The sequence below is a fragment of the Sciurus carolinensis genome, chromosome 16 (assembly GCF_902686445.1).
Source record: "Sciurus carolinensis chromosome 16, mSciCar1.2, whole genome shotgun sequence".
Classification (NCBI taxonomy): Eukaryota; Metazoa; Chordata; class Mammalia; order Rodentia; family Sciuridae; genus Sciurus; species Sciurus carolinensis.
Window position 1 is genome coordinate 48,294,458 of NC_062228.1, and position 263,341 is coordinate 48,557,798.

The 263,341-nt window shown below is 48.4% G+C and overlaps 3 protein-coding genes across 18 annotated transcripts; 1 reads left to right on the forward strand and 2 right to left on the reverse strand.

Annotated features, from left to right (window-relative positions):
- The first annotated feature begins 5,790 nt into the window (after window positions 1-5,790).
- Window positions 5,791-228,857, forward strand: Sipa1l3 (signal induced proliferation associated 1 like 3). Of its 6 annotated transcripts, none has more exons than XM_047530128.1 (23): window positions 5,791-5,925; window positions 35,598-35,689; window positions 99,985-100,052; window positions 138,251-140,071; window positions 143,507-143,637; window positions 150,605-150,793; window positions 151,625-151,799; window positions 154,379-154,482; window positions 156,002-156,159; window positions 163,142-163,718; window positions 172,267-172,541; window positions 180,659-180,910; window positions 181,967-182,104; window positions 191,094-191,221; window positions 197,136-197,254; window positions 198,929-199,356; window positions 210,774-210,995; window positions 218,239-218,404; window positions 219,109-219,358; window positions 221,050-221,193; window positions 223,147-223,282; window positions 224,874-224,955; window positions 226,664-228,857. In XM_047530128.1, the coding sequence occupies exons 4-23, from the start codon at window positions 138,559-138,561 to the stop codon at window positions 226,805-226,807; spliced, it is 5,331 nt and encodes a 1,776-aa protein (XP_047386084.1). In that variant the 5' UTR covers window positions 5,791-5,925; window positions 35,598-35,689; window positions 99,985-100,052; window positions 138,251-138,558; the 3' UTR covers window positions 226,808-228,857. The 6 variants fall into 6 exon arrangements, with proteins under 6 accessions (XP_047386084.1, XP_047386090.1, XP_047386086.1 ...); XM_047530134.1 differs by having other exon boundaries at window positions 219,112-219,358; XM_047530129.1 differs by lacking the exon at window positions 5,791-5,925 and adding an exon at window positions 20,166-20,307.
- Window positions 228,858-231,113: 2,256 nt separating this feature from the next.
- On the reverse strand, window positions 231,114-244,682 carry Dpf1 (double PHD fingers 1). 11 transcript variants are annotated; one of them, XM_047528612.1, is made up of 12 exons: window positions 244,551-244,682; window positions 238,540-238,700; window positions 238,359-238,466; window positions 236,716-236,843; window positions 236,380-236,469; window positions 235,783-235,861; window positions 235,353-235,484; window positions 234,397-234,447; window positions 234,182-234,301; window positions 232,974-233,086; window positions 232,339-232,420; window positions 231,114-232,210 (listed from the first exon to the last, which is right to left on the reverse strand). In XM_047528612.1, the coding sequence occupies exons 1-12, from the start codon at window positions 244,580-244,582 to the stop codon at window positions 232,140-232,142; spliced, it is 1,167 nt and encodes a 388-aa protein (XP_047384568.1). In that variant the 5' UTR covers window positions 244,583-244,682; the 3' UTR covers window positions 231,114-232,139. The 11 variants fall into 11 exon arrangements, with proteins under 11 accessions (XP_047384568.1, XP_047384567.1, XP_047384561.1 ...); XM_047528611.1 differs by having other exon boundaries at window positions 232,339-232,450; XM_047528605.1 differs by lacking the exon at window positions 244,551-244,682 and adding an exon at window positions 240,042-240,438 and having other exon boundaries at window positions 232,339-232,450; window positions 236,380-236,463.
- Window positions 244,683-253,518: 8,836 nt separating this feature from the next.
- On the reverse strand, window positions 253,519-257,906 carry Ppp1r14a (protein phosphatase 1 regulatory inhibitor subunit 14A). The gene is made up of 4 exons (XM_047529144.1): window positions 257,481-257,906; window positions 255,034-255,114; window positions 254,449-254,481; window positions 253,519-253,753 (listed from the first exon to the last, which is right to left on the reverse strand). The coding sequence occupies exons 1-4, from the start codon at window positions 257,679-257,681 to the stop codon at window positions 253,625-253,627; spliced, it is 444 nt and encodes a 147-aa protein (XP_047385100.1). The 5' UTR covers window positions 257,682-257,906; the 3' UTR covers window positions 253,519-253,624.
- Between the last annotated feature and the right edge of the window lie 5,435 nt (window positions 257,907-263,341).

The window sequence follows — 263,341 nt, forward strand, 5'->3', positions numbered from 1 at the left end:
GGAGCGACCGGAGGTGCAGTCTCCCTCTAGGCCGCCATCTTGGATCGCCCAATAAATCTCACTTCTAACAATCCCCTTCTCTCAAGCAGTCTGTCATTTCTGGTGTGACAATGGGTTTGCTTTTTCTCATTGATGAAATGAAAATGCCAATCTTTCCTACTTCACAGAATGTTTGCAAAGATCAAATAGGATTATTCATGTGAAACCCCTTTAAATATACCCTGATGCAGCAAACAATTAGGATTGTTGGTTTTAGGATGACCTAGACCTGAAACAGGTGACAGACTACTCATTTCCTTTCCTGCTTTGTACTTTTCAGCTGCTCTGGAAACATTACAGCTGAGTTTATAGTCTGGCCAGCAGAGGGCAATGGATGTCAACCTTTCCTGCTGGATCAAGAAAACATTAGCAGTTTAGAGAAATGATTCCCAAAGTGTGTTCCCTGGCCAGCAGCATTGACATTACCTGAGTACTTGTTAGAAGAGCAAATTAGGGCTGGGGTTGTAGCTCAGTGGTAGAGCGCTTGCCTACCACAGGTGAGGCACTGGGTTTGAACCTCAGCACCACATAAAAAAATAAAATAAAGGTATCGTGTCCATCTACAACGAAAAGAATGTAAAAAAAAGAAAAAAAAGACATGCAAATTATTGAGCCAAACTCAAGACCTACTGAATTGGAAATCCAAAATCTGGGTTTCAACAAGCTCTCCAGCTGATCTTTTGTTTATTTATTTATTTATTTTTGTAGTTGTAGATGGACAGGATGACTTTATTTTTGCTGTGCTAAGGATAGAACCCAGTGCCTCACAGGTCCTGGGCAAGCACTCTGCCATAAGCCACAACCTCAGTCCCTACAGCTGATCTTATGCACCCTAAAGTGTGACATCACTGGTTTTTAGCATATTAGAGTCCTCAATCAGTATGGCCTGGGCCTCCAGAAGCAGGATCAGTAGAACCCACCCACTGGTATGGCTAAGTCTCAGTTCTATGTTGCCACAGAGACTTGATGACAGAATTTGGGGGAAAGCAGCAGGCAAAACTTGCCATCATCATCTTGCATGTGTAGAGTGGTAGAGCCCACAAAAAAACTTCCACATTTATCACTTTATTATTATTATTATTATTATTATTATTATTATTATTTTGGTAGTACTGGTACTGGAGATTGAACCAGGGCCTTGAGCATGATAGATAAGTGCTCTGCCACTGACTTACACCCCGGCCCTTTTATTTTGAGAGATAGTCTTACTAAATTGTCAAGGCTGGCTTTGAACCTGCAATCCTCCTTTTCAACTTCAATTATGGGTATATGTCACCAGGCCGCCTGGTACATTAGGGTTTTTTTTTTTTTTTTTTTTTTTTTGGTACCAGGGATGGAACTCAGGGGCACTTACCCACTGAGCCACATTCCCAGCCCTTTTGGTTTTTTTTGTTTGTTTGTTTGGTTTTTTTTGAGACAGGGTCTCACTAAGTTGCTGAAGCTGGGTTTGAACTTAAAATCCTCCTGCCTCAGCCTCTCAATCGCTGGGATTACGCCACTGTGTCTGGCTTCCATTAGCTTAAAAAAAATTTTTTTTGTTGTAGGTGGACACAATTTCTTTATTTTTTTTTTTTTTTGCGGTGCTGGGGTTTGAACCCAGGGTCTTGTGCTTGCAAGGCAAGCACTCTACCAACTGAGCTATATCCCCAGTCCACAATTTCTTTATTTAAAAAAAAATTTTTTAATCTTTGATGAACCTTTATTTTTCACTTTATTTATTTATATGTGGTGCTGACAATCAACCCAGTGCTTCACACATGCTAGGCAAGTGCTCTACCACTGAGCCATAACCATAGCCACCTTTTATTTATTTTTATATGGTGCTGAGGATGAAACCCAGGGCCTCATGTGTGCTAAGCGAGCACTCTACCACTAAGCCACAACCCCAGTCCATCATTAGTTCTTTTTTTTTTTTTTTTTTTTTTTTGCGGTGCTGGGGATTGAACCCAGGGCCTTGTGCTTGCGAGGCAAGCACTCTACCAACTGAGCTATATCCCCAGCCCCATCATTAGTTCTTGAAGTAATTCTGAGTGGTAGATATTCTTTTCATTGTACACATGAGCAATATGTACTTGGAGGCATTCAACACTGCACAGGGAAGATTCAAGACTAAGAGCCATTTCACAGTTCTGAATTCTATATTAAAGGAGGAAGAGGTTCTGCCAGCTGATATGAAGGAAGCTCTCTGACCCCCAAATCCACTCAGTGGGAATGGGGATATTAGTATTCCTTTTTTCACTTTCCATTCTTCTAGGATGAATGCTATGTTTACTTCCAACCCCCCAATTTCTTCCCCTTCAATTCTATACTTATTTGGACCATCTTTTTTGTTTTTAATTTTTTTTTAACTTGTCGATGAACCTTTATTTTTATGTGGTGCTGAGAATCGAACCCGATGCTTCACATGTGCTAGGCAAGCGCTCCACCACCAAGCTACAACCCAGGCCCTCATTTGAACCATCTTTAAGGAGCCAGCGTGATCTGCTTCAGATCTTGCACATCAGTGGATGGCCATGTGGCCAGCCCCACAGCGTAGATTTATCTCACTGGCTCCTTCTGGAGGTCCCATAGTTGAAAGTAGTCTGTAGCAAATTTGTAGACACTGCCTTTAGTTCTCATTGTTCCAAATATCTTCTCTGGGTCCCACTTCTCTTGTCTATGAAAAGCACATGGTTGGGGAGTGAGTTAGAAAGGGTCTTCAAAACCCAGGGGTTTTGTGAATTAAGTGATTCTCCTGCTTCAGCCTCCCAAATAGCTTGTGCCCAGAGTGTAATTCAGTTTTAAGAAGGAAAGGTACAAACCACTGTGAGTACATGTAACAAGAACACTTGACCATCCAAAAGGAGGGTAGGGGCTGGAGTTGTGGCTCAGTGGCAAGAGCGCTTGCTGGCATGGGTGAGGCCCTGGGTTTGATACTCAATACCACATATAAATAATAATTGAACACAAGATCCATTGACAACTTAAAAAAATATTTTAAAAAACTCAAAAAACAAAAGGAGGGTGATGTGTGCTCCTCAATCTGAGGTAGGGCCATGCTTGGTTTATACAGCCTTGAAGGTAATGTCTCACAAGGGTGCAAAGTCCAGCTGGCATCAGAATGACCTAATCACAGAAGCAACCTTGGCTTACTCTGTTCTTTGAATGACATTATTGATAAGGAGCCCATGTTTGTCCCCAGAGCTTTTAAGCAACTTCACAGTTAGGTATGGGGCTACAGTGAACTTAAATTTATGGAAAGAAACAAATTTTCCAGGTAAACACATTAACAGGGCTAGCTAGTTTCTTTTGAGAGGAAGAGTAATCCAGGATCTTTGGGAGTAATGATAGCATCCAGGACTGGTAAGTCTGTAAAGTGGTAACCAGCATGTTACATATATTGTTTAAATTCTTAGGATGATTCCCCTCTCCCTTTAATACATTTTTAAGTGGTCATGGTAAAAATTATTTAATACATACTAAAGGCTGACTTTGAACCTGCAATCCTCCTTTTTCAGCTTCTTGAGTAAATGTGATTATGGTTATATGCCACCATGCCTGGTTCATTAGGTATTCTTTTTATTTTTTGGTACTGGGGATTGAATCCAGGAGCACTTAACCACTGAGCCACATCCCCAGCCCTTTTTCATATTTTATTTAAAGACAGGCTTTCCCTGAGTTGCTTAGGGCCTCACTAAATTACTGAGGCTCACTTTGGACTCACAATCCTCCTGCCTCAGCCTCTGGAGCTGCTTGGATTACAGGCATAGGCCACCACACCTAGCTTTCCCATGTCTTTCTAAAGGTGTTCTGTACATATACAAGCATATATGTAAAAAGGATTCTTTTTTATATGTAAATGATAGTATACTATATGCATGATTCTGCACATTTTCCCTCAAATACAGATTAACTCATTCATACATATAGCTCTGCCTCACTTCTCAAAAGTTGTCAGTTGGAGGGTATTCTACTGTGTAGCTGAATTTTTTTTTTTAATCCAAATTTCTATTATTGGACATCAGGCCATTCTATTTCCTTTCAATATATTTAAATATATTTCCATTCTGTGTAAATCTGGAATAATATTTTGGATGTATTTGAGCTAAATCAGTTATTCAAGTTGTTACTTGTTTTATGTAAAATTTAAAATTGCATATGCAGCTTGTATTACCTTTCTGTGAAATAGTACTGCTGGTCACTATCTGGTGGTGGCCTGATATCCCTACTGAACTGAGAGCTCCCTGAGGGAAGGAACCTCATCTGTCACACCCCTCAGGGCTGTAGAAGTGCTCTGGAGACCAGAGCAGCACCTGACATGGAGTAAGTGCTTAATAAAGTTTTGGTGAATGAATGGGCAATGAATGACTCTCTGCTTACTCCCAGGAAGAAATATATGCTTCCCAGCTCCAGGTCATATTTTGTGCATCTTCAGCAGGCTGCAGCAGAAAAGGTATTGATAGGCTTCTTGACCAGAGTCATGCAATTACAGTCAATTCCCTCAGTTACCCAAACAGAGCAGTGGAAATATCTATTTAAAAAGAAAGAAAACGCTGGGCTGCTGTAATCCCAGCAGCTAAGGAGTCTGAGACAGGAGGATCACGAGTTGAAAGTCAGCCTCAACAAAAGCGAGGCACTAAGCAGCTCAGTGAGGCCTTATCTAAATAAAATACAAAATAGGGCTGGGGATGTGGCTCAGTGGTCGAGTGCCTCTAAGTTCAATAACTGGTACCCACCCCACCTCACCCCACCCCCAAAAAAGAAAGATCGAATCTTTGATTATATGAGCAGGTGGTCTAATTTTGGACAAAATTTCCCGAGCTGCAAGTACTCAATTAATACTTGGATGGTGTTATCAGTGAATGGATGGAGAATAAGGCCTGGGCTCTCGTCGGAGATTTCTGCAGCCGCCTAGACCTGGGAGAGACCACAGACCCAAGGCCCCTCACACTCGGGCGTCCTGGCCCTCCGCGTGGGCGGGAGGGTAGGTGTGTCCGCCTCTTTGGGGCAGGGGCCGCGCCCGTTACCTCCGACAGGATTCCCTACAAGGGACGGGAACGACGTGTGCAGCAGCACCCAGAAGCTAAGCGGACGGACAGACCTAGGGCGAGCGTCTGGGAAGCTACCTTGCGAATGCTGCGCGAGAAGTCGGTCAATAAAACGGTTACCTCCGCAACCCCGTGCCCAGCAGACTGAAAGAGGTGAGGGGCGTGAGTGCGCGTGCGCCCTGGAGCGAGAACACGCGCGAGCGCGCATACGCACTCTGAGGGGTTAAAAAACAACAAAAATCGTCCCGTGGGGGCCCGCGTTAATTTAGGCCGGAGTCGGCCGGTGAGCGCGCGTGCGCGAATCGTCGCTCTCCCCGACCGGCCCTCTCCGAGGGGGGTCTAGCGCACGGCTTCGCTTCCCTTGGCGCCTCTGGAAGCTCGCGCCCTCGGGGTAAGTGACTCGCGTGTTGCGGAGAGGAAGGTAGAGGGTCCGCCGAGTGAAGGGAGGAGGCTGACGGGGCTGGGGGAAAAGAGAAACAGCTCCGGAAGGGCGAGGAGCGCGTCTCTAGGGCTGGAGTCGGCACAAGACACCGCGCAGTCTCTCACGCCCCTCGGGGCTGCGGAAGTGCTCTGGAGACCGGAGCCACACCGAGGCTACCAGTGGCCTACGTTTCCCAAAAGGTGGCGCGGTGGCGCGCCTACGGCTCCCGGCAGCCCTCGCGCGCCAAGCCTGCTCTTTTTCAGCTCGCTGCCTCTTGGTGCGAAACTACACTTCCCAGGAGGCCTTGCGCGAGGCGGCTTGGAAGTGGGCAGCCTGGAAGTCACTCGGGCCACTGGAGCTGGCGGCGTCTCCAGCGAGCGGCGCGGGGTCGGACGCGGCGGTCGAGGGCCCCGCGGGGCGGGCAGCCGGGACGCTCAGGTGTGTGGCTCCAGGTGCAGGAGCGGCCTTGCGCAAGGCTGGTGGGGAATTGGTGACTGCTCGGACCCCGAGGGTTTAGTGCGAGCGGGCGACAGGGCGGCCGACCGGGTATGGGTACCGGCTGTGGGGGCGGCGGCTCCGGGATTCACGCCCTCCCGACCCGGCGGGACTCGTACCCGCATGGCTCAACTTTCCAGACGTGCAACCAGCCTGGCGCTGTGGTGGAAAAGCTTGGAGTCGGGGAGCTGTGGGTGCACGTCCGGGCTCCGCCACTCGGGAGCTGTGCTCTGAGGAAAACGCGCCGAACCTCAATTTTCCCTTCGGTAAAACGGGAAAGGAGATTGTCTTTCTGGGGATTCTGATGAGATGTTGAGATCCGGCGAATAGAGCATTTGCCACATAGAATGTACTTATGTGTTTGCGTTGTTGGCTCCTGGAGAAATGAGGCGAAGATGATATTGATTGCATAGGGTGACGGTTAGTTGAGCGTGTTCATGTGAGGAGCTGAGTCCACAGTTAGCACTCAATGCAGGGTAGCTGCGGTTATCAGGTTATTTTGTGAAGAGCTTTGGTTTCGGAAGCAGAGACTCAGATTCAAATTTAGCCGTGTGACCTTGGGCAACTGGCTTCGCTTCTTAGTGCCTCGGTTTCCTTATCTATAAAATGGAGAGTTAAACAGCATCCACTTCATAAAGTTGTTTTGAAGATGTAATGAATATACCACATATAAAATGATGAGCGCTGCAGCTGGTATATAGTACTTAGCAAATGGTATCATTTATTAAACGTTTTCCTAGTGGCTCATAGACCCTCTGAGAGTGGAGCTCTGGCTGTAGTCTTGGTCTTCCCAGTGGGTCAGTTGATTTCCCCTCCTTGTGTTCTCAGGTTCTCTGTTTATAAAAATGGGACAATAACAGTATCACCCTCAGAAGATTGTAAGGATTTGCTGAGATTGTATTGCCAGTCTGAGCCATCCCTCACTAAGTAGCAGCCCTTATGTATTAAAATTGTTCTACTTAGATATTCTCCATCTGGCCCAGAGATGCATAACTGTGGGCTGTGGCGTGACAGCCCTGAGCTCCCCCATTCGTATTCTCCCAGCCTCAGTGTCCCATCTGTGAAATGGTAGTCATAGGACTTTTGTGCCAGGATTGTTCTGTTTTCCAGAAGATAATTCATGTTTGGTGTTTAGCACAAGGTCAGGCACATATTAAGTGCTTAACAAATGTATCTTTTTTCTTTTCTTTTTCCCTAGTAGGCCCGTTCTGCTTCTGTTTGAACCTAGAGAGCAGAGTAGGAATGAGTTTAGTGTTTATTCCCTCCTCCCCTAGAGTTTACTCACCGAAGACTAAGTCATGAAACATTCTATACTATAAGGGCCAGAGAAGAGAGTGGTGATGTGCCATCATCAGACCCCTGCATATAGTCTTCCCCTCCTAGCTAGTATTTTCACTCAGTACTCTGCCATTTTATTTGTTTGGTGGTGGGTTGGAACCCAGGACTTTGTACATGCTAAGCATGCTGTAACTGAGCTTGCCTTCTGCCCTAGTGCTTTAATTATTGTCCCAGTGTGGCCGGCTCTTGACTGTGTCTCAGAAGTACACTAATCCTTCGAAGTCCAGATGTGGAACCTGTGCTTCCTTGGTGTCCCGTGATGGCTGTCCCTGGGCACCGTAAACTCAACATGACCAACCTGAACTCCTCTTCTCAGATCCAGTAGTTATCATCTCAGCAAATGGGCCAACCTTGACCCACGTGCCCAAACCAGAAACTCTGAAGTTGCTCTTCTTCGTCAGCCTTCCCACATCCAATTGATTGGCAAAAAGTATGGGCTGCCATGTCCCAGAAACGATTTCATTGGCCTTCTCTTTGGTCTCCCATATGATGGGCACTAGAAGTTCTTCCAGTCCCTGGAGGTGGCCTTTTGTGACAGGGCCGAGTTATTAAAGTCACCAAAGATTAACATAGATAAACATAAGTATTCATGAGGGTCAGAGAAGACAATATGGACTTGGCTAGATTGCAGTGGCTGCAAATGTGGCAGGAAGGCCTGTCTTTCAGGAGTCCCATTTCTTTACTTTTAGCCTGAAAGATCAACTGAGTTGTTAATTTCTTTCAGAAAATTTGTACTCTATCGTATTAGAATATCCTGTGTGGGAAGGTAATCATCCTGGCATTTTGGGAGACTGCACACACCACACACCTGAGAAGTGACTTGGAGAGGAGTTTATTAAATGTGTTTAGGTTGAGTCTTATCAGAAACTTGTCATTGTGATTTCTTTCTTTCTTTTTCCTCTTTCTTTTTTTTTTTTTTTTGGAGGAGGTGGGGGGGGGGTACCAGGGATTGAACTCAGGGGCACTCAACCACTAAGCCATATCCCCAACCCTATTTTTTTTTTTTTTTTTCCAGTGCTGGGGATCGAACCCAGGGCCTCATGCTTGCAAGGCAAGCACTCTACCGACTGAGCTATCTCCCCAGCCCTCTATTTTTTGTATATTATTTAGAGACAGGGTCTCACTGAGTTGCTTAGCACCTCACTTTTGCTGAGATTGACTTTAAACTTGTGATCTTGCTGCTTCCTCCTCCCAAAGCCTCTGGGATTACAACCATGTGCCACTGTGCAGGGCTTGAATTTGGCTTTTAAAAGCTATGCAAGAAATACATCCCATTTGTTTACAATTTTATAATAATAATAAAAAAAAAGAAATACATGCATATTGTAACATGTCAAACAATAAAGAGAAAAATAATAAGTGCACCCTTCATTCCAAAATCCCATCCATTCATTCAGATTGAGTATTAATTGTCTACCGTCAGGTTTAGAGAGTCAGAATGAAAAAAAATGAATATGCACTCTTCCCTTGGTGGTTCAGGTGGATGCTCTTACCTTTTTTATGTGCTTATATCTATCTGTATGTACTTATATCAGTTGTTTTCTCCTCTATTCTTCTACTGTTCCCTATAAAAGGAGGGGTGGGTGTCAAGCTACATGTATTTGTAACTTGAATTTTTTAATTAATGATTGAGCCTACTCCTTCCAGTTACATATAGATCTCCTCCCCCACCCTTGATACTGGGGATTGAATCCAGGGGTACTTTACCACTGAGCTGTATTCCCAGTCCTTTTTAATTTTGTTTTGACACAGGGTCTTGCTGAGTTGCTCAGGCTGGCCTTGAAGTTTCTACCCTCCTGCCTCAGCCTCCCAAATAGCTGGGATTACAGACTCGTACCTGACTTATTTGTTTATAGGCTGTACCTATATTCTTCAGTATGAAAGAACCATGTCTTACTGCACCATCCCCTTATTGCTGGACATTAAGGTTGTTTCTGAGATTTCTTATACCTTACTAAATATAAATCCAGTAAAACTTGAACTACTTTAAACACAAGCAGTGCAGCATAGTGGCTAAAAACACAAACTCTGGGGCTATACAGCCTCCACTTATTCTGACTTTGCCTCTATGCTAGTTGTAATACCTTGGGCAGGTCATTAGTCCTCTTGGACCTGTCTCCTGATCTGAAAATGAGAATGATACTGGTACTTTCCCAATGGGGCAATTGTTGAGAGAGGGTTCAATGAGATAATCTGTGTCAAGCTTTTAGGATAGAGCCTGAAACCACTACTACTGCTACACATGATCTTTCAATCCCAAAGTAACTCATAGCCCTGTGGGGCAGGAGCTGGAAGAAGGCCTATATCTGGGCCTTTATAGCTTGTGTAAAGGGCGAGTCATTGAAAATGCCAGGTAGAAATAAGAAAAAGTTATTAAGCAGGGACCTATCTTGAAGATGTTGGGCATCTAGGATAAGAGACCTAGTGCTCTGGAATGAAGAGAGCAGAAGTGATATGAAAAGGAAGGTAGGAACCAGCAGGGTGGCCTGGTGGGGGTGGGGAGCAGGGGGTAGAGCATCAGTAGGAAATATCTCTCCTCATGTTTGCAAAAGGTGTGTAATGGTTGAAAGGTGGCTTAGGTGGCAGCAGATCTGGGTTCAAATTCCTGTATAGCTGCTGATTTATAAGGTGTGCATTGAACTTTTTTCCTTTCATTGACAAAATTGGTATGATAGTGGTCTTTACCTCCGTGGTTGTTGGAGACTGTGAAGTGTCTGCAAGACTTTACCACACTGGATTCTCGTTACCTGTGTATCATTAGCTAGTATTCTTGTTTTATTGAGTTGACAAATTTACTGAGCTCCTATTCTAGGCACTGGGGATTCATCAGGGAACAAGATGGACCAGATCCATGCACTCGTAGGGTTTGCATTTTAGCTGGGGAGATACATAATAAACGAGATAATTTCAGATTTTTTTTAATTAAAAAGAAAAGCAGATCCTGCCACTTTCAGATGGTTTTAAGTATGATGGAGAAAATAATAGGGTAAAGAATAGAAAGTGGCTGATGGGGAGGAATAGCGGCAGGGAAGGGGTGATTACTGTAGCTCACGTGGTCAGAGAAGGCTTCCCAGGAAGTCATGTGAGCTGGGCCCTGAATGAGCAAGAGGCACTGGCTATGCCAGGAGCTGGAAGAAGGCCTATATCTGGGCCTTTGTAGCATGTGTAAAGGGCCAGAGGTAGGAATGCATTTGCTATAAAAATAATATGGACATGATCAGAGAAGGGTGAATTTTTATTTTTCAAATCGACCTTACTTTAATTTTTGTTAAATAGTAATAATGATAGCACTAACATTTACCTAACTCTTAAACTCTGTGCTAGATACCCTTCTAATCATTTCACACATGTCCTTAGTTAACCCAATAATTGTCCAATAGAGTTAATTTTATTAACTCATTTTGCAGATAAGGAAACTGATTCCAGGCTCCTGTACTACACTCGTTCTTTCCAAGGTCCTCTTTACTAGGCAGAGGCAAATTGAGGAAGTAGACAAAGCATTTCCTTTCCATGTTGTTTGACAGGCAAAGCACTACAGACTATATTTAGTACCTCATTCATGCGGGAGCAATCTGGGATGTTGTGGCATCTTTTCCACTGACAATAAGACATGATAGGGTTGATTCCTGCTGGAATGGCTTGTTGGTTGCTTCAAAACTAAAGATCCTTCAGCAGAGCCTGTTTAAGTAAAACAAGGCTGACTGCTTGACTGTCATATCAGTGTGAAATAAGGTGTGGGGTCTAAGAGTGAGCAGGGGTTGTGTCTCATTTGTGTGAGTTTTGTAAAGGGGACTTGGACTGGCAGGGGACAAGGTGTTAAGCACCAAGCCAACCTTGTGAACTGTTAAAGTATCACACTACAGCTCAGCAATTAAAATGATGCCTGGCTCTTCAGGGGTCCCAGGACCCTAATCCAGCACCATGAACCAAGTCCATTTTGATTTGGTGCAGTCTGGGCTTTACAGGTTGTTAAATACTTTGAACGAAGGGCAGTCCTGGTTAGATGCAAGTACGGTAGTGGGTGCTTTGAAGACCAGAAATATGGAGAGCATCATTCATCTATCCATGAAACATTTCTTCTAATTGGTCTGTGTGCCAGGTGCCTTGCTAGACACTGAGAGCCTAAAGTTAAATAAAACTCTGGTTCTCAAGGTCCACAGAAGTGCTGTCCATCAGAAATATAATGTGAAGGGCTGGGCTTATAACTTAGTGGTAGAGTGCTTGTCTAGCATGTGTGTGAGGCACTGGGTTCGATCCTCAGTGCCACCTAAAAATAAATAAATAAGCAGTGGCACACTCTGTAATCCCAGCAGTTTGTAAGGTGGAGACAGGAAGATCTCAAGTTCAAAGACAGCCTCAGCAAAAGTGAGACACCAAGCAACCCAGTAAGACCCTGTATTTAAATAAAATCCAAAAAATAGGGCTGGGGATGTGGCTTAGTAGTTGAGTGTCCTTGAGTTCAATCCCTGGTACCACCCCCCCCCCCCCCGCTCCCTGCCAAAATAAATAAATAAATAAAGGTATTGTGTCTATCTACAACTTAAAAAAACTGAATAACTGGGGTACAGCTCAGTGGTAGAGCACTTGCCTAGCATGTGTGATGGTTTGGGTTTGATCCTCAACACTTTAAAAAAAAAAAAAAAGATAATGTGAACCAATGATGAAGACCACATATGTAATGTAACACTTTCTAGTGATCACATTTTAAAAAGTAAAAATAAACAAGAAATTAATTTTAATGATTCCCCCCGTGCCCCGCCTGCAGAGGATGAAACATGGAACCCAGGCCTCATGCATACTAGGCAAGAGCTTTACCTGAGTTATACTCTCAGCCCTAATGATATATCTGTTTAATTCGAAATAACATTTCAACATCTAATCAGTATAAAAATTGAGATGTTTTCTATTTTTTCTTCACATTAAGCCTTCAAATTACAACCATTTTGTTTGTTATGGGGGTCTTAAAATTCCATCAAGCTCAGAGCCTCGAACTTCTGGGCTCAAGTGATCTTCCTTTCTGTCTTCCAAGTAGCTGGGACTATAGGTGTGTGCCAACATGTCTGGCTTAAGATGTGTGTTTTACACTTTCAGCACATCTCAGTTTGCACCAACCACATTTCAAGTGCCTGGGAGGCATGTGTGGCTGATGGCTACTGCACTGAATGGGGCTTTAGGGCATGAGACTTGCAAGTAAATCAAGGGTGGTGGTTGATAGGTCAAAGATGGTATCCCTGAGTTTTGGGTTTCTTGGTTTTCATGCTGGGGATGAAATCCAGGGCCTAATGCATGACCACTGAGCTACAACCCCAGCCCATCCTTGCTTCCTTTTGGTGAGGAAGGGTAGATGAGAGATGGAAAGCCTCTTTACCATCATCAGGCACAGTAGTCCTTACAGCTGTCATCCATCACAAGTGCCTGTGTGTCTGGCACTGTGCTTAGTGTTACAGGTATTACCTGTGTGCTCAGGTAGCAGGTACTATGGTAATTCCATTTACAGATGAGGAAGTTGAGGTATGGACCAAGAGGCTGCTCACTCAAGGTTGAGAAGTGATGGAGGCAGAATTTGAGCTCAGGTCCACAGTCTAGACTTTTATAATTGGTTGATTGATACTGGGGATTGAACCCAAGGCCTTGTGCATGTGTACTAAGCACAAGTTACACCTCCAGCCCCATAATTCATATTTTTAAAATCTCTGTTGTACATGCTGCATTAGACAGCATTTGAGAGAGATGGGATCTGAGTTTTGAGCAAAGAAAGCCATAGGAAGGACTTGGTACACAAACTGGACTCCAGTTTGTCAGCATTGAGTTTATGTTGGTGCTGAGGTGCTGGCTGAGACCTGAGTGGCTACTAGAACCATTCCTTAAATTGAGCTCTAGGTTTTCTGGAAATAGGGACTTTACCTCCCAGGAAAGAGGAGGGATGAAGATGGGTAGGGAGAGAGAAGGTAAGGAAGTGCCCATTCGAAAGCTTATTTCTGATCTCCTTGGGGGCTGAAATTGCTTTCCTCTTGTGTCTGCTGATTGCCTCTCATGACTGGGGTCCCTGTGGAAACTGGCAGTTCCTCCTGTGAGCTCAGCCACAGCTAAGCTTTGCTTTGAGTCTTTCCTTGCCCTAAGCCACAGATATCTCTGGGTGGGCAGGGAAGGGATGTCACAGAGGTTCCCTCTGCAAACTCTGTGGGGACCACTGATACAGGCTCTTATGTACTCTTTTGGTTCAAAGTTCCCCATCTCAGGGGCAGGATGGATCTGGGCTTCTTACCCAAACAAGGATCCGGGGGTTGTTGCGGGGGTTGCGTTCGTTCTTGCCCCAGGTGGTGATTCACCACACTCACCTCCTGCTGCTGCTGGACAGCACCTGGCAAGTGCTCAGTAAGGAACTGTTGACTGAGGTAACCTTACTAGCCAGCTTTCACTGAGCTCATTATGAACAAGGTGTGGTTCTGGGGGCTTTTCATATAAGAATACCTTATTTAACCCATCCATCTATTCCATGGAGTAGTGCTCCCATTTCCCCCCCGCCCCCACCTCCGCTTCTGTTTTTATTGGTGCATTATGGTTGAACATAATGGTGGGATTTATTATAGTACACCCATTCCTTGTATGGGGAAACTGAGGTTCAGAGAAATTGAAGTCACAAAACTAGTGAGTCTAAAGCCAGGATTCAAACCTAGGCTACTGACTCTAGAGTCCAGGCTCTTAGGTGCATACTCTGTGGTCTGTTCATGGACATTGAATGGAGGAGATGGGCAAGCAGGATTACCTGCACTAGTTCCAGCCTCTCCTTGCCACATGTGACCTCTGGTATCTTGTTCTAGAGAGTTCCACATCTGATCCCAGGCTCCTTTGTGCCTTGAGTCTTAACATCATTCTGGACATGGGGTTTGCCTGTGATTCTGGAAACTGCTCTTCCCCTTGCTTCAAAATAACAAAAATAATCTGGGTGTTTGATAATTTTTCAGATGTGATAATGACGCTGTGGTTCTGTTTCAGAAAAAGTTATTATTAACATGTACATTCTGAAAGTCTTAAGAATAAGCTGTTAAGGTGCCTGGGATTTTCTTGAAAATCTTTTTGGAAGGATGGAGAGTAGACAGGGACAAGTATGTGGGGTAAACATGAGGTGAAACAAGATTGACCATGAGTCAATAGTTGTTGAAGCTGAGTAGTGAGGACTTATTACATGCTTCCTTTTTCCTGTGTTTGAAGTATCCCATCATGAAAAGTTAAAAACAAGCACAACAAATTTAACCCAGCATTTGTATGTTTCAAACTCAAGTGTGCATGTGGGGAAATTCCCTGCCTCTGTCTAGTTCACTTACATAGTAAAAAAGAGTTGCTGCTTTTTTTCTTTTATCCAAGTCAGTGCTTGACCTGAGGTTCTGGAAAGCCCTTTGGTAAAGCAGGCGACCTGCTACAGTGAGTACACCCTGCTGCAGTGAGTACACCCTGCGGTGCTCTTGGGGCCACAGCTTTCTCAGCTCCTCTGGAGCACAGGCCACAGTGGCACAGGCCTTGGAGTCAAGTTTCCTGAGGTCCCTCTTCCCCCAGGTCTGTTTCCCTCTGGCACCTGACTGTGGGGCCTCTCCCACATTTTTTCCAAAGACGTGTTTCAACTGGAGGCCTCCGATACTCTCTTGAATCTCCCCTCAGGACAGACTACACCGCTCCTCTGTTACTGGCCTTTCTCTCTCTGATGAGTCTTTGTTCCCCTCAAGGAACCAGAATCCGGCCTTTGGTTTGCCTGCAGCACTGCAGTGGGAGGGCTGGGGAATGCCCTTTTCATTTCTTATTTTTGTTGATAAGGAAAGGGGCAAGAGCAGCTTGTGACAGGGCCTGGGACTTGATAATACCCCAAATAGAGCCAACAGTTATGCCTCCTTTACATCCAGTGTGAACTCCCCATTCACGTAAAGGAGAAGCTCCTGTTGTGTTTATTTTGAGTCTGTAACTTCACAGCCAACCAGTATGCGATGGAATCTTCAGGTGGAAGTGGCAGACAAAGAGGGGTACAGATGCTTGGGGGTGTCTCTGGTGGTGTGTTTTCTACAGGTCAAGATGGTTGATGTGAACAGGAGTGCTGGTTGGTCTGATCCTGCCAGAGTCCTGGTGCCCTTTGTTACACCTGATGGATTAACTCTTTCCTCCAGTGCTCTGTTGGGCTTGGTTTGCAGGGAGGAGGCAGGGGAAGTCCTGTAGTACCTCTGGCTCCCTCCACCTTCTGCTCCTGGGACCCTTTTCATATCTGTCCTTGCTTTTTCTTTCAAAGGCATTTTGTTTTGCAGTTCTTTCAGGAGAGAAGCTCCAGAGTGAGTTGGGAGCAACGTCTCCAGGGTAGGGGCTTGACTTGTGTCTTTTCCTAGTACGAACCTGCTCAAATTGGATCTGAAGGTGGCAAACCTCGAGGGCTGACTCTGTACCTCCGATTTTTAAACTTAATTCACTCAACATGTCCTCACTGAGCTGAGCTCTTTTCTAGGTACTAGGGATTCAACAATGAGCAAGACAGACAACACTTCTCGCCCTTCTGGAGCGCAAGTTCAAGTGGGCAATTAAAAAAAAAAAAAGCAAGATAGCTGTATACTGTGTTAAATGCTAATAAGAGCCAAAAGAAAGAAATTAAATGGGGAAGGGGAGATGAAGTATTAAGGTAAATGGTGGTGGAATTTGAGGGAGAGTAGCCTGAGGACAGGCCCCAAGGAGGTGAGGGAGTGTGAGTGATGGGGACATCTGGGCAGAGGCAGCAGCCAATGCAAAGTCCCCAAGGCCAGGGGAATGGGGAACTTATGAGAAGATCCTTGTGCTGTAGCCGTGTGTTCCAGGGGAGAGTGGGAGGGACGAGGGACAGCTGACAGGTTTGCATATCTATTTGAATCCAACACAAATTTGTCTTCTGTCTGATTGAGATGGGAAGATATTGCAGAGTTGAATGATTTGTTAAATTTTGAATCATGACTCCAAGTGCGTGGACCAAAAGGACAAAAATAAGGTACCCAGTTCCCTTTCCTGGAGACCATCATAACCGAGCTTTTCGCTGGTGACTTAATTCCTTGACACTACATTATTTGAGTTAATTTCTCAACTGAGATTAGATTGAACCATATGGAATTGCCTTTTTGTGGCCCAAGAATGGTTGAATGTTGGCAGTTTTATGAGGTTCAACCTAACAGCTTCCTTTTGGGAGCAGGAGGCATTTGGTCAATCCTTTCTTGCTCCAGGAGTTGATGGACAGAGGTCAGAACTTCCTGCCCTCCCCTGCATCTGACTGTTCTCTTTCAGTCACAAACCTAATGGTGTCTCTGACACCAGTAAGTGAAAATCCCTGCCCCATCTGTAGCCCCAACCTTAGGCTTTCTGGGAATCCTTAAAAGGGGTTGCCTTTTCCTACTGGAACCTTACCTGACAGGTGGCATTACTCAGTCTTTGACTCTCTGCGTCATGGGCCCGCCATTTCATGTCTGGCTTCCAGTGGGAAGGGAACCCTTGGACTCTTGCTGGATGTTTGGTGACTCCCATGTTGTGGGAGTACTCTCTGTTAGCAGGCTAAATTGGGGGGCATTTTGAATAGTCACTAAGCAGAGCATCTGGCAGAGTGCCCAGCTTGGAGCTGTGGTGGTATTTCCTGGGACCCTGGTGGCTCAGGCTGTGGGAAGAGGCCTGAGGAGTCCTGGAGTGGATGTGGGAGAAAGGCCGTCAGTCAGTCTTGTTGGTTATGTACCTGTGCTGGCCAGAGAGTACCTTGGGAGTCTTTGTGGAGCCCTAAGACCCTGGATTGGGGCCTGCTGGGTAAAATAAACTTAAAGGAGGTATGGATCCAGCTTTGGGGAGGGCTCAGTTAGGAAGTTAAGGACAGTTGGTATGCCTTGATTGAAAATATTACTAATAATAGTGGCAGCAGCAAATGGGTAATTTATATAGGGTCTAATGTGTGCCAGACCCTGTGCTAGGCACTTTAGCAAAGGTGACTTCATTTAGGCCTCCCAGGAATCCCATAAGATAAGTACTCTTATTATTCCTCTTTTTGCAAATGAAGCAGCTAAATTTAAATAACTTGCTCAAGGTCACACAGCTAGAAACTGATGGTGACATGATTTGGAGCCAGGCAGTCTGACTCCAGAGGCTGTGCTCTCAACTCCTAAGCCCTGTGTGTTCCTGCAGGGTTCTCAGACCTGAGGAGCATCAGAATGCCCTAGAGGGCTTACTAAAACACAGACTGCTGAGCCCCACCCAGAATCCAGCTTGAGAATTTGCATTTGTAATAAACCCCTAGATGATAACTGGTGTTTCTCATCCAGGAAGTACATTTTGAGAATCACTCATCTTTTGTCATAGGAAGCCCACATGAAGTTGACCTGAAATAAGGAGATTTATGATCTCGGATAACAAAAAGGCTCATAGGTTGCAAATACAGGGGTTGACTAAGGAGTTCCCACTATGCCTCTAAGGACCTGGTTTCCCTCCTTTCTGCCACTCTTCCATCTATGGTGTGCCTCCTGTGTTCTCAGGCTCCCTGCATGTCATAGATGATTGGCTTCAGTTAGCACATCCTGATAGGGTCATATTCCCAGCAGAAAGAGAGCATCTCTTACTGTGTGTTTCTTTAAGAGTGAGGAATCCTTTCACTGAGGCCTGCCTCCCAGATTTCCCTCATTACCTCAATGGTCAGCACTGGGACACACTATACGACACATTACAATTCGTCCATGCCTGGACAAATCAAAGGCAAGAGCCAGTCATGATTTACTCAATTTAGGCTGAGGCTGGAGCCAACCTTACCTGATTGGCACTGGGAGGAGAGTGACTGCAGTAATAAAATCAGAATACTGTTTAGGAAAAGACTGGAGCAACAGGGTGGAATCGGATAGACGGCTGAATCTGTTGCAGAAATGAGTGAAACAAAATGGAATCCATGATATCCTGTTGTAATCCATACCAACTCTGTTTTGTAATTACCTTAATCAGGACTTAACTTTTTGTTCTTTAATTATGTCTACATTTGAAAATGTATGCACAGAGCCCCTATATCTTGGGAACCTTGATCTTATTGAGATACCAAATATTTTATCTGAAAATTCAGGCAGCAGGCTAAAGTGTAGTGTGTAGGATACTTGAGAGCGCTTGCTGTGCTCAGAAACACCTGAGCCTCCCCTCCCTGCCCCTTACCCATGCCTGTACGCAGTGCTCCTCGAAGAATCTGTTTCCCTTGAGGGCTGCCTCTGAAAGGATGCAGATCAAATGCTTACTCCCAGTGCTCAAGACTGCAGGCTCTGCTGTTAATACACTAAGTGTGGTTCACTAATTGAATAGTTATATATCATTTAATAATCCTTCACTCCCCGCCCCCCCGGCCCAAATCTTCAAAAGTGACATTCCTTTTGTAGATAGATACTTCCTGTGGAAACCTGTTGCAGTCTCTTGTGGCCACTGTGTAAATCTGTGGCCTTGCAGTACTGCAGAGGGGACAAGGAATGTGGTGCTGGCTCTGGAGCCAGACCATCTATTTGCAAGCCTTGGGTCCATCTTGGGCTCCTGTGGGGCCTTAGGCAAGCCACTTAAACTCACAGCGAGTCAGTTTCTGTGTCTGAAAGGTAGGACTGCTAATGGTACTGTCCTCCTAGGTTGTAGGGAGGATTCAGGTGCTTTAAAGCATGTGGAGCACTTAGAACACTGCAGTGCCTGAGCCGTAGTGAGCACTCACTGCATGATTGATCTGCTGGTCTTTGAATATTTTTTGCCAGTTTATACACAGGGGACTGTAAGCTCCCTGAGGGTAGGGTCTGTGTGGTTCTTGTTTAGCACTTGTCTGAGAGTAGGCATTCTGTGTGTATGTGTGTGTGTGTGTGTGAGAACAGAAGGGTTATAAAAGCCTGTCTTAATTTTAAGTCCCATGACCATGAGCTGAGAGTTCCTTATTTTGAAGGTACATATGTGAACCTTATTTAATCTGAGAGCATCAGATATTTATTGAGCATTTTTGTGGGCCAGAGCTAAGTGCTCACCATAAAGATCTCACTAACTCTCATCCCCATTCCATTTTACAGTTAAGAAAACAGAGGCCCAGTGGGGCACCTGTCTTTCATCACAGAGGAGATCTAGTGCAGTGGTTAAAGGCTGGAGCCCCAGAACTACTGTGTCTGAATTAAATCTACACCCTGTCACTTTCTTGCTGTGGACCCTCCAGCCTGTGTCTTCTCCGCTTAGCTTTCTTATCTGTAAAGTTGGAATGGTTAATAGTACTGCAAGGGTAACTGTAAGGGTGAGGAGAGATTGTTCACATGAAGTGCTCAGAACACTGCCCTGTGCATAGCAAACAGCAGGGTGGTAGTAGTTGTTCTTAGCCAAAGCCTTTCCTTAGTGACTCCCAGGCTGGTTCAAAGGGTCCACCAGTGATGTTTAATCATTAAGCTGCATTGCCTCTGTGAGCTGGCGCCCTCACCTCTTGGATGGTGAGATGGTGAATGAAGCAGCCAGGCGAGCAAGGGCAGGGTAGGGGCTGCTGGGGCACAGATCCAGCCCTGGCTCCATCTGTGAATAGGTGGCCCTGCTCCTGGATTGGAGGTAACAAGCTAGCTGAGCTATCTTTGTTACCTTTGAGCTTTCTCGTAAGCCCATTCAGACTGCCTGGACCACGTGTCTGATGAGTAAGGAGTCCTTTTATTTCCCTCCCCCAAAGGGACTATTGGCAGAACAGCTCTCTTTGGGAATGTGCCTGTTCATGAAGACCAGCCATCTCTGGGGGAACTCCGGTGGCTGGCATGTTCTTGTGGCTGTTGAATAAGTCCCTGTTAGAAGCTGGCACGGTAGGTTCCCATTTCCGCATTCCAGACACCCACAGCAGCTTGCGGGAGGCACCACCCCAGGTCCAGCCGGAGAGCTTAAGCAGGTGGCCTTCACCTTAAGAAGACGGGACAACAGCCACACCTGGAGCTAACACTTATACCTGCCTATTTTGTGATCAGGGCTGTGTTCCAGGATGCCTTTTAGGTGAGCAATATTTATTAACTTCGGTAGTGACTTGTAGAGAAAGTTAATAACGTGTTTCTTTGCGGGATTTAGACAGTTGGCTTTTTTGTTCTTTTTTTTCTTCCCTCTTCTGCCATGAAATGTTTACCTATCTGCTCCTAACTGTGGAGAAGGGGTAGGCGGAGTGTTGAAGAAGTGAGAAGAAAATGGAGGACATTTATCCCAAGAGAAGGAGTCAGTGATTCTTTAGTTGAGCTCCTACTGGATGCAGACTTCTGTTCCAGAGCTGGGGGACATCCAGCCTGGTACAGATGAGCTGTGGAGTCTTGGGTGAGTCCTGTTCCCTCTCTGGGCCTCAGTTTCTTCTTATGAAATGGAAATAGCAGGACCCACTGAGTCATAATTGTAAAGTGCTCAGAGCCTCGGCACAGAGTAGTACTCAAATGTCAACCATCCCTGTATGTCCGTCTCCCCCCTGGCCCCCCAGACCCTGTCTGATCTTAACTGTAACTTTGCATCTGCTCACCTGATATTCTTCAGCGACTCTGGCCACTTGCTCTTTCTCCCTCAGTGCCCCTCTCTATCTGTTCCCTCTGCCTGGAGTCCTTCCCCCATGACCCCCCTTAAGCTGCCTCCCACCTCCCAGTCTGCTTAGATGTCACCTTTCCAGTGAGGCCTTTTTCTCTTTTTTCCAGTGAAGAAATTAAATAGCACCTTTTTGATCAGGTCAATTGTGCCCTTTACACTCCTTTGTTTTTCTTTATAGCATTTATTCACCCTTGACTTATATTTGTTTATTATCTGGTCCTCAACTGTACACTCCATGAAAGCACAGGCCCTTTTGTCTCTGTCCTTGGAGAACAGTGCCTGGCACCTAGTAAGGGCAGGATAAATCATTTTATGAATGAATCTGTGATACCAGCTGCCCCATTGTCTAAGAGTGAGTGGCTAGGCTCATTTAGGGGTTGATTGGAATGCCAGTGTATGGAGGAAATGTGGCAGTAGAAGAGGTGGCATTCCCACGTGCCTCCCTCCTCATGGGCACCCAGCAGTTCTTGGGGGCCCTGTGCTGGCGCTAGGCCTCTGGCTTCCTGTTCCTCAGCCCCTCCAGGCTGTGTAGCCCTGACCCTAGCAGTGACTCATCTGGGTATCCTGGGATCATGTGATATGGCACAGAAGGACTTGGTGCTAGCGAGTGTGGAGGATGGCCAGTGAATTCAGGTGGGGAAAGATTTGTGGAAGACACCCCACATATGCACCTGCCACGTACGTGGAAAGTCGACCTTTATCTCCAGACTGCTGTGCGTTCCTGCAGCAGCGAGGCCAGAGGATGCCTGGGAAATAGGAATGAACCAGTCAGGCACAGTTTATCGGTCTCCCCTGCTTTAATAGGCAATAATTCTCGCTCTGGGGCTGAGCAGGTTTTAATTAAATGGTGAGCTTGAAGAGTCTGGCTGGGTAATAGTTGACACATTCTCATCTGTTTTCTGGCTCCTGGTGTCAGCAGTTGATTCTATAAAGATCTCCTGGGCAGGGCTTCCCCGAGCTCTGTGGAGTGAGGTCAGTGGCCCTCTCAGATTTCTCCCAGCAGCATGAAGCACTGAGGTGTGGGTGGACTTGGTGCTGCCCTATCACACATTATCATTCTTTAGGACCTGCTGCTATTTTAAGAATGTGCAGGGTGGTAGAGAGCTGCTCCTACAGCAGGCAATTGTGTCTTCTAAGCTAAGGTGTAGTTGTTTTGGGATTGAGTTGAGGAAAGACCATTTTATATAGTGCATGAGTCCTAGCACTGTCTAAGCTGTAAGCATAGTATTTATCTTTCTGGGCCTCAGTTTCTTTGCCTGGAAAATGGGACTAATTAAATGCATTAAATGAGAAGTTAAAGGGAGACCAGGCAATGTAGCACTGGAGCTAATGCATGGGAAGACTCAAGAAATGGGAATGGCAATTTTTAAAAAAAATTTTTTGAATTCAGGGGCACTCAACCACTAAGCCCCATCCCCAGCCCTTTTTTGTATTTTATTTAGAGACAGGGTCTCACTGAGTTGCTGAGACTGGCTTTGAACTTGAGATCCTCCTGCCTCAGCTTTTCGAGCTGCTGGGGTTACAGGCGTGTGACACTGCGCCTGGCAGGAATGGCAATTATTTTTATGAATTGATCTCAAGTCCCTTTTTACTACTTTCGGTAAGGCTCTTGTTTGTAGGCTCCTCTCTCCCTGCTCTCTGGCCCACCCCCACGTCAGCATCCTCCCATGTCCATTGCTGATGGTAACAAGTACTACAGTGTCTTTCCACATTTTTCTCTATGGTTATATAATGCTATACGGGGAAATACTATTCTAGAAGGGATGATAATACCTTTATTTTCCTGCATTTTGCTTTTCTAAGATAGCAGTGCTGTGTGGAAATGCCTCTTCAGTCCTTGGGTAGCATTCAAATTTGCTTGCCCCGCCCCCATGCTGGGGATGGAATCCACGGCCTGGAGCATGCTGGGCAAACACTCTACCACAGAGCTACACCCTCATCCCAAATTTTGAGGGTGGTGTGGGGACTGGGCATTCAACTCAGGACTAGTACATGTTAGGCAAACAGCCTACCCCTGAGCTACACCCCAGCTCCAGCCCTTTTAATTTTTTGATACAGGGTCTTGCTGATTTGCCCAGGCTGGGCTCTTTAACTTGTGATCTTCCTATCCCAGCCTTCCAAGTAACTGGAATTACAGGTATGCACTACCTTGCTCCACTTAAAATCATATCTTCTTTCTTTTTTTTTCTTGGTACTAGGGATTGAACCCAGGACCCTGCATGTGCTAGTCAAGCACTCTACTACTGAACCCCAGCCCTTTGAACTTGCTCTTTTTAATGGCTGTATAACACACGATGGTGTAGGTATTCCATAATTTATTTGACCAGGGTGTTGCTGATGTGGATTCCCTTTGTTTCTAGTCCTCCCCTCCAAAAATTATTATTTTTATTCTTTTTTAATTAGATCACAGATATCCAACCTGCTCAACCACTTCGTTAATCTGAGCTCTAGCCTTTCCGGGTAAATATGAAATGGTAGCTTAATGATGCTGTTTGTCCAGATAGGAGATGTATTTTCTGCAGGTTCTCACCAGGCCCAGCACAATGATAAACCATCTACTTTAAATACTGCTTAATTATAGAAATGATGAATAGATTCATCACTTTTACACAGATGAGTTGTGCCTAATGGGCATTTACTGCAGAATCAGAGAGAAAGGGCAGATTTATGTGTTTTCCTATTAGCCATCTTTGTTGGAAATAAGAATATGCAAGAACTTTTTTGGGGGGAATGTTTCTTTTTTTTTAGGTGGGATTTTAGTGTGGGAATGTCTTTGTATTCATGAGATTTGTAGTGTTGTACCCAGATAGGGCTTATTCTAGTTGTCTGTTGCTGCACAGTGAGCTGTACCCCCAAACTTAATACCTTAAAATGGCAAGTGTATTTATTTATTTAATTTGTTCTTTTTACATATACAAGGCAGTAGAGTGTATTTTGACATATCATACATACATGGAGTATCACTTCCCATTCTTGTGGTGTTATACACGATGTAGAGTTACACTGGTCGCGGATTCATATATGAACATAGGAAAGTTATGTCCAATTCATTCTACTGTCTTTCCCATTCCCATCCCCTTCCTTTCCCTTCAGACCCCTTTGTCTAATCTAAAAAATTTATATCCCCCCCACTATGTATTGGCGTATCAGAGAGAACATTTGAGTTTTGGTTTTTTTGGGATTGGCTTATTTCACTTACTCTTCAATTTCATCCATTTACTAGCAAATGCAATAATTTCTTTCTTCTTTATGACTATTATTCCATTGCATATATATACCACATTTTCTTTATCCATTCCCCTGTGGAAGGGCACCTAGATTAGCTATTGTGAATTGAGCTGCTGTAAACATTGATGAGGCTGTGTCACTGTAGTGTGTTGATTTTTAAGTCCTTTGGGTATATGCCAAGGAGTAGGATAACTGGGTAAAATGGTGTTTCCATTTCACATTTTCTGAAGAACCTCCATACTGCTTTTCCAGAGTGGATGCAGTAATTTGCAGTCCCACCAGCAATCCATGAGTGTACCTTTTCCCCCACATCCTCACCAACATTTTTTGTTACTTGTATTCTTGATAATTGCCATTCTTACTGGAGTGAGATGGAATCTCAATGTGGTTTTAATTTGTATTTCTCTAACTGCTAAAGATGTTGAACATTTTTTCACGTATTTGTTGACTGATCATATTTATTCTTCTGTGTGGTGCCTGTTTGGTTCCTTTGCCCATTTATTGATTGTATTATTTGTTTTTCTGGTATTAAGTTTTTTGAGTTCTTTATTTATCCGGAGATTAATGCTCTGAGGTGCAGGTGTCAAGGATTTTCTCCCACTCTGTAGGCTCTCTGTTTACATTCTTGATTGTTTCCTTTGCTGGGAAGAAGCTTTAGTTTGATACCATCCCATTTACTGATTCAGAATTTCACTTCTTGCACTTTAGGAGTCTTGTTGAGGAAGTCAGTTCCTAAGCCAGCATGGTGAAGAGACAACAGTTTATTATTCCTTGTGACTCTGTGGTTGACTAAGGTTCATCTGGATGGCTCTGCAGATCTTTCTTGGGGCCTCTTATTTGGCTGCAGTCAGAGGTAGATGTGGGGGCTGGAACATTGAAGGTGGTTTTCTCAAATGGTCCCTTGGGGATGACTGGGTTCGTTTTTCCATGTAGTCTCAGTACCTCTCCTGTGTGGCCTTGCCAGCCAGTAGCTGGAATTATAAATGGAAGCTCATGACTTTCTTAAGCCTTAGGTCTAGAATTGGCCCCAGATCACTTCTATCTTCGTCTGTTAGTTAACGTGAGTCATAGTGTCAGCCCAGATTCAGTGCAGGAAGGATGGTGTAAGACTTGAGTTCCAGGAAATGTGGCCCATTGGGGGCCATCTCTACTACCATGTGGCTCATTCTCTTGCAGGAGAAGAGCAGAGCTAGCAGGGTAAGGTGCTGCTGCCACCTCTCGTGCCCTGGTCCTCTGCTTCACCATCATTAGCCCTATGGTCATAAGACATCTGCTCCACTTCCAGCCCCAGCCCTTGTTATTAGCAGGAAAAAGTACAGTCGTAAGGAAGGAGACAGCACCTCTCTTTAGGAAACCCAAGCCTTCCCTGAAGTCCTGAGCAGACATCTACTCATGTCTCTTTGGACAGTATTTTGTGACATGACCATCCCTGCTGCTAGGAAGTCTGGGAAATGCAGGCTTTTAATAGGATATATTGCCACTCTGAGCAAAGGGTCAATAAAGAAGGAAGAGAAGAATGGACATGTTGGGCAGGGACCTACAAGTGGTCTATTCGGATGACCATAGAAGTGGGGAAGGGTAGACTGAGGTAGCATGCATTCATCAACTATTAGTAAGTCCTAGGGGTGCAAGGCACTGGGCTTCTTACAGAGGCAGTAAGGGTCAGGGGAGTGCGCATATCTGGGAGTTAAACTACCCAGGATCATTTGTAGGCCTTAATCAAATAATTACTCAGTTCCTATGTCTCATGTAGACACTCAAAATCAGATTCATGATCATAATAGTAGCTGATTCAATTAAGGGATTAACTGCTGGAGTAAAACTGTACTATACTTTCCCTTAACCAATCTGTAAACCTCACAGTGGCCGTATGGCATAGATGGAGTTATCTTGCCCTTTGTCATATGCAGAAACAGAGGCACAGAGAAGTTAAATAACTTGCTATCTGTCTGCCAGCAAGAGTTAACATGCTTCTCTGCTGGTGTGGCTCTGGAGGTCACATAGTGAACTACTGTGCTATACTATTTTAGTTTATTGCAGGAAAGGTTTCTTGTTGAAATGGATATATAAGAAACAGTAGAACAAAACATTAAAAAGAAGCCCCTCAGGACTGGGATTGCGGCTCAGTTGTAGAGTGTTTGCCTAGCATGTGTGAGGCACTGGATTTGATCCTCGGCACCACATATAAGTAAATAAAATAAAGGTATTGTGTCCATCTATTACAAAAAACATTTTTTAAAAAAGAAGCCACTCACTGCTCCATCCCATCCACTCCTACTTCCTGCCTCATTGATCTATCTGTCAGTAATTTGTTACTTCCCCACCTGTATCTAAGTGCAGCAGTTTGCTGAGGATTGAACCCATGGTCTTGCACTGAGAACACTCTTAACATAGAGCTACATCCCCAGCCCTAAATTTATCCAATTTTAAAAACTGACCTTTGATTATAAAACTGGCTTAATCATAATCTTGGTGCATGTTACACTGATGCTTTTAGTTCATGCAAAAATGTATATGATAACAACAAATAACCATTAGTTTACTGCCTGTGTCACCCCCAGCCTGCTCTTCCAGATGTGACCACTGCCTTGAACTTATCATTCTTAGTATGTACACTGGTGTTTTTCACTTAATATGATTCTACGATTGATTCAGACTATTGGGCATAGTTGCAGTTTGTTCATTTTATACTGCTGTGTAATATTCTACTGTTTGAATACATCACATTTTTGTTTTAGTCATTTCCATGTGGCCACTGGACATCTTGTTTTTAGTTTTTTTTTTTTTTTTTTTTTTTTTTTTGCTTTCCATCTACTGCTGTGAATGTTGTTATATGTATTGTATTTCCTGGTGTACATGGACAGAAATTTCTTTTGGTATGTGCTAGACATAAGATCACTGGGTGGTTGGATTTGATTATTTTACTTTGCCAAATACTCTCTAAACTTTCCCATCAAGGATGTGTAAGAAAATAAAAACAAAATATAAGGATATATGAGTTGCTATTATACCTATGTCTTGTCACACTTGGTCTAATAAAGCTTTTTAATTTTTGCCCGTCTGATGGATAGGAAATGAAATCTCATTGTGGTTAGTGTGCAGTCCTCTGAGACTTGCAAGGCAGAATCTCTTTTCATTTGTTTCTTCTGGATTTTGCTTGTTCATCTACTTTGCCCCTTTTTAAATTTTTTTGTTGTAAATGGACACAATACCTTTATTTTTATTCATTTTTATGTGGTGTTGGGGATCAAACCCAGTGCCTGACACATGTTAGGCAAGCGCTCTACCAGGGGATTGAACTACAACACCAGGCCATCTCTTTTTCTTTTTCTTGTCTTTTTTTTCATTTATTTTTATTGTAAACAAATGGGATACATGTTGTTTCTCTGTTTGTACATGAAGTAAAGGCATACCATTTGTGTAATCATACATTTACATAGGGTAATGGCGTTTGATTTATTCTGTTATTTTTTCCTTCCCCCCACCCCTCCCACCCCTCTTTCCTCTCTATACAGTCCCTCCTTTCTCCATTCCTGCCCCCTCCCACCTCCCATTATGTGTCATCATCTGCTTATCAGCAAGATCATTTGTCCTTTGGTTTTTTGAGATTGGCTTATCTCACTTAGCATGATATTCTCCAGTTTCATCCATTTGCCTGCATATGCTATAATTTTATTATTCTTTATAGCTGAGTAATATTCCATTGTATATATATACCACAGTTTCTTTATCCATTCATCAATTGAAGGACATCTAGGTTGGTTCCACAATCTGTCTGTTGTGTATTGAGCAGCTATGAACATTGATGTGACTGCATCACTGTAGTATGCTGATTTTAAGTCCTTTGGGTATAGGCCGAGGAGTGGGATAGCTGGGTCAAATGGTGGTTCCATTCCAAGCTTTCTGAGGAATCTCCACACTGCTTTCCAGAGTGGCTGCACTAATTTGCAACCCCACCAGCAATGTATGAGTGTATCTTTTTCCTCACATCCTCTCCAACACCTGTTGTTGCTTGTATTATTGATAATCGCCATTCTAATTGTGGTGAAATGGAATCTTAGTGTAGTTTTGATTTGCATTTCTCTTATTACTAGAGATGTTGTCTTTTTCTTAATATATGGATTCGTAGTTATTCTTTATCTTCTCTGGGTAGTAATCCTGGGGTAGTAGACTGTTAAACCTAATGAAAAATTTATGTTTCTTAGGTCATCTTTTCCTTGGGTGTTGCCTCTCTTGTTCACTACCTGCCTCCAGCTCACAGTGGTTCTTTGAAACAATCTTCGTTTTGGGGTATTTGTGTAGATACGTGATTAAACCTGTTCTGTACACTGCCACAGATATATTGGTTAGGATTAATTTCAACGGGAGATAATAGAAAATGATCTAAAACAAAATAACAGTGGACTCAGCAAGATGAAAGTTTATCTTTCTCTTCGGTAAGTTAAGGAGCCCAGTGATTAACAGGCCAGGGCTGTACTCCTTAGGGATCCAGGCTGCTTCTACCTTCTTGCTCCATTATCTGTATCCTGCCACCTCATGGTTCAAAATGGCTGCTCAAGCTCCATCCATTATATCCCAAAAAGTTGGAAACAGGAAGGGATGAAGATGGACACTCTTGTTTCTTTAAAGAGATTTAATGGAAGTTGCACACAATGATTCCTTTTATATTGTTGCTCAGAATTTAATTTCAGTAGCTGAAAGGGAATCAGGGAAATATAGTCTGATTTCACATGGTCTTACTCTTGACTAAAAATTAAATTAAGTTCTTAAAAAGGGCAGTTGAAATAAAGGATTAAGTAACCAGCAACTTTACTAGTTCTGCAGTGTTTCCTAAACAATGGAGTTTAAAGGAGTTGGTAGACACTAGGATGGTACTTCTACATGATGCCCCTTTTAATTTGTTGATTTATTACACAAATATTTATTGAGCACCTGTTTTATACAGAAACTGTTCCAGGAGGTGGGAAGAGTAATGAACAAAACAAAGCCTGCACCTTTGCAGAGCTGCCATTATAAACGGGGAGAGAGAGTAAACAGACTCTAGTAAATCAGGAGAGGCGCAAAGAAACCAAAGGAGCCCTCAGCTCCCAGCACAGTTTTCCAGTTGGAGGCCAGGGAAGGCCTCTTTGATGAGAGGACATTTCACCTCATGAGGGAGCGAGCCATATGGGTATCTAGGGAAGAGCTCTTGGGGCAAAGGAAAGGGCCGCTATGCAGGCCCAAGGCCAGATGGTGCCTCACAGGCTTGAGGGACTTTGGAGTTCAGCCATGCTGGAAAGAGAGGTGGGCAGTGAGAGTGGAGAGGTGACTAGGGCAGTTCTTGTGGGACCTGGTGGGCTGCAGGGAGGGCTTTTGGCTTTATCTAGAATGAGCTGGAGCTAAGGATAGCTAGAGGGAGACATGATCTGATAATCAGCACTTGTTAGTAAGAGCAATCCTGAGCTGTCTCCTCAGTCGCCCTACTTTGTAATCACTTGTAGATGCCTTTCAAAATGAACAAATAACTTCAATTATTAACTTACGAGCTTTCTAACTTTATCTGTATCTGCCTTTACCTGCTCCCCACTGGATTATTTTAAAGCTAAATAAATAGTATTTGTCTATAAAAGGTAAGAATTTGTCATGATAAATACTTAACAGTACTCCTTATATCATCCAGTATCCAGTCCATGTTAACACTTAAGATATCCTAAATATCATTCTAGAATTGGTTTGTCACAGTCAGGACCCTGTAAGTTTCCCATGGGTTTACTTCTCATGTTTGTTAAATATTATTTAATCTGTGGTTTCCTCTCTCTCTCTTTGTCTCATAGTTTATATTTTGAAAAAAGCCTTGTCATTTGTCCTGAACATGATTCAGTGTGGATCTGACTGTGGCCCTGCTGTGCTGTGTAATGTGTTCTTCTGTCCCTGTGTCTTTGTCAGTGAGACTGGATGAGGTTCAGGTTTGAGATGTACACGTGTACGTGCACACACATGCGCACGCGCAAACGCGCACACGCTCTCTCTCTCTCTCTCTTCACACACACACACACACACACACACACACACACACACTTTTGGCAGGAGGGGAGGCAGTGGGAACAGGGCATTCCCTTAGGTGTGACCATAGGAGGTACATAAAACCCGTTGTCTCTTTCCGTGTTCTGTATGCTAGTAGCTGGCTATGGGTAACTATATTGCCTAGATCTATTATGTCCGTGGTTTGCAAAAATGGTGACATTATAATTCTTTCCCTCTTTATCTATTAGCTGGAATATCTCTCTAGAGAGAAACTCCCCTCATCTATTATTCAGTTACCCTGAGGGTACTGACACTTTTGAACTTTTGTTTACATTGGAAATGAGTATTGAGCAGTTGGACTGCTGGTTCCTAATCTGCTTATTATTTCCTTTTGGTGATTCAAATCTTGTCTTTGGTTTCGAGTTCATCTACTTCATATTTACTGGTCTCTGCTTCTGCTTCTGCTGTCCTGGGCTTGGGAACTGATAAACTGCTCCCAGCCATCTCCTGTGCAGGGTCAGGCCTCACCTTTGACCAGGTGGGGCCTCGCTTGAGCTTGTCAGCGTAACCAGGAGAGATGACTCCAGACTGCTGACATTTCCTTCTCTCTCTCCCAGCCATATATTTTCAGACTTTACAGTCTGCAGAGTTCCTGCTCTGTGCCAGGGGATTAATTCTTTATGCTTGGGGCAAGAGACTTTGGAGTGTTTGGATTTTTCTGATCTGACCCTCCATTCCCAGACAAAAGAACAATAAAGGGCTCTGCTGCATTGGAGAGGCTAGTCCTTCTAGTAGCCTGGCCAGGCATGAGCTCTGACCCCAGCCACTATTGTCTGGGTCATAAATTCTTTAGAGTAACAGCACGCTTGAAATCATTTGGATGCTTTGGGATCAGTTACACATTATACTGCATGATATCCAAGGACCTCTTGACTTCTGGAGATTACAACACATATATTCCCTCTGGGAGGAGAATATTTCATGTGCAGTGATGTGCAGTTCATTAATTCATTTAATTGTTGACCTATTCAGCAAATATTTATTGAGCATCATGTGATTCAGAGGCTGGGGGCCCAGCCTGAGAAAGCCCCTCCTCCTCCTCCTGGAGTGTCTGTTCAGGGTGAGGGACACAGACAGTAAAGAAGCAAACAAATTCATAAGATCATTCCACAGGGGGATGAATAATGCTGTGAAGTCCCTAAAGCAGAGTGGTGAGCAAGACACACCTGGCATGTGGAGGGGTCGCAGGAAGCTGGACAACTGGAGTAGTTGTGGGAGGCGTCCTTGGGTGGCGACTCATCAGCAGAGACTGGAATGGTACACAGGTGCCAGCCTTGTGGAGGATCTAGGGAAGAGATGTCCTGGCAGAAGGAGCAGCAGGTGTGAAGGTGCCAAGGCAGGGATGAGTTTGGACTATCTGGGAACAGTGTGCCTGGCAGCTAGAGCCCTGGAGGATGCGCTTGGCGGGTGAGCACGGTGAGGGCCTGGGGAAGTGTGAATTTGGTTCTTCATGTCCTCCGTCTCCTGCCCTCTGGCTACTGGAAGAAGCAGAGATTGAACCGGAGGAAGTAGAAGTGAGGCAGTTGTGGAGGCCACCCAGCCTGAACGAGGAGAGAGGTATGGCCTGGGTCACAGTGGTAGCAGCGGCACTGGAGAGAGGTGTGTGACGCAGCTGAACTTTGCCAAGGGGTGGCCAGCAGGGTGAAGGGTTTTCTGGGGGGCCGACAGTGGCCTGTGGATTCTGGGAACAGTCGAGCCCCTTTTCACCCGAGCTGGCCTGTTTTACACTGTGGGCATCTCATCTAATCGCCACTGCAGTCGGCTCTTATTTCCCATTTTGCAGACGAGGAAATGGAGGCCAGAGAAGTGACGCCTTGATCCTTGCCATCAGCTTTTGGAGTTGGAGTTGGAATCTGGGTTCCCCTTTCTCCCTCCTTCCAGTGATAGCCATTAATGCTTGTTGGTGACACAGCCTGTGCCCAGGAGGAGCCCATGTCTGAGTGCTAAATTTATTAAGTGTGGGGGGGTATCAGACCCACTCTGGTGGCCTTTCTCCCATCCGCACTATGCTAGATCCTAACCTGCCTTTTATTACAGTATTTATTACAAGGGAGAAAACAGGGACTTTTCAGTTGCTGATACATAAGTAACTTTACACGTGGCCCAGATAAGGTGTGTACGGCTCCCGACTTTGAACTCCAGAGCCTGCTTAACTGATGGGCTGAGAGTTTCCTTGCCCATCTAGTTCTTCTTATTACCTTTTCCAGTGCTTTGCAAGTAAAGGGAACTTGCCTTTATTTCTGTTTGGCACTTCAGCCAGCCAAATGACTTTACTCTAGGAGGGGGGAGTGACCCAGCCCCCTACCCACATGTGGCCTATTTGAAAAGTGGTCTCAAGTTTGGTACTGCCTCTCTGCTTGCTGTTCACTCCTTGGTGACACTGACAGACACAGACAGATGCTGGTTATTCTCACTTCTACTTGCAGTTAGGCCTCATGGTAAGAATTTTGTACCAATCAATTTTTGAAATTTTTTTAGTTGTCAATGGATCTTTTATTTTATTTATTTATTTATATGTGGTGCTGAGTATCAAACCCAGGGCCTCACACATGCCAGTGCTCTACCACTAAGCCACAATTCCAGTCCCTTGATGAAATTTTTAAAATCATATTTTACCAGATTTTATAAAACTTAACAGAAGCCACACACTGGTTGTAAATAGTTCCAACAGGAGAACAGTATGTAAAGCATGGAAGTTCCTCTTCACTGCCTTTTTTTTAGTACTGGCACCTGGGACGCTTTATTGCTGAGCCACATCTCCAGCCCCTTTTTTTTTTTTAATATATATTTTAGTTATAGGCGGACACAATATCTTTACTTATTTTTATGGGGTGCTGAGGATCGAACCCAGTGCCTCACATGTGCTAGGCGAGCGCTCTGCCACTGAGCCACGACCCCAGCCCCCATTAGCTGTTTTTATTACACATAGCTGTTTGTACTCTCCAGCTGTTCTGTAGACGGTGCTTTCTTTCAGGAGTCTGCCTTGGAGCCATCCTCCCACAGCAGTGGGTCAAGGTCTGTGGCATTCTTTTTAATGATGGTGCAGTGGACGTGCTGGTTGTTTCCACCTTTCATTATGTGACTGTCTCATGCACACACACACATATACACACACACACACACACACACAAACCCTTTGTTTGCATCTTAGATTTTCCTTAGTTGTAATTGTTGAAACAAAGTATCCATTTTTTAACATTCAGCATCTGAAATTTATTTTGGCTTTAGGTTGAGATAAAGATCTACCCCCCTCAATAGTTAATCAATTGTTCCTGTACTATCAGCTAAACAATTCATTCTTTTCCATTCATTTGAAAAGCTTGGTATGAGCCAAGCCCTGGTCCAAGTGTTCTCGTGTGTTCTTTCAGTCCTTTACCCCAACTCAGTGAAGCAGGTTGATAACGTTCCCATTCACAGTGAGGGAACCGAAGCCAAAGCAGTGAGGTTGCTTGCTCAACATCTGACAACTGGATGAGGCAGAGCCTGGCTTGGAATATTGAGGATTTATATGATAACCGGCCCCCTTACTTGTGCTGTATTTTCAGCAGCCCTTCTTGGGATTTCTTGTCTATTAGTTGTAGTAGTTTTTATTGTCCCATGCTGTGGTCCTGTTTCGAGGCCTGTTCCCTGCCTCTTTGCCCTGACCAGGACTTCGTGACTACATTAAATGCCACTGTTGTTTGCTGGCAGGTGTGGGTGTCTCAGGTGTTTTATCCTGTAGGGCCCCCTCCACAGGGAACTGGTTGGGCAGGGATGGGGATGGTTCTGAATTCCCTTAAGAAGTCCATGATGGCTACTCAGGCAGTGCCAGTGTCATGGAGGACATCTGTTCCCGTGGCTGAACCAAACCAGGGAAGAAATTGGCACAAAGCATGCCAACTTGAGTATTAGCAGCAGTGGGCAGTGTTATGGGGCTGTTAATATGAAGGGAAGAAAAGCCCAGCAGAGTGACTGAGGGAGCCTGGCAAGAAGATAGCACAGTGAACCAGGACGTGTAGGAGCAGCCTCAGAGCTGACTGGCTGCTGCCTTGGTGGCATTTGTGGTTCGCCTGGGTGTCATGAGATAAGAAGTGCTTCACATCTCAGCTATGTCTCTTCCTGATGATGTGGACTTGGGCAAATAACTAAACCTCTTTCTCAGTTTCATTTTCTGTAAAATGGGGTGATAGTAGCACCTACCCTAGGTTTTCTTGAGGATTAAATTAATCAAGCAATGCCAAGTGCTTAAAAGACTGGTTAGAACACAGTAAACACTCAAATATAAGCTTGGCATTGTTCCTTTCTCCGGTTCTTAGAGGGTGTGTAGGCAGGTATCATCACTCAGGTGGTTCCCAAACACCTGCAACACGGCCCACGGTGCTAGGACTACAGCAGGGCTCAGGACAGACACAGACTCTGAAGGGGTTTGAATGGAGGCCTGAAAGATAAGGAGCCAGCCATGGAAACCTCTGGGAAAGAGCATTCCATACAGAGTGCAGAACAGCACATGCAAAGCCCTGAGACTGGAACTTGCAAGTTTGTTCTAAGCATAAGGAGGCCAGTGTGACCTGAGGGCACAGAGGGAAAGGAAGAGCATCAGGAGACAGCATCAGAGAGGGAGCTAGGTGGGAAGTTCTTAGCCTAGGTTATTTTGGTTGAAAATAACAGAAATCTGTGTCACCTGAACCTGAAAGAATTTTGAGGTGCTTCTTGAAACCTGGTATAGGCATCATCTCCTGTCATCAGGAGCAGTAGACCCAGGGTTTAGATGGTTTTCTCTCTCCACTTCCCATCTCTGCCTCTTCTGTCTGCTTCCTTTCCTCTCTGGGTTTTCCCAGACATTTGGCTGTTCTCAGAACTCCTTCCTTTGTGGGCTCTCCAGTTCCCATCCACTGTCAAAGACTCTTGCTTGTCTGCATACCAGAAGAGGGGATCCGATTGGCCCAGCTTTTGGTCAGGTGGCCACCTCTCATCCAATCATAGCCTCTCTGTCTGTGCTTGTATACATGCACAGCTGTCATGAAAAGCTGAGGCTAGGAAACCTGGCAGATCCAATCCTTGCTCTTCTTGGCTAGAGTATCATTACCCTTCTCATATATGAAGCAATGCTAGGGACCGATTCAGAGCTCTTCCACTTGATATCCTTGTTGGGTCATCACTTATCAAAGCCTTAGTTTCCTCACTTGTCAAATGAGAATGTTAACCTGTTTTGTCACATCATCCCAGATATGGAACACCTACAAAAACAGATTGAGCAACAAATACACTTGAAATAATATTTGAGTGTTTATTATGTTCGCAGAATTGAAAAATTGAGACTTAATGGGTTTTAAGGTTTCCACTTTGGGGGGATTAAAAGCATTAAATTTATGTAAAGTACTTAGTCTGAGCTAAGAACACAGTAAGCACTCAAGAAGGATTCATTCTCATCCTTATTTGTCCTTCCTTGGCAGGATAGTGCTCTGTCGTTGAAACTGGGACTTGGGAATGAGACATTTGGATCGATCCCAGCTCCACTACCGGCTAGCTCTGAGGCCTTGCCCAAGTGAGTTCCCATTGAGCCTTGGTTTCTTCATCTGCATAATGGAGAATAACAAGCAGGATGTATGTTTGTTGGCTGAAATCTGGGGTAACTGACAATTCAAGAGTGTCAGGGGCACAGTGGTACACGCCTATAATCTCAGTGACTTGGGTTTGAGACGAGCCTCAGCAACTTAGCAAGGCTCTAAGCAACTTCGTGAGACCCTGTCTCAAAATAAAAAAAAATAAAAAGGGCTGGGGATGTGTCAGTGATAAAATACCCCTGGGTTCAATCCAAAACAAAAACAAAAGCTTATAAATTAAGAGTGTCAGAGTTCACAGCACAATTCACTATGGAACCAACCTAGGTGTCCATCACCAGATGAATGGATAAAGAAAATGTGGTATATATACATGATTGAGTTTTATTTAGATATAAAGAAAAATGAAACTTATAATTTGCAGGAAAATGGATAGAACTTGAGGTCATTATGTACAGCAAAATAAACCAAACTCAGAGGGTCAAGGGTCATATATTTTTCTCTCATATGTGAAAACTAAAGAGAAAATAGAAGAAGAGGTGTGTGTGTGTGTGTGTGTGTGTGTGTGTGTGTGTGTGTGTAGGGGTCTCATGAAAATCAAAGGAAGATCAGTAGAGGAAAGGAATCAAAAGATGGGAGGAGGGGAGGGAGGTAGAGGTGTCAGGGAATGATATTGATCAAAATACAGTATATCGTGTGCATGTATGAATGTGTAACAATAAATCCCATCATTATGTACAACTATAACACACCAATAAAAAATGTTGAAAGAGAAAACAAAATAGTGTCAGTGTTCAGTGCAGCCCTGGCCCATGTTTGTGAACCTCTGGCAGGATTGACGTTAGGACCGACAGAAGCTTGTATAGGGCCTTTGTATACACAGCATGGCGTGCAGCATTCTCCCTGCTTGTGAAGAACAGAACTGGACAGCAGCTTCTAAGGAATGAATGTGTTTGTGTCTGGTCATATCCATTCCTCAGTGTGATTTTCTTCTTCTTTTTCTCCCCCTTTCCCTCCCACTTCTTCTTCTCTGTCACACCTACTAGATGAACACTCTGCCTTTGAGCTGTAATACCAGCCTTAGAGAGTGACTCCTAAGCTTGGCTGTCAGTTGGCCTCACTTGAGAATCTTGTTTGTGCTTAGGATTCTCTGGCCTATCTCCTGGAGCAGCTGCTTCTGCAGGTGTGTGATGATCATCTGCTGATTGGTCTGCCCAACAACCATTCGTCATTCGAGTTTTCCTTGGGAACTGCTCTTCCACTATCCAGTCCATTCATTTACTGTCACTCCTTACTCTAGGCATTGGGTCTGTGGCAGTGAATCATACAGAAAACCCTCCCTGTCCTTGAAAGTGAAGTAAGGTCTGTGAATTAGATAACAGTATCAAATGACTATCACTTCCTGATTTGGGTACTTGTACTGGGGTTAAGAGAATATCATTCTTCTTAGGAAATATCCACTGGTACCTTTGATAGTTAAAACAAAAACAAATTCATGGAAAAAAGGAAGAAATAGTATTGGCTGAACAAACATGAAAATGACTAAAATGTTGGCCCTTTTTTTCAGTTTGTGGGGAATTGTCACGAAGGCTCAGGCACAATGAAATGCTTTCTGTACAGAATAGAGTTCTATTAAAAAAAATCAATGCTCGTGCATGACTTTGAGTGTATATTCTAAAATAATAATAATAATAGTTATTATTAATTTTGAGATGGGATCTTGCTGTAGCGTCCCAGGCTAGTCTTGAACTCCTGGGCTCAAGCAATTCTCAGTCTTTAGCCTCTTAAGTAGCTAGGATTACAGGTGCATGTGCCCAGCTCCTACAATTCTAAATATTGTAATTGGTGGGATGATTATAGATTATTTTCATTTCATTCTTTATACTTGTATGTATTTTTCACATTTCCTAGAAAGAATTTTTAGAATAGAAGGGGAAAACAACTGAAGAAAAGCCCCACCATGTTAGCCCCACCATGGTAGTGTTCTTGTCCATGTGTTTTGGATGTAGAACCACCTTCATAGCAGGTATGGGCCATTCAGAACATTCCTCCCCTTCCTACTACAGTAACTGGTTCAGGGAAGGCTCAGGAGTCAAGACAGTTCAATCCAAATGAGTACAGCTGTTTTGTTGGAGCTGCTGGGGTAGAAGTTGTGCTTGCTTTCTATTGGGGTGCTAAGTTGTGTTGCATAAACTTAAGGCTGCTGAGAGCCATCTTTGCCCAAAGGATCAGATGGAAAGGAGATGGAAATGATTCTTTGGGTAACTGGAAATCGGAATTACCCTAGAATTTTTCAATAACAGGAACCAAAAAATTACCTCTGTGAGTCAGTTTGAGTTGGGTCTTTGACATTTGCAATCAAAAGTTAAAAGTAATTCAGTTATTTTAGTGGACCCAAGTATCTGTATTCTAAAAAATTCTCCACAAGTAAATTTATATGACTCAAATGTTTGGGAAACACTTTGCTAGCCTTTTGTGAGTGGTGGTTCTCAAACTTAGGTAACAGACTTGCATTGGGGAACTTGGTAAAAATACAGAGGTCCTGTACCAAATTGGAATTGATTCTGGTTTGGGGCTAGGCCCTGGGTATCTGAGTTTTGAGCAACATCCCGGGGGATTAGGTGTATCAGTTCAGAATCCCTCTGAAAAAGTGCATGGATCGTGTGCATCCCAGGGCCTTATGCATAGAAGGGGCCAGGATCTTTCTTAGATGAATGCAAGTGGACTTTGAATTTAGATCCTTTTTGGAAAAAGACATGCCTTTCCTGCCTATTACCCAGTCTTGCACACCAGCCTCTAACATAAAACTAGCACACAGCATCCTGTTTTGGGAGGAATTTTGTTACATATGTGAGCTTTATTAGTGTAATGACTTGACCAGAATGCACCCCCCTCGCGTAAGTAATTTTGGAAAAAAGCTGGATGTAGTCCATGCTGAAATGTTGCTATAGATTTAGAACAAAGTCTGTTGTTGAAGAGGAATTTTGCTAATAGTGGAAATCATTCAAGAGGATGATCACTGACTTAGTCCAAGGTAATTTATGGTGAATGTTCTGTGTGTGTATATGTACACACACTCATACTTGAAGGTGAAAGGGAGGGTGACAGCCCTTTTACTTGAATGAAAGAGAATCTTTTGAGTTGATCCATTGGGCCAGAAAATCCCTTTTCAAACACTCTCATGTAGCAGCTTTGCTTTTGAAGCCCCTGAATGAGCTGGGGGAGCAGGGATGTGAGGCCTCACTGACCCCACCCTATTGGCACTGCCCCAAAGGCACGTGTAATTTTGCCTTTGTAGGAAGCCTTTTTTCCCCAGGATTTGTACCCTATGCTGTTTCTGTAGCTCATCCCCTAGAATTAGGACATGGGTTAGCCAGGATTATTCAAATTTAAACTAATCATCTTCAAGCATTTTTGTTTGTGTCTCCTCAATAAAGGTTTGATATGCCTGTATCTCCTTGTACATTTTAAGTCTATCATCTAAAATAATCTTATGTAACTAATTTTTTCTTATTTATGGGAGAAAGAAAAAAGATACCTTTTATAAGATGAGTTAAAATGAAGATTGACTAATTGAAATAAATATTTTATGATATTGTTAGAAAAAATGGTTTTTACAGCTGGGCATGGTGACACGCATCTGTAATCCCAGCTGCTCAGGAGACCAGGGCTGGGGGATTATTTGAGCTTATATGTTTAAGACCAGCTTGGTTGACATAGTGAGATCCCATATTTAAAAAAACAAAAAAAGAAAAGAAATGGGGTGGGGATGGGTATGCCTTACCTTACAAATAAAATAGAGCATATAGAATCTGAAAGAAATCACACTGATTTTTCCCTGGAGATTTTTTTTCTGGTGAATTTTGAAAAATTTGGTAGCCCTAAAAAGCATATCTTTAGTTGAGTCAGGCCACCAACATATACTGCTTTGGCTGTTCATGATCCCAGCATGAGCCAGAATATCCTGTTTTTAAGTCCAAATTTCATATTTGATAGATGTCAAGTCAGAAGGACAAGGGAGTCTGGGGACATAAGGAGCTTTATTGTTCTTTAAATACTGTTGATATCTTCCATTGTTGGGAGTCCTACCGGTTCATACACTCCAGGAGTGTCACCCCTTGGGAAGAAGCAGGAGGTTGTTAGTGCAGGTAAGCCCTTGAAAAGGAGGCAGGCTGGTGAGCCAGTCCGGGGAAGGGTAAATTGTGAAAATTGAGGATCAGGAACATTGTTTCCCTTAAAAACATTCTGGTTGTGTCCATTGAAAGTTTCTATAAACCCCCAGAGATCAGGTCATCCAAGCCTCAAGATTGTTGGCTTAATCCAGCACTTTCTTTTGGAGTGGGAAGTCCAGAGATAGGTAGTTACAGAAATTGTGGTCACCACCACCTGTGTGTGTCACACAGATATATCCCAACCCATGTGCAATTCAATGATTTCTGGTAAGTTTGTGAAGTTGTACGACTATTGCCACAATTCAGTTTTAGAATATCATCATCACCCCCCCACCCAAAGTTCAGTCCTTATTTTCACATCCATCCATATCACTACCAGTCTACTTTTTGTCTTTTTGTCTTTTCTGAATATTTCAAATACATGGAGTCATAAATTATGGTCTCTTTTGCCCCAGGCATCTATCTGCTGTGTAGTGTAATGTTTTTGAGGCTCCTCCATGTTGCAGCATGTATCCATAGTTCATTTCTCTTTATTGCTGAATAATATTCTGTTGTGTGTGGGAATACCACATTTTGTTGATTCATTCGCCAGTTGATGGGTATTTGGTTGGTTTCCAGTTTGGTGCCAGGATGAGTAATGCTGTTATGAACATTTATGTACCAGCTTCTGTGTGGATATGTTTTCAGTTCTACCCAGGAGTAGAACTGCTGGATCATGTAACTCTGTGCATAAGTTTTAGAAATTGCCAAATTCTTTTCCAATGTGACCGCACCACTTGTGGTCCTACCAGCAGTGAATTGAGGGGTCCAGTGTTGGGTGTCCTCACTGAAACGACTTGGTACTACCTCCATCCTGTGGGTGTGCAGCGGTCTCTCACTGTGGTTTTATTTTTCATTGCCCTGATGACTCATGGTGTGGTCATCTTTTTATGTGCTTATTGCCCATCTGTGATCTTCTTTGGTGAAATGGCTATTCAGACCATTCTCACATTTTTTTGGCCTGTTCATCTTATTGAGTTGGAAGAGTTCTTTATGTGTTCTGGATACCACTCATCAGATATATGATTTACAAATATTTTCTCTCAAAATATTTCAGTTTTCTTAATTATGTTTTTCAAACAATCAGTTTTTCAATTTTGGAAATTAAGTTTTTATCCATTTTTTTTAATGGATTACACTTTTGGTGTCACTATTGAAGAACCTTTGCCTAACTCATTGTCATAAAGGTGGTGGCACATGCCTGTAATCCCAGCAACTCAGGAGGCAGAGGCAGGAGGATCACAGATTCAAGGCCGGCGTCAGCAACTTAGTGAGACCCTGTCTCAAAATAAAAAGGACTGGGGATATAGTTCAGTGGTAGAGTGCCCCTGGGTTCAACCCCCAGTACCACAAAACAAAACAAAAAAAAACACTGGATTTTCTCTTATGTTTTATCCTAAAAGTTTCATAATTTTAGCTCTTATTTTTAGATCTATAATTCCTTTTGAGATCATTTTTGTATATTAGGAAATGAGGGTCTAAATTTATCTTTTTGCATGATACCATCTAATGGTCCCAGCAGCATTTATTGAAAAAAGATGATTTTCCTACTTTGAATTGTTAGCATTTTTGTTGGAAATCAGTTGACCATTAATCTGATTTATTTTTAGATCATGAGTTCTGATCCATTCATCTAAATGTCTATCTTATTGCCAATACCACAGTCTTCATTACTGTAGTTAGTTTAGGAATCAGGAAGTGTAAGTCCTCATTTTATTGTTCATTTTCAAAATTGTTTTGGCCTTTATGGGTTCTTTACATTTGCTTTTCAGATTTTCAGATCATCTCATCTCATCTGCACAAAAACCTGCTGGGATCTGATAGTCTTTATGTTGACTTTATATGTCAATTTGGTAAAGATACAAACATTTAGTTTCCAGTCTGGGAACAGCAGTGCTTTTCCGTTTATTTAGATTTTCTTTTATTTCTCTCAGCAGGCTTGTTTTATAGTTTTTGGTGTACAAGTCTTACAATTCTTTTGTTAAATTTATTCCCATGTATTTTGTTCTTTTTGATGATACTGTGAATAGGTTTGTTAAATTTATTTTTGGTTGTCATTGCAAATACATAGAAATATTGATTTTTGTATATTGATCTTAGATTCTTATAAACTTGTATAATATTTATAGTTGTAATATATGTGGATGGGCGTGCACATGTGTGTATTCTTTAAGGTTTTCTCTGAACAGAGTCATATTATCTGCAAATATATGGACAGTTTTGCTCTTTTCTTTTCCGACTTGACTGTCTTTAATTTAAAACAATTTCCCCCCTGTATGGATGACTAACTGTAGTATAGCGCTGAATGGGAATGGTGAGAGTAGACACCTTTCTTTCCCTGTTCTCTATCTTAAAAGGAAAACATTAGCCATATGTTAGTTGTAGGTTTTTTTTAAGTATGTGCTTTATTAGGTTGAAGAAGTTACCTTTTCTTCCTTAGCTTGAGAGGATTTTTTGCGTTTGGTTTTGTCATTTATTATGAATAGGTATTGGATTTTGTCAAATAGTTTTGCTGTGTATATTAACACCCATTTTTTTGTTTTTATTGTAACATGGTATATTATTGATTTATAGATGTTAGATCAAGCTTAAATTATTGATTTGAAATCTTCTAATATAGGCATTTAGATCTCTAAATACTGCTTGCCTTTCTTAAATGAAGCCCCATAAATGTTGATAATGTGGTGTTTTTATTTTCATTCCATTCAGAATACTTTCTCATTTGCCTTACAATTTCTTCTTTGACTCATGAGTTATTTACAAGTATCTTGTTTGCTGGGTGTGGTGGCATACACTTGTTGTCCCAGCTACTTAGTGTGCTGAGGAGGGAGGAGCACTTGAGCCCATGAGTTCAAGACCAGCCTGGGCAACATGGTGAGACCTGTCTGAAAACAAAGTATACTCTTTTATCCAAATATTTGGAGGTTTACCACATTTATTTTCTTTTTTTTAAATATGAGTATAATAGTTAAACATAGGAGTTGGCTTTGTCCTGACAAAGTCATACGTGAATGGAATCTGACCCACTCCATTTCCATCCCTGTTCTTCCCCTGTTTTTAACTTAATTCCATGATTAAAATACTTTGTATGATTTCAGTTCTTTTTTTTTTTTTTTGCGGTGCTGGGGATCGAACCCAGGGCCTTGTGCTTGCAAGGCAAGCACTCTACTGACTGAGCTATCTCCCCAGCCCTGATTTCAGTTCTTTAAAGCAGTTATTTTTCCTTTTATTTTGAAATAATTTCAGCCTCAGGAAATTGTAAAAATATGACATATAGGACTTGGACACTTCCCTCATACTGTATACAAAATTAACTCAAAATAGATCATAGCCCTCAATTTAAGAATTAAAACTATTAAACCCTTGGAAGAAAACGTAGGAATATGTCTTTATGATCTTGAAGTAGGTAGTGGTTTCTTAGATATGACACCAAAAGAAAAAGCAACAAAAGAAAAAAAGATACATTGGGCTTCATCAGAATTAAAACCTTTTGTGATTTGAAAGACACTATCAAAAATCGTAACAAGACAACTTACAGAATGGAAGAAGGTATTTGCAAATCTTATGTCTCATAAGGGACTTGTGTACAGAATATACAAAGAATGCTTACAAGTTGACAGTCTAAAAACAACCCAGCAGTGCCACATGCCTGTAATCCCAGGAACTTGTGAGGCCAAGGCAGAAGATTCCAAATTTTCGATGAGCCTCAGCAACTTAGCAAGATCCTGTCTTAAAATTAAAAACTTAAAAGAATTGGGAGTGTGGCTCAGTGGTAGACTGACCACCCTGGCTTCGATCCTCAGGACCAGTAAATAAATAGATAAGTAAATACATACAGATATACATACAGACAGACAAAGCATTTGAAGGTATTTCTCCAAAAACTAAATTCAAATGGCCCATAAATACATGAAAATATGAGCAGTGTCATCAGTTATGAGGGTGGTGCTAATCAAAACCACAAGATAACATTTCACACCAACTAGGATGTCTATAATTTAAAAGATGAACAAACAAGTGATGAGAAGAATGGGGAGAAATTAGAACTCATATATGGCTAGTGAGATTGTAAAATAGCATAGCTACTTTGGAAGACAATTTGGCAGTTCCTAAAAAAAAATTACACATGTAGTTACCATATGATCTATTCTAGGTATACACCAAAGAGAAATATAAACATATGTTCATATACTATGAACCCAAATGTTCATAGCAGCAATATTAATACTCAAAAAATGAAAATAGCTCAGGAGGCTGAGGCAGGGGGATCACAAGTTCAAAGCCAACCTTAGTAACTTAGCAAAGCCCTAAGCAACTTAGCAAGACCCTGTCTCTAAATAAAATATTAAAAGGGTCTGGGGATGTGACTCAGTGGTTGAGCACCCTGGATTCAATCTCCAGAACAACAAAAAAAAAAAAAGAAAAGAAAAAAAAGTAGTATCCAGTTAACTGATGACTGGCCAAACAAAATGTGATATGTAAACAATGATATATTATTTTGCTGTAGAAAGGAAGAAGTACTGATATATTCTATAATGTACATAAACCTTGAAAACACATGAATGAAAGAAACCAGACAGAAAAGATGACATATTACATGATTCCATTTATTTGAAATATTCAGAGTAAGCAAATCTATAGAGGCAGAAAGTAGATTTTGTGTTTGCCTACAATGCTGTAAGGGATGCTATAAGGAAGGAATAAAAAGTGATTGCTGAGGATCCAAAATTTATTTTTGGCATGATGAAAATTTTATAAGGTTAGGCTGTGGTGATCGCTGTTAAAAAAATCTACTTCTGGCCTGGCACAATGGCTCTTTCCTGTAATCCCAGCAACTCAGGAGTCTGAGGCAGGAGGATCATGAGTTCAAGGCCAGCCTCAGCAACTTAGTGAGACCCTGTCTCTAAATAAAATATAAAAAGGGCTGGGGATGTGACTGTAAGCATCCCTGGTTTCAATCCTCAATACAAAAAAACAAAAAACAAAACAAAACAACAATAAAAAAACTATTTCTGATTAATACTAAAACTTAGTTTTAGGTAAATATACAAATTTTGCTCTAATATAGCTCCATTCTTCCTCCTCCTTTTGTGTTACTATTGTTATATATTTTTAAATGTGCTGTAGACCCTACAATACAGTTTTATAATTATTTTGTGAAATCTTACATCTTATATTGTTGGTTTTGGGTACTGGGGATTGAACATAGGGTCTCGTGCATGCCAGGTATGTGTTCTATCATTGAGCTACACCCCCAGTTCTAAGATCTTACATCTTTCAAATCAGTTGATAAGAAAAGAAAAATATTTAGTCTTTTTATATTTGCCTGTTTTTACCTTTGCTGTTGCACTTTATCCATGTCAATTGGAGTTATCATACGGTACTTTTCCTTTCAGCTTAAAGGACTTCTGTGGTATTTCTTGCAGATCAACTTGGGAATGCCTTTATTTTACCTTGATTTTTGAAGGACAGTTGTACTGGATTTTGAATTCTTATTTGACAGTCCCCCCCTCCCTTTTCATTATTTTACTTATGTTTTTGTGTGCAGGGGATGCCAAGATCTTGTGCATGCTAGGCAAGTGCTCCACTCTGAGCTATATCCCCAGCCCTCTTCATTATTTGAATATGTCCTCCTGATACCATCTAGCCTCCCTTGTTTCTGGTGGAAATGAACTGTTGATTGTGTTGATGCTCCCTGTGTGTGAGCTGTTTTATTTTTTCTCCCTACTTTAAAGATTTTTCTGTCTTTGTCTTTCATCAGTTTGACTATGCTGTGACTGAGGGTGGATCTCTTTTTATTTATCCTGTGTGGAATTTGTTGGACTTCTTGGATGTGTAAACTAATATTTTCCATCAGACTTGGGCATTTGGGGCTGTTGTTTATTCAAATCTGCTTTTTTCCTGACCTTTCTCTCCTCTCCTTCTAGAACTTTCATTATGCCTATGTTGATGCACCCTCGATGGTTTTCCTCATGTCTCTGGAGGTCTCTTTATTTTTATTCAGTCCTCTTTGTTTCCATTTGTTCTGTTGCTTATCATTAAGTTCACTGATTGATTCTTTTGCCATCTCAAATCTACTGTTGAGTCCCTTTAGTGAACTCAGTTTATCTCAGTTATTATAATTTTTTAACTTCAGAATTTCCACTTTCCCCCCTAATTTCTATAGTTTCCGTATTCCTTTAATTCCTTAATCATAATTTCCTTTAGTTTTGGAACACACTTATAATAACTGTTTGAAGTCTTTGATAAGTCTACACACTCTCAAGACAATTTCTGTAAACTGCTTGATTTCCTGGGTGAAAGTCACACTTGACTGTTTTTTTGCGTGTCTCGTGATTTTTGTCATTGTCAAAATCTAAACATTTTAGGTCATAGAGCAGCTCTGGATTCTGATCTCTCCCTCCCTAGGCCATTGTCTTTGTTGCTTCTTTTCTAGTTTTGTTTATTTAATGACTTTCCTTGGCTAATTCTTCAGTTTGTCTCCCTGTGATGTGTAAACAGAGTCTTAGCTCTTTTCATTCTTTTTTAAAACTTATTTTAATTTTAAGCATAATTTTCTAGGGGTTACCCTGGGTTTGGCATGATTTAGTGGTCAGCAGATACTTGATCAGAGATTATGCTGCAATACCTGGATACTTCTTTTGTATGTGGGTTGGGGAATTTTTTCAAAGTTCAAGCAGTTTGAGTCCGCCCAGCTATTACTCTCTGCCTGACCATCTTGTGTTTCTCTTACGTATGCTCAAGACTTGTTCAAGCTAGGTATGTGTAGATTGCTAGACCCCTGTCTAGTCCCTCTGGAGCTTGCCTGCAACGTTGTATATGTGTACGGATGTAAGGCCCAGTATGGCTCTCTCATCCCCTGGATCTTCCTGTTAAACTTCAGACTGTCTGAATGTCTGTTGCTCTCTTCAGCAAGTATGTAACCACAGTCCTTCTGTAATGTTCATCTTCCCGTTTGTTCGTTCGCTGCTGTTCCTTGCTCTGTGCAGGTCCAGCTACCCACCTCCAGCAGCAGAGTTTTCATTGCTTACTCTGCTTTGGTCAAACTGTTGGAGCTGGTGTGTGTGATGGGAGTAACCCCAGATTGAACGCTGCATTCTCCCTCTGTTCTTACTTGAAGTTCAGCAGTTTTTCTTGAAGAAATGCTTTAGGTTGTTGTCTGCCTTTGGTTGATTTCAAATGTCTGTTTGACAGTATTGTCCATTTTATTGTTGATTTTTTTGGGGAACAAATTTTCTGAGCACCTCACTTTGCCATTCCACAGGTCTGGTTGGCAGTGTTGGCTTTTGATTTCCTCTTTAACTTAAGGCATGCCCAGAGGTCTTCCAAATTTTCAAATTTGAAATATATCATCCTGTTTACATATTTTAGTCCATGGGAAAACTTTCTAAATTGTTTTTTTTAAACGTTTTACTTTATTATGAACAATTGCAAACATACAGAAGTAAAGCATATATTATTCAGTCATGACTAATCTTGTTTTATTTGTTTTGATTTTTCTGACTCCCTTGCCCAGTGTTTTGAACACGTACCATATATCATATCATTTTACCCGTAAATATTTCAGTATGTAGTTCTGAAAGGACATGGTTTCTCTACAGAATCATAATGATAATACCATTATCACATTAAATACAGCTAAAACTATATTTATCACAGTTAAAACAATAGTAATTCCTTAAAACTATCAGATACCCTTGTGAAACCTTGAAAACTGCTCAGTCAAGTGAAATCAGACTCTCTGGGGGTGAGGCTTGGGCATCAACATATATTAGGCTCCCTAGGTAATCGTGACATGCAGCTGACATAGAGAACCATTGAGTTATCTTTATCCTTTTCCAAGTTGTTGTTCAGTTTTCATTTGAATGCATTAGTTACAGGGTTGTGACAGGAAAATTTTTCTTTAGGGCAATTTCAAAGAAAACTTTTTTTTCTAATAAAGATCAGTTTTTATGAATAATATTCCATGGATATTTTATACAGAATGAGTCTCATCTATTTTCTGGCAAAGAGCTTTATATAAACTTTAAAACCCAGTCACTAGTGTGTTATGCAGATTCTCTCTAGCCTTATTTTTGGTCAACTTTATGTATTACTCTTCTGAAAAGAAATAGCATGTGCTTCCCACACCAATTATGATTTTGTAAGTTCTCCTTAGGTTTCTAATGACTTTTAAAACAAAACTTTTTTTTCTCAGTTCTGAGGATCGAAGCCAGAGCTAGGCAACATTCTATCACTGAACTACAACCCCAACCCTGTTTTAGACATTTAGATTCATGTTTTCTTCATAAATTTTGGTCATGAAATGTTGAGGGAAAGGAATAGCAGACTGTTCTCTTGCCCCTCCACCCCTACCCCAGTTACAATACAATTAAGGATGCATCTCTGGATCCTTCATTACATTTGGAATGTTTTCTGATATCCGTTCATCAAGTGTGTTGGGTGACATCAAATGCCGTTTCAGTCCTTCTGCAATAGGCCCTGTCTCTCCAGAGTTCATATCAGGGAACCAGCTTTTAGTACATCTGGGCATTGCCACATCCTCTCCACCTCAGAAGCACCTGTCTCATTGCTGATTTTTTTGTATGGTGGGCACTTGGGGAAATGTGTACATCAGAAGCAGCAAACTGATTTAACACCACATTTTGCATGGCTGAGGTGTGTGCCAGCCTTGGTTCTCCACCCCTCTGTCAGCACCATTTGGTCTAGACACAGAATCCCCCCACTCCCCTGCTGTGTGATCTGCAGCTTACTGCTTTTCCTGAAATAAGTGCTAATTGGTTTTCAATTCCACTTGGATTTGAATGCTGCCCACTGCAGCCTTGGTCCAGAAACACTGATCTGTTTGAAGAAATATTCCTTAGGAGGAGGAATTGGCATTTGAGGAAGCTGGTAAGCTCTGTCCTTCCCAGCTTGTCACAGTGGTCTTGGGCCTCTGCCAGCCACATGTGCCCCCTGCCTCAAGCTCAGTAAGGGATGTTTTGTAGCAACTTGCTTGGGCTGGCAAAGGCAGGTTTGGACAGAGCGTCCTTGAGTGTCCTCTTTGTGTGGATTTGTGGAAGCTAGAGGAATATCATTTGACCAGCTTAGAGTGGTGGGTCCTGATCTGTGATCCAGGAGTGTCCCTGGGTCTTCTAGATGACTCCTGCCGGTGGCCCAGGCCCCCTCTTCCCCCCAAATCATCCATCTGGGGCTGGCTCTGTTCTCTAGTCTGCTACAGGAGAGACTGAATTCTGTTGTGCCAGCCATCTGGGGTAGGGAGGGGATTTTGATTGGCCCCCACCCTCCTCCCCAGTGTTTTTTTCTGCTCAGAACACTGTTCAGGATTGTCCCACTCCAGTGCAGCTTCCAGGAGTGCATACTCATTCAGTCCCATTCATTCTCACCTGCCCAGGCCCTGGGGGACCTGGGGAGGCAGATGTCAGGTGGAGAACAGGAGCCATGGAGTGTGGGGGCGGGATAGCTCCCACAAGGCCGGGACAACAGTACAGAGGCTGGTAACACAGGCTTCCAGGGAGACAGGCCTAGCACTCCCACTGCTGGCTGGGGAATTTGGAGCAGGTGACCACACCTTTCTGGGCTTGGTCCTTTTCACAGTAGTAGTTTGCTAGGGCTTCCATAACAACGTACTACAAACCAGGTGGCTTAAACAGAAGAAATATATTGTCTCAAAGTACTAGAGGCTGAAGTTCTGAGCTCAGAGTTGGTTCTTTCTGAGGTCAATGAGGAAGCCTCCCTCAGACCTCTCTCCTGACTTCTGGTAATTGACTGGCATTGTTGGGGTTCTTGATTTCTGCTGTATCACCCTATCACTGACCTTCTCTTCATGAGGCATTGTCCCTGTGTGCATGCTTGTGTTCCATGTGTTCAAATTTCTTCTTCTTCTTTTTCTTCTTTCATCTTTCTTCTGACTGGGGATTGAGTCCAGGGGTGTCTTACTCCTGAGCTACACTCCCAGTCCTTTTTATTTTTTACTTCAAGGCAGGGTCTCACGGAGTTGCTTAAGCTGGCCTCAAATTTGTAATCCTTCTGCCTCAGTCCTCTGAGTTCCTGGGTTTACAGGTGTATACCACCGCACCTGGTAAATTTCCCCTCTCAAGGACACTGGTCAGTTTGGATTGAGGCTACCCTACTGGAGTAAGACTTCATCCTTACTTCTGTATCTGCAACAACCCTGTCTCCAAATGAGGTCACATTCCGAGAAACTGCAAGTTAAGACTTTAGTATGTGATTGGATCCATTGCACAAAAAAAATAGCACTGATAATAGTACCCATGAACTGGGATTGTTACATTATTAATTCATGCAGGTACGGTATTTAACTCAGTTCCTATTACATAGAAAGTGCTCAAGAAATTTGTAATTAGTCTTTTTTTTTTTTGAAGTTTTTTTTTTATTGTAAACAAATGGGATACATGTTGTTTCTCTGTTTGTACATGGCGTAAAGGCATACCATTTGTGTAATCGTAAATTTACATAGGGTAATGGTGTTTGATTCATTCTGTTATTTTTCCCTCCCCCCCACCCCTCCTACCCCTCTTTTCCCTCTATACAGTCCTTCCTTTCTCCATTCTTGCCCCCCTCCCTAACCCTAACTCTAACCCTAACACTAACCCCTCCCACCCCCCATTATGTGTCATCATCCACTTATTAGTGATATTATTCGTCCTTTGGTTTTTTGAGATTGACTTATCTCACTTAGCATGATATTCTCCAATTTCATCCATTTGCCTGCAAATGCCATAATTTTATCATTCTTTATGGCCGAGTAATATTCCATTGTATATATATATACCACAGTTTCTTTATCCATTCATCAATTGAAGGACATCTAGGTTGGTTCCACAATCTGGCTATTGTGAACTGAGCAGCTATGAACATTGATGTGGCTGTATCTCTGTAATATGCTGATTTTAAGTCCTTTGGGTATAGGCCAAGGAGTGGGATAGCTGGGTCAAATGGTGTTTCCATTCCAAGTTTTCTAAGGAGTCTCCACACTGCTTTCCAGAGTGGCTGCACTAATTTGCAGCCCCACCAGCAATGTATGAGTGTACCTTTCTCCCCACATCCTCTCCAACACCTGTTGTTGCTTGTATTCTTGATAATCGCCATTCTAATTGGGGTGAGATGGAATCTTAGGGTGGTTTTGATTTGCATTTCTCTTATTACTAGAGATGTTGAACATTTTTCCATATGTTTGTTGATTGCTTGTAGATCTTCTTCTGTGAAGTGTCTATTCATTTCATTAGCCCATTTGTCGATTGGATTATTTGCATTCTTGGTGTAGAGTTTTTGGAGTTCTTTATAGATTCTGGAGATTAGTGCTCTATCTGAAGTATGATTGGCAAAGATTTTCTCCCACTCTGTAGGTTCTTTCTTCGCATTGCTGATTGTAATTAGTCTTATTGTGGGTTCTGATGCCCTCGCCCCTCGGTGGGACCCTAGCAGTCCTCATTGGCCCACTGCTTCTACTCTTGCCCCCTCTGTTTTCTTCAGAATCAGAAAGCAAATCATGCTATTCGGACCCCAGGCATATTTGTGGCTTCCCATTTCTAGCAGTCAGGATCATAGGGTCTTAGGTAACAGAAAAACAAACTGAAACTGGCATGAGGGAATGGAGAAATTGGGGGCTTAATGAAATTAAGTCCAGGGGTAGCTGCTGTCTGTACCACATGGTCCAGGACTCAACTAATGTTGTTACCAGTACTTGTTCTCTTTGATTTCTCAGTTGGTTCTAGCCTCGTATCAGTTGTTGTCTGGTAGTTATAGGATGTTTGGTAACAACTCTGGCTTCAAATTGTGAAGTTCAGGGCCAGAGGAGAAAGGAGAGAGCCCTCCTTTTTCCTGTGGGAACATCTGCCAAAGTACTGAAACTGTGAGTTAGAGTAGGTCATCTGGCCAACTATTACCATTGCTGTGGCCAGGGAAGGCGGCTTGGTTAGGCCTGGGGCAGGCCTGGAGCCCCACTGACACCTCATAACCTGAAAGTGGAAGTCATCTGGGTCTTAAATGAGAATAGGATGCTTTTTGGGAAAAGAGATAAGGGATGCTAGTGGGGGGCTAATGAATTAATCTGGTAATATGATCCAATACTTAAAATAGTGTTCAAGAGGGATGAGGGGAGGGGAAAGGGAAATACTGGGCAGTGATACTCGCCATTTATTTTGTTATACTGTGTGCATGTGCAAATTGTAACAGTAAGTTCCACCATTGTGTATAACTATAATGCACCAATAAAAATATGAAAAAATAACATTCAAAAATCCTTGCTCTGACCTGTAGGTCCCCATGGTACTGCCTTTGTTCATACTCTTCCCTGCGCTCAAAATGCTTTTCCTGACTGCTTTTCTCCTGGCCCTCTCCTTATTGCCTTAGCTCTCAGCTTACATATCAAGTCTTCCCAGAGGCCCTCCTGGACCAGCTGAAGCTCAGCAAGGCTCCTTGTTATTCTTGCCTGGCAAAGCTTCATAGCAGTTATCATAATATTTAATTACATGTTATGTTTGTCTTCACATGTTTAATGCCTGTCTTCCCCACTGGGCTGGAAGACCCAGGAGTTCAAGCCCAGACCTGTTTTTATTTTTTTTCCTTTGCATTGCAACTACACTACATACTAGGTGCTAAAAAAAATAATCTTTATTGAATGAGTGTGGTTGAAGTGGAATGGTTTATTCACTTAAAATTATGGCTAGAGTGTCACTGAACTGGAGCAGGAATGAAGTCTGGTCGGAAGTTTTAAAAACCCTGGCAGTGAAATTTCCAAGTGAGAGTTTTACAAGTAGATTAAATGAATACATGCTTTGGCCATATTTTTATAGGCCATATTTTTGGCATTAGTGACGCCCAAAGTGACCTACCTTTTGGAGTCTTGGGGACAGTTGAGATGGTATATTTCCCAACAATAAAAACTTCACCACATTAACTAGAATACAATGATTAACACACTTTTTAAACTAGCCTCGTAGTCATCCTCTGTCTAAGGAGGCCAGGGCAAGCATTTTAGCACTTGGTTATTTGAACACCTGTTCTGAATCTCTGCAGTCTATCAAGGATCCTGCTGCTGGAAACCTTTTTCCAGGTCATGCTTTTCTCACTGAACCTCTAATTCTCACTGAAGCCGTCTGCTCAGCCTCAGTGCAGAGTGAAAGGTCACTAGACTGACATGACAGCAAAGATGACTGAACCCTCTTGTCCACGAGAAGGTAGGGGTGGGGACCCTCGAGAATGTGCAACCAATGACTGGTACATCTCATGGAAGACTTAACTTCAGCCCTCATCAGGTAAAGGGAAAGTGCTTTGGAGTTAAGATCACCTGTAACATTAGCTTAAGATGTCAGGTATTAGTTGGATATACATTTGGCTGCTGGAACAGACCTAGAATAGCTGTGGCTTAAATGAGAGAGCAATTTATTTCTTTCATGAAGCAGTTTTGAGAGTGAACAACCCAGGGCTGTCAAGGCAGCTCCACAGTATTGGGGACTTAGGCCCTGCTATCTTATTGCTCCCTGTTCCTGGGATGTTGCTGTCATCTGCATGGTCCAGAATGGTTCCCTGTGACCACCACCATCTATACATTCTGGCCCAAGGGAGGGGAGGCAATGAGAAAAGAGACACATCCTTTCTTTTTATGGCAGGAGTTGTTGTTGTTTGTTGTTTTTGTTTGTTCTTTGGTACTAGGGGTGCTTAACCACTAAGCCACATCCCTACCCTTTTTTATTTTTTATTTTGAGACAGGGTCTCACTGAGTTGCTGAGGCTGACTTGGAACTTGAGATCCTCCTGCCTTAGCCTCCCAAGCCACTGGAATTGTAGGTGTGTGTCACCGTGCCTGGGTAGGAGTTTTTTTTTTTTTTTTTTTAAGATATAATTCATAGAGCATAAAATTTTCCCTTTAGAATTGTATAGTTCAGTGGTATTTCATTTTTGTTTTGGTTCTGGATATTGAACACTGGGGCACATCCTGTCCTTTTTATTTTTAAGATAGGATTTCACTCATTTGCTAAAGGTCTTATTAAGTTTAACTTGCAGTCCTTCTGCTTCAGGCTTTTTTTGGCTAAATAATATTACAGTGTATGGATATACCACCTTTTTTGTATCCATTCTTTAACTTTTGGGTTGTTTCCACTTTCTGATATTATAAATAATGCTGCTGTGAGAGTTCATTCTTGCACAAAATTTTTTTTTTTTTTTTGTACCTGGGATTAAACTCGGGGGCACTCACCACTTAGCCACATCCCCAGCCCTTTTTTCTGTTTTACCCAGAGACAGTTCTCACTGAGTTGCTTAGCACCTTGCTATATTGATGAGGCTGGCTTTGAACTCATGATCCTTCTGCGCCACTGGAATTATAGGTGTGCACTGCCTCGCTCGGCCATAAATTGTATTCTCCAGTTCTTTAGATATATACCTAAGGGTGGAATTGCTGGGTCATGTGATAAGTATGTATAACTTTTTAAGGAATAAGGCAAAATCTCATTTGTGTGCCACAGACTGTTTCTTATAATCACGTTTCTAAATTCATAAAACACATGAGATTACAAAGGAAACCAGTTGTGTTGAAATATAGTTTTCAAAATATGAAAATATATTTGTGATATAGTATGGCAAAATTCATTGGTGAATCTAATTATAATTATTAGAATAAAGGGCATGGATGCTATTTTGAGATGTCTTACGAGAACTGTAATGTGATTATAATATCTGCAGTTTCTATTGGTGACAAATTCACAGATGTTGTGTAAACAAGCTATTGTGATTCGTTTATGCTCTTACTTAAAGGAAATGCTGAATTTCAGTTGAAGGTTAGTGAAAATAAAAGGGTAATTCTATGCAGGACCCGGAAGTTACAAACCCCTCTTCCACTGTCACCCCATTAATGTGAACTCCAGTCACTTGGCTACACCTGGCTACAAGGGAAGCTGGGAAATGTGGTCTTCTTCAAGTCAGCCATGTGCCTGTCAGGGTTTGGTTATTAAACGAAAAAGGGGGAAGTGGGTATTGGAGGCAGAAGTCAATCCTACACCACACCTGGTGCAGCTAGTTTTTCTCCCAGGTTCAGAACCCGAATTTTTTCTTCTGATAAGTACCTGTCAGAGGAGTTTGTTTCCCTTTAGAGGCCATGTTGTATGGGGAAAAAATTGTGCATCTTGAATCAATAGACGCTACTCAAAGTGGGCGCTGCGCCCATGATGAACTGAGCCTGCCTGAGGCAATGGCATATGCTCGCCGCCCATCTTGTGTTCACACCAGAGCGAGCGCTCATCAAGTGGAATGCTGGACATCTGTTTGATTTCTAATATTTGTCCTTTAATAAGGGGTGAGAGGGTCAGGTACATAATTGAATTTATGTGAGGTAAACATTGGATACAGCCTCTCTCTGCCTTTTTACCGTGGAATAAGATGTGTGGTTGGCTTCTCAGATGACTGGATGGTGATGTTATATTCCAACTGCTGACTATGACAGAACTCACCTGCCATCATCCAAGGCAGAAGAGGGGCTGATTGATTGACCTGAAGTCCTGGGAAGATAAGCCACAGAGAAGGAGGCAGCTTGGGCCTCATGGTAGCAAACAGCCTATAAGGCCCATTGGCAAAGTGACCTCCTTATTTCTTGGTTGTGGGGACTGAAGAGCAGTGATGCAGAGGATAATTATGGTAACTGCTGGTCTTTATTGAGCACTTGCTGTATGCCTGGCAGTGTTCATGGGTGAGCATATTTTACAACAGCTTTTTGAGATGCATGCTGCTGGATACCCATCCTCCTGATGCCCAGGAGCTAACTGGCCCGCCCAAAATTATATACTCATTTATTTGTGGCAGGGGTGGGATTTGAACAGAGGGCCTGATTCTGGCCTTTGTTCTTGATGAACCTTACTGTCAGTAAGGGTGGAAGATAAGATGCAGGAGCAAGAGGCTTGAAATTCTGGACAGGGGAGTTTGTGTTTACTTCATACTTTCGTTTCCCTGGTGTTTATTTATTTATTTATTTATTTTGCGGTGCTGGGGATTGAACTCAGGGCCTTGTGCATGCAAGGCAAGCACTCTACCAACTGAGCTATATCCCAAGCCCCCTGGTGTTTATTTTTAATGACAACTTCTGTGTTTATGTGGTTGTGCCATCCCAGACTCTCCTGCCTCTGTTCCAGCATCCAACTGTGTATATCCCCCTGCTCCAGGGCTGCCATTTAAACACCCAGGTGACTCTTGTCACCTGGTTCTCTCCATTTCCCTTGATTCTAGGCCAACCCTTCACCCTGCTTTCTGTTTTTAAGCACCAGTATTTTTCTGTCTTAATTATAAACATGAATTTTTAAGAAGAGTTGGGCTGTGAGTGGAGCTCAGGGGTAGAGCACTTTCCAGTATGGGTGAGTTCCTGAGCTCGGTCCCTAACACCATGAAAATAAATAAATAAAAGGAATTTATTTGTTACTCAGCAAATATATACAGTGCCTACCAGGTGCCAAGTAAGCAAGTTTCTGACCTCCTGGAACTGACAGTCTGAAGGGGAGGTAAGAGTCTCAGATGTCCTGCAAGTGACTTGAGAACCCCAATTGCAACTGGAATAAATACCACAAAGGGAGAATGAAGGGAACTAGAACATATCTCTGAGTGGAATTCAGGCTCTTGAACTGGGGGTGGGAGTGAGGGTGGTACAAGGCACATGTCCACGCCAGGACCTAGAGCTGAATGCAGTAGAGAGGACACACAGCACCCCCAGGGCCATCTGCAAAGCCTGGATGAGTCCATCATAGTCCCCACTCCCATTGCACTCTGAGGAGATGACCACACATCTAGCCTCCCTCACCTGCTAACTGGAACAGCCTGATCTGTATGAAGAGAGTCATGATCTGTATGATCTGTATGATCAGAGTCATGGTCCTCACTGCATTGAGGGATGTGAGGCTTCTCTTGGCACGTGACAGATCTGTGGATGTTAATGAATCATTGAAATTTGAATGCTGTGGGACAAAAAAAACAGCTAATAAAATATATTAACACAGCCTAGGTCCAAAATCCAAATCAGGTAAATGCTTGACAGAGGCAGCCAGACATGGGGACTTGGTGTGGAGGTCATGGTTGCAGCTGACAGGCATTCAGGACTGTGGGAGTAGGTGGTTTTTCTCAGAATGAGTACAGGGTGTGCAAAACCAGAGTTTGGGATCTGGGTGCTGAGGTCATGCTAATGACCTATAATGCACAGAATTGGTCCAGTAACAAAGGATTATTCAGCAGCCCATGAGGAACTCTGTCCCCTAACTGTTCCTCTGGTTGTCTTCCTGCTGTGTCTCCTATTAGGTTTCTTTCCCCAGAGTAGAAGGATGGCTGCTCTTGGAGATGCAGGCTTACCCCAAAGGCCCCGACTACTGACTCCCCCTCCTAAAATGTGTATGAGGTACCCTTGCACTGGGTACCTGGAAGCATTGCCAGCTGGTCTGGCAGAAAGTGCAAAACCAAGTAAGTATTTCTTTATCAGTCACAGTTCTTGGGTTGCAAGCAACAGAAGCCATCTCAGGTCACCTGTGACCTAAAAGGAAACCAGGGTGAAACAACTCTGGGACCTCTCCAGGTGGATGTTGAGGGGTACCCAGAGGTGGAGGAGACTGTGCAGAGTGGCACTGGAGAGCTTAAGACTCTGCATCTGGCCTCCTGGGCATGAATCCCAACCTTGTCACTTACTCGTGTTTCCCAACCTTCCTGTGCCTTGGTCTGTGGGCTGCAAGACGGGGATAAGAACAGGAGGACTGCCGTGTGGATTCATTAAGTTGATTCTTGGGACTTGTAGACAGTGCTTAGTATAGAGTATGCAGGTAGACATTAGCTGCTATTATTTTTATTTTATTGCTGTTGTTATTGCCATATTATTAGCAACTTGAAATTAAAATTTCTCAGCAAGAGGAGCTGATTGGCCCAGTTTGGATCATGTGGGTGGGTGAGTTCTGTGATTGCCAATTTCCCCACCCCTGTATTAGGAGGAGTCGGGGAGCAGCAGTTTCCTCAGGAGAAGTGGGCTGTTGTCGCTAGAAATTGTGGCAGAGACTCCAGACTCAGACTCCAGATGTCCTCCATGTTCGGTAATTTGACCCAACAAATACTAGTTACTGCCCTGCCTTATGCCATGGCCTGTGCTGAGCATAGTAGACAGAGAGGAACCATGATTTGCAAGGTCCCTTCTTTACAGGTCTCATAGTCCTGAGGGAAACAGCTGGAAAATGAAGATCCTGCTTAAGATCAAGTGCCTATAATTGTGCCTGGCCTTGAGGACGTCCTCAATAAATATTTGTTGAATGAATAAACATGCAGGGAAATGCGAGAGGCCTATGGGATTACACAACCAAAGCACCTTTTCAGCAATTTGAAAAGAAAATAGTGTTTGCAGCTGCAGCCTCCACGTTGAGGTGCAGAGGGTCTTCCCCTGCATGCAGTAGGTGTTTAGTAACTGGGGACTGGATTTCTCAGGTGCCCAGTCCTGCAGTCTACCCGGTGTGACAGTTGGGGGCAGATCCCAAGTTGGAGAGCTGGCTGGCTGTGCTCTCTGTTGAACCGGATGTGCAGATGTGGCTCCAGGATGCAGCTTGGAATGCAGTTACTAATGCAAATGAGCTTTCTCGCTTCACGAGGCATCTCTTATGTGGACAGTGTGAACTGGGTGGGCTCTTGAGGAGAGTCTCATAACCACACTAATATTAGGGCTTCCCATTGAAGAATGACTTTTCCCCCACGAATGACTCTTAATAACAAAGAAAATAGTAACCCCATTTTCCGATGCCCAGAACTGTGCAATAGTATGAACCCATGGAGTCCTCACAACAGCCCATTCTTATCCCCATTGTTCTGAGATTCAGAGAGGTAAAGTAACTTGCTTGTTGGGTGCAGAGCAAGAGAGGAATTGAGCTAGGAATTTGACCGTGATCTCTACAAAAACTTGGGCTTTACCCTTTAAAAAAAAGCTTGACCTTCTTTCTCTTTAGTATTAGCCTTAACCCTGTATTATTTTGGTCAGGTGTGCAGCTCAGTGGTAGAGAGTGCATGCTTATCATGTGTGAGGCCCTAGGTTCAATGTCCGGCACCAAAACAAATTTTTAATTACAAAAATTAAGTTATTTAAATTAATTTGCACATGAGACATTTAAAAATAGTCAGTTTCCCTTCTACACCCAAGCCCTCCACAGAAGCAGCCACTGTGACCCGTTTCTTTATATCTCTGTTTAGGAATTCTGTACCTATATACAAGCAAATAAACATTGTAAGCCATACGCTACACGAAGGATGGCAAACTTTACAGCTCACAGGGTGAATTTGGCCCACTGCCTGTTATTGTATGGCCTGAGAGCTAAAAGTGAGTTTCATGGTTTTGCAAGGTTGAAAAAAATAATCAAAAGTAGACTTCGTGACACGTTGGATTATATGAAACTCAGGTTTCTTTATCCATAAATGAAGTGTTATGGAACACAGCCATGCTTATTTGTTTCTATCTTGTCTGTGGCTGACTTTTGGAGTTGAGCATTTGCAACAGAGACAGTATGGCCCCCAAACCTACAACATTTACTCTCCAACCCTTTGTAGAAAACAGTTGCTGATCCCTGCACTCCACACTTGTCTTCACCAAGATTCTTAGAGGTGGTTGGTGCTTAGCACTTTTCTTGCCTCCTGTGTTCCCTCCCCATCCCCTGTCCCCAGGCAGAGCCCAGCTGCAAGCTGTAGGCCAAGCCTGGGTGTGTGGCTGCAGGTGGGTCTGTGGCTGCCTCTGCTTACACTCTGACTCTAAGCGTTGCTTGGGCACCAGCTGCAGGGCAGGCCCCTGGCTGGCAGCCAGAGCAGGTCCAGACCTGCCCTCAGGAATCCATGGCAGGGGTGGGGGCAGGGCTTATCTGGCAGTTCCAGGGATGGATATATTTATTCAGATCTGCTCTCACAGACCTTCTGTGACCCTCTCATCATTCCTGCTTTGTTTTTACTTGTGGCACTTGGAAAAAAAAAAAAAAAGAGAGAGAGCTATGCAGTTATATGCAGCAGAAATCAATTGTGCATGTGTAGAGACACGAACAATGAGAGGTCTCTCTCTCTGCTTCCCCTTTCCTTGCCCACCTGGTCCTTCCACCCTTTAAGTAATTATTTATATTATTTCTTGGGTGCCCTTCTGCAAATGTGAGCAAATAGAGGGATTTATTTTTATCTTCCCTTCCTTTCTCATACAAAAGGTAGCCTGCTCCACACCCTGTTCACACTTGTCTCTTTTTACTTAACAGCACATCAAGGAGATTTCTCTTTATCTTCAGCTCTCTTTATCTTCAGCATCTGACTGATGTTGAAATGTGGGTAGTGTTAATTAGGGGGAAGAGAAAGGTGGGTAGGGGAAAAGCATTCTAGTGTGAGCAGCAGGTGGGGTCAGCAGGCGCCTGATGGCGGAGAAAGGGATCATGGCCTTGATTCTCGGAACACTTAGGTGTGGGGTTCTGCTCTGTTTCCTTCTGTGCTCTGTTTTTCTCTGTGGCCAAGTACACATGGCCTTCATTGCATGTGATCAGGAAGAGGCTAAGAATGTCCTTGAGAGCTGGTTATTGACCGTGGTTAATAATGAAAGAATTTCTCCTGCGAGCTGTTCCCATGAGGTGTAATCTTGGGTCTTGAGGTCTGCAGCCTATATCTCCCACCCCCACATCCTTTCCAGTCATCTGACATAGGGTAAGTCCCATCACCTCTCATCTTTCAGTAGATACAGGCAACAGTGCCAGCCACGGGTTGTTTGGAGGTTGAGGCGAACGCTGTGCTCAGTTGGCCATGGAGCGAGTGCTTAATATGTGATAGTGATGGCTTAGGATTTTTTGGTGGGACTGACTTGGACTCCTACTTTGTTGGTGTAGCTCCTGATTAAAAATTTTGATTAGGGCCAGGCATGGTGGCACACTCCCATAATCTCAGCTGACTACCGAGGAGTCTAAGGTAGGAGGGTCACAAGTTCGAGGCCAGCCTCAGTAACTTAGTGAGAGGGCTAGGGATGTAGCTCAGTGGTAGGTCACTTACTTAGCATGGGATAGGCCCTGGTTTCAATCTCCAGTACTGGAAGAGAAAAAAAGACTGTGATTTGGTTCCTGATCACCTGAATTCCAGCCACTTACTAAATTTAGTGTTGAGCAAATAACTTACCTTCTCTGTACTTGACTTTGGCCATCTGTAAGTGAACATAGTAATACCTGCTTCTTTGTCCTGTGCTGAGGATGAAATAACGTTTGCAATGTTTTGAAAATCGTGCACAGCATGTAGTGACATCAGTGGATACCAGCTGTTATTATAATTACTATTATTTCACACCCTCTGCTTTGTGTCTGGAGCTCTACTGTACAGTATACTCAGGGGACTTGAGGGCACTGTTGTAGCTTCGTCAGTGTTCCAGGAAAGCAGTGCCCTTCATCAGTGGTAGCACCTCCCTTTTCTGAAGGACACCAGCAAATGTTTTTCTGTTGAGGGGGTCAGTAGAGTTAGCACATGGGTACTTAGAAAAGGAGGACTTGGAGCAGAGGGTTATTTTGTTTAGTCAACTCTACCAAACTTCACTTTTTGAGTCATTGACAATATAAAGCCACATGACCATCCTTAACTCCAAGAGGGCTCAGAAATCTAGAGTTTCCTAATTAATCTCCCCCTATAGAATGTAATGGTGTAATCAGAGTCATGCCAGTAAATGTTTGCAAGCACATGAATCCATTTACCAATCTAGCCATCATGAGGAGCCGTCTGCCCAGCATTTTACACATATCTCTGTTGTGATCAGTTTGCAAAATGTCACTCATGGTTTACAGCCAAATATTGGACCCTAACCCCAAGTGTAGGAAGAGACCTGTGAGGGACATAGTTGTTCTGGAACCTCTGGAACTGTATCTTTTTAATCAGGAAAGTAATCCTCCCAGATCAAAAGCAGACTCTGGAAATGGGCCAGAGAGAGGCTGCAGAACCGGTTTCCTCAGGGCAGGTCTGTTTACCTGTTTGTCTGATAGCCTAGTTGACAATCCCATTGGTCCTAGAGGCCTTCCGGGTCATCTCCTCTCTCTGGCTGGGCCACTGTCTTTGGCAGGTGACTGAGTCCCCTGGGGCCTTGGAGTACCTACTGTGTGTCTAGTGCTGTCCAAGGTACCATCGATTGTGATAGCTAACACCTACTGAACACTCATGTGCCCAGCTTGAAAGTACTTGAACTAACTCATTTAATCCTTGCAGCATCCCTGTAAGGTGGGACATTGTTTGGCCCATGAAAACCCCCAGGGCTGCTAATCACTTGCTCGGTGTCACTTAACTACTAAGGGGCAACCTCTCCATTCTGAGTCAAAACTTGCTCTTTAACAACTTAACAACTTATAGACCATGTACACTTCTTTGGGGGTCTGTCTATGACTCTTTCAGAAATCCTGACCTGCAAAATCTCTAGCAGTTCAAGGCTCTTCTAATTAATGCTGCTTGTGAATGTGGCTGCAGTGGAGGTACACAGAGGAACAAGCTCAGGCTGGAAAGCCTGGGCTTTGTCACTGTGACCCGAGACAGCCAGAAGAGGAGATGGATGTTATCATATATCACTGAATAATTGTCTCAGATTTTATGCCAGTTATTTTGCAAAAAAGTGGGGTGCCATCATTATGTGAAGCTTTTTTTAAATGTGCTGGTATTACTTAAAAAGTATTTATTACTAAGCTGTCTTTGGTACAAGATTAGGATGCATGGAATACTCATGAATACACATTAATGCCATGGTGACGATTATGTTAGAGGCAGGCAAGGACAGGGGGTGTCCACTCTGAGCTCCTTCTGGCTGTTTTGGACCCCCTTACGGATTTATGTGACCTCTCAGGAATGCCTTCGTGGGATAGGTGCTTTTTATCAGGCATACTATAGTGTCCTTGCCTCCTCTCCCCATGGCAGCCCTGGCCATGCTGTGTTGAAGTTGCTTTTGCATTTGTCAGTCTTCCTACAGCAAGTGTTTGGAGCGGGAGGGGCCTTGCCTCTACTTGCCTTAGCCCAGAACATGGTTTTCTAGGCCTGGCGAGGCACAACAGTAATCCCAGATGCTTGGGAAGCCTCAGCAAGAGGATTGAAAGTTTGAGGCCAGCCTGGGCAACTTAGCAAAACCCGATCTTTTTTCTTTTGTTTTTGTTCTTTTTAATTATATGTGACAGTACAATGTATTTTGATATATCATATATGCATGGAGTATAACTTCCCTTTCTTGTGGCTTTACATGATGTGGAGTTACACTGGTTGTATTTTCATATATGAACATAGGAAAGTTATATCTGATTCATTCTACTCTTTCCCATTTCCCTCCCTTCCCCAACCCTCCCCCTGCACCAATCTGGTAATTCTACACCCCCTCCCTATTGTGAGTCAGTATCTGCATATCAAAACATTCCACCTTTGATTTTTGGGATTGACTTATTTCACCTAACATGATAACCTCCAGTTCCATCCATTTACCAGCAAATGCCATAGTTTCATTCTTCTTTATGAATGAGTAGTATTCCATTGTGTATGTGTCCAACATTTTCTTTATCCATTCATCTGTTGAAGGGCACCTACGTTGGTTCCAATAACTTAGCTGTTGTGAATTGAGTTGCTGTAAACATTGATGTGGCTGTATTACTATAGTATGCTGATTTTAAGTCCTTTGGGTATATGCCCAGGAGTGGGATAGCTGGGTCAAATAGTGATTCCAAGGCAAAACCCAGTCTTAAAATTAAAAATCAAAAGGACTGTGGACATAGCTTAAGTTATAAAGTACCCCGGGGATTCAGAATCCCAGTACCACTTAAAAAAAAAAAAAAGAATGAATGAGTCATAAGTGACTCATGAGGCACAGTTAACAGCCAAACAATTACTTGCAGAATCTTTTGGGCAAATGCCAAACCTGGGTTAGAGAGACAGTGGAAGGTAGCAGTTGAAAGCTTAGAGTCTGGAGCCATGTGCTGGGGTTCAAATTTGGCTGCTTTACTTACTTGCTGAGTAACCTTGGGCAAGGGAATGTACCTCTCAAGACCTCAGTGTTCTCACCTGTAAAGTGGGATTATAATAGGGCCTACCCTGTGAGGCAGTTTTAAAGGTTACATGTATTGGAATTTTAACAGGTACACCTGTTGCTGTTTGGTGTTAGGTAGCAGTAATGACTGTGAAGAATAATGAAGTTGTGGTTTCAAGTGTATGGAGAGATGAGCTCAGATTCAGGGGATCTGATGTGCAGTCTGTGAGCCTGAGAACCAGTATTTTCAGCCAAAAAAGACTGCTAGGCACCAAAGTGAACCCATGAGTCTAACTAGGGTCAATAAGCTTGCCTCATACAGAGTTGGAATTTTGGGAGTGATGAGGAACTTGGTGTTCTTTGTGGGAGAAGTTGGGAGAAAGACACAACCTGTTCAACTCTTCTGAGAACAATGAGTCACTTTCACAAATGCCCCCTCATTGCAGCCTCAGAGAGCAGTGCCTAAGCTTTGTGCAGGGTGGTGCAGGGCCCTGGTTAAAAGCTGGATTGAGAACACATACCTGACCATGGACAATTGACTAGCCTCTCCACGCATTGATGTCCATGTCCAGAAGGTGAGAAGTTCGAGTCACTGCATCACCCACTTACTAACGAGCTTTGAACTAGTAGAGCTCTTTGCACAGGTCCTGGCACACAGCAGGTGTGCATCAATGTTAGTGGCATCACTGTTGTCATAATTGTAGTTACTATTGTTCTCTAGGTTGCTGGGGATGTGACTGGTCTAGTACTCGGCAAGGCTTGTATGCAGGCAGCTCTGTAGCAAACTAGAGCATGTGGTCGTGGTAAAGCTTCAAGAAGAGCATACTCATTTATTAGTCTGACCAAAAGCAAAGATTCATGCTAGCCAAGTTTGGTTTTTTGGTGTTTGTTTGTTTGTTGTTTTTTGGTATTGGGGTTTTAACCCAGGGCCTTTCCCATGTTAATAAGCAAGCACTGTACCAGTGAGCTACATCTCCAGCTCTTTTTATTTTTTATTTAAGACTGTGACTTGCTGGGTTGCCCAGACTGGCCTTGAATTTAGGATCTACCTGCCTCAGCCTCCAAGTAGCTGGAATTATAGGCATGCACCACTGCACCAGGCCCAAACTCTGTTTTAAAGCCTAAGTATATATTGCAGACAAGACAGGCCAAGTGCCCGTTCTCCTGGAATGCAGGATTTGGTAGGGGAGGCAGACTCAAAGTAAATGGCATTCATCAGGGGTGGTGCTGTTAAGAAACTAAACCAGGGAAATGTGATGTGAACAGTGGTTGTGCTGCTCCCTTAAAGAGGTCAAGAAGGCTCTGTCTGAGGAGGTGACATTTGATCTGAGTGTTGAAGAATGAAAAGAAACAAACCAGTCATGGATAGTTGAATAAAGGAGGTGCCTGGCAGAGAAAACAGCAAGTGTAAAGGCTCTGAGGTAGGAATACGCTTGGCAAGTGGGAGGAACAGAAAGGAGTCTGGCATGGCTTGAATTGGGCCAGCACCGGTGAGAGTGTGGTGGGAGGGATTTGGAGGTCCTGGGTTTGCTCCCTGAAAGCTCCATTTTCTTCTAACCTGGAAAGTGTTTGGAGACCCTCTAGAGAACTACCTTTCACATCTAGAAGGAAATGAGTGGGACCAGAGGCCTGGCCCCTGTCTCGTTCTAACCAACTTTCTCAAAGCCCTCACAGGGATTGCAGACCATGGGGAGGAGACCCTTTGCCCCTTGGGTGGGTTCTGACTTCACAGCTAGGAGTGTGGTTCTCCTTTATGTCCCAAAGATGTCCCAACTGTGCTATCAAAGTCAATCCATGGTACTCTGTGCCTGAAGCCCATTTCCTGCTTCCTCAGAGTAGATCACCTGAAAACTGTCTGGCCTGGAGAAGCCCCAGAAAACCGCCAGACCAAACTGAGCACGCTGCTTGAGAGGCTAGGGGGTTGGATAGTTCCAATCTCTTCTTTGAGTCAAGGGAGGTAGGTGTTAGAGCAACCGCACCTAGTGGAATGGAGCAGCTGAGCCACCTGGATGACCGTGGCCAGATGACTTCTTAACTGTGCCTGGCCTTGGCTTTCTCATCTGTAAGATGGGGATAGTAGTTTCTGTGCCTAGAAGTGCTCACGGAGTATACTCCTGAAGAAATTACATTCCAGTGTGGAGTCACAATGAGATGAGTTCTCTTTCCTCTAGTTTCTTGTCAACAGTTAAAAAAAACACTTGGTTTTGACTCCTCTTTCTCCATATCAGCCTCATTCTAGCCCAGGAGCGTGAAGTCTGGCAGACTGCCCAGTTTCAGGTGCCAAAAAGCAGCCTGCTTCTGGGGGGCAGGTTACTTGATACCAGGAAGTAGATACCTGTCAGGATATTTGTTGCCAGAGAAGGGGGATGGAGTGAGCCTCCGTGATGTGCCTGCTCCTACTTGCCAGCGAGAGCAGACTGCTCTCTGCTCTCTTCAGGGCAGCTTCTGTATTTCTCCACCCTGGCCACACTCTCCAGTCAGGTGGATGGTCCGCCAGACCTTTTTTATTTTGTTTTGAGACTTACTAAGTTGCTGAGGCTGGCCTCCTACTTACATCTTCCTGCCTCAACCCCCCAGTAGCTAGGATTACAGGTGGACACCACCATACTCTCAGAGCAGGGATTTTTTTGGAGCTCCATACTGTGTTTTCAGATTTTTTAATCACTGGGCCTGAGGATCACCAAGGAATCTTGTCGAAGTGCAGTTCTGAGAAGAGAGTAAGGGGGCTGTTGCTCCCCGGAGTTCAGTTTTTTTTTTTCCCCCAAGGGCCTAGAAGTCTGACCTGCAGAATCTTGGACAAAACCTGTGTTTTTCCCATGCCCGGTGACTGATTGCGCTAGACCAGGATTTCTCAACCTCTCCACTGTTGACCTTTGGGGTCAGATCATTCTTTGTTGTGGGGAATGGTTCTGGGCATTGTGGGATGTTTAGCAGCACCCTGACCTCTACCCACTAGATGTCAGCAGCAGTAGCCCCCAGTCCTCGAGTCATGATAAAAAATGTCTCCAAGGGCTGGGGATGTGACTCAGTGGTGGAGCACTTGCTTATCATGCATGAGGCCCTGGGTTCCATCCCCAGCACAGCCAAAAAAGGTCTCCAAATGTGCCCTGGAACTAGGAGTGGCATAGTGACCCCAGTTGAACCAGTGGCCCAGTACCTTCAAACTTCACCTTGCCTGGAACTCCCTGGGTCAGCAGATTACAAGCAGCAACATCCAGGGTCCACAGCCTTGGTCTCAGGTTTGTCATTCTAATGGAGTAGATGCAAACTCCTGGTGGGTCTCCTATTCCCTGTCCCAGCCCTTTCACTGCTCAGTAAATGATGACTGGATCTGGATCAGCAAGCAGGGGAACAGATAGTAAACTGTGCTGGATGATTGTGTTGGGAGAGTGGAAATCAAAATGAGGTCACCGTAGATTCTTTTTTCAAATAACAGCAGAGAAACTTCCAGGCTTAGTGGCACCCATCTCTTCTGGACATTATCCCAAGTTCATTCACTTCTCCCCTTCCTGTTTACTTTTTCTCCCCCCATGCTGGTTCCTCCTGTCTTCTCCCCCTGGACTATGGCAGCAGCCTCTCACCCCCAAGTTTGTCTTCTACACACTGTCGGGCAGTCTGTGAGCACCTGAGTCAGGTCACATCCCTCCCCGCTCTGAAACTTAGTTCCCTGTCACTCAGGAAAAGTCAGAGTCCTTTCCATGACCCACAAGGCTGCACATGATCTTCCCCGACACCTCTGCCTTCATCTCCCCACACCTGCTCGGTGACCTCCTCACTGTTCTAGAATGCACTGGGCACATGTGCTCTTCAGGGTCTTTGTGCTGGCCGCTTACCCCAAACCCATCCTCAGACATACCCTTTATCAGCCCCATCTCCTCCCTCAGGTCTTTGCTAGAAGTCACCCTCCCAGTGGGGCTTTCTTTACCTCTCACCCCCCAGATAAAAGGGTAGGTAGCCATCTCCCTCAGCATGAAATCAGTTCCCATTAGAGCAGGGAGTTTACCTTTGCCAACAGTCCCCCAAGGCAGAATAGTACCTGCCATGGAGTCGGAGCTCCATTTGTGTTTGAGTGAATGAATGAGCTCCTGATAGCAAGTGCCCCTTTTGTGCCCTCCCACTGAAACCTCTGACTCTGTGGAGCAGGTGCTACCTTGACCTCCATGTTACAAAAGAGGAAAAGGAGGTTCTCACTGAGAAAGTTCCCTAGGGGCTCCCTCAGAAGGGGGCAGCCCCAGGATGCACACCAGGCTTCCCTCCTCAGAATGAATTCCTTCACCAGCTACATCGCTGTGCTGCTTGTCAAGTGGCACATCCAGATTGGGCCTTGGGTTCCCACCCACCAAGCGGGAGAACTGGGACCTCACTGAGCCAGCCTTTGGAGGACAGAGGATTTGGGGTTCACTGTTGTGTTTGTTGGTGTTGCTTGGAAAGATAGCTGAGCGGGCCACCCCCTGACCGCCTCTCTGGCCTGGTGTTGCATTGGCGCCTATTTCTGTCTGGGGCTCCCTGGGGCTGGTGGGGGAGGACCCTCTCTGGTGTTTCTTCTGCAAGATTCTAGAGCACTGGCAGCTCCCCTCTGGCTGAGCACCCTGGGTATGTTTCCAAGTCATTTCATACCCACATCTCGCTCTCTGACAAGGTGGACGAGATCCCTGGGGTGGGGATGGAAGCATCTTTTTGAGTTTCTTTTATACCTGTTTGGTAGTATTTGTTATGCAAGTCCAAAAACATACATCCATTCATTCACTGAGGTTTGGGATCTTCACATGTAGGGAAGTTGCCTCAGTCCTGTGAGGGGCAAGCAGAAAAATTAGATCTTGGGATCACTGGGTGAACATTTATGGGACTCTGGCTGGTCCCAGATCCTGCCAGATCTGCAACATCTGCCTTGCTTTCCTGGAGTTCTCTGGCCAGGGGTGGAAATGAGGAATAAACACATGCATAGCCAAATAAACTAAATGACGACTTCTCTCACAGCTGGTCAGCAGGAACCGAGAACCTTGCTCCAACTCCATGTGGATGTGCCTGTTGCCACCAGTGGGGTTCCTGAAGAGTATGTGCTTTTCTTTGACTCACCTTGTAGCTGGCGAGTGCTTGCAGGGTCTCAGAGGCCCAGTGGACATCTCTGCCTACCCACAGATTGGGTGATTAACTGAGCCACAGCGACCAACACTCAAAGTATCAGGCCCTATTCTCAGATCCCCATAACAACCCTATAATGTTGTTGTTGTTACTGTTTTCCAGATGAGGGAACTGAGGCACAAAGAGGAAAAGTGGTATGACCAATGTCCCACAACTGGCAAGTGACAAAGCCAGGCCATCTGGCATCAAAGTCCACAGTTAAACACTGTGTGAACACCTGGAATGGTTGGACGGGGCAAGCTGGTGGATCTGTCTGGGAGCAGGAGGAAGGCCCTGCCAGCATGGGAAGGAGCAGACCTTCCCATTCTAGATGCTCGGAGAAGAGCCACCTGCCCAACCCCCAGAGCAGTGTCCAAAGGGGAAGAACCTAAGGCACAGAGAAAGCTATGACGTTAGTCATTGACCGTCACCCTAGAAAGCCCTGGCCTGGCTCCTGGACCCTGCAGAGTAACTGTTCCTGGAGGGGGGCGGCTACTGGCACCTGTCTGCCCTGTGGAACCACCCTCCAGGAGCCCTGTGATGCTCTGCTGCAGAGGTGATCCTCCTCCCTGATTTCTTAGTGCTAGAGACTGACTGGTTTCTCTTAGAGACTTGCAGGAACAGGATGGAAACTGGGGACATGTGGAGTCTGAGTGTGAAGCCTGTGGCTAATGGCTTTGGGATTACACTGTAGGCAGCTGTCCTGGCTCCACCCTCTACTAACTGTTTGATCTTGGGCAGGTGTCTTTACTTCTCTGAGCCTCCAGCTCTTCATTTTTAAATTCCTACCTCACTGAGTTCTGGAGGCGGGGGGTGCAGCATAGGGGTAATTTTCTGAGGTCATCTTTAGTCCAGAGCCTCATACTCTGTGAGGTTGTATCTTGGAGGCAGTGTCACCAAGTGGTTATGGACAGAGCCTCTGGAACCACCATGGACTCTCAGGGCATTGGATAAGTGGCTTTTACTTCTGTGGGGACTGCATTTCCTCATCTTAAAACAAAGAAAAGAATGTCCCTACCTCATAAGGTGTTGTGAGCACTCAGTGAGTCAACACCTGTGGAGCACTTAGCACAGGGCCTGGCACTCATGGTGAGTCCTGGAAGCATGAGCCATCGTGATGATATGTATCAATTAAGAGTGTGGGCTGAGACCTTGGAGTCAGGAAAGGCTCCACTCAGGTTCCCCTTCATGCTGGCTCAGAGGTCAGTTATGCAGGGTAAGAGTGAGCACAGAAAGTCAGCCGACCTCGGTGCCAGAGGATCCAAGCTCTGTGTCCTCACCAAGATCCTCAGGCTCGCTCTCCGTGTCAGGCAGAGTGCTTGGCACAGGACCCCACTTAGAGGTTGTACTGGGTCAGTGTGGGTTGTCCTTGGGGTAGCAGAGCAGTGAGGGGGTGCAGAGTGGGCCCCACAGCCATGGTTCATGCCCTATGTCACTTTTGAGTTGCGACACATTGAACAATTGACTCGCTCTTTCTAAGCTTCACTTTCCTCATCTGTGAAGTGGGTATGATACCACACACGTCATGAGCTCTGTGAGGATTGTTTGATTTCCATGAAGCCCCCAAAGCAGCAGCTGGTACATAGAAAGCCCGCAGTGCCCGTTGGCTGTTGTTATTAACCCATTCTAGAAAACAGCACAGGTGGAAAGTAGAAGCCCCGGGTATGTTTGGGGGAACAGAGCCTCAGCTGGGGAGTTTAGAAGCCCACATTCGAACCTGTGCATTTGTTTCTAGTAGGTAAGGGAGTCTGTGAAGGAGGGGTTGGAGCATGCCAGTAGATTTCCCAAGGTCAGGGCATTCCACAGAGTAACCTGAGGTGGTGTGTGAACATTTAAATGTTTTAATAGTTGTACTTTTATTTTCATGTGTAACAGGAAAAGAATTTAAACAGCACATCAAGCCTAGTATTCCATGACTCTTTCTGCTTTGGGTGGGACTAACATTGGGATTTAAGCCAAAACTAAAGGTGAGTATAGTTAGAGAAAAGAATGAAGGAAGTCAGGGTACCGTGGTTCGAGGATAGGGTCACATGGTGCAGGTGTGCAGGGGTCATGGCAGCTGAAGGCATGGGGCAGGGACAGTTGGGTTAGGCTGGGCTAATGTGTTTCTCAGCTGAGGAGAGGAGGGCTGCAGCTTGCTCAGGAGGTTGCTGAGCCTGTGGGCTCCCTTTGCCCCTCTCCTCCTTGGCTCTTAATGCCACCAGAGGTCTGATCACTGCCACCCCAGCATGGACAACAACCCTGCAGCTGCAGTTTCCTCCATCAGAAGTGGCAAGATGGGTGCCGTCACGTGCCAGGTGTCTGTTGCTGACGCCTTCCCTCCCTTAGTGGGATTTGAGAGTGTGGCATGGCCTTGGGCCGTCAGTTGTGATAGCGATGATAATCTTTAACCAACACTGAGTGAGGCAACCGGAGAGGCTCTTCTGCTGGATGGCCTTGAATTCTCACTTTGTGACTGATCTACTGGGACACATTCGGCTGCAGGTAACAATATGCTGCAAATCTGGGAATTTGGACCAAGCTGAGCCGATTATTTAATCTCATCACTGTGTGGAGGAGCCAAGCTCCAGGGCAGGGCCAGAGGCTCCGTGTCAACTCCATGCACCCGTGGGCCCTTCCTGTTCCACAGCCCACGTGTATGGGCATTTCATTTGTTACATAGTCATGGACAGTTCGCCCCAATCTGACAATCACATCCTTGTGCACAGCATCCCAAGCACCGAGAGGGGTGGGGGGAGCACTTTCTCTTCCTATACTTTTTCTTTCCAAAGGGAATGTGTTTCCCTAAGCACCCCCAACCCACAGCAGACAGCTCTGTCTTAGGGACCATAAAGGAGCGAAGGAGCTGGTGGCCACTGCTAGGTGTAATGGAAGTTGAAAAAGTGTGCCTATATAGTGAGACAGCCAGAGAGGCTGGGACTAGGAATGGCCATAGACTACAGGTGACTCTGCAGGCATATACCTTTCTGACTCCCTCTGTGGCCCAGAGAGAGGAGGAGATGGCTTGTGCTGGATCTTTAGAGTTCTTGGTGTCAGAGCAGGCAGTTGAAGGCACACCTTTCTCCCAGAAGAGCTTTTGTTCTTAACTCTTGTTTGTACCACCTCCCCAGCAGAAGCCCCCGGGGGGGGGGGCCACATGCAGGGTGATGAGTGGTGAGCACCAAGTGGAGTGTGGAGGAAAGAGGCAGCCTGGGCCCAGCCAGGGAGGGCTGTTGGGAGGAGCTGCCACTGGCTGACCTCTTAAGGTGGGTCGCAGTTCTGCCAGGCCCACAGGGAGATGGCACAGAAAGACCAAGAGTGGCTTGGGACAGTGCATGCTGGGTGGGTCACTCGAGGCTCTTTGGGTTGTCAGATGAATTTGTCTTATGTTGTTAGGAAACCAAGAGGAGCAGGGTAAGTTTGAGGTAGCCTGAACAGGGGACTCACCTGTGTCACTGGGGCTTGTGCTGCTTGGCTTCCCTGTGCTGACAGGCTGCATCCAGGTGCAAATCCTTCTGGTTTATCAACCCAGAGAAAAGAGGAAGTATAGTCAATCTTTTTTAATTGCTAAGTAAAAATTGTATGTATTTGTGTTTATTTTTATTTTTTTTGGTGCTAGGGATTAACCCAGGGCCTTGTGTATGCTAAGCACACACTCCAGCACTGAGCTACACTCCAGCACTGAGCTATACCCAGCACTGTGTATATTTATGGCTTATATCCAGATGTTTTGGCATATGTTTATATTCACTTTGGAATGGCTACATCAGGCTGTTTAACATGTGCATTGTCTCACAGTCGTGTGTGTGTAGAGAACACCTAAAATGTACTCTCTACAATGTGCAAGTATCATTTTATATGTTGTTAACTGATGTCAGCATGATGTACAGTGACTCTCTTGAATGAATTCCTCCTGTTCAACTGAAATTTTTTGTTCTTTTCCCAACATCTCCCCAGTCCCTCCACTTTGTTTTTCTCCCCTTCCTCAGTGTTTTCATACCAGCCCCAGAGAGGACTAATCTGGTCTTAGACCTATCTGTGAAGGTGGTGTTTGGGACGGAGTCGGGGAGATGAGGCAGAGACTCTGAGCACACTTCCCTAGCATATGTGCTACCCGTGGCAGGTGCCTTCTGTACTTTAGTTTCCTTGTCTGAAAAGTTAGACTAGTGTTATTGTCTCTACCTCATCTATGGATTTTGGGGAAGATTCCCCATAGTAGGCATTCATTGGTATAATTAGAGAGAGCAATGGTGTCTTAATTTTAAGGCCTCACATGGCACTTTGCCAGGATCCAGTATCACCATTGAAATCTAGACTGGTTGGGGTCAGACACTGGATTTGGCACAAAAGAACAGGAGAACCCTGGATAAATGGCTTGACTTCTCTGTGCCTCAGTTTTCATGTCTGTACCAGGGGAAAAAATGTTTAGGGTGCTGCCAAACACATGGTAGACATCAGTAAGTATTTTTTTGATGACTCTGAAGGGAAAAGCTGAGTCAGAAGGTACTCAGGGCTTATTAAACCTTTTTGGATTTGCGTTTGCCAAGAGGCCTTCCAGAAAGACATTACTCCCTCACTGGATGCCAGCACAACCCATTTCCCCACCTAGTCAGTACTGGATCTTCTCTCCTGGGAAGAAATTCATATTAACTTTGATCAGTAACTAAACCAACCTAATATTGCAGACATGTAAGAAAACGTCCATAGAGCTACAAACTGAAATGCATAAAATTGAAATGACAGGAAGTCTGGGGTTTGCTTTAAAATACTGAAGTAAGAAGGAAAAGTGGGAGGAGGGTATTAATATATGAGGAATAGATTAAGCAAATATGTCAGGATCTTAACATTTGTTGAATCAGGGTTTGAGTCCATTGTACCTTTCTCCCTGCTTTTTTAGGATGTAATTTAAAAAAACAAACAAACAAAAAAACAGCCCTATTCCCCTAGTGTGCGTGCATGGGCACGCATTACTCACGCAGCCTAAAAGTTGCACAGTGGTGAAAAGTTCCCGAGATCCTTCTGCACATGGGTAGTCTGGAAGCTCCAAGCCAGGCGGATGATAGGTAAATGACAGCCCTGCAGCCTGTGCACCCCCAGCCCTTCTTTCCTTTCTTCCCTTTGTGGGGAAGAACCATCTGGCCCAGCAGCTGGAGGGATAGTGGCTTTTCAGCCAAAGCAGTGATGGATTTCTCATCTCTCTCTGGCCTGGAGGGGAGACCAAACTTCCCTGGTGATTAATTCGTGGATCCCTCTTCACTGGAGGTCTGACTTCACCAGGGGGTGGAGGGAGCCACGATCTGCTTTTCTCTAAGGATCTGTGTGACAACAACAAAAAACATAACTGACTGATCCTTCACGGTGACCAAAGACCAACTCCAACCCCTCTAATCACCTACACACCCACGAGCAACCCTTGCCCATCCACCCCAGCCTATTCCCCGGTTTCACTTGTGACTAGGTGGTGGAACATGAGTTCTCCAGCTCCCCACATGCTCGCCATTCCACCGCCCTGTGGAAGTGAGGGAGGGACCTTCCTCACATCTGGTGCTGGGTGGGTCGGGACCAACAGAGGATGATCCACCCAGGAACTGACCTTGGTCTCTCCAGTAAGGTCATTGTTTAAGAATGCTTCTTGGGCAGCCCTACAGGAGAACCATGTGTGCCTGTGGTCAGCTGGAGCTTCCGGCTGTCTCACTTCTGCTGAATTCTAGCAGTTTCTCATTTTCTTTAGGAAATAGATTGAGTCTGAAGAGAAGTATGAATACTCATGATGATATACCTGGCAATAGAGACACTGCAAACCTGGCCCTAAGGCTCATAGTTGATAGTATAGACCAGGGGAAAGGGCACCTGGGACCAGATGTCCTGGGTTCACATTTAAGCCCCACCATTCGGTGGCTGTGTGACCTTGGGAAAGTCATTTGACCTTTCTATACCTCCGTTTCCTCTTTAGTAGAACTATGAGAGTACCTTCCTCAAAGGATTGTAAGAATAAAACTAGATATTATTTGTAAAGTATTTAAAATTGCCTCTTCTTTAGTATTTGCCCAGTTGATATGGACTGTGGCGAGTATTGTGCAGTTAGTCTGTAGTAGAAGTTTGAATGGAAGCAGAAATTAGAGGAGAAAGCTCCTTCTTTTCCAGTCGTCTGTAGTTTGGGGAAATTGGCTTAATTTCAAAATTTAAAAATGTCATTTTTCAGGCTGGGGATGTAGCTTGGTGGTAGAACACTTGGCTAGTGTGCGTAACACCTTGGGTTCAGTCCCCAGCACCATAAAAACAAAACAAACATACAAAAATATTTCTGGTTTTCACTTGATGTTCAAAGTCTAGGAAAACCCAGGCAAAAGGGGAAGACTTCTCTCCCTGGTTCTCTATACACACACTCAGTAGGGGAAGACACCAGAAGGAAATGAGCCAACGTCGTCACAGTGGGTGTCCTTTGGTGGGAGGTTTTTAGATAGCTTTATAGTCTTCATTGAACATTTCTTTCCCAAATTTTTTTTGGAATGTACATGTTTGGGTGTGTGTGTGTGTGTGTGTGTGTGTGTGTGTGTGTGTGTGTGTGTGTATGTGTATGTGTACGCATGCACACTCATACCTGTACCACTTTCGTAAATAGGAAATAAATCTTAAAAGCTGGGAGGGTTAGTTACCACTGAGCGACATCCGCAGCCCTTTTTGTATTTTATTTCAAGACAGGGTCTTGCTAAGTTGCTGAGGCTGGCCTTGAACTTGAAATCCTCCTGCCTCAGCCTTCTGAGTTGCTAGGGTTACAGGCATGTGCTATCATGCCCGCAGTGACCTACAGTTCAAGTATTTAATTGTCTGATACTTTGTTATATCCAGTTATACTACTGTTACCCCCAAATATCATTTTAACCATTTTTAATGTGCAATTAAGTAACAGTTACAAGTATATTCACATTATTGTCCAGTGATTGTCATTCATTCATAGAACAATTTTCATCTTGCAAAACTAAAACTATGTACTCCCCAGCCCCTACCCTAGCCCTAGTCCTCTGCATCCATGGTTCTTTTTCTTGATGAAACTGACTCCTTTATCTTAGCCGAGTGGAATCATACAATATTTGTCCTTGCATGACTGGGTATTTCATGTAGCCTAATGTCTTCAGGATTCATCTGTGGTCAGAAGTCACTTCCTTTTTAAAGCCTGTAATGTTCCATTTTATATAAATACCGCATTTTGTTTACCGGGTCAGCCGTTGATGGACACTTGGGTTGCTTCCACCGTTTGGCTTAGTGAATAATGCTGCTAAGAACATGGGGTTCAGATCTGTCAGAGTCTTTGGTTGTATTCACAGAAGTGGAATTGCTGGATCATATGGTAATTTTGTGAGAAACTGTTTTCCATGTGACTGCAACTAATTTTACAGTCATATCAGTAATATACAGGGATGTTAGTTTCTTCATGCCCTTACCAATGTGTACTTTCTTTTTTATATATATTTTTTAGTCGTAGGTGGATACAATACCTTTATTTTTATTTTTATTTTATTTTATTGTATTTTTTTGCTGTGATGGGGATTGAACCCAGGGCCTTGTACTTGCAAGGCAAGCACTCTACCAGCCTAGCTATGTCCCTAGCCCTGTTTTATTTTTATGTAGTGCTGAGGATAGAACCCAGGACCTCAAGCATGCTAGACAAGCATGCTAGCATTGACCCACAACCCCAGTCCCCAATGTGTACTTTCTGATTTTCTTCTTCTTTTTAAATAATAACTATCCCAATGACTGGGAATTGGGAATTGCATTTTGCATCTTCTCATTTATATCCACGTTGGGAAATGTCTACTAAGGTCCTTTATCCATGTTTTAATTGAGTTTTTTGTTTTCGTTGTTGCTGAGTTTGGGGAGTTCTTTATTTATTCTGGAGGTTGACCCCTCATCCACATACACACCTTACAAATATATTCTCCCATTCCATGGTTGCTTTTTTACCCTGTCAATAGTGTCTGTCTATCCTCGAGAGTTTTTACTTCTGATGATGTCTGATCTGTTCATTTTTGTTGTTGTTGCCTGTGCTGTTGGTATTATATCCAAGAAATCATTGCCAAATCCAGTACCATGAAACTTTTCCCTTTTTCTTCTAAGAGTTTTATAGTTTTAGCTCTTATGTTTAGATCTTTTTATCCATTGGGGGTTAAGTTTTGCACTTGGTGTAAGTAGGGGTCTCACTTCATTCTTTTGCCGTTGATTTTCAGTTTTTCTGATGCCATCCATTGAGAGAGGGAGACTTGTATTGAAGTGGCCCACCAGTAGCACCTCACGAGGGGCCAATCACTCCCAGCTCACTGCCACGTACACCCAGCACTTATGTGTCAGCTGAAGTCGCGAATAATAATAATAATAAAACAGAACAGGCAGTTGGTTTGCTTATTCAGTAAACATGGGTTGGACACCTCTGGGCCAGGCTCTCATGTGCACAGCAGGCAGCTCCTCCTTTATGGAGCTACCGTCAGGGAGAGAACACAGAAAGAGCAGCTGGATGACCGGGGACTACGTTCTCAGTGTTCCAAAAAAGAATGGGATGCTTTGAGCAGCAGAACAAGGGGTTCACAGAAGATCCCCAAGGAAGTATAGTCGAAGCATCATAGTCCGTGCGCAAATGGAAAAAATGACTCTGGTGTACCTCTCCAGATAAGCCGCCTTCTGAACGCTTCCAGCTGCGGGCAGGGCTCTCCAGATGGGCGTTGCCATGGAAGCATCTTCCACTTCTCACTTCCTGACAGAGTTTATTTCCGAATTTCCCGTGCTGGTGCCAGTTCCCAGCTGTAAATACAGACGTGGCAGGTCCCTTTTTCCTGCTGTCTTGTCACTGAAGGGAGAGCGGATGTGGCTGGATTCCAGCCTGGAGCCTCCCCCTGACAGAGTCAGTTGTGGAACCTGCCCTGTGGCAGTTTCTCTTCCATCCAGGCACTCTTTCCTTTGCTTTCCTTTGTTTCCTCTCGGGATGGTGCCAGCATGCCCCAGCCTGTGTTTTGAAACTTTAGATCCCAGCTTGTATTTGGTGGAGAAATGAGCTCGAAGGGCTTCCTCCCCCACCCAGCTGCAGAGAACTTGAGTCAAATCTCCATCCAGACCCCAAACCGAGACCAGATTTGCCACCCTTCTAGCAGAAGCTGGGCTAGCTGTCCTTTGGGACTGTGAAGAAGGGATTTGCTGACCTGAACAAAGGAACTGCTCCCACAGTGGGGGAGGACTGTGCTAATTGCTTACTGGGACTGAGACCTCTGGACTACCCTTTAGTGCTTTAGGATAATACAGTTGTGTGAACTTCATGGAGCACGCTTGCATGAACTAAGGCGGTGTAAAACGTTATGTGGTACTTGACTGAGCTTCAGTGTGTGAGTAGTGTTTAAATCGTTACAATCCTTTTACCAACTCAGTCTTATTATAATTATCCCCATTTTACAGCTGGGGAAACTGTGGCAGGGGACAAGTTAAGTCATTAGCCAAATTTCTAAATGGCAGCAGTTCAGGCAGAAAGGAGGGATTTAGCCAGAGGATGCTGGGGCAGCTCTGAGGACCAAAGCAGGGCCTCAGAAGAAGCATGTACTCATCAGTTCCTTGGTCACATGTAACTGAAATACCAACTCATAGTGGCAAGAACTGCAGGAGGAAGGATGGGCCCACTCTACTGGAAAGCCCAGAGGTGGAGCTGCCTGACCTGGTTGGTCCAGGAACCAGGAGCCACTACCAGTGACCCACTTTCTTTCTGCCCCTCTGTTTGCCCTTCTGGTATCAGCACCATTCTCAAACCTGGCTCCCTGGAAGTTGCAGACTGGTTAGTGCCACTTGGAGCTTGTATGTCCTCATTCCTGTTCTGAGAGAAGGTGTTCATCTCCCAGTCACAATACAAAGAAAGCTTCAGGCACCTCTCAGAGTGGACCTGCCAGGTCGTGTGACCTTCCAGGAACCCAGAGGAATGGGATCTAGTAGTAGACTGGTTGCTCCCACCCAAAACCACAGGTGGCGGGAGGATGGACTGAGTGCTGGGAAGCAGCCAGCGAGCAGATTGGACCCGGAACACAGATGCCACCGTCAGGGTTCTCTCTTCACTTGCTCCCTCCCCACCTCTGTGTCTTGCTTGATTCATTCTCTCACATTCATATTCTCTTTTTCTGCCTTTCTTTCTCCTGGCAGGAAAACCATACCTTACTGCATGGTCTCCCAAAGAGGTAGCGCTGTGTTCTCTCAGCCTAGGTCCAAAATGACCCCAGGCAGGGTGGTCCAGTGTCTCTCTGCAGAATTGCCAAGGCCCAGGTAGCAGTTCTCAAGACAGACCAGCTGAGACAGGTGTTCTCCCTGGGCCAGTACCCTATAGGCAGGGATCAGATCATTGTTGCCTCTGTCCTCTCCTGGGGGCCTGCCTACTGTATCCTCCTCATAAAACCTCTGAGCTGTCAGTCATTTAATCAAGAACCCAAATGATGGTGGTTGAGTTACTACACTTCTTGTTTCCAGTGATACCAAAGCCTCACTTCACAACCAAGCTGCTAGAAGGTGAAGAGCGTAGTGTGCATTTTCTGGTCTCTGAAGCAGCCCTCTCTGGAATCGCCTGCTCTTCAGCATGGCCCACCAGGCCCAGCATGCTCTGGCCCCTGCTTGCTGCCTGACTCTGGCTTCATCCTGCAGGTCCTCTGCACCCTGCCCTCCTCAGACACACAGCATATGTGCTGTGTTTCTTTGGGGCTGCCTTGGTTCCCCTGCCACCCGCTGCCCTTTCCCTTTCTGGCCTGGCTAAGACTGGCTCCACTTCTAGATCTCCCTTTCCATGTTCCTCCTAGGGGACCACCTGATGGCCCACCCACCCTTCTCTTAGCTACTCAGTTAACTTAGGGCTCTCTCTACTATAATAACTCCATAAAGGCAGGAACCAAGTCCATTTCATGAAAAGTATAAGCTCTTCCCCCAAACATGAGCCTTACTAAACCCTTCTAAGGGAATGACTAAGTGATAATAAAAATTGAGACTCTTTTATCCAAAATGCTTGGGATAAGGAATATTTCAGATTTTGGAACATTTGCATATACATGACATCTTGGGGTGGAACCCAGCTGTCAACACAAAATTCATTTATGTTTCACATGCACCTTATGTGTACAGCCTGAAGGTAATTTTTTTTTTTTTTGCTAGTACTGAAGATTGAACCCAGGGGTGCTTAACCACTGAGATACCCAGCCCTTTTTATTTATTTTTATTTTTTATTTTATTATTTTTTTTTGGTGGTGCTGGGGATTGAACCCAGGGCCTTGTGCATGCGAGGCAAGCACTCTACCAACTGAGCTATATCCCCAGCCCCCTTTTTATTTTTTATTTCGAGACAGGTTCTCACTAAATTGCTTAGGGCCTCAGCCTCCTGAGTCACTGGAATTTTAGGTGTGTGCCACCATACCTGTCTACTACACCTGTGTTTTGACTGCAACCTGTCACATGAGGTCAGGTGTGGAATTTTCAGCAATGTTTCAGATTTTGGAATATTTTGGATTTTGGATTTTCAGATTAGGGATGTTCAACCTATAGTAACATCATAAAAACAGTGGCTATCTTTTGAGTGTTTACCTCATAATAGGCACAGTATCAAGCCCTATTACGCAGAGCACCTTTAAATGATTACTCCCATTCAACTGAATATTTTAATGAAGATAGTAATTTATTGAATGACGAGCACTAGCCATTGTCCTAAGTCCCTTGCTTGTGTCATCTCATTGGATCCTTGTAGCCATCCTTGGAGACCAGAGTTGATATCATCTCTACTGGGCATTTGAGGAAAACAGCACAGTGACTAAACATTTAACCAGGAAGCAGCAAAGCTAGGAGTCCAACCCTAGCCAGAGGCGGTCCTGTCTCCCTATAGAGGTGGTCTAGACACAGGTCTAGAGAGCTACCTTTGACCAAGGGTGGTCAAGCCTCCCCAATCAAGAGCCCACCACCCAACCATCAGCCATGTTTGGTGGGATGGAGTTGCATGCCAGCTTGCTCTGCATATGGATATTTCTACATTTTCTGTATACACCATAGTAATTTTACCCATGGTTGAGTTGCTGATACGTTCAAGGGGTTGACAATGCAAACACATTACAGTCTAGCATTACTTAACAATGGGGAGCTATTGTGAGAAATGTGTTCTTAGGTGATGTCCTTGTGTGTGCTCATGATAGCGTGTTCTTATGCAAACTGAGATGGCTGTGTCACTAGGTGACATAATCTTATGGGGACACTGTCGTATATGGGGCTTGTTGTTGACTGAAAAGTTGTTTTATGGTTCATAACTGTTCCAAGCAAGTTTCTTTCTCATCCCTATCCCCCAGCTATCCAAGTTCCTCTTTCCAGAAGCAACCACTCTTAAACCAGTATTTTTGTGTTCATGGGTTGACCTTCCAGATACTTTCATACATGTAAGAAACTTGTTTTACTATTTTTTTTTCTTCCCAGAAGGCATTTGATTTCTTCTCCCACTCTCCCTGTCAGTCATGATCGGGCCACACGTTCATGTAGGTAGCTTCTGTGTTTCTAATTTCTCTGCCATCTTGAGTCCAGGCTCCAGGTTTCTGTCCCTGTGCTTGTTTCTTCTTGGTGTCATCCTGAACCCACATCTTTTCCCCAGCACCCCTTCCTGCCTTGTTTGCTGCTTATAGTCCAGGCCAGTGTAGGCGACAGCATTGCCATATTTGTGGAAAATTTCACCTCAGCAAAAGTCTATGAACTCTGAGTGATTGATTGGTGATCCTGGAGCCTTGAAAGGCACACCTGGAGACCTCTGGCCCAGTTGATGCCCCAGCCCTGCTACACATAAGCCGCATTGACCTTGAACACTCTTCACTCTACTGGGCCTTCCCCCAGCAGAAAAGTGGGCGCAGTAATAGGAGGAGCTCGTGCATCAGCGCATGTCCAGAATGTAGCTCAGTGCCCAGCAGAGACATGCTGGGAACACAGTTCTCTTTTGGTGTTCTGTGGGGATAGAACAACAAATCCTTGGATCAATGTGACCTCAGAATCTGACCTGAGAACACATGAACCTTGCTTCAAACTTCTTCCCTACTCCCTTCTACTCACCAGCTCCTGCCCTTCCTGCAAAGGTCAGTGGAAATGTCCTCTTCCCAGGAAGTGACGCCGACTCCCACCCTGGGCCAAGGCCTCCTTCCTTCACATGCTCTCCCTGTGTGCCCATGTTCTGCATTTCTCTTAATGGCACAGAGTGCGCTATGGCTAAATGGATTATTGGGAATCAGTTGTATAATGTTATTTCCCCTCCTAGAAAGATACATATACTGTTGATTCATTTGCAAACATTTATTGGCCAGTCCTCCAGGCCCAGCCTTACACTGTGTGATGCTGAAACAAAGCAGTGAACAAGACAGCCCTAGAACCTGTCCTTTCAGAGTTTATTATTCAAGGGGTGGTGGTGGTGGTGGTGGTGGTGGTGGCGGCAATAGAACTGTTCCAGATGACAGTTCAGAAAGTTCAGGGCCAGGGTAGGGGAGGCAAGGGGTGGTGCTGTGGGTGCCCCGAGGAAGCACCTTACCCACTGAGGGGAGGGGAAGGTGTGGCATCAGGGAAAGTTGCCAGCAGAGAGATTTAAGCTGTGGGCTAAGGGGGAGGGAACCAGCCAGAAGGAGGGGAGTCTGTTATTCATGCTGCATCCTTGGACCACCCTGCCCTTCCTAACCATGTGTCTGTCAGCCAGTCCATAAACATGCCCTGACCTCCCTTCTCTGTACAGACTCCATGCTGGATGGGGGGAACTCAGCTCTGAACCAGATAGTCCTGTCACCACCCTCATGGAGCTTGGTCTTGTGTGTGTCAGGGGAGGTGGTAAACATGACTTCAGTGGTGAGGGAAAGAATGGGTGCCAAAAGACTTTGTTACTAGTGAGAGAGGTGGTACTGAGGCTAAGAGCAACAGCAAGAGTTGCCAGTTGGGGAAAGAGGTAGCAGCAGTGGTGATTTCAGGCTAAGGGGTTGGGGACAGCACATGCAGAGGCTGTGAGGTGGTGAAGAGCTAAAAGACCTGAACATGTGGTGTGTGAAGGGGGATGGGCACAACAGAAGGTAAAAGAAATAGACCAGGCCAGGTCATGTTTGACTGTGTAGGATTGGACAGAATGTCAGGCTTCAGGCCATTTACATTCTGGGGCCTGGAGATTGAGGGAGGGGAGGGGCTGGGGAAAGTAGGAGGGCTTTGAATACTGGCATGAGAAAACTGTCCAGGGAGATGACATTTCTGCCACATTGCCATGGGCAGCATCTGTAAAATAGGAAATGTTTCTTAGACACATGAGAAGATCCTTGACGCTGTGCATGAGAGAAATGCCAATTAAAATCATGCTGAGATAATATTTTTCTCCTCTCAGAAGGGCAGAGCAGCAGGCATAAGCACATGCTTCTGTCAGTGGTGTGGGGAAGCAGGCAGGCTTATCTGTCGCTAGTGGGAAGGAACATAGAACTGGTGCTTGGGAGGGGCATTGATGGTGTCACCCAGCGTGACTCTGCACATACCCTTCCTTTGCCTCAGTGGCTCCAGTCCTGGGAATTTTTGCCTGGAAATGTTCCCAAGTGTGAGAAGTGATCCTTGTTGAAGGTTATTCATGACGATGTGCTTGTCTGAACAACAGATGGGAAATGTCCTATGTAAGGGCTCTGGATGGATGGGTGAGGGCCGTCCCTGAGAGGGAACACTGTGCAGCTGTGAAGGTGGAATGACCTGGTAGTTCCCCATCTACCAGGTGCTGCCAAGTGTTAGAATGGAATTCCTGATTCTCCATCAGAGGGGGCGATTGGAAATCGGAGGGAAATATAGGTCTTGTGAAGATTTCAATTCCAGTCACCTCTGGAGAGTTCTCAACTCTCAACTTCCATCACCTTAGGAACCGGGCACTATGTTCTTAGCAATATGTATAAAATACTTGTCTGTCTGTGCATGTGTACATGTCTGTAGGCATATCCAGGCACAGGCCCATCCACAATTACATATGTGTCTGTATAGTTTGATTTCTTTATTCAGGTCTCTGCCTGAATGACTGACACGTTGCTTCAGAGAGGCCTGTTTGGAAGGTCTCCCTGTTGCTGTCACATTCTGCTCCTGCCTTTACTTTTCTTTGTCTTGCGATTGAGTTTGTTTGATTTCTAAACCATCCTCCTTATAGCCCGTGCTCTGGGAGGGCAGAGATCTTGTCTTTCTTCCTTACTGGATCCCTGGGTGTGGCCTATACTCATTGCTTGTATGTTCTGGGTGACCAGAACAAGCCTGGATAGAGACTGTCATCCTCGCGTTACACAAGTGAACCTGAGGCCCCCAGAGGCCTTTCCCTGTTTGCATGGACTCTAAGAAATGAGGAACTTGCCGAAGGCCCACTGCTGCTCTGACCGGGCAGGAAAGGCCGTCAGCTGCCTTGTATGCTGTTGAAGTTCTCCCTTCTGCAGAGTCACCTTGAGAGAGGGGCACAGGTTAGGTCTCTTCTGCTGGGCCCTGCCTGTGAGGCCACGAGGGGTGCCACACCATGCTTTTCATTCAGCTACTTGGCCATTCTGTCTCTCTGGCTTGATTGATGCTTGTTTTGGGCACTTACTCCATGGAGAACAGGTAGAATCTCAGAAATTTCTATGCACATAGAAATCTATCTCTACTTACAAAATCTACTTCTTTTTCATTCACTCAGTGAAAAGGCATAGGTTATATGTAGATGAGTCTTAATTTTTCTAAGAACTGCAGGAGCCTTTATTTAGTAGATATCTTCTGAGTATCTTAAGAGCATCATGCTGTCCCAGGGTCTGGAGGTATCACCATGAATAAAACAAGAGCCCTGAACCCATATAGTTCAGTAAGGCGCTTTAAAAAACAAAAACATCTTTTGACAAGTACTCAGCAAGGAATAAAAACAAGGTGAAGTAGCGACCATCTAAGTTGGGTTGCTTCTCAAAGGCCTCCCTGAGCAGGGAACAGTGGCAGGGAGATCTGACTGGCAAAAAGCAGTGAGCTATGAGACTAAGTAGGGCAGAATGTGCAGAGGCCCTGGGGCAGCAATAAACTTGGAAAAGAGAAGCAGCAAGTGTGCTGGAAGCATTTGGGTTCTGGTAAAGGAGAAGACAAGGCCTTAGAGGTGTTGCCCAGGCTGCCCTCAACCTCCTAGGCTCAAGTGACCCCTGCCTCAGCCTCCACAATAACTGGAACTATAGACCTGTACCACTGTTCCTGGCAAGGTATCAAAGAATTTTAAACAAGAAAGCAACCTGATGTGATTCCTGGTTTGTTTGTTTTTTAAGTTGTCAGTGAACCTTTATTTAATTTATGTGGTGCTAAGGATCAAACCCAGTGCCTCACACATGCTAGGCAACTGAGTAACAACCCCAGCCCTAGTCTTTTTTGATTTGAACACTCTGCTTAGCTGGAGAATAATTTCTAGAAAGTCAGGAGCAGACTTTTAGAGATCAGAGTGGGATCTAAGCATTGTCCAAGTGAAAGGTGATGGTTGGTGGCTTGGCCTGGGAAAGAGGAGAAAAGGAAATGGATTCAGGATGTATTTTGGAGGGAATGGCAGCAAGGCTTGCTACTGGAGTTGCTGTGGAGGATAAGAGATGGAGGGACAGACAAATCTGTTGTGTGTCTGCAGGATGGTTTGTTGGCTTGTCCCTATTGTGGACACTCAGGTTGTCTCCCATTTTCCCCATGCACAGAGGCTAAATCTTGAAAGATCAAGGACAAAGGCATTCCAGAACAGAGGCTGGGGCCTCATGTTGGAACTGTGCAGGGAGCTTCCCCTTCACTCAGCAGAGCTCAGGCCAGAGTGTGGGACACAGTGGGCTGGGGAATGTGGACCGTTGATCCGAACCCACCACCTGAATCATGTGGAGTTAGTGGCCATTATGACATTCTTTGATGTCCCCCCCCCCCCCCGCCTTCTCCAGAGCTGCTGTCTCATCAAGACCAAGCCCATTCCTCCTTCCCTCTACCCCTCCCCAGGAAGGTCCAGCATTTGAACCAACACTACAGTTACCCCACCCCGGGCATTACAGTGGCCTTCCTGCCATTCTTAGGGCTCTTACTTAGTCTTTACCTTCAGCTCAGGTTTGTTTTCCCAGGGACTGAGAGCAGTGGCTGGGCAGGCCTTTGGTTCTGGGCCAGATCGGAGGGAGCTTGTCCTGTAGGAAGCGAGAAGGTCTCTTGTTTCTGTGAGCTTGATTCTCCTACATTCTTGTCCTCTGGTTTCTCTGGCCTTGTTCTTGAGAGTTCAGTCCCCATTGGCAGTGGCTACTGCTATAGGCCTCCCTCTCCCTTTGGGGAGGGGCTTTTGCATTTGGGGAACTTTAGTCCACTCAGCTAGTAAGAGCAGCTCATTGAGCATGAGTTTAAAATCACAGCACATAACCTGTGAACACACGAAGGGACAGAACACTCTGGTCCCCTCCTACCAGCAGAGTCTTCAGATCCCCGGATACCTGGCCCCAACCCTGGCCTGGGTTTCTCTCTTGTGCTACTATTATGTGTTGGCCACCATTTGACCAAATTAGTATCTGTGGGATTTGACTTTCTGCCTGCCCAAGAGCCATAGACTAGGAGGAATTGCAGGTCAAGAGAAGGTGAAATTTGACATGTTTTAGCTCACATCAGGTTTAAAAAAAAAAAAAAAAGGAGGAACAACCTTGAAGGAGAAAAATATAGGGCATTAGTGAGCAGTGAGCTCAGTAAGTACTCTCCAAAGGTGCTGGGAGTGGGGTGTAGATCATTGAGACATTTTTAGAAGACAGTCCGAAAAAAAAATAATAATTTTTTTTGAATAAGCAGTGCACGCATGTGATAAAACATTCAATGGGCACAAAAAAGCATACAGTGAAGTCTCCCTCCCCTCTCCACAGCCCTCAGTTTCCCTCCTATGCAGGACTTCTCAGGTGTGTTCTTCCAGGTACATATTCAGTATGAAAACATGCATATCTGCACCTCAGCTTGGGAATCATTCCATAATGTAATGATACAATACTCTGCAAGTAGTCTTCAACCCAGTACTGCCACTCCCGAGTCTCGGCCTTACAGAAAAACTGGCCCCAGAACAAAGGATGTTTATTGCAGCATTGTTTACAGTGGCAAAAAAAAAAAAACAACCCTGGAACTAAAACAAATGCCTATCTTTTTAGGGCATGATTGAAAAAAATGTGGCACATCTATATCATTGGAAGATCAGCTGCTAAGAAAGGAGTGGGGAAGAGCACTACTAGCTGATTTGGGGGCATTTCCCTGATGTGTTTTGGAGGAAAGCAAGATTCCAAAAAGTTAATGTGATAACTTGTTTATAGACCATAGAATGACAGAAGTCATTGTCGTTTTGTTTGGGGTGATGGGTATTCTATACTCTTCCAGGTCTACTCAGCCCAGCATTCCGCTGGGGAGACTTGGCAGTCTCCTTAGCTGTGGTCAAAACAAACCTCTCGGGCTGTGGCTCAGTGGAAGAGCACTTGCTGGCATCCGCAGCAAAACAAAAGGAAAGCAAACTTCATGTGTGAGTCAATATTAGATGCCCAGCTGGGAGGGCTGGACAGGTGGAGAGCCCATGGCACTGGCATTGGCCTTGGCTCCTGCTCTCCTGGGCCTCTCTGGGGCTGGGAGAGGCTACCTGGGTACTAGATATGGTGAGAAGTTACTTCTCAGACCTTGACAAGCAACAGTGTGATCCACTTCCCAGTCTTTGGGTAGAATGAAATAAGCAGAGTGTGACCATGCAGTGCCAAGTCTACCCCTCGTGAGACTGCCCCAGGAACCGTGGAGATGCTGGGGTCAAGGGATCAGGTCTCTGACTATGTTCCAGGTGAAACTTGGAGGAGCAGGCAGCACAGCAATAGCTTACCTCTGTCCTCCCAGGCCACCACGCGGAGCCACCCCATGGAACACTCCTTATGCCCCATTCCTAAATGGGATCATGGACCTGGAAGGAAGGCTGTGGGTGAATGCCTCCAGAGAACAGTCTTCTCAGACCACTCCAGGGGTCTTAGCACCAAGGTCTCCAGTTATGGACCCCAGGATTGTTCTCTGGAACTCTGCATCCCCTCCCCTTACTTTCCTGCCTCTGCTTCCAGTAGGAGGACACATTGTCCCAAGGTCTCACATTCCCCTCAGAAGGCACATGGGGGTCAGTGGGGTGGCACTCGTGGCCCCTTTGAGTCACAGCTAGCCTCCTCCCTGGCTTCACTTGCACAGCAGCTGTTCTCAAAGGGAAAGGCATGCAAATTGAGTTGAGCATTCCCCAGCCTCCTACTAGAACACCTTTATTCCCAGTGCCCCTCCTCTATCCTCACCCTCACTGAGAAGTCCTTCCTGTCCCGACAGCAGCATCTCTCCCTTTCCCACTCCTGTGGGCTCTTCATCAAAAGTGAGAGCTCACTTCTCACTCACTGGCTTGTCTGTTCCTTGACCAGTTGGCATTGGCTCTGTGGTTTCTCCTAGCTCAGGGTTTATAGTGTCTTCGGGCTCGAGTCTGCATTTGCTGGAATCCTAGAGGGAAACTGAGGACATTGCCTCTGTGGGGATGTGATAGAGTCTGTAGTGTGAAGTCTTCATTTACAGAGGTGTGGGCAGGGCAGGGGAACCACCGAGGGATGGTGACACACTCCAGGACTAGCAAGGCCATCGGGAGGGGAGGGCAACCAGTGCTGGGATGCAGTGACTCTCTGGGCAGCTGAGTGGAGACACAGAAAGAACCTGGATCCTTGATTCAGACAGGCTGAGTTAATGTAAAGAAAAATTAAAAGTGTAGATTATTAGCATGAATTTTACTGTTCATGTTGATACTGTGTCACACCAGATCATTTCATCTGTATACTGAATCACTAAGTTGCACATTTTGTATTTCCTGGCTCTTACACACATGCTGATTTCACTGTTACCAGAACAGTGGAAAGGCTGCAAAAACCACTTCAGATGTTCTATTTCTTCTTTTTATTTTTTAATTTTTTGTGTGTGTGACATGGGGGATTGAACCCAGGAGTGCTCTACCATGAGATACATCTCCAACCCGTGTAATTTTTTATTTTGAGACAGAGACTCACTAGGTTGCTGAGGCTGGCCTGGAATTTGCAATCCTCCTACCTCAGCCTCCTGAGTAGCTGGGATTACAGGCATGCACCACCACACCTGGCTGTTTCATTTTGCTGCATGCTGGTTCTGCCAACACTGTCTGTGGCTTATTGAAAGGAAAAGGAACCATGGGTTGCTGTATTCTTCTCTTTTCATACCCATACCTGGTGGGCTAATTCAGGGAAGTATGGGTACTAGGAAAGGATACACTTGGTCTTTAGAGTTTCTTAGAGTACCATTCTGTTCTTCCTGTGTTGGGTGTAAGCTCTGGCTCTAACGGAAGCACTTCTTGGGACTGACAGTGTCCTCACCTACTCCTGTAGATATGATTCACCTTATTCTCCCTTTGCTGGGCTCATGTGTGTCCTCAGTCCACAGAGATCCTGTGCTTGTGGGCATTGGGAATACTCTATGTGAGTGCGGTGACTAGGAGCAACAGGTGCCAGAATGCGTGGATCCCTTTGCACATGCATGCTCCATTCGCTCTTCAACTTCACCTTAAAAATACAAGTTCAGGGCCAGGGATGTAGCTCAGTGGTAGAGTACTTTCCTAATCTACACAAGGCCCTGGGTTTGATTCCCCAGGACTGCTCCCGAAAAAAAAGTTCAAAGATAAAATCGTTATGGTTTTCAAGACAGTGACAGAGTACTAGATCAAGCTAAGGGCTTCTGTAACTGCTTGATCTCATGCCTCTGAAACCGGCCCTCTCTGGGTTTGTCACATGAGGTAACAAATGACCAGTTTGAAATAGGGTTGCCGGGCACAGTGGTGTACACCTGTAATCCCAGTGGCTTGGGAGGCTGAGGCAGGAGGATCACAAATTTAAAACCAGCCTCAGCAATTTACTGAGGCCCTAAGCAACTTAGCAAGACCCTGTCTCTAAATAAAATATAAAAAAGGTCTGGGGATGTGGCTTAGTGGTTAAGCATCCCTGGGTTCAATCCTCAGTACCAAAAAAAAAAAAAAAAAAAGAAAGAAAGAAATAGGCTATGTCACTATGTCACTGCATTTAACACTAGGAATTAAAAGCTCTTTTTTTTTTTTTTTTTTTTTGGTGCTGGGGATTGAACCCAGGGCCTTGTGGCTTACAAGGCAAGCACTCTACTGACTGAGCTATCTCCCCAGCCCCAGGAATTAAATGCTTTTAAGGAGGTATATTTTCAGCTGATTGTACATTCTTTTTTCCCTTTTTGTGTTGCTGGGGTTGGAACCCAGGGCTTTGCACATGGTAAGCATGTGCTCTGCCATGGAGTTACATCCCCAGCCCATCTGACTATGTTCAGATCAAAACAGGTACTATCCCCACCTGCACCTGTTAGTCTGAACAGGGGTCCATCTTGGCAAATGACAACATTAACCCTCATTTACTCAGACCAGAAACATACCTATCTATGAGAAGTCACATCTTTATTGAAAGTACCAAAAATGAAGCAGCGACTGTTTACTCAGTTCATTTAACAGGCTTTTGGTGAACTGCTCTTGATCTTAGATACAGTTTGAATCTTGCAAAAACCACTTTGGGAAAGCTCATGACACTTCTTCCTCGCTCCCTGGCCAGTCTTTCAGTGAAGCGTGTTTGTCCTTGACCTGAAATAGATTCTCACCAACCTCCTCCTCTCCATTCCACTGCCCTGGCCCCGGGGCCTAGTAGCAGGGTCATGGTAGCAGCCACCCCACTGTTTCTTTTGAACCCCAATAGTCTCTCTTTAACAGCCAGAGGGATTTTTCAAAAATAGGAATCAGAACTCATCAGTCCCCTGCTTTCCTTCATATTTAGAATAAGAAGATTGTGGCCTGCACAGCCCCACAGGCTTCTGCAGCTCACTGTGCTCCTCCCTGGCCATGGCGACCTGGCTGGTGGCCGCTGTGTATTTCTTTGAAAAGACTCATGTATCCTCTTCAGTCTCCTGGTTTATTATTCTCCTTCTCTTCCTCTTCCTCCTTGCTTTTCTTTAGAGACTTTTATTACCAATCCAGTAATATAGTCTGGGCAGCCATTCAGCTATCTTTTAATTGAGATATAATTTACACACTATAAAATTCACTTTTTAGTGTATTCATAGATTGTACAACTATTACTAGTATTTAATTCCAGAACATTCTCATTGGCCCAAAAAGGGACCCCCTACCCTTTATTGCCACCCATCAACCCCCCCCCCCCCAGTCCCTTGTCATTACGAATCTACTTTCTGTTCCTGTGGATTTGCCTGTTTTGGACACTTCATGTTAGTGGAATCGTGACCTGTGGTCCTGGGTGACTGGCTCCTCCTACTCAGCAATATTTGCAAGGCTCATCCGTATTGTACATGGATCTGCTCTCCATTCCTTCTTGTGACTGAATCATACTCCCTGGTCTAGTGTAGCCTGTTTCGTTGAGCCATTCTTCAGCTGGTGGACATTGTGGGGTATTCTTGCCTCTGCTTTTCAGTTGGCTTCCCGAATCTCCTTTTTTCTTTAGATCTGGGCTTCAGTTCGTGCAGTTCCCTGCCTGGTACGTCGCACCACTTGTGCTTGACGTATGTTTGCCTGTTTGTTTCCTGACCCTTATTCTAGACTAGAAACTTTGTAAGGGCAGGATCCGTGTCTGCTTTTATTCTTTGTATCTAGCCTCCAGCTCTGCCTGTCCAGCATGGATAGGACTTAACAGTTGCTTAATGAGTGACTCTGTGTAACTCTCATTTCTCACTTCACCTTCTCTTAAGGCAGAATGGTTGCAGCCCCATTCTGTGTGAAATTCTGTATCTAGCTTCCCCTGGTGTTGAGTAAACAGTGGGGGTTCTAGGGTCCTAAACCACGAAGACACTTGAAACCATGGCAGTTACTAGCAGGATCCCCTGGTTGCTTGTCGGCTGTGTAAGACCCAGTCTCATTTGAGGAGGGATTTTCCAGTGGTAATCATTTGGCTGCCACTAGATCAAAAAAATAACAATCTGAACTCAACAGAGGGTGGTTTCTCTCTTGAGCAAAATGTCCACAGACTGGCAGTCCAGGGCTGATGTGGCAGCTTTATGGTCATCAGGAAAAGCAGAATCCTTTCATCTCAGATCCTTCTGCTTCACCATCCATGTCACAAAACTGATCCTTATGGTGGCTTCATGCCCAGTGTGGCTCCTGCAGTAGAATCATAAGTCTGTAGTTCAGGTGGGAATGGAATGGGGGTGTGGGCTCAAAAGTATAGTCCAGCTTTATCTTTCTGGTGAGGAATTTTCCTCAGAGTGCCACAGCAGCTTCCCATATGTCTCAATAACCATCCCTGACGACCGAGAAGGAGGGGAAGAGTCTCTGTGTGGTGAAGAGTTAACAACTGTAGTGGGTCTGTTTCTGCGCACAGGACGCTGGGCTATGGCAGACTGCTTCTGCATTGGCCTGGACTCCAGCCTCCTCTGTTCCCTGAACAGTTAGAATTGGAGCAGTGACTTTCTCTGTGTTACCTGGATGGCCAGAGTGTCTTCCCAAAGTCCTACCAGTCCAGAAATCCATTCTACCACCAACAGTGAGAATAATGGTAGCTCTTATTCTTCAAACACTTACCACAGGCTAGACCGGCTCTTCATGGAGTAGTTTTTTACTTAATCCTCACAACACCCTTGTTATTATCCCCATTTTATAGATGAGGAAACTGAGAGGTTAAATATCCAGAGATGTTCTTACTACTAACGGTTTTTTTTTTTTTTTACATTCTTCCCTTTCAATATATTATGAATAAGAGGATTAAAAAATAAAGCCTGACCTATTTTGGTAGGTTAACCACTGTTCTAACTTCTCTCTGATTAGCTGGGATGTGGAGAATGCTTTGTGGAAAAGCACCCAGTGGTCAAAACCACAGTGACAGGCTGTTTTTGTAGGAGTGCAGGAAGGGGCTTAACTGTTGGCACATCCAGCAAATGGCTGGTGACAGGAGGAAAAAGGATCCACAAGCTATGCAGGATTTCCCTAGCCCATGAGCCAGGGGCCAGCAGACCACTGTGCAGTTGTGCCAGCAGACTGGACTTAGCCTTTAAAATAACAGTCACCCCAACTTCCCTTAAAAATCTGTAGGGAGAAAGAAGCTCTTCTCAGTTCAGGCCCTCTGAGAATTAGTTCAGGTGCCTAATCATCTCTAGATTTCTCTGATTAACTTTGCTCAGGGGAACTCTTAGATTCCCCAACCCACCTCTGAGTTAAGTCTTTGAGACATCTTCTGGTCCTTGTCACTAGCCATCAGCCAACTCTCCAGGGTGGGGACACAGCATGGGCCTGCTGGAGCCTGACTGTAGCAGGTGCTTCAGCTAGGAATGCATCTGGCTGCAAGTGTCAGGATTCACAACTGGTGGTGTTACCTCAACACATGGGCAGTCATTTGTGTCACATAGCAGGTCCTGGAGGGAGAGGTTGGCAGGTCAACACCAGCACTGCTCTGACTGTCTTGCTACCCTGTGGACACAGGATGGCTCCTGTATCCACCTTCACCAGAAAGCCAGAGGTTCAGTCCTCCTCTTCTGGGAAGGGTAGTGTTCTGGGGACTAGAGGAACCTCTCAAACCCAGCTGTCAATCCACATTCCAAGCTGAAATAAAGCAGACAAATGAGGGGCAAAGAACTGTGTAGATGAGTCTGACTCTGTGAGAAGAGCAAACACTTCTTTAGAATCCTTGGATGAGAAGCCATGGCCTACCCCAAGGTTATAAAGATGTGCTCTGTGTATCTTCTAAATACGCTTGTATTTTTGTTTACATTTGGATCTTCCACCATCAGTGTTTGAGGTTCGAGGCTAAGGCCACACTCTTCACTGCTGCACTGGTGGAGGTTCTGGAACCAGAGCCCCTAGTTCAGATCCTTCCTGACTGTACCACATGCTTGCTGTGTCAGCTTGCATGGACGAGTTACCTCTCTGTGCCTCCATTTTCTGGTGCACTAAATAGGGATCCTAGTAGAATTTTCACATGTTGTTACAAGAGTTAAGTGAATCGATTTAAAGAGCTGAAAAGGGTGCCTGGCATGTAGTAAAATCAAAATATAAACCTGGACTTGAACCCAGAATGAAAATTTATAAGACTGCACTTGGGACTGGGAACTCAGCAAGGGCCCCCAGCCCAGCAGTGGGAGAAGTGAAGCATAGCACTGAGGTTCCTCTTTGTCTTTACAAGAACTTGCCAAACTGCTCTCCAAAAATGTTTGTTCCAATTTCCATTCCCACCCACAGTGACTGAGAGTTCCCCTTACTCCCCAATTCAGCACATTTGGTGTTGTCAGACTCTGACATTTTAGCCAATCTGCTGTGTGTGAAATGGTCACAGTGTTTTTTTCCCTGAGCAGCTTCCCTACAGAGGTCTGACTGTGAGCCACTCCACCATGGAGTTACCTGGGCTAGGCTGCAGGCAGGACAGCCATCAGGCCCCTTGCACAGTAGAGTCCTCGTAGCTCCGTGTCCTCAGCCCTGCACCAGCACACTTGGAGGCATAGGAAGTGAGGAGTGTGATCCTTGGAGCCAGTGACCCAGCCCAAGTCATATTTGAGGACTGCATCCATCAGTGAAAGACCCAATGCTAAATCGTTGTGCAGGTTATTAATAGAATATAGGTCATAAGAGAAAATATGATTAATTGCAAGATGTTCTCTGTGGCTGTTGAGGGCCTAAATTTTCCCAAGGCAAAGTCCTTTCTTCCCGGATCAGCTTTTCTTTGTTGCAGTGTTGGGGGAGGCAGTTGAATGAACAGATATTTTCCTTCAAAGATGGGTCAGGGATGGGTCTAATGGGAATCTTCTTTAAATGAAACACAAGAAAACCACTTTATTGGGTAGGTAAGTAAACCCCTAATGGCCTGACGTGACACTCTGATAACTTCCAAAAATGAAGCTTGTGGCAGAAAGCGTCATTGGGTGTAATTCTCCATCACCTCAAATTATAATGCTTAGATCAGCCACTTCCATAGCTGACTGTGTGGAGAGGAAAGGCCTGGCTGCCCCTCATCACCACCTGGCATGAGAGGGTTCCTGTGGCCAAGGCCTTCTTACAGGTTAAGTGGACATTGCCCAAGAGTGTTTCCTGCTCCTAGACAGAAAACAGAAAGGAACATCCTGCCATCTCTGGCTTGGTCCTAGCAGGCTAGGACTCCTCATTGAAAGCAGGTGCCAGTAAGAGTTACAATTCCTAACCAGTTAGATTAGCCATCTCTTGTTCCTCAGGGAGGACCAGGTAAAGGGGGTTATTTTGTAATAAAATATCTGAGATAATCCACTAAAAAGAGAAAAGGCTTATTCTGGCTCAGATTTAGAGGTTTTAATCCGTGGTTGCTTGGCCTATTGCAGTACATCACGGTGGGACTGTGTGGTGGAGAAAGCTGCCTCATGTCGGCCAGGAAGCAAAAAAAAAAAAGATAATAAGCCATAGTCCCATATTTCCCTTCAAGGGTGACCAAAAATCTCCCATTAGGCCTCACCTTGTAAAGGATCCACCACCTTCCAAAGGCAATAAACTGAGGACCATGCCTTTTTAACACATGGGCCTTTGGGGGACATTCCAGATCCAAGCTGTAAGCAGGAGTGGAGAGATGGGAGTGGGTGAGCCCTTCCATGTGAGTTGAAATGGAATAGAAAAGTCAGGTCTAGAAATACAGGAACAGAAAAGCATAGGTGTGCTGCCTAGCCTTGGTGTCGGGGGAGCAGCACCCTGACCAGCCAGGCACAGTGCAGAAACCCCTCACCCGAGTCATGGTGATAATGCCTGTTTCAAAGGGTTTTAGTGAGACTCTGAACCATCACTTGGGAGATTGTTTTTTAGTACATTGATCATGGAGTTGTGGAACTGCTTGCAGACATTTCCCTGAAAGTCCGCTTTATAAAACAGGAAAAACTGAATCCACTGTAGATGAAATGGTGCTCTAGAGAAGCCTAGAGTCTCACTCGCTCTGTCCCCTTACCCTCTGAGAAGTTCAAGGTGAAGCCTCCTGGGGCTCTCGGAGGTCCTGCTCTGTTCTCCAGCTGACCCCGAGCCTCAGAGAACTCACTTAAGCATCCCAAACCTCAATGTCCTTATCCATCAAGTGGACAGGCCAGGCTAGATCAGAGTAGTCTTCACTCAGTTCCTTTGGACAGGGATTTCAGAGGTCTTTGGCATCTTGGGATGTGCAGTTTTTGTGAATTTTTGTTTTTTCTTAGAGAGATGTGATGGTTTATTTTTGTTGAAAGGCCATGTACACTCAAACATGAAGGGGCACTGTGTTGAGTGTTGCGGTCCCTGCCTGTTCTATTACTCCTGTCGTAAGTGACAGAATCTCCCAGCTTAAACTGCAAAGGGAAGTTAATGGTTCAGGGACCTAAAAATCCCAAAACTGCTATAATTTGAGTCACTACTCAGGTAATCTCATCAGGAATTTGCCCCTGGGAAGCTCTCAGCACTCCCTGCCTTCCATCTCATCTCTTTCACCCAGTAATCACAACAAAATTTCCAGGACCAACTCTGATTGGCTCTGCTTGGCCCAGTTACCTTTCCCAGAGCCAATCCATGTGACCCAGGGGAAGAAACATGTGGCCTAGGATCCAGGCCAGGGTACTGCCTCTTGCCCATTCTTTTTCTGTTCTTGTTATAAACCAGTGGAAAGCAAGGTGCTTGGCCTGTGAGTGTAACATGGGTGACTGGTGAGCCACAGCCATGTGCATGCTGGGATTGCCACGACAGCTCCAAGGGCATCCTCCCTTCCCAGCAGTCTCAGGTGAGGCTCTGGGATGCAGGTCCTAGCCAAACTCTTGACCACAACCCCTCAGCATTTTCCTTTCCGGTGGGAGGGATCCCAGATTGATGGATCCCCACAGTTTCCTGCAATTGGCAGGAACAAGTTTCCGGCCCAAGAGAAGGCACCATTGCACACCACTGTTGATCTGTCTTTACAGAGCCATATGCATTGCTTTAGAGGAAGAAAGGGAGAGAAATTAGAGTAGCAGAAAAGCAATTTCCGCTGCAATTTTAAAAGCGGCTATTAAAATTTTACAAGAGGTTTATTACAGGGGCGTCCTGATCATCCCAGGAATTTTTTTAATGGGAAGTCTTGTGATAAAGGAAAATGTTCAGGTGCTTCTGGTTCCCTCTGGCCCTCCCAAGCATTTTGAAAATCAAAATTTTTAGGGATTCATAGACCAGCTTAGGGACAGCAACTGCCCAAGAGGCTATTTCTGAGTTTTTTGCAACTGTGTTTTTTTTCTGTATTTGCTATTTCTAAGTATAGTAACTGTTTCCTAAATTTATTTTTACTTTCCCAAATGACCTAGTAGTGAGCCATGGGAATCATCGAGAACAGCAGTTGCCTCTGCCCTTCTGTGTTAGTTGAGAGTCATTTGGTTATATGAACAAATAGAAATTCAGGTCAGCCTTCTTTTGTATAAAAGTAAATGTTTGGGCTCAGTGGCCTGGGAGAGTCTTATAATGGCTTCAGGAATAGTGGGATCCAGGGCTTCCAGTGAAATTGCCAGGACCCTGTTCCTTCTACCTCTGAGTTCTGCTTTCCTCTGTGTTGGTTTACTCTAGGCAGGCTCTGAGTCATCAACATAAGTAGATCTAACCAGTTTCATTGTCCCAGGGGAAAATAAGCCATCTCTTTTTCCTGTCCTAGGGCAAGTGTTCATTGGCTCTTATCCTCGTATCCATGCCAGAAACAGGGAAGGTGATATAGTGGCTTTATTGTCAGTCAGGTCAGTCCCACCTCCACCCCCAACCCATGAGTGGTGTCGTTCACATAGAAATTCATGAATGAATGAGAAAAGAGGAGATTCAGAGTGCTGACCCAGGGATAGAAATGGTGCAGGGTGGGCAGAAACAGCCAGCACTCAGGAGCCTTCTCATACTGAGTTCATGAGGCTGGATCTACCCACATGGTCAAGTTTTTGTCTCTTGTAGGAACCTGCTCCATCTTTGCCCTGTTGCAGGTTTAACGTAGGATTGTGTGTGTGTGTGTGGTGTGTGCTGGGGTGAATCCTGGGCCTTGTGCATGATAGACAAGCACTCTGCCACTGAACTCCAGCCCCAGCCCTCGTTTAGGAGGTTCTTAATCTTGAATCTGTGGATCCTTGAAGGGTAGGAGTGTAGAGGATCATGAAGTTGGCTGGGAAAAAACATTACATCTCTGTTTTTCTGCCATCTCCCTGAAATCTAGCATTTCCTTATGAATGAGAGCAACAAACCACAATTGTTAGTAACACCTATGACTTTGTCACACTGGAAACCACAGATATTTTCACATCACATGATTTATTGCAAGTATCATAAAGTGTCACTACTCATTTATTTCTAAATCACTATAGTTATTGTTCCCAGCACTAGATCTCATAATTTAAAACATTAATCATAAAGCATGGATGTCACCAAATCTCAGATTTGATTTTGTTTTACAAAGATCTTGATTGTAATTTTCCTTTGTACTCTTGGTATTGTACCCTTCTTTACCAGTCTGCCAGCAGGGGTCCCTGGCATAAGAAAGGTTAAGAACCACTTTGGGCTTCTCCAGGACCCATTGGGAGAAGATTTTTGAAGAGGTCCCAATTCCGGGACTCTGGAAATTAGACCAGCTGCTTGTCAGGTCTCCTTTCTGGGAGGCTTTCTGGAGGAACTGCCTGGCAGTGCCTTCATCTGGTTTGGGGTGGTGTTGGTCATTACAGGCTTGGGGAAGTGAGGCAGGGAGGCATTACCAGCCTGCCGTTAGCCTCTCTTCGTTGACTGTCAGCAGAATGTGGGCCAGCTAGGGGTCTGGCGCAGGCTTGGGAGCAGGGCTGCCTGGGTCCCTGTCCCAACTATAGTGTATACTTCTAACTGAGAGGGCAGCCTCAGCTAGTGGGTCCCTTACCCACTCTATACCTCAGCTTTCTCCTCTGAAACATGGAAGTATTACTAGTTTCTACTCCTTGGGGCAACTGGGAGAGTGAAGTGAGTTAGCACAGGACAGAACACAGCACAAGGGTGTAAGTGTCATTACTGAATGGCCATTTCATACAGGGTGACTCTAGGTTGTTTTAGATCTCACCTTTCTGACTTAGAGCCTGTCCTGTGCTGGTGCCTGGATTGTGGTGGTGAATAATACAGACTGTGGCTCCTCAGCCTGGAGATGTTTGTTTTCCATGAAAGAGTCATTCAAATATGAGCAACCAAGCTGGTAGCATTGGCACACACCTATGATCTTAGTGACTCAGAAGGCTGAGGCAAGAGGATGCAAGTTCAAGGTCAGCTTGGACAAAATAAAAAATAAAAAGGACTGGGGATATAGCTCAGGGGTAGAGCACCTAGGTTCAATTCCTAGTACAATAATAATAATAATAATGATTATTATTATAATTATGTGTGTGTGTATCTTGACCGCTATATTAAATATTAAAGCATAGATTTATAATGTAAAGTTATAAGTCAGGACAAGTGCTATTTCTTTGTCATTCCTCTGCTCACAGTTGTCTGAAGGAAATGTCCCTATCTGCCCTCATTTCCCACCACTTGCCCTCACTCACCTGGCACCAGCCACTCCCGCCTCCTGGCTACTCTGGAGGTGTTCCACACTGACTCCAGCCTCAAGGCTTTGCACTGGCTATTTCTGTGTCCAGAAGGCTCTTACCCAAATAGTCATACCTGACTCATCTGTTCAGGTTACTAGCCTCTCCTTAAGGAGGCCTTCCCCAAGCACTGCATGTGAAGTAGCAACCCTGTCACTCTCACCCCCAACCTTGTATTGTGCATTTATTTATTGTCTTCCTCGCCCACTAGAAGGTCTGCTCCCTGAGAACAGCAAATTTCTTGGCCCTGGTGCGTTCTCAGTGGCTGGCTTATAGTTCCATAAACATTTATTAAGGGAGTGAATATGTGAATGAAAGGTAGGTAGCAGGATGACTGAGCTAGACAAAATACATATGCTCTTTTTTCTCTCTCTTCGTAGATGTACAGACTTTGAAGTTGGCTGTCCCGTGACCCTCAAGGCACATTAATCTCCAGAATATACTAAGGGTAAGTACAGTGTGGTTGTTCATTTTCTAAAAATTTATAATGAGTATATCTAAACATGTTTATTATTATCTTTTAAATTATACAAAGGTCTCAGAGGAAAAATGGAAGTATCCCTCACTGTCTTTCCATCGCCTGTGAGCACAACACTCCCCTCAGAGGTGGTTACGGTCAACTGTCAAGTGGGTGTCCTGCCAACCTTTATTTTAGTTTGCTGTGTAAGAAAACGGAATTGTTTTTTAGTGATGCTTCTGGAGCATGCTTTCCCCTTCCTCAGCAGTGGTGCATCTTGGAGATCTTTATAAGTGTAGATCAATATATTGCACTCATTTTTTTGTTTTTACTATTAATTTGAAATTTTATATAGAGTAAAACTCACTTTCTAGTATACAGTTCTTTGAATTTAGACAAAGGTATTCAGTTGCGAAACTGCTATTATAATCAATACAGAACCACGTCTAGTGGTGCACACCTCTAATCCCAGGGGCTGAGGCAGGAGGATCTCAAGTTCAAGGCCAGCCTCAGCCATTTAGTAAGACTCTTAGCAACTTAGCAAGACCCTTTCTCAAAACAAAAAGAATTGGGGGTATAGCTCAATGGTAAAGTGTCCCTGGGTTCAACACCCAGCCACCAAAACAAAAAAAAAGATACAGAATGGCCACATCACCCCACTGTGTGAGTGTACTGTTTTCTCTGTAGGTCAAAAATATAGTGCAGGTCTTTGCATATAATTAAAATATATACACGTGGTAAATACTTACGTGTAATCTGTAGATTTTGAATATGTTATATTTAGGTTTCTGGGTTTTGGTTTTTTGCTAGTGAACATCCTCCTTTCTCATGTCTGTGAAATGGAGTCTAAACAGTGGAGAAGTTCTCAGTCTGTGTGTCATTCCAGTTGTGAGACATTCCTAAATGAAGATATCAGCCTTTGCTGGCAAGGTGTTAGGTAGTGGGTGCTGTCTGATCTTTGAGGAACCAAGAGACCCTAATAACATGGAAGAAAATTCTGGCATGCAGACTCTGGGTACAGAGTGGTTAGCTGAGCTGCAGAGACCAGTCATTCAAATTGTGAAAACTGCATGAATCTACATGGGCTGTCTCTTGGCTCTTCACTGGGTCTCATCATATATTCCTTCATCCTGGCAGAGCTCTTCCTGGATACCTGGAGTTGATCATGGGACAGTGTGTAGGGGCCAGGTTTCCATCAAAGGATGTTAGCATAATTTTTATTAGCTCTTTTATTTTTTATGTTATATTTTGCAGTATTAAGGATTGAACCCAGGGACATTCTATCGGTGAGTCACATCCCCAGCTCTTTTATTTTTTATTTCGAAACAGGGTCTGGCCAAGTTGTGCAGGCTGGCCTTGAACCTGCAGGCCTCCTGGCTCAGCCTCCTGAGTAGCTGGAATTATAGGCTTGTTCCACTGCAAGTGGCTAGCTCTTTAATTTTTAGTTTCCGAGTTACGAGAAAGTTGCAAAAATGCTATCTACCCTTGCACTAGCTTCCTCTGATGTTTCCATTTTATTCTACTGAAGCACAATGATCAAAACCAAGAAGTTAACACTGGTCCAGTACTATTAATCTGATTACTTAATAATCAGATTTAATCAAATTTTGCCAATTTTTCTACTGATGTCCCTTTTCTGTTCCAAGATGCTTTCCAGGATCCCATGCTGCATTTAGTTGTCATGTCACTTTAGTCTCCTCCAATCTGTAACAATTCCTCCATCTTCCCTTGTCTTTCATGACCTTGACACTTTGGAAGGAGACTGCTCTGTTGTTTTGTAGGATGTCTGAATTTGGGTTTGTCTTATGTTTTCATGTCTGACATTTGACTGAGGTCATTCATTGTTTGGAAGAACACCACAAAGGTGATGTGCCCCCCTCAGTGTATCAGATGGGTCCCCCATGTCACTGCGTGTCAGTACTGGCAATGGTCACTTGGTTAAGGTGGGGTCTGCCAGGTGTCTCCGCTGTCAAGCTAGTATTTTCTCTTTAAAACTAATAGATACTTTGGGGGAGATAGTTTGAGACTGTGTTAATGTCCTGCTTCTTCTCAAACTTCCATTGGTGAATGAATCTTGCCTGCAATAGTAATTACTGAAGTATCTTCCTAACAGTGATTTTGTGTATGTCTCATTCCATCTGTGTATATTAACTGGAATTCTGTAAGGAAGAACAGGTTCCTTTACCCTCATTTATTTATTCAGTTATTAATTTATATTGTATGGACTCAGGCTTTAATCTAGCACATTCCTTTTTTGGGGCGGGGAGGTACTGGGGATTGAACTCAGGGGTACTGGACCACTGAGCCACATCCCCAGCCCTATTTTGTATTTTATTTAGAGACTGGGTCTCACTGAGTTGCTGAGTGCCTCACTTTTGCTGAGGCTGGCTTCGAACTTGCAATCCTCCTGCCTTAGCGTCCCAGGCTAGCACACTGATTTTTAATGTGGTAGAAATTTCCAAATTTTTAGTGAATTCTTAGCAATACAGGAGAAAAATGAGGAAGTTTTGCTAGTGCATTGAACCCAAATTGTGCTACATCAGATCAATTTTCATGGTACATGAATGAGTCTGAACCCAACACGATGAATATGAGCTTAGTTTGATGCTCTGAACATCACCTCATGCTGTCTCCAAATAACACATAACCTCAGCTGAGTCAAACATCAGACATGGAAACACCAGACAACTTCAAATTCATCATTTTCATTTTATTTTTTTAAGCTGCTCTTTCTTATAGGAAAAGATAGCAATTTTCCATTTTTTTAGTGACCATAAAGATTCCTTCTTAAATGTTTAAATTTAGTTGTTTTAAAGAGATTATTTAGTAAGTAGTTACATAGGTGAGATATAGATGCAGCTGAAAAGGAAGGGTGGAATACGGTGACCAGGGTTTGATAAACACTGTATTGGCCCAGCCTTCTGCTCTTCTTCCTGTAGACCAGGGGTCCCCAGTTATAGGCCTGAACTGAGACTGGCAAACAATGACCATGAATTGAGTTCTATCCTAGACCAGCAAACCTGGTGGTTTGACTGCCAACATTAGTTTGGTGGCTGAGTAGTGCCAGAACGGGAGCTGTGTAGGTTCTCTTGGCCTTTCCCCTCATGGTTACAAGGTGCTGCTGTAGCTCCAAACAGGGAAAAATTGATTCCAGTGTTGTGTCACCACTCTAGACTGCTTAGACATTCAAAATTCCTCAGAAGATTCCACTTGCAGCTCATTGGCTCATTCTCCAAGCAAGGTGAGAAAATCCATTCAACTTTCAGCCTTTTCTGAGGAGGCAGCCAGAGAAAAAGGGGAACTGAGTGTTGGATAGATTGGCCAGCCAAGTGTTTGGTTCCTCAAGGGAAGAAGAGCAATGATAACTGACATTAGGGGTGCCGACTGTGCGCCAAGCCCTGCTGTAAGCACTTTATGTGCATGATCTCAGGCCTTACAACTACCCTATGATGTCACTCCTGTGATATCCATCCCCAATGTAATGATGAGGAAACTGAGGCGGAGAGTTGTGAAGCCACTTGGTACTCAGAGGACCTGGGGTGGGAACACTTGAGCTGTCTTCAGGGCCCTTGATCTTAGCCTCTACATGATATTGCTTCATAAGAGATCCAGGGGTCCCCGTCTGTACTCTGGCCTCCATTTAAATTCTTCCATCAAGAGAAAAACAAGGCAGCATATCTTGCTTTGGGAGAAGTTGTGATCATTTTAATGCCCCCTTGTGAATCACTTCCACCTGTGTGAAACTACCTCCCTCTGGTCCTGGTCCAGTCCTGGGAGCTCCACCAGCCACATGTCTTCCCAACAGCCCTCAGGGGCTTTCAGATGGCCAAGGAAACAGGTCCTGACTTCCCTTTTCCAAATAGTCAGTACCTGCACTTTTAGTTATTCTCCCCAGAATGAGGCTTCCAGCCTTGGTGACTTTCTCTGAAGTTCTGCTGACTGGTTCAATGCACATTTAATGTGCACCTCCTCTGTGCTTGTCCCTGAGATGTTGTGAGGACACAGCTGTAGCTGAGGTAGTTTTGTGACTGAGTAGCCTGTCCTCATGGGGTTCGTCAGCCAGTGAGGGAGGCAGCCCTCAGACAGGAATAGCCCAGAGTGGTCACTGCTGTAGTGGGGAACCCCAGAGTCTGTAGGAATACAGTGGAAAGGTCCAACTTAGCCTGTGGAGGGGAGGGGCTCCTTGAAACAGCTTTTTGGGCCTTCAAGGAAGAATAGGAATTCATCAAGGAGCAGTTTCTCCCTTCTTCCCAACTCCCCTTTTTCAGTGAAACTCTTTCAGTACAGCTTGTCTGTCCAAATTTGTGTGTCTTCCTCTGTAAAATGAAAGGTTTAGACTTATGTTTCCATCCATACCATCCAGGCAGTCAACCAGCAATGACTGGGCATATCCCACATGGGTGTCCAGGTGAATAGCCAGAGTGAGGAACAGCCTTGCTGGGAAACCACAGGACCGTGGGAACCCAGAACAGACTCTCAGCCTTCACTTGGGGTTTCAAGGAAAACTTCTTGAAGGAGAAACTTTAAAAATGAGTTGACGTGGTGACTGAGAGCATGGACTCTAGAGTCCAGCCAACCTGGGTTCCAGTCTTAGCTGAGCCACTCACTGGCCCTAAGTGGGCATCTGTACTCTGAGAGCTTCTGTTATCTACTAAGATTGTTTTGAGGATTAAAACGTGCCAGGATAATGCAGGATTGTGGTGGTGGTAGCAGCAGCTCATTCATCAGTCCCTCCTGTGTGTCAGAGGCGAGGCTGCTTAGTGGCCATCCTGTGAGGTAGCAAGGGTTAGCTGCTGCCACCATCATTACTGCCCTACCCAAAGTGAGAGTATGTACCTTGTGCCAGCCCTGAGCTAGCAAGGTGCCTGGATATAGCAGGACTGTGCTTTGGGAATGGGACTTTTGTGACCTGGACCAGGAACGCAAGTTCCTTTGCTGCGTATTGGAAAGCCACAGCTGTTGGCCTCTCAGTCCCCTTTCTCATGTAGTCCCCGAGCCTCTCAGCATTGGCCTCCGGAGCCAGTGGGCTGCCCTTGACCGCCGTGGTCAGAACGCATGGATGCTCTGCTCAACCCGTCAGCCAAGTTCTAAATTAGACCTGACAGTGTGATTTATTCTCTGGGACAGAGCCGGGAGGGCAAAGCCCCAGTGGGTGATTCTTCGGGAAGGTTGTCAGCCCGAATTAGCCCAGGCCCTTCATGCAGCCTCACCGCTTCAGTGTCTTCCAGCTAATAGGGTTTTCCAGGGTGTCACTGGCTTCTGAACATCCCCAGGGGCTGGGACTTGGTTGTGATCCCTACAGAGTTGTGTGCTCTGTCTGAAGGCATCAGGGGCTCTGGGTGCTTTCATCTTCCCCAACAGAGAAGGAGAGAGGCAATTCCTGGGAGCAGTTCTTAGATCTCCTTCCTCAGACCTTTCACTGAGGCTCAGTCCTGGCACCTGAAGGCCACTGCCTTGTTCCTCACCACCCAGTTGGATTACAGCGTCTCTGCCTTTATTCATTCACCAGAACGTGAGTGATGGGTGAAGTTGTGCTTCAATTAGAAATTAACCCTGAAATCCCAAAGGTTAGGCACTAGAAATGACCATTTCTTATTCATGACACAAGGCAGGGCAGATGGGGACTTGCTTTAAAACTCCACAGCTGAGACATTTAGCCTCCAGGGACGCCACAGCGGGAGTAGAGAACTGGAGGGTCACACAGCAGGGCTTGTAAGATCCAGAAGCAACACATTCACTTTTCCCTGTACCTGGAACTAGTCACATGGCCCTGCCTCACTACAAGGGGGTGGAAATGTGGGGGTGGCCTGGGTGTTCAGTGAGCAATAAATATCATGGCTATAATAGACAGGGATGGCATTTAGTCAGCACCTACTGTATGCTGAGCCTTCTCAGTGCTCTGGAAACACACTGGGTCTCCGTCTTCCTGAAGCTTATAGTTCAGTGGAAGAAACAAAATTTAAGTAAGTAATTACAGCAACTACCCAGTAAATATATCTTTGCTAAATGCTTCGTCAGAGGAGTCCAGGGGGCTATGGGAGTAGTATACCCGAGGGAAGGACTCCTGACATGTTCATAGAGGGCAGGAGACATCTGCCCTGGGTCTGACATTTGGATGAGTAGGTCTTAACTGAGTGGGATGAGAAGCAAGGAGAGGGTTCCCTGTAGAGGGAATAGCATCATAGGGAGTAGCATTGGTGGACTTCCAGATGTGGGAAGGAACTTGATTCTTGAAGGAACTGAAAGAAGGTTGCAAGAAGGGGGAGAGGTGGGTGGGACAGACCTTGGGTCCAATGGCTATGAGGGGTAGTTTGCTATTTGTGACACCCATCTTTTGGAGACATTGATAGAATTAAATGAGCTCAGTCATTCTTTCAATAAATGTTGAGTTCCTACTCTTTGGCAGGCAGCATTTTAGGTACTCTAGACACACCAGTGAGCAAGACTTGCAAATATCCCAGTTCTTGTTGAGCTGGCATTCTAGAAGGGGGAAACCGACAATAAACAGGAAAAACAATTTTACCTGGTAAAAAACACGGGTGACCAATAAATAGGATAATGTAATACAGAGCACATAGTTTGGATGCATCTGGCTACAGGTAACAAAACCCCTTTCATGAAAGCCTAAATAGGAACTGTCCAGGCTCCGCAACTCAAAAGTGCAGGGGTTCTTTGGATCACCTTCTGGGCTGGTGCAATAGCAGCTCAACAGTGGCTCTGAGGACTCAGGCTTGTGCAGCCAGCTCTGCTGTCCACCATGTTGCCTTCACTTGAAGGCAGGTCCTTCCGCAGTCATAGGACATAGGTAAAGAGTGCCATGGATGGTCTCCGGTGGGAGAAGAAGCTTTTTCAAACCCTGTGTGCTCTAAGATCTTCTGCTAGCCTGCCTTGGTGGCCAAAGAATTCTAGAAGCCAGTGAGAGAGCAGGACAGAGTCCTGCAGCGATATCCAGGCAGGGCAGTGCGGAGGGAGGGGGGGCGGGTTCTGGGTACAGCTCGGAGGTAGAGTGGATAGGGCTTGTGGTCGCATGGTTGCTCAGGTAGAGAGGAATGCCGGGTGGACAAATGCACGCATGGGCACACACGTCCATCTTGTTATGTGTCTTCTAAGTCGTGGATGCTATCACATGATCCTGCTTGTTGGTCAGCAGTTTTTTTTTTTCACCAGGTAAATCATTTATTTCTCAGACTCTGCAAAATCCTGCAGGAAAGAAACTTCCTTCTTTGATCATGGCACCCTTTTGTTTTTGAAGACACATGGTAACATGTTCTGTAGTATAATTTGGGAAATTTTGCTTTAAAAATGATTCTCATCCTTGCTACTCATTAGACTCATGAGTTAAATGAGCTCAGTCATTCTTTCAGCAAATGCTGAGTTCCTGCTTTATGAGGAGCTTTAAGAAATTTTAAGGCTTGGGCCCTACTCCAGACCAGTTCAGTTAGAATCGCAAAGGGTGGGACAGACCTGGGATATTGGTATGTTTGTTTGTTATGGTTTTTTGGTTTGTTTGCTAGCTTGTTTTAAAGCTCCCTAACTGATTCTAGTATGTGGTTGAGGGTTAAAACTGCTACTTTATAATTTCCTCGGGTGAACTTCACATTGTAAAAACTTCATTGTCTTTCTGATTTCTGATTATCAAAGTAATACTTGACTCATTGTTTGTAAAAAAGAAATCAAAGAACCCAGGTCCCCCAAGATAATCACTTTTACAAGCTGAAGTCAGTACATGTCTTCCAGATTTTTTGAAATGCTTCTTCCAAACTAATAGTGTATCCCAAAACAAGCAGAGTCCCTGTCTTTACAAAGAAAAGATTTTTAAAAATACAGTTTTGGGACCTACTTGAAATGCTAAGGTTATAAATTGCCTAAATCATCTGCCTGTTTATATTTTTTTTTTTTTTTTTTTTTTTTTTTTGGGTGCTGGGGATTGAACCCAGGGCCTCGTGCTTACAAGGCAAGCACTCTACCGACTGAGCTATCTCCCCAGCCCTATATTTTTTAATTTACTAATTTTATGAGACATTTTGACTCCTGAAATCAAAAATGTTAAATTTCAAAATGTTGCTTATTTATATTCCCTCACAGATCCTAAAACAGTGTTATTCCCACTCTTCACAGGGATCCTTATCACTGGAGTCACTTGGTGTCATCTACATGTTTCCAAATGCATTGTCTCTCCCTCCATCTGGAGTGCCAGTGGTGTGGCGCTTCCTGCATTTGTGTATGATCTTGTATTAAACACCACCCAGCTCTCAAGAGCCCACTCATACACAGGTAGAGCTTTTTAAAAATTCCTCTTTGGGGCTAGGTCTGTAGCTCAGTGGTAGAACACTTGCCTAATATCCCTGAGGCCCTGGGGTTTAATCCCCAGTACTACAGAAAACAAAAACAAAAAGTCTTTTAGTTGTATATTGGTGATCTCTAAGTATAGTCACTAATCTATTGTATTACTTTAAAAAAAAAACTTTTGCTCTTCGAGGACAGTTATTGGAAAGGGATAAATGGCTGGATAAATGTAAACATACAAAAGCACTTGTTCCTAAATCAGACTAATTATTCCAATATGAATAATAAATAATGTCATAAGAAAATTAAATTTCTTCATCTGAGTTCATCCCATATAGTGGTACTTGGCTCCCAGACATTTTTCAGTACTATCTCTCTCTCTCTCTCTCTCTCTCTCTCTCACACACACACACACACACACACACACACACACACACACATACCTTTTATTTTCTTTTTTCTTTTTTGGTACTGAGGGTTGAACTCAGGGGCACTTAACCACTGAGCCACATACCCAGCTCTTTTTTGTATTTTATTTAGAGACAGGGTCTCCCTGAGTTACTTAGGGCCTGGCCAAGTTGCTGAGGCTGGCTTTGAACTCGTGATCCTCCTGCCTCAGCTTCCTGAGCCTCTGGGATTATAGGTGTGTACCACCAGGCCCAGCTAATTTTTAAAATTCTAGTTTAAATGCCCCACCATATACAGCAAGACTTTTACCTCAAGGATTTTAACTTGATTTAATGTTGCTTACAATTATTTGTATCCCCCTCCACACACATATACACACTTAGAAATCATTAAAGGGCCTGTTTACAGTGACTTGCAACATTTGGAATTGTGGGGCTAAACCTGTGGGAATAGTTACCATGTCTGTTATAAAGTATCCCTCCTTTAAATCGTTGCCAAAACTAGCATCATTTGAGTTTTTAGTCCCAAAGAGTCCTTTATTAAAAAGAAAATAGTACAGAAGACTCTGAAAGACAACTCTTATTTCTGAGGATAACTTAGGGAGGACAGTTGCTTTATATTTGGGTAGATCTTGTATCCAAAATAAATTAGGTTAGCCACATATAAATAACTAGCTCAGTGGTGTTGGATCTTCCTGTGAGGTGCAATTAGTTGGTAAGCCCGAGTTCTCTATGTTCCCATACATTCATTCACAATCATAGTAGTCCCCCTTGACCTTGGTTTTGTTGTTTTTGTTTTGTTTTTTTGGTTAATGGTACTAGAGGAGATGGAATCCAGGACCTTGCATATGCTCTATCACTGAGCTACATCCCTCATCCCTTATCATTGGTTTTGCTTTCCTAGATTTCAGTTAACCTGTGGTAAACTGTGGTCCAAAAATATTAAATGGAAGATTCCAAAAGTATGCAAGTCACATGTTTTAAATTGGTTTTATCACACTATATTGTTATAATTATTCTATTTTATTATTGTTAACCTCTGGGCTTAATTTATAAGTTAGGTATATATGTAGGTACAGGAAGGAGCCTAGTGTATCTAGTACTCACTGTCTGTGGCCTCAGGTATCCCCTGCAGATCAGGAGGAATGCTGGATTCCCTGTGAGCTGTCCTAGGACCCAGTGCAGACAGACATGGAGATGGCTTTGGACTGTGTGGGAATCCCATCGCTCCACTTCTACCTGTGTGTCTCTGGCCAAAGCACTTAGCCTTCCTATGTCTCACTTGCTCCGACTGTAAAGTAGAGGAGCTGATGTTGCCTAAGTCAGTGGTTGTGGCACTCAGGGTCGTTCTTCAGAGCCACCATCCCAGGTGGACTGTAATCCATGCTGACAGGTTGTTGCTGCAGAAATGATGGCATAGTTTACCAGTGCTCCCCAGACTCTGCTGGATTGCCTTTCTAATCCAAATTACTCAGAATTCCAAAATACATCAGCCCTAGAGATTTGGAAAGGTAGCATGGCCCTTAGCTTAGTTTCTGGCACATATTCAATGCCATGTCAATGTTAACAATGTATGGTTATTATTATTTAAAATAAATACCTCACCACCCTTAGTCATCATTATGAAAATGCAAGTGATAATCACAATGAGGTACCATTACACACCCACCTCAAAAATGAAGACAACAGGAGGAGATGAGGTCAGAGTTGCACGTGAGGCCTTTTCCCTGGATGGCTAGTGGGAGGGTTCTGAGCAGAGAAGGGATGTGATCTGACCCACATGTTAATAGAGTCCCTCTGGCTGTATGTGGAGACAGAAAATTGGGTCAGGAGTGCCTTCTGTGGCCCATGGTCCAAGCAGGAAATAGTGGGAGTAGGGAGCAGATCCTGCTTATACCTTGAAGATGGAGCAAACAGTGCATCTTACTGGCCTAGATGTGGGGTTGAGAGAGAGAGAAGGGCCCACAGTGACCTTGAGATTTTGGCTTGAACTCCTGATGGGCAGTGGGGGTTTTGCGTTTAGGAACACCAGGGCCGAGTCTTGCAAGGAACTATAAAGTCGATGTGAAGGATCTAGAATGCAGCTTTGGCTCTGATCAGTGTGATACCTGCTAGGCAGCCATGAGAGATGGGAGGGCAGTTGGATTTACAAGTCTAGAGTTGAGGGGAGCAGTCCTGGCTGGAGAAGGAAATGTAGGGGTCCTCAGTGGAGACGGCATTGGAAGCCAGGGACCCAGGGACCACCACCTGGGTAGGGGTATGAGTGGAGATGAGAAAACCTGCCCAGAGAGGTGGTGAGGAATCAGCCAGAGAGGCTGGGAGGGGGACACCACGAGGAGGTGGGGGACCAGGAGGATCCATGAGGAGGAGGAGGGGGCTTAGCAGTGAGGAACCCTGTGCTGTGAAAGATGGCCAGTGGGAGCAGTTTCAAAGAGACAGGGCTCTGTGGCCACCTCCCCAGCAGATGTGCATGGTGGAGTGTGTGGCCCGCCTGCTTTGTTCATCTGTGTTAAAGCAGTGTCTTCTGGGACTGGGGAGAGGTTGGAACTGCGATAGCACCTCAGGCTTTCACCCCGGAGTGTGCCACATGTTCTGCCGACCTGGGCTTCTGTCCCCAGTGGGTACTAAGGGCAAAGGGGCATTGGAAATATAACCCAAACATCTGGGTGTCCCCCCAAACTAACAGTTTACTGAGTGCCTGGTGCCATGGGCATCCCATCTGTAAAATGGGAATAACGACAGTGTTGACCTCCTAAAGCTACTGTAGGGAGTTGAGATAATGCTGTAAAACAGGGTGGGTGTTTAATAAATGTGAGCTGTTGTTAAAAGTAGTACTAGCATTACCATTTTTCTGACTTCATGGCCCTCATCAGTTGGGGTGGGGGTTAGGTACCAAATAATCACTGAAATAAACACACAATTTACCTGGGGTAATTAAGCTGTAAGAGAAAGGTACAGGGTGCCCTGAGAGAGAAGGGTGTGGGATCTTCTTCCAGGCTGGGTGGGAACAGGGTCTGAGGAGGCTTTTCTGAAGAAATAGGCTATGTGCTTACCCCTGAAGGGTGAATAGGAACTGCAGCAGGAATGGACTGGAGGCCAGAGTGTTAAAGTGCTAGAATAGCCTGCTCAAAGGCCCCGGGGTAGAAAGGTGCTGGGTGTGGTGGAGAAACAGACCATGTAACTCCAGCAGAAAAATGAAAAGGAAGGGGCATCAGGACCACAGGGTTGGCCGTGCTGGGCTTGGTGAGTCAGGATGAGAGATTTGGACTTTCTTCCCAAGGCCCTTGGTAGCCACGGAAGGGTTTTAAGGAGAGAAGTGATACAGTTTCATTTCAACTCCTGTGTGCACTTTCGAGGCCTGACATCCTGACTCCCTTCCTCCCCTGCACAGTTTGTACTGATTGCTGAAAGCCAGGGTCAAAGTCAGAGACTCCCCTCCCCGTCCCCCACATGGCACCTTGAAGCTTCATGCTGTCATCTGACCACTTGCTCTGTGGCTTTAGTTTTCAGTAAAGGAAAAGAAGGTGCCCTGGTTCCAGACTGATCAGTTCAGTCGCTAAGAAAGAAATTGCTTGCTGATCCACCCCAGGCCACCGGGAGGCCTGCAAAACAGGTCCCAACAGTTCTGCCTCTCCTCAGAAAGCCTCCAGGCTTTGGTGACTCACAAATCCTTCCTCTTAGAGAAGGGACCCTGGCCCACTCCCCGCAAAGATGGCCTCGTTTCCTCCCAGGCCCAAAGCTGCCAACTGCCCACCCCTTCCCCCCATTTCCCTATTTCTTTCGTAAAATGCCGTCTAATTTGCTTCTCTCGGTTCCCTCCTGTGGGCCAAGCCCTGGAGAGAGGTGGAGCAAGCCAGGAGGGAGTTTCCAGATTACTTTTGTCTCCTGAGCACCACACAGGAAATGACTCCTTTGTGGGCCAAGACCCTGTGCCTCCCCCGTTTGACAAAGACCCATATGAGCCTGCCAACACCCTGCCAGCCTGGGAATGCTGTGGAATCCCCAGGGTGTGCAGAGGCCCAGGTGCCCTGAGCAGCCCTCTGGTCCTGTGCTTTGGCATCTCCTTGTGGGTAAGTGGAGGACCTTGCTCTTCCTTCTGCTGTGCCTGTGGCTGCCTCCTCTGAGCAAGTTGGGCTCTGGCCCTGCAGGGAGGGTCTTCCCTTCAGAGCGCTTGGCTGTGTTGTGCGTGTCTTGGGAAAGCCACAGAGCTTATAGCTGTGGCTTATTAGCAGTGCCCCTGGGTGCCTGAGGGGCAGTTGGACTTCCTCTCGGCCGTCTCCTTGCTGCTGTGGGTTATATGTATTGACTCACTTAGTGCTCCCAACAACCCTAGGAGTTAGGTACCACCTAACTGTACAGATTAGGGAAACTGAGGCACAGATAAGTAATGTCACTTGCCTGAGCCACACAGGTAGAAGTGGAGCTAGGATTCGAACTCAACCCATCTGGCTCCCTAATTACTCCGCTGTGCCTCCCATGAGCCCATCCTCCTCCTTATCACGTCACCCCATTTGTCTTCTTCATAGCACTATCATTGCTGATCACTTGCCGTGTGTGGTGCCTGTCCACACCCCACACCGTCAGCTCTCACTGATAGTATGGCTTCTGCATCTCGAGTGTTGCTGTATCCCAGCATCTGGACTAGTACCCGGCACATGCAGCTGCTCCGAAAATCTTTTTTTTTTTTTTAATGTTAATCTGTAAGTCTGTATAGAGTGAATGAACTGAAGTTACCAGCAACAAAGATACAGAGGGCTAGATCTCAGACACTGCTGGTGAGAATGTGCAATGGCACAACCACTCTGGAAAACAGATTGGTGGTTTCTTCAAAAACAAATGGATAGCTGCACAAGCAACCCTATAACCCAGTCAGTGCATTCTTGGGCATTTATCCCAGAGAAATCAGACTTAATGTTCAAACAAAACCCGTACACCATTGTTCATAACCCCAAACTGGAAACAGCCCACCTAGCCCACAGCAGATGAATTGTTAAGACAAACTGTGGAGAGTGCTACTTGGCAGTAAAAGGGAGCAAAGTATTGATTGCAGAGCAATTTGGATGAACCTCAAGGAGATTATGCTGAGCGAGAAAAGCTAATCTGAAACGGTTACAGTGTGATTCCGTCTGTCTGACATTTTCTAAATGTAGAATTATACAAATTGAGTACAGCTTGCTGGTTGTCCCTGGTTAGGAACAGGATTGAAGGGAGATGGGTGTGGTTGCAAAAAAGCAACATAAGGGATGTGTGCGGTACTGGAACTGTATTTTGTTTTTTGTGCTGTGGTTGGAACCTGGGGCTTAGTGCATGCTGGGCAAGCACTCTGTAAGTAAGCTGCATCCCTCAATCCCTGTTCGTTTCACAGTTGTGGTAAATACACAAACACACAGGTGGCAAATTTGCATAGGACAGAGTACACACATACTCAAGCACAGAAAATCTGAATAAAATCAGCAGATTGCATCACTGTCAGTATCTTGGTGTTGATGTTATACTGAAGTTTTACACAACGTTACCATTTTGCCAAACTGGGTCTAGTGTATATGGAATCTCTCTGTACTCTGTCTTATGATTCCATATGACCTTACAATCATCTCAGTAAAAAATTTCATTTGAAAAAGTTGCCAATGAGAGGGGGGAACAGACTGGGAGGGCAAGACAGACAGAGCCCAGGCCTTGAAGGCTGAGGGCAGGAAGTTAGACTTGACCCTGAGGCCAGTGATGGGGGAGTTTCAGGCTTGAGAGGGACCTCGCCAAAATGCTGCACTGAGATCAGGGTCAGAGAATCAGGTGAGAGAGTTGCAATTGAATGCAGGAAAAAGTCAGGTAACAGGAGTACCTTGTAGGGGGACAACAGACCAGTCCCCAAAGCAGAGGGTCAGGGATAACTCCCAGGATCCTGACTGGTCAGCCCTCCCTCCACTTGTGTTTGGCCACACAGCACAAGCTTGCTGTGCAGGGAATGTGCCCTGGTTCCAGCCTCCTCGTCATGGGCCCTGGGGGAACCCTTCTGTGAGCTGGGGAACCTGGAAAAAGAGCATGGGGGAGGGAATGGGGCACACAGTATGTGTCAGCAGTCAGTCCGTCTCTGTTTTGAGGCATAGGTTACTTAGTTGCAGACATGTCAAAATTGCTTGAATGTGTACTCAAAACAGGCACATTTTACTATATGTAATTGTACTTCAAGAATTAAATAAGTAGATACACCAAACAAATAATAATGCTAATGAAATAGCTGTGCACCAGCAGGCCCAGTGCTGAGCACTTCCCTCGTGTTAATGCAGCAGTTCCCTGAGGGAGGTGCCTTATGGACCAGGCAATCCCAGTGCAGTCCCTCCGCCACTTGCTTGCGCAGAGCCGGTCCCTCTGAAGAGCAGTGATTGGACCCAGGGCAGGCTGACTGCAGAGTGTGTGCTCCTTTGTCTCCCCCCACCTTGCTTGCCCTTTAATCTGACAGAGTGACAGTGCACTGCAGCCCAGAGGTCCCCTTGCTGAGGTCCTTGGGCCATGTGTCATTTCAGAGCTCCCAGCAGTAGCCCAGATCCAGAAGTTTGACCTTTGATTCAGGAACAAAGCAACTGCAGGAGAGCCAGGCTGGGCTTTCTGGTCCTGTCTCTCATCCTCAGCTCCAGCCAGCTGGGGATTAGCCCCCTGCTGTTATCAGGAGAAATAGAACAGAGGAAGCTGGCTGCAGTGCCTGCTGGAAGGATGGGGAAGACCGAGTATCATGAAGTAACCCACTGCAGAGGTTCCTGAGCTCCTGCACAGAGGGCTGTGCAACCGACTTTCCTTGTTGCCTCTGGATGGGGCAGGGAATATGCAGCTGGAGACCTGTACACACTCTCCTTACATAGGGATTAATTGGCCCTTCCAGTTTTTGCCTCTGATCCCCTGTTTCCCTCTTGCAGAAAATTTCCCTTGTTTGACAAAAAAAAAAAAAAAAAAAAGGCTGGCTCCTGCATGGGTCTCCATTAGGATGTCATTAGTTGCAAAGAACCTAAACCCTGGCACCATCTGGGCAAACAGCAGACATTAATATGTTTTGGGAGTCGAGGGGTGGGTGGCATCAGGCAGGGCAGAAAGAGCAGCTTGCCATGTCTGTCAAGGATTCAGGTGCTGAGCTTTAACTTCCTCCTAAGACCTCTATATATGACGCTTGACCCCCAAATGGAATCCAGTGACATCCAATGCACTTACTTTTCTTATCCACGGACATCAGGAAAGGGACAGACAGAGGGGTAATGTGGGAGTGGGGAGAACAAGGAAAGAGAGAAAGAGAGATAGAGAAAGGAGGAGGAGGAGGAAGAAGCCTCCTTCCTCTTGGGTTCAAACACTTTCTTTCAGGCTACATTTGGTCCAGCCTAGGTTGTGTGCCCTCACCACAGAATACTGCACCCTGCTTGCCTTTGACCAATTGGAATCCATCTTCCAGGAACTGGGGAAGGAGAAGTGGGGATGAGCAGACAACCAAATGCCCACCACAGTAGGAAGAGGCCTCCAAAGCTCCGTCCCTGCCCAGTGCTTAACTGAGTCAGCCAGTGTACCCAACAGATTTTATGGTATTCAAGAACAAAGAAGTGTGGTGTTCTTGAGCATAGTAGTGACTGTCTGGCTTCTGCCTCAGCCTCTTCCACCCTCACTTGCCCCCAGAGGAGGGGCAAGTGGGTCTGGCAGCCAAAGAGCACTTGGCTGGTGGCAGAGGGGCAACCGAGTGTGCGTCCCCTTCCTTATCGTTGGGTAGGTTTTTTATTCTTTAATCTCCATCCCTCCCCTCGACCCTTCTTCCTCTTGTGTTTGTGCTATGGTCATAGCTTTGTACATATCCTTGCAAAGTGTATGTTGGGGCTTGAGCAAAGAGTCGACTTTCAGAAATGGTTTTGGGCTCCGTGTCACATGCTTTCTGTTTCTTCTGGTTTTCGCCCAATGGCATGTGTTTGAGAGCTGGCCACGTGGCTCTGTGTGCATCCAGCCACTGCAACAGTGCTACAGTGACACCCCCCTTCCTGTGTCTGAACCTGAGAGGTTTTGTACCCATGGTCATAGTGTGACCAGGGATGAGCATTCTCTCTTCCCCAGGGATGGCCAGGCTGTTGCCCATGAGACTGTCCTGACCCATGCTCCCTGCAGATCACGAGAGGGCCTGGCTCCCCCATTTGCTTCTCACTTGGCTGTTACCCTGCTTCCTAATTTGCGCCTGATGGATGTAAAATGGGGTCTCAAGTTTTAATGCTCTAATGATCATTCTGGCTGTGTTCTAGGCTCATCTTTCCATAGGAGACTCAGTCAGAGATGCAGAGAAGGGGAGGACAGTCACAGAGGGCAAATTCTAGAGCTGGGTGATCTGGGTTCCAATCCCGACCCTGCCATTTAAGACAACTTACTTAACTACACTGAACCCCACAGCTTCCTTAAATACAAACTGGAAGTGATAATAGTATCTGTATCACAGGGAATATTGAGGCTCTAACAGGGTTATATATGCCACATGCTTGGAAGTGCTTAAGACCATGCGTGGTACGTATGTGCTGGGAAAGTGTTAGCACTTATGATCAATGTTATTACTGGGTATTCTAATATTGTCTAAATATCCAAATATTTTATCCTCTCTTTATTGACCTCAGAAGTCACCTGTGGAGGCATTTCAGACTGTTCCTTAGAAACCATGGAGAGTCAAAGTTGTAAAAAGACACATGGTGCTTCCTCCATGTTTGGGTGAGGTAGTAGGTGTGCATTTCTATATAGGTGCTTTTTAATTTTTAAAAGTGTGATGTGTGATTAAAAAAAAATTAAATGTTACAAAGGTATATGAAGAGCTGGGCACAGTAGTGCGTGCCTGTAATCCCAGGGATTTGGGAGGCTGAGGCAGGAGGACTGCAAGTTCAAAGCCAGCCTCAGCAACTTAGTGAGGTCCCAAGCAACTCAGGGAGGCCCTGTCTCTAAAATACAAAAAAGGACTGGGGATGTCACTCAGTGGGTAATCATCTCTGGGTTCAATCCCTGGTACCAAAAAAAAAAAAAAAAGAAGTAGTAAAAATTGAAAATCTGGGCTGGGGATATAGCTCCGTTGGCAGAACACTTGCCTAAATGCTAACCAACACAAGGTCCTGGGTTCAATCCCCACCCAGCATCACAAAAAATAAAATAAAATAAAAATAAAATTGAAAATCTTACTCATTTCCTGCACCCCACCTCCAGGTCTACTTTCCGAAGGTAAAGTAACCATGGTAAGTGAGTTGCTTTGTCAGCCAGGTTAAAGGCCTCTGGAGCAGGCATTTAACTAGCCGTGTGACTCAGGCAAATGACTTTGTCACTCTGTCTCAGTTTCCTTGTCTATAAAATGGAGAAAGTAACTATCTACATTACAGGGTTTTATGATTATATATTACCGGCAAAGTGCTTAGAACAGTGCCCAGCACGTGGTGTTAGTGTTCATGCTTCTGAAATTTAGTGTTATTGCTGTTTACCAGGTTTTTTCCCCTCTGAGGGTCACATAATTTCTTTAATGAGATGTGATGCGTGCATTTTCTTCACAGCCAGCGTTGGTCACTTTTCAGGGTCTCCTGGGCGTTGTCCCACATTTGCAAGTTAGATGTTCTCTCTCTCTCTCTCTCTCTCTCTCTCTCTCTCTCTCTCTCTCTCTCTCTCGCAACTGGCATATCAACTTATGTAGCAAGTTTTTTCATGGAGGTCCCTCAGGTGATCTTTCTTCCAGCCCCAGGAGCACTGCAGTGGGGAGCCTTGTCCAGGCAGCCCTGGCCTCCTGGCCTCATCCTGGGATCACTGGGTCCACGGGTATGCATGGTTTTAATTTAATGAGCTGACAGTTGCCCTTGAAGAACGTTCTGCCAATAGAACCTGGCACACCCCCACCAACAGAACCAGGACCTATTTCCTTTTACCTGGTGGATTTGGTTTGTTTTGGTAATGGGAGATCTCAGGCCGTAACAGGTGGAAGCGGCACACGTTGTCTGTGTGTACATACGTGTACAATCGTGTCACCAGGTTCCACAGACATGGGCACACTCATTCCCTGCTTTTGGATCATTTTGAAACAAATCTCAAGCATCAGCTCATATTGGGGGTCAGGTGCCCACATGTGCCTGCTTCTTATGGGAGAGCAGGGGGCATTTCCATAAAATAATGCCAAGGTGCATTATTCACTTCCCAAGGTGCATCTTCTCCCTTGATTCTCAGGTGCCCCATCAGGAAGGCAGAGTCCATTCTAGGTGTTTTATGTAGAGGGAATTCGGTTTAGACAGTTTGTTTAAACAGATGGAGGAAGAGAAAAACCAAAAAGGGACAGAGAGGAAGCCCCTAGAGGAGCAGCTGGAGCTGCAGGGACACAGCCCACCGCAGCAGGTCAGGGAGGTATCCCCTGTCTGAGATGCTGTCCAAGATGGAGGGCCTGAGGGAGAACCTTCCGGGCTTTTCTGAAGCTAACCAGGAATCCTGAGAAATGTAGTTCCCATAGCAGGACGACAGACAGTGGATCAAACAGGGAGCTTGATCCCTGCTTTACAGATGAGATAACCAGGTTTAAATGGCCTGTCAGGGTACGTAATTTAGTGATGAGCACCACCCCTAACACCTTGACTCCCTAGGTGCCACCTGAGGCAGGTGTGGGCATTGACTGCCGACTACGAGGCCCTGCTGTGACAGGCCTCCATGGTTACCAGCTCTTCCTGGGCTGAAGGAACCCACTCCCCAATCCATGCTCAGAGCAGACACTGACTTGTTCCTGGCCATTGGACTGGGTTGTGCCCTGGGCTAAGGCAGTCCTTGCTGAGGACATTGTACCAGCAGACAGAGCCCTTGCTTGCCTGGAGGGCTCCCAGGAGAGCAGTGTTCCGCACCAGGAGAGATGCCAGAGGAGCTTTCCAGCACTGAGCAGCACAAGGTGGCTTCTACAGGCAGCTTTAAACTCAGGTGGGCATTGGGCATGTGGCTTCCTGGAGGTCAGGCCAGCAGAAAGAGAGGAATGGTGCCAGATACGTAAACAGAGAGGCTCAACAGCAGTGCGAGGCTTGAACAGAAGCTTAGAAACTCAGTTACACAGGAGACCCTGGCCAGAGCCGTGGAGCTCCCCGAGACGAGCCAGGCCCTTCTTAGAAAGCAGACCTTGTTTCAGTTACTTGGCACACGTTAACTTGGTTCTCATGATAATCCTCGGAGGTAGGTACACTCACCCCAGAGCAGCAGGCGAGTTGCAGAGGGGTCGTGGCAGCAGGAGTCCTTGTCGTAGGAGTAGAGTAACAGCGGGCACGTGGCTCAGCGGTTACCGTGCCAGGCTCTGCCCTTGGAGCTCATGTCAGCTCCTTTCGTCTTCATCGCATTCCTTTGAAGGAGCTACTCCTGTTTCCATTTTACAGACGAGGCAGCTTAGGCACAAAGAGATTCAGTGACTTGCCCAAGGTCCCCCAGCAGAGCTGGAATTCAGATCCAAGTGACCTGAGTTCAGAACCTGTGCCCTAAACTGCTGCTGTCCCCTGAGTGAGAGAGAAGAGTGCACACCAACTTTCCCAGTACTCTGCACTCGACTCTCAGGTTCTACCTTGGTAGAGGCTCATCACATGACACGGTGGTCACCGTTTGCCAGGCAAGGAAGAGATGAGAGGCTGTGGTGACAGCAGCTAACGGGCCTCCTTGGTATCACTCCAGGTCCTGTGCTGAGGGGTCCTCGTGTATGATTAGTGAAGCTTGTTCTGTGACCCTGGAGGTCGAGACAGTCGAGGAGACTTAGGCTCGGAGGTGAAAAGCCTTCGTTCAGAGCTGGAGGAAGTGTTGCTGGCACTGAGGTCCTGGCACCACACTCTAGTGACTTGAGGACTTTGTATATGATCTCGGGGGATATAAATTATATAAATTGAGCTCACCCACCAGATGTTAACTGAGAGCCTACTGTGTCAGCCACAGTGCTAGTGCTGAGGGAATTAGCAGTGGACAAAGCTGCTTTGATCCCAACCCTCAAAGGAGCTCACTAGTAGTAATCTAGATAAAGGCAAAGCTTCTGCTCATTCTGATTACCTGTTGCAAAAAGCTCAACTCACAGTTTTTTAGCTTGACGCCAAGAAAGAAGGTAGCTCCAGGATTCGTTCAACAGCTCCCCGTGTCAGGTCCCCAGGTCTGTACTTCTGAAGTCTTCTTGGCCTTTCCTCATGATTGCAGGATGACTGCTGTGACTTCAGGTATCGCAGCCTCTCAAAGTCACAAGGCAGGAAGCAGTAGTACTTCTCTATTAGGAAGCTTCCCAGAAGCTTCTCCCTTCAGGCTTCTTAACTGGAAAACTAAGTGGCTTTTTCAGCCTTGATATTGATAGATGCACAAAGGACAAGATGGTTAGAATACTGTAGGGAGCCAGTGAAAGTGTTTGCTCTAGATCAGGAAGCAAGCTTTCCCTCCTTGTCAAACCTGACTCCAGGCCTGTCTCCTCCCTCCTTGGTGGTCTATGCCTTTATTCATCATAGAACACCAGAAAGCCTAGAAGTTAAAAGCTTGGACTCTGAAATCATCCTGCAGGATTTGAACCCACTTTTGCTACTTATCAGCGGTGACTGTATGCATGTTACTTATACAGATCGCTTTCATTCTGTGCCTCACTTTCTCTTATATAAAGTGGGGGTGATAATAGCCTGTCTTGAAGGATGTTTGAGTCAATGTGTTAATACAGGTACAGGCCTTGGTCTGCTGTGGACCAGGCTCCGTGCCTATTTGCTTGCCCCACTGTGGGAGCAGAGCAGTGTGTCTACATGAAGCACTGGACAAATGCCAGTGAGCCTGCCTTTCCACATCAGACTGTCAGACCCTGTCCCTAGGCAGATGGGCAGGAGTCCAGAGAATGGTCCCTGGGTGGGGGGTTTACAGATGGGGATATCACGTGGGGTGGGTCACAGAGAGGAAGGAGATTGAAGAGCAGGCATGACTAGCTCCTGCAGGCCCAGCACCAGCAGGGCAGCAGCTACTCCAGCTGCAGAACCTTGGGGAAGTGGTTGAAAGTTCTGGGAGGTGATTGGTCTGTGAGTTACAGCTAGTCTGTGGAGGGAAATCATCTGAAACCTAAATTTAAAAAAAAAAAAAAAAAAAAAAAAAAAAACAAAAAAAAAACATGTAGGGTCACGAGGGAGGTTTTGGAAGAGATTTGCTGGTTCTGATGGAACCGTGGGCGTTGGGCTTTGCTTTTGTTCCTCGTGAACCTGCACGTGCTCCTGGGAAGCCAGTGTTGTTTCCATCTTTCCAGGGAGTGGCACGACCTTCAAGAGCCCACTCCTAGCCTGGCACAGTGGCACATACCTGTAATCCCAGCAGCTTATGAGGCTGAGACGGGAGGATTGCGAGTTCAGAGCCAGCCTCAGCAATGTCAAGGTGCTGAGCAATGCAGTGAGACCCTATCTCTAAATAAAATACAAACTAGGGCTGGGATGTGTCTCAGTGACCGAGTGCCCCCGAGTTCAGTCCCTAGTACCAAAAAAAAAAATAAATCCACTTCTGAGTCCTTCACTGGGTATGTGAGCTCCTGCTGTGGGTTCCAGGGTTTGGGAGTGAGCAGAGTCCACACTCTGTAAAGCTCGTGCCCTAGGGGAAGGGGAGATGGAGATGCAGGTGGACCCCAGTTTCTCCCAAGCCAGTGTTGGGAGCTAAGAGTCTGGGACTGCTATGAAGTGCTCACATTCCAGTCTTCTCCCTTCCTGCCTCTGTATGACCTTATCTATAAAATGAGGGCCTGATAGGACCACTGTCAAAATTGCATTCTGCTACATGTAACAGAATACCAGCGAGCACGGCTTCAATGAGACGATTGGTGTTTTGTACCTATGCAGGCTGGGGCAGGGCTGCTGTGGGAGGGAACAGGCTCCTTCCATCTCCTGTCTCCTCACCTGCTGTCCTCAACACATGACATACAGCCTCATGTTCACAAGATGGCTGCCATGCCTCCTGATAATGGCATCCACAGCCCAGATACAAGAAGAAGGGTGGAAGAGTCATGCCAGGTGACACTGCCGCTCCCTTTATTAGGAAAGCAGTAGTTTTGCCAGAGGCTTCTTCCCTTGTCCCCAGCAGGCTTACATTTATCTTTTCTTGGCCAGAATTGAACATATAGTAGCCATAGCTGTAAGGAAATCTGAAAGCAAGCTTTTTGGATGGGCATCCTACTGCCCCAACAGATTTGGACTTCACTCAAGGAAGAAGAGGAGAGTGGGTTTGGACTCCCTCACCAGCACTACCAGGCCAGGACCTGGCCCTGAGCAGCCCACAGCGGAGGGTACCAGAGTCTCGCTCTTTGGGCCGAAGTTCAGGTTCCCACGTGTAGGAACGCCACTGCTTTCTGCCTTGTTGCCACATCTGCCTGGTGGGAGTGATGCCTCTGCCCTGGGGTCAGCTGAGGAGCGCTTAAGAGAGTGTACAGACCTGAACCCGAAGGACCGCAGCATGCAGTCCACCTGGAAGAGGGCCGAGATTGGCTTTTGTTTGGAAAATTGTTTGATTTTTCTTAAAGGCAAACCCAGCCCTCCCACCTGACCATCAGAGCCCAGACTTACTGGCCTGAAACAGCTCACTTATTCATTTCTCTCCACACCTTGTCTGAACTACATGAGGGCAGAGAGCCAGAGCAACGCCACATCTCTTGACCAGCGTCTTCCCTCCTCTGCATTGGCACCACCCTTGCTCGGGGCCAGGCCACTCTTGTCACCCACGCAGAGAGTTACTCTAAGGCTCTTTGCCCCTTGTCAGGTACATTATGTCCATGGCAGCCACGTGGAGCCCTGGCCCTCCTAAGCTTGTCAACTCCTGGTTCCTAAACCCTCAGGACCTTTGCACCTACTGTTTGTCTATCCACTCCCCCCACCAACCAACCCTCTGCTGGCCAGTTTCTCATCCTCGGGGCTTAAACACTGCCTGCTTGGAATCTCCTCGCCGCCTGCTCCACAGCACCCTGTTCTTCTTTCCTCTCGCTGTCTTGCTGTACACCGATATGCGTACTTGGTAAGTACATTTAATTAACGTTTGTCTCCCCCTGTGGACAAAGGGCAGAGAAGGGGCCACCTTGTTCACTCATTTATTTTTATTCCATAGTAAGAACAGAACTAAACAGGCCAGAACTGTTTAGTGAGTGGGATCAGTGGAACCTTCACTGTGTAGGTATTTTTGCCTGATTTTGAAAACATGTTTATTAAAAATAATTCAAAAAGATACAGAAAGGAATACAGACACACTTTCAGAAACCACTGATCATCCCAGCACCAAATCTGAATTTCCTTGCAGCCTTTTCTCCGACTGTGTCAGCACACGAGTGTTCACGTTCACAGCTGTAGGATGTGCACGAACTTGGTTACCCGGGCCCCTCGTGCCCGTCGTGGGGGATGGTTCTGTTCTTTTGTTTTTGTTGTACTTTATATCCAATGCCATGAAATTATTTTTTTCTTCATCTGTAATTATTTCTTTGGGATCAATTCCCAGAAGTAGCATTACTGGTTCAAAGGGTAGGAACATTTTTTAAGGCTATTGCCAAATTGCCTCTAGAAAGGTTCCACCAACTGAGGGCAGTTTAAGTCTGTCATCCTGGGAGAGGGACTGATTTGCCAGCATCTTGGTCTCCTCCATGCTGTAGGAATGCCATTCCCCTGTTCTCCTGGTGTCCCTGTTGCCCCTGCCTACCTGGCCTGTATACCTGTCCTATGTGTGGTCCAGGGTGGGATGTTTGTGGAGTTGTGCAAACAGCACCATCTGCCAGCCAGTCCTGTGGGCCTTAGAAGAGGCCTTTTGCACCCAGTCAGGATCAGAACTAGGTTCCTCTGGAATCTTCTGTGGCATTACTGCAGGGGCCGAGCTGGGATATACATTCCAGTGGCCTGGCCCCCAGCCCCTCTGCCCACGTGTCTCCCCCACTGTGGTAAAGAAGACAGAACTGTCAGGCAAAGGGCAGCCCCTTCCCCTCTGTCCCCAGCTGTCCTTGGTAAGCTGCCCTGAGGCCACTACTATGGATAAAGCCCCGCTCTCCTGTCTGCTCCTGGCTAGGAGATTGCACCTTCCTGGCGTGCCCAGAGGGTTGGTGCTCAGGCAGGTGGAGTGTCCTGCAGTATGGCGGTGGAAGCCTTATGCAGGAGAGAAATGACCCTCAAGCCAGAAGAGGGGTTGGGCTAATCTTCAGGGCTTCAGAGAGGGTGATCCAACAGCTTAGATGTTTAAAATACATACATATATTTTTTAAAGTTCCTATCTAAATAACCTGCACAATGCAGAAGACTTTAAAACTTACTGTGAAATGTAACATAGTTAACTGAGAAATGTGCAAAACAGATACATTCGGCCTTCTGTGTCTGCAGATTCAAATACAAAAGTATTTGAAAAGAAAAAAAAAAAATCCTTGCTGAACACGTAGAGCTTTTCCTTGCTGTTATTCCTTAGCATAGCAGTGTGATGGCATGCGTGCTGTCGGGAGATGGTTTAAAGTGCAAGGAGCATGAGCTCTGACAGGCCAGAAACTGATGTTGTGACTTTCTGTATAAGGGACTGAGCAGCTGCAGATTTCAGTGTCCTCAGGGGGTTGGGAACAATCCCCTGTGGATACCAAGGGACAGCTACATGCCATTTAATGAAGAATGACAAAGCAAGTGCCCACATCAGCCCAGGTGGAGAAATGTAGAACCATGGCACCACCCAGAGCCCCCAGGACTCTTCCTCCCCTCAACCATCGCTCTTCAGGCATCTGTGGTCACCATTTGCTGGTCTCTTCCTATATGTGAGCACCTCCAAGTGACCCAGTTCCAATTCCCATGGCTTTGAAGTTCCTGTAAACAGAGTCATAAGCTATGAATGTTGCTCTCTCTGACTTCTTGCTCAGCATCGTGTCTGGGGGATGTGAGGTGTCCACACATTTCTAGGCCTAAAACTCATTGACATAGGGGAGCTTTACAAATGCTATTCTTTGTGCATTTTGTTTAATTGTTTAGTGTTAGAAAGAATAGAATGAATCCACCACTGGTATTACGGAGGCTTTCATAAGTGAGTTGACCAAAAGAACCATCTTTAAGAAAGAGCACAGGTGGTCTGTGCTCTGCCTCAGTGGAAGGCGAGGGATTTGGGAAGTTTGGGAGCCTCAGGCTGGAGGATAGATCTGAAGTCATATAAGCATACTCTCAATCCCTGCCCAAAGGGAACCACTGTTAGCCTTCCAGATCTTTCCTCCCATTGACCTAAATAGGGAAGGAGGGAGGGAAGGAGGGAGGGAGGAAGGAAGGAAGGGAGGAAGGAAGGAAGGAAGGAAGGAAGGAAGGAAGGAAGGAAGGAAGGAAGGAAGGGAGGAAGGAAGGGAGGAAGGGAGGGAGAGAGGTAAAGAGATTCAAAATATGTCACTTGATACATACTTGTTTTTAATTTCAGTGTGAAAGAGTATATCACTCTTGAATTACTTTGTGGGCTGAGTTTGTTCTCTGATTAAAGCAGCCAGTTCCGTTGTAAGATTCTGCTTCAGGGTCATGGTGAGACTGGACCAGACGCTTTGTGAGTTCTCCCTAGAGGACATGCAAATTAGGGACCAGAACAATGCCTGCCCCTCATGCCAGTGATTTGTTTTGTTTTGTTTTGTGGGTGGTTTATTATCTGCTTCATTCTCCCCACCCGCCAAGTAGTCTGCCAATTCCTTAGCTTCCCCACTCCCTGCAGATGTTGGAACCTGGACTCTGGGGAGAGGTTAACAGTGGGACCAGGTCGAGGCTGCTTGGCCTGGGCTAGTTGACTGGCTAATTGGTTATTCAACTGGGTTGGATTTTTCTTTTCTTTTTCCTCCCTCCCTTCCTCCCCTCTTCCCTTTCTTCCACTGGGATTGAACCCAAGGGTCACTCCACCACTGAGCTCCCTCCTCAGACCAATTTCTTTTTTTATTTTGAGACAGGGTCTCACTAAGTTCCAGAGGCTGGCCTTGAACTTTCCTCCTGCCTCAGCCTCCCAAGTAGCTGGGATTACAGGTGTGTCCTCCACATTTGGTTAGGTGTTTTTGTTTTCATGGGTTCAGAAATAACTTGGGGAGGACACCTTGACCTGGGCATTGTTCTGGGTGCTGGGAATAGAGCAGTGATCCTGTCTGGCGGGTGTTTGATCAGCCCTGTCAGAGTGCTGAGTGCAGCTGCCCTTGCCACTATGGATGCTTTTCAACATCTTGAGTAAGGATGTGTTGAGTGCTGGTCAGGTGCCACTACTGTGCAGAGTGCCTTCCTGGGAACGTCTCACTGGACACGCCAGCAGTCTGGGAGGTGTCACTGTCATTCTCGCTGGTACATATTGGGACTGGAATTCAATCCCGGTAACCTGATGCCAGAGTAGAAGCCTGATTCTGCTTAAATCACCAGCGGGTGGATGGCTGGGTAACTGGGTGCCCATTGCGTTGGTGGCTATGCCCCTGCTCTTTTTGGAGATGACAGTGTTATGATGACCATGGATCCACATACGGGAGTTCAAGTCCCACTTCTGCCTTTCACCTCACTGTGCGACCTTTAGCAGGTAACCTACCGCTCTGAGCCTCAGTGTTTCCTTCTGTAAAATGGAAACAACAGTGGGGCCCCCTCCTTGGGATGCTACCGCTTCGGTGGAGCCAGGAGTGAGGCCAGAGCTTGTTAAGTGGGGACTGCGCTTGCTAGGGGTAGCCCAGGAACTGCCCCATTAGAGCAGCCTCCACCCTGGGCTTTTGGCTCCATAAATGCCAAGTTTTGTTCCCTCTTGACAGCTTGTGCTCTCAGGTGGGGCAGTCTCATGAGCGGCCACGGGCCGGCTCTGGAATCAGCCCAGCCCAGCTTCAGACCCCAGCCCTTCCTCTCATTCTCTTTGTGGACCCTCCCTGGACCTTCGTTGTCCCATTGTGAGGGTCCACAACCCTACCTCAGAGGGTCATTAGAAATCTCGAGCGCAGTGGTTCCTGCCACGTGCTCTGCACAGGGCCTGGCTCTTGGTGGACCTCTGTCAGGGCCAGTTATAGTGATGGATGATGACTGCTGGCAGCTGGGTGCCACCCAGGAGAACAAGGCCCCGCTGTATGTATGTCCCTTGTCCTCAGTGTCCTCCCCTCCCGTCCCCCTGCTGGAAACCTTCCTGGCCATGGCATTCATGGGGGCTCTACTGCTGCCCCATCCTCTCTAGTCTAAAATCATCCTCAGGTGAGGACAAGCAGAGCCAGAAACGCCCTGGGCCTGGCCCCCCAAGAGCAAGATGGAAAGAACAGGGCTTTAACAGATGTTCTGTTACAAGGATTCCCTGACTCTGTTTAATCAAGATTGCTAAATATTGATTTAATCTCCAGGCCCAGCAGATGTGATGTTAGCAGGTTTCGGTGACAGTTAGCTGGAATTAGTTTGCAAGTCAGACTCCATGCTGACCAGATGCCATCTCCTACACAGGAGCAATCCCTGTAGGGGACACATTAAATATTTAGTCATCAGTCTGGCCTAGGCAGTGGCCCCCAGGAGCAGATCCTGAAGTGGGATCCTGGCAGCCCCATGGACCCCGGAGTTGCCTGCACGATGGCTGTAGGTGTCACCTACGTGACTGCTCAGGCAGTTCCGGTCTGTAACTGTTGGCCAAAAAAGTTCCAGTATTAAAAATAAGCAAGATAGCCACACCAGTGCCTGTGGCTTGACACCGAACTTGACTAGAGCCAGTGAGGTCCTTCAAGGGCAGCCTGGAGCAGTGATAGTACCCCAGTTAAACCTCCCCTGGAGTGGTCACCCCAACAACAGAGGCCCCCATCTGGCCTCTCAGGCCCATGGCCCGGTTCCATCACCTTATCCCCCCACCACAGCATGTCTGCAGCTCCTGGGTGGGCCTGGCGTGTGCACGTACACACCAGGAAGCATCCCTTTCCAATTGTACGTTTCAAAGTCTCATTTGAAGCGAGTGGGATTAACCCAGAATTGGAACAAGATGCTCAAGCCACATGTGCTTCCGGGGAGGTAACAACACCCGGCCCCACAGAGACTCAGGGGGCCACCTCCCCTTGCCTCAGGCTCTGGGGCTGCCAGGAAGACAGGGTATGATCCTCTTGTTCAAGAGGAACCAGTCTGGACTGTTTAGCCCTTGAGCCCAGGGGAACAACAGGTCATTGCAAGGCCACATTTGGTTTGCTCAAAATTTTTAAAATTATTATTATATAAGTAAAAGTGATAGCAACTAGTATTTATATATCACTCTGTGCCAGGGTTGTTGTTTTTTGCAACGATCTTGCTGTTGCTTAGGGCCTTGCTATTGCTGAGGCTGGCCTCAAATTGAGATCCTCCTGCCTCAGCCTCCCAATCTGCTGGGATTAGACTGTGACAGGGATATTCCAAGCCTCTGAGTAAGAGTTAAGCTGTGGGGCTGTGGTTGTAGCTCAGTGGTAGAGCACTTGCCTTGCATGGGTGAGGCATTGGATTCGATCCTCAGCACCACAAAAAAATAAGTGAATAAAATAAAGATATTTGGTCCATCTACAACTAAAAAAAATTTTTTTAAAGAGTTAAGCCATATTATTATTTCTATTTTACAGATGGGAAAAGTGAGGCATAGAGAGGCTAGTCCAGGAAGTTAAGTGCAGAGCTGGGCATTGGACCTGGGCAGTCTTTGCTTCTGTCCACTATGCTGCAGCTGCCACATCAGGAAAAATCTTCAAGTTCTGGTGATAAGTTTAAAAAGCAACTCTTGACAGCATTAACCTATTGACTTTTTGTTAAATTTCATTTATAAGCATGTAATCATGAGGTTCTAACTCATGTGAAAGAGTAAAATAAAAACATTACAGCCTAAGAATTTGGGGTGAGCACAGCCTCCGCTTCACCGGGAGAACATGAACACAGATGGGGTGTGAGCTGGGCGTGGCAGTGCACACCTGTAATCCCAGCAACTCAGAAGCCTGAGACAGGAGGATCACAAGTTCAAGGCCAGCCTCAGCAATTTAATAAGACCCTGTGTCAAACATAAAAAGGGCTGGAGATGTAGCTCAATATAAAGCACCCCTAGGTTCAGTCCCCAGGACCAGAAAAGATGGGGTATGAGCATCTCCCCCGGCTTTGAGGAATCTGCTGTTTGGAAAGATGGGTGTGGTTAAGTCCGCAGACCTGGGAGCAGAGCCAGTGTGGGGGCTGGTTGCCAGTCATGAGCTAGTGAATCTCCCATTCTATCTGCATTCTAGAAGGGAAGGCTTTTGGAGGGGTGATTTTTAACTCGCCATAATTTCCCCTTACATGCTCACTTTTAAAACTAAAAATGAAATTTCAACCCTGAGACATTCTCCCCTATGCAATTGTGAGCATTTCCTTGCAGCCACAGAGAAAGTTCTGGAAGAAGGCATGCAAAACACACTTACTAGGTCTCCATCTATCCCTACACACAAACTATTCTGCACCTTGCCTCTTTCCCTTCTTAAGGAACTGCCTAGAGTAAATGAGCATAACTGTCAAGCTGGATTGCCTGGGTTTGAATCACAGTGTCACCACTTTCTAGCCAAGTGACTTTGGGTAAGGGTCTCAGCCTCTCTGACCTTCTTTGCTTTGATTTTAAAATGAGGTTGGCGTTGGTCCCTCCCTCCCAGGGTTGTCATGAGAATCATGCGTAAAGCCCTCTGCGTGCTGGTGTGCAGCAGGCACTCACTAAGCATGAGCTACGCTCATTCACTGCAGGCTGCGTGGGTCTCTTGCATAAGTTACCCGTAGCTCTGCCTCGCTTTATTACATGCCTTGCCATCCCCACACTCCCCGCCCCCCAGTAGAGAGACCAAGATGGTGCCTCCACTGACAGGCATTTTGGCTGTTCACAACTCTTCTGTGTTACAGCAGTGTGAGCCTCCCTGCATCGAACCACCCCAGTGTGTGATGGGGTGTCTTCCTGAAGACAGATTCTCATAGATAGAATTTGCTGGATTAAAACAAAATAGATATACCTAAAATGTCCACACATAATTTTAACTCATCCTTCCTATTTCCCCCAGGGTTTAGGAAAAGTGTAATGATTTAACACACTTGTAAGCAGGTCAGGTCACTTGGGACCTCTGACCTTTGTGGAAGTCTTGCCAATTGGAATGTAACAGCTGTAAACAGCTGTTCTTCCCTGTGCAAACCGCCCTTATTCCTTGCATGGAAATGAGGGCCCCTCCTGGATGCCAGGGAAGATTTCAATTAGAAACACCAATCTTCTGGTTCTTTGGCATTAAATATGAAAGTGCAAGTTTTCATGAGCATGGTGAGGCCCTGCTCATAGCTCTTGGGCAGATGGAGCAGCCTTTGCTGCAGCACTTCCTAATGAGATTTCTAAGATTTCCATCCATCTTGGTTCCTGAGGGAACTCTAAAATGGTCCCATGTATGTTCAAACTTCCAATAAGGTAGGGAAGACATCAAGGAAAAAAAAAGGTCCTTAACTTGCAGTCACTGAGCTTTCTAGAATTCTGTCCACGTGAATTGATTTCGAAGAGACTTTCATCACTCACGTGTTTCCACAACACTCTGATTGCAGCTGCCCCTTTTTTATCTGAAACGTCGTGGTGAAAGGTGGCAGCCAGACTGTTGAGCTTTGAGTCCCAGCTGCTCCACCTGGTAGCTGTGTGACTTGGCCACGTACCCTTTCTTCGTCTGTGAGGTGGGCATGGTAGTTGTCCCTGTGGTGTGGGGTTGTGATCACACGTGAGTTGATGCACGCCGACGTGTTTCCCTGAGCCTAGCGTGCTGAGAGAACTTGTCAGTGTCAGCTTCTTGTTAGTACTGCCATTGCTGTTGTTTTTCTCCCTACCTGACCCACGGGCAAGGACAAGATGTTAGACGGGAGCTATCCAGAGTTCAGGGAGCACACAAGATGTTCGTTCAGAAGCTTAAAAATCCAGCAGACCAAGTTTGGTAGACCCATGGGAGCTCAGCAGAGGGAGGGAGGGAGGAATTGAGCCTGGGGTATGAAGGACCAGCAGGAGGACAGTCCTGGCAGCCTGGGGAACCAGGAGGCTGGGGTTGTAAACCAGGCGGCTGGGGTTGTAAACCAGGCTCCCCAGAAGAATACTCCCCTGAAGTACATCCTGCAAAGATTGCCAGGGCCCTTCATAACCAGTAATGTCACCATGCTGACCCTCTCAGCAGCCTCCAGCCTAGTTGACCAGTTGACTGACCCCAGATCACAGCTACTGCCCAGGCTTCAGTCATACCTGCCGTCCTGCCTCCCTGCTGGTCCTACTCCAGCTCACATCTGGCTCTCTCACCTGTCCACCCTCTCAGATTTATAGTTTCTCCGGCTTGGTGTCAGACCCTCTTAACTTTGTTCTCTCTTCATTGTGTCCTCAGTGCTGGTTCTTCTAGAACCAGCTACAGAACTTTTTAAGAGACACTCAGCCTGGGTCCTACCCCAGAGCAGGTGACAAAATCTCTGGGGATGGGGTGTGGACAGACACCTGTATTTTTTAAAAAGCTCCTCTGGTGCCTCTGAGGTATAGCTGGGGGCAGAACCCCTGCCTTGAACAACGCCATCTGAACCCGTTCGCTGGCTCCTCCCAGACTTCCTGCCCATTCACAGTAGCGTTGCTCAGCTGCATATCCAGTGCAATTAGATACTGTTATGACTTCGGTCTGGAATGTTTCCCAAAGTCTCAAGTGCTTAAGTCTTGGTCTCCAGCCTGTGGCACTGTTGGGAGATGATGGAACCTTTAAAAGGTGGGGTCTAGTAGAAGGAAGATAGGTCCCTGGGAGCATGTCCTTGAAGGAGATATTGAGACCCCACCCTCTCCTTCCTCTCTGTCTCTGCTTCTCTGATACCATGAGGTGCTGTACCACATGCCCCCTGCCATGATGTTATGCCTCACCACCACCCAAAGCAACAGGGCCAAGCAACCTCTGAAACAGTGAACCAAAATAATCCTTTCTTCCTTTTAAGTTATTTATCTCAGGTATTTTGTCAGAGTGGTAGAGAGCTGTCTAATACAAGTGCCCTGCCCGCAGCAGATCAGTGAGTCTTGCCTACCTCATCTCAGCTAGAGTAGCGCTCAGCACACCACCATTTCCTGTCTCATTTCTGTGACTTCTCTTCATTCATAGTGGTGCAGAGGAGGCACTTAATAATTCACAAATGTAAAGTGCCAAGAAAAGGACCTAGCCCACAGAAGGATTGTTTTCATAGTAGTTGCTGTTACAGATGTTTGTGAGTGTGTGTGTTGTTATTTTGTTATATAACTAAAATGTTCCTTGGTGGACAGTGGAATAGAGCTGGCTTCATGTCCAACTTGATGTGCAGACCCCAGTGATGACTGCAGTGCCCACATTCTAACTTGGCTCCCTTTACTGATGACTCTTGCCTCATATTCAGAAGGTGACTGGAGTGACTGCATCCCTCACGTCTTGCAGGATGAGAAGGAAAAGCAGTCTTCAACTCCAACCCTGGCAAAACGTCGTCACTCTTTCTGACTGGCTCACGTAGTTTGTTCCTGAGCCAGGGAAGGTTCCTTATCTCTAGCATGTTGGGTGACAGTTGAAGAGAGCTGATCTCCAAAGGGAACTCTGGACTGTTGTTGGGAAAAGGAGTCAAAGAGGCCATGGAAGCAAACCATATATGTCTACCACTGGCAGGCTCGTGTTTTCCCCTTCTCCCTGCCCTCAGAGGCCCCAGCAGACACTGTCCACAGAGCAGGGCCTATTGGAGTGAGGACACCAAGGCTGCAGTGCTTGTCTGCTGTTCTAGCCTTCAGAGTTTGGGGGCCTGCTAAAGTGGGACTACCTTCTCAGCTTGGAATTCCCCACATCTGCACAAGTGACAGTCTGGCCAGCAACTCAAGAGGCCAAGGCAGGAGGATTCACAAGTTCAAGACCAACTCTGGCAACTTAGTAGCACCCTTAAAATGAAAAATAAAAAAAGCCAAGGATGCAGCTTAGTAGTAGGGTGCCCCTGTGTTCAATCCCCAGTACTGTAAAAATTTTTAAAAAACAAGCTGTAGTCTGGGAACCCAAACAACCAGTGATTATCTACTCTCCTAGTAGACCCTGGTTAAGTCCCCACAGGTGGTCAGCGTGATCACAGATTATGGCTCTGCCAGCTTCCTCTGCAACTGAAGGGACCGTGGACCACATTCTGGCCAATGGACCTGAAAGTGTTGAGGTCAGCCTAGTATGATGGTGCCCGCCTGTAATCCCCGCTACTCAGGAGGCTGAGGCAGGAGAATCACAAGTTCAAGGCCAGCCTGGGTCACTTGGTAAGACACTGTGTCAATAGAAAGGGCTGGGAATGTAGTTCAGTGATAGAGCATTTGCCTCATATGTACAGGACCCTGGGTTCCATCCCTAGTACCACCCTCTCCCACACCCTGCAAAAAAGAAATATGAGGTCAGGGATCAGGGGCTGTTCAGGGAAAGATGATTATTCCTCCTCATGGTCAGTCAGGTAAGAAGAGCACTCTTACACCAGCCCTGTCTGTTCCCTTGACATTGGTTCATTGAGAAGTGTGGCCCACCAGCTTGTGACCGTGAGACAATAAGACAAAAACTGTTCATCAGCAGCACACTGCAGGGGCAGAAAGGAAAGGGGAGAGCATCTGCCTGTCGGCCACACCAACCCTGAGCCCGTATCTGACCTCCTAGCAAGTTACATGTTTGCATTGTCCCAGCCACCACTGACTGCAGAGTGCACCCTGGCTGACTCCACCACTGCCACTTGCTTCTTGCTTTACTGCTGTCTCCAAGGCCACCCTGCTGTTTCCTGTCAGCGTTCCTTGCACACAGCCCCTGTGCTAGCCAGGCCCCTCAGAAGCCAGTAGCAAAAGCCAAACGTGGCGATCTTCAACAGAAACAGAACTTAGCAGGAACTCACAGAATCACCAGGAGGTCAGAGGAGCAATTTTAGAGAACAGGTAAGGGCCAGGGGGCTCTGGAGGGAAGGAATCTGGATCCACAGCAAAGTTGGCCTAGTTTCTTGTGACCTTGCACAGGGTCCCAGGAGAGGACACCGAACTCACTCACTCTGTCCACCCACTGTGATTCTATAATTGGGGGAAGAGTTCCTACCAAAGATGCACCGAAGAATAATGCAGGTGGCACATCCTTGTCTGAAATGCTTGGAACCGTACATGTTTTCGGATTTGGGATTTTTCAGATTGTGGAATATCTGTATATGCCTAATAAGATGTCTTGTGGGTGGGACTCAGGTCCAAATGTGAAATTCATTTATGTTTTATACACACCTTATACACATTGCTGGAAGGTAATTTGATGCAGCATTTCAGTTTGACTGCAGTCTGGCTCTTAAGTTCAGGTGTGAAGTTTTCCACTTGTGGAACATTTTGGATTGTGGATTTTCATATTAGGGACAGTCAGCTTGTGATAGCAGTGGCAGTGAGGTAAGGGGTATTATCCGATTTTACAGATTAAAACTGGCTCCATGGCACACCAGAGTTTGAGCTCAGGTGTCTGGTTACTGTGTGCACATTACTCTCCTCTCATAATGGGGCTCCCTGTCAGGACAATCTGGTTGTTTTTAGGAAGGGGAGTACCACAGCAGACAGCTGAAAGGGACTAGTGTGCACAGTCCCTGAATTCCAGAGGCTATGGGTACCACTCAGCCTCAGAATGTCACGGGAAGCCAGGTGTGGTGGTGCATGCCTGTAATCCCAGCAGCTTGAGAGACTGAGGCAGGAGGATTGCAAGTTCAAAGCCAATGTCAGCAATTTAGCAAGGCTCAGTGAGACCCTGTCTCTAAATAAAATATAAAAAACGGCTGGGGATGTGGCTCAGTGTTTGAGGGCCCCTGGGTTCAATCCCCAGTACAAAAAAAAAAAGTCATGGAGAGACTCAGCTGCACCTGCTCAGGGAAAGAATTTATGCAGAGACCAGGGCCTGCTTGAACATCTGTGTGCTCACAGAACAGCACAGAGTGGATTGAGGGAGCACAACAGGGCTTCCATTCTCATGGGGTGGAAGGCCAGTAATATGTTTAGGAGCAAATATGCAAAGGATAAAAAATGAATCGGGAAGGACATGGGAGTCGGGGGACAGACACATGGTTCCCTTCACCAGAGGCACCTCCGTTAGTACTTTCTTTTCTTTTGTACCTGGGGATGGAGCTCAGGGTCTCTTAGGCACTGTACCACTGAGAGTGATGGTTGAAATAATGTCAAGTTGTAGAGGCTGGCCTTGAACTCCCAGTCCTCCTGCCTCAGCCTCCAGACTGCTAGAATTTGCAGGCATGCACCATTGTATCCAACTTAAAAATCCTTCTAGAAATTCTGTGCATGGTAATTTAGTGCTATTGTTATCACTGTTAGTTTTGCTTTTCTACTTGGGAGATTTTACATACATTTGTAGATCTCCAATCAGGTGATTTGGCATCCTTGTTCCTGAAAGATGCAGTTGGAGGGAGCTGAGGCCCACCAGCCTCTTGGCATATGCCCCTGCATCTGGTTCACCATGGGCTCTTCCTGGCCTCTCTTCTGTCTCCCTTAAGTAACCTGACCCTGTGGGTTCCCCTGTTTCCTCCCCTTTTTGACCCATCCCTGTATTGCCTTCCTGGATGTCTTCAGGAATGTTTCTTTGCTTGTGGGACACCAGCAAGAAAGATGCCCCCTTGTTCTGCCCTCACCTTCCGCTTCACCCTCTGGTCCTCACTTCCTCAGAGTGTGGGCTCTCCTTGCTATTTTGTTCCATGAATCTGCTTCACGCTCCCCTCTTGGTTTCTCTCCCTGTTTCACTCATTACCTTTGGACCCCAGGTAGGAAATGCCTCCCATTTTCTTGCATGGTAAGTAGCAATAGTTGTTGGCCTGAATGGTCATGTCATTCCTGCCTCTAGATTCCAAAGGACAGAAAAGTTATTGGTTATTTTGAGCCAATGCCCAGCCCTTCCCAGCACCCTACTGCCAGTTGTGTTGGCAGGTGAAAGGGGGCAAGGCTACCAGGGAAGCTGACAAGCTCAATCTCAGATGGTAAGCCACTTCCCTTGCTCTCCAGAAGGGAGTTTCATCTTCCACAAGTTCAAAGTAAAAACAAAAGGAGGTGATCCTGCAGAATGTTTTACACTGCTGGACAGAAGCATGAACTCCCTTCCCCAGAGGCCTGCAAATCAGGATGTGTTTAACCCCACATTAGGCAGAGGCTGCCTGTTTGCTCATTCATACAAGAAGCAGTGGCCAAGGGTCTTGGACACTGGTCTGGGTACGGGGGATGCCTCCGTGGGCAGCACAGTCAACCCTGCCATGCTGGAGCTGACAGTTCAGCAGTGGAGATGGTGAACGGATAAAGCACAAAATTGTTTTGGCTTTTGACAACTGCTAAGAAAAGCAGAAAGCAAGCCGTGGGTGGTAGAGAAAGGCTTAGAGGAGACGGGTCTTCTCTTTCTACACTGAGTGCTTTGGGAAGTCTTCATTTAAGAGTTGCCATTGTGGGAAGGAGCCAGCCTGGTGGAAAACTAAGGAAAGATACCTAAAAATCCTGGATTGGTATGTTGGAGGAACGGAAAAGACCAGCATGTTGGGAAGAGATGTCAGGGTGACTGGCAGGGGCCAGATCCTATGGGCTGTGGGCCAGCGAAAGGAGTTTAGATTTCATTTTAGTGCAGTAAGGAGTCACCAGGGAGATCTCAGCACAGAAGCGGTGGAATCCACCTTACTGTAAGGCTCACAGAATCTGTTAATCACGTAGATTGCTGGAGACGCTTCCTTTGAGGTTTCCCTCCCCCAGCTCCAGGGGCTCGGCTCCTGGTGACTCATCCCTCCCTTTCACTTCCTTTCTGGCACTGTGGCTGGGTCAGGTGGACTGCAGAGCAGATGGACAGTAGTCTGCCCTCTACATGCCACCGCCAGTTCACAGGAAATACAGGGGAAGGGGAACATGTTAAATGGCACCGCAGGGATCCCAAAAGTGAAATTATACAGGACAAGTGACCCCATTCCTTCAACAAGCAGACAGCATCAAAATAAAGGAAGGTGCCTGCTTAGAGTAAAGAGAAGGAAAACATATGCTGAAGCAGAGTACAGGTCCTGTTGGATCCTCCTTCAACAAACCAGCTCAACAAAAGGCATGGGTGGGGGGGTGCATCTAATGCATACAGGCCTGCAAGATAATAAAGAAACTTTGTTAATTTGCATGGATATGACAGTTGTTATCATGGTTATTTTTTAAAGATCTTTCCTACTAGAGATATAAGGTAAAGTATGGGTGAAATGACCTGATGTCTGGGATTGTCAGGGCTTGGGGTATAATTCAGCTAGAGGGACTTGTATAGCTTGTACAAGTCCCTGGGTTCCATCCCCATCACTGGAAAAAATAAAATATTGTCCAAAAAAAAAAAAAAGATTGGTCAAATAGATCAAAGAGTAGTGGTAAATAGCTAATGGTTGTCAGAGCTTGCGGTTGGCTCATTATAATCTTCTCTCTGCTTTTGAATGTGATTGAGAATCTCCATAATAAAGACTTTTTAAAAATGAGTGAAGTTGTCAAAAAAAAAAAAAAAAAAAAGCCACATTCCCCATTCTGTGGGAGCAGTAGCATGTTCAAGACATCTCACATCTTCCTTTTCTCCCATTCCAGCATGGCGGGGAAGACACCCTTGCCGCCGGCCAGCCCTTGCCCACAGCTGCTACTTGCTCTGCCCTGCTGAGCGACTCTGTCTGGAGCCCCCGAGACAGCACCTGCCTCCTGAAGTTGCCCTGGCTCAGCTGTCCACAGCGATGGTGGAGAGCTGGACTCCACAGACTCACAACCTTTGCGTCAGGTTTCAGGGGCCAGCATCCTTCATCCTGGGACTGGCAGCCCTGAACAATGGCTGAAAGCCAGGGGACCCCATAGAGTTGCACCACAGCTTCCAGGGGCCAGCAGCATTCCAGTGCCCGTGGACTATGACCACCTATCGGCCCCTTCCCAGTGATGGCGTGGACCTGGCAGCCGGCTGTGGGGCCAGAGGCGCCGATGTCCTCCCTGGGCCACACACAGGGGACTACACTCCCATGGGATTCTGGGCCCAGAATGGCAGCATGTCCCAACCACTTGGTGAGAGCCCAGCTACCGCCACCACCCGCCCCAGCCCCACCACTCCCGCAATGCCCAAGATGGGCGTACGTGCACGAGTGGCCGACTGGCCACCCAAGCGAGAGGCCCTGAGAGAGCAAAACAACCCAAGCCCCTCACAGGACACAGATGTCACAAAGGCCACCAAGGTGGCTCATTCCATGAGGAGCATACAGAATGGACAGCCCACTGCCAGCACCTCAGCTTCCTCAGGTTCCAGAGCCTTCCACCGACTCTCCAGGAGAAGGTCCAAAGATGTGGAATTCCAGGATGGGTGGCCCCGGTCCCCCGGCAAGGCCTTCCTTCCTCTGCGGCACCGCAGCAGTAGTGAGATCACCCTCAGTGAGTGTGATGTAGAGGACCCCGGGGAGCCGCGGGGGGCCCGGCACACAGGGGCACTGCCCCTCTTCCGAGAATATGGCAGCACCTCCTCCATTGATGTGCAGGGCGTGCCCGAGCAGAGCTTCTTCGACATCCTCAACGAGTTCCGCAGCGAGCAGCCTGAGGCCCGGGGCTCCCAGAACCTCAGCGAGCTCCTGCGGGCAGATCCTGGCTCTCACCTCTCAGTGGGTGGCTGTGGAGCCAAGGGAGACCCCCGCAATGGACAGCCCTCCAAAGATAGTCTCCTTCTGCAGCCTCTGAAGGAGAAGGAGAAGACCCGAAAGAAACCCGTGCGGGGCCTGGGCAGTGGCGACACAGTGGACTCATCCATCTTCCGGAAGCTGAGAAGCAGTAAACCCGAAGGGGAAGCAGGGCGGCCTCTGGGGGAGGCTGAAGAGGGTCGGAGCCCTCCAGAAGCAAGCAGGCCGTGGGTCTGCCAGAAGAGCTTTGCCCATTTTGACGTGCAGAGCATGCTGTTTGACCTCAATGAGGCAGCTGCTAACCGCGTGTCAGTGGCCCAGCGGCGGAACACCACCACGGGGGCCTCAGCTGCCTCTGCCGCCTCTGCCATGGCGTCTGTCACGGCCTCACGGGCCCACAGCCTCGGGGGCCTGGACCCAGCTTTCACCAGCACAGAGGACTTGAACTGCAAAGAGAACTTGGAGCAGGACCTGGGCGATGACAACAGCAATGACCTGCTGCTCAGCTGCCCACACTTCCGCAACGAGATCGGAGGGGAGTGCGAGCGCAACGTGAGCTTCTCCCGGGCCTCTGTGGGCTCCCCAGGCAGGGCAGAGGGCCACCTGGCGGAGCCCACTTTGAGCGCCTACCGGACCAACGCCAGCATCTCGGTTCTGGAAGTGCCAAAGGAGCAACAAAGAACACAGAGTCGGCCCCGGCAGTATAGCATCGAGCACGTGGACCTGGGTGCCCGCTACTACCAGGACTACTTTGTGGGCAAAGGTGACCTGGGTGGGCGGGTGGGTGGGCCTGCTGTGGCTTGTCTCTGAGACCCCCACTGCTCGTGCATTTGCTCTGAGCCAGACCCTGGTTCTCAGTTCTGAGGGTGCCATGAAAATGGGACCTGCCTGCTCCAGGGCTCGGGATGCAGTGAACCCAGCCACGATGGGCGTTCGGCCCATGTCTGGGGCTTGCCTAGCGCTCTGTAAACCCAGAGCCATGTGAGACTATAGATGCCCAGTTATTCAACAAACATGGGCTTGGTGCTATGTGCCAGGCACTTTCTAGAGCCTGGGGGTGTAGGATTGACCAGCACCTAATGTCAGTTAAGATAGGTAAGGGGTCATAGGGTGCCGAGTGCCTCTGAGAAGGGTAACGTCCAGAGGAGGGAGAAGTGTGTCCAGGGGTTTGCAAATGTCAGGCGGGCCTCTTCAGAGGTGGCAGGAGTGGAGGCAGGAGACGTGTGCAGCTGGGAATGGCATTCCTGGCATGGGAAACAGTGAGCACAAAAGACCTAAACACTGGAAGAATAGGGAGGAGCCCAGCATTGCTGGGACAGTGACTGGGGGAGGCTGGAGGGAGCCATGGCAGAACAGTGACAAGGACAGATAAGTGGAATTCTTGTGGACTTTGGTGAAGATTCGTTTCTACCCTAAGATGCAGTCACTTAGATGGACTCTGAACATGGGAGCACCCTGATCTGTGCTCCTGGCCTCCCTCTGGCTCCCTCTGGCTGTGTTGGGTCATGCTGTTGGATTGAGAGAGGAACAAGGGAGACCAAAGAGGAGGCTTTGGAATGGTCAGGAGGAGGAGAGGATGCATAAGTTCAAGACGGGAGCCCAGGAGCCAGAACAATCTCATAGACAGGTTCTGGATCCATTTTGAAGGTGAGGCGGTTGAAGTGAGGGTACCACCAGGGAGAGATGGGCTTTGTACAGCATCAGTGCTATGGGACACTCTCAGGAGGTAGCACAGCAGAGTGCGGAGATCACAGACCCAGATAGTAAAAGTGCGGAAGAGAAGCCTGCTGGCAGGACCTAGGCAGCTCCATCTCAGCTCCAGCTGATTGTCGTCATCAAGAAAGGCAGACGTACCTAGTGTTGACAGGCAGTTCTAATTTTGCAAAATTCTCCTGAAATTCAGATGTTTTAGTGTAGACTTTCCTAATTTTTAAAATTATTTTATTTTTTGGTACTGGGGATTAAACCCAGAGGCACTTTACCACTGAGCCACATCCCCAGCTCTCTCTATTTTTCATTCTGAAACAGGGTCTGGCTAAGTTGCTTAGGGACTCACTGAGTTGCCAAGGCTGGCCTCAAACTTGCCACTCCTGCCTCAGCCTCCCGAGTTGCTGGGATTACAGCCATGCCCTACCGTGCCCGGCTGACTCCTAATTTTTAAACACTGGCAGCTGTATTCAGAATCACTTATAACTGGTAGGAACTGGGTGAAGCAATATAGAAGTGTGTCTCATATAAAGAAGGCCGGTGATCATCAACCCAGGATTGATATGGTTACTCTTTAGCACCAGTGCAATATATGGCTAATAATATATGGCTTCCAGCCCTCACAGGACCTGCCCCCAGGGCCAAGGGGACTGCTGAAGGACCAGCCATCACATCCATTTGCAGGCAGGCCAAAAGAAAGGGAAAGAATGTATAGGCAGACCTCATGTGAAATCAGGCTCCTTTGAAGAGCTTTCTCAGAACCTTCATCCAGCTGTTTGTGCTTATTGGCCATTCCTGTCTGGAAAGAGGCTGGGAAGTATAGGTTTTTAACTAGGCAAAGTCTCTCTTTTCATCTTCCAAGAATAGAGGGTTTATTTTATTTTATTTTTTATCTTACAGGAGGGGGAAATGGATAATGGCTAGGCAGCTAGTACTCCACAGAAACTTATTTAAAAATTTTTTTAAAGCACTGTCCCAGTAAACATAACAAGTGTCAACTAGGTCATCCTGCAGGGCTCAGAGCGCATCCACGAGCTCCAGCCCTGGGTCTGGAGCCTGTGTTCCGCAGCTCAGTAGCTGTGTGATGCATTTCTCCCTCATGCTGTCTGCCTGTGAGGAATGGAGCTGATCATAGTAGGATCTCATACACAAACCAAAATAACACAAGATTGAAAATAAGAGGATGAAAAAAGAAGTTCCAGACGGTTGCTGATCAGGAGAAAGAAAGCTGATGAGGCAGCATCAATGTCACACAAAATAGATTTGAGTCTGAAAGCATCGTTTAGAGGAACTAAGGGGGCCATTTATGTTCATTTTTAAATTCACCAAGAATCTGGAAACTGGGAACCTGGCAACCAGGTTTAGGGCTGGAGAAATAAACTGAGAAGGCTACATGGAGAAGTAGACAGATCCTCGTCGTCATTTGTTCACCATTTGTGCTTACAGTAGACACTAAGTAAACACTGACTGATGACTTAAGTAATTTATGAGCTTCTGGGGCTACAAAGAAATCGTTTTTAGCCAGGAGCAGTGGCGCATTTCTGTGATCCTAATGAGCTGGGAGGCTGAGGCAGGAGGATCTCAAATCCCAGGACAACTGGGGCAACTTGTAAAGTATCAGGATGGGAAGGAGAGGCAGCTGCTCATAGAGCCCTTTTTCTGGGATTGGTGGATGCTGACTTTGTGGACTTGAGCCAAGACAGACTGCCTGTGCACTCCCATCCCAGCAGGAGACTCTGGGAAGAACTGTTTGCCTGAAACAGTTATAAGATAGCAGCAAGTTTTAGGGAAAGGGGGAGACAGCTGTCATTGAGGGGAAAAAGCAGGTCTGCTCATTGACTTACTGAAAGCTCTGTCACCTAAGGGGAAAAGAGCAGGGTTTAAAGAACCATGGTCAGGTAACGGTGCTGCTTAGGGACTTGTGGTCCACAACAAATGTCATGCCCTAGGGTGATAGCCAACACTTAGTCGTGTGGTTACTGAGTGTCCCACCTGGAGAGTATTAACTCACTGACTCCTCAGGACTGCCCTTAAGCCCATTTTACTGCAGAGAAAGCAATGGAGCCACTTGACCTGGGCCGTGTATCTTATTTCACCCCAGATTTGGGCCAGCAGGAGGCTCTCTGGACTAAACCACTTGGCTAAGGCTGGACCACTTGCAAGTGCAAGATTAACACCAGTGGTGCTGGGAGTCACACCCCATGCACTGTACTGGGCATCTCACATGTGCTCTCTGAACTGCAGGTAGCATCAAGGCCTCCATTTCTCAAATGAGAGCACCAGAGGCTCTCTCTAAGTCTGTGACTTAGAGCAGAGTTGGCACAGAAGGTTGGGCTTTTGCTTTTTCTGGTTCTCTGTTGAGCAGTGATGTGATGAAGCATGAGATCTGTGTGACCAGGACCCCACCCCCTCCCCCGTCCTCCCATCAGCAGGGATGGGAACTGTCTTTCCCCACCAGCTGACTCTGAACCCACCTGCTCTTCCCATGCAGAGCATGCCAATTACTTTGGTGTGGACGAGAAGCTGGGACCAGTGGCTGTGAGCATCAAGAGGGAGAAGCTGGAAGACCACAAGGACCACGGACCTCAGTACCAGTACAGGATCATCTTCCGGACCCGAGAGGTAGGGCCCCTCACCATCACTGTTATTTTCTAAATCATAATGGCAACTCAGCTTCTCGTATCTGTGCACTCTGAACCAGGTTCTGGGGTTAGGTGCTTCTGCTTCTTCTTCCATCATCCTCCCAGGAGCCCCAGGAGAGCGATCCTGTTAGTCTCTTCATTTAACAAAGAAGGAAACTAACAAATTAACTGACTTAAATGGGATCAGTGAAAAGCGGGCAGGCTGGGATTGAATCCAGTGGTGTGATCCAGAGCCCAGGATTGCAAGGTTTCTTTGCAAGAGATTAACTCTCGTTAGCATAAAAATAAAGGGGAGGTGAGGGATATGAGGTGTCTCGCATAATGGAAAGAATGAAGGCAACAAGCCTCAGCCTGGGCACACGCTCACGAATTGGAGGATCTCAACAGGGCCTGCTGCTGTGCCTGTTAGCTCAGAACACTCCCAACTGTGTCCTTCCATTGAGAGCAGAGAATTCCGTGATCCAGCTGGGCCAGAGGTCTTCCCCTAGATTAAAGATCAGCTGTGGCTAAGGAAGAAAGCCTGGTGGGTGCACCTTGCTCTACTGTGAGTCTAAATTGTGACAAAAAATCTATTTCTTACTGATTAACAGGTTTGTGTAATATACAGGGCTAGGGTAAGCTTCAGGTTTGGCTGGACTCAGAGACTCCAGCGAAGTCACCAGTTTGCCTCCTCGACTCTGCTCGGCATGTCTCTACCTTCTTTAGCATTGTGAATATCATTCTCTTCTGCCACTAGCAAGCTGTCTCCATATCATTGGAAAAAGGAGACCAACTGCTTGGATCTTCTGTATCTATAACTTCCCATCAAGAAAGAAGAACTCTTATCTGCCAGGTTTCTGCTCTGCGTGGATCACGAGTCTCCACCTGGGTCAAGTCACTGTGGTCAAGGGTGATAGAGGAAACTGACTAGCTGTAGGGTTGAACTCCACCCTGGGGCCAGGCCAAGGGCACTGCGATTGATGGTTCCATCTTCTGTGGGAGCCACCCAGAGGAGGCAGGGCAGATCCTCAGCAAAAAGGGTGGCGGGAGGCAGGCAGAAATGATGAACTCCCAAAAGGCACAAGTAGGAAGACCTTTCCAGAAGAGACAATCAGCAGGCAGGCCACCCAAATTGGGTCTCCCTCAGCTCTGCATTCCCCAGCTCTATGGGCCTGATGGGAACTCAGTAGGCTACTGCTGCCAGGGCTTTGAGTTTGGGGCCAGCCCAGTATTGGACGTCATCCAGGCTGGCAGATGCTGCACCGAGGGTCCTCACCCCATCCCCTGACAGACCTTCACAGAGGCTTTGTGGCAACTGAGAATGGGCCCCAAAACCATATGCCCAGGCTGTAGGTGGTCCCAAGCCCCCTTTTCCCTCTGCTCACCTTTCTGACCAGATGAACACCACAATAGAATGCGAGGTGACAGTTCACACAGCATCAGACTGAGTTAGGACATATGGACAACTTCTGGGTGAAATGACAACCACATTCATGTAGGAATAAGCAGGCATGGGCTGCAGTTGCTGTTATCACTGCACACTGCTTAACACTTGCATTGTTAGGCATTGTTCATGTCCTTCATGTGTTTACTCAGATCTCATCACAGTTCTGTGATACAGGCACCCTTGTCCTCATATGTGTGACAGAACAGACTCAGCAGTTAAGGAGTTGCCTAAGGCATCCTCCAGTTAAGTGACAGGGCTAGCTATTGTCTGTGCTCCGGCCATTGTACAGGGCTGCCTCTGGTAGGCCTCTGACTGCCTAGATTACACATTTGGCCCATTCCTGAGTCATGAACTCAGATAACTTGGTGCCAGCATTTTTGTTTTTAATGAAAAGAGAATACATAGAATGGATTTTCCAAATGCCAGTGCTCACAGGTACTGAGGCCTTGTGCATGTGTGCTGGGGCAGCCTGTGATCTTCCTGCTGTGCTTCCTATTCAGTAGTTGGAAACTGGCTCCAGACTGTTCCTTTCCACTTCCCACTCCCAGCACCCGCCAAACCGGTCTCTGGGGGCTCCAGTTCACCCCATGCTGGGCACAGGGACCCCAAGTCTCATGGTCATCACCCCCCACACACCTGCCAGCCCTGACTGGAGTCACGGGTACAGCAGTGAATGAGCAGCAAAGAGGCGTGGGAATGTGCTCCTGTGAGGAAGCAGACAGCATGCAAGATATCTACTAAATTATGCAGTGATAAGACCAGACCAGGTGATAAGGTGGAAAATAAAGTGAGGTGAGGGGATAAGTGTGGAGGGCGGATAGATCTTCAGACAGGATGGTCAAGGGAGGCTTCATTGGGAAGGTGACATTTGAATAAAGACCTCAAGGATAGGGAGGGAGCCATGTGAAGACCTGGCAAAAGAACATTCTAGGTGAAAGGAACAGGTAGTGCAAAGGTCCTGAGGCAACTATGTGCTTGGTGGACAGAAACCTGGTTTACAAGTTCTGGTTCTTTAACCCAGCAGCTCTGGAAACCTGGGCATATGGCTTTCTCTCTCAGAGCCTCAGTTTCCCTCTTGGCAAAACTAGGCTCACAGGTTGGATGTGGGCTGAGTGATGTACACATAAAGCAGACAGTGCTGGGCCTGCACCTGAAGAGACCCCTTTGAAATTAGCCATCAAAATAGGTCTCAGCCTACTGTCCCCTTGTCACATCCTGTGGACTGTGGCCCACCCTGAGGCTCATACCCACAAGCAGGCCCTCCTCTGTCCTTGCACACACAGGCCACACACACAGACTCATCCTGGTCAGGCCCGAGACCCTCGTCATCTGGAGTTGGTGGGAGGGCAGCAGCCTCAAGGTTTGCCTCACTCCTTCCGAAGGCCCTTCCCTTCATGGAAGCAGAGCAGAGAATAAAGGAGCCCAAAGACAGTGACAATCAGGACCCGTAGCACATGCTGGTACCAGGCACCAACCCACGGTTCCTCCACTGTGCTGTGATGGGGGGTGCAGGGCATCCTCCCCATTATGATGGCCATCCCAAAGAAGAGGACATTGGATCTGAGAGAATCACTTGTCAGATCCACAAGCAGCAGAGCCACGACAGAGCCCTGCTCTCAGGCCCTTAACCACTGTCCCGCAGTACCTTTCCAGTCAAGGTTGAATTCTGGCTCAGGGATCACAGTGTCTGGCATTGCCCCTCCCTAGCCAGGGCTGGTGACTTTTCCCTGTGTACCTTAGTGTCTTCATCGGTAAGATGGGCTGTGAGCTGTGCCTGGACAGATAGGAAGGTGCTCTCAGGCTGAGCCCCGTGAAATGGCAGCAGGGACTGCAGGGCAGCAAAAGCTCTGAGTGCCAGGTGCCATGTGACTGATGAGACGATGGCTGTCATTCCTTGCCAAGAGGTTGGAGCCCATGCTGGGAATGTGGGGTCCAGCTCATGGACAGACAGGGCTCTGTCCTTCTGTCCATACACGCATGCCTCAAACTCCAGTTAACCAGGGCATGGGGTCCAGGCTCCCTTCCAAGTCAGCCTGCTGGCCTACCCCAGATGGCCACCCCCAGCAGCCAAGCAGACAGTCCCGAGTGGGCCCGCATCTCCCAGCAGATGGGATGTGAGCATTGGCAGTGCCAAGCTCCCCAGGGACGCGGAACAGACTCGGAGCTGGGCCCTGGCACCACATGCCCAAATGCCAGCTCCCAGTGAGCCTGACAGGGCGAGACTGGCCAGGGCTGCCCTGCCCCAGACCCTCTTGCTGGCACTGGCTCAGCTGGAACACGGGCACCCCAGCCAACCAGGGACTGTCTGGCCCAGTGGGCTCTCTCCGGCTTGGCATGGGTAAGTTTTTGACAGTCCTTAGTTTTGACAGGGTTAGAAATTTGGTTTTATATTTTCTTCTTCACTTTTTCTTTTATATTAATAAAATACCAAAAACTCATTGTTAAGAATTTAAACTACGTAAGTATGCAAAGTAGGATGGGGAATGTCTTAGTAAGTGAAGAAAGCCAGTGCCGTGGTGTCTGGCAGGACCCCATCCGTGTTCAGCAGGTGCGTCTGGGTGTGTGCGTGTGCACAGACGCTTATATAAACAGTCCCAAAAGCATACTGTTAAGTGGGAGGGAAGCAAACTGTAGTTTCTGCCTTAAGGTTGGAGCGCTTCTTAAGTGTCTTTGTGGCTTTGCATGAGTATATGTGACATGTCTGCACGCAGCGATGGCCAATGTGTGGGGCTCTCGCTGTGTTCCGGATGTGGTGCTAAGCAGTACACGTGGGTTTCCAGTTCAGATCTTTTCAATTCTTTGAAGTAGGCATTCTCGTCCCCATTTTGTCAATGAGCAAATGGGCATAGGGGAATTAAGCCACTTGCTCAGGGTCACAGAGCAGGGGATGGGGTGGAAGGCCATACCTGCCTCCCAGCATAGAAAGGCAGGAATGCATTTGTGCAGAGACACAGGTAGTGTCCTTTCATACATGGCACTGTGTCCTCTAACAACTCACTTTGTTCCCTCAGTGAGATGATGCCAGACGGCCTTGGGTTCTGAGCAGAGATCTGTGGCCTGACTCAGCTTCAGTGGAGAGATTGGACTGGGAGTGGGGCAAGGGCAGGGAGCCCAGGAGGGAGAAGACTGCGGTGCAGTGGGAGATCATGGTGGACTTGACCAGGTATAGGAAGATGGCACTCAGGACCAACAGTGCCCTTCTTATCCCTAGTGCAGGGATAAGAAAAATGAGCAGGGAACTTTTCAAGTAGTGAGTATTGGTTAAACAGCCAAAGCCAAAATCTGAGCACAGGACACCTGTCTTCCACGTGGAAGAACGGAGGTTTGTTTGTTTGGTTTTTTAGTACAGGGAATTGAACCCAGAGATGCTCTACCGCTGGTCTACATCCCCAGCCCTTTTTTATTTTGAAACAGGGTCTCATGAAGTTGCTGAGGCTGTCTTCCTGTCTCTGCTTTCTGAGTCACTGGGATTATAGGCAGGTGCCACCAGGCAAGACAAGAATGACGATCTCTGGTCCTTGAGGTCTCTTGTCCCCAGCAGAGGGCGCTGCGGGACAGCGTCTGTAGGATACAAAGATGCTGATCCTGTTGGTGCATTAATTGAAACTTAACAGCCCTGTGGCCACCCAGGCTGGCAAGGCAAAGTGCCTGACATCATTGCTATTCAAGATTGCCTTGTTTGTGATAAGAGAGATGTGTTTGTTTTATTAATCACCGGGGCCAGAACTGGGAACTCCCAACCATCAGATCATTCCATTCCGTCCACGCACACCTCTCTCCCAGGTCCTGTTTGGCAAGGGTGGGCTGTGTGCTTAGAGACAAGGTCATGACACACTTTTGCTGCCTCCTGTGTCTGTTGACTTAGGTGAGCATGTTTTTACAGTTGACACTGGTTTTCTTTAGTGTTTAAACCACAGCTCCAAGTGTATTTTAGGTGCTGAAGCCCCAGGGGAGGGATTTTTTTTCCCTGTGGTGTTCCAGGCTCTGGCCATGCATTCTTGGTATGGTGTTGACCTGCTGTGCTTGGCCATAACCTTGTGGCCAGCAGCACACTGTGACTGGAAGCCTGAGCTGGTGTTAGTGAGGACATGGGGTGATCGGGGCTCCCAGACAGGGCTAGTGGGATGTAAATTGGTACAAATACTTGGAAATCTGTTGGAAGTTTAGTAAAATTGAAAATTAGCATGCCTAGTGATTTAGCAATTTCTAGGTGTAAACCCAAAAGAAAATATGTTCATGTGCACCAAGAGGTGCTTCAGTGAGTGTTCCTAACAGCACTATTCACAGTTGACAAATAGTGGAGGCAGTTCTGGTGCTCTTCAAGGGTAGAAAGGAATAAATCCACAGGGTAAAAACATCCACCTCTCACTACAGTGTGGTTGAATCTCATATATACAGCATTAAGAGAAAGAAACCAAATAACAAAAGAATACAAATCGCCTCTGGGGCTCTAGCTAAGTGGTAGAGCACTTGCCTAGAATGCACCAGGCCCTCGGTTCTATTCCCAGCACCATGAAAAATAAATAGATAAATAGATAGATAGATAAGCCACTTGTGGTGATTTTTCATAGAACAGTGAAAACCAGACCCATAGTTTGATATGCAAGCTGATGCCATTATGCAGGACTGGCAGGTGCTTTACATGAGTGTTCACAGTAATAACTAATTAATTAATTAATTAATTTTGGTACTGGGGATCTAACCCAGGAGCCCTTTACCACTTAGCTATATTCCAAGTCCTTTTTATTTTTTTTATTTTGTGACAGGGTCTTGCTGAGTGGCGAGGGCCTTGCTAAGTTCCTGAGGTTGGCCTCAAACCCGAGATCCTCCTGCCTCAGCCTCCCAGGTTGCACCTGGCTACATTTATGACATAATGTTATTATGATGATGACTGTGGGAACCTACCTCCTTGTGGAGCCTGTTTAATTCCTATAACCCATCTCCCCCACTCAGCTGTCAGCACCACAGGACGGGTCTTAGCTCATTCCCAATACTTGGAATAGGACTGGCACCCAGGAGGCAGCATGTGGCATGTGTAGGACAGGAAGGCACATGGTATTTCATTTAGCGTTCCAACAACCTTTCAGGTTGATAATACTATCGCTGTGCCCATTTTTGTACCACAGACAAGGACATTGAGCCTCAGGGATCTGAATTCACTTGGTCAAGATCACATGGGAAGGAGGCAGCAAGTTCTAGGTCTGGCTCAGACCCAGGACGTGTGATCAGCCATGAGAACTTTTTGGTTTTTTCACAGTACTGGAGCTATATCCCTACCCACAAGCCCGCCACGCTTTTTTTTTTTTTTTTTTTTTTTTAAGGTAGGGTTTCACTGAGTTGCCTGAGCGGGCCTTAAATTTGCATTCCTCCTGCCTTAGCCTGCCAAGTACCTGGGATTGCAGGCATGTGCCACCCTATCCAGCTTCCTTCAGACTTCTTAATCTCCTGCACATGCCTCTTGTCCTCTCAAGGCCTCAAAGGTTCTCAAACCTCCTGACCTTCCCTCCTCTTCCTTGAGTAGCTCATCACTCTGCGGGGCTCCATCCTGGAGGATGCAACCCCCACAGCCACCAAGCATGGGACTGGGCGGGGCCTGCCCCTGAAGGATGCGCTGGAGTACGTCATCCCAGAGCTCAACATCCACTGCCTGCGACTGGCTCTCAACACTCCCAAGGTGACGGAGCAACTGCTGAAGCTCGATGAGCAAGGGGTGAGCAGGGCTCGGGCAGGGCTGCTGAGCTGGGGATGCCTGCAGCCCCACTCCCTGTACTCTTTTCATCTCATTTATTTATTTATTTTTTTTGGCAAGTAACAAACCCCACTTGATTTAGTTTCAGCAACAGAACAATCTGTTAGAGCAGCCTCCTAGAAGGGAGACAACCACCAGGAAGTTGGTGGGTGCATGTGAGTGAGTGTGTGTGTGTGCGCGCCCACGCGCACATGTGCATGCATGTTATGCACACTGGAATATGAGAGCGGGAGAGAGAAGGTGAAAGAGAAAACCATGTCTGCACACTGGCTTCTGGTGTTTCTCTGGCCTCTTCCATCACTACCAGCATTGCTCTTGGATTTACAGTCATATGCAGACCCCAGCTAGCGGAGTCTCAGTGCTGTAGAGTCACTGATTAGCACCTGTATAAATCAGGTGCAGAGTCCATAGTTCAGGGACCAGGAGAATCAGGGATACTAGAAACAAGCATGGTTAGTAGGGGCCATCTCTACCAAAAAAGCGTGGACCTTAAGCCTGGAGCCCCCAGATTTTGCAACCATCTCTACCTTAAGAGTGGCATCACCAGCCACCCTCCGTCCCCAGTAGAGAGAGCAGGTGGCACAGACACCTTCCTACACTTTTCTGGAAAGGGTGTGTGGAGAGGGACAGCTGGGTTCTGCCCCCACGTCTTTTTCCTTCCTCCCAGGCCATGGCTGAGTTCCCAGGTGGTCGTAGCAGCTCCTGGGCTCAGCACCTCAGAACCGCCTCTTGTTCCACTCCCTTCACCTGCTTGGCCAGGCCAGTTCCATACAGCTGCTCTTGCCTCCACAGCTGTGCCGGAAGCACAAGGTGGGCATCCTGTACTGCAAGGCTGGCCAGAGCTCTGAGGAGGAAATGTACAACAACGAGGAGGCCGGCCCGGCCTTCGAGGAGTTCCTTGCCCTCCTGGGCGAGAAGGTCTGCCTGAAGGGCTTCAACAAGTACGCCGCCCAGCTGGATGTTAAGAGTAAGTGACGGCCACCTCGATCCGATGGGAAGGACACAGGGTATGGGACCTCTCAGGTGCCACTGATGTGAGCGTAAATAGTGCGACCGTTGGGACGGCAGTGTACTGCATTCTAGCAAAGTTTGAAGACATCCTGCTGTGCAGATTGGCAGTTGCTCTCCACAAGCTCTGTACGTGGGCATCAAGAGCTGTGGGCCCTGGAAAGCTACTGGCATGCCCTGCGGAATCCTAGGAGAGACACACAGCAGAGCCGTACTGGCCTGGAGGAGGGCCAGTCGCCTGCTGCGTGTTGCATGTAGACAGCAGATCTCAGGAGAGCAGGTACCAGAGGATGCCTTTCACGTGCTAGCTAGTTAAAAAGCATAACAGCATATTGTTTGGGAATTTGTTCTTTTAAATAGCAGAACCCCAAGGAAACACAAGGGAATGATAGATGCCACATTCAAGCCAGTGGACACCTCTGCAAGGATCAGGTGGATATGACTGGAAAACGATGCTCATGGTAGAGGGTTGAGTGCACATGCATATGTGAATGTATCTGATGTGTAGGAATGACATGCTTCATGATGAGTAGTTTGGGAACATGGATGGATGACATTCATGGGTGTGTGCTGCAGGGTGGGCTGTCAGCGGGTTAGTGGCTCAGGTTGGAAGTCAGAAAGCCCCAGATAAGCAGAGCATGGTTGCACATGCCTGTAATCCCAGTGGTTTGGGAGGCTGAGGCAGAAGGATCGCAAATTCAAAGCCAGCAGCAACAATTTAGCAAGGCCCTAAGCAACTTAGGAAGACTGTCTCAAAATAAAAAGGGCTGGGAATGTGACTCAGTGGTTAAACACCCCTGGGTTCAATCCCCAGTACCAAAAAGAAAGAAAGGAAGAAAGAAAAAGCCCCAGGATGACTGAGTCACTCCTTCCTCCCCACACCTCCCAAGCCTCAGTTTGCTCAATTGGAAAATGGAGGTCCAGGTCAGGAAATGAATCTGGGAGAGCCAAATAACATATCAGGCAGCACATGTGGCTGTCATCATCATCTTTACCCGCACCAAAGGAGGCAGTAGGAAGAATAAGCATACTCTTGTGTCATTTGCTGGCTTTGTGATCTTCAGACAGTTGGCTTTGCTTCTGTGCCTCTGTTTCCTCATCTGCAGAGCAAGAGTAAGAGTTGCACTTACCTTACAGGCTTGGTGAGGGGGAAATGTGACAAGCAGATGTTCTCAGAGAGCCCCAGGAAGCATATGCCCCAGGGCAGAGTCTCCCCCATTAAAGGCAGGGGTGCCCCTAACTTGAAGAGCCACTTGGAAGTTGCCTGGCTCTGGTCTTGGTCAGCTGTGACTTTGGTGTCCCCATCCGACCTCAAGAGGCAGCATGGGATACTGTTTTAAAAAAATTCACCCAGCTGGAGACCTGGCGATGGCAAACACCTGTAATACCAGCAACCAAGACAAGAGGATTGAAAATTCAAGGCCAGCTTCAACAACTTATCTCAAAAAATGGGGGAGGCAGTGTTGGGAATATGGCTGAGTTGTAGAGTGTTCCTGAGTTCAATCCTCAGAACAAAAAATGGAAAGGAAAAAAAAGCAAATAGATCTAGAGGGACTGGGGGTATACAACTCAGTACTAGAATGCTTGTCTGCATGCACAAGCCCTGAGTTCCATCCCCAGCACTGTGGGGGGAAAAACAGTGTGCCAGGCATGGTTGCTCAGGCCTGTAGTCTCAACTACCGGGGAGGCTGGGATGGGAGGCTCCCTTGAGTGCCAGGAATTCAAGACCACCTGGGCAACACAGTAAGACCCCATCTCAAAAAAAGAATCAGATCTGGAGTCAGCTAACCTGAATTCTGATCCAGACTCCACCACTCATTGCAGTGTGACCTCTTTGTGCCTCAGTTTCCCCCTGTGAAACATGGGGTCAATAACCAGGTATGCCTCTCCCCAATCATAACCCCCCTCCTATTAGAGATAACCAGTATCCTGACTCACGTGATAATCATTTCTTGCTTTCCTTAGCTTTGCTGCTTTTGTATGCATCCCTAAACAGTATAACTTGTCTGGCCTGCTTTTGCATGGAACATGAACAGAATCATAGTGTGTGTTCCTTTGTGTCTGGTGTTTTTCACTCAATCTTATACTCATAGGATTCACCCATGTTGCACCTGTGCCTTGTTCTTTTTCCTGGCTGTATATTTTTCCACAGTATAAATATACCACAGAGTGCTGATCCATTCTTTTGACTGATGTTTGAAAATTTTTGTACCTGAAGCACTGGGCTATCAATTAAACCTACCATCAGGTTTAAAAGATGTTGCTAAAATGTTTCCCAGTATGGTTGCACCAGTTTAACCTGCCACACCAAGGGTTCCAGTTTGTCCACATCCTCACCAACCCTTGGTACTGTCAGACTTTTTAATTTCTATCAGCCTGGTGGGTGTATAGCGGGAGGTTTCCTTTTTATCTCAATTTATTTTAAAGAGTGGATTTAAGTAAAAGCATCAAGTTAAAAACTAGCACAGATGGTATGTGGGATATGGCAAAAACCCAGAGGCTTTGGAAATGTGGTACTAACTCATGTTTCTGTCCCAGCTGATTCCACGGGAACCCACTCCCTCTACACAACGTACCAGGACTACGAGATCATGTTCCACGTCTCTACCCTGCTCCCTTACACCCCCAACAACAGGCAGCAGGTCGGTATTTCCATTTGGCGCTCAGTTGGGCTCAGGGCATTCTCCCTGCCTGGCACTGTTGGCTGACTGTCCACCCAGCATTGTCTCTCCTAGGGCCATCCTGAGGATCAGAGGAAGGCCCTTGGCCTCAGAGACTCTCAGTCTCATGGCCACTTCATGTGGGAGTTAGCAGCTAAGCCAGGTGTGATGTCTGATTGACACCGGTTCTTCTGTCCCTTGGCCACCCTGCCTGCCTCTCCCTACACTAACTCCCTTAAGGGTCTCTTAAGTCATCACTGGTCTTATGAGAAAGAAGAGCAAATTACCATTATTTTAACTGCAAACTCAAACCAAACTGGCAATAGAACAAAAAAGGGGACTTACTGGGTTATGTAACTCAGGGAGGGGGCTGACTTCAGGTATTGCTGGGTCCAGGGGCTCGGGCAATCTTAGGAATCCTCTCCATTTCTCACCCCTGCTTTTCTTTTAGTAACTTCCTTCATAGGTTTTCATAAGTAGTGGCAAAGATGCCCCCTAACAACCCTAGCTCACACCCTGCCAGCTTAGCCACGCCACAGGAAAGAGACTTGTTCCTTCCGGTTGTCCCTGGAACGTTTCAGGGCTGAATCTTGCTAAACCGTTCACATGCCCAGGCTCTGGGCCTGGGATAGGGATGGAATCAGCCAACTAGCCAAGCCTGAGCTGCCCATCTAGAGGCTGAGTGGGGTCTGCCCAACTTGAGACAGGGACGGAGAACAGGTGAGGGCTTCCCAGAGGGGACGGAAGGTGGGCACCCACAGCAGACACCCACTGCCAAAAGGCCACTGGTGCTGCTGCCAGCTCCTCTCCTGGACACACCACATGGACTGGGCCTGCGGAGCAAATTCTCAGTTTCTAATGAACAGAAGCCCACAGAGTGCTGAGGATTTAGGAAGTGTTTATTTTTTACCTGTTGGTACAAGTGACATTGTAGGTTTCCCAGGCCAAAAGTGGTCGCATGTCATTGACCGTGAGTTTACCCTAACTGTAAAGAACATTGATCTTGGAATTAGACCTTATTTTGGTCTTCGCCACTTAGAGTTGTGTGTGACCTCAGTAAGAGCTTTCTCCTCTCTGAGCCTTGGTCCCTCCTGTCATATGGGCTGAGTGGTACTGCCATGTCTCATGGTCCTTGAGAAAGGGCCAGCCCATGGGAGGGCACAGGAGGCAGGCAGTGCCAGCTCCCAGGTCATTGGAGACCTAGTGGGAAAAGCTTAGCTTATAGAGTTCAACAGCAGTGGTTGGAATTATGGCTCTTGCTCTCCATCATTGGGTGACGTAGGGTGAGTCACTTAATCTTGTGAGCCTGTTTTCTCATCAGTAAAAGAGGGTGAAAGATGCTCCTCTGAGCAGGGCAGGGATGGGACCTGACTCAGGTACTTGCAGGCTCCCTCTTGCTGCATGTGGGAACTGGCTGTGGGGATGCAGCAGGAACGGGACACAGGACCCTTTGAGCCAACCTGTGACGTTTCCTCTCCCCCTTCTGATACCTGTTTACCAGCTACTGAGGAAGAGGCACATAGGGAACGACATTGTGACGATCATCTTCCAGGAGCCCGGAGCACTACCTTTCACCCCCAAGAACATCCGCTCACACTTTCAGCATGTCTTCATCATCATCCGAGTGCACAACCCCTGTACGGATAATGTCTGCTACAGGTAGGCGCCACCACCCTGCTCCCCGGCACACCGCTGAACTCCAGGGCTAGTCACCAGCAGCAGGCAGCATGCAGAGGGTGGACAGCCTGGCCAGGTCAGCCACCTCCTGTGCAGCTTGGTAACCATCCAGCTGGGGCTCTGTCCACGTTCCCACACCACCAAGAGAAAGGACTCCCGCCAACCAAGGGGTGCGCTCCCCAGTTCTAATCAGGAAACCAGCGGGGATTGTATTTGCCTGGGATCTTTTGTTGCAAGTGACAGAAAACCCACTCAGTCTGGCTGAACACAAAGAGGCAGTTGTGTGTATTGGCTCCAAAAGTGACACGTGGGCACAGCTGGGTGCATTCCACTTCCTGCATGGCACTTGGTTTCTGGCCACTCTCAGTGTAACATCCTACCAGCTGCAAATCTGGCAGAAAGAGCTTTTCTTCTTCAGGAGTGGAGCAGAAGACCCAGGATGGAAGGCCACTGACCTGACTGGAGACAGGTGCCTGTTCTAGAGCAAATGACCAACCAGGCTACAAGAACAGAGGCCCAGGAGCAATGGCCCAGAGGGGAATCTAAGGACAGAAGGATGGGGGCAGGGCAGGCGGACCACCTACAAAGGTGGTTGTCACTCAGGAGATAGAGGGGAAGGTTTTAGTTCACAAATGGAAAGTAACACAGGCCTCAAACCTGCTGTGTCCTTTTTCTGTGTCCTCCTCAGCTACAGCACTCTCAGAGAGTGGGGCCGGAGGGTGGAGCCTTGGTCCTTGGAAACCACCCACTCATTAACCAGGCCCAGACTGTCAGCGTGGCCTGGGAGACTCGGAATGGGATAAGGTGTGCTAGTTGCCCTTTTTTGAGAGTGATTTCAAATTCAAAAGATGGAAAAGGGTGTGCAGATAAAAATCTCCCCAGCTCCCCATCACCTTCACAGAGTCGGCAGGTGGGCCACTGTTTGTCTCCTGATGCTTTAGGCACACCCAGCAAATACATGGAAGTTTCTTTTCCATCTTTTTTTTCTTTTCCACCTTTTAAATACACATGGAAGCATGCTGTTCACACTACTCCCCCCATGTCCTGAATTTTTTTTAACCCAACATCTTTGAGCTCTTTCCATACCAGTAAAGTGCGTCTCATTCTTTATGACTGCTGAACATTTCCATCATATGGATGCTTGACGTTCTCCTGCTGTCCTCCATTGATGGGCACTGGGGTTACTTCCTGACACCTGAAGTTGTTTCTTCTCCTGTTGCACCTGTGACCACGTGTATAGCTGCAGGACAAACTAAAATGGAAGTGTCAGGTCAAGGGTCTGTGCACGTGTGCACTGGTAGTCTTGGTGCAATCACCAGAATTTACCAGTTTCTTCTGTCAGCTGGGTGTCTGGGAGGAGGCAGGTGGGGCATGCCAGTGTGTGTTGCTCGCCAGTGAGAACTATGTGCCAGATGAGCCAACACGCTGCATGGCAGGGCCTCTGTACTAGAACATCCCAGGCTTAAAATTTCCTCCCCCACTGTCCATTTGTTCCTGGGACACAGCAACAGCTGCAGAGCACCAGCTCCTTCTGCTCTGCGTGTGGCTCAGTCAGGTAGATGATGGCAGGGTTTAAAGGTACATTGTTGCTAGTTAGCTGAAAGGTGACCCTGGGGAGGGCTGATGGGAGAAGGCCATGCACACAGGAGGAGGCAGCCTCCTTGTGCATCAGAAGTGTGACTAGCTTGCCCTGGTGGCCCTTCTCCCCTTCCTCCCTACTCTGCCCTCCCTTCTTCCTAGCTTCTCCCAGTAGCCTGTCCCCCACCGCCCATGTCTCCAGGCCAGCCTCTGTTTGTCTCCAGGGTGACTTCTATCTGTCACACAAACCTTTCTTGTTGTTTTTTGTTGTTGTTGTTTTTTGTCTTTGTTTTTTTAATTTTAATTTAAAATATTTTTATCAGGGCCTGGGTTGTAGCTCAGGGGTAGAGCATTTGCTTAGCATGCACAAGGTCCTGGAGGCCCTGGGTTCCATCCCCAGCATCATTTAAAAAAAAATAAAATAAAATAAAACTTTTATTATACAGTATTTTAAACATTCTGAAAAATGCAGAAAATAATATACCAGGCCACCACATTTAACAGATGTTAGCATTTTGCCTTAATCTGTTTCATCTATCTTTTCTTTATTTTTAAAGAAAGAAGCTGTTAGAGATATGACCAAAGTTGCCCCTCTCGGAGCCTGTGTCTCCCCTGTGGGAGGGAACCAGGACACCCTTGACCTACCCTCTTGACCTACCCTCTGGCCTCCTGCCTTAGTTAATTCCTGGTTGTCCTTCAAGACTGCACTATACATGCCTCTGACACCTCCAGCAGTCGCTGCCCACTCTGTGTGCTCTTGCCAGACGTGTTTCTGCAACAGCACTTGGCACAGCATAAAAACAACTGATGTGGCTCCTGCCTCCCTCCAAAATAACCCAGTGTCCTATTTACCTTCCTGTATCTATCATGACATGGTGCTTAGCACACAATAGACACTGAAGGGCTGGCTAGACTAATGCCTGACTCCATCACTGAGATGTCTGGGCTCAGTGGCATAAACTTGTGATCTTAGCTACTAGGGAAGCTAAGGCAGGAGGATTACTAGTTCGAGGCCAGCCTCAACAACTTAGTGAGTCTCTAAGCAACTTAGTGAGACCCTGTCTCAACATTAAATAAAAGGGTTGGGGATGTGGCTCAGTAGCTGAGCACCCCTGGGTTCAATTCCCAATACAAAGAAAAATATATGGCGAAGGTTCTAGAAATACTTGCTGAGCTGCAGGGATCAGGCAGCCTGGTGGTCCCACTGTCTCCTGATCATGTGATGAGTTGTCATCCTTTCACATTTCAAGTGTGCTCTTGCTGAAGGGCACTTAAGCTTCTTGGCTGTGGATTATAAAAAGCCCTGTACCTCTGCAGGAGAGCAAGGGCCAGCTGTTCTGACCATCCAGAAACCTTCAACAGTTGCAATTTCACTATTCTTAAAATCATGAATCAGGACTGTGAGAAAAAACAAAATTTGTCACTAAGTAGCCAAGTGCTGAATGAAGCTGCAAAGCTCTTCCCATCTGTGAAGCACAATTAGACCACACCAGGGATTAGACACAAGGGATTGGTGGGGTCATCTCATTCATCCCTGACCTGGGGGAAAGTCCATGCCCCCAAGAGTTCCCACAGAGGAAGCTTGCCTGGCTTGCGTGGCCTTTGAAGAAGGGGTGCCTCAGGAAATGCCATTTTCAGGAAATTTTTTTTTTTTTTTTTTTTTTTTTTTTTTTTTTTTTTGGGTGCTGGGGATCGAACCCAGGGCCTTGTGCTTACAAGGCAAGCACTCTACCGACTGAGCTATCTCCCCAGCCCCTTCAGGAAATGTTGAACCTGCACCCCTCTACGTTGTCAGACACCTATTTCTTTTCTGTTTGTACAAGTCTCAGTCGTTACATTACTATCAAGCACCTGTGCTGGTGCTGGTTAATACGCTAAGCCTAGAGTGGTACCTGCCCATGCGACACTCCTGGAGTACAAAGGTACACCAGTGAACAGTGGCGGTAGAGATGGGCTGGGGAGATAGCTCAGTTGGTAGAGTGTTTGCCTTGTAAGCACTAAGGCCCTGGGTTCAGATCCCCAGCACCGCAAAAAAAAAAAAAAAAAAAAAAAAAAAAAAAACGGAAAAGAAACAGTGGAGGTAGAGAGCCAGGGATTTGGCTAATCAGCCAGGTCAAGCAGCAGCAATTGTGCAATCTCTCACTCTCGCTCAGGCACTCTGCTGTGTGTGTGTGTGTGTGTGTGTGTCTTTTTTTTTTTTTTTTTTTCCTTTCGGTGCTGGAGATCAGTCCCAGGGCCTTTCACTTGCCAGACAAGTGCTCTGACACTGAGCTATACCCCCAGCTCTTTTTTATTTTGAGACAAGCTCTCCCTAAGAACTTGGGATTGACCTGCCTCAGCCTCCTGAGACACTGGGGTTACAGGTGTGCACCATCACACTCAGCTCTGAGTTGCGTCTTTGCAGGCCTCCTGCACTTGTTCTGTTCTGTGTGGGGCAGGCACAGTGATCTTTGCAGGTCTCCAATCTGTTGTCACAATTGACCAGCCCCCAAATCCATCAGGGATCCTGCAAGAAGCAGAGGTACTCCCTGCCCTCCCCCCACCTTCAGGGATTTAAGTGAAAGAAGATAATGAATAGATTAACTGAAATGTGCGTGGGTTAAGGGAATCGCTATGGGAAGGTGAAGCTTTCTGGAACTAGCAACAGCAGGGAGCCATTACCCCGCCTCACAGGCTTGATGAAGTTTCTGGAAGCTGATGAGAGCTATGGCTGTGGGACAGGATCCTTTGTGTAAGGGACCAAGTACCAAAGCCCCTGCCACTATCAAAGCCCAGCAGGGAGGGAAGAAGGAAATACAGTTGTGCAATGCTTTACAGCTGGGATACATTCTGAGAAACATGTCATTGATTGATTTCTCATGCAGATGTCATAGGATGTCTTACACAAACTGGGGTGGCCATGATGTCACAGGCAATATCATCTTTTTTTTTCTTTTTTTTCTTTTTTTTTTTGGCATTCCCTCTACTTTTTTATTGGTGCATTATAATTATAGTTTGTTGTGCAATATTTGTACATGTGCATAGCTAGGCAATAAAATTTTATAGGGTTGCAATCATGTGTGGCCCTCATTGCCCCAGATGTCATTACATGGTGTGTGGCTATACTCCAACCACTCCTCCCTCCTTCCTGTCTCCCACATTGGCCAAACTCAGTTAGAAACCAGAGGTCAGAGGAAACCAGGAGATGCACACTTAAAGATCTTCTTTCCAGAGGAGGGCAGATGGAAAGTGGTACATGCCACCAACGCCCTGTGTGGTCTGGCCCCTGGTGACCTTCCCAGCCTCCTGCTCCTTGCCATCTGGGCTCTGACCCCCTGGGCTCATTCCATCCTTTATGTGTCCTTTCCTACCACTTCTGCAGTGCATGCCGTGCCCTCTGTTGGCAGTGCCCTCTGCTGGCAGTGCCCTCCTCCAGCCCTACTCAACCCTTAGATTCCGGCTTGTCATCTTCTCAGAAAAGCCCTCCCAGAATTCCCCCCTGTCCAAATCAGGTCCTTCCATTTTATCGTGATAAACTTCCTTTGTAAAAGTTCATGTATATATTTGGTTAGTATGTTTCTCTTCCTAAATTTAAAACTCTGGGAAGGCAGGGACCACTGTATCCCCAGCACCCAGGAGAGGGGTATCCAGAAAGTACTTGTCAGACAAATGGATGCTGACGTTTGGAAATTGCCTACCCAAAGACCACTGAGTATTAACTCCATTTAGTCATTAGTCATTTAGTCATTAGAATGTCACATCCAAGATATTCATCAAATCTTAAACTTGGGCTGGGGTTGTAGCTCAGTGGTAGAGTGCTTGCCTAGCACGTGTGAGGCACTAGGTTCAATCCTCAGTACTACATAGAAATAAATAAATAAAGGTATTGTGCTCTTTAAAAAAAAAAAGAATCTCTAATCTTGCCTGAGCAAATCTCTCTTTGCTCCCAGCTGAGGGCCACTTCTGCTTGGAACCTTTGGTGGGTAGGGAGCCTGGCTGGTCCCTGTTTCTCCATAGCATCCTTCATCCTCTGCCAACCCCGCACCCTTGAGGTCTTACAGGCAGAAGGCAGACCACAGTCTCTTCCTCACAGCTTGGTGGCCCCTACGTAGGGTGGGACTGAGGAGAGAGTGGGGTTCACCACCCAGCCTTCCCCCCAGGTTTCCTCCCCGTCCCTGTGGTTTACAGAGTGGATGATGGGGATCTAAAGTTTTGGTGAACAGGTTTTCTTTTCTTTTCTCTCTCTTTTTTTAAAAATATCTTTTTTACGTGTAGATGGACACAATGTGTTTACTTAATTTATTTTTATGTGGTGCTAGGGATGAGACCCAGTGCTTCACACGTGCTAGGCAAACGCTCCACCACTGAGCTCTACCCCAGCCCACTGGCGAACAGGTTTTTAGATCATTTCCTATGTTGCTCTCTGACTTCTGTCACAATGGCATCTCCATCAGGACTGAAGAGGAGGTCCAGGATTGTGGCCCAATGGTAGAGCGTGTGCTTAGCATGCATGATGCCCGAGGTTCCATCCCAGCAACCCCCAGAAAAAAAAACACTGAAGAAGAGTGCCATTCTAACTTCCTGTTACAGTTAATTTTCAAAATAACCTTTGTTGAGATGATTTGTGAATTATACTAGTGTGACACAAGTGTTTAAAAGAACTAAATCACATAAATGCTTCATAACGGTCAGCTGTTCTCCAGTGAGGCTGGGTACCCACCCGCCTGGAACTCGGCAGCTCCAGCGTGAGCAGTTGTTTTTGGCTCATGCACATGCTGGTCAATTTGGATCTGATGGTACTTGGCTCCAGGTCTGCCCCAGGTTTTCCTCATCCTTCTGGGGCCTGTGCATCCCATGGGATGGCAGGAGCACAGGACTATAGCCTCTCCCACCACCAAACACACACACACACACACATACAAACACACAAACAGTTCAAACCTTTCTTGACCAAATCAGGTCACATGACAAGGCCCAGGATGGTGGCGGGGTAGGCATTTCCCTCTTAAAAAGGTGGGAGAGGATGGAAACAATTTTATTCCAAACTGCAGTCTAGTCTACCATACAGCTTATCTGTATGTAAAACAAAAATAACAACTTGAATAATATTTGTGAAACCATCCTTCCATCTTGGTATACTGTATCAAAAGGAAAAATGTATGTATAGGCCCTAAGACATTTCTTTAAGTTTCTAAATTATTATTTAGGTATTGACTTCTGTTCGTAAGAGGGAAACTCCTGGGTTGGGGTGAGTTCTGTCCCCCACACTGGGGAAAAAAAAAAAAAAAGTGGGGAAAAGGAAACTTCTTTTTTTTTTTTTTTTTTTTAACTTTTTAGCATATATTTTCTTTCTCAAGAGAATCTTAGTGCTTTTCTTTCCACATCTAAATGATTTCTCCCTCCTCAGCATGGCTGTGACCCGATCCAAAGATGCTCCTCCTTTCGGCCCCCCCATTCCTAGTGGAACCACATTCCGCAAATCTGATGTTTTCAGAGACTTCTTGCTGGCCAAGGTGATTAATGCTGAGAATGCTGCACACAAGTCTGACAAGTTCCACACCATGGCCACCAGGACCCGCCAGGAGTACCTTAAGGACCTGGCTGAAAACTGTGTCTCCAACACACCCATTGACTCTACTGGCAAGTTCAACCTCATTTCTCTGACCTCCAAGAAGAAGGAAAAGACGAAGGCTCGGGCAGGTGCAGAGCAGCACAGTGCAGGGGCTATTGCCTGGCGGGTGGCAGCTCAGGACTTTGCCCAGGGGGTGGAAATCGACTGCATTTTGGGAATTTCCAATGAGTTTGTGGTGCTTCTGGACCTTCGCACCAAGGAGGTGGTGTTCAACTGCTACTGTGGGGATGTCATTGGCTGGACCCCGGACTCCTCAACACTGAAAATCTTTTATGGCCGAGGGGACCACATCTTCCTACAGTCCACAGAGGGCTCTGTGGAAGACATAAGGGAAATTGTCCAGAGACTGAAGGTAAGAGCTGAGCAGTGGCGCAGTGGGTCATGTGGTTGGCAGAGGCCTTGGGAACCACTGACGTACTTCCCCTCTCCCAGTCACCTGGGCTGAGACATGAATCAGTCCTGGGAGAACCAGAATTGTCACGTACTCACTGTAGATCTGGTGGGTCCTGCAGCCCAGGTTCTTCCTGGGGAAGGTTTGGGCCTGGGATCTGAGGCTTTCCATGCCATACCCTTGGAATAACGAAAGACATACTCATTAAACCCTAAGAGTTATGGAAAATACAAGTTTAAGCTTATGTCAGAAATGCAAGCGGGGCTGTGGGTGTAGCTCTGGTAGAGTGCCTGACCAGTGTATGTGGGGCCCTGGGTTTCATCCCCAAGCACTGTCAAAAAAAGAAAAGCTAGAGGTCTTCCTCTTGCACTCCTGGTGGGCAGCTTAGACTCAGACCACCAGCCTAACCAAGAGTGGCAATGAGTGAGTGTTTAGTTGGTAGTGGCTGCCTGAAGCATTGTTCTAAGAGGTATTCAGGACACTCCTGCACTCCACAGGAGAGTCTGCTGTGGATCACACGGCAATTGCCCCTGTTAGAGGTGTAGCAGAGTGGCGAGTCGGGCATGCTAGGCCGTGAGGCAGTGTGCACAGCAGTGAGGAGCACAGGTTCTAGAGTTAGAACCAGGCTCCAGCCCTGGCATTGCCACTTTTCCAGCAGTGTGATCTCCAGCCAAGTTACTTAACCCATATGTGACTCAGTTTCCCCAACTGAAAAATGGATCTGAGAATCACCTATATGCAAGTTTTTGGAAATCGGATGAGCTGTTGCCCAGACAAACTTGCCTGACTTAGTGGAAAGGTACTTCCCAGTGCCAACGTGACTGGTGGCTGTCCTTGCCCTTCTAGGCCTTTGCATTCTCATTAAGTTCAGGTGACTGATGAAACCCTGCTCACAGCTTCCCTGACCTCACAGTTCATGCTGCTTCATAGAACAATAATGTCTAGTGTTTAGATTTCCCTGTTAGGAGGTGAGGTCTAGGCACTGAGGCCCCTGTCTATTTGCCCACTTGTTGGTCTCACATGCTTAAACCAGGACTGGCACGTAGTAGGTGTTCAGTAAGCACAGAGTAGTGGTTGGTCAACTGAAGGAGTTTTTTGAACCCTTAACTCTGTACTAAGTGTGTTCTACATGCACACGTCACATAATCTTGACACACTCCAGCTGTAGGTCCTGTTTTTGTCCCCACTTGGTAGATGTGGAAAGGAGGCCCCGGGAGGTATAGATACATGTGTGAGCCTCTACCGCCAGTAGGTGGCACAACTGGAATCTGAATCCAGGTCTTTCTGCCTCTAAAACCTACTTGTGCACAAATTCAAGGCTGGTCTCTGCTTCCTCGGTGTCTCCACCGGCCCAAGAACCCCCGAAATAGCATGGACAAGAGCAAATTGGTGTTCCTCTCACCCTCTGGGTCTTCCTATTGCAGTAAAGGGCAAGTCCATCCTTCTGTTTGCTGAGGTCAAAATCTTGCCATCAGCCTGGGCTCCTCTGTGACCCGTACCCACACAGCTTCCACCCCAGCTGAGCTGCCATTGTCTCATGGATCACTGAGGTAGTCTCCATGCTGGTCTCTTGCCTCCCATTGGCTTCTGTGTAGTCTATTGTCAATGTGGGTGTCACAGGGATCTGATCATGTCACTTCTGTGCTCCAGACCCTCAGCTCACTTTAGGGAAGAGGCAAAGTTCTTACGCTGGCCCCCAAGGCCCTGTGTGCTCAGCTCCCTGTTGACCTCTCTGACACCCCCATCTCTTTTTGCCCCAGCCACACAGACCTCTGCTCTTTCTCAAGTGTGCTGGGCAAGTGTCCAGCCTCAGGACCTTTGCATTGCCCAAAACATCTCACTGGAACACTCTTTCTTCCATGCCCCCATGGCTTACTCCCTGGCTTCCTACAGGCCTTTGGTTAGGTGTCACTAAGGTCTCATTGTCTAAGATTGCAAACCGCCTTCCCTGACTTGGCCCAGAGTGCATGGCCATTTGCTTCTCCATCCTTTCCACTGTCTGAGACATATTTCTGTATTATCTGTTCAGTGCTGTGTCCTCTGCACCCAGGCCAGCATCTGGTACATGGTAGACAGGAAGATGAGCTACATGCTATATGGATGCATGCTGTTCTGAAAACAGCATTAGGGAGTGTTCATGACGGACCTCTGTGTGTCACACCCTGCTCAGCCCTTTATGTGTCTTTGCCTGTTGCTTTAGTCAGCTTTTTCACCACTGTGACTTAAAGACCCGACCAGAACAACCATAGAGAAGGAAAAGTTTATTTGAGGATTCACAGTTTCATTGACAGTCAGTCCATTGACAGCAGGCTCCATTCCTTGGGGCTCGAGGTGAGGCTGAACATCATGGCAGAAGAGTGTGGCAGAGGGAAGCAGCTCACATGGTGATCAGGAAGCAGAGAGAGACTCCACTCTCCAGATACAAAATATATACCCATAACCACGCCCCCAATGCCCCACGTCCTCCAGCCACACCCCTCCTGCCTCCAGTCACCACTCAGTCAGTCCCCTCAGGAGTTAATTCATTGATTAGGTTAAGGCTATAACCCGATCATTTCTCCTCCAAACCTTCTTGCATTGTCTCACATGTGAGCTTTAGGGAGACACCACATCTAAGCCATAACCCTGTTCTTGCTCACAAACAATAGGCAAGGTAGATACCATTATCCCCACTTCATGGAAGAGGACACTGTGGCCCAGAGAAGTGATTGAACTTGCCCAAAGCAAGTGGAGATCAGGTTTCCTCACCCTTAGATGATTCCTCCTCCCTGGATCCTAACGGCAGCTCACATTTATTGAGCAGGGACCGTGGTAGGCACAGCGCCAGATTCCACTCTGCCCCACGCCCACCCTGTGCCGGCTGTCGTGCAGCCCTTTTGAAGCACATTTCCACAGCCTCCCCCACTCCCAGTCTCAGCACCCAAAACCTGCTGAGGAACCAGTGGGCTGGGAAAAGTGACGGAAGCCCTCCAGGCCCATCTTAAATTCCCATGGCAGTGACTCTCCTGTGTGATGTCCCCGGGGTGGGCTGTCCACATCCTCCCCTGGCAGAGCTGGGATTCAGGTGTGGGCAGTGTGACTGTACCACCCCAGACATTCTGGGCACACTGCATCCCTTCCTCTGTTGATTGCACAGTTCTGTTTTATGCTGAGACACAACAATAGTGACCACAGTGTGCCCAGGCCTGCCTTCACAGGACTCCCACTCAGCACACATTGAACAAGCAATGGCAAATGCTAGAGATTAAAAGGAAGGTGTCGAGAGTATCAGAGGACCCTATCACAGGGACCTAAATCAGACCAGGCGGTCTCAGTCCACAGGTTGGCCACAGCCCCAGACTGCTTGGTTACCAAGCTGCTGCTGCTGTTGTACTGGGAAATTAACCCAGGGGTACTGTACCACTGAGCTACAATCCCAGCCCTTTTCTTTGATGCAGGGTCTCACTAAGGTGCTGAGGCTGGCCTTGAATTTGTGATCCTCCTGCCTTGGCCTCCTGAGGCTCTGATTACAAGTGTGTGCCACCACACCTAGCCCAAGCTAAACAGCTAGAGGATTTCACATGAATCCAATTTTCTGGCTTCTCTTGAAAAATTTGGGGCTCTGGCTACACTAGGCTCACATTTGCAAGGGAAGTGATCAACTGAAGTGGGACAGTGACTGCCTGTTTAGATGGGGCACAGCGTGTCATTTGGCCCTGACTCCCACAGCATGTGTCCCTTGCTGACCTTACCCCCAGGCACCCAAGCTTGTGAACCAGACCAAGGGGAATGCAGAGGGCTGCCCTGAGGTAATGGCTTTTAAACTGAGACTAAAACAATAAATAAGAATTATCCTGATAAAGAACAAGGAGGTTTCCAAATAAATAATTACAATTAGTGCAAGAAATAAAAGAAGCGGAGGGGAGCAGCACAGCAGCAGAGGATAGCGTGTCTCAGCCAAAGGCAAGAGGTCACCCGCAGCTGGCATCACCCTGGGGTTCCTCCTCTGTAAAGTAGGCAGACTAGCTGAACCTCCTCAGAAGTGAGACGTCAGTGACATCAGGTGTAGAGAGGGCCAAACCCAGTGCCTGGCACACAAATCGGCACCCAGAATAAAGAACTTTAACAGGGTCCTGGGGCAGAGCAAGTTGACTTCAGGACCCAGCAGAAGCTTCTTTGAGTTGGTATGTGGGTTGGGTGTCATAAGCTGCTCGCTGTGCCCTGTGACCTTTTAGGAACTTCATAAACACCAGGAATGGCTCTCCTTCATGTGGCTTCCTTGGATTTGTTATTAAAGCAAAGGAGACAGAAGGTTCAGGACAGCAAGCCAAAGCAGCGCTCACTTCCTCATGCAGAAAGACCAGGGCAGCTGCAGTGGGTACTGACAGGCTGGGCTGCTGAAGAAGAGACCCCGCAGCAGGGTGAAGCTCTTCTAGCAAGAGCTCTGGATGGTCAGGCTGGCGGGGCAGCTCAGGAGCTCGCATGCCTTCATCTTCTTATTTTTTTTATTTTTTCCCATATACTAATTTACCGAATGTTTAACCCTGTGAAATATTATTATTGTATCGATGTTACAGATGAGGAAACTGAAGCATAGAAAGTTTAGGCAGCTTGCTTAAGACCCCACAGCTAGGAAGAAAGCAGTCAGGGAATTTCAGTCCAGGAAAGTGCTTCAGAGAGCACCATCGAACAGCCCGCTTTTGGTGGAACAGTCATCGTCACAGAAGTGTTAACAACTGTCACAAATCACTCGTGTCGTCCCGAGTGGTCCCAAACATGAGGTGTTTTTCTGCGTCTTGACTGACTCACATGTTGAAAGGGAACATGCCTTCATCTGTGGCCCCTCCTTTTCCTCATATTGATGGAGAGATGTATTCTTACCTGCACAGTCAATGCCACATCCCCCCGTATCCATGTTCCTCTCTACAGGAAGGGAGAGGACACGAGTGTGGAGGGCAGGCAGTTTTTGTTTTTAATAACCCGAGGCGTGCCAGGTGCACTGGCACAGGCCTGTAGTCCAGCTAGGGATGCCAAGGCAGGAGGATTGCTGGAAGGCAGGAGTTCAGGGCTAACCTGGGCACCCAGTGAGACCCCAACTCAGAAATAAATAACCAACCAACCCAGGATAGGTGTTGTTATTTCAGACCTCTTTGGCCTCTTTGTGTCCCTACCCAGCCACAAGGGAAGCTGAGAAACGCGGTCCTCAGCAAGGTATCCAAGTGACCATCAAAGCTGTTTTCCAGACCAGGAGCAGTGGCACACTCCTGCCATCCTAGTGACTCAGGAGACTGAGACAGGAGGATTGTAACTTCAAGGCCAATCTCACCAATTTAGCAAGACCCTGTCTTAAAACAAAAAACTAGGGCTGGGACTGTGGCTCAGGGGTTTAGCACTTGCCTAGCATGTGTGAGGCACTGGGTTCAATTCTCAGTACCCCATATAAATAATTGAATAAAATAAAAGTCCATCAACAACAACAAAAATAAATTAAAAATTACTGGGAATGTAGTTTAGTGGCGAAGTGCCCCTGAATTCAATCACAGTACCAAAACACACACACAAAAAAAACAAAAACACTATTTTGCTACCAGGAACTGTGCTGCAGACTGGTAATCTCAGCAATTCAGGAGGTTGAGGCAGAAGGATTAGAAGTTCAAGGCCAGCCTGGGCAATTATTTTTTGTTTTGGTTTTTGTTTTGGTACGGGGGATTGAATCCAGAAGCACTTTACCACTAAGCCATGTCACCAGACCTTTTTAGTTTTTATTTTGAGACAGTCTCTCTGAATTGCTTATGGCCTCACTAAGATGCCGAGGCTGGCCTTGAACTTGCGCTCCTTCTGCCTTGGTCTCCCAAGTCATTGGAATTATAGGCATGCACCCCTGCATTCAGCCATCCTGGGCAATTGAGCAAGACCCTGTCTCAAAATTAAAAAGGAGGTAGCTCAGAGGTAGAGTGCTCCTGTGTTCAATCTCAATGCCACAAATAATTTTTTAAAAATTTAAAACTGTTTTGTAGTGGGGTCTTTTTCCCCAAAGGAAGAAGGGAGAGGAGGATAGTAAGTGGCAATTGACAGTCCTGACCACTGGTGTGCCTACCCTCTCTCTGGGCTTCTCTGGAAATTGGGACCTTCTCCATGAACAACTGGGGTTTCTGAGGATTTGGTGTGGCCTAATTAGTCATGGGCATGGACACCAGAAGTTTTTATACCCACAGCCAAACTCTGGACATGGGATGACTGCTTCAAAGATTTAGATAGATCTGGTGACAGCTTTCTCTGTTGAGACATGCAGCAGTCAGCTTTCTTACCAGACTGATTTTACCTTTTAATCATGGAACATTTCAAACATACATGAAAGTAGAGAGAATTGTAAATGAACACCCATCCTAATTACCAGCTCAGCACTTACCTACCTATTTCTTCCTTCCCTCTCTACCCCCTGGTTATTTTGAAGTAGATCTTGGATATCATAATATCTAAAAATGTTCATTTATTTCTAAAAGGTAGACTTTAAAAATAACAACCTTGTCATTATCACACTTTAAAAAATTAATAATTCCTTATTGTCAAGCAGATTGCTTCCCATGAATGGGCTATTAAATTAATTACTGAGTCTTTTGTTTTTTGTTTTTTGTTTTTGTTTTTGTGGTGCTGGGGATTGAACCCAGGGCCTTATGCTTGCAAGGCAAGCACTCTACCAACTGAGCTATATCCCCAGCCCTAATTACTGGGTCTTAATGAACAATTTTAAAGGGAGGATGTCAAGTACATTTGGTCTGCTTTCACAAAGCACCTTAGACTGGATGTATAAATGACAGAAATTTTTTTCTCACACTTCTGGAGGCTGGAAAGTCCCAAGATCAAGTCACTAACAGGTTTGGATTCCGATGAGGGCCATTCTCTTCTACAAATGGCACCTTCTTGGACCTCTTTTATAAGGGCATCTGTATAGCTATTACAGGAAAGAGTAAAATGCATCAAAGTATGGCCTGGGTGTGTTGCTTGGTGGCATGGTGCTCACCTGGCCTCCAAGAGGCTGTAGGTTCTATCCCTAGCACCATGAGTGAAGATAAATACTATTTTGTGAGGCATGGTCATACATAGATCTATTACTTTTCAAATTCTCACTATCCAAATCAGGACCTGAACAGATTTGGTGACATTTTCAGGTGAGTTCATTGCCACCCAGACTCTTCTTACTATCCACACTCAATAATGACCAAGGGATGGGGGTTGTGGCTCAGTGGTAGAGCAATTTGCCTAGCATGAGTGAGGCACTGGGTTTGATTCTCAGACCACATATAAACAAATGAATAAAAATAAAGGTCTATCAACATCTTTAAAAAATTTTTTAAAAGAATGTGACCAAAGATTAAATTTTTTTAATTAATTAACAATTAAAAGAATGTGATCAATTTGGATTGCAAGGGATATTTGTGTCTATGGACGTGTGTGAAAATGTCCGATTATATAGCATATTTGTGACATAGAAGGATCTCCTGGCATGTGAAAGCCAGCAGTCTAATAAAGTACATTAAATAGCCTGATCTCAAGCCAGGCAGTGACTTCTCTTGGGAAATCTGAACTATTACCTGTTCACTTTCCGTAATGTAATTTTAGGAAAGGGCAGGCTGATCTTGATATAATTTGCTTAATAGTGATAGCTTTTCAAGTTCATCTTTTTATATCCCAAGAAAAGGAGGGAACCATTAATGGTGCACTGAGAGCCTCGGGCTCTGTTCAGTAGGTTCCACTGTCTGATGTTCATAGGTGTCACGAGGAATCTCAACTCAGTGAACAGGGAGTAATTGGAGGTGAGGACCTGTGTGGTCTGGCTGGCTCCATTTTGGGGAAGGTCAGAGGAAGAGATGGGGAAGTAGTTTACGCCTTCAAGAGTGATATTCACAAAGTAGAATGTGCTGTGAGCCCCCAGGCTAGAAACGGTCCCAATCTGGCAGGTCTGTTGCTTCTCCCACTTTGGATAGAATCTTTGCATCAGTCAGGGATGTGACACTAGTGGCTTTAAAGAACAAACGTTTATTTCTTGCTCATACTACATGTCCATCCAGGACTTGGCTGGGAGCTTGCTCCACTTTGTTCTGACAGTGGGACCCCAGCTTCCAGAGAGCCACTACTATCTAGAATCTTAACTGGTCTCTGTTGCAGAAGTAAAAGATGCGCAGAGGCTCACACTGGAAATTAAATGCCCCACCCCAGAGCACATGTCCATTCTACCCACAGCCCACCCACCTGTCCACAGTGGCCAAGAGGTATGGTCTCACCATACATGAAGGAGAGAGGTGGGGACATTTGGTGAACACAGCACAAGACTGCGGTGTCTGTGGGGTAGTAAGCCACAGAGAAGCACATCCACATTTCCTTCCAGAAACCAGGCACTGGCTGGGAGGATGCTCACCCTCCTGGTACCCTGGCGTCACCTGGGAGGGTAGATGGTAGCCAACCGGCCTTTCATCTTAAAGGGGGAATATGACTCAAACTTCTGAGACTCAGTCCTGCCTATCACCCACAGGTGATGACCAACGGCTGGGAGACTGTGGACATGACCCTGCGGCGGAATGGGCTTGGGCAGCTGGGCTTCCATGTGAAGTACGATGGGACAGTGGCCGAGGTGGAGGACTATGGGTTTGCCTGGCAGGCCGGCCTCCGGCAAGGCAGCCGGCTAGTAGAGATCTGCAAGGTGGCCGTGGTCACACTGACCCACGACCAGATGATTGACCTGCTGCGTACCTCCGTCACTGTGAAGGTTGTCATTATCCCACCTTTTGAGGACGGCACACCCCGAAGGTAAGGACAACTCCCAGAGGACTAGCACAAGGCCCAACCCTTCAGCAGAGAGGAGTAGACAAGCCCTGACTCCTCAGGAAATGGCAGTGGTGGCGGGCGGGTGGCATGCCCATTGTTAGTTTACATTCTTCGTGTTTCATCACATGTATCTCTGGAGCAGCCTCGGGAGGTAGGTGCCTTATTAACTGCATTTTCTAAATGAAGCACACAGTGTGAAAAGCAGCTTGACCAAGGGCATGCTGCACTTCTTTCATTTACTCAGCACTTGTTTATTGAGCCCCTACTATGTGCAAGCTCCATTCACAGTACCCCAGATGCAGGGGTGGACACTGTAAAGCGCCCGCTTCTGTGGAGTCTGTGTCCTACAGGGAAAGGCAAGCAATCAAGAAGTAGACGTGTGGGCTGGGGCTGTAGCTCAGTGTAGAGCGCTTGCCTAGCACGTGTGAGGCACTGGGTTCGATTCTCAGCACCACATATAAATTAATTAATTAAAGATGATTCGTCAACTAAAATAACATTTTTTAAAAAGAAGTAAATGTATGATATAGGATCTGGTAGCAGCCAGTTTTAAGAAAGAAAATGGTCAACAGAAGAGCTACAGCAGAGCTGTTTAGCAGTGCTGTTTACAGTGGGCATTGTGATAGGCTCCATGGCATTGGCAGCCATCAGGTGGTTTCCTGGGAACTAACCAGGGCAGAGTCTCCCATGTATGCATGGTGTGGCACATGCCTGGTGCACAGGGAGGACCGTGTGGCTAGAGCAGAGTGAGCCAGGGCTAGAGCTGGGAGAAAGGCAGATTGTGTGGGGCTCATAGGCCCCTGCATCCCCTTGGGTTTTATTCTCAGCTCAATGGGAAGTTGGAGGAGGGTTTGTTTCTCTCATTTTGTTTTGTTTTGTTTTGCAGTGCTGCAATTGAACCAGGGATGCTTTAACACTGAGCTATATCCCCAGCCCTTAATTTTGTGTTTTGAGACAGGGTCTTGCTAAGTTGCTCGGGGTCTTGTTAATTTGCCCAGGCTGGCCTCAAACTTGTTATCCCCCTGCCTCAGCCTCCCGAGTCACTGGAATTACAGGCATGCACCTACTGGATTGAACCCAAGACTTTGCACATGGTAGGCAAGCACTCTACCACTAAGCTTTATCCCCAGCCCTCATTTTTTAATGAAACATTTAAAATGTAATAAAAGCCAGGTGTGGTGGCGCACACCTGTAATCCCAGTGGCCGGGGAGGGTAAGGCAGGAGGGTCTTAAAGTTCAAAGCCAGTGTCAGCAAAAGTGAGGTGCTAAGCCACTCGGAGAGACCCTATCTCTGAATAAAATATTAGGTATTATAAGTAATCTAGAGATGATTTAAAGTATAGAAGTAGGGACTGGAGATGTAATTAATTTAGCATGCACAAAGCCTACATTCAGTCCTCAGTGCACACGTGTACAGACACACAAAAACATATCTATAGATGTATATAGACAGATTAGATACAAGTACTGTGCCATTTTGCATAAAGGACTTGGGTGTTCTCAGATTTTGGTATCCCAGAGGGATCCTGGAACCAGTCCCCACAGATGCTGAGGGATGACTGTACTAAGCCCCCAGTTTCAACATTCATTAACATGTGACCAATTTTTTATTTGTTTTTATAATCGCTACATCCCTTCCCCCTGCCCCATCTAATATTATCTAAAACAGTCCAAACTGTGGAATGTATTTTTGCACATTGAGGATCTTTTTAATTACCAAGAAGTTAAAGAGTAATTGCTTAATGTCAGCTATCCAATCTTTGTTAATTTTCTCTGTTGTGTCATATATATATATGTATATATATTCATATATATATATATATTTTTTTTTTTAGTTGCTTTTATTGGTCAGGATCCTCCTATTGCCTTTGGTTGATGTCTCTCTTAAGGTTCTTTTCTATAAGCTTCCCTTTTTTGTTTGTTTATTTGTTTTTGTTTTGGTTCCTCAAAGTTTATTTTGGGAAGAAATCAGGTCATTTGTCCTCAGAGTTTCCCACTTGCAGGATTTAGCTGCTTGCCTCCCTGTGTTGCCCTTTAACTCGTCCCTTTAGCACAGTTATAGTCTGCTAGCTAGAGTTCCAGACAGAGGCTTGGTCAAGTTCTGGTTGAAAGTCTCTGGGCCACCATGCTTCCTGGGTGTGTCTCCACCAAAAGGCATTGTGAGCCTTTGTCCTTCAGTGAGTGACCTCAAGGGTGAGTGGTGGTTTCAGGCACCCTGGCCTGCCATCCTTCCTCCCCCAGCACTCCGCCTCATGACAGCACCGTTTGCAGTCACTGCCTAGATCCATTACTTCATTACAGGTCAGAGAGGAGCAGTGTCTCAATTCTGTTATTCCTTCCTCATTGATCGCTGGAATTCTCCTAAAAAGAACTTTCCATTAGTAAGCATTTGGTTACTCTGAGTATAATTTGTACAGAGAAGGCAGGATGAATGCAGTTTTCAGAATGATGAAACCTCCAGAGATGACCAAGGAGAGAGAGAATGAATGGCACTATATTCTGAGCTCTGGGAACGCAGGGGCCACAGGACTGTCAAAGCCTTGGTCCTTGTAGAGCTAATGAATGAGTCAGAATAGACAAACAACAAATAAATAAGATAATTTCAAATAGCAAAAGAAAAGGTGAGCTCTGTAGAGAGAATGCTTGGTTTGAATCCCAGCTCTTCCCTTTCGATTGTATTATTTTTGTATTTATTTTTTGCAGAGCTAGGGATGGAACCCAGGGCCCCACAAACATGCTACACAAGAGCTCTACCACTGAGCCTCATCCCAGCCCTCTTCCCTTTATTAACTGTGACCACTGGACAAGTGGTTTCACCTCCTTGTGCCACCCGTTGTTCATTCATAAAATTGGGAACATAGTAGATCCTTTCCACAAAGGTGGTTGAAAGGGGAAGACTTGTGAAGCACGCAGGTCAGCACTGGGCCTGTAGGAGGCGCTCTAGAGACGCTGGCTATGAGATAACCCAGCCTGAGGAAGACGAAGGGCACATAAGCTAACACAGGGGGCAGCCCAAGGGGAGAACCAAGACTCTGGGCTTGTTGACAGACCAGAAAAGAACCTGTGTGGCCAAGCAGACTGAACCAAAAGTAGGGAATGAGATGAGGTGACACACATAACCTCGTGGGTTCCCACCAGTGCTGATGTGATTCCCACTTTACAGAGGAAATCAAGGCCCAGAGTGAATAAGTCATTTTTGCAGAGTGTGCAGCTAGTAAGTAGTGAATTAAAACTCACATCCCAATTGCCTGCCTTCATTGCACTCTCTGGACTCTAAAAGCCATCTAGAGCTGGGGGCATGAAAGTGAAATTGTTCCATTCTCACCTTCCAAGTCCACCTCTGAACATGTTCTGGGAAACAACACTGGGCAGGCCCTAAGCCTGAAACCAAGGGCACAGCTGCCTCTGCCTACACTTGGGGTCCCTCAACCTCAGGCCCCCATCAAGCCCCAGGCCTCCCCTGCTCCCAGCCCTCTTCCCATGCCTTTTTCCACCTCTGCACAGAGCCAAGGCTTATCTCTCATTTTTGTTTATTCGGCACAGGGATTGAACCCAGGGGATCTTTGCCACTGAGCTACATCTCCAGCCCCTTTTATTTTTTTGTTTTGTTTTGAGATGGTCTTACTAAGTTGCTGAGGATGGCCTTGAACTTGGCAGTCCTCCTCCCTCAGGGTCCTGCGTTGCTGGGATTATAGATGTGTGCCACCACACCCAACCCAAGCTCACCTATCACAGACCGTCCCAGTCATGGGCAAGTCTAGGTGAGGTCACCCTATTGGCAGAGTCCTTGGCAGTCATTCAATTCCTCAGGCAAGGACGGGACCCCTCTCTCCTTCTGCACACACTCTCACTTGGGTTGTACACTGTTGCCAGCTCACCTGTGACTACTCTCCAAAGTTTAGGGAACATAAGAGACACCACAGAACATGCAGAAGTGGAAGCAGAAGTCTGCATCCTCTGGCTTTGGGAGGCAGAGCCAGGCAGGGGTCATGGAGTCTGAGACTAGTTCTGCTCCCTAGCGCCTTCAGAGGCAGCCAGCAGGGGAACAGGCCTGGGCAGTTTTTGTTGCTCTTCAAATGCAGAGGAGGCCAGCTGACTTCATTTGTAGCGCTGATAACCTCAGCTCCCTGACATTCCAGCCTCACTGCAATCCTGGCTCCTGGCTCCTGGCTCCAGTGTCACAGTAAGCACATGCAGGATGGGCAGAGGTGCATGTACTACTACCAGCCAGACTACGTGGCATGCCATGGGACCCCGTGTTCTTCAGATGAGCGGACTTTGTGCATGCTAAGCAACTGCTCTACCACCAAGTTTCATCCCCAGCCCAAGGATGGGAGTTTTTGAGTGAGCTTTGTGCTTCACACACACACACACACACACACACACACATAATTCATCAGGATATTGGGTGCTTTGCAGCCTCAGGAGGGATGCTCTTGTCTCTCAGGGTTTCATGGGGTCAGTGATCCTGGGGTGTTTTCATCCCTACTAGTTAGACCCAAGGTCTCTGATCAGGGTGGTTAGAAGTTTCTTCCTAAGAAGGGAAATTAAAATTCCACAAATGAGGTAGTAGAAATCATAGGAATGGAGTTCCTGTGACCCTCAGGAACTAGGCTATCAGATGAAGGAAAAGAAGGCAGCAGTCGGAAAGTGCAGGAGACATACTCCCCTCAGACATCTCCCACAAGTGACTAAGCGGTTGGTTAGTGCAGTATTATGGTTGGAAACCAGTAACTAGAAGCAATCTAAATTTCCACCCATAGGGGACTGACTGAGTAAATCCCTGTCATCTGAGTGATGTAATATTGATGGTTTTTTAAAAACTGAAGTGAACTGGAGATGTAGCTCAGTGGTAGAGACTTGCTTAGCATGTGCAGGGCCCTAAATTCAATCCCCAGAACCACCACCAAAAAAAAGTTGAACAAATCTGTGCTGTGTGGACATGGATATGATGAGATTTATGGTTAACTGGGAAGAAAAAAGAATCAGCCAAAGCAACAGTTGCTATACAAAGGTACGGTGTGAGCCAGGTGGGGTGATATACCTGTAATCCCAGTGCCTGGGGAGGCCGAAGCAGGAGGATCATAAGTTCAAGGCCAGTCTACACAACTTGGGTCCTAAGCATCTTAATGAGACCCATCTCAAAAACTAAAAAGAGCTGGGATTATACCTAGTGGTAAAGCACTCCTGAGTTTAATCCTCAGTGCCCCCTACACACACACACACACTATAGTATTTCTTTCTTTTTACGTCTATTTTAAATAATATTTGCTCATCTGAATAAAATATTTTTAAATATATTTTTAGATGTTGATAGACCTTTATTTTATTCATTTCTTTTTTTTTTTTTTTTTTGGGTGCTGGGGATCGAACCTCATTTATTTTCTATTTGGTGGGCTGGGGTTGTGGCTCAGTGGTGGAGCGCTTGCCTAGCACGTATGAGGCACTGAGTTGGATCCCCAGCACCACATAAAAATAACAAAAAAACTAAATAAATAAAATAAAGGTGTTTATATGTGGTGCTGAGAATCGAACCCAGTGCCTCATACATGCTAGGCAAGTGCTTCACCACTGAGCCACAACCCCAGTCCCTGAATAGGATATTTCTGAAAGAATACTTAAGAAACTGATGGGTTCAATCCCCAGCACTGAAAAAAAGAAAAAAAAAAAAGAAAGAAACTGAGATCAGTGGTTGCTTCTGGTAAGTGAAACTAGGGGAGAGGGATGCCCTTTTATGCCACTTTAATCTCTAAAAACAGTTCAGAAGCTCCATCAGTGAAGTGGGGCTTCTCACTGTCACTGGGTATCAACATTTTTGCTACAACTCAGTAACATGCACAATCCCAGGCCCTGCTACAACGGAGATTCTGACCCAAGTAATCTGAGATGGAACCCAGGAATCTGACCTCTTAACTGAACACCCCAGGCGATATAGATCACAGGGGAAAGCTAGAGAGGAGTGTTTTCCAGAGCCCATAAGTGGATAGGACTGGGCTTTGGAAAATGGGAGACTTCAGCCTTTGAGTTTATAGCAAGAACAGATGACGGGGCACAGAGTAATCTGGAGAAAGTGCTGGCCTCAGCTTCTGTTTATTACACACTTGACATGTGCCAGACCCTGTGCTAATGCTCATAGAATGCACATAAAATCACATATTAGGAAACCAAGACTCAGAGGACAAGCTCCATCACCCAGAGCCACAAGGTGGTAACCAAGCCATGTGGCCCATGAGCCCTGCTCTCCACCATTGTGTGCTTCTTTCTAAGTGAGCAAGTGATATTTTCCTCTTTAAGGTCATTACCAAAGGCTTTTAACCCAAGATGAAGTCGTCAGTAATGGGAAGAGGAATCAGAGACCCAAGAAATCTATCCACTGACCCCCAACCCACTCTGTAGTAGGCCAGTGTGCATGGTGGTGAAAAGGACTTTGGAGTCAGCTTTTTATATTTAAATCCATTCTACCTCTTACTGGCTGTGTGGCCTAGACAGATTACCCAACTTCTCTGTGCCTTGATTTATTTAACTAAAATGTGACCCATCAGGCTGTGTACCAGCACTAGAATCAACCATGTGAAGCAAGCAGTACTCTTTGCTAGCTCATGCACCTAATGAGATTAGGAGATAACCAGTATGAGGCATGACTGTGTCCAGGCCTCTGACGCCCTTCTCAGGAGTCTCCCTTTATCACCCATTTCCTTTTCTGTGTCACTGTTATTCTCAGGCAGCCTCCTGCCGCTTGGAGACACAGCTCTGCACTAGAAATGCTGTCCCCTGGCTCAGCAGCCCCAACAGAAGTAGATCTTTCCCTCCAGTCACTCCAGAAATAGCTCCACAGTTGATCTCATGGCTCTGATTGGCGCTGCTTAGGGCACATGACAATCCTGTGCTAATCATTGTGTCCAGGGAGAAGTTTCTGATTGGCCAGGCCTGGGTCACATGCTCATACCTGGAGCCAGGAAGTGGGGTGCACCCCCCCAGGAGCACACAGCTGTTATCTGGAGAAGCAGTATAAAAGCCGGCAGGCAAGAACAGCAGGGGTGCACTGCCAAAGGGACAGTGGCACCTTCCTTCACCTCTACAGGCCTGGCCTATCTACAGGCCCTGCCAGATTTGTGTTGTCCTTGTTCCCTGCCTGGTAAGGCACTGACACCTACCAGTCCACAGAGACAGCTTGGAGGAACTGCTGAATGTCAACTCTGACCCTAATGCCATCGAGGGGGGCTCAGCATGTTGGACCCAGGTGCTGGAGCATATCTTCTGGTCCCCTTTAGATGACTCCTTAGCAGCCATGTCCTGGATCACAGCCTCTGAGTCCCCAGAGTTATCAGATCTTTCGCTGAGTGACCATGAAGATTCCCTGGGCTCCAGAGAAGCCTCAGAGGATGGGCCCAGTGGGGGCATGAGGGCTTCCAGGCTGAGCGCTCCTCTGTCGGCTCTCACAGTTGCCAGGAGGTGGATTTCCTGAGCGGGGCCCTCTGGCGCACAGCCCCTCCCGCCAGTGCTGCGGCATCGGTGGAGGGTGCCAGCCAGCCCTCCATCTCCCCGTCTTGAGCCAGAATCACTGGTGCGCGTGCCAGCCCTGGTCTGGGGGGATTCACAGGCCGCTCTGCATCTATTTCAAGATTCTGGGTTTCGTAGCTTTTTTTTTTTAACCACCCTGCAAAGTAGGTCACCTGCTCCTCTTCCAGCAGCCTTTGAGATTCTTTGGAACAAGGCAGAGACTGTCCTTTGATTCTGAGGGCATCCGCCTTTCCGGCCCCAAGTACTGCTAAGGAGGGGGGCCAAGCCGGGATGCAGAGGGCACTGGCCGACTTGAGGCCTGGGCCAGAGAGAAGGGAGAGGCAGGGAAACTGAGAGTGGGAGGAGGAGGGGAGAGGGGACGAGGTAGACTGGTGGCAGCTGGAGCCCCTGTCCTAAGACTCCAAGCTGGTAAGTTTCAGACCCTAACTTAAAGTCCACTGCTTGGCCTTTAAAATGGGCCATCGATTCAAATATAACCAGGAAAACCTAGCCCATGCAAACGAGGCAGCTGGTCCCTCCCAGGCAGCAGGCACATGTGCTGCTGGGCCACGCCTGAGTAATGAAGTTGCTCTTCTTAGGGGCTGGCCAGAAACCTATGACATGAACTCCTCAGAGCCCAAGACTGAGCCGGAAAGCATCACCCCCGGGGGCCGGCCCCCCTACCGCAGCAACGCTCCCTGGCAGTGGAGTGGGCCTGCCTCCCACAACTCTCTGCCAGCCTCCAAATGGACGACCCCAGCCACCCCTGGCCACGCCCAGTCCCTGAGCCGGCCCCCGAAGCAGACGTCCATGGTACCTTTCCGTGAATCCCAACCACCGCACAGCAAGAGGTAAGGGTCCCTGAGGGCCACCACCTTCAGTCCCCTTCCACCTGCCCACACCTGTCCTTCCCCTCTCTTTCCTTTGCTTGTTCTCACTTTACCCCCAGTCTTCTAGTTCTTTCTTACCCTGTCTCCCTCCCTCTGCCATCCCTCCCTCCCTTTCTTCCTCCCTCCCTTAAACTTTCACCCAGGGCCTCTTGTGCAAGGACCTGGGGCAGGGTGCTCCATGTCTGAGGTTGAATAACCGCCATGCCAAGGACATATTAAAACTTTTTTTTTTTTTTTAAGTGAAGGGACTGATTAGTACAAAATTCAGGACAATGTCTTTTAGAGGAAGGGAGGGAAGTAGAAAAGGGGAGGAGCCTACAGGTAGATGCCACTGCCTCCCCTCTAGTCCTTGGGTTGGGTGGGAGCTGCAGGGAGTTGGTTTGATGATGATGAAGCTTGACTTACTCTTTTGAATAAATTGTATATTAAAACATAAAAAAGGCTGAAGATGTCGCTCAGTGGTTGAGGCTTGCCTAGCATGCATGAGACACTGCGATGCATGCCTATAATCCCAGCACCTCAAGAGGCTGAGGCAGGAGAATCTCAAGTTCGAGACCAGCCTAAGTAACTTGGCCAGACCCTCAGCAAATTAGCAACACCCTGTCTCAAAATTAAAAAAAGGACTAGAAATGTAACTCTCTAGTAAAGCACCCCTGGGTTCAGTCCCCAGTACTAAAAGAGAAGAAGAAAAAGAAATTTTCCCCAAAATGAAAGAATACAGCTTGCAGAGGAGGGTCTTATCTCAGGAGCGGGTCAAACCATCCTCAGTAGCCTCAGCTGCAGAAGCTGAGGGTGGGGACCATAGAACCAGCAACAGGGGGCCCAGGGTTCAGGGCTTCCCACTACCTTTACTCAGCGCCCATCTCGCCATTCGAGGATTGGACAGCAGCTAGGGTGCAGTAGAGCCTGAGGGAAAGGCCTGTCTCTCCATCCTCTTGAGGGTGGGAGTACCCTTCCATCACGCCCTACCTTCTTTCTCTCTCCCCTACCTTCTTTCTCTCTCCCCTCTCATTCCAGGCCTGTCAGCTTCCCAGAAACCCCTTACACAGCATCACCAGCAGGGGCCGACAGAGTCCCTCCCTACCGACAGCCTTCTGGGAGTTTCTCCACCCCCAGCTCAGCCACCTACGCAAGATACAAGCCATCCCCAGAAAGGTCAGAGTCTCTTCATGATTTTCAAATTAAGGAATCTGATGAAAGCTAGGGAGCCTTCTTCTCTGGTACATGTGTCCTCTACAGTTCTACTTGTCATTTTATGGAGTTTCTAGATTCCTGAAGGTCTTCAGAGTTCCCACCAGGGGGTTGTCTTTGTCTCACATGAAAATTTAGGGTTGGGCAAGTCTGGGCTTTCTTCACAGCAGGATTTTGGGCACCATTTTTTGACTCCTACATTGCTTGAGCAAGACCACCCTCCGTCCAGCATCGCCTTCCATCTAATTCTCTAGCCCCCACCCGCTTAAGACCATCAGGGTTACCTAATCCCTTCCCTTGGAGCCATCCTCAACCTGGGAGCCTGAGAGATCTCCCCAAACCCTCCATGACTCCCCAGTATGGTCCGCACATCCCATCTGCTAATCAAACCCTACAACTTGGCATTCAAGGCCCTGAAGGATCCAGCTCCAGCTGAACTTGTACCCAGCCACATTCACCTACGGTGCCTTCCGTTCATCCTCCTCAGGTCTGTGTCAGGGGCAACCCCACCGATTGCCTGTCCTCAGGCTGGGACTGTGGGCCTCCTCCTGGATGCCTCCCATCCTCCTGCCCTTGGTATGATCTGCTTGTTGAACCTACAGAGTCTCTGTCCCCACTCCCTTCTCCTTTCCCTGCTGCCCTGGCCTAGCCACCTCTGTGGACTCCCAGCCTTTGTGTCAATTCCTCTGGTTGACTCTGCACCTGAGGGCTCTTTCTGTATCTGGTCATGGGTGTCCCCTGTCCATACCCTCCCACAACCTCCGGATGTAGCCACAGGCCCCTCATTGTGATCCACCAAGGCCTGTGGTGCCTTGCAAGTCTTGTGCAGTGTCACACGCCAGCCCCACTGGCCACTTCCAGGTTCCTAGGCCCTAGGTGGGCTGTCTGCTCTTTAGAGCCCTCACTTGTGTTCTGTCCTTAGCCTGGAAGTCCTTCACATTTCCTGCCCCACACCACCCTGCTTCCAGCTTGAGCTTCGCTGCTCCTCCTGGAAAGTTTCCCCAAGCCTTCCCCAGCATGGAGGAGGCACTGCCTCTCTGCTCCTCAGCTCCCTGGGTGTTTACTAGATGTGGCCTTGAGCTCTCTGCCTGTTCTCTTAGCCAAGCAAGTATGTGTGTGCATGCGTGTGTGTACGCATGCACATGGTGGGGCAGCGTACTCAGGGCCTGGGAGTGCACTGGTCTGTCCTCACGTTCCCACCAGAGAGCACAGGGACTGACATGGGACTGATCCGTGGTATATACTTGATGAAAGGACAGTGTGGGTGGGTTTGTTTAAACAAAACCATCTGCTTTTAGTCCAGGATCAGTCCACCAAACCAGAGGTTCTCAGTCTTCAGTCACCTAGGTAAGGACTGGTTAAGTACAGATGACTAGGCCTCACCCCAAGTGTCGGCCTTTCTGAGCTAGAAGGTCTACAGTGGAGCACGTTGTCCTGACCGTGCTAACTCAGGGAATGGGTGCTTCAGAGCTGCCATGCTGTGCCATCTTTGGATCCTGAGCCTCTGTTGTAAAACTGGGGCAACATACCCACTGTTTCATCTTCCATTGGCTTCACGCAGCTTTCATTCAGCATGGGCCCAAGTGCCTTCTGTGTACCTGGGGCCAGGAGAAATGGTTGAGCTGCTCAGTGCCCAGGGTCCTGTGGGCTTCCTGCTGACTGTGGTGGAGAGAGGGTCTTGCTAAGTGTTTCAACAGAAGGAGGAAGCACAGTCCAGGGCCCGAGGTCCAGGTGGGCTGCCAAGAGGAGGGGGCATCTGAGCAGAGCTTAGGGGGATTAGTAGAAGTTTGCCACACAGAGGAGGAAAAAGGTAATTCCAAATGGAACAGAGGCCACAAACATGAGTCAGAAGAATGGCGTGAAATGCAGGAGGAACCAAGAAGAACCTGGTCCATACAGGATGTGGTCTGCAGGGACACCTGGGCCACGGCAAGGTGTCAGCCTGGACATGGCAGTTGATGTGAAGCCAATGACATAGATGGCAGGGTTACTGAGGACCATTAGGAGCATCCCCCCAAACTCTTGGTGTCCTCCTCTTTAGTATTTTTTCAACTCTTCATTTGGAAATAATTAACAGATTGACAGGAAGTTATAAAAATATGTATAGGAGGGTCCATCCTATGAACCCTTAACATACCTTCCCCATTATTAACAGCTTGCATAACTGTAATGCAGTATCAAAGCAGGAAATTAACATTCGTGTAGACCGCAGAGCTTACCCAAAAGCCACCAATTATACGTGCACTCGTGTGAGAGTGTGTGTGCACAGCTCTCTGCAGTTTTATCACGTCGTCTTATGCAGCCATTGCCACAAGAGTCTATGCTACCCCTTTCTAGCCACCTCCACCCCTGACCCGGGCAACTACTCATCTGTTCTATGTCTCTTTAACTATTGTTAATGAAAGTTATGTAAAAAGAATCATATACATTATGTATCTTTTTGAGATTGTCTTTTTCACTCTGTAATATCCTTAAGGTTCATCCAAGTTACGTGTCTCACAATGGCTTCCTTATTATTGCCAAGTCGTATCCCATGGCATGGATGTACCACAGTTGAGCTACTGGAAGACATTCGAGTGGTCTCTGGGTTTGGGCTGTTATTCATGCTACGAACATGTACGTTCAGGCATACAAGCTTCTATGTGAAAATAAATTTTCATTTCTCTGGGATAAGTGCCCAAGAGTACAATTGCTTGCCATCTGGTAAGTCCATTTTACATTCCCACCAGCAGTGGATGAATGATCCAGTTTCTCTGCATTCTCGCTACCATTTGGTGTTGTCACTATTTTTCATTTTAGCTATTCTGATGGGCATGTAGTGATATCTCCTTGTGATTTCAATTTGCATGTCACTGATGGCTTACGATGTTGAGCATCTTTTCATGTGCTGATTTGCCAATTGCATATTCTCCTCAGTGAAATGTCTGTGTATGTCTTTTGCCATTTTCTAATTGGAGTCAATGCTTTTCAGTGTTTGAGAGACTTTTATATGTTCTAGAAGTCCTTTGTCAGATACATGATTTACAAGTATTTTCTCCAGTTCTTCAGTTTTCCTTTTCACCTTCTTTATAGGGTCCTTTACAGCACAAAACTAAAAGTTTGGTGCAGCCAAATTATCATTCCTTTTTTTTTTTTTAATGAATCATGTTCTTGGTGTTGATTGAAAACCCTGCCTAGTCCTGGATTCTGAAGATTTTCCCCTTTTGTTTCCCCAGAAGTTTTAGGTTTGACATTGAGTCCTTAATCCTTTTTCATTTAGCTTTTGTCTAGACAAGAGGTTGAGCTTGAGGTACCTTTTTTACCCATGGGTGTCTGATTTTCTCCAGCACCATTTATTGGAAAGGTTGTCCCTCTTCTACTGCATTGATTTTGTTCCGCAAAACAAAAATTAGCCGGGTGCAGTGATGCCACACCTGTAATCCCAGAGGCTCTGGAGGCTGAGCAGAAGGATCGAGTTCAAAGCCAACCTCAGCAACTTAGCAAGACCTGTCTCAAAACATTTAAAAAAAAAAAAAAAAGAGCTGGGGTGTGCCTTGGTGTTTAAGCACCCCCGGTTTCAATTCCTGGTGCCCCCCCCAAAATTATAATGGGGGTGTAATTAATTGGGCATATTTGGGTGAATCTGATTCCAGGTTTTCTAGTTTGTCCCATCAGATCTGAATGCATGATCTCAGTGAGTCCTCTGAGCAACTCCATGAACTGGTTGTTTAATTATCCCCATTTTACAGAGGAGAACTGAGGTGCTCAGTGAAGTGAATTGATTTGACTGGGGTCACTATGCCAGGAAGCAGAGTCTGGACAGACCAGGCAGGCCTGTGACTGATAGCTGATCCGGAGGGCTGACCCTGACCCCAGAAGCTATCTTGCCTGCCTAAGGACTCGGCTCCTCCTCCAACTCAAGGCTATATTCATAGTTCCCTCTGGAACCCCAGTCCATGGTGACCCTCACAGGGCTGTGATTTTGTATTTCAGACTCTCTGGCATTAGTAAGTGAGAAAATATCCCTTTTTGTGTGAAATCCAGCTCCTTCTAACCCACCCCTCTCTTCTGACACTCCAGTCTGCCCTCTGCCCTTTGTCTCAGTATTTTCTGTCTCCATCAACAGCTTAGTTGGCAGATGTTCTAGTACACTCATTCCCTAAACCCCCAGAACTACCTTTCAGTCAGTCACCAGCCTGCAATAAAGGGCCCCAGAGTAGGTCAAAGCTCTTCTAGTAACTGTGGCCTTAGCTTCTTCCCTTGCCCTGTTGTACAGTTGTCTGTGATATCCTGAGCCCACGTGACCCAGTCAGACATTCCAGCCCAGCCAGGGATGTTTGTCCCCAATGAGGACCCTCTGTTACATCCACAGGCCTGCAACTGCTGGGTTCATCAAACTTTTAGGAGCACCAGTGCAGGCAGGCAGAGCCTGTCTCATGACCTGTCTCAGATTTACTTGAGACAGGAGGACATGGTCATTAAGTGTTCAAAACCAGACCCAAGCCCTTGGCAGTTGAGTGAGTGTGGGCAGGGCAGTTGGTCTCTGCCTGTCCATGTGCTCTGTCTTCCAGCAGTGTTGTGAGTGTTCAGAGAAGAAGACCATGGAGAGCACACAGAATTGCCTGGCACAAGGAAGTGCTCTGTAAGGCTTGCTACTGTTAGCGCAGAGTGAAGGGCCCCTGCTGCAGCTGGAATAGCCTGGCAATGTGGTTCCTGTTCCCAGGAGTTGGCCTGCCTATGGGATGATCCCTGGGCATTTGCTCATCAGGTGCCCTAGATGGTCTCGCACCCCCCGCCCCTTTCTGTTTTCCTCAGCCAGCTCCATAAAGAATGGTATTTGGTCAGGAAGCACTTGACCACAAGTGACTCAACCTAATTAAGAAGACATGAAGTGGGAGTATGTGCAGTGGCACATACCTGTGACCTAGCAACAGGAGGATCACAAGTTCAAGGCCAGAGTCAATGACTTAGTGAGACCCTCTCTCAAAATCAGAAGGACTAGGGATGTGACTCAGTGGTAGAGCGCTCTGGTTTCAGTTCCTCGTACTATTAAAAAGAAAAAGGCATGAGATTGGATTTATCGCGCTCCCCTCATAGCCCCAAGTAAAGCCAGTGCCCTGCAGGAGAGGGAAGAACTACTTTTTGTTTATAAGAATGTAGAAACTCCTAGGCGCAGTGGTGCACACCTGTAATCCCAATGACTCCAGGAGGCTGAGGCAGAAGGGTCATGAGTTCAAAGCCAGCCTCAGCAACTTAGCAAGGGCCTGTCTCAAATAAAAAATAAAAAGGACTATGGCTGTGGCTCAGTGGTAAATGCCCCTGGTACAAAAAAAAAAAAAAAAAAAAAAGAAGGAATTGAAGTGTATCCACCTTTGAACCAACCCCTGGCAAGATCACATTGGACCCTGATGATTACCTTTTAAATTGTCAGGATTTACTCAAGTCATGTGACAATGGGAAGGTACCAGAGCAGAATCTGAGCTCTATCAACAGGGACGAAGAAGGTGGTGGTTGTTGGGTGATCACTAAGAGTGGCGACGTCATCTGTCTACTCTTTTACCCAACCATCCTGTAATGTGACGAGGGTAGTGGATTGAAAGAGGAGGCTGGAGCCCTCTGCTGTGGTGAAGCTGTGTCCACACTCACACCTCCCTTGGTACTTTGCTGTGAAGGCTGTAGCCAGCAGCCTAGTAGCTTGGCCCTGCTAACCTTGGGCACCCCCACCTCAACCTCCCCAGAGTCAGCACTTCCAGCTTTTGCCTAGAGATGCCCAAAACTGTAGCAAGTAAGTCTCTCACCAAAACCCCAGATCCTTCATCTCCAAAATGATTTCATCTTCCAAGAAAAGATAGAGTAATTCCTCTAAAATATCTCAGATGAGATGGAAGATAGCCATTCCATCTCCTTTTCTTCCAGGGATATTTGCCCAGAGCTGTGTGTGCATGGGGAGATGGGGGGATGCCCTGATTCTCAGTCAGTTTGACGGTGATAGAAATGGCCTCAAGTGGGACATTCAGTGTTCCAATGAATGGTCAACATAGGTTAGTTGGTTTGCATGGGAATAACAGAAAGCCTTATTAATAAGAGAATGGCATTGGATACAGTACAGATTGTCTTGCTTGGGGACAGTAGCTGAGAGGTGAAGCTTGGCATTATGGCCAGCCGAGATGGTCTATCAGAATTAAGTTTAGTTGCATAATATGGAAAGCAGCGATTCAGTGGAAGGTTTCTTTCTTTCTCCCATGTTATCAGGGACCCGGATCCTCCTTAATGCATCACTGTCCTTAGCCTGTTGCCTCCTGGCCCACGGTACTCAAGCTGCGGCCTTCAAGGCATGATGAGGCAAAGGCACCCAGAGCACACCTCTGAAGGGTTACCTGGCTGGAAGCTACATACAGCTTCTTCACTTTTAACCCATTGGCCAGTACTGCAAGGGAGCCTGGGAAATGTAGTCTGTTGGTCAATCACTTCACTGTCCAAATAGTTGGGCTTCTCTTACTAAGAAAAACGGCACAGAGAGCAGATACTGGGGAGGCAGCTCAACCTGGGCCACTTACACTTTCCCCTCTCCTCTGGCTCGTGGCAGCCTCTGCCGATGTTTTCCTTTGGTACTCAGAATTTGATACTGATTTTTTTGGGAAAACAATAAATGTGTCAACACTTCTGTCACCAGCTGCAGTGGAGACACATTTACCAGGCAGTAGCCAAGTGTGAAGGCAGCCAGAAGTAAAAGTTGCCTTCAAGCCAGAGTTGCCTTCGTAAAATTCCTTGAATTGCCAAAACCGGGCCCTTACACATTCATGAAGAAAAGTAAGAATTAGGTTTGTACTTTGACTCTTTCTTTCAGGAGGTTTTAGAGGTCAAAATCTAGTTGGTGGGAGAGAGGTCACCATGTTTTTTCTTGGCAGGACAGTGGAGTTTCCAAAAATTCCAGTGCCCCTCTGAAGCAGCCCTCTGCTGTCCTAGAGGAGTTAAACCTAGCAGTTAGAGTATGATAGAGACACCCTGGCTTTGAGCGGGCAGGTGACCCTGGAGAAGTCGCTTAACTCCTCTGTTGGATGTTGAGGGTCCCAGTTTATCACCTCTCCTCCCTGCCACATCCTCCCATGTTGAAGATAGATGCAAAGAGCCAGATGGGGGGATCACACCATCTGTTATTAGTGGAGATTTAGTGTTATTAGTGGAGAGTTAGTAACACACAGCCACCCTGAGGGTCCCGGACTGGCTCACACACCATAGAAACAGGATCTCCACAGCAAAGGAAGCTCAGAGGCAGGGCAGGCTGCAGAGAGGTTCATCCTGCATCACCACAGCATGAGCGAGGGCCAGTCCCTCACCTCGTCTCTCCCACCTCCGTGTTGGCCTCGTCCCTAGGCTGCCAGTGAGAAGACAACAGCTGTTTGTGGTGTTATGTCTGGACCCAGCAACATCTGGAGGAAACATGAGGCCATCATTTCTTGTCATCTCTCATGGGAGCAAGGAAACTTTTCCCAGAAGTCCTCCAGGGGACTTTCTCAAATACAATAGGGTTATGCTGGGTAACAAATACCTGAAGAGCTCCATGACTTACGTTAACAACAGCTGAGGTTATAGCTCCGTGGTAGAGTATGTGTTTAAAGGTTTATTTCTCACCGACTCTGCAGTTCCACTGCTGATGGACAGGGGAGCAGCCATCAGCCCCAGTCACTTCCCGACGGCCCATCGATGAGAACTAGTCTCATGACGCATCCAGCCAATCTCAAGGGCTCAGAAAGTGCAGTCCTGCCCTGTGTTTGCAGGTGGAAAGCCAGGAATATTTAGTGGAAGTCTTAAGAATTCACAAAACCAGCTGGGTGCATGTGGCACACACATGTAACCCAGCAACTCAGAGGCCAAGGCAGAAGGATCTGAAGTTCAAAGCCAGCTTCAGCAACCTAGTGAGGCCCTAAGCAACTTAACGAGACCCAGTCTCAAAATAAAAAGGACTGGGACTGTATCTTAGCAATAAGCACCCCGGGGCAATTCCCAGTACAAAAAAAAAAAAACACCTCAAAACCCTCACATCTCCTTGGTCGAAGTTGTATCCTACACCTGTCCTTGAACCAACCCCAGGCAGAGAGAAGAGTTTCTACTACAACTGGCTCTGAGCAGGTAGATCAGACATTGGGGGGAATCCACAAAATTGACCCCATGGCTTGGAAAATGCCACTGACCCTAAGGCCACAGGGAGAACTGTCTGCTACCACCTCCCTTAAGTCCTTGCCTTGCCTGTGGGTGTGCGGAGCCAGCACCCAGGAGGAGCTCTGTTGAGGTGGCAGCTTTGTTATTTCATCTACTCCAAGACCTTGGGACTCAGTCAGTACTACCTCAGTTTTTTCAAGTGGAAAAATAACCACTCAAACCTAGAAGCGCTTGCGCTTGCCTGGGGTCGTGTGGTAGTGAGGCATGGGCCTGGGGTTTGAGCCTCCTTGTGAAGCAGGAGCCCACGATCCCCCCCTGCAGTGCCTTCCTCCAGCACAAAGGGACACAGAGTTCTAGCCTGTGGGCCACACATTTCATATCAGCCCTCGACTAGGTACTGTGAGGAAGGGCCTGCTGTGATTGCTTCTTGACTGCTGGGGAGACCGAGGTTCAGGGCTAGAAGGTATAAAACCCATCCTACCCCTCAGGGCCTCCCACACCCACAGCGGCTCCCCAGCCCAGTCCCTCCCCTTGGAGGGGAAGGGATCCTGAGGCAGGCCTGAGTGGTAGGCGCAGGGGAAGCACAGCCAGGACGCAGTGTGGGAGCAGGGCGCCATGCCCTGCGCTCCCTGTGCTGCCACCTCCCTGGCAGAGTTTCCAGGCACACCTCTTCCTGAGCCTGCAGCCTGGCCAGTAGCTTCTCACCCAGGTCACAACAGAGCCTCTGTGTGCATAGAACACGCTGGTGAGCCAGGCTCAGGACAGTAACCTTCTGCCCTTCACCCTGTGCTTTTGTCCCCATGCTCCCCTACAGGTATGCGGCCGCCCCACACCCATTGCTGTCTTTCGATCCCCACTTCAGCCATGACGGGATGTCCAGCGGCGACTCCTCCTCAGGCGGCCTGACCAGCCAGGAGAGCACCATGGAGCGCCAGAAGCCAGGTAGGGCCTCCCAGGCCAGCTGTACCTGACCCACCTCATCCAGTGGGCCCTCTCACTTACATTTCAACAGCCGAAGGGCTGGGGAGATAGCTCAGTCGGTAGAGTGCTTGCCTTATAAGCACAAGGCCCTGGGTTCGATGTTCGATTCCCAGCACCCAAAAAGAAAAAAAAAAAAAAAAGAATGCATTCTTATAAAAATTCAAATATACATATAAAGTAAAATATGAAACAGCCGACAGCCCTGTTCGCGTCAGTGATGAATGAAACACACACTAAAAGCTGTAAGAACCGTAGGAGAGATGGAGGGATCACCAGGAGAGCAGCAGAACTGTGAGCAAGGTCCTTATGCAGCCAGATGGGACCTTAGCAGACAGTATCGAAAGAGCAGGAGTAGGGGCATGTGACGTGGGCATGACGGCAGCCCGGAAGGATAGCTGAAGGGGATCAAAAGTGGTGTTCCAAGGGGAGCAGAGCCCGTTGCATCCTGTGGCTCTTCTTTATGAAATCTTGCCATGCTGCTTTTCAGCTTTGATGGACCTGCAGCAGCATGTGCTGAGAAAAGAACTCAAGTCACAAGTGTGCAGTTTATGACACAAGACAAAATTAACACACCCAGGGCAAAAAGCAACACAGCCAGCCTCCCAAAGCCCCCCACACCCTTCTGGGTCAGCACCCACAAAGGCCTGCTCTCCCAGCCTAACTTCATTTTGCCTGGTCTTGGATTTTGTAGACTATACAGTCCCTGTGTATATATTTGTGCATATGTGTCTGGCTTCTGTCACTCAATGTCATGTTTGTGAGAGCCACAAGACTGTGTAGCAGTACAACTTCTGAATAGGATTCCATTGAATGAACCAAAATTTATTGCTCCATTCTTGTGTTGATGGACATTTGGGTTATTTCTAGTTTGGAGCTGCTTAGAGGAGTGCACCTGGCTTTTGATGAATGAATGCTCATTTTTCTGAAGGAAAATGCTCATTTTTCTGCTGGGACATACATAAGAAACTGCCCACCAGGCACCGTGGCACACATCTATAATCCCAGCAACTTGGGAGGCTGAGGCAGAAGGATCACGATTTTGAGACCAGCTTCAGCAATTTGGGGAGGCCCTAAGCAACCTAGTGAGACACTATCTCAAAATAAGAAATAAAAGGCTGGGGAGAGGGCTCAGTGGTAAAGTACCCCTGGGTTCAACCCCCAGTACTTACATACATAAGTATTTTAACTAAGTTTTTAAGTTTGTTTTTGGTTGTTGTTTTGTTTTGTTTTGTTTTGTTTTATTTTCATCTCAGCCGCTTGAGTGGGTGTGTAGTGCCATCCCATTCTGCCTTGTTTTTAGACAGGGTCTTTTTGCTACGTTACCCAATCTGGCCTTGAATTTGTAATCCTCCTGCCTCGGCCTCCTGAATAACTGGAATTAAGAGGAGTGTGCCACCATGCCCCTCACAGTGTGGTTGTAATTTGCATTTTTCTGATGACTGGTGAGATTGAGCATCTCCACAAATGCTTATTCTCTCATGGTAATAAGTCATGTACTTACACGCCTTAGTTGAATGTTTCAGACATATCTCATATAACAAACTTGTAGTCCCTTTGAAGTCTGAGGACCTCCAGATGAATGGGTGAGATGGGTTCAAAAGGAAGAAAACAAATGAAAGGAAAAATGAAGTGCTGGAGAGCATTGACCTCAGAGCGGACAGAGGTGTAGCTGTCCTCCCAGAGGCTATTTGGGGATTTCTAGGCAGCCTGAGGATGACGGCCCCTCCCAGGCCTCAGGCACTATGGGTATAGCAGGTTACAGGCCCAAGGATGAGGGTCCTGGAAAACTTCTCACACCACAGGCCAGGGTTCTCTTTTTTTTTTTTTTTTTTTTTTTTTTTTTTTTAAAGGAGGGATTTTTTAAAAATATTTTTTAGTTGTCAATGGGTCTTTTATTTTATTTATTTATTTATATGTGGTGCTGAGGATGGAACCCAGGGCCTCACTCATGCCAGGCAAGCGCTCCACCACTGAGCCACGACCCCTGCCCCTAGGGTCAATGATTCAACCTCAGACAAGCAGACCCACCTGTCCCCAGTGTTCCTCTGCTGCCCTGGGGCCTGCAGAGGCCATTTATCCTCCTCCGCAACAGATCCTGCCTGCAGGTCTGGGATCTTGGCCCTACAACAAGCAGATCTGGATCTTTTTGCTTTATCCTTACTCAGTTCAGAAAAAGAAGTGTTGCTTGGCTTTTTCTTTACACCCGATTGTAATAAGGGAGGAAATGTTCCCAGCATTCATGGGCCCCGACAGGTGTTAGAGAACTCACTGCTGTTCTGCCCCTTCCTCCATTCTGTCCCCTAGAACTTGATTCCCTTCTCGCTTCCTTGGGACTTTGTTTTAAGTTGACTTTAACACCTTCCCTGCTGCTGCTCCGCACACAGGCGCGCACACGCATACACACACACTCACACGCATGCACATCAGGGGAATCTGCGTGTCATGAGGAAGTCTGGAATGTATTCCAGAGCCAAAGAAAGGATAGTTCAGTGGGTGGCAAGGGATGGCAAGGACCAGGCGCTGTGGCAGACGGGCTCGCCCAGCCCTGATGGAGTGAGGGGCCATAACACCAGCAGCCAGGCTTTGTGTGGTTATCATGTGCCAGCTGTGTCCTGGGCACTCCACATACCTTCCCAGTGAGTCACCGCAGGCACACAGTGGGCATGTGACTGCCCTGGGTGGAGCTCAGGGCGGTTGCCCCTGCTGCTGGTGAGCGGCACAATTGGAATTTGAACCAAGGTCTGTTGGGTTCCAGGCCCCCTCAGACACCCAGTTCCCACGGTATGGATGTGCCCTCGTCTTCCACGCCTCAGAACACCCGGGTTGGGAAGGCATCCCTGTGCATATCAGCCGCCCCAGATTCATGCCTGGCCAAGGTTTCAGAATGACTCCCACACTGCTGTCTGCCCAGCATGTGAAAGACGGGGCAGGAGGGCCAGAGAGCCAATCCAGAGGCCAAGCGAAGGGCCTAGGCCCAGGTTCAGGGCCTGCTGAGGGCAGAGGCAGGAGCCAGAGGACACTGGACTACCAGGATAGGAAGGACCCTGGCCCTTCACCCATCTGTTCCTTCACCAGCCTGGGCGTTGGGAGCAGCAGGAGCCAGGAGGGCATGTTCCCTGCCTTCTTGTGACTAACAGTCTGGTGGGAGAGGTGGACAACACACAGGGGACAGTGATGACAGAATAATGCCAGTAGAAACTAACAGCGCCCAGAGGGTGGATGGGTTTAGGAGAATCTCTGAGCAAATCACAGTTCAGTGAAGACTGGAAGAATGCACAGACGTCACCTGGGATGAGAACATTCTAGGGAAAGGGGACAGCTAGTCCAAAACCTGAGGTGGCAGTGAAGCTGTGTGTGAGAGAAGCAGTGAGGAGGTCTCTGTGCCCAGAGGAGTGGTGGAGTCCAGGAGGCTACAGGTCTTACGGGGCCTGGCTCCTCACTCCATGGTGGGCAGGAGCCACAGATTCAGTTTTCTGAGCAGAAGAGAGACGGGACCTCACTCTGTTCACAGGGTCCCAGCGTCCCTCCTCTGGCTGTAGCTTCCTGCCAGGTAGGAGACATGGCAGGGACAGAGGCAGGGAGAGGTGGGAGAGTCTGGGTGTGGTCTTTTGGAGGCAGAGTTGACTGGCTTTCCTGAGGCCTGGATGCAGGCGTGAGAGAGGAGTCAAGGATGATGCAGGGGTTTGAACCTTAGCAGCTGAAAGAATGGAGCGGCCATTTGCGAGCAGGAGAGACTGAGGGATGGAGGTGTGGAAGGTAAGGGACCTGCCTTTGGCCGTGGAGGTTCCCAGCAGATGCTCAGCTGTGAGGCCGCCTGCACCTGCTGTCCCAGAGGGGGTCCAGGCAGAGAGGCGGGAGTTGTCGCCCAGGAGCAGTGTGCCTCAGGCTGGTGTGACAGCCTCGGACTGGCTCTGTAGACAGGTGGTTCCCCTCATGGGAACCAAGGTGGCCAGACGTATCCTGGGCATGTGGGACACCCCAAAAGACAAACTGCAGACAGGAAAAGTAGGCTGATGGAGAAGCTAGCCCCCCTTCTTTCTCAGATCCATGATCCTAAGCAAAAGCCACACAGGCAGTGGCACCTTCAGCTTGGCAGCAAGTTTTTGAGTAGATCATGTGACTCACCCCTCTTAACCTCCGTCACATCCTAAGGGTCCCTCCTTCTAGGGCAGTGCCGGGCCCAGCAAGATCATGCCTCGAGCCCTCAGCACAGGGTAGCCCATCGTCAGGAGGATGAGGACTCCTGCTTCTCAAGCCCTTACCTCTCTCTGCCAGTGTTGTCACACTGGGGGGAGTCCCAGGAGTGCCAGGCTTGAGAGCACAGGCTGCAACACCAGACTGACCTCAGCTCCCCTTGTGGACTGTCCCTTTGATTGTCACCTTGGATCAATTGCTTGACCTGAGTCTTGGTGTTCTACTGGAGAGTGTATTAATAGTCGCCTCGCCGCAGTGTTAGGACACTGAACAAGGTAAAGCATGCACAGCACCTGGAATCCAGTTCTGCCTGACAGAATACTGCTTAACAATATAATCACGATTACCTTGAACACATTAGCGACTAAGCGTGGGCTTCGGGGTTAGCCCCCCGGGGTTCAGATCTTGGTTAGTGCATGCAGTTTTGCTAGATGTTGACTACGTGCCCTTCATTGGTGCTGGTCAGGTTTTTTAAGTCCCAGGTTTTCAATTTTGTACAATACAATGGGACATAGTGGATTCGAAGGCAGATAGATGCTTAGCTCTGGCGCGCTGGTTAGCCTTGGGAGCTAGACGTGTGCACCGCCACGCCTCACAGCTTTAACCCTGCTTCACCTCCCAGCCAGCAGTCCACTTGGGGAACTCTGTCCCAGACACAGTCTTACACTTGCTCCAAGTTGCAAGTGGAGGAAAGGCCACTGCAACAGTAAAATTAAGAAAAACTAAATACCCATCTGTAGACACTGGTTAATAATTGATAAGGACTCACTCGATGTATACTGTGCAGCTATTAAAAATGCAACAGCTTCACGTTCAGTTGCATTAGATGTAGTGTGAAGCCATGAAATGAAAACCAAGTGTAAAGACGGTATAAGTGAAAATCAAGTTTTAGGACACTGTTTATTATGATTGTTTATTATTATTATTATTTGTTTGTTTGTTTGTTTGTTTTAAAACCTGTACATTTCACCAACAAGGGTGAAAAACTACTAATAAGGTAAAAGACAATATCAGAGAAGAATGAGGCAAGTGCAGGGCACAGTGGCGCACACCTGTGATCCCAGCCACTCGGGCTGAGGCAGAAGGATCACGAGTTCCAGGCCAGCCTGGGCAATTTAGCAATTTCCCTGTATTAAAATAAAATTTAAAGAAGGCTGGGGAAGGTCAGGCACTTGTTTACCGTGCACGAGGCCCTGAGCTCAACCCCCAGCAGCACCGCTTTAAAAACCTCAAGTTTGAGGCCAGTGTCAACAACTGAGCAAGACCCTTTCTCAGATAAAATAAAAAGGACTTGGGGGTGGGACTCAGTGTAAAGGACCTCTGGGTTCAATCCCCAGTACAACACAAAAGATAGACAAATGGATGGATAGGTGAATGGATAGATAGTGAAAGAAGATGAACAAGTAACTTACAAAAGAGAAAATCAATAGCCAGTAAGTATAGAAACGTGCTTGGCCTCACTTGGGGATGATGGTGGATGTTTGTTGTTTTGCTGTGCTGAGCCCGACCCTCATGGAAGCTCTTAGGATGCTAGGTATTCCCTGCTGTGGAGCGATGCCCATACCCCGGGGTGTAAATTGATGTGTGCCGTGGGCAGGTGGGCTGGCAGTGAGGTGGACCATCCAGCCATATTCAGGGCCGTGCCCCTCCTAACCACTGTGTTTCTCCTGTTTTTTCACAGAACCTTTGTGGCATGTGCCAGCCCAGGCCCGGCTGTCGGCCATGGCTGGAAGCAGCGGGAGCAAGCACACCTGCAGGCAGGACGCAGCAGGCAAAGACTCCCCCAACAGGCATTCCAAAGTGAGTCTGGCCCTGCCACGCCCGCCCGCCCTGGCTGCCAGGCTGCTGGGGGCTGGGCAGCTGCCCTGGGCCTGGCTGGTGTCCTCCACCTTCATCGCCCTCCCCGAGCACAGGGCCGCATACTTGGTCTTGAGTGAGAACCCGTGAGGTTCACCTCCTGGCTCCAGCCCTCACCAGCAGGTCATCTCTCGCCCCAGTGTCCTCAGCATTGCACTGTCCTATACCACAGCCCCGGAGTCTCAGTGACCCTGTGCAACAGAATTCAGCTCCCTTCCTGTAACAGTGCAGTGCATGGATTCAGGGAGCAGCTTCCAAGGGTGAGAGGACCCAGGCTCCTTCTCTCTTGGGCTTTTCTCTCACCCCACCTCCCAAGCACCTCTGTACCCTCTGCTGGGTCCCTGTCTTGTTGCAGTGGTGGGGTAGGAAGGGACTGGGCTCATAGGGCAGGTTTTTTAGGCCAGGCCTGGAAATGGCATGAATTACCCCCAGTTCAGTGTGCTGGCCGGGACTCTGTCGCCGCAGGGGAGGCTAGGAAATGCAGTCCTGAGGTCAGGAGACCGGCTAATGTGGGTGAGCTCCTGGCAGTCTCTTTGCCTCTGTTAATTCAGTAGGTATTTGACACACCTCCCGAGCATTCAGACCACAGTGATGAAGAGGACAGCTGAGCTCCTGTCAGGAAGTTACATCCCAGGGCAGGCAGTAAGCAGATAAACAAAAACATTTTATACCACTAAGAGTGGAGCCTTACTTTGGAAAAAAAAACAAAGTACTGTTAAGGAAAAGTGACAAAACTGCTTTAGGATAATAGGGTCAGCAATGCCCTTTGAGGTCACTTTCAGAACCTTGAAAAAGGTCAGGGGTCATCCATGAAAATAGCTGAGGGAAGAGCATTGCAAGTGAGTGCAAAGGCCCTGAGGTAGGGCTGTGCCTGGCGTGCTCAAAGAACCACAAGGAGAACAACGTGGGTAAAGCAGAGTGATGAGGAGGGTCTGGGGGAGGCCAAGTTAGAGGCCAGAACACGGTCCAGACCTTGAAGACCTGTGGTCTCTAGTGAGGACCCTAGCTTACCCACAGAGTGAGATGGGGCCCCAACAGTTCTGAGAGAGGAAGGGACGCCATCTAAACATGGTTGTTCACAGCTTCCCTCAGGCTGCGTGTGGGGAGCACAGGTGAGGAGGGGTCCTGCAGTGACTATGGCAGTGGCCCAGCAGAAGGCAGTGGTGAACAAGACCAGGGGAGCCAGAGGAAGTGCAGGTAGCAAACCTCGAGTGTGTCTGGAAAATGCAGCAGCAGTTTGCTGTGGGACTGGGCCAGAGTGTGGGAGCACAGGGTGTGTCCCAGCTCCTGGGTGGGGCCATGGAAAGGAAAGGGCGGAGGAGCCTTACTGGGCAGGGAGGAGGCCTGGAACTCAGTTTTAGATGAGCTGAGATGCAGTGGCTCGTTATTCACAGGGTCCTCTGTTCCCGAGCAGCCCCACCAGGCAGGGTTATTTAGCCACCCACCCTTTTACAGATGTGGAAACTGAGTTCCAAATCACATGCCCAACATAGCTCATCCAGCTAGTGGGGAGCCAGGATTTGAAGCTGTTGGTTTCAGGGTTCACACCTGAGTGGAGGAGGGTGGGGCAGTGGCCTTCCCCTGAGGCTGCGATGACACGCCTCCCTCACTTTCCAGGGCGAACCTCAGTACTCCAGCCATTCCAGCAGCAATACCCTCTCCAGCAACGCATCCAGCAGCCACAGCGACGACCGCTGGTTCGACCCTCTGGACCCCCTGGAGCCAGAGCAAGACCCCCTCTCCAAGGGTGGCTCCAGCGACAGCGGCATTGACACCACCCTCTACACCTCCAGCCCCAGCTGCATGTCCCTGGCCAAGGTGCCACGGCCCACCAAGCCACACAAGCCCCCAGGAAGTAGGGGCCTTTGTGGTGGGGGTCGAGAGGCAGCCGGGAGGCCCCACCACACAGACAGACGGCGGGAGGTCTCACCCGCCCCCGCAGTTGCTGGCCAGAGCAAGGGCTGCCGACCCAAGCTGCACTCCTCCGGCTCCAGCACTCCCACAGGCCTGGCCGGGGGCAGCCGAGACCTGCCAAGGCGGCCCAGGTAAGGCCCCACCCCAGCCGAGACCAGCAGGGGGTCCTGGCTGCTTGTCACTTCCTGGTGGTGGGGACCCTCTCCAGAAACATGCTCAGATACTTGTGCTTACACACCAGTTTGCTTTCAGAGTCGGAGACTGGTGTGCCCTTCCATCAGCCTTCGAGCACCCCAGCTAGAGGGAGAGAAACCCCTGGCCATCTCTCTGTCCTCATCCGTCTCTGGTCCTCTGACCCTCTGTCTCTTTTTCTTTTCTCCTACTGAGATCAGTGATTTTTATGCTTTCTGGGAGTCGTAGACTGTGTCAGGAGGGCATTTGGCTGTGCCTTAAACAGCAGTTTAATAGTCCCCTGACCCAAAGTCCAGAGAGGGCAGAGCCAGGCCATGCAGGAGCTCAGGGAGTCTCAGGACTGGCGCTCTGTGACTTCCTGCTCCACCAACCTTACCAAGCTGACTCGAGTCTCAAGATGGCTGTGGTGCCGAGCGGTGGGAAGGTGGGGACAGAGAACAGAGGGAAGGCTTGTTGCACCTGTGCGCCTCCCCCTTGTAATGGAGACAGCAAGCACTTTCCCAGAACCCATTGTAGTGGGGGCTGTCTTGGGACCGTCCAGCTGCAGGGGAGTCGGGTTGCACGCCTTGAGAGGCACTGGGTGCGAAAACCCCAGCAGCCGGGAGCCTGGGCCACATGCACCTTGAGGTTCTGCTAGAAGCAGTGAGCTGCCTCCCAGAGAATGGAGAGTAAGGAGGTTGGCCTGCTGAGTCACCGCCCAGACTCACACAGGGATCCCACCAGGGCGATGGCCCCCAGGCAAAGATGGCTGCTCAGTCCCCAGTGCTGGCCCCTCAGGCACAGCCTCACTTCCTTCCGAGACCACCAGAGCAGGAGCCAGGCTTACCTGGAGCTGAGGGCCTCCTTGACGCGGGGGCTTCCTAACACCTCACCAGTCCCCAGACCCACAGTACGGTGGCATCCTTGTTGCTGTGTAGAAATGCCTGTTTCTTTGGCAGATGTGTTGACCACTGAGTTAAGAGTAGCTGTGGTGACAGTGCTTGCTCTGGGCGCCATGATCCCCGGAGCTCCTCAGTCAGAGAGCCCTGGAGAAGGCTAAGGGGGAGAGGGGGTTCAGTCACGTTCCTATGTAAGTAGGAAATCCACTGGAGACTACTTTGGACAGCTCCCTCACTCATTTACGTACTCACTTCATTCATAAATATTTTTGGGAAGCTGGGTGTGGTGGCACATGCCTGTAATCACGGTGGCTCGAGAGGCTGGGGCAGGAGGATCGCAAGTTCAAAGCCAGCCTCAGAAACTTAGCAAGGCCCTGAGCAACTCAGTGAGACCCTATCTCTAAATAAAATACAAAAAAAAAAAAAGGGTTGAGGATGTAGTTCAGTGGTTAAGCGCCCCTGGGTATAATCCCAGTACCAAGAAAATAAAGTAAAAATATTTCTTGGGGAGCTGTCCAGTCCCAGACCTTTGCTGAGAGCTGAGGAGAAATAATCAGCAAATTCAAATGCGGCCCAGTCCTGGCTGCAGGTAACAGTCTGCTCATCACTGAGACAGAGGTAGAACTGTGCCCACCAAGAGGGACCAAGAGCATCTAGGGCAGGGTGTCTCCAGCCTCAGTTGTGGTGGTCGCTCTTCTGGGCCCCGGCCCATGTTAGTGAACCTGGATAATCGTGGGGTTTAAAATCGGTGATATATAAAGGCTGCAGTGCCTGGAGTGGGTGGGGACTGAGGCAGGGGGCTGGGTACAAAATCACCCTGTGTCTGAGAGGATTTGCTGAACCCAGAAGTGGAGGGGAGCCTGCTACAAAAAAGGGCCCTGCGGTCGGGAGCTTTAATTTGCATACAGACAATTGATGCTAATTGCAAATCATTCTTATCTACTCATTAAAGCTGCTTCCTGAAGTTTTCTCCTAGGCAACCAGGCTTTAGTGTGGAACTGCATTTCCCAAAATGGGGTACTGGAGGTGATTTGGGCGGTACTGGGAGGGAGATGTTTTATCTTAAATGGATGTATGTTTGTTTTAATGAGTATTAGGAAAAAGCCTTTCAGACCCATCCCCTGATTTCACAGATACTGACTTGGACAAGTTAAGGGGAATCAAGTGGGTTGATTTAAAGAAATATTTGTGATGGAGAAGAGTGTGGTCTCCAGAGTCCACCCACCCAGGTTCAAACCCTGCCTCTGCTAAGCTTTAGCTGTGTGACCTTGGGGAAGTGACTGGACCTCTCTGGGTCTGTTTCCACATCTGTGAAATCGGGATTAAATTATGTACCTCCCTTATAGGAATGAGGATTCAGTGGGTCCTCATAGCAATACCTGGCAACTGTCCTCACGCCTGACTGTCATTAGAATCAGGGAGGGGGTGGGATACTGGGCACAGTGGCACACATCTGTAATCCCAGCTACTTGGGAGACTAAGGCAGGAGGATCACAAGTTGGGTAACTCAGAGACCCTAAAAAATAGTAACTTATGCTCAAGGACAGCATCAAAGAAACCCAGTGGATCTGAGAGTGGATATGGTGTGGGTCAGAGCTGGCTCTGATCTAGCCTGCGGGGCAGAGGGAATGTCCCTGAGGAGGGGTCACTTATGCCAGGGAGAGGGATGGGAGGAGGGAACAGGTTCTGAAGGAGGGTGAGGTTTCAGGGGTGCTGGACAGGTATCTTTTTTTTTCTTTAGTTATTTGTTTGTTTTTTACGGGGTGCTTAGGATCAAGCCCAGGGAGGGCCTCACGCACGCGAGGCAAGCGCACTACCATGAGCCACAATCCCAGCCTCGGTCAGGTCTCCTCATCTGGGATGTAGTTATGTAGGTGTTTGCGTTGTATCTGGTCATTAAACAATATATGTGTTTCCTACACTTTATGGTGTATGGGCTATTTTACACTTTTTGCAGGGGGTACTAGGGATAAAATTCGAGGCCATGTAGATGCTCTACCACTGCGCTACACCCTCAACTATTTGAAATTTTAAAAAGAAAAAAAAAACAGAAAGGAAAAATGGGGTATGTAGAGTGTTTACTTTTAATTTTTCTTTAACATTTATTTGTTTATTTTGGTGCTAGGGGTCAAACTCAGGACCCTCTACCACTGAGCTACATCTCTAGCCCTTTTTCTTTTTTTTTTTTTTTTTTTTCTCTTTTGATACCATGATTGAACCCAGTGATGCTTAACTGCTGAGCCACATCCTCAGCCCTTTTTTATATACATATTTTTAATGATATTTTTAGTTTTAGGTGGACACAATATCTTTATTTTATTTGTATGCAGTGCTGAGGATCGAACTTGGCCTTACCTGTGCTCGGCGAGCGCGCTACCACTGAGCCACAGTGCCAGCCCCCTGCTCTTTTTATTTTTCATTTTGAGACAGTCTCACTAAGGTCTTAGGCTGTCCTCAAACCTGAGATCCTCCTGCCTCAGCCTCTCAAGGCTCTGAGATTACAGGTGCACCATCGCCCAGCCAGGGGGTTTACTTCTGAGAGGGAACCACAGGGGTGAAGTCCCTAAGGAGGAGAGTAGCGTGGCACCTTCAGGTCACTGAGCTCTTGGGTCAGAGAGGTTATCAGAGGCTGGAGCCCTCAGGGTCCCACTGGCACCATTATGGAGTGTGGATTTGATCCTAAGAGCACAGGACAGCCAGGCAAGGTTTCATCAGAGAGGGTGACACAGGCAGATTTGGTTTTTGGAAGATGGTGGGGGCAAGACCAGGGGTAAAGGAGCTCTAAAGGAAAGGAGGGACCTGGAGCAGGGGACAGAGCAGCTTCTCACGCACACGTGCGCATGTGTTGGGGGGGGCGGTAAAGCTGCCTGATCTGATCCAGGCACATGCACAGTGCGAGGAGAGCCACAGGTCCAGGCGACTCCCCGGCGTCTAGGGCTGCTGAGGGGAGTGCTTGAGATTCTCGCGGGAAGGTAGGGCCAGGGGCCAGCCCAGCAGGACCAGGCCTCACCTTCACCGACCTCAACCACCATCGCAGCACCCACTAAGCTGGACCTTGTTCTAGACGCTGCCTCGGAGCAGAGGCGACCCCTCCTTCCTGAAGCTGACGTTCTTCTGCAGGGAGAGCCAGACAGACAACTAAACCACCATGTGATACGCCAGATGGCAGCGAGTGCCAGGGAGAAAAACGGAACAGCGTGGGGTCCCAGAAAGCCTCTGGAGGGAGGGGGTGCCCGAGGAAGCCAGGGAGTGACCCATGTGCTGCGCTTCAGAAGTGCTGAGATGGCCAGCGGGGGTGGAGCAGGTGCCCCGGGGAGAGTAGCAGGAGGTCACATTGGCAAGGTGGGCAGGAACCCCGTTCCAGCAGGCTATGACTGTGGTCATGGGCTAGGGGACGTGGAAGCCCCCGGAGGCATTGGAGCCCATGATCTGACTGGTTTTTCAGATGATCACTTGCTTGTCTGGGAGAAGTGGACTGTTGAGGGGGGGAGAGAGGAAGAAAATAGAGGGCAGAATTCAGAGGCTGCCAGGAAAGGGATGGGCCCTGCCATGCCCATGCAGTGACCCCCCATTTGCTCGCTTCACCCCAGCTCCAGCCCTCGCCATGGAAGCTGCTGCAGCCTGTAGCAGCCTGTGCCCATCAGTGACTTCAGTGGCTCCCCAGGTCCTCCCCACAGACATTCGTCATGGGAGCCCGGCTGCCAGGCATGCTGCCAGGCGCCAGTGCCTGCTGTGGGCACCATGGCGGGCCGGGTGAGGCCAGGCGGGCAGCCACCTGGCCCCCGCCCTCCCCCGAGGCAGCACACTCTCCACCACTCTCTGGGCTCCACAGCAATTTGTCAGGGCCGTTGAGGGACAATCAGAGACTCCGCTCCACGTGGAGCTGACGCAGCTGGGCGTTCCCAGCAGGCAGGAAGCACGTGGCCTGCTTCCCCAGGCTGTGCCAGCAGTCTCCGGGATACCATCTGGGGGCACAGCCTCGAAAGGTAATCTGGGGACCCTGGAATCTACTAGGGCCTGCCCTGTCTGTGTGTGTTAGGAGGCCGGGGCCACAGAGGGCAGACCTGTGCAGAACTGGGAAATGGAACTGTTCCAGGCTGTGTCCTAGAACTCAAAGGAAAGAGGGGCCAGGCAGAGATCTGTGGAAAGAGGGGGCAGTGCAAAGGCCCTGAGGTAGAAATGTTGCTGGATCATTTGATGAACAGCTTCCATGTGGTCGCAGCAGAGCAGGCCGAGGGGAGTGGAGGAGCTGAGGGCAGGAAGGAGATGGGACTGATGGTGTGGGTCTTGTGGGAGGACACTGGCTTCCTCCCTGAGTGAACTGGAACCTAAGTCCTGAGCAGAGGAGAGTCCTGATCTGACTGGTGCTATGCTGACGAGGTTGGTGAGGATGCAGGAGGAGGCAGGGAACCCAAAGAGCAGGCCACTGTGAAGGTCCTGTGGACCAGGAGTGCTTGGCAGAGGTGGGGACAGTATGCGTTATGAACCATTTTGAGCCCTCCTGGATTTTGTTTGGTTGGTTGATTGGTTGTTTTGTTTTGTTTTTTGTTTTATTTGTCAGTATTAGGAATTGAATCCAGGAGCACTTTACCCCTGAGCTACACCCCCAGCCCTTTCTTTTTTCTTTCTTCTTTTCTCATTCTTTCTTTTTCTCTCTCTCTTGCTTTGTTTTGTTTTGTACTGAGGATTGAGCCCACAGGCACATTACCACTAAACTATATCCTGGTCCTTTTTATTTTTTATTTTTGAGGCAGGGCCTTGCTAGGTTACTGAGGCTGACCTCGAACTTGGAATCCTCCTGCCTCAGCCTCCAGAGACACTGGGATTGCAGGGATGGCAGGTGTGCACCGCCACAGCTGATCTCATTTTGAGTCTACCTCACGTCCTCTCTGCACTTCCTTGTGGGCCTGTCACTTCTGTCCCTCAGGCCCTAGGGCAGGTGTGGCCACTCCATGACTCCCACACTGAAGGGCGATCATTCCAGCCCTTCAGTTCCCTTTTTCCCTTTAAAAAAAAAAAAAAAAAAAAAAAATCATCTCATGTTTTTTAAGTGCACAGAAGTTGAACTCGCCTCTTGACTTTGTAGAGGAGTATGAACTTGCTTTATCAGAGAGATAAAGCAAGACTGGTCTGGCTGTTCATGGTGGCTTCCTGGGTGTGGGTGTGGAGTGCCGTCTCCCACCACCTCCGACTGCCCGTGCCCACCTGTCAGGTGGTGTAAGGTCTAAGGATGAACTGAGTGAGACCATGAATTTAAAGAACCTAGCCCAGGGCCTGGACAGGACCTGAGCTGCTGTTTCGTTTTCGCTTACGGTGTGTTCGTCACTGGGATTGTTGCGGGAGTTCAGGATGGTCCTTAAAAACACTGAAACCGATTTGCTCCCTGGTGCTGTCCCTCATGGCTGTATTGTTTGGAGCAGCGTGTTTCGTCTTCCTGGGCCTCAGTTTCCCCACCTGGAACACGGCATTAGCATCCTGCCCTGGGGGTTCAGGGCAGCTAAGTGCGGCTGCTGAGCTCAGTGCCACCTGCACTGCCTCTGCCCTCCCTCCTCAGGGGCCCCAGCCCTTTCCCTTTGTGCCTCTCGCTGATCAGGGCCCCTCCAGAGTCCAGGCTGGAGGGGTCACACTTCACTTGTTTTAGTGACATAATCTTACCCAGAAGTCACCTGGCTCACAGTCCCCTCATTCCCCTAAGGCTCCCCCCAAACCTGCCCCAGACAAGCGGTGTCAGCCAATCAGGATTTGCCCCCTGAGCTGAGGATTCAGATGAGACACAGCAATGTCTGCACAGGAGCTGAAGAGAGAGCCGAAACCTGTCTCCAGAGGGTGGTGGGCAGAGCTGACTGGCAAAAGCAAAGACAGAGGGGCGTTTACCTTTTCCCCTTTGTAGAGAATTTGGGGGGGGGGGTACTGGGGATTGAACCCAGAGCTTCGTGCTTGTGAGGCAAGCACTGTACCAACTGAACTACATCCCGTGCCACCCTTTTTCCCTTTTAAAAAAAAAAAAATCATCTCATGTTTTTTAAGTGCACAGAAGTTGAACTTGCCTCTTGACCTTGTAGAGGAGTATGAACTGCAGACAGTGACAGCTCACGTTAAGATCAGTGGTGCATTCAGAGTGGACCCTCTGCAGCCAGGGCTCTGCTGGCTTTGCAAAGGCCTGTATGTACTGATGTGGAGAAGTCTCCAGAACACACTGTGCAGTGTGGAAACCAAGCACAGAACAGGCCTAGGATATGCTACCATACATTTTAAGAAGGAAGAGTTAGAGGCTGAGGATGTAACTCAGTGGTGGAGTGCAAGGCCCTGGATTCAGTTCCAGTACTGGGGAGGGGGTGTTGCCAGGCCCAAGGCATACACTATAATTTCAGCTACTCAGGAGGCTGAGGCAGGAGGATTGCAAGTTTGAGGCCAGCCTCAGCAATTTAGCAAGACCCTGTCTCAAAATAAAATAGGCCTGGGGGGGGGTGTGACTTAGTGGTAGGATGCCCCTGGGTTCAATATCTAGTAACACACACACACACACACACATACACACACACACATACACACAGAAATACCCAAAATTAAGAAGGAAGGGGAAGACGATTTCCTCACACAAGGGGGTGCTTATATCTGCATAGATGCTCTGCTGAAGAAGGAAGGGTGGGCCTTGGTTGCCGAGAGAGGGAGATGAAGGTATTATATGACCACTAACTGTGTTCCCTGTCCCTAGTTATGTGGTTTAGCCTGACTTCTGTCCTGCACACAGTCCCCATGATCAGTCCCTTCAGTCGTAACAGATGGTGTGTACTCCTCCAGAGAGTCTTCTCCAAACCCGAATCAACCCATTCCCCAAAGTAGAAAAGCACTTTACATTAGAATCCAACACAGACATCTGGAATTTTCACAAAATACTTAACTTAGATGATTACACTGGCATTTTTTTAGTCTGTTTCTTTTTTGTTCCTCCCTAAGGATCCCTAAGACTGGGCTGGGGTGTATGTGGCTCAGTGGTAGAGCGCTTGCCTAGCGTGTACAAGGCTCTGGTTTTGCCAGTAGCAAAAAAAAAAAAAAAAAAAAAAAAAACTGTTAAGACCTACCAGGTACAATGTCACATACCTGTAATCCCAACCTCAGGAGGCTGAGGCAGGAGGATTCCAAGTTTGAGGCCAGCCTGGGCAACTTAGCAAGACTCTGTCTCAAGATAAAATAAAAAGAACTGGAGATGTGACTGAGGAGTAAAAATCCCCTGAGTTCAAACCCCCCAGTTCCACCAAAAAAATGAATTAAGGCCCACTAAGTCTATTTCACACAGTTGGAGAAACACTGTTCATTTCCTTCCTGTAAAAGGAAAAAAATCATCACCATGTTTTATACACACACACACACACACATATATACACATACAAAGTGTATGTGTATATATATGTTTTATATATATGTAAAATACTTAAAATATAGATTTTTTTATTTTGAGATAGGGTCTTACTAAGTTATTTAGGTCCTCGCCAAGTTGCTGAGGCTAGTTTTGAACTTGCAGTCTTCTTGCCTCAGCCTCCTGGGTCACTGGGATTACTGGTGTGCGCCACTGCACCAGGTTTAATGTAACCGTTGATAATAGTTTGATTTATGTTTGACACTTTTCTACTTGTTTTCTTTATGTTTACTATCTTTCTTGCTTCTGTTTTTCCTTTATTGCCTTATTCTGTATTAAATTTAATTTAGTATGGGGGCTTCTTTAATTATTTCTTATTAGGCAGATGTGCTAGCAACACATATTGTGTCTGTCTCTGTCTCTGTCTCTTCTGTTTATATGGGAACATTTTTAGGTTGCCTTCATTTTTTCCAATGATAGTTTTGCTGGATATAAAATTATTTTTTTTCTTTTAGTCCATTAAAAGTGACATTTTATTCCATCATTTCAAATGAAAAGTCAGCAGTTAATTTTATCAGTGTGCCTATGCAATCTTACATATATATATATATATATAGGGTAATACTGTCTGTTTCATTCTACTGTTTTTCCATCCCCACCCTCTCCCACCCCTTTTTCCTCTACACCATTCAAAGTTCCTTCATTCTTCTAACCGCCCCCCGCATCACCCCACCTCATTATATATTGCCATGCACTTATCAGAGAGATCATTCAGCCTTTGGTTTTTTGGGATTGGCTTATCTCATTTAGCATGATATTCTCCAACTCCATTCATTTACCTACAAATGCCATAATTTTATTATTATTTATGGCTGAGTAATATTCCATTGGGTATATATACCACAGTTTCTTTATCCATTCGTCAACTGAAGGGCATCTAGGTTGGTTCCACAATCTAGCTATTGTGAATTGAGCTGCTATGAACATTGATGTGGCTGCATCACTATAGTATGCTGATTTTAAGTCCTTTGGGTATAAACCGAGGAGTGGGATAGCTGGATCAAATGGTGGGTCCATTCCAAGCTTTCTGAGGAATCTCCATACTGCTTTCCAGAGTGGCTGCACCAATTTGCAACTCCACCAGCAATGTATGAGTATGCCTTTTTCCCCACATCCACGCCAACACTTATTATTGCTTATGTTCTATGTCCATTCTAGTTTTTTTTGGGTTTTTTTGGGGGGTTGTTTTTGGTTTTTTTTTTTTTTTTTTTTTTTTTTTTTTTTTTTTTTTTTTTGCGGTGCTGGGGATTGAACCCAGGGCCTTGTGCTTGTGAGGCAAGCACTCTACCAACTGAGCTATCTCCCCAGCCCCATAGCCATTGTAATTGTCATTAGATGAAATCTTAGGGTGGTTTTAATTTGCATTTCTCTAATTACTAGGGATGATGAACACTTTTTCATATATTTGCTGATCACCTGTATATCTTCTTCTGTGAAGTGTCTGCCCATTTCCTTAGCCCGTTTATTGATTGGGTTCTTTGTATTTTGGTTGTAAAGTTTTTTAAGTTCTTTATAAACTTTGGAGATGAGTGCTGTGTCTGAAGTGTGTGTGGAAAAGATTTTCTCCCACTCTGTAGGCTCTCTTTTCACATTATTGATTGTTTCCTGTGCTGAGAAAAAAACTTTTGAGTTTGAATCTCTCCCATTTATTGATTTTTGCTTTTATTTCTTGCACTATGGGGGTCTTGTTAAGGAAGTCTGGTTCTAAGCCAACATGATGGAGATTTGGGCCTACTTTTTCTTCTATTTGGTGAAGGGTCTCAGGTCTAATTCCTAGATCCTTGATCCATATTGAGTTGAGTTTTGTACAGGGTGAGAGAGATGGGTTTAGTTTCATTTTACTGTATATGGATTTCCAGTTTTCCCAGTACCATTTGTTGAAGAGGCTGTCTTTTCTCCATTGTAAGTTTTTGGCACCTTTGTCTAGTATGAGGTTACTGTACTTATGTGGGTATGTCTCAGTGTCTCCTACCCTGTACCATTGGTCTACATGTCTATTTTGGTGCCAGTTCCATGCCGTTTTTGTTACTATTGCTCTATAGTAGAGTTTAAGGTCTGGTATTGTGATACCTCCTGCATCACTCTTCCTGCCCAGGATTGCTTTGGCTATTCTGGGTCTTTTGTTCTTCCAGATGAATTTCATGATTGCTTTTTCTGTTTCTATGAGAAATGTCATAGGGATTTTAATTGGAATTGCATTAAATCTGTATGGCACCTTTGGAAGTATGACCATTTTAATAACATTAATTCTGCCTATCCAAGAACATGGAAGATCTTTCCATCTTCTAAGGTCTTCCTCAATTTCTTTCTTCAGTGTTTTGTAGTTTTCATTGTAAAAATTGTAAAAATCTTTCACCTCTTTGGTTAGATTGATTCCCAAGTATTTTATTTTTTTTAGGCTATTGTGAATGGAGTTGTTTTCCTCATTTCCCTTTCAGATGTTTCATCACTTATGTATAAAAATGCTTTAGATTTATGCGTGTTGATTTTATAACCTGCTATTTTGCTGAATTCATTTATGAAGTCTAGGTGTTTTCTAGAGGAGTTTTTTGGATCCTCTAAATAGAGAATCATGTCATCCGCAAATAGTGACAGCTTAAGTTCCTCTTTTCCTATTCGTATCCCTTTAATTTCTTTAGTCTGCCTAATTGCTCTGGCTAGAGTTTCGAGGACAATGTTGAATAGAAGTGGTGAAAGAGGACATCCCTGTCTTGTTCCCGTTTTTAAAGGGAATGGTTTCAGTTTTTCTCCATTAAGAATGATGTTGGCCATGGGCTTAGCATTAATAGCCTTTACAATGTTCAGGTATGTACGTTCCTACTATCCCTATTTTTTCTAGTGTTTTGAGCATGAAGGGGTGCTGTATTTTGTTGAACGCTTTTTCTGCATCAATTGGAATAACCCTATGATTCTTATTCTTAAGTCTACTGACATGATGGATTACGTTTATTGATTTACGGATATTGAACCAACCTTGCATTCCAGGGATGAACCCCACTTGATCGTGGTGCAAGCCATCCTGTATTTGTGTCTTGTGTCATGAACTTTTTTTTCTTTGCAGTGACATGGGCTCAAGGGCTGCCTACCCTGCTCAGGTTTACAAAACTGCCAGCGCAGAGACTCCTCGGCCCTCCCAGCTGGCCCAGTCCAGCCCCTTCCAGCTCTCCACCTCCGTCCCTAAGTCCTTCTTCTCCAAGCAGCCTGTGCGCAATAAGCACCCAACAGGGTGGAAGAGAATGGATGAGCCCCCACCACGGCCACTCACCTTCACCGACCCCAAGAAGTAAGTGCCTGGATGCACAGTGAGGCCAAGGTGGGTGGCTCTGGGCCAGGAAGAGAGTGACGCCTCCCTCGCTCACTGAAAGGGTGCCTCTACACACCGGGGATATGACTGTGAACCAGACAGAGGTCTCCGCTGTCGGGGAACTGACACTCACACTGGGATGATGGGCAGTAAGCAGAATAAATAAGAAGAGCATGCGGCTCGGTGAAGAGCTTTGTAGGCAGAAAGCAGCACCTGCAAAGCCCTGGGGTGTGGTCTTCGGGAGGAATGGAGTGAGCAAGGGGGAGGGTGGTGGGATGCGAGGTCAGTGGCGATGGGGACAGATGGTGGTGGGGCCTATGGGCCTCATGTGAGGTACTTGGCATCTGCTCTGACTGACGCGGGGCTCTGGAGGGTGTGGACCAGAGGAAGGAATTGATCCGAGTTGGCTTTAACAGGGTCCCTGTGGCTGCTGTAGGGGACATTCCGGAGGAGCTGCTGTCAGGGTCCAGGTGGGACGTGGGGGCTGGAGCAGGGCTGAGCCACAGAGAGGAGAGGACAGGCTCGGGCTCGGCATAGGTGATCTGAAACTGGAGCAGACAGGCCTGCCAGCAAGTGGATGTGGTGTGAGAGAAAAGGTGACACCTCATCTTGAAACCTGGAGCAAGGGCAGGTGTGGGGCAAGGGCAAGGGTGAGGGCCAGCCTGTGGAGAGGTCCGCACAAAGCCACCGGGCAGGGTTGCGCCATAGGGGCTGTGCACAGACAGGCAGGAGGCGAGGGCTGCTCCGCAAACCCTCAGTGTCCAGTGACTGAGGACCCACGAGGGAGGCCAGCGAAGGTGGGGTCCTGGGAGCCTGGGGCACTGACCATCGAGCAGTCGGGTCCAGTGAGCCTGAGAACTGAGCCCAGGATCGAGCCTGTGGAGGTCACTCGAGCTTCCAGAGAGAAGGGAACAAAAGGGCAGAACGCAGCACCGTGAGCAGCTCTGCTGAGGCATTTTGTTCTGAGTGAAGAGAGCCGTGCCATGAACCCACTCTGCCCCTTCATGCCAGATGTGGGGCACTAAACGTAAGTGGAGCAGTCTCACCCCTTCTGGGGCACCTTTTGTTTGGGGTTGTTTTGTTTTGTTTGCAGCCCTGGGGACTGAACCCCGGGGTGCTCTACCACTGAGCCCAGCCCTCTTGACTTATTTTGAAACAGAATCTCCCTCAGTCACCGAGGCTGGCCTCAGACTTACACTTCTCTTGCTCCCGCTACATTTTGCTGAACGAAAGATAGAGGGAACGAGGGAAGGACAGAATCTGCTGTGGAGACCGAGCACATCTACCAGCTCTTTTCCTTCAGGCTGGCCAAAGGCCGTGCTGAGGGACGGCCAGGCGGCACTCCCAATTCTGTGGCTGCCTCCACCCAGCTACTAGAGGGGCAGAAGAGCTGGGGGTCCCTTGTCAGTTCCTTGACCCCTTAGAGTCCATGACTTTTAACAGAGATGGTGGTGGTGCCCCCTGCAGGGTGGCTGAGAGGACTCCTGAGTTAACTCAAGTCTGGGCCACGCAGGTGAGCTTGTGACGCACAACCTGACCTCCAGGCTGACTTCACTGAGGCGGCCAGAGGGCAGGGGCAGGACCCGTAGCCCTCAGCCCACCCCTGGCCACCCTCAGCACCTCACCTCAGTGGGGCGCTCTGGAGGACCAAAGGGCTGGAGCTGCCCCTGCAGGCAAGCGACTCTGGCACCAGAGCCTCACGAGCCCAGCACAGCCACCATGGGCCTCTGCAGAGCACGGCCACACCGACAGCCTTCATCTCAGTGCTGAGCCAATGAGTGGCAGCATGGCGGGGGGTCATCTCCAGAAACTGAGGAGGAGGCAGGCCCTTGGGACAGCTTCTGCATCACCTCAGGGCAGAGTGGTGGCTAGGAGGAAGCCCCCCCCGCCCGTCACAGCGGAGGACCCAGGGCCCAAGCAGCCTCATCTCTAAGGAGGGACGCCACAACTCAGGCAGAGCCGTTAGGGCGTGAGGAGGAAAAGCGAGGGCCTGGGAGGGATGGGCACTCTGGAGGTGGGCAAGTTTGTTGCTGCCACCATTGCTGCACCCGCACCTGAAGCAGAGCCCCAAGGGTCAGAGGACTGGGGTCTTGGCTCTGTGTCACCGTGGTGGAAGCTCCTGGGGGGTCAGTCGCTCACCTGGAGCGCACAGGTGGTCCTAGATCCTGTCCTGCAGTCCCCATGAAACACCTGGCCACCCACAGCTGAGGGCCCAGAGCACCAGGAGTTGTGGGTCACGTGCTGCTTCCTTCATAAGCACTGCTCAGGGTGACTCAGGGCAGCAGGTGGACATGGGTTCTGAGTGTCCTTGACTTCCTGTGCCTTGGTTTCCCCAGCCAAAGGCAGGAGGCAAGGTGTGCCCGCATTCCAGGGGGTGTGGGGCAGCCCTGGCTGGAGGGTGGTGGCACTTGTGGTCTCTGGGCATTCGGCCTCCTCCTTCCTCAGGTTCAGAGCCCCGCATCCAGCTCAGGAGGGACCCAGGGAAGGCCTGGTTCCACAAACCCAGTCCCCCCAACACAGCAGGGCTGTCCCCCGCCTCTTCTCCCTGGCTTCTCCCGGCCGTCCTTCCAGGACCATCGGCCTGCTGCCCGGGTGCCGCCCTCACAGGGATCCTTGCCAGCTGCATTGGCAGAACCCCCAGCTCAGCCAGGCTGACAGCGGTGCTAATTAGCTTAATTAACCAGGGCCCCGGGGAACCCACCCCAGTTGGAGTCCAGAACTCTGAGTCCTCTGGGACTGGACCAGCCACGTCCGACCCGTTGGTCACCTTCGCCTCCTGGCCCGTCCGTCGGGGAGGAGTTGGTGCTGCCTGGTCCCGACTGCAGGGGCACCTGCGCCGTCTCTCCTCTCGTGGAAGCCAGCCCGAAGTGCTCTGCCCGCGGCAGGTCCACACAGACACATGGTAGGCCAGAGGCATTCTGCCCAGTCCCATCAGACAGCGCCTTGACGCCGCTTCCTCATTTACGCTTTGAAAGGTAGAGTGGTGAAAACTGAAGTAGTACAAAAGGATCTGCAGTGAGAGAGAAGCCTCTCCCCAGCCCCCAGCCCCACAGCTCCCTCCCAGAAGCAGCGCTGTTTCATTTCTTGTGCCTCTGGAAGGACAGGTGCCTGACACAGCAGGAAAGGTGACATGTGCTCTTCCCTTGCTCCCCTCGACATATCAGCATGGCCACCTGTCCACGTGTGCTTCTGCCTTCCTCCCTTGCTCTTTTCTCTAAACATCTCTTGGCACTGGGTCTGAATTAGGGCATGCAAGGTGGCCTTGTTCCTATGAGCAGTCAGAGAGCAGTCCATTTCATCCCCAGAGGGCATTAGGTTTTGACAGTTATGGAGAGCAGAGATCTAGAAAAAAAATCAAGATTAGACATGTGTAGGCATAGTTCGGCTTGGTTGGGTTGGGTTTGACTTTTTTCATGCTGGAGATGGAACCCAGGGGCTCACACATGCTTAGCATGCAGGAGGCCCTGAATTGGATACCCAGCACCAAAATAATGAAAAGAGCCAGGCACAGTGGCACATACCTAATATCAGCAACTCAGGAGGCTGAGGTAGGAGGATTGCAAGTTTGAGGTTGGCCTCAATAACTTATCAAGACGGTTTCCAAAAAAAAAGGCAGAGAGGGGAGGGCACTGGGAATGTGACTCAGTGGTTAAGTGTCTCTGGATTCAATCCCCAGTATAAATTTTTTAAAAAATATCTGAAGAGACTAAGGAAAACTAAAATGATCAACTAAGGATTAGGGATATAGCTCAGTCGGTAGAGTACTTGCCTAGATTGCAAGCATGCATAAGGCCTTGGGTTCACTGAAAAAAAAAAAATCCACTGAACAGGATTTTGCCATGCTTTTCCCCTGTAGATGTGTTTGGCAGCCTACAGAGCATCAGAATACTGAGGCTGCCATAGAAGAGAGGGTGCAGACGGAGGGTCAGAGGAGAAGGTTCTAGCATGATTTCCTCCAGTGAGCCAGCCTTCCACTTAAGAATTAGGAATTCGTTGTTAAGAGTACTAGAGGTCCCGGAGTCTGGGAAGGTGATTTAAGGAAATGAACACAAGTGAAATAGAACAGGGAAGGAGTGTGTGTGTGTGTGTGTGTGTGTGTGTGTGTGTGTGTGTGGTTTCTTTTGTTTTGGTGCTGAGGATGGAACCCAGGGCCTACCACAGCTCTACTACTGAGGCCACACGCCACACCTACTGCCTCACCAGGGCAGTGGGCCAGTGCTGAAGGAAGATTCTGGAAAATGCCAAAATCAAACGTGGGGGAGGAAGGGGGGCCCTTCCATCTTCCGTGGTGAAGGGGTGTGTGCATCTCTCTCTTCTCCTGTCTCTGTGTCTCTTTTCTACTTTGTCCTCTGGATCTAAAGCTTCTCATGTGCCCAGAGAATACACCTGCCTGACATGGGTGGAGCCCCACTGCCCCCGGCCTGGAGCTCTCACTGGGGAGGAGTATGACCTACAAGAACACGCCTGGCACCCTCTCCTCTTCCCTTGGTTAAAATCCCAAGGTTGGTGACTGAGGAAAAGAAAGAAAATGCAGACTTCAAAACCCTCGGGAGCCCAAGGCATCTCATTTCTTTTCTAGGCTTAAAGACTGGCTCTCGTTCTTGTACTACAAAATGATGAAGGCTAGGAATCAGCCTTTTTAAACTAGTTGTTAGTGTTTTGTTATCATCATTAGTATTATTATGGTAAAAGAAATTCTCAGTTCAGAAAGGCGTCAGATGAAAAGTAAAAGTCCCACTTTTCTACCTCCTGTTCCCCCAGGTAATCATTATTCATTTCTTCCAGAAATTTTTTTCTGCATACAGAAGCATATTTTTTAAAAAACATTTTTAGTCATAGATGGACACAATACCTTATTTATTTTTATGTGGTGCAGAGGATCAAACCCAGTGCCTCACACATGCTAGGCCAGCGCTCTGCCACTGAGCCACAGCCCCGGCCCCTGAAGCATATTGAATTAAATGTGATCCTGTTACACGCGCTGTCCAGTTTTTATTCCATGTGTGGTAGTAACGTGGCAGTCAATGTGGCTGGATCCTGGAAAAATAACCAGTCCTCGGTGCCCTTGGATTATCGTGTTTAAGCTTTACCAGACAGTGCTGTTCCAGGTGGGGTCTCCTATTGGAGCAAACCGGTGTAGCCTCTGGTGCTCACCAGCGCTTTCGTTTTCTGTCCCCGCAATTAGAAGACACCAGGGGAGAAGGTTGTTTTCACCTGGAAGAGAAGCAGCGAGCACCTTCTGCAGTGTTCCGCCATCTCTGCCTCTGTACTACAGTGACGTGCAGGCACTGACTGTCTTAACACCCCAGGGGACGTACTGCTAGTTCACAGTATCGGCAGCATAGTGATGATAGGCTCTGAAGACTTGGAGAAGAAGAAGGAGGGGAGCATGAGAGGGCGGGAAATTCTAAGAAAACGCAGGGGTCTGCCGTGCAAGTCTCTAGGGGTTCTGTGGTCTGGGTCATGTTAGGACAGCTCACAGGGCTGCCTTGTTTAGGATAGTCCTTCACGTTGTTCGGTATGCCCTTTCTTGGCCATACAAATTCTAAGTTGATATTATCTCTAAATGTTTCTGGAATTTCTGTAGTTACAGTGATCTGGTTAGAAACGTTTTCAAAGATTGCTGCATTTTTTTCTTATCTCTTGAAGGAATAAAACTCGTTAGGCAAAAAAAAAAAAAAAAAAAAAACCATGGCAGTCAAGCTCGGTGGTGGCAGCTGTAGATGCTGCAGCCCGCTGGCTTAATTTGAATCCTGACTCCTTCCTCCACAAACTGGGACTTTGGACAAGTGGCTGAACTCTGTGCCTCAATCTCTTCATCTGTGAAATGAGATATGAGTCATGCTTACTCATGTGACTGTGGTGAGGCTCACGGGACTTCATATCTGTGCCCAGGGAGCCCGGGCCTTGCTATGGTGCTGCTATTTCTACTGGCCTGACAGACCAGGGACAAGGACAACTACAGGTCACAAGAGCTGCTCTAGGGAAAAGTGAAGAGAGAGCTTGGTGAAAGGCAGGGCCAGTGTCGACTGCGTTCACCTCCATGCCTCAGTTGCCCATCTGTGAAATGGGGATGATACAAAGAGTGGCTCCTGTGTGGTTTGAATAAGTAGCACACGCAAAGCCCTGGAATGAAGTGGGTCTGGTGAGGGTGGTGTCATTATTTCCCTGAGGGGGCGGCATTGCCTCGGATCAGGTCCCCATTTCACCAGGAAGCTTAAATATTTTTACCAGGAACCTTAGACTTGAGCCCACAGTCTAAACACAAGAGTAGGCCTGGCCCTGGGGACCACTGAGTGGATGACAGGGAGCCAGGGGCAGCCTTGCCAGCCTGGAGCCACAGGGGACAGTGGTGGAGCCCCACACAGCAGGGACATGAGGTCTAAGCATCTAAGAGGTTCGGGGGCCTATTGGGCTGAGGTCAGCTGTCACGAGGGCAGCCTCGTATCCCTAGCAAATCGGGACCTAGCACTCCTTAGTTCAGAACTGCAGGGCTCCCCAGATGCAATCCCAAGTCCCCATGTGACCCACAAGTCCCACACCATCTGCCCCTGTTCCCTGAGATCTCACCTCCCACCTCTTGCCCTCTCGCCCCATTCCTCCAGCTCACCAAGCTCGTTGCCTCTCATGGCCTCAACTCTTGCTCTTTCCTCCACCTGGAAGCTCTTCCATGGAATTCCTTCCTTCCAGTCCCCCCCGACCCCCAGGTATCACCCCTTCAGAAATGCCCTCCCCAGCTCCCACCCTTTGCCTGGCTTTGTTTTTCTTCAAAACATTTCCCTCAGCCAAGGTGTGGTGGTGCATGCCTCAGGAGGCTGGGGCAGGAGGATCCCAAGTTCAAGACTAAGCCTCAGCAACTTAGCATAGAAAGGACTGATGTAGCTCAGTAGTGGAGCGCCCCTGGGTTCAATATCCCTGGAAGTGCAAAAAAAAAAAAATTCTCTCCAGCTCACCCACAGGGTCCTCTGTTCGTTTGTTCAGTGTTGGTCCCTAGATATGGGCTCCATGTCCCTGCTGTTCCCCAGTCCCTGGAACAGGCTCAGCCAGAGTATGTTCCCAGGACGTGTTTGTGGAGGAGTAAGTGTACGTGGTGGCCCGAGTGCTCGTCTCTGGCACTTTGGCAGGGGCAGCAGGTATGGTCGCTCACCGAGGCAGCTGGCTGTGGGTCCCCACGGCTTTGCGAAGTAGCTGGAGGCCCCCGACTCTGGCACTCTCGTTCCAGGCAGGTGGACACCAACACGAAGAATGTCTTCGGGCAGCCACGGCTGAGGGCATCCCTGCGAGACCTCCGGTCCCCTCGGAAGAACTACAAGTCCACCATTGAGGACGACCTGAAGAAACTCATCATCATGGACAACCTGGGGCCAGAGCAGGAGAGGGACACAGGGGTGTGTGGCCAGATGGCCTGGGGTGGGAGGAGGGAGTATCCCCCCATGGTCACCCCAACCTCTTTCTGCCTGAGCTACAACCTTTGGCATCTGGCAGCCCTGGGTGGGTGTGTGAGTGAGGACCCTACTTTCATTAGGAACAGAATCAGAATTTAGGCCTTAGGCAAGCACCAGAAGGCCTGGCGCACACCCCCCTCCAGAGCCCAGAGCTTGGGGGCCAAGAGTGGAGCAGGGGTCCCAGGAGAGACTGCCTCTCATTCCCCACAGATAGGGCAAGGCCAGAGCCGCAGGCACGTGGTGCCTCCACTGTCCCCACTTCCCTTCACCTCTCGTCCTTGCCTGCCCTAGATAGCCTCACTGTCAGGCAGGCGCATTTTGTGGGGACTGAGGGTGGCCCCCAGGCTCCCCAGGTGAGTCCCACAGCCCAGGGCACAGGGGAGGAGGGCACTTTGGTGTCATTAGTGCCCACTGGAGTCGCGCCCAGCCTGGCTCTCGTGGGCCCATGTGGCTCACTACCTTCCCTAACCTGCTTGGCCTGAGCCTCGGACCTTTACCCACCAGAAGCCAGGCTACAAGTCAGGGAAGGGGAGCCCCGGGGTAAGCTGGGTGCTGTGATCAGAAACGGAGGCTGGGGAGCAAGACGCCCTTGAGGACCAACCAGGGGCCCCGCTGTGACGCTGCCCCCACACCCCACCCTGTCTCAGCAGCAGTCCCCCCAGAAGACCCTGCAGCGGACACTGTCGGACGAGAGCCTGTGCAGCGGACGCCGGGAGCCCAGCTTTGCCACCCCGGCCAGCCTGGAGCCGGGCCTGCCCAGTGACGTGCTCTTCACCAGCACCTGCGCCTTCCCCTCCAGCACGCTGCCAGCCCGCCGCCAGCACCAGCATCCCCTCCCGCCCGGCGGCGGCCCCAGCACCATCCCTGCCACCGGCAACGGATTCCCGGAGAAGAAATGTAAGCCTGCGCACCTTGTGGGACCTTCCGGAGACCGTCTGGGTCGGCTCATCTGAGGGAGGGAACTAGGTTGCCCCTGAGCTCCAGAGTGCCTAGGGTTGGGCACTGAATGTCACCCCAAAAGCAGGGGATGCAGGGGATTGCTAGCCAAGCAAGTCTGGTCACTGGAGACCAGACTGAATTCAGCCCCTCTGGGTGCAGGCCTGAGGGCAGGGACTAGCTGCCCCAGTGCCTACCCGCAGCCTCCCAGTTCCTGCGCCAGGCAGTTTACTTGGTGAACATTTTCTTACTGACCTGGCTCCCCAAATTTGCTGTGGTAGGGAGAGTGCAGCGGTGTGATTTCTCCATACCTTTATTCATCTAGCAAGACACTATGCACACCACCCCCGTCAAGCCACAAAATGAGACATGAGCTTGTGTCCCAGGCCTTTACCACAGATGAGACTTGTCTGTGCCTCAGTTTCTTCAACTGTAAAATGTCACCAGAGGAGCCAGGTGTAGGAGGAGCCAGGGAATTTCGTGAGGCCCTAAGCAACATAGCAAGACCCTGTCTCAAAAAGTAAGAAGGGCTGGGGATATGGCTCAGTGGTTAAGCGCCCCTGGGCTCTTCAATCCCAGAGCTTAGTGGCAGAGAGTTTGCCTAGTACGTGTGAAGCCCTAAGTTTGATCCCCACCACTGGGAAAAAAACATCTAAATGTTTTTAACATCTAAATGTGTAATTAATACTGAAAATCTACTGACTGCTTATTTTTGTTGATAGGGGTTTGGAGGGTTTTGTCTGTTTGTTTTTGTTGTGTTGTGGTTAAGGTACCAGGGATTGAACCAAGAGCACTCTACCACTGAGTCACACCTCCAGCCCTATTTCGTATTTTATTTAGAGACAGGGTCTCACTGAGTGGCTTAGTGCCTTGCTTTTAAGGGACCTGGCTTTAAACTTACTGTCCTCCTGCCTCAGCCTCCCGAGCCTCTGCGATTACAGGCGTGGTGCCCAGCTACCTTGTGGGTGTCTCATTGGCTTCTCTGCCTGACACCTCCAGAAACGAGCTGCTCCCTCCACTCCAGTCTTCCCCATTTGAAACCAATCCATTGGCTGTACCCAGACCCAGCAGCACCTGATGGCATCCTAGACCCTTCTCTTTGTCTCACACCCACATCCACTCTTCAGACATTGGTGGCTCCACCTGCAGATAGATCCAGAACCTCTTCGCTCGCCCCCCTACCGCATGGCCTGCCCTGTCCCACCCCACCTCCTTCTGAATCCCACAGCAGCCTCCTCGCTGTCTCCCTGCGCCCGCTCCTCCCTCCCTCCAGCCAGAGGGCGCCTGAATGCCTGAGGCTGGAGTCTTCCAGTGACATCATGGCACTCTGGGTAAAAAAATAAAGCCTTCAGTGTGGCCCACAGGATCCGGCCCTGTCCTCTGACTTAACCTGCCACTGCTCTCTCTGTCCCAGCTGGACCTCCTCAGTGTTCCTTAAACCTACAGCATGTTCCTGCCATTCCATCTGCCCTAAATGCTATTCCCTAGATCTGCTCAAAGGTGACCTTCTGAGAAGGCCTCCCCAGCCCCCTGTTGAAAGTTGCACCGCACAGCATATAGCATTCCAGTTACCCCGCTGCCGCCGGAGCCTCTGATACGCAGGGAAAGTATTCGTTCACCACTCACATTGCGCTCAACCATCTCCCCACTAGCTGCCATCTCCGCCTCAGAACTGTCACTGGCTGAGGGACGGGACCGGCCCCTGCGGCGCCTGGACCCTGGGATGATGCCACTGCCTGACACAGCTGCTGGCCTCGAATGGTCCAGCCTGGTGAACGCAGCCAAGGCTTATGAAGGTAGGTGCCTTCCACCCAGCCCATTCAGCGCCTCTTGTCCTCTGGGCTGGAAGGATCAGTGCAGGGCCTGTGGCTTTGCAGGGGATTGCACCCAGGTCCCAAAATCAGGGAGCCATGTCACTTGTTCAGTGTGTAGTGTTGTCTCTGATCTCCAGCCCTGGTGTAGCAAACAGGGTGAGCCTCCCAGGGAGGCTGCACTTCATCTAGCGCTCAGTGTGAGTCTGCAAAGTTCCATCCCAGGAATATACTAGGACTCCGTGTGCAGAGGAGGAAACTGAGGCCGGGCTGCCACAAAGTTGGCTGTGTTTTGTCGCCTGACACATGGGGTCAGGATTTGAACCCAGGTCTGAACAGCCTCCCAAAAAAATAGGCATAGGCTGGGCACAGTGGAGCACTCCTGTAATCCCAGTGGCTCAGGCTGAGGCAGGAGGATCACAAATTCAAAGTCAACCTCAGCAACAGTGAGACACTGAGCAACTCAGCAAGACCCTGTCTCTAAATAAAGTATGAAAAAAAAGGGCTGGGAATGTACCCCTGGGTTCAATCCCTAGTACCCAAAAAAAAAAAAAAAAAAAAAAATGACGAGGTGACCCACAGAAGGTTGGGGAAGAGGGATGATGTGTAGCCAAAGGGCCTGGAAGGAGCCAGGCATGGCAGCACAGCCCCCAGCAACTTGGGAGGCTAAGGCAGGAGAATCTCAAATCCTAGCACAGCCTGGAAACTTAGTTAGGCCCTGATCAAAAAGAAAAAGGGCTGGAGGTGTGACCCAGTAGTAGGGCACCCCTGGGTTCAACCCCAGCACCTCAGAAAAGGAGAGAGAGACAGGGAAGGAGGGAAACGTTCAGCTCCTGGAAGCAGGGGAATCCCGGGCCTGCAGCGGAGGGAAGGAGGGTGCTTCCAGCTCATTTCTGTTACTTTGGTTTTGTTCGGTGGTGCTGGGGATGAACCCAGGGCGCACCAGAGCTCGGCTAGCGCTCTGCCACTGAGCTCCACCCCGCAGTGATAAACTGAGATGTAAAGAGAAAAGGCCAAAGTGGGGACAGGGAGTGGCTCTGAGGAAAAGCCAGTCCAGTTTTCACCGTGCTGTCCTTTAAATAGATGGAGAGGCTAAACGGGTAGAGCCCCTTGCCTCCTGGGCTTGCCCTCCAGCCCAAATGGCAGCTCCTGCCCTCTTTAGACCTGGCACAAAGTCACCTTGTTTCTGATGCCCCTGAATGTTCCCTTGCATGGCCGTTCGTGACTCGTGTCCACTATTTCTGGACATTGGGCTGTCACCAGTTCTTGCTGTTACTAAAAGACGACCCAGCAGTCGTGTCTGAGGACGGCACACCTCAGGCCTGCCTGACGCTAGGGAGGCCCAAGAAACTGCGTCCCACCTGCAGCCGTGTCACTCCTTCCTCTCTCCGCGGAACAGTCTGTCTGCTGCTGGGGCCCTGGAAACCCTCCTGGAAGGCGCTGGAGCGGTGCAGCGGCCCCATGCACCCTCGCCCCCTTTACTTCCTAACAAAACCAGGGCGTTTGTCCTAGGAGCCGGCCAGGTTCCCCGACTGGCACGCCTCGCTCGCAGTGTCACTGAGCTCCTTGCCTGTGCCTGCAGTGCTGCGTGTGCCTGGAGCTTGGTCCCCATCAGGACCAGGTCTTAGTGCGTGTGTTCTCATTCTGTTTGGTTGGGGTTTTTTGGCAAAAATCCACCCTAAAGGCCTTTGTGATATATCAGAATGAAATAGAAAATTCAGACAGGCCCGGGGCGGAGCCAGAGGCAGAGCAAGCACGAGGCTCTGGTGCCGTTCTCACCACCGCAGAAAGAAAAAAAGGAAAAAGAAAGTGTCGTGGAGGTTTGGGCAGGAGGCTTATAGGGGAGGCACGGTCAGTCATTTGGGAGAGAAATGGGGAGCCCCGCCTGCCCACCCATGAGAACTCAGCCCCTCTCCTCTCTCTCCCTCTCCCTGGCAGTGCAAAGAGCCGTCTCGCTCTTCTCTCTAAACGACCCAGCCCTGAGCCCAGACATCCCACCTGCACACAGTCCTGTTCACAGCCACCTGAGCCTGGAGCGGGGGCCCCCGACCCCCAGGACCACCCCTACCATGAGGTGAGGTTCCCTTGGAAACATCCAGTGACCGGCAACCCAGGTCCCTACAGGCAGGATTCTGTGCAGTGGAAGAGGGACACAGGGAAGAGGTAGCTGCTGTGGGTCACCCCCACCACTCTTGGGCAGGAGGTCCCCTCATCTAACAGATCGGCACCATTACACTGTGCCAGTCTTGCACTGGGGACCAGCTGTGGCCAAGACGGACTCCTCCCCTGCCCTCATGAATCTCTCAGTCCACTGGCAATGACACTTTGCATAGACCTTACACAATTGTGTCACTTCCAACTTTTAGTTAAGCAGTGTCCCACAGCCTCCTGGCTCATCTGTCTACTCCTTGGTGTCCTCTGCGGATTCCCAGGTGACACAGACTGGTATGCGACACCTTTCAGGTCTGCCCTGATGAGGCCTATGCCAGGCCATCCGGGGACCCTGCAGTGATTGAGGCCAAGCCCTGCCCTCGCGAGTCTTCATGGGGAGAGAGGACAGAGATGGATGTCACGCTGTGCCGTTGCTCACATGGCTTCTCACAGCCAGTGCAGTGTATTTGATTCTGCTAGATCAGCAGAAAGTGAAACCAAGGAGGCAGAGAACGTAACGGCCACTCTGCCTGCGTGATGCATTCACGTGCGTCTGCTGGCCTCACAGCATAGGGTCCCAGACACCACACGGCCGGTGTGTTCTGTGGGCGACGGGAGCTTTTATTGAAGGTGATTTTGATTCTCGCTGGTTTCTGCTCCACACACTGGCCTCAGCCCAACCTCCATGGAGATTGAGACCCACTGTAAAGATGAGAGAGGGGCACATACCGCTGCTGCTGCAGGAGCCATGGGCATGGGAAACGGCAGACCTGCAACCCCTGGGCTCGCTGCTCAGTTGGCCTTAGCCCCGGATGGTGACCTCCTCCCCTTGGTCTCCCACCTCCCACTGCAGGTCCCTAAGATTAAGAACCCTGGAGGAGGGAAAAAGGGGAGGGAGAGGCAGGGGGCCCTGGCGCCTCACCTCCTTCTCCCCTGGGCAGCTCGCCTGACCCCAGCCCCGCAGCCCATCCTCCAGGTGTGTGGGCCCAGCGTCTGCCCTGTGGCGGCACCTTCAGACCTTGCTCTGGGCAGGGAGGGGATGCCTGTTTCTCCCCTGCCCTGCCAGGCGAGCTCAGGTCTAGACGAATCTGCACAGAGGAGGAGCCCCAGGCAGTGGGGTTCAACTCCAGCACCAACACAAGGGAGGACCAGTGGGTGGGCATCCTCCCTGTCCTATGTATGGTACCCCCAAAGGATACACTGGCTGAGACTCTTAGACTGACCCCACAAGTTGCCAGGTGGCACACAGTGGTGGGGGCAGTGGGCTCATCATTATTTCCAAACTATTGCCAGTCCATCCACTGCAGGCCCTTTGTCCGTTTGTCCACCCTCCTGCTTCCTGTGCCTAGAGCGGTTCCTGACCTGCAGATGCTCAGGAGATGCTGTAGAGTGGATTCTTTGTATCCCGTGGATAGAGAGAGGAGACTCTCCCAGAAGTCATGGACATGGCCTGTCCCTGGGGCAGGTGCACCCTTTAGGTGCCACAGGGCTGACCCTGTCCCCTGTCTTTCCAGTGAAGAGCCACCCCTGGATCTTACAGGCAAGGTGTACCAGCTGGAAGTGATGCTGAAGCAGCTGCACACAGACCTCCAAAAGGTGAGGCCTCATGGTGCACACCTGCTGCCCGCTTCCTGGCCCCACCAAGGCACCTGCCACAGCCACGTGGCCCCCGCCACAGCCACGTGGCCCCCATCCCACCCTTGTTCTGCTATTCTTAAATATAGTCACGAGTAAAACACAGAAAGTGATGGTTCTGAAGGCTAGGAAGCTCAGGAGACACTCTTAGACCGTCTCAGAGAACAAATTGGTCCGACCTTTTTTGGGCAGCAATTGGGCAATATTTACCAAAATGTAATTATAGACCGATGTGGTGGTACTTCTGGCAACTCAAGAAGCTGAGGCAGGAGGATCGCAAGTTCTAGGTCAGCCTCAGCAACTTAGTGAGTCTCAAAAACAAAAACTCAAAAGGTCTGAAGATGTAGCTCAGTGTTAGGACACCCCCAGATTCAATCCCCCACTGGGGGATTATAGGTCTGGGATTATTTTACAGCTCAGGGATAGAGTGTTTGCCTAGTGTGCCCAGGGCTGCAGGTTCAAGCCCCAGTACCACAAAAAAAGAAAAAAGTTTAATTGTAGATCTAGTTGACCTGGAAATTCCACCTGTGGGAATTTGTGAGCATTTCCAGCTTGGGTACAAAGAGATCCGTGAGCAAAGATGTTCATTGCTTCACTGTTGGCAATAAAAATGGGAGCCAGATGGCTGTCCATCAACAGGAGAAGGGTAATGTAAATTACAGGACACCCAGGCAGCAGAATAGTCTGCAGCCAATTAAAATAACAAATCTATCTATTGACTGACATGTAAGAGAAGGCCAATAACTGAAATATAAAACAAAGCAAGCTGCAGAGCTGATTCCTAGAATATTATACTTTTTTTTTCTGGTCTTTTTCCGTGGTGGGGATGGAACCCAGGGCTTCACACATGCAGAGCAAGTGCTTTACCATGGAGCTATGTCCCAGCCTGGTATTTTTCTGTTTTGTCTTTAAGTATTAACAACTAAGGATTAAGAGGGACATGTAGGGCTTGGGATATGGTTCCATGGTAGTGTGCCTGCCTGGCATGCAAGAGACCCTGGCTTCCATCTCCAGCACCACGCCAAAAAAAAAAAAAAAAAAAAAAAAAAAAGAATTGTCATGCAGGTGATGACATTCCAAATGGATCGTCTCTAGGGTGCACAAGAATGAGGAGAGACAGGGCAGACTTTTACCTGTCATTTGTATACTTTGGGGTCAAAATCAAAAGGCAGCATAAGGTACTCCTCCAGCACAGGAATCACAGCAGCCCAGGTTCAGACCCCCACCACCCTTAGCACTGTGTCACTGGCTTAGCATGTTGTCAGGAAGAGCCTCTTAGAATGGGTGGTAGGGTCTGCTCAGGCTGCCTCGCTGTGAGGTTTGGTCCATCTTCCAGGAAAGTGAGGCTGATGACCAAGTCCCTGGGTGGGACGGGGGTGGGACGAGGTGATGATGATATTGCGATGTTCCTCAAATGATTACTCCCAGTCAGGCCATGTTCTAGACCTTCGCATACCTCAGGGACCCCTCAGAACCACCCGGTCAGAGTGGAGGGAACAGGACCCAGAGACAGGATGTGACATGCCAGGGTTACCCAAGTGTGGGAGCAGAGTGGGGATTTGAACCCTGCAATTGGTTCTGGCCAGGGTTCACAGATCCCCAGTGCCACTGGCTGTTCTGGGTGCTACCAAGGCCACCAGCCTGATGCGCAGCCCTCCCACCCTCGCAGGAGAAGCAGGACAAGGTGGTGCTGCAGTCGGAGGTGGCCAGCCTGCGGCAGAACAACCAGCGGCTGCAGGAGGAGTCGCAGGCCGCCAGCGAGCAGCTGCGCAAGTTTGCCGAGCTTTTCTGCAGGGAGAAGAAGGAGCTCTGAGGCTGAGAGGCCACCAGACCCCTGGCACCTTGCCTGCAGGCAGGCCATGGGCTCCTGTCCTCCTCTCTTTCTGTAGGCCCCTGGTTGCCGGCATGACAGGTCACCTAGCCAGGGCCTGGTACCTACCGGGCCCGCAGCTCTCCACGTGGACTCGGAAACCCCAGCTAGCAGTGGGGCCTGCGGGAGCCTCCCCAGGCTGTGAGCCAGGTCCACTAGTGGTTTTGGGACTCTGCACTGCCCCCGTGTCCCTGAGGGTCACCTAGCCTCTGCCCAGGACCCAGCTGTGGGAAAGTGAGAGGGGGCGCAGAGTCAGTGTCCAGCCCCCACTGCTCCCAGAGTTCACAGCCAGGTTTCTTCACCACGTGCAACAGGCCTGGCTCATGGGCAGAGCCCCTGCATGAAAAAATATGGCGTGAAATGAGTCTTCTACCCCCACACCCCAAAGACGCGAGCGCCCTCAGGGCAGCAGACTAGGGCTCTCTGGTCCCCAGTGTACTCGCTCCAAAAAGCATGGATGTCATCCCTTCCCAGCCCACTCCTCCCACAAAGCAGCCAGGAGCACTTTCATAGAGTTTGAATTATTTTCTCGGAGGCCCTAGGATGGAGAGCAGAAAACCCCAGCATCCAGAGGCCACTTCTTTGAGAGAAAAACTCTATTTGTACAAACAGGACAGTTTATATGATCTTTTTCTATCAGTTCCTCTCCCACCAGAGGCCACCATGCCTGGGCTTGGGTCCCCCAGGCCCCTCCACTTTGAGCTACTGACCTGGCCGGACCAGACTGTCCGGCTCTCTCTCCTCCCAGCACGACCAAGCCCTGACCAGCAGCCGTGGCCGCCTCTGGGCTCCAGAAGGCGCTGACGGAGCCCTGGGACAGGGCTGGAGAACAGCCTTCGTCTCCTGTCTGGTTCCCTTTCCTTGCAAGCCCATCTCGAGGCCCCAGTGATGGCCACCCAGACTCGCTCACTGTGCTCCCTGGGGAGCACTCGCAGTGCGAACCCCAGAGACGCTGTTCTAAAGGCAATAAGGGGTGGCTCGCCGGGCAGCCAGGCCAGTGCGGTACTATGCTATTCACCCAGGACACACGAGTTCCTTTTTTTTTTTCCTTTAAAAACAAAACAACAAAAAAAATATATATATATATATATTTATTTTTTCATGTAGAGTTGCGCCAGAACAAGTCTGGATGGCCACGGTCTGTGGATTACCCCAGCCTCAAGCTGGGGATCGAGGCATGTCCCCCATGGGTGGGGGGTCAGCAGGAGGACCCAGAGGACAGTCAGGGTAGGCGGGAAGGCAGTTCCCCTTTCTGGGAAGCACCAGGCAGGAAGGAGTTGGCAGCACGGGCTGCGCTTAGAGCCCGTGCCAGGCAGCTCGGCACTGGTCCAGAGACCCTGCTCTGTTCTCTTCAGGGCCAGGAACCTGAGGGTGGGGGCACGCTTTTGGGATCACAAAGATGAGGCACTCAGGGAGGTTGCCAGGCTGGAGGGGTAGGGGCCAGAGAAAAGGGTATTCATTGCGTCTCCCCATGATCTGCCTCTGGCCCCCAGCAGCCCTAAGTCTTCAGAGTAAAACCTCAGCCCTGCCACCTCCTTCCCCACAGCGGTGGCGAGAGGCCAGCCTGCCAAGGCCAGGCCTGCCCAGCAGCCCTCCCCAGCCCTGGCCAACTACTGTGATGTCTCCTTCCCTGGTCCCCTTTCCTGGGGGTTCTCCAGGTCCCCGCCCCACCCCTTTCCTCAGACCTTACCTGGAGGCTTTTTAAATTTTTTTCCCCCTCCTATCTTCAGATCATTCAAATCATTTTGGGGACCTAATCATGTACATTGACAAGTGTAAATTATGATTTTTGGTTTTATTTTCTAAGACTTTCTGCAAAACAAATCTATTTAATTTGAGGTTGGTGTTCTATCTGATGGCTGAGACAGCAGGCTTTTTTTCATGTTGATTTGTTTATTTGGTTAGTTACTCTTTATTGTCCCCCCCTCCCCCCATCCCTGTCTTGAGATTTTCTGGCATGTTTCTGGAGGTTTCAAAGGAAATAAATGTTTCATAGAAATGGCTTCTGTGTTCACTAGCTGGCCAGCTGCCTGGTCAGCATCAGCCCCTCCACTTAGAAGCCAAGAGACAGAATCCAACCTCCGAATATAAAGTGTACTGAAGTTTAAGAGTGAGGTTCTGCTGGGCGTGGTGGCCCATCACTCTAATCCCAGCATCTTGGGAGGCTGAGGCAGGAAGCTTGCAGTTTGAAGCCAGCCTCAGCACCTTAGCCAGACCTTGTCTCAAAATCAAAAAAGGCTGGGACATAACTCAGTGGTAAAGTGCCCCTGGGTTCACTTCCCAGTCCTGGGGGGGAGGGGAGGGGAGAGGACGGGACGGGATGGATTTCCTGATCTTCTGTGGCGAGACTAACTCATGGGTTAAGTCTCTGCCTCTGTAGATGGGTGGCACATCCCAGGCCACAGCCAGGGTGTCATTTGCATCTTTTTTTTTTTCGGTCCTGGGGATTGAACCCAGAGGTGCTTTACCACTGAACCACATCCCAGCCCTTTTTATTTTGAGGCAGTCTGGCTAAGTTGCTGGGTCAGTTTGCACCTCCTGCCACAGGGGTCGTTCCACCCCCTTCTGTCTGTACTGGTGGAAGGGGCCTCCCTCTGCCAGCCATCTAGTGGATGGCTTGGGGTCAACAGGCTGCCCCTCCTTCCGGCAAAGAGGAAGCAAAGCATGGCTTCTCTTCCCTCCACCTCACATCAAGTGTGGTGGAAAGACAACGCACCCCTGTGACCTTAGCCAGGGCAAGGCCTTCCTTTGGGGACCTAGCCAAGGAGGGAACTTAAACTTAGGGTCCCAGATCTGCATCTGTTGAAGCTGGGCTGGGAACTGGAGCAAACTGATTTCCAGTTCTGGGAAATCCATGCAAAGACCCCAAGGTTCAGCCTCTTGTGGGAAGTCTAGATCTGCTCCCTTGCATCTCAGAGCCCTGGTCGTCTCAAACCCCATCCTTCCCTGACTCAGACCCTCCCCACAAAACTATATTTTTCCAATAGCTTTGGGATTACCCGGAAGAGGACAGCAGCCACTCCTAGTAGATATTCTAGAGCCGTCCAGACTCCTCCCTTTCTCCACCCTCCTCCAGGCCCCATCCTTAGGCCCTGCAGCCCTCCCCCATCAGCGGGGGGCCAGAGGGTGGGACCTGGAACAAACTGTCCTCACATCCTCCCCTGGAGCCAGCAGACACACCAGCAGCTCCCAGCACCCCCGCTCACAGGCGCCAGCCCCTGACCCCGCCTGAACTGCACCCTGCCTGCCCCCATCGTGCCCCATTCCTCCTCACGCATCCTGGCCCCAACTCTCATCGGCCTCCCACTCACCTAACTCGCCTCCACACCTCTGTCCCTCGCCAGGTTTTTCTTCGTTCCCCTAGATTCTGGGTCTGTCCCTCCCCCAGAAATCCACACCTTTGTCTTTTGTCCAGGGACTTTGCCTGTCCCTGGATCTTAGCTCCATCTTCCCCACGTAGGCCTCCCTCTTGCGCCTCCCCTGCTCCTGATTTATGCCTCCTGGGGCGCTGCCTGCCCCGCGCCATCACACTCCCGGTCCTCTCCCCAAGCCCTGCCTCTCCAGACCACTGTCGGCCTCCGCCTGTCTCCCCAGCGTGCCTGCTATTTTTTATTACTATTATTTCCTTTCTCTCACTAAATCTGTTCTTTCCGGGCTCTCTTCCTTGATTCTTGAGGCTTTCTCCTCATCTCTGTCCTGCTCTGTCCTTTTCTGATTCAGTAAATTTGTGACTCTCCACCTCTCTCTCCCTCACTCACCCTGCCTCACCCAAATCTGTCCTTCCCCTAATGTCCCTGTGTCTAGATGTTTCCTCCTGCCCCCCCACCACTGTCCTTCTCCCCTCCCCACCTCTTTGCCCACATCTAGGACAGAGCCCCAGTAACCGTGGGGCTGAGGTGACATCTCCTGACACGCCACTCCCCACTCTTGCCTGGGAGGGGCCGCCGGTCTTCCCACCCGTCCCTTCCCCCAGTCCTCACCCCCGCCTCCCCCCTCGCTGCCTCCCGCTGCAGCTGCAGCAGTCCGTTGCCAGGGCAACCACAGCTGGCTGGGCGGGAGCCCCCTCCACCCCATCCCCCTCTTCTCCTTTCCGGCAAGGCAGGGAGGAGCTGGGACAAAGCCAGAGGGAGGCGGGTGCCGGGGTGGAGGTGGAGGTAGAGGCCGTGCGGCTCTTCTCCCCCAAGGAGGCCCCAGCTCCCCTTCTTGGTGACGCCCCAAACCAAGCTGGAGAAGGAGGCAGTCTGGGCAGAGGGGTCAGGCCCCGTTTAATACACGGAACGAGTTATTTCACAGCAGAGGCAGGCAATGAAGGAGACTCGGTTGCAAGGGAGGGCGCTCCTGGATTGGGGAGCCCCCCAGACCCACCACCTCCCCCACCTGCAGTCTCAGTTTCCCTTTTTTAAACCCGAACAACAAACACACACAACCACAAGAAACAACTGCGCCACCTCGCTGCCCCCAAAACGGCCAGCAAGTTTGGCGGGGGCAGCCTGGCTGGGCCAGGCGGGGAAGGGGGGCCGGGAAGGAGGGGAAAAAAAAAACGAGTCCTTTGCAGGTCTGTGCTTCTCGTCCCAGCAGGCGCTGGGTGGGGCCCGCCTCGCACCAGTGCCCATGGCTGGGGCGGGCACGGGTGGGCACGGGTGGGGCTGTCGGGGAGGGGCAGGAACAGAGTTCAAAACCATGGTTCACATCATGCAGTATCCACGGTGGGCACCGGGAGGGGGTGAGGGGACACCATGCCCACCCACCCTGGGCACAGGGGACGGTGCCCACCATAGGTGGGGAGGTGGGACAGCTGCGACTCGAGGCGGGGGTGGGGCGCCAGGCAAGAGGCTGGCACAGAAGGGTGCCCCGTGGTCGCTCAGCAGTGCCCCTTCCACCAGCCAGGCCTTATAGGACTCTTCATATATATTAATTTCTTTTTTTTTTCTTTTTTCTTTTTTTAGTTTTTGTCTTTTTCTTTAGAAAAAGGCTCTGTCCATGCCCCTGGCTGGCATCCACTACCCCTCGTGCCCGCCCAGAGGCGGGGTATGGCTTTGAGGGGAGCAGAAGCCCCTGGTGCCCATTTGCCAAGGGATGGGGGGAGGGGAGGGAGAGGGGCCTGCTGGGCCCACCCACCCACAGGGCCAGCATTCACCTGCAGGGGACAGGCAGCCCAGCCCCCTGGGCTCCACCCTCGCCCCGCACACTGGGGGGCAGGGTGGGCACGACAGAGGCGCTCTGAGAGGCAGGCAGGCAAGCACCACCCTGGAGTCCGGGAGAACCAGAGCCAGGCCTAGGTGAGGGTGATGTAGGCAGAGGCCTTTTCTTTCAGGTGCCGAAGACAGAGGTGACAACTCCAGCTCCCTACGGGAGGGGCCAGAGGGAGACGTTAGGCGGGGTCCAGGGACCGTGACCGGGCCCTTCCCACCCGGAGGCTCTGCCACCAGGAGTTTCCCAGCCACCCACCCGCGGTTGTGCCTGTCTTCTCTCACCTTCTGGGGGCTCCGCCATGGGGGGGCTCAGGCAGTACATGTGGTAACCCCGATCGCAGTCATCACAAAACAGCAGCTGGTCCTGGGGGGTGAGACCCGCCCAGCTGGCACCCTGGGGGCACGGGCACCAGAAACCGGGGTGGGGGGCTGGGGCAGGGGCTAGGTCAGAGGGGCTGGGGGAGGTGGTCCCTTCCCAGACGCAGGCTCTGAGGCCAAGCAAAGACACCCCTGAGAACTGAATTCACAGTTGCGGTTTTGGGGTTTCTGAGACAGGAAGCCTCGGGTACACCAAGATGCCCCGATACCAGCTCTGGGAGCCATGGATGGGGGGTCACCTCCTGACTCCAGAATTTCTTAGCCGGGTGACCTCAGGCAGGTCACCTTTCCTCTCTGCACTCGGTTTCTTCTGGGCAAAGTGGGAGGAAGAGCACCTACCTCGCAGGGTGGCTGGGAGGTGGCAGAGGTGAAGGGTCTAAAGTGCCCGGCTCGATTAATGGACACTAACAGTGACAATGACATGTTACTGGTGTTCTCCGGGAGGGGTCTGGGGAAGGGTTTCCGGCTCCACAGGCCCAGCAAAGGGGCCGGGTGGGGCTGGTGGCTGGGGCACATCCCTGGAGGCGGTAGGCACTCACGTCGTTCTCAGAGGTGCCACACAGGCTGCAGGACTTGCACTCGATGCACTGCCAGCGGTAGGTCCGCACGGCTGCTGTCATGTTCACCGTGAACTGTAAACACGAGGGGTGTCCTGGGGGCCGAGGGGCAGGGATGTGTGATCAGGGAGCCATTGTGTCCCTGGTGGCTGCTAACCCCAGCCCTGGCTCATGAGGACGAGAAGAGCCTCGGTGGCCCACAGCCTGACCCCAGCCCCGCACACCGAACGGAGCTGCCACACACAGCAGCAGTACCTTGGCTACCACAGTCTCCTCCCAGCCGCCATGGCAACCACACTCTGCTCCCCAGAATACCATGGCAACCGCATTCCATTACCCACAGTGCTGTGGCAACCACTTTCTACCACCCACCACACCGTGGCAACCACAGTCCGTTAACCACAGTGCTGAGAAGCCACATTCCATTACCCACAGCAGTGGCCAGCCCCGCTGTGACCGCAGCACCATGGCAACCACGCTCTCCCAGCCACGAGGCCACGGCAACTGCCTCCCACAGCACCGTCCCACACCTTGTTCCACAGCCAAATCCCATTGCAACATGATGCCCCAGCAAGGAAACTGTTACCGACAATACTTGCCCTCCACTGCCGGTGCAGACACCTGAGCCACAACCTACAAGCACTGCCATGGTGCCCAGTACCCACCGCCACTACCTGCAGGGCCGGAGAGCCCCAGCCACTGCCCCAGCACCATAACAATGACATTCCATTATACCGAATTGCCACAGCAACCATATTTCTCTGCCCATGATACCATGACAGCCACAATTCATTACCCACTGTGCTGAAGCAACCTGTCTGTCACACACAAGTCCACCACGGGAAACCACATTCTGTTAACCACAGTTCAATGCAAGCACACCCTGTTACCCACAGGACCCCTGCAGAAGCAATTCATTACTCCCATGTCTCAGTCCCTACCCACAGTGCCTTTGAGCCTTCTCACTACACACTAGGTAAGCACGTGCCACTATGTGCAAAGCCACGCCAACCACGTCCCATCATTCCACAGTCACCAGCATCGGCGTCAACTCCACTGCTCTGCTTAGCTGCAGCCCAGGGATGGGCTGGGTCCCCAGGATCCTCACCCCTCTGCCCCCATCCTCCACGTCTAGACTCCTGGATGTCCTCTCCACCCGGACCCAGAAAACCTCTACTGAGGAGTGTCACCTGATCGCCCACAGTCTGCACAGGAGATGAGGTCCTCAGGACACCCAGTCTTCTTGGAGCCACCCAGGCAGAAGTCACAGTAGCCGTTGGGGATGACGGTGCCGTCAGGTGCCTTCTTGGCTGAAAGAGAGCAGGACAGGGGTTCGACATGGGGCAGGCGGGGGCACCCAGTCAAAGGTTGCTGCAGAAGTAGGAGTGGAGGGAGGCGTCCCTACCTGTGTGTTTCCTTTGTGCCTCGGGGACCCAGGCCAATTCTTTGTAAAACTCTGGGGTAGGGGGGACAGAGAGAGGGGCTCTCACCATAGGCAAGGCACCACCTGCCCCCAGCCTCAGCCCCAGGGGTGGCCCTCAGTCTGGGCATAGGGGAAGAGGGGAGAGAGGAGCGACCCTGATCTATGGACAGCAGGGAAAAAAGGCCGGGGAGGGGGACAAATAATCCTCACCAGGACCCCAACTCTTTGGGGCAACTGACGTGTCCACTTATTTATTTTGGGGGTGCTGGGGTGGAACCCAGGGCCCTGCATGTTAGGCACCACTGAGCTACTGGCCCAGCCCACGTGTCCTCCTCCCTGGATAATAACTTGGTAAATAAACAGTCTTAGGAAGAGCCCCTGCCTCCCCTCCGTCCCGGGCGGCACCCCTGAACAAGCCCTGCCCAGCTACAAATTCGGTAGCTACCTCTAGCCAAGACCTGGTGCGGAAACTGACATTCAGAGGTGCCTGGGCGAGCGGCGGCCTGGCAAGAGGACGCTGCCCGGCCTCGCCCTCCGCGACGGGCGGGAGGCGCGCCCCTCCCCCGCCGCTCGCCCCGTGGGACCGCACGGGCGCGTGCCAAGGGCCCCAGGGCCACCCACCCTGCCCCTCGGCCGAGCGGCAGAGAAAGGAGGAAGGGAGGCCCCGGGAGGGAGGGGAGCCATCTATCACCCCCTCCCCAAGCTCTAATTGAAACAATAAATCAGACCCAGAAATATTACGCCCGGCCGGGAGCGAGGGAGAGATGGTTGGTTGCCATGGCAACCCCGGAGCCAGCATCCCCCATGGTCGGTGGGGGAGGGAACGGCGGAGCTGGAGATTTTCCAGAAATGTCTGCGGTGCCCCCACCCCCTCCCGGGCCGCCACCCCTGCCCACGCCAGGGCCCCTGGCCACCCGCGACCTGGCCCGCGGGCTCACGTTTGTGGTTGTTTTTCCGGTGGAAGGGCAGGGCGTGGCGCTCGGCGTGCTCCTCCCCCTCCTCCTCCGCCAGGTGGGTGTGGGTGTAGTGGTAGCTCAGCCCCGGCCGGTTCTTATACCGCTTCCCACAGACTGGAGGGCGAGGGGCCGCGTCAGCCTCAGCCTCGCAGCCCTGGCCTCCACCCTGGCCTCCAGAGTGCCCCGCCCCCTCGGCCGGAGACCCACGTCCCCACCCCGCGGGACAGGAGGGAGGGGCCGCCGGGGGAGAGGTCTCTGGGCCCCTCTCTCTCTCCTCTCCCTCTCCCCCTCTCCCTCTCTCTCTCCCCCTCTCTCTCTCTCTCTCTCTCTCTCTCTCTCTGTTTCTCTCTCTCTCTCTCTCTCTCTCTCTTTCTCTGTTTCTCTCTCTGTCCCCCTCTTCAGAAGGACTCACTATCACAGACATACGGCTTGTCTCGATCCTCCAGGGAAGCGGTGTCCTGGCGTTTCCGTAGACCCCCGATGCCATATGCCTGGGGGAAGGGTCAGGAGTGAGGGACCCCGAAAGCGAGGAACCCTAGAGAATGTTCATCATTTGTGCTTGAGCATCAACTTGCAAAAAAAAAACAAAATTCCTTTTTATGGGGCTGGGGTGTAGCTCAGTGGTGAAGGGCTTGCCTAGCATGCACCAAGCCCTGGGTTCCATCCCCAGCACCACAAAAATAACAACAACAACAATAATAATATCCCCCCCAAGCAACTATGCAAACTTGCTAGTAATGAAGACTTGAACCTCTGAGGTTGTTTCCTCACCTGTAGTACACTTTGAAGACAATTTTAATCCACTACATAATCTCTGTTTTGCAAATAGTTCAATCTACATGAGCCTCAGTTTCCTCAAGAGTAAAATGAGTGTAAAATCTCCTACCCTTCAGGCTGCTCTAGTGATTAAATGAGGTCAGACTCGTGGCAGGGGCTGACCACTACGCATACTCAAGAAATGGGATCTGTCACTGGAGCGAGGGGGCAAGAAGCAGCTGTGGGGTGATACCTTTCCTTTGGCCCTGTTCTTCCTCCTGGGAATGTCGTCCTCCAGGTCTTCCACCTCGAGATCATGTGGGAACTCCAGCAACTGCTGTTTCTGGGCACCAGGAGAAGGGAGGTGAGGGTCAAGGAAGTAGGAGGCCCTGATCTGCTGCAGATTGGGGGTGAGAGGGCAAGTCAGGGGTCTTCCCAAAAGTCGAGGAGGTCTGGGAGGATGGAGATTTAAGGAACCCAAAGCCCCTAGGGAGCCAGGGGAGGTTTCAGAGCAGGAACATGACATGCCAGGGAGGTGACAGGGGTGAGAGGAGACTTGGCAGCTGGTGTCGCCAGAGGGTAGTCCTACCTGACAGTCCATAATGGTCTCCTCCTCCTTCAACTCGACCTTCTTCTCCCCTGTCTCAGCACACAGCAGAGCCTCGAGGACTGGCCCTTCTGGAAGGCCACCCTCCTTCTTCAGGGGTGCCTCACAGTCTGGGAACAGGGTGCCAGGAAGAGGGCGTGTCAAGTGAAAAGACTGTACTCAAATTGCCCAGGTTGGGGGACCATGTTTTTTCCCACACAGGGCCAGCAAGCAACACAAATATTCAGCATATACCTGGGGGACGGATGCCCAGACCCTGGGGGGACACAGCCACACCTTCACATCTACCTACTACACTTAGGTCAGAATCCTGGATACACCAGAAACCCTCAGGCACAACACAGACCATAGGAAGTTAAGTGCCCAGGTGCTCACAAATACCTACATCCACCTGGGGACCCCAGCCAGGCCCTCAGGTACATAAACTACAACAGGAGACACATGGACATACACAGGAGAGATGCAGAAAGACAATCTGCAACGGTTCAACCCACAGGGAAGAGCCACAATCAGGCTCTCAAATACACCCAGACACTGAGACACAGCCAGACCTGTAGATATATCTGGACACATAAGGGACATATATCCAGACCCTTGGATAGGTGCAGAGACAACCAGAATGAGATAATTGGACCCACAGACATACCTAGATCTCCATGGGTTTCCCACAGCCAGGCCCTACAATACTTAGACACATACAAACATACCCAGGGAGACTCACTCAGATGGACAAACATACATAGAGAAATAGATAGTCCCGGCAAGGTAGTCAGACATAGGAAGAGACACAGCCAGATGAGCACTGCAAATACTTCTAAGGACGTCCAGACACTTGGACATACCAGGACAGAGGAAGAGAAAACACCAGAACCTTTGATTTCCCAGACCCATGCAAGAAGTGCTAAGTCCAAACACTGTGTGGACTGGCACGCTCGTGCAGGAACACACCTAATACGCCAGACACAAAGCACTAATGGGAAGAGACTCTCCCAGACTTGGGGAAGTACTGGACCCCCACAGGAAGAGATAGACTGATGTACCAGACACTTTGGAAAAGCTGATACTCTCATGGACCAGACACACCCAAAAAGAAATACACCTTCTGATACACCTGGAAACACCTAGAAATAGACATCCACTCAGCTATGGATGCAAAGTTATGACCAGACACTGACATTATCTAAACACTCCTCTCTTTCTTTTTCTTTTTCTTTCTCTCTCTCTCTCTCTCTCTCTCTCTCTCTCTCTCTCTCTCTCTCTCCTGCACACCTGCATGTATGGAAATAAATAGCTGGATGCCCTGAAGCACCTACAGAAGGAAATACAGCCAAACGCCAGACTCAGATGCCTCCCAGTTCACAGGCAAAGAGATGCAGTTAGAGACTTGATACACTTAAACACACCTAGCAGACACCTCAATGTCCTGCATACCAGGCAGGTGTAAGAAGAGACACTGCTGGAAGTTCAGTGACTCAAAGAGAGCTGCAGAATCCAAGACACAGGGAGCAGACACCTCCTGCCATTCAGACACTCAGGCAGATAAAAGGTGATGCTCACACACACTCATCAGGGGGTTGGGGGCATTGATGGGGTCACAGCAGGGACAAGGACGCAGCTCCACCCACCGATCTTGTACTCGCAGGGCCGGAGTCTGGGGTCCTCTAGGATGTTGAGTCTCCGTTTCTTCCTCCAACAGCGGGCGGGATAGGTGTAGATCTGTCCTGGGGCCAAACCTGGAGCAACAGGGGGTGGTAAGAATGCAGCCCGGAAACTGAGCCCCGCCCACCCCTCCCTCCCAGCAGGTACCAGGCCCGCGGTGGGTCTTCTCCATCCAGATGTAGCAGTTGTTTTGGGCCACACCGGTCTGCGAGTCGAGGAAGGGCAGGCGCAGGCTGCGCTCGGCGCACAGGCGCGCGTTGTAGCTGCGGCAGTGCTCGATGGCCTCGCGGTAGAAGTCCTCGCCTAGGCTACGGGCGCGAGGAGCGGGCGGGCAGCTGTCAGCAAGGGCAGGAGCAGGAAAGCCCAGTACCGCTCCCCCGGCCTTGAGCTCCCGCTGGTCTGGACCCCGGCAACCTCAAGTCTCCCCTCCTGCCCCTCCAGGACCCAGGGTGGGGGAGGGGACCCCCAACCTGGGACTCCAGCGGGCCTCCAGCTAAGGAGTAGATATACACGATACAGAAAAACAAAAACACACGGGGACCCATCCATACATGAACACATCGAAACTCACAACACAAACAAACCGCACATAGTCACACGGGATTCACACACAAAGAGAGACATATCCCAATACTCACAAAGGAGAAACAGACAAATCTCACACACGTGCACACACAAATATCTCCTGAAAAACACAAATAATCCAAGTTACATAGTGTAGAAACAGACCACACAAATATTTATGCACAAAAGACACATCACATATCCAAACACACAACATAAACAAATCACCCACAAAGACCCACAATCACGTAACACACACTCATCCAAAGAACATACATAGTTACACGAACATCAAAAGACAGGGACTGGAGAAATAAATTACCCACATATGCACGGACACACATACCCAAAAACACAACACAAATCACACATACAATATCCAGACACATAATACAAAGAAATCACAGAGATTCACACAGGTACACACACATTCACAAAGATACACAACATAGAAACCAGTATCTAAAATTCATATCCAAACACATACAGATACACACTGTATACAAAACACAGTAGTAGTCAGATCCATCCATATTCATATAAAATTTACAAATACACACATACCTACATATCCAAAGGCACATCTACAAGACAAACCCAAGACAAATCCAGCGTATATGTGCACACACTCAAAGACTCAAATATTCGAAGACACGTAGTGCAGGATAAAAGAAACCATATACATACCCGCACACAAATCCAAAAAAAAAAGAACACAAGTCATACACACACTCCACATCCCAAGACAAAGGTAGTGTGGACTCCACTCGAGTTTACCAAGGCCCTGGCATCCCCAGCCCATTTCAACCTCTCCCAAAACCAGGGGTTGCCGGGCAGGGAAGATGACCCCCTTTCCCAGAAGGGACCTAGAGTCCCTCCACGCCCTCCACCCCTCCAGGCAGCGCATCGGACACCATTCCTGCCACAGACCCATAGTCACACACACTCGCACCCCCGCACAGCCCGGCACACGGTGACAGCCCCCTTGACACCCCATCGGCCCCACCCCCAGCCGCCACACAGACACACACAAGTCGGCGCAGACCCGCGCGCGCCCTCCCGCGCCTCCCGCCGGCCCGCACCACCTCAGGGGGCTGGGGATGACCGTGGCCATCTTGCTCCCCGGGTCCTGCCCCCAGCAGGTCCCCGGCGGGTCGGTCCTCCCAGCGGTCGGGCGGGCGCTGAGGCCGCCCATCCATTCATTCCCGAGGGGCGGGAGCATGCGGGCCTCGGCCAATCAGGGCGGCGGGGCGGGCTCGCCCGAGCCATGCTGGGAGTGGTAGTCTGGACCCCGGCCCCGCGGAGCCTGGGAAGCGCGGAGCGAGCCTCACCCACACGCGCTGGCTCTCACACCAGCCGCGTCCCACGTGCACACGCTCACGCATGCACACCTGGCCTCGCACACACCCGCACAGGGCAGCTTACACACACGCACGTTCGCAGCCTCCCGCACACTCCCACTCACGCACTCACACACGCACTCACATAACCACTTGCGCACGCACACTTTAATGCCAAGAGACTCAGAAACACCTTACAGGTGCCCGCACAGACGCGTGGCACCTCCCCCACAACTCAGGAAACCCTGGCCTGTCCCAGAGTGGTCGCTCGGCCCAGCCACTCCACCATCCCACCATGCTCAACTCCTTCCGCCCGCCTGACGGCAGCAGCCCTGGGTTAAGAACTGAGGCCACACTTCTGTGTTCAAATCCTAGCTCAGCTGCTTGCTGGCTTGCGACCTTGGACCACTTTTCTGGGCCTCAGTTTCCTCATCTACAAAATAAGGATCGTGCCTTATTGAACTGTCGTGAGGATTAAGTGATAAACATGAATAAAAAATGTTTTAGCATAAAAAGAGTAGAATTTATTCAAGTGAGAAGAGAAGAGAAAGAGCTCCGGCAGAAAGAAGAACCCCGATAGGGGTTGCACAAAACATGAGTAAAGTGCTTTTAAAGGTACCTGGCAGGGACGGGTGCAGCTCAGTAGTACAACTGAGTATCCCAAGGCTCTGGGTCCAACCCCAGCACGAAAAAATAAACACATAAATAAACAAGGAAATAAATGCAATGTACCTGGCAGGCAGAAAGTGCTCAATAAATTCATTTGTTCCCCAGAGAGGTGTACAAAGAGGATCTGATATAAAAATCCGAGATATAAAATGGTGATACATTATTAGAAAGAATAATGCCTGCCACATGGTAGATGTTCAATAAATATGTCGAGTAAGTAAATAAATTTGAGCACCCACCATGTGCCAGTTCTCTCCAGAATCCCCACCCCCACCCCCCACTGGGGATTTAACCCAGGGGCACTTTAACACTGAGTTACATCACCAGCCTTTTTTATTTTCTACTTTGAAACAGTCTCACTAAGTTACCAAGGGCCTGGCTAACTTGCTAAGGCTGGCCTTAAACTTGTGACCCTCCCATCTCAACCTCCAGAGTCACTGGGATTACAGTAGTGCATCACCGTGCCTCACTAGGGTAAAACTATTATTATCTTCATTTTCCAGATGAGAAATCTGAGGAACAAGGAAGGAGGGGAACTTACATGTCCTTCAGCCCTAGCAACCGTTTGAAGGTGGGACAGAGAAAAGGATTCATGCACTCAGACATCCATCCCCAAGGGGCCTTACCTCCTTTTCTCTCCCACTATCACCCATTCAGACTCTACCCTAAGGGTTCCCCAGAAAATGAGCTGACCTACTAAGTCACACAAACTCAGCCAGTCTATACACACACACACACACACACACACACACACACACAGCCCAATCATAAATTAATATGTCCACATATATGGCTTTGTACACCAGAGGATCATCCAGCCGACAAAAGAGGCAGACCCACCTTGTCAGAGCCCTCTTGTGTTCACTGTTACTTCGGCACACACACACACACACACCGCAACCTGTAGACTTCCACAAACTCCCAACCTCTCCCCATCTAAGCCAGGTAAGATCTTGAATTGTCCCCTCCTCAATCCCAGGAGGGGGTGGTGTTGGATTCACTTTCAGCCCCAATTCATAAGGGGATTGAGCAAGGGACATTGGCACCCCATGATCACTCTGGTCTTGGGTCCCTAGAGTGGCCACCCGCACCCTACTCACCATGAGATCTGCCCCAGATACACAGCTGAGCTCAGAGGCTGCCCTTCACCTTCCTCTCCCCTCCTTTCACCCCCCAGATCCCCAGCACTTCCTCCTTGGCTTTCTCCCCATGCCTTTGGTCTCAGAAGCTCCAGCCCACTCCTGCGGTGCCCCAGACCCTCACGACATCCATTCCACCAAGTGGAGCCTGAGTAGAAATACTCCATCGCCTCCCCAGAAGTCCAGGCTGCCCCTTGCACAGGGCTCTCCCTCCCTTTCCTTACCCTGTCACCTTCACAGACACTTTCCCATACACTCTCCTGTGAACTTGACCTCCCAAGTCCTCTACCCTGTGCAAACAATTCTCCTAGCCCCAGTCCCAGTGCCCTATGTGGGAGTTGGCCCATAATAGATTATCGATTAATCAATATTTATACTACTATCAATAATCACTACTGCTGGGCAAGGTGGTACACACATGTAATCCCAGCTATTTGGGGTGGGTGAGGGAGACTGAGGTAGGAGAATCACAAGTTCAAGGCCAGCCTCAGCAACTTAGTGAGACCCTATCTCTAAATAAAAAGGGAGCTCAGTGGTAAAGTGCCCCTCCTTTCAATCAATCTCCTTTAAACCTCACCACCACCAAATGAGGTAATAACTGTTAGACTCCCCAATTCACAGATGGTAACACTGAGGCTCAGAGGGAGAAAATTAATGACTCAAGAGGGAGTGTGAATTCAGGCAGTCAACTCCTGAGGGCTGCAGCTCTGGGCTCCCGCTCCCAAGGGAATTTGACTCTGGCATACTGTAGGAGCAAATGCGCTACCTTCACCCCTTGGAATGCAGACCCATTGGAAGGTGACCTAAGAAAAGAGCAGCACTGTCCCTCTCCAGGTCCCCGGGGCCCAGCATCCGGCTGACTACTGCTCCTGGCCCCCAGGGCCCTGCAGGAGCACCACACCTCCTCCAGTGGAAATGGTAGGCTCAGTCAGTATGAGGGTATGGATGCCTAGAGAGCCACCAACTGCCTGGCAACTGCCCAGTTTGGGGGCTCCCCACAGGAAAGTCAACTGTCTAGGTGTGGGACTTGGAGTGGAGGGAGAAAAAGTATCACCACCATCCACCAGTTCACACTGACCCAAGTCCAACACCTCTCTCCGCCCTCTGCTCACAGAAAAGCCACCACCTGTGTAGGCGCGTGCCTGTTAAGTCCCCGTCCCACGGGCCCCTATCCCAACTCCCACCCATCCCCACACACCCACTCCAGAAACCAGAAGTGACTGGGAGCCTTGGGTCCAGCCACCAGACACAGACCTTCTAGGAAATGGTGAGGGGCGCCCCACCCACACGTCCATCCCCAGCACTGTGTGCTCAAGGTCAAGGCAGCGAGCGCACGGGGTTGGGGGGATGGTGGGGGAGGTCGCCCCAGCCCCTTTGTGCGACGCCGCAGGCGCTCGCCCTCCGCCTCTTCCAGCAGGCCCGGGAGGAGGGGGAGGGGAGTGCCGCGCTCGCCTATGGGGGAGAGGGCGGGAGTGGCAGTGAGCCTGTCACTCGGAGCCGGCTGTCACCGCCTGGGAAAGGGGGTGGGGGAGCGCTGGAACCCGGGAGTCCGGGAGTCCGAAGAGGAAGGGAGAGAGAGGGAGAGAGGAGAGGAGAGAGGTGGAGAGAGCATGGGATGGCAGGGAGAGGGAGGGGCGGGAGGGGCTGGGCGCGGACCCAGACGTACGAGTTCCCGGCCACTGGGCCCGGAAAGAAGCTAACGTTCGGAGGAGAGACGCAGACACTGAGAAAGGGAGGGAATCCCTGGAGACCGAGGGCGCTCCCAGCACCCGCTCCCGAGGCTTGGTCCCCAGGGGATGGATAGGAGGCGCTCTCTTTAGATGTGCATGGGCGGAGAGAGGGAGGGATGCCCCGGTCCGAGCTGACCGTGGCGTCGGGGCTTCTAGGTCCTGGAGACCCGGGGAGGAAAGAGTGGAGACAGTAGTGGTTCAATGGGGGATCCCCGACGTCTCAGCTCCCACCCTGTGGCCGCACGGGTCGGGGTCCCCGGAGAATGAGGGGGGAAGAGAGAGATGCTTTGATGAGGGGGAAGAGGGTGAGGGAAACCCTGGAGACCGAGGTCCGGACTTAGGGGTTGGTGCTTCCAACCCCGTCTGGGGCAGGCCCGCACCCCCAGAGACACTGAGGAGGAGAGATGGAGGAGGAGAGGGAAGCCCCTACCCCCACTCTGGGTGGGGAAAAGGCCTCCGCCACCCCCTAGCCCGCGCCACATTCCTTCACTGACAGCGACAAAGAAGAGGCGCCCCCGCGACCCTGGAAGGGCTCCCGTCCCTAACCCCAGGGGACGACAGGGGGTGGCAGGCCCCGGAATCGTGGATGCGCGCTGGGGGCCCCCATTCAACTACCATCCGCGCGCTGAGTCCCCCTCCCCAGCCCCAGGGAGGGCGGGGGAAGGGCTCCTGGGGATGGGGTCCGGACGCGGGGCGGGGACAGCGGGGACACTCACGACTTGAGCGGGTTCTGAATGGCGGTAGCCATGGCCCGCTCGGCTGGGCCGCCTCCGGCCCGGGGCGCCGCTGCCGCCGCGCGCGGGCCCAGCCCGGCCTGCGCCGCCCGCTCTGCCGCCCAGCGCGCTACGATTTCATTCATTCTTGGGGCTGCGGCGCGAGCCGAGCGGGGCGGGCCGGGGGCGGGGCTCAGCCAATCCCCGCGCCTCCCGGCGCACGACGGGACGTGGAGTCTAGGGGCGAGCGGCGGCGCCCGAGGGCGCCCCTGCAGGGACTACACGTCCCAGGGGGCTTCGGGAGAACAGCGCGCCCATTGGCTGCTGAGGATACAGGGCGGGGCGGGGCTCCTCCCCACCGCAGCATCCTTCCCGCCCCTCCCTGGAGGTGCCGGGTTCCCAGCAGGGGCTCTTTCCTTCCGCCTGCACCGCGGGCGCGGGAGCAGGTTGTCCCTGCTTCTGGGTCTCCCCAGGTTATGAGGATGACCCGCAGGGTCTGTCGTGTACTCTTGTCTGTGCCTTCTTGTCTTTAACGTGTAAACCAACGTGGAGCAAGTACATGAATTAATCAATGGCTTTGTTTGTTTATTGAGCACCTGCTATGTGACAGGCACTCACGAGACACTGAAAATACAGCGATGATCAGAACAAAGTCTCTGCTACAGCAGGCCGTTCAAAACATTGATTGCATCAAACTGCTCCCAGCTCAGAACTTCCAACGGCTTCTGACACAATCAGATTAAAATACAGAGTCTCACCGTGCCCTCCAGGCCCCCTCCAACCTTCCCAGCACCCTCTGCCTTTCTCACCTCTTCTCCCTCCTCCCTTCTCCAACTTCCTTGGCTCACTTTGCTCCAGCCATGCCAGCCCCCACACTGTTCCCAGAATATTCCAGTCCCACTTCAGCCACAGGACCTTTGCATTTGCTGTTCCCCTGCCCAAATCCTCCTCTGATTATGCCTTCATGGCGCCATCCCTCAAGTCCAATTCAATGTCACAAGCCTAGATAAAATACCAGCCCCTGTAGCTGTGTCTTCTTAAATACTATGTTTTTCTTCTGAATATATATCATAGTCCATCACCATATTACGTGTGTATTTAGTTATTTGGTCTGTCTCCACACGTTAGGACACTGGCTCTATGAGGAAAGGGAAGGCTGTCCATCCACTACCACGTCCCCATGCCCAAAACAGGACATGGAGTCCTCATCCTAACCCAGCTACTCAGGAGGCTCAGGCAGGAGGATCACCTGAGCCCAGGAATTTGAGGCCAGCCTGGGCGACATAGAGAAATCCAGTCAGCACCTCCCCCCCCAAAAAAAAAAAAAAAAAAAAAAAACCACCATGGCAAATAGCAGGTGCTCAAATTTATTTGATGAATAAACAAATGTCCCAGTTAGTCATTATGCTCCATGTCCCTCCCTGACAGGCAGCTCCAGGTCACGCACCCAGCAGGGAGAGAGGGTAAGTGGGCCCCAGGCCGTGCCCTCCACACATGGGCTCTTGGACAACCTGAAGTGGGGACAGGTTGGGGGTTCTATGGACACCCTCCAGCAGAGGCTCTGGAGCTGTAGCTTCAAGACAGAGTCCGGAGGGATCAGCTGCCTCATTCCCTCCTTCCTAGAGCACTGGGGTTCCCAGCCCTGTGGGGACGCGCTGGCATCACAGCAGTGCGGAGACTCTGCCTTGAGCTCCCAGTCCAGTGGAGTGACAAATACATCACCCGGTGATGGTACGGGAGGCTGTTGGATCCCGGAGGCAGCTCCTGACCCAACTGAGGGTCACGCAGGCCTTCCCAGAGGAGGGGACACTGACCTGTGTGTGCATCATTTTGAGTCCTGACCCTCTGACCTATCCAGACACCAGGCAGCACTGGGTCCCTGATGCGGATCTAGTTTGGGGAATACGCACAGATCCTGGAAGTCGGTCTCAACCATTGCTCATGCCTCGGTAACCCCGGGACCCAAGGGTGTGGCCACCAGAGGGCACTGAAGTCCAGTCTTTCCAGAGGCAGCATACCCATCCTCAGACCCGAGAGCAGGTGAAAACCTGGGGCCAGCAGGGTGATCACTGGCCCTCCACCCTGAGCTTCTAACCCTGCCCAAGACCTGGGCACCAGACTGTCTGTCTGTCTGTCTGTCTGTCTGTCTGTCTCCCCATAAAGCCTTCAGTGGACCTGGAATCCCCAGGAAACTGTCCCAGACAGCCAGGGCCTTGGGGCCCAGCATTTGCTGACACACACCCTGTCCCTCTAGTCCCTCCAATATTCAGAGGCTGCAGCCCTGAGCCGCCTGAGCTGCCCTCAGGACATTCAGACACGGCTTTCAGAACTCTTCTGCCCAGAGAAGGCGCTGAGAAGGCAGAGTGGTCACACAGCAGCAGGGCCACAACAGTAATGAAAACAACAACAAATGAATACTGACCCACACGCTCCCTCCGCACCCTGCCCAGGGGCCACAGGGCTCAATGCCCCAGGGAGCAGGGAGGAAGCTCAGGCTGCTGTGGGTCAGGCCCTCATCAAGGCTCAGCATCCATGGTGACAGGAAGAAGCTAATACCTTGGGGGATGGGGGGCTGCTGACTTCCTGTGTCAGGATTCCCCCCCACTCTTGGGGAAAATGCCATTTCCTGCCCATCCCCCACCCCCAGTCCTATAGATTCAGGGTGTCCAAAGGTAGATCCCAGAATCTGCCCTTCGTAAGTCCCCTGGTCTTTCTAAGGATCCCAAAGGCCTGAGACTCTGGGTTGGTGTCCAAAGAAACAGAAGAAAGGACGCACAGTGGGAGAGAGGTTCCCTCCTCGGTGGGCCACGCTGGGGCAGGATTGCAGCAGAGGCAGGTGCAGAGGCCCTGCTTCCTGGGACCCCTCCAGGCTCCCTGAAATTGGCTGATGTTTTGGGGTCCTTTAGCGTTCTCACCTGTAAAGCGGGGTAAGAGTTCCAGCCTTCAGGTCTGAGGTGAGGACGCGGTCAAGTACTCAGGGGAGTGCCAAGGCTGGGAGCACCTGGATGTGCGGTGACCGTGCTGTCCCAGACCGGGTGTGGGCCGGGTGTGGGGCTCAGTGTCAGGTTCAGGTCATTAGCCCCGCAGGATAGGTACTGCTAATCACCATCACCCCAAACAAAAGAAAGGAAAAAGGGCCGGGCTGGAGCCCCGGGGAAGAGGCCTCCGAAGGCCAGCAGGTCTGAGGCCCTGGGTCCCACTCGGTACTAAAGGAAAAGAACATCCTCGCAAAGCCGCACAGCCTCTGGCTGAGGATCGGAAACTGCAAGCTCCGCACTTGAACTGTACACACTGCCCCCAACACACAGGTGCCACTCTTTCTACTGCCAGGCCCGAGGGGAGGATGGCAAGTTCAAGGCCAGCCTCAGCAACTCGGAGAGACCCTGCTGCAAAACCAAAAAACAGGGGGCCAGGGGCCGGCTCAGTGGCAGAGCGCTCGCCTGGCCCGTGTGAGGCACTGGGTTCGATCCTCAGCACTGCTTGAAAATAAACGAATTAAATAAAGGTCTATTGACATCTGAAGAAAACATTTTTTAAAAAATTTTTTTAATAAAAAATAAAAAGGGCCAGGGTTGTGGCTCAGTGGTACAGCACCCCTGAGTTCAACACCATACCAAAATCAATCAATCAACCAAATGTGGGCCCCACAATCACATCGCCTGAGTCTTACTCTCCTCCAGATAACTGACCCTCTCTGTGCCCCCAGTTTCCTTGTCTATCAATGGAATAATGACAAGACTCACCTCAGTCATTTATTTATCTGTTCTACAAATATTTATCAAGCAGCTGCCCCGTGACCCACACTGTTTGAACAACTGGGAGTCCTGCAGGGGGGACCACACAAAAATCCAGCCCACATCCTGCCAGAGGGACAGACAATAAATGTATTTGAAACCAGTTCTGTGCCTGTCTGAATTCCTGACCCACAGAATCAGGAGCATAACAAAGCTTGGTGGCACCACCCCGGTGGAGGTAAAAGGACCTCGTCCTTATTGTGCGCCATAAAGCCCCACACCATCTGGCCCCGCTGTTGCCGAAAGCTCCTTGTCCCGGACGCCAATCTAATAATGAGAACACGGTTTTGAGAAAAAGGAAAAAGGTTGATTGCTTTGCTAGCAAAGGAGAAGCACAGGGACTCCTGTCCCAGAGGCTGTGATTCTGCCCATCAGCAGGAACAGGGGGCTTTTAAAGAGGTGAGTCAAAGGCTCCATTCCATGGCCCTCCGTTGGAGCTGTGATTCACTTGTTAATTAGGGAGCTAGTCATTTCTGAGATCTTCTAGTACCATCCCCAAGGTCTGGATGACTTCGTTCCTATGGTGGGCGTGTGCTCAAGGTCAGAGAAATCTGCCTAAAATGGGAAAACAAATAATCCAGTTTCCTCTAATCTCAGATTCGGGAGGGGGAGAGATTAGGGAGGAGCAGGGAGAGAGGAAGAGAAAGAAACACGTCGGTTTTAACAAATAAGTTAGAGTGGCAGAGCAGCAAGCGTGAAGTGGACCTCTGTTACACCATCAAATCTGACTTTGGCTCCCATTTTCCCCTTGTTCTGTCTCAGCCACAGGGCCTCCTACCTCAGGGCCTTTGCACTGGCTGTTTCCTCTACAAAATACCCTTCCCCCAGAAATTCATGAAACTCGCCCTCTCCCCTCTTCAGTTTCTTTGCTCTCAAGTATCATCTTCCTAATGACTTCTCTCGATCACCTGCATCTGTGTTCTAAGCTTGTGGTAACAAATTGCCACAAACTAAAAGGCTTAAACTTCACCAATCATCTTATGGTACTGGAGGTCAGAGGTCTAAAATGATTTTCATGAGATCAACATCAAGGTGTCTGCACAGTCACGTTGCCTATGAAGCCTCTCTGGTCAGGACCTGTGTCCTGACCTTTTCTAACTTCTAGAAGCACCTATAGGATCTTTGGCTCCTGGCCCCTTCCTCATCTTCAAAACGCATCACCCCCTCTTGTGCCTCTGATGTCACACCTCCTCTCTCTCAAGCCAGTCACTTCCCTCCCTCTTTAAAAGACTTTCAAATCCAGGCATGGTGGCACACACCTGTAATCCCAGTGACTTGGGAGGCTGATGCAGGAGGATCATAAATTTGAGGCCAGCCTGGGCAATTTAGTGAGACTCCATCTCGAAAAAAAAAAAAAAATTTTTTTTTCCTTTTAAAGGGTGAGTGTGAGATAGGGATTTGGGATTAAAAGATGTACTGAATCTCAAAGGAATTGTCCATGATCCATTGAGATGCAAAGAGCACTCAGGAACAATTACAACTCTTGAGTGACATGCTCTTGACCTGTGCCCTTGTACCATGAAGGTGATGTGTAAGTGCAGGGAAATTGGTCTGCAACTGTGTGGCTTCACCCTGGCTCCACCTCTAGTTCAGTCCCTAGCACTGGCCCTCCAGAAATGCCAGCACCCCACACCCCAGATGGCATCTCTCCCCTGGAGATGGCCCCCATTTTCCCTTGAATATATATCTACTTTCCTAAATAAACCTCTGTCTAAGCCATTGGGGGTAAAAAGCAGGGAGGGGCTGGGGAAGTAGCTCAGTGGTAGAGGGTCCCTGGGTTCAATCCACAGGAGTGGGAAAGAAAGGGAGAGAGAGCAAGCAGACATTGAATCTGTCAAAGTTTTAATCTTCAACTTCCGGGCTTCAGAACTCAGAAATAAATGCTTGCTCTTTAAGCCACCAGGTCTCCAGCACTTTGTTATAGCAGCCCAGACTGACTGAGACAATTGGCTGCATTACTTTAGTAGTGTAAAACAATCACTTACTTTTATCTCAAACAGCAAGGAGAACCACGGCTTGTCCAAGTGGTTCTCGCTCACAGCATCTGGGAGCTGGCGCAACTTGTGGGCTGGGAACAAGAACACTTTCCTGTTCCCTGGGCTCGTCACAACATGGTCACTGGATTCCAGGAAGAAGCATCCCAAAAGGACTAAGCAGAAGCCTTTTATGACCTAGCCTTGGAATTCACTCAACACCACTTCATCAGGCCTATTTGTTAGAAGGAAGTCACTAAGGTGGACAAGACAAGGAGAACAAAATTCCACTTTGGGGAGGGGGGAGTACCAGGGATGGAACTCAGGGGCACTCGACCACTGAGCCATATCCCCAACCCTATTTTGTATTTTATTTAGAGACAGGGTCTCACTGAGTTGCTTAGCACCTCGCTTTTGCTGAGGCTGACTTTGAATTCGCCAGCCTCCTGCCTCAGTCTCCGAGTTGCTGGGATTACAGGGGTGCACCACTGCCCGCAGCATCCCCAGTGCTTTTTATTTATTTATTTATTTTTGGTACCGGGGATTGAATCCAGGAGTGCTTAACTGCTGAATCACATCCTCAGCCCTTTTCATTTTTTAGTTTTGAGACAGCGTCTCCCTAAGTTTCTCAGAGCCTGGCTTTGAACTTTCGATCCTCCTGCCTCAGCCTCCTGAGTCGCACCGGCCTTGTACTCTTTCGATGAAATGGCAACTAACCATCCGGGAGAACTCTTCAGTGTCTCGCCGCCCGGGTGTAGTTCAACACCACTTCATACAGCCACGAGGGGGCGCTCTGGCCTCCCGTCAACACAAGGAGGGTTGCAATGCGGGGGATGTGGCCACTAGGGGCGCAGTTCCTGGAGAAGTACCAGCTGGGTGCGAGGCGCTAGGAATACAAAGGATCCTCAAGGAGGTGAGGAGTGTACATTCTGTAGACGGCGAAGTGTAGATAGACCATAAAATAAACTCATGGCTCACTCAAATGTAAGATATGCCGGGCGCGGTGGCGCACGCCTGTAACCCCAGCGATTTGGGAGGCTGAAGCTGGAGGGATCTCAAGGTGGAGGACTGCCTGGCAATTTAGGAAGACCCTGACCCAAAATTAAAATTGAAAAGGGCTGGGGATGTAGCTCAATGGCAGACTGTCCCAGGGTTCAGCACGGCGAGGATAAAAAATAAAAATAAATTCTATGGAAAAAATTAATGAGATGATAGGATAGTAATGGAGGAGACTCCTTAGATCAAGTGCTCAGGGATCGCCCCGGAGATGACGAGAATGAGGGAGTCTAGTGGGGAGCAGTGGTGCAGCCTGTCATCCCAGCAGCTCCAGAGGCTGAGGCAGGAGGATCAAGAGTTCAAAGCCAGCCTCAGCAACTTAGTGAAGCCCTAAGCAACTCAGTGAGATCCTGTTTCTAAATAAAATACAAAAAGGGCTGGGGATGTGGCTCAGTGGTTAAGAGGTCCTGGGTTCAATCCCCGGTACCAAAAAAGTAAAATAAAATAAAATAAAAATGGTGACTTTTGGCAGAAAGAGGAACGGGGAATGGGGTGGATGTAACAAAAAGCGTCATCTTGCTGTGGTGTACGACAGACCACAGACTGTAGGAGGGAGGCACCAGTGCAGCCTCCGTGTGGGGGTGGCAGGGCAGGTCCACTGTGTTCCTTGGGGCTTTTCAGAGGCCTCTGATTCAGTGTTTCCAAATCTTGCTGTCAGGGGATGGTGGCTGTAGGAGCTAAGGACCCGCCCCTCCCCATGATGATAAGGTTGATTGACCACAATGCGAATTGTTTGCCTGACCCTAGTTTCCTCCTAAGTTTCCATTTTCCAGATGAGGAAACTGAGAAGTTCAACAGTGGCACCCCCGGGGCTTTAGAACCTGAGTTGGTGGGGGAAGATAACTGGGGACTGAACCCAGGGATCTCTCATGGAGATTCATCCCCAGTCCTTTTATTTTTATCTTGAGACAGGGTCTTGCTAAATTGCTGAGGCTGGCCTCAAGTTTGAGAACCTCCTGCCTCAGCCTCCCCCGTCACTGAGATTACAGCCTACCACTGCACCCAGCAGAACTTGCGTTGTGAGCACACGCTGTCACCACAATGAAGAGGAACCAAAAACAGGTTCTGTGAGAGGGAAGTAGGAAGAGTTCCCGGGCCCAAGCCGAGTGTTCTGGGACACGGATCCAGTTGATGGAGCGGGGAGGCATGGGTTCTCACATTGTCTGCATCCGTTGGAGGGACAGGAAGACCTGGTGGCTGTGTGCATAGGACAGCGTGGCCTCCTGCTGCACTGGGCCAGCCAGCACTCCCAGATGCTCATCTTCGGGGCCCCGCCCCCGGATGGCTCCCGATCCTGGCAGGGCTGCTGCCTGACTCAGGAGGGGCAAGGAGCCCAGCATCCGTTGGTGGAGCAGAGATGAGGGACACCAGGGCTCTGGCCCCGCCCCACTCCTGAGTGACAGCTGGAAACCACTGGGCAGCCAGCCAGCGTTGAAATTTGCTAAGAGCCCCTAGCACTTCTCGGGTCCCAGCCCCTTCCCCAGACCAGGGCAGGTCTCCCTTGCCCTGGCCTGGAAGGATTTAGTTAACCCTTGCTAAGCAGAGGCTCCTGAGCCAGCATGGGGCATGGTCCCTCCTGACTGGAGAAAGGCCCTGCCCATAACCGGTATTTCCCCCGGCTCAGCCCCAGTGTCAGTGCCCCTACGCACAAGCTGAGGGTCCTCAGGACCTGGGTGGAACCATCTCACACAGCCTCCAGCATCTCACACCTCGAGGGAGGACAGGCGGCCTGCTCTCCCACCAGTGAGCGAGCGCCGTCCTGCCGCCCGAGCTCCCCCAGCTGCTCCACACACGTCCCCGCCCCACCCCGCACACCTCATGCCCTGGGTGACTGACTGGTTTGCGGTGACCATCTGCGTTGAGGTGGCATGGGTCACACTGGGTCCTGTGTGTCTCCCCTGGCCAGGAGGCCTAGGCTGTCAGTGACCCCAGCAGCCCTGGGCAGCCCACAGGGGCCCTGCCTGCCGGGACCGGGCCAGGGGCAGGAGGGGAGGCCTCGAGGATAGGGGGCAAGTCCCAAGGCGCGGCCGGGTCAGCAGGGCCTGTTCTCAGGCTCTCTGACCAGAAGCGATCCTCCATCTGGCAGCGCCAGCAGGAGAGAGGGAGGCCGGGGACGGGCCGCAGGGACGGCCAGGGCGGACACCGAGAGGAGGCACAGGCACATGGTGTTATTGGTACAGAACCATTAAATACAACTTATGGAGGAGCTGGGAGCGGGCGGTGCCAGGAGAGCATGGGGTCACCGAGGAGGAGGTCAGGGGGGAGCCGTCCGGGTCTGGTCCTGCAGGGGGCTCGGGCTGCCCTCGTCCGAGGGGCTGCGTTGGCGGAGGCCGGGCTGCTTGTGGAGGCCCCGCAGCTTGGCCAGCAGCTCCTGCACGAAGTCCTGAGGACAGGGAGGGGTGCTGAGAACCGGCAGGGGGCCGCCCAGTCCCTGCGCATGGGGCCCCTCCTGCGGGTGAGAGATGGAGTGAGGAAGGGATGGGCGGGACAAGGGGAGGCAGAGATGGGGACAGAGGAACCAGAGACACAGGCAAAGAGATGGCGATGGAGCGAGAGACAGAGACGAAACACAAAGAGACATGTGATGTTTCTCAAGAGATGACCAGGAGGGTCCCCAGAGACAGAGGCCTGAGCCGGTTCCAGGCCAGACTGACACGGTGACGTCTGTCCCTCAGGCAGCCCAGAGCTGGCTGGAGAAACATGAATATTTTTCCCTTTTAAAGCAGGGAAGGAAGTGGGAGGAGCCGGACGGTTCAGCTTCAGGGCCTGGAGGAGGCCCCGGGGAGGAGGCAGTAACAGGGTCGGAGGCTGAGCTCCCCCTGCCACAGAGGACAGGCCTAGCCATGAGGCAGGGACAGGAGACAGATGGGGAGCCGCTCAGCAGGAGCCCATAATGGAGCCCCAGCGGCAGATGGGGAGAGGAGGGAGGGGGAGGAGGGAGACAAAGGGCATCAGTGGAGAGCAGAAGAGCTGTGAGCAGGGCCTCCCCAGCTCCACTGGCCGACCCTCTCCATTCCCAACCCCCAGGTCAGGGTGCAGGGGGCCAGACAAGGCCTGTGACTCCTGACAGAAACTCACCTCTGTCGGGTTCCTGCACGACTTCAGGAGTCCCTAAAACACCCCCCATGTGAACAGTAAATGAATCATCATCATCATCATCATAATCCTCCAACCCCTCCCCTTTCCCAACAAAGCCCCAAGACAGCAAGACAAATGGAAGTCAGATCCCAGGGTGGACTTCCCACCTGTTTCAAGAGAGGAACACTGCCTGGGGGACTTCACAGAGTGAATGGGGGCAGGATTGAATCACCAGATCCAGGGAATGAGAAACTCATGCATTTTCTAACCCTGGAAAAGTGAAGACCAAAAGGGAAAGGATATGGCTGCCAGACTGCCTGAGTTTGAATCTTAGCAGTTTTCCTACTGAGCTGTGTGACCCTGGGCAAATGGTTCCACCTCTCTGGGCCTCATTTTCCTCATCTGGAAAGTGGAGATAATAATTGCACCTACCTTCTATGGTTTTGTGGGGATGAAGAGTTACTAACTAAAGCAATTACAGCAGTGTGTGGCACACAGTAAGTGCTCAATAAACACGTCAGCTAGGGCTATTCTTTTTAGGGCCATGCAAAGTGGAGGACCGGGAGGCAGCTCTCCCGCACATACCTGGATTTTCCGGCTTCTCTCCTCTTCACTCTCCAGTTCCAATAATTCATCAATATTGACCTCATCAGGCATATCTGCCTCCTAAGGCAAGAGAGTGGGGGCTGGTCAGGGTCGCTTCCCCTCCCTGCCTGTCTTTGTCCAGGACTCTGGGGGAGCCCCACCAACCCAAAGCCCAGCTGGCGGATTCTGGAGCAATAATGTGGCAGTCAGGGACAGCACCACCAAGGCGGGACATCTGGGTGCTGGGGGGGAGGGGTGACAGATGGGCTGATAGAGGCCCAGAGTCCTGTACCAGCCCCATGCCTGGGCCCCTGGGCCCCAGGAGCCTGGGGCTGGCACGGGTCTCTCCCCTTGGCCGCAGTTCCTACTGTGGAAAACAGGCCTGGTCAAGTTGAGTCTTGGAATGTCATATTCTGGGACTCAGGAGAGGGGCTGGCTTGTGCCCTTTCAAGGAAAAGTCTTAGCACTAGGTGCGGGGGGAGGGGAGCCTGATGGGGCGGGCCCCTTCCCCCAAGGGACAGAAGGAGGGAAGGGCCCAGGGCCAGCCCCTGGGGCTAGGGGTCAAAGTGCAACCGGGTGGGTCCAGGGGGCTGACCACCCAGGCCTTCCAAGGTGGGCGGGTGAGATAATCAGGAGTCAGCCCAGGGGGGGACTGGGCGTCCCGCCTCACTGGGCAGGGGCCCAACTGATGGCTGGCTCAGGACCCCTGCCGGGAACAGGGCCCAGCTGTCCCAGGCAAGAGATCCCCGTGGCTACAGTCTCTCCTCCCCACCCAAAGTCCTGCTGTCTGGCTGGGTGACGGTGTGAGTTTGCCCTGCCCCAGAGCTGATGCCAAGGGTCCAGGCTGGCTGAGGGGCAGAGGTTGGTGGCACCATCTGGGCCGTTTCCTACAAGGGCCTGTCTATGGCCCTGAGTGAATGTCCATCATGTGGCTGGAGCTTGGGTGTGTCTGTCTCATTGTCACACATCCATGGCCAGTTGCGGGGCTGCCGTCCATGATTATCATGGGATGCCACCCCCCACCAGCAGTGGAATGCCTGATCACCCGTGAGTCCACACGTCTGAGGACAGAGGTCCTGTGTCACTGCGAGGGGCTGTGGCTTGTCCCCCTCCCTGCTGTGCTAATGACTCATGCCGTGTGCTCTCAGGACCCTGGGAACCTGGGGCTGGTCATAGAGAGCATGGCACTGAACAGACTCAGATGACGAAGCGCCCTGTCTGCCTATGGTGAGCATGTGGAGGGGTGGCTGATGCCCCATGTGCCCCAGGGCAGCTGCCATGCTGTGTCTCTGTGCGCCCCTCTAGCTTAAGCAACTTCGCATCACGGTATAACTATAATTGCTGTAGATTTGTGTCTGTGAGTGGTGGTGGCATTTGTCATTGGAATTGTAGGTGGCTATAATTTTTTTCTTTACAAGATAATGGATGCAGCTGGGCGAGGGGGCATGCGTCTGTAATCTCAGAGGCTCAGGAGGCTGAGGCAGGAGTTCAAAGCCCGCCTCAGCAACTTAGTTAGCCCTAAGCAACTCAGCGAGACCCTGTCTCAAGGTTAAAAAAAAAAAAGGGCTGGAGACATGGCTCAGTGGTTGCACACCCCTGGGTTCAATCTCCAGTGCCAAAAAAAAAAAGAAGATACTGGACGCGACTGCCAGGGATATAACTCAGTTGGTGGACGCTTGCATAGCATATGTGAAGCTCTGGGTTCAATCCATTCAATCCCCAGCACCAAAAAACAGAGAAGATGATGCTGACAGATGCACGTGTGTAACTTGGAGTTTGTCTGGTCTATGTGTCCCTACTGCTTCGACAGATGTGTATCCACGAGCAGCTGTGACTGCAGTCATTCTGTGTTGCGTGTGGTTGTGTTGAGTGTGTGTACACTGGTGGTCATTGCTACTGTGTCCTTGGGGGGGCTGTGGCTCCTGGCGAATGCTGATCCACAAGTGCCCAGTCTTGTGTCCTTGTGAGTTTGCAAGCAGCTGTTCCTTCTGTTTACGCGCGGCTGCAATTTCTATCGCTGTGCACATCTGTGTGCATACTGTTGCTTCCTTTGCTGTGTGTCTCTGTGTGGTCCTATCTCCTCGGTCACCATGTCTATGTTTGGCTTAAAGGCACCCCTCCCCCCACCCTTTGACCTGATACACCAGTTCTGGTTCCTCAGTTTTACCTCCTCACCTCCCATAGACTAGCCCCCTGGCCCTTCCCAGGTGTTTGGACACATGTTTGGGGACCCAAGTGTGTGTGTGTGTGTCTGTCCACAAGCAGAGTGTCCTGCCTGGAGTACAGACAGCCCGGAGGATGAGTGCCGGGATGAGTGCCTGTTGGGTGCGTGTGACCTCCAGTGCGGGGCAGGATGCACGTGCATCCAGGACCCGGGGCGTGCTGGGGCTCCGCACCGGGGCCACCCCACCCTGCTCCCAGCCCAGTCTGGGACCCTCGCGTCTCACCCTGCCGCGGTACAGCTCCTCCAAGCGCCCGTCGATCCACTTCTCCACGTCCAGCCGCCGCTGCAGCTCCCGCCGATCATACTTGACGGTGACACGTGCGTGCCGTTTCTGCAGCCCCCCGGGGCTGCCCCCCGGCCCGCGGGCCCGCGATGGGGACTGCAGCTTGCTCAGCACCCGCTTGCCCAGCCGCTGCGCTGCCATCCCGCAGCCGCCGGCCAGCGCCGCGCTGTGGCCTCGGCCAGGCGCCTGGGGTCCTCTTACGGCGGGGGCGGGGCCGCGGGGCGGAGGCTCGCGCCCGCAGGGGCCGCCCCGCCCCGCCCCGGGCCTCAGTTTCTCCGCACGCGGCGGCGAGGACGGGCCGCTTCCGGGTCTCGAAGCCGCAACCGTGCCAGGTTGAGTTAGGGGCGGGGTCCGAGAGCCCCGCCGGGCGTCTCGGGTCCCCGAACCTGCATCCCGGGGGCGGGGTCCCGGGACGGACTCGGGGACCCGGGCAGTGTGCGCCCTCTAGTGGCCGCGGCGGGTCGTGCAGGAGCCCCTGCGCAGCCTTCGCTGCTAGGGATGCGTGTGTGTGCGTGCGCGTGTGTGTGTGCGTATGTTTGTGTGCGTGCGTGTTTTTGTATGTGCATGCGTGTGTTTGTGTGTGCATGTGTGTGTGCGCGTGTTTGTGTGCGTGCGTGTATTTGTGTCTGTGTGCGTGCGTGTGTGTTTGCGTATGTGCGTGTGTGTTTGTGTGTGTGCGCTCGTGTGTGTCAAGCCTTAATGCTTTGAGCCCTCTGTCCACCTATTTTCTTTCTCTCCCCCTCCTGTCCTTGCCCAGCTGGCCTAGCGAATTCTAGGCAGACCGTAAAACCGTCATTTGTTAGTTGGGTCGTTCCTTCACTCACTCATCCAGCCATCCATCAATTTATTCACTCGCTCCAGTCAACAAATATTGAGCGCCTCTGGGAACAAGAGATGGAGCAACGAGCAAAACAGACGAACCCAGTCTTCGTGGACTCTGGTGGAGACAGCAAATATAATAAGTAAAAAACCTTGCTCTGGGGACAGGGGTTGTGGCTCAGTGGTAGAGCGCTTGCCTAGCATGTGCGAGGCACTGAGTTGGATTCTCAGCAATGCATATAAATAAATGAATAAAATAAAGTTATTTAAAAAAAATTCGAAACTTGACTAGGTGGCACAGGCCAGTCAACCAAGCTCCTTGGGAAACTGAGACAGGAGATCCTCGAATTCAAGGTTAGCCTGGGCAACATAGCAAGTCCCTGTCTCAAAAATAAGTAAGTACAGCATGTTACACAATTGGTTATAGTGTGGTGAGCCGTATGGAGAGCTGCAAAGGACAAAAGGAGTGAGGGCAGGGTCGCCATTTTAACAAGGGTGATCAGGGAAGTCCCTCACTTCACAGCTCTTCCCATCAAGTTGTTTGGTGCCTCCTTAAATTGCTGAGGCCGACTTTGAACTTGCAATCCTCCTGCCTTGATCTCTGGAGTTGCTGGGATTACAGGTGTGTGCCGCCTCATCCGGCTTTCCACCGGCATACCTCGATTGCATTAGAACAGCCAAGTGATTGGCCCTTGCCATCTAGGTTTGTACTCTGTGCTGTTTGCACAGTGACTAATGATGCATTTCTCAGAACAAATCCCCATAGTGAAAACAATGTGCTGGGTGTGGTGGTGTACACCTATGATCCCAGCAACTCAGGAGGCTGAGGCAAGAGGCTCACAAGTCTGAGGTCAGCCTCAGCAACTAAGGGAGACTCTAAGGAACTTAGTGAGACCCTGATTCAAAATTTAAAAAATAAAAATAAAAATAAAATGGGATAAGAATGTGGCTAAGTGGTAAAGTGCCTTGGTTTAATTCCCCAGTACCAAAATAGCTAATCTATGGAACCAACCTAGATGCCCTTCAACAGATGAATGGATAAAGAAAATATGGTACATATACACAATGGACTATTACTCAGCCTTAAAGAAGAATGAAATTATGGCATTTGCAGGTAAATGGCTGGAACTGAAGAATATCATGCTAAGTGAAATAAGCCAATCCCAAAAAACCAGAGGCTGAATGTTTTCTCTGATAAGTGGATGCTGATCCATAGTGGGGGGTGAGTAGGGAAGAATGAAGGAATTTCAGATTATGCAGAGGGCAGTGGGGGAGGGATGGGGCAGTGGGGATGGGACAGCTGGTAGAATGAGACAGACATTATTACCCTGTATAGATGTATGAAAAAATTTCTTTAAATAAAAAAAATTTTTTTTATAAAGCCAGCCTCAGGGGCTGGGGAGATAGCTCAGTTGGTAGAGTGCTTGCCTTGTAAGCACAAGGCCCTGGGTTCGATCCCCAGCACCGAAAAAAAAAAAAAAAAAGCCAGCCTCAGCAATTGAGTGATGTCCTAAGCAACTCAAATAAAAGAAAATAATAATAATAATAGTAATAATTGCTGGGCATGGTGGCACAGGCCTGTAATGCCAGTGATTCAGGAGGCTGAGGCATAACAAATTCAAGGCCAGCCTCAGAAACTTGGACCCTGTCTCAAAATAAAGATAAAAAAGAACTGGGGGGCTGGGGTTGTGGCTCAGTGGTAGAGCACTCGCCTATATGTGTGAGGCCCTGGGTTTGATCCTCAGCACCACATAAAAATAAAATAAAGGTACTGTGTCCATCTACAACTAAAAAATATATCTAAAAAAAAAGAGCTGGGAATGTAGCTCAATGGTAAAGCACCCCTAGGTTCAATCCATACTACAAAAAATAAAGAAAGAAAAAGACCTTACAGAGAATTCGCAGGTATACAGTTGACCCAACACATAGAGACTCAGCCATTTGTGTTCTTTTTGAAAATATGTTTCTAACACTTTGACATTTGGACTTGCTTCCAAAGAGTCTGAGCTTCAGACCTCTGATCGTACGTATTTTTTCCATTTAAATAAGATTAGAAATAAAAAGGAGTGCACAGTGGTGGTAAAGATGGAGAGAACTATTCTGCCATTCTACACCTTCCTTTGGAGTCTTTGTGTTTAAAAATTTAAAACCGGGCTGGGGTGTCGCTCAGTGGTCAGAGCACTTGTCTAGCATGCATGAGGCTCTGGGTTTTGTGTTCAGCACTTAAAAAATACAAAATAAAAAGATGAAAGTGAAGCAGGGTGTAGACTTTGAGGTATGATATTTTTATTTTGGTAAGTACAAGCTTTCTCTCATACACAAAATATTTTACTGAATTTGAGTAACATCTTTTTGTTAAATAAAAATGACAGGTCCTTGTTTTGAACTGGGTTTCCACCCTGGACCCCAGCAGAACAGGCTAAAAGTTAAGATGGAGGCCTGGGGGTGTAGCTTCGAGGTAGAAGACCCTGGTTCAATCCCAGTAACGCACCCACACCCACTGGGAGTCTCATTCTGAGGTTGCGAGTCACCAAGCTGAAACTTCAGCTGCTTATCTGACCTTTGGAGAAAGCGTTATTAGAAAGATTACAGCCAATTTTTACAAATAGGCCAGTTTCAATTGAAATGATAATGAAGTTAATCCTTTTACAAAAGAAGTAACCAGAAATAACCACATGTTAGCTAGAGGGTTATTTTCCTATTGTCTATCTCCCTGTTCTTGTCTAATAAGTAACTTTGAAATAACCAGTTCATTTTTTGCTCCTTTGATTCTGCTTCCTTCAACCTTTCTCTGTCTCTAAAACCTACCTCCTTTGCTCAGTCCTTCAACACACTTATTCTGCTTTATTGAATGAAATGTGGCCCGATTCTAGAAATGAAAATAAAACCAATTAAGATGTTTAGGGTTGTGGGTTGGGTGTGATGGTGCACACCTGTAATGCAAGCTACCTGAGAGACTGAGGCAGGAGGCTAGCAAGTTCCAGGCCAGCCTAGGCAATTTAGCAAGATCCTGTCTCAAAATAAAAAGGGCTGTGGATGTAGCTCAGAATAGAGCACTCCTGGATTTAGTCCCCAGTTGTTCAACACCAGGGCAGCAAAGACTCTAGTGTGTTGTTTTCCAGTCTCAAAGTAAGAACTTGACGGCAGGGCCTGGTAGCTCAGGTCCGAAAACCCAGCGACTTGAGAGGCTGAGGCAGGAGGATCACAAGTTTGAGGTTAGCCTTAGCAATTTAGTAAGGTTCTAAGCAACTTAGTGAGACCCTGTCTCAAAATAAAAAAGGGCTTGGGTTCAATCCCCAGGACCAATGGAGAGGGTTTGAGCATACACATGCTCCTAAGCAGCAGCAGGCCAGGATACAATGGAAGTCCGTCCCACACCTAGAAGCAGGGGACATTATATACAGGACAGACTGCATGCCAACTGCACATATGGGTTTCTTCAGATGGTCAATGAGAACATGATTTTACAACCAAGGTCCTTCTACTTTGATCCCCATCTAAATACTGGAGATAAGGGAGGGGGTGCCTTTCCCTCCTCCCTGCTTCCCCAAAACATTTTTAGGAGTTGTTCTTAGTTCACCTTCAGAAACATCAAGCCTTTTTTTTTTTTTTAATTTTTTTTATTTTTAAGTTTATTTTAATGAGTTATACATGACAGTAGAACGCACGTAGATACATCATATATAATGGAGTATCATTCTTCTGGTTATACATGATATAGAATCCCCCTGGTCATATAGTTATATATCTATACATGGTAATAATGTCTGATTCATTCTAATTTCTTTCCTATCCCCATACCCCCTCCCCTCCCTTCAATCCCTTCTAACTAATCTAAAGTAACTCTATTTTTCCATAGTTACCCCCCCCCATTGTGAATTAGCATCTACATATCAGGGAAAACATTTGGCTTTTGCTTTTGGGGGATTGGCTTATTTCACTTAGCATGATATTCTCTACAACTCCATCCATTTACTGGCAAATGCCATAATTTCATTCTTCTTTAAGGATGAGTAATATTCCATTAGTGTATATATACCACATTTTCTTTATCCATTTATCTATTGAAGGGCATGTAGGTTGGTTCCATAGTTTATTGAGAATTGAGCTACTATTAACATCAAGCCTTCTGTGCACTCACTTGTGCTCACTCCAACACCAGTACTAAACCCCACCCAAAAAATATATATATATATCTATTTAGAGTCAGGCACAGTGGCAAACTCCTGGAATCCCAGAAATTCTATAGGCTGAGGTAGGAGGATTGCAAGTTCAAAACCAGCCTCAACAATTTAGCAAGGCCCCAAGCAACTTAGGGAGACCCTGTCTCAAAATTTAAAAATAAAAATGTCTGGGGATATGACTCTGTGGTTAAGCCCCTCTGGGTTCAATCCCTGGTACAAAATAAAATAAAATTGAAATGTATTCATTTATCATTGCTAATTGTTTTAAGACTAAAATGCAAATGAAATTTGATTCTTACATGATTCTTCTTCTTTTGCTTTTTGTAGTGCCAGGGATTGAACCCACAGGTGCTTAACCACCGAGCTACGTCCCCAGCCCTCTTTAGGTTTTATTTTGAGAAAGGGTCTCTCTAAGTTGGTGAGGCTGGCCTGGAACTTGGGTTCCTCTGCCTCAGACTCCCGAGTTGTTGGTATTACAGGTGGGTGGCGCTAAATCTGGCTACGGGATTATTTTTGCAAATTATTTTCTGGTAGAGAAGAGGGGTATTTTTAAGTGTTCACTCCAGTCTCAAATGTGCTAAAGCCACTTTTTTCCCCAAGTTTACATTGAGTTCTAACAGGGCAGGAACTGCTTTGTTCACTCCCTTGGCTTCCGCGGTAAATTCAACAGACCTGGCTCACGGTGGGTGCTGACTGCACTTGCTGAATCATGGATGCCGGGTGAACGAGTGACAGGAGAGGCCTGCGCTTTCTCCAGCCTGCACCTGCCACCACTTTCTTCTCTGTTTTCATATGCAA

Coding starts and splice junctions, on each gene's coding strand:
- Dpf1 (XM_047528604.1), bottom strand. CDS start 240,178: ATGCTCCCGCCCCTCGGGAATGAATGGATGGGCGGCCTCAGCGCCCGC. Junction 236,470..236,715: donor AGACCATTATGGACTGTCAG/GTAGGACTACCC, acceptor CCTGGTGCCCAG/AAACAGCAGTTGCTGGAGTT. Junction 235,862..236,379: donor AGAACAGGGCCAAAGGAAAG/GTATCACCCCAC, acceptor CCCTTCCCCCAG/GCATATGGCATCGGGGGTCT.
- Sipa1l3 (XM_047530128.1), top strand. CDS start 138,559: ATGACCACCTATCGGCCCCTTCCCAGTGATGGCGTGGACCTGGCAGCC. Junction 150,794..151,624: donor TGAAGCTCGATGAGCAAGGG/GTGAGCAGGGCT, acceptor TTGCCTCCACAG/CTGTGCCGGAAGCACAAGGT. Junction 156,160..163,141: donor ACGGATAATGTCTGCTACAG/GTAGGCGCCACC, acceptor CTCCCTCCTCAG/CATGGCTGTGACCCGATCCA.
- Ppp1r14a (XM_047529144.1), bottom strand. CDS start 257,681: ATGGCAGCGCAGCGGCTGGGCAAGCGGGTGCTGAGCAAGCTGCAGTCC. Junction 255,115..257,480: donor AGGAGCTGTACCGCGGCAGG/GTGAGACGCGAG, acceptor CTCTTGCCTTAG/GAGGCAGATATGCCTGATGA. Junction 254,482..255,033: donor AGAGAAGCCGGAAAATCCAG/GTATGTGCGGGA, acceptor GGGGTGTTTTAG/GGACTCCTGAAGTCGTGCAG.